Raw genomic sequence first — 258769 nt, forward strand, 5'->3', positions numbered from 1 at the left:
CCTACAGGTGAATGGTTAGGGGTACGATGTACCCCATATCCATTCACTTGGGGTGGGGGGTGGGGGGCCGGTATCTGGGGCCCCCCTTATTAAAGGGGGCTCCCAGATTCCGATAAGCCTCCCGCCCGCATACCCGACAACCAACGGCCAGGGTTGTCGGGAAGGGGCCCTGTCCTCATCAACATGGGGACAGGGTGCTCTGAGGTGGGGGGCCGCAGTGCGCCCCCTGCCCCAGAGCACCCAACCCCCTCATGTTGAGGGCATGCAGCCTGGTACGGCTCAGGAGGGGGGGGCGCTCGCTCGTCCCCACTCCTTTCCTGACCGGCCGGGTAGCGTGCTTTGGATACGGGTCTGGTATGGATTGTAGGGGGACCCCCTATGCCGTTTTTTCGGCGTAGGGGGCTCTCCTTACAACCCATAACAGACCTAAGGGCCCGGTATGCTCCTGAGGGGGGATCCCATGCCAGATTTTTATTTAAAATCCGGCGGGGACTTCCCCCTCAGGATTCATAACAAACGCCGCACACGTGTAGAATTGGCGGGAATCCAAGTCTGATCTCCCGTCGCTTCTATGACGGCTTTGTCTCTATCGCAGCAAGCCAGCTCGGCGCTGGCTCCCGCGATGGGGCTCGTAGGTGCTCAATCTCGCCGAGAAAAGAAGCGAGATTGACACAATATCGCGTGCACCTACTGTATGCTTTTTTTGGTTCAATATACTTCAATGGAGAAGCTGAAGAAAAGCATGTAATGGTGTTTTTGCAGCAATTTGTGTTTTTTTTTAAAAGCAAACTGGATCAATTTACAGACGAGAATATTAATACAAAAAATCTTTGTACACTTGTTGAATGAAAGAATGTTTGAAATTTTCACTTGCTTTTAACATTCTGTTTTAAAATTAATTTCTGAACGAAAACCACATACACCGTCTGAGAATTCCTTTGACCAAGAAGTTTACTATTATTTCTAATAATGATATCTGATAATTACAAGATTTACCCTCTAATAGTATATAAAGTATATCTAATCTGTCTGTTATTCTCAGAGTGTATTGGAGATTTGTCTCCCTAACCATATAGTGGGATATTTATATTTTCCATAGCATAGAAATATTTAAGAATAAAATTGCCTTTTTTTAAACTTTACATATTAACAAAATTATACAGCACACTTTTTTTTAAGGCAATTAACCGATTATTCGAAACAATCGGCCAACTAATCGTTTATGAAAATAATCGTTAGTTGCAGCCCTACTCCCAAACTAAGGCACTTTTCCCCAGACTGCTCAGTTTGGCTGGGCAGCCCACTCTAGGAAGAACCAGGTGGTTCCAAACTTCTTCCATTTACGGATGATGGAGGCCACTGTGCTCATTGGGACCTTCAATGCAGTAGAAATTTTTCTGTACCCTTCCCCAAATCTGTCCCTCAATACAATCCTGTCACAGAGATCTACAGTAAATTCCTGGCACTTCATGGCTTGGTTTGTGCTCCAACTTGCAACCTTAAATAGACAGCTGTGTGCCTTTCCAAATCATGTCCAATCAACTGAATTTACCAGAGGTGGACTCCAATCAAGTAGAAAAATCTAAAAGGATGATCAGTGGAAACAGAATGCACCTGAGCTCAATTTTGAGTGTCATGGCAAAGGCATAAATGTGCAAAGATTTCAAATAAACTTCTTTCACGTTAATAAATTTAATCCGTTTCGGAATAAGGCTGTAACATAACAAAATGTGGAAAAGGTGAACCAATGTAAATATCTGAAAAGTGTGGCATGCATTTGTATTCAGCCCCCAAGTTAATACTTTGTAGAATCACCTTTCGCTGCAATTACAGCTGCAAGTCTTTTTTGGGTATATCGCTACCAGCTTTGCATATTTCGAGAGTTACATTTTTGGCCATTCTTCTTTGCAAAATAGTTCAAGCTCTGTCAGATTGGCAGCAATTTTCAAGTCTTGCCACACATTAATTGGATTTAGATCTGGACCTTGGGCTTTTCTAACACGTGAATATGCTTTGACTTAAACCATTCCATTGTTGCTCTGGCTGTAAGTTTAGGGTCGTTATCCTGCTGGAAGGTGAACCTCCACCCCAGTCTCAAGTCTTTTGCAGACTAACAGGTTTTCTTCTAAGATTGCCCTGTATTTAGCTCCATTCTTCTTCAAATCAACTCTGACCAGCTTGCTTGCTGAAGAACAGCATCCCCACATGATGCTGCCACCACTATGTTTCACAGTTTAGAGGGACAGCCATGTCTTGGTAGGTTTTCAGTTGTACCATACTCTTTCCATTTTCCGATGATGGATTGAACAGTGTTCTATGAGATGTTCAAAGTTTGGGATATTTTTTATAACTTAACCCTGCTTTAAACTTCTCCACAACTTTAACCCTGACCTGTCTGGTGTGTTCTTTGGCCTTTGTGATGCTGTTTGTTCACTACGGTTCTCTGACACACCTCTGAGGGCTTCACCGAACAGCCGTCTTTATACTAAGATTCAATTACACACAGGTGGACTCTATTTACTAATTAGCTGACTACTGAAGGCAATTTGTTCCACTAGATTTTAGTTCGGGGTACCAGAGTAAAGGGGGCTGAATACAAATGAACTCCACACTTTTCAGATATTGTAAAACAAATAGAAAACCATTTATAATTTTCCTTCCACTTCACAATTATGTGCCACTTTGTGTTGGTCTATCACATAAAATCCCCAAAAAATGCATTTGTTGGTTGTAAATGTGGGAAATTTTCAGGGGTATGAATACTTTTTCAAGGCACTTCACATCAGCAGAGTAATAGAAGCCCTTCCCAGGGAGCTTTCCCTGCAGATGTCAAACACGGAATGATTATGTGACCACACAATAGGGCTGCAGCAATAAAGTTCTATTAAAAAAAAGAAATACAGTGGCATGATATATATAATTTATGAGAATAAATGTTGGCAATTAACACTTTTCTGTTTAGGATAACTTCAACCCTCAGGTCAACTATAATGTATGCACCTTCAGAACTCAGATCAGCCCCAATTCATACATTTAGACCTTAGATCAGTCCAAATGCATGCATATTCTGTGCTCAGATCAGCCCAAAACCCTAAAATTATATCAGGTTGCACTTGCGACTGGGCCCTGGTGTTCCGCCATCAGGTTCAGAGGGATGGTTTCTTGCATGGGGCCCTGAAAGTTCTAGTTATGCCACTGGTTTTGGACAAACTTCATGAAGCCCAGTGCTTAGCTATCACTAGAGGCACTGTCTTGCCTCCCGACAGGAGGTAGTGTCCTCATTGCAGGAAGGGTGGCAGCCAATAGCAACCGGCACCACCGAAAAAAGCACTTTGTGCCAGGGGTTGCCCTACCCTGAATTGAAATTAAAATTGTTACTAACGGGTATTACATTTGATGTGTAGCTTTAATAAAAAGACACTAACCAGTTGCCTACTGGGCACTTATTCTCATCTTGCCCAGGCCAATTTTCAGCTTTCAGCGCTGTCACACTTTAAATGACAATTGTGCCGCCATGCTTCACTGTACCCATATGAAATTTTTATAATTTTTTTTTTCACACAAATAAGAGCTTTGTTTTGGTGGTATTTAACCGGTTCCCGACCGTCTCATGTACTTTTAACTGCTGCAGAATGGCTTTCCTGGGCGAAACCCCATACGTGTACGGCTTTGTCCAGGAGAGCCGCCAGAGGTCGCGCACACTCGCTGCACAGAAGGGGACCCGATGCGCGTGGCCGGCAGGCACGAGAGCCAGCACGGGGATTTGTGTGTGTAAGCACAAATCCCTGTGCTGTCAGGGGAGAGGAGACAGATCATGTGTTCCTACCAAGTAGAAACAACAAACTGTCTCCTCCCCTAGTCAGTCCTATCCCCATACAGTTAGAACACGCTGAGGGAACACACTCATTTAACCCCTTGATCACCCCCTAGTGTTAACCCCTTCCCTGCCAGGGACATTTACACAGTAATCAGTGCATTTTTATAGCATTGATCGCTGTATAAATGGCAATGGTCCCAAAAATGGGTCAAAAGTGTCCGATCTGTCCGTCACAATACCGCTAAAAATAGCAGATCACCTCCATTACTAGTAATAAAAAAATTGCCGTAAAAATGGCATAAATCTTTCCCATAGTTTGTAAACGCTATAACTTTTGCTCAAACCAATCAACCGTTTATTGCAATTGTTTTTAACAAAAATATGTCGAATTAGACATATTGGCCTAAATTGATGAAGAAATTTGCTGGGGATATTTATTATAGCAAAAAGTCAAAAATATATTTATTTATTTTTTTAAATTGTTGCTCTTTTTTGTTTATATTTCGTTCGGGTACAACATTGCATGACCGCGAAATTGTCAAAGCGATGCAGTGCCAAATTGTAAAAAGTGCTTTGGTCAGGAAGGAGGTAAAATCTTCTGGGGCTGAAGCGGTTAATCACCACTGGGTTTTTAATTTTTTGCCAAGCAATTGAAAAAAAGACTGAAAACATTTTTTTTAGTGTTATAACATCTTGAAAACAAGTAATTTTTCTCCTTCAGGCTGGGTTTACACCTATGAGAATTGGATGCGGCTTACACCACATCCAATTTGCAGAACATTTAAAAATCTGTTCTTTACAATGTGTCTGGTTCACATATGTGCATTGCACTCCGCATTGCCCAAAAAACGTGTGCGTTTGCGAATTGCAGGCACATTATCTTCTATTGGAACGCATCTGACTCTCAGATGCATTCCATTGTGAACACAAATTCTCTCCCTGATCACTACACCTCCCCCCCCGCTCCCAGGTCAGCTGATCCACAGCTACAAATGAGAGGACCTGCTGAACAGTTGTTTTTTTTCTCCCAGAGAAAACGGAGCTGAAATTCGCACCACATGTGTGAATCCAGCCTCAGTGATGTGCGCTATTGAGGCAGCACTGATAGGCAGCACTAATAGGTGACACTGATTGTCAGTTCAGTCCCAACAGTGCTGCCAATCAGTGCCCTAAATATAGTTGCAATAAAAAGTAGGTGAATACTTTTGGAATGATATGGATTTTTGCACAAATTGGTCATAAAATGTGATCCGATCTTCATCTAAGTCACAACAATAGACAATCACAGTCTGCTTAAACTAACACACAAAGAATTAAATGTTACCATGTTTTTATTGAGCACACCATGTAAACATTTACAGTGCAGGTGTAAAAAGTATGTGAACCCTTGGATTTAATAACTGGTTGAACCTCCTTTGGCAGCAATAACTTCAACCAAACATTTCCCGTAGTTGTAGATCAGACGTGCACAACGGTTAGGAGTAATACTTGACCATTCCTCGTTACAGAACTGTTTCAGTTCAGCAATATTCTTTGGATGTCTGGTGTGAATCGCTTTCTTGAGGTCATGCCACAGCATCTCAATCGGGGTGAGGTCAGGACTCTGACTGGGCCACTTCCAGAAGGCGTATTTTCTTCTGTTTAAAGCCATTCTGTTGTTGATTTACTTCTATGCTTTGGGTCGTTGTCCTGTTGCAACACCCATCTTCTGTTGAGCTTCAGCTGGTGGACAGATGGCCTTAAGTTCTCCTGAAAAATGTCTTGATAAACTTGGGAGTTCATTTTTCCTTCGATCATAGCAATCCGTCCAGGCCCTGACGCAGCAAAGCAGTCCTAAACAATGATGCCCCACCACCATACTTCACAGTTGGAATGAGGTTTTGATGTTGGTGTGCTGTGTCTCTTTTTCTTCCAAACAACTCAACTTTGGTTTCATCTGTCCACAGAATATTTTGCCAGTACTGCTGTGAAACATCCAGGTGCTCTTGTGCAAACTGTAAACGTGCTTTTTTTGGACAGTAGTGGCTTCCTCTGTGGTATCCTCCCATTAAATCCATTCTTGTTTAGTGTTTTACATAGCGTAGATTCGCTAACAGGGATGTTGGCATATGCCAGAGACTTTTGTAAGTCTTTACCTGACACTTTAGGATTCTTCTTCACCTCATTGAGCAGTCTGCGCTGTGCTCTTGCAGTCATCTTTACAGGACGGCCACTCCTAGGGAGAGTAGCAGCAGTGCTGAACTTTCTCCATTTATAGACAATTTGTCTTACTGTAGACTAATGAACAGCAAGGCTTTTGGAGATAATTTTATAACCCTTTCCAGCTTTATGCAAGTCAACAATTCTTAATCGTAGGTCTTCTGAGAGCTCTTTTGTGTGAGGCATCATTCACATCAGGCAATGCTTCTTGTGAAAAGCAAACCCAGAACTGGTGTGTTTTTTATAGGGCAGGGCAGCTGTAACCAACACCTCCAATCTCATCTCATTGATTGGACTCCAGTTGGCTGACACCTCACTCCAATTAGCTCTTGGAGATGTCATTAGTCTAGGGGTTCAACATACTTTTTCCACCTGCACTGTGAATGTTTACATGGTATGTTCAATAAAAAACATGGTAACATTTAATTATTTGTGTGTTATTAGTCTAAGCAGACTGTGATTGTCTATTGTTGTGACTTAGATGAAGATCAGATCACATTTTATGACCAATTTGTGCAGAAATCCATATCATTCCAAAAGGGTTCACATACTTTTTATTGCAACTGTATGAGTGTAGAGGTCTCTTTCACACAAGCCGGTTATCGGCTTTCCGGACAGCACGAGAAAAGGAATGGCAATAACCAGCCGGTGTTTACATTGTGATCAATGTCGCAGTTCCATTCTAGAATACATATTGGGCTAAACCGATGAAGAAATATTTTTTTATTTTAATTTGGGATATTATAGCAAAAAGATAGTGTTTTTTTTTGTTTATAGCGCAAAAAATAAAAAAAACCCAGAGGTGATCAAATACCACCAAAAGAAAGCTCTATTTGTGGGGAAAAAAAGGAAGTAAATTTTGTTTGGGTACAACGTCGCAAGACTGCGCAATTGTCAGTTAAAGCGACGCCATGTTGTATCGCAAAAAATGGCCCGGTCAGGGAGGGTGTAAATTCTTACGAGCCTGGAGTGGTTAATAGGGAATTGTCCTAAGAAATAAAATCTGGCAGCCTTGGACAGCCTATCAAGTGTTCCTCCTTTTCCCATCCGAAGTATTACCTTTGCGCCACACCTTTTTTCCCCCCAATTCCTCATCTGGGCACAGTACAGTGTTTTTTGTAACATGTTTCAATAAAGAAATTCTTGATTGTAAATCCATCATAAACAAATGGAAAGACTATGGCACTACTACAAACCTGACAAGAGGGGGTCACTTACCAAAACTCACAGACTGAACAAAAAGGCCAATATTTAGAGAGGCAACAAAAAACATCAAAAATTTGCTGCAAAGATCCAGTGCAAGGAGAGAGAGCCTGTCCATAGGACCACTTTAGGCAGCTTTAGAGAAGAGTGGTCAGAAAAGTCATTACTTTAGTCATTGGAAATGCCATATGTGGGACAAACCCTACGCTTACCATGACCCTGAGAACACCATCCCCGTAGTGAAGCATGGTGGTTGCAGCATCATGCAGTGGGGGAAGTTTTTCAATGGCAGAGACTGGAAAACTGGTCAAGACTAGGGTAGAGTCACACAGGCGCAATGGGACTGCATTGGGTGGCTATTGCAGTGTAGCCCCACCGCTCGACAAAGCAAACTGCCTTGTCTCTGGTGTGGACAGTTCAGACCACTACATTGTGGTGGTGTGCCTGAAAAAAAAATTGCTGCATGCAGTACTATTTTCTTGTGCAGCTTAGTCACGGACACTGGCCAATAGAACTCTATGAAAGTTTCTTTAAAAAAAAAAAAAGCAAAACAGTGTGATGATCGGCGCATCAGCACTGCTGGCAATGTATAATGGAGGGACATACTCTGACCACGGTGGGCAGCCCTGGTCATTGTAGTCAGTATAGAGAGGGCATACAGGAAGTGGCAGGATCGGGGAGATTTTTTTACAGTATAAAGGGGGGGTGGATTACACAGCACAAGCACTGTGCTGTGTAATCTGCTTTAACCACTTCCCGCCCGGTCAATTGACGTCCGGGAAGTGGTTGTGAAATCCTGACTGGACGTCTATTGACGTCCTGCAGGATTTCATGGGGGCGCGCAGCGCTGCGATGTGTCAGTCTGCATCTCCGAACTCTGTAAAGAGCCTCCGGCGGAGGCTCTTTACCATGTGATCAGCCGTGTCCAATCACAGCTGATCACGATGAATGAATGAAGAACTTATATAGCGCGGCACATGCGAACTAAATCGCCTCTGGGCGCTTGTTGTTCCTGTCTCTTTTGGTATCAGAAGAGATGAGTTTTGATCTTTCTCCTGAATGCCAAGTGGTTTTCCTCCAACCGAATGCTGGTTGGTAAAGCGTTCCATAGTCTGGGACCTTGGACAGCGAATCTTCTTTCTCCTTTGGACTTGTAATTGGCTTTTGGGATTTGGAGCAGGTTTTGGTTGGTGGATCGCAGAACGCGATTGGGATTATGAGCTTTTATTTTTTCGCATAGATATTGCAGGGCCTTCCCATGGATACATCTATGCGTTAGAGTGCTTTAACCACTTAAGCCCCGGACCATATTGCTGCCTAAAGACCCAAGGGGTTTTTACAGTTCGGGACTGCGTCGCTTTAACAGACAACTGCGCGGTCGTGCGACGTGGCTCCCAAACAAAATTGGCGTCCTTTTTTCCCCACAAATAGAGCTTTCTTTTGGTGGTATTTGATCACCTCTGCGGTTTTTATTTTTTGCGCTATAAACAAAAATAGAGCGACAATTTTGAAAAAAATGCAATATTTTTTACTTTTTGCTGTAATAAATATCCCCCAAAAACATATATAAAAAAAAAAATGTTCCTCAGTTTAGGCCGATACGTATTCTTCTACCTATTTTTTGGTAAAAAAAAATCGCAATAAACGTTTATCGGTTGGTTTGCGCAAAATTTATAGCGTTTACAAAATAGGGGATAGTTTTTTTGCATTTTTATTTTTTTTACTACTAATGGCGGCGATCAGCGATTTTTTTCGTGACTGCGACATTATGGCGGACACTTCGGACAATTTTTGGGACAATTGTCATTTTCACAGCAAAAAATGCATTTAAATTGCATTGTTTATTGTGAAAATGACAGTTGCAGTTTGGGAGTTAACCACAGGGGGCGCTGTAGGAGTTAGGGTTTACTTTGTGTGTGTTTACTAGTGTAGGGGGGTGTGGCTGTAGGAATGACGTCATCGATCGTGTCTTCCCTATAAAGGGAATGACGCGATCGATGCGCCGACACAGTGAAGCACGGGGAAGCCGTGTTTACACACGGCTCTCCCCGTTCTTCAGCTCCGGGGAGCGATCGCGACGGAGCGGCTATAAACAAATAGCCGCGCCGTCGTCCCGGATCGCTCCCCGAGCGGACCCGACCTCCGCATGTACCGGGGGGGTCCCGATCGGACCCCCCACCCACGTCTAGCAGAGGACGTACAGGTACGTACATGTGCCTGTCCGTGCCATTCTGCTGACGTATATGTACATGAGGAGGTCGGGAAGTGGTTAAAAGCAATTTTGTCTTTTACTGGCAACCAGTGGAGGGCTCTCAGTGAAGGTGAGATTGATTCCCAGGGTTTTTTCCCAGTCACTAGTCTGGCGGCCGTATTTTGAACGACTTGCAGACGAGCGATTTGGTACTTTGGGAGACCGAGGTAGAGGGCGTTTGCATAATCCAATCTGGAGTTTACAATTGCTCCCACCACGGTCGCTATGTCTTCTTTTGGAATAAAAGGAGTGAGTTTGCGTAGTAGGCGCAGCAGATGGTGAGATCCGCTGACCACTGACCCTATTTGTGCGTCCATGGTCATGTAGGAGTCGAAGATGACCCCAAGACTTTTGACTTTGGCGCTAGGGGTGATGATTTTTCCCAGAATGGGCAGGGGCAACCAAGTTGTTGCAGGTTGATTCATACGCTTGGCGTGAAACAGGAGAAGTTCTGTTTTCGCTCCGTTGAGTTTAAGGCCGGGTACACACGAACAAACATGTACGGTGAAAGCGGTCCGTCGGACCGTTTTCACCGTACATGTCTGCCAGAGGGCTTCTGTACGATGGTTGTACACACCATCGTACAGAAGTCTGCGCGTAAACAATACGCGGGGCGTGTCCGCGTCGTCGCCGCGGCGATGACGCGGAGACGTGGGCGGGCCTGCCATTTAAAGGCTTCCACGCATGCGTCGAAGTCATTCGACGCATGCGAGGGACGGCGGGCGCCTGGACATGTACGGTAAGTCTGTACTGACGACCGTACATGTCCGAGCGGGCAGGATTCCAGCGGACGGTTTTAAAACACGTCCAGGAATATTTGTCTGCTGGGAAAAGGCCCGGCGGGCAAATGTTTGCTGGAATTCGGCCCGCTCGCGCCCACACACGACCGGTCGTGTGTACGGGGCCTTAGATAACTCTTTGTCATCCAGTTCTCTATCAAAGAGAGGCATGCCTCTAGATTGAGATGGTGATCCTTTTTGTTGCAAATGCGGAAATACAGATGCGTTTTTGCCTGCTAATGATTTTAAAAAGAGGACGAAGATAGATGTTAAACAGCACTGGCGATAGAGGCGATCCTTGAGGGACTCCGTGCGATAACGTGCGTTTCTCGGAAGTGAAAGGTCCCAATTTCACTGTTTGTGATCGGTTTTCCAAAAAAGAGGAGAACCAAGATAAATCACCTTCTGCGACTTTGGCTACGTCCGCTAGCCGAGTCAGTAATAGTTTGTGGTCTACGGTGTCAAAGGCAGCGCTTAGGTCCAGCAGAACCAGGAGACCAGATTCTCCTTCGTCTGCGGCCTCTAGAGCGGCGTCCCATATTTTGAGCAATGCTGTTTCTGTACCGTGTCCGGGGCGGAAACCTGATTGAAATGGATCAAGTAGATTATGGGTATCTAGATGCTGTTGCAGCTGTTGTACCACTACTTTCTCCATGACCTTGGAGAGAATGTTTAGGCCTGTTATGGGACGGCGATGAAGTGGGTCCTTGGGGTCTAGGGTCGGTTTCTTCAAGATGGGTTGGACTATGCCCTCTTTCAACTGGGAGGGCACTATGCCTTCCTTGAAAGAGTGGTTTATAAGCTGCGTGATAGGAGGTGCCAGGATGTCGGCGCATTCCTTCAGCAGTTTAGTGGGAATTATATCATTTGGCGCTGTGCTGTTTCGCAGAGTACCGATGATATTTTTTGTGGCCTCGATGGAGATGGGTTCTAGGGTGAACTTTTCAGATTGTGGTGAATTTTGGTGGATGTTGTATGGGTGATTGCAGGGGGGGGGGGTGAGGGGGGTATTGTTCTGCTGAATGCTTTCTCGGATTCCCTCAATTTTATTAATGAAGCAATCCGACAATTCATCGCAAAACTCTTGGGTGTCCGAATTGGGGGCTTCCAGACAGACGGGATTCATGGTCTGAGTGACCATCTTGAAGAGTTCACGGGGGCGATTTAGGGCGCTGTTGATTGCCTTTGAAAAATAGTTTTTCTTGGCTTTGAAAATTTCTTTGTGGTATTTTCTTGTTATGGCCTTGTAGATGATGAGGTTTTCTTCTGAAGAGCTTCTTTTCCAGGCGGCTTCCGCCCTTCTGCGCTCTTGCTTCAATAACGACAGCTGGTTATTAAACCAGCTTGACGTGTTTTTCCGGATGCAGGTTTTCCGTTTTGGCGCTATTAAGTCGGCTGACTGTAATAGGGCTGTGTTAATGGCATCCAGTGTTTCTAAGGCAGTTTGATGAGGTTGAATTGTTTTTACTTTTTCACTTAATGTGGTTTTGAAGAGTTCCGAATGGAGCTTCTTCTGACATCTAGTCCAGTGTGTTGTCACTGGTTTTGATGTTTTTGTTAAGGGGGAAATTTTGGAAATTGTGAATCTAATTGCATGGTGATCTGTCCATGGCAACAGTTCATTTTCCAAAATGTTTATTCTCAGATTTTGTCTGAAAATAAGATCGAGCGTGTGACCTGAAGCATGTGTGGGCCCACATACTAATTGCTGTAGCCCTAATCCTTCCAGGAGGTCAATGCAGGCGTCGGCAATGGGGTCTTGTGAGGAGTTGGCCCAAAGGTTGAAATCCCCGAGCAGCAACAGGTGTTTGCTGTTCAGGGTGTAAGTGGAGATGAACTCCGTCAATGATGGTAAAAACTGCGATTTTGGCCCGGGTGGTCTGTAGCAGAGTAGAATACGGACGGTCTCCTGGGGATTTGTTTACAGTTGCAGAGTAAGGGTTTCCATGAATGGAAGAGGGTTTTGAAGGACTGGTTTAGTGATCGCCAGGTGATTCTTATGGATCACCGCCAGGCCTCCTCCTCTTTGCCCTATTCTGTTTTCGGTTATGATACGATAATTTTCTGGTACCAATTCTCCGAGAATGGTGTTACAGTCGGCTGTGAGCCAGCTTGACCGGCTCTTCCTCACTCGCGTCTGAGAGACGCGAGTAGAGGAGAGCTGATCGGCGGCTCTCCTGACAGGGGGGGTTCGTGCCGATTGTTTATCAGCGCAGCCCCCCCTCGGATCCCCACACTGGACCACCAGGGAGTGCCCCCCAAATAGCAAAAATAGATAAAAAAAACATTTTTTTTAATACAATCGATGCCAATCAGTGCCCACAAATGGGCACGGACTGGCAACATGGGCACTGAGTAATGATGCCCAGCAATGCCATCAGTGCCACTCCTCAGTGTCACCCAGTGTCCATCAGTGCCACCCAGTGTCCATCTATGCCCAGTGCCCACCTATCAGTGCCCATCTGTGCCACACATAAGTGCAGCCTATGAGTGCCCATCAGTGCCGCCTATGAGTGCCCATCAGTGCCCATAATTGAAGAAGAAAAATTACTTATTTACAAAAAAAATTAACAGAAAAAAAATAAAAACATTTTTTTTCAAAAATGTCGGTCTTTGTTTAGTTGTTGCGCAAAAAATAAAAAAAATCGCAGAGGTGATCAAATACCACCAAAAGAAAGCTCTATTTGTGGGAACAAAATGATAAAAATTTCATTTGGGTACAGTGTAGCACGACCGCGCAATTGTCATTCAAATTGCAACAGTGCTGAAAGCTGAAAATTGTCTTGGGCGGGAAGGTGCGTAAGTGCCTGGTATGGAAGTGGTTAAGGGACTGGAATCAGATTTTTTTTTCGGAGGTTAATAAAACACAAACTGCTTCTGTTCCAAAAGACACTGTACATACATGAAGAGCTCAGAAAAATTATTAATCAAAATAATTTTGGTGCTTCAAATAATGGCTATAAAAGTTAATTTTGTGAAATCTTTTGAAACAGATAGATTTGGTGTGTGGGTGTGTCATACTAAAGCCTAAGAGTCGGTTCACACTGGGGCGACACGACTTCCAGCGCGACTTTCAGAGGCGACTCCGACACGACTTGAGCATGAACCACAGGGCGATCTGGGGAGATTTACAACACAACTTGAAGTCGTCTCCAGGACAGGAGACTTTCCAGTGGCCAATCAAACAATCAGCTCTAGGGGAGGGAGGGGTTTGCCTGAGAAATGTATGTTATCTTCCTGGAAAGTCGCTTCAGTTAAGACAGTGATCCGACTTCTGAGGCAACTTCCATTGAAATCAATGGGTACAAATCGCCTACAAGTCGGATTGAAGTAGTACAGGAATAAAGTGGAAGAGTGGAAGTAGTACAGGAATAAAGTGGAAGAGTGGAAGTAGTACAGGAACTTCTTTTGAAGTCGGAGTGACTCAAGTCGTGTGTATTAACACCGCTCCCATTCACTTGCATTGTTTTTCTCGACAGCGCGACTTGGGACGACTTCAAGTCGGATCCCAAGTCGCCCCAGTGTGAACCGGCTCTAAGGGTCCTTTCACACGTGCGGACCGTTTTTTAGATCAGTTTTTTATCATCAGTTGATCCGTTTTTTCATCCGTTGTCATCCGTTTTTTTTTTGTTAGAACTTTATTTTTATTACATATTTTGATGAAAAACGGATGTTAAACAGATCATCCGCTAACATCCGTTTTTCGTCCGTTCTGTTTTTTTGACGGAAGAAAAATAGGGTTTTCTTCCGTTCATCCTCTGCATTGTGTAAAAAGGCTGCTTTATCCTGTATGCACAGATCCTCCCCTTCCTGCGCGGTCTATCTGGGGAAGGCCAGCTAACACAGGCAGAGTAGCTGACCTGCACATGCTCAGTTGTGTCTTATGCTAGAGAGAATATTTACTTGTTGATCAGAGATAGCCAGGTCACATGATATTGACATCACATATGCAGGCGTGTATATAGGCTGTAGTGGAAATCTCCTCCTTCCTGAACTCTCAGCACTGGAGAAACTGTGCAGCTTATGTAACCGTGGTATACAAATCATCCAAAAAGGTATATTGTGGCAGTATTTTAATGTAAAAAGAAGATTTATAAGCTGTGGGCACTGTGGGGGGACGGATGAACTATTTTCATATTACTGGGTTTAGTAACACTGAGTAAACTCAGGCTTTAAGTGATTTTTAACTAATCATTGATTTGTATTGGATGCGTAAGCCTCGTTCACATGTATACTTTGGTCGGTATACAGTAAATGCACTGTTCTTTTCTGTGTCCACGAAAAATAAAAAAAACACACCCAGGTACAACAAGGGGGTGGTAGTGCCCCAATAGTGGAAAGTTGGTGTGTAGTCCTTAAAATGGACGTACAGATTTTTTCAGTCTAGAAAAAAATAAAAAATAAAACAAAGTTCATTATATTAAAAAAAATGGATATAGAAAAAGTAAATATATGTATATATGGTTTACGCAACAGCCATCCCCAGAGTGTGTCCCAAGACTCTAAGAAAAAATGGACAAGGAAAAAGGGGAATGGAGGCGCACCCAAGTATAGTTGTTAAAACGCATAATTGATTGCCCAATCAGAATGACACTCACTAGATGCAAGTAGATACACACAGGTTCTTCCTCTGGGGCTGTCCTATACTCCATCCGGGGTCCAGGTGGCTGTACAGGGAAAATCTGGGAAGCAGGAAGCACCCATGAAGTCCAAGCTGGCTGCTGTGGATCGCACATCATGAAGTGATGTCACCGGATGGTAGAGAGGAAGAAGTCTCTGGCTACGCGCTCTGAGTCAGTAGAAGGAGCTGTATGCTTTGACACGTAGCCAGAGACTGGCTTCTTCCTCGCTACAATAGGGACCCGCCCATCCAGTGACATCACTTCCTGCTGTGCGGTCCACGGCGGCCAGCTTCGACTTCTGGGTGCTTCCTGCATCCCAGTTCTTCCCTGAACAGCCACCTGGACCCCAAATGGAGTATAGGATAGCGGCAGCCCCATAGGATGACTGGACAGTTAAAGAACCTGCGTGTATCTACTTACATCTACTTAAATTGTACCTTTTAATAACGCTTAGGTGCGCCTCCCTTTCTCCTTTTTCATCTTTTCTGTGTCCCTAGACGGCAGGTGCTGCATGGCCCTGAATGCAGCTTGTGTGCGTTCAGGCTGTTCAACAGCATGCCCATCACATCTTCAAACCTCACCTGCTGGCTAGGGACACAGGAAAAAAATGTTCTTCACAGTATACAGGCCCCAATGCCCATGTGACATGGCCTTAATCAAACTGTATGTATGTGGGGCCTGTATCAGGTATCAAGTGATGAGTTGGGGTATAATTCAACTGCTTTTTTGAGTCTAAGGAAACATTTCTCTTATGCATGCATGTCCAAAGTATTTTAGTAATCAATGAACATAGTGATAGGAATATTTAAAAACACACCTTTCAGTAACAACATACTATACTGACTTCAGAAATAAAATGCAGACACCTCTAAAATACTGCAGGCATAAAACAATCTGAAATCTGTAAATCGGGAACAATGTTTCCAGTTATGCAAGTGCATGTTTATTATTTATTTCTCTACAAAAAGGTCCCAACATGAATGGCAGAACAGTATACGTTTAAATCTCATTCAGTTCTCAGGTTAAATACAATACAAAGCTTAGAAACAATCTTTATATAAAAAAATTGGACATGAACACAGTTGTAAGGGTAATGATTGTGACATTTGTAAAAATGTGTAAAACTTATACACTTTAGAAACATACATATGTTGGAACCTGAGAAACAACTAAAAGTTTTTCTTTACAATCAAATTGTAAAAAATACACATTTCACCTAATGTTTTTAGGTACATTTATATAATAATTTCTATGTACAAATAGAAAAGCCAGTAGGAAATCGAATGTTTCCTGTTAACACTGCAGATTCCATATGAGAACTGTCTGTCCCAAGCTGCACTGTGAATTACATTCATTCCTCTATGTAAATGCAGTGTACAATCTTGTCCCTGATGTAGAACTTTTGTTTTGGCAGCAACACCTTAATCCATAGATCAGGAATAGCATCAATGCTCATAAAACGGTGCTAAATGTTTTTTTTATCTACCAGATATTTCCGTTTTGGGTTGAGGTTGGTAGGTTTAGTTACCTTCTGGTTTCTAGGGACTTTGGGGATCCCGCAAATAAGATTTAATTTTGCAGTCCTAACTGCAGCCATATTGAAGGTTGGGCCAGCATTATTGAGCAATGGGGTCACCCTGATGATCATAGTGTTTTCTACATGTATTTTTATTGGTAGTCCGTTGTGGAGGCCACAGCCGAATGTTATGGTGGGAGAGCTCCATTCCAGATTCCCTAAGAATTTAGGCCTGATTCACACCAATGCAGGTTGCAGTTTGCATACTCCAGGTGCAAAATACACGTTTTTGATCCACTGAAGTCTATGGAACCAAAAACAAGTCCCTGGCCCTTTACATAAAATTCACAGACGTGAACTACATCCCTAGGAAACCATGTTAAATGCAAAACAGAAAACACACTGGTGTAAACCAGGCCTTAAAGAAGCTTGCGGGTAACTGATCTGCCCCCGAGACTATTATAATGTATCTGTCTTTGGGCGACGATGTTCTTTATAATAGGTGATGTCGCTTGTCAGGTTACAATTAAATGGCTCTAATATAATGAAAAAATACTCCCATTCTCAGGAACCGAAAATATGACATGTACATTTTATACATTGTATTTAGCTTTGACACTTTACAATATTGCATAGAACAGTGAACTATTGACTAAGCGAAACGGATTTGCACATTGAATGCTTTAGCGGTTCAATATTCACAACTTATCTGAGAAAAACTGGAACTGTACAAGTTATTGCTACCATTTCTTCAATATTAGTTATCCCTAGGTAATTTGGTTATGCTTTTGAAATGTGTTCTTGCCAGCTCCACAGAGTGAGAAAAGAAAAAAGAAAAGAAAAAGGAAATAAAAAAAAAAAAACCTCACTGAACATTAGGCAGCATATCTTGCAAACAATAAAACAGAAATACAGCACACACTTATCAAAGCTTAAAAAAAAACAAAAAAACACTGGTTTATAGACTGTTGTAAACCTGGATTTTGTTATTAAAACCAAAACTAAAAACAAGATAAGAAAATAATTACTTGATCCCCATTCATAAATGGAATGTTTTCTACGGATGAATGTGTTTGCAAGATTCGTACTGGAATACCGTATTTTATTTCTCAAAATAAAATTAATTAATTTAACCCAATTTCTTTAATAATCATCAGCTTTTAGGGTTCCACTTTATAGTAAACATACTTAAAGCAAAACTTCACCCTGAAGGGGTAGGGGTGGGGGAGTGCCTGGTTTGACAGGTACCTGCTCACACATTCGGTTAGATCTTCGTAGCGATTCTTCCAAAAGTCCTCCACCCCCCACGGCTACCAACCTTCTGGGACACATCACAGGTTCATGAAGAATGCGGCTCGCACATGCACAGCCAGCTGTGAAGCTGCAAGGAATCACAGCCAGCTGCCCACATTAAACATGCTGGCGCCAGGGGACACAAAGACTGGCGAATAATTAGTTTGGGTGATGACAGCACTGGATCCCTGGACAGGTAAGTGTCCTTTTATGAAAAGTCAGCAGCTACAGTATTTGTAGCTGCACACTTAATTTCTTTCAAACAGGGTGAAGAATTGCTTTAACCTGTAACTGGTACCACATAGCAAGGACCACCACTCCCTGCACACCAGGTTAGTCTAGTTCAGCACCCTGTTTACTCAGAATCTTGCTATGATATGCAAATATTAACTTGGCTTCCCTTGTCGAGGACATCCCACAACTGCCCCAAGACTCAGTTGGTCAGTGAGGAAGTCCATCACAGGTATGGACCAATAGTAAGGCCTAGGAGGTAGGAGTGGCAAGACTAGGCTTTCGACCTGGGATGCTGGGTCAATAATTGCACAACTGCCCAGAAATTGGGGCAACCAGAGTGGTCAATACAACCAACAAGGACAGGCTCGCTTCAGAATAGTCTCCCGTCCCCCTCTCTATCGCATTAATCTTTTGTAAATTAAACCCCCATACAAATTTCTACTTACTGCCTTCTGACAGGCCCAGCCTCTAAGGCCCCATGCACACGAGACGCTATTACAAACGCCTCTAATCTCAGCTTTTCAAAGGCAAAAACCGGCATTTAAAACGCCCGTTTTTGCCGCGAATTGCACAGCGTTTTACCGCGATTTGCGACTGTCAGCGTTTATCCCCAAAACACTGTAGACCCTCCCCAAGCTCAGAATCAAACTATTTGTGCCGTGTTTTGCCGCGATTTGCGTCTAAAACGCAAAAGCTGAAAGCTTCTGAACCCAAAATTTTGGGTTTGGAAAAACGGCCCTAAACCCAACTGCTTTGAAACGCCAAAAACCGTGATCGTGTGCATGGACACATAGGATAACATTAAATGTGTTCAGGGGCAGTTAAAAAAAATGCCCAAATGCCTCTGAACTCGAGTTTAGCAGCGTCTCGTGTGCATGGGGCCTAAGAGGTTTACAGCCTTGGTGCAGAAATATTGGCCCATGCTGTTGGTGTGCGCACAGTAACTTCCAATAGACTTCAATAGAACCTTATTCCAATAGTAAGGGTACCGTCCATTCAAGTCTATGGGAAGCTACTGTGCAGGCAAGGTTGTGGTGGAGGGGGTTGAGTCTACTAGGGAGGAATGGCCAGTAGGGTGGGAATCAATGCTGGGGAGTTTTTATCACAAAGGAAACCTGTCCTTTAAGTGTATGATTGCTGGATCTATAAAAATATATATATATTTATGTGGACTGACAAATATGGCCATTTTACAAGCACATCAGCATGTCAACCCATTAGGTGTTCTGGGTTTAGTTTGAACATGCAAGGTAAATTTAGGTTCCCTCAGTAAGGAGATTATCTGCAGATTTGCTGGAGCAGGGCATGGTTCAATCACCAGCTAGATGATAAGGTTATCTATGGCAGGCCAGTGAGGATATATCTAGTTATATCTGTTGCAGCCTTTCTAGAGCTCTATTGTCACCTGCACCCTGTTTGATTCTATATTGGTATAAAATAGCACAATTGGCCAATTATACTTTAGGTATTTGACATAAAACTAGTCAAGTCCTATCAGCATGTACTTGATATTCATTTCTTTCTCCCTGCTGCATACAGCTGCATCAGGTTTTTAATGTAAAATAATACAAGTAAGTAGAAGCCATAGACCTGTCAGTCCAATCATTTAGAAACATGGCTTCTGCCATTAGTGATACAGACAGGAATAGATATTGTAAAGTCATACCTATATTCTGAGTGTATTTTCATCACAGGCAGGGATCTAACATAACACTTATATTTTTCAAACACACTAACTAAAATAACATAGTACACTTATAACATACACAGTAAGCAGAGGATCTACCTCTTGAAAACAAACGAATAAATAAAATTAATGTTACATCAGAACTGTAATCCCATATGGTATCCATAACGGGCTTCTAGTATGGTTCTGGACTGTAAGGTCTGTTCTCAGGAATTAATTTAGGTACCCCTCATCACACAATATTAACCTGCAAAGCAAATTATGTTTTGTGAGGCATAAAGTCAAGCGACGCCTTCTGAAACATTGCATCTGTAGTTTTTCTTTTCATTCACCTCCACAATGCATGCTGCTTTGGGATTTAGCAATTTGGTAAAAAAATAAAAAAAAATAACTCAGGAAAAAAAAATCTATCAGCAAATGGTTTGCATCGTTGAGTACTCACAAATTCAGAGAGGTCTCTTCTTGACAATTTACAAGCACCGCAAAATGAATATTGAAGTGTAGAGCAAAAATACTTTAGACACTAAATATCCACAGGAGGTATGTTTAGCATTTGTAAGCTTTGTCCTAGAGATGATAGGTAGAGCAAACTTTGAGGTAAATCCAATGAACAAGTGCTGTTTGTGTGCCGAGTCTGTCATTACTTTCCTTGTTTAAGTTTTTCAATATGATAGCATAGCTTCAAGGCTGGACCAAGTTTCAGACCCATGTACTTCATAATCATATCACTCCGAAGTAAGAGGAATGCAGAGCCATCAATTTCCTGGAGAAAGAACAAAGCCTGTTAAGAAATCCTACTTCAAGAAAGACTACAAAACCAAACAAAGGTGACATACAATTTAGAATATCATCAACTATACTGGGTATTGGACAGGATGCCCCTCTATTTCATGTATGAAAATCTATCTGGGAAATGGTTCATTTATTTTTGGCTGTTAAAATGGAAAGTGACATGTCACACGGCCAAAGAAATGCATTACTGTGTTATAATGCCGACAAGCAGGATCAAACGCCTCTACTGCAAATAGCATTGAGAGGACCAATATTTCCTTAAAAATGGCAGTTCAGATTTTCTGGAAGAGATAACCTTACCCAGTGACATCACACTGATCATTTGTCAGCATTATGCAGTTGCCACGAGAACTGGTCAGGTGGAAACCGCTGTTTGTTTTGCATGTCACTGTCACAAAATGGTCCGACACGTTTTATTTATTTTTTGCCTTGGTAATAAGCCTTCAAGTTGGGCCATGGGAAAGCAAAGACGGCATATTTAGCCCAGCCCTGCTCTGCTCTCAGCTGGAGCCAAAGTCTGCCTATCTGGCATGACCAAAAAAATCTCAACATGAGTTGTGAAAGTGGCAAAATAAGGTGTCAATGTTTTAAAAAAAAAAACGTAAAAACTTTAAAACGTAAGTGCTTCTAAAAATATTTTATTGGCCACAAAAATTTACATACACAAGGATGAATACAAAGTATTCTCTAATTGGCTGAGATAATGAGATATTGTGACATCAAGTGCCTGTCTCCCCACCTTAGCCAACCAGAGGAAGCCTTGTATTCATTCAGAAAATACAAGATTTCCTATGAATGGCTGAGCGGAGCTCAGCCTGACTTGATTTAATTCAGGACGTTGTGCTGCCGGAACACAGCATTAAAAATTGTAGGTGGCCGAGGCTGCATAAAGTTCATACTGTGCAGATAGCTGCTGCATGCCTTAGTGAAGGAAATGGTCAATTTGGACCAGCTTGCTATGGGGGCACACGTGCACTCTCGCTCCTGAGCTGTGTGGGTCTATGGAGCCGCACTCCATAGACCCACAGCGTGTGGCTTTGCCCCCGCTCCTTCTTCACAACATTTGATTGACAGCAGCCATTGGCTACTGCTGCTGCTCATTTCCCTGTGTGAAGCGAGGAGAGAAGAGATCCAGCTGGGCACAGCAATGGATCGATTGAGGACTCGGGTAAGTATTTAGGGAGTAGGAGAAGGACTGCATGCTGTAAAACATTTTTATTAACCCAAAAAAATTATATACAGATACTGGTCCCTTAAAGCAGATTACACAGTACAGCGCTTGTGCTATGTAATCTGCCCCCTCTAAACTAAAAAAAAAAAAAAAAAAACTGCCACTTTCTGTATGCCCCCTCTGCGCTGACCAAGAAAATCAGGGCTGCTCAGCTCAGAGTACATCCCTCCATCATACGTTGCCCTACTCTGCCCTCTCTCTCCCCCCTCATGCCCTTCTTTCTGACTGTCAGCTGTGTCTCTGTCTCTGCCCCACCGCTATTGTTAAAAATAAAACCCTACAATGGTCACAGCCAGCCCCTCTATTAGAGGCGGGCATACCACACTATGAAAATCCTTTTTAAAAACAAGCGTTCTAAATACCTCACTAGAGCTGTCTTTAGGTCGGTCACTTGACTCGCCACAGCTTTACAGCTCTGAGACATTACTTCTGCGGGGGAGACGAGCGACAATGTGATCTCCCAGGCTGACGCCAGCGGGAGAGCGCAGCTCCTCGCGCAGAAGACATCCATCAGAGCTGTAAAGCGGCTGCGAGTCATGTGACTGGCCTGAAGACAGCTCAAATGCAATATTTAGAATGCTTGTTTTTTTTTTGTAATACTTCCATAGTGTACTATGCCAGGCTCGTAGAGGGGCTGGCATAGCCTTATATAAATGGATTAACAAACCCTTTAAAGGTTAAAAAAAAGTTTTGGCTTTAGAACCTTGAAATGCTCAGTGGTGAATTATAGACACTTTTTCCCATCTGGCATGAGCAAAACAGACAGTTACCTTTGATTTTTAAAGATCAGCACCAATACCGGGCACCAAGTCTACTCTTTGATGTGGTGGCTGCATTAGTAGTTTTATTTTCCCTTTATTTTCAGCTAGTGTTCCTGCCAGTAACACACTTCCTGTCCTAGAGTGACAAAACTCACTGTACTTTGTCACCCTATGACAGGAATACCGACCCCTCGCCTCTTCTCCATAACATACAGCAAAGGTGTTCTGTAGTTTACAGAAAAAGCCAGGAAAAATTTTACTGAAGAGAGTACAGCAGATGCAGAGAGCACAATAAGTTATCAGTTCACATGATTTCAGTCAGGATTAAACATGTATTTTTTGCACTTTTCGAACAGATATCACAAAACCATTTTAATGGTGTATTTCACAGACCCAAAAAGGCAAAAAAAAAGATCATTGTTGTGGTTTACATGCACTTTCAATAATTTTTTTTATCTGTAAAGGAAGTAAAGCCATGTAAATATTGTCTGTTTTCAGAAGGCAATACCCAATAAAAAGGGCTTTTTGGAGTCTTTTGCCCCACCTAGGCCTACAACTTTGTGACAAGAAATATGCCTACATGTCTCCGGAAGAGTTCAGCATGAGGAGCCAACGCTTGCGGATCCGCTTCTTTTACATAGCGTATAACATCATCCACAGACCATGTGGATGGATCTTTGCTCTGTGTTCTTGAGGATTCCCTTTCAGAAGAGCAAAGCTCTGGTCCAGTGGTTGAACTTGCAGCTATGGGAGACAAACGAAAATAGATTTTATATAAAATTCACAAATATATGTAAAAAATACTTTTTTTTCCCCAATGATTTTTATTGAAAATACGTTTTGACAGACAAGTTTTAAGTAGCAAAATGATATTAAAGGGCAAGTTCACCTTTACAGAAAAATCTGTAAGGTGAACTTACACTGGAAGGGTCCCATTGACCTTGAGTCTGACGATCACCCGTTCTGAAACATCGGACAGCAGCTTTACTCATCCGGGGATTAGAAATCCCCTCGGCTTAATCTCCCAAACGTACTTTGTAAAGGGTACGTATAGGAGGCATTCAAATTGGTTGTGAAAAGTTGTGTGGACATAACCTTAGGAGTACAATAGAAAGATATGGTACATGGATGGCGCTGACCAATCAGAACTTGTGTAACCAGTCCTGTCAGCACTGGAAAGAGGATAGAAAGTCATAGGGATTTCAAATCCCTGGACCGGTAAAGTGGCTATCCGATGTGTCAGAACGGGTAATCGCGTAAAGGTGAATTACACTTTAAGCATTTTCTATACAAAACACAGAGATGGTATAGAGAACAGAAATTGTCACAGACATTAGGTGAGCAAAGGAATACATAGTCCTTAAGGTGTGGCTTCATCCACCTTGTTATAGAAGTACATAAAGATGTGTGTTCTGGCATTCTGTGACCAAAAGGTAACAGGTCCATTGAGAAAAATCAAACTCTAGAGAAGGATCCAGGGTAACAGAAGAGATAGTATTAACAGGGGAATGGGAAGGATCAGAAGTGGGGTTGGGTAATCACCAAGGAGAAGAACATTTGTATCCATGTCATGGGTTAAGGGGCAATGATGCCATAATTGGTTTCTGAAGCGGTCAGTGCTCATGTAGTAAATCTAAATGCTTTAGGTGGTCTGTAGTCTTCAGCTCACTCAAGCATTGAGTGAGTAAGTGATTGAGAAACTTGTATAGCGCAACACATGCAAACTGAATCGCCTCAGGGCGCTTGGTATCCGTTTCTTACTATATTTTGCCTTTAGAATAGATGGGTTTTGAGTGGTAAAGCATTGGTAAAGCGTTTCACAGTCTAGGTCCTTGGACTCTAAATCTTCGTTCTCCTTTGGACTTGTATCTGGCCTTGGGTATCTGGAGTAGATTTTGGTTGGTCGAACGGAGAACGCGATTGGGGTTGTGACCTTTTAATTTTTCACATAGATATTTGGGCGCACTTCCTTGAACACATTTGTGCGTCAGGCAGAGTGTCTTAAACGTAATTCTGTCTTTTACGGGCAACCAATGAAGGGATCTAAGGTAGGGGGAAATCGATTCCCAGGGTTTTTTTCCCTGTTGCAAGTCGTGCTGCCGTATTCTGGACGACTTGTAGATGAGAGATTTGGTACTTAAGTAGTCCAAGGTAAAGGGCGTTTGCATAGTCGAGTCTGGAGTTGATTATCGTTCCCACCACGACTGCTACGTCTTCTTTTGGGATAAAGGGAAAGAGTCTACATAGCAGGCGCAGCAGATGGTGGGATCCGCTGACTACTGAACTTATTTGTGCATCCATTGTCATGTAGGAGTCAAAAGTGACTCCAAGACTTTTAACTTTGGTGCTAGGGGTGATGGTTTGTCCCAAAATGGGCGGGGTGTCCATGTTGTCATGGCAAGTCTCTTTCGGTTGGCATGAAGCAGAAGTTCTGTTTTTGAGCCATTGAGTTTAAGGTAACTCTCCGTCATCCAATCTTCTATCAAGGTAAGGCATTTCTCTAGTCCGAGATAATGATCCTTTTTATTGCTGAGGCGAAAGTAGAGTTGGGTGTCATCCGCGTAGGAATGGTAGAGTAAATTCTGGTTGCTGATGATTTAGATGAGAGGGCGGAGATAGATATTGAATAGTACGGGCGACAGGGGTGACCCCTGAGGGACTCCGCATGACACGGTACGTTTTTCAGAAGTGAAAGAACCTAGTTTCACTATCTGTGAACGATGTTCCAGAAAGGAGGAGAACCAACGCAGATCGGATTCTGCCACTCTAGTTACTTCAGCTAGGCGAGTCAGCAATAATTTGTGGTCTACTGTATCAAAAGCTGCGCTCAGGTCCAAAAGTACCAGAAGACAAGCATTGCAATCGGGTAAGTTCCATAACCCATTCCTTTAAATAAAGCGGGTTATTAGTTCTCCAGTGACTTGGTATTATGATTCTAGCTGCAATAAGAAGTGAAAGACCATTCTTGGCATTCCATATTGATCCTGGAAGCATAGAAAGAAGGGCGATTTCAGGCGTTTCCCTAATAGAAAGGCTCATCGCCTGTTCACATATCTGACCTGAGTCCAGAAAGACAAGATCAAGGAACAATACCACCAAATGTGCAGCATAGATCCGCTCACTATCAAGCAGCAAAAGCAACAATCCAACAATGAAGGGAATGTTATATGTAAAAGGACATGGCATTTATACCAGCATTGTACCATTTCTTTCTTGAGCTCTAGTTGCAATAACATGTTTATGTGTCAGTATGAACCATTTTTGGTAATTTTTTTTAATGCTGAGATATAGTTGTGGAGGGAGGAATAGTCCCGAGACCGAATAATAGCATTAAGTTGGGAGATAAGGTTAAGGTGGGCAAGGGTTTAAGATTGTAAGCAGAGCGCTTCAAATAGTACAAGGTCTTTATGGGTAACTTCTATTTTGTAGATATGGGAGTTGTAACCCTTCAATTATAGATAATTGAGCCAATGGCCCGAAAGGGAAGGGTGGCCTGCTACTACAGCAGTAAAGAGCTCCAGACAGCCAGCTTGCAAAGCCTTACAGATCCATGAGAAACTCTCCTGGGACCACTTCAAGAATGTGATTACCTCAAGGCCTGGAGAGAATACTGGTTAGAGGGAGGTATTTTCTTGTATGTAATATTAGTGCAATACATTACAGCTAGTCTAGAAAAGCATCCATTTTGTTGTCAACTATTCTATCAAATGCATCTGTAAATATAGTGACAAACTTTTGCCTGCTGAAATGTGATAACTTTAAGGCCTCATGCACACTGGACGTTAAAATAACGTTATAAAAACGCCAGTAGCTTTGCAGTGAATTTTTAAACTTTTTTCAATAGCATTTTTTTGCATTTTTCCGCGTTAGCGTTTTTTGGTTGAAGAATTATATATTTTTTTCCCAATAGATCAAAAAACGTTAGCGTTAGAGCATTTTTACAGCTAAAAAACGTCTCTCAGAACCCACTAGATTTGGGGGTTTTTTACTGCTCAAAAACGCCACTGCCCAAAACTGCTGATAACAGCCTATGTGTGCATGGGCATATAGGATAACATGGAGAGATTATTGACTGTAGAAAAAAACATCTACTGCCAAAAACAACTGCTGTAAAAACGTCCAAAAACGTCCAGTGTGCGTGAGGCCTTAGGCTCATAATACTGTATGTTCAAGAGAACAACTGTTCACCAAGTGATACAAGCAGTTCTAAACACAAACGTTTCAACCATAACAAACAGTAAAAAAAAGTGTTCTCAAAAATCAAAAGAAATATGACGCAAACTATTTTCACTCTAATGCCCCGTACACACGATCGGAAATTCCGACAGAAAAAGTCCGATGTGAGCTTTTGAATAGAAATTCCGACCATGTGTATGCTCCATCGGACTTTTGCGGTCGGACTTTCCGCTAACAAAAGAATGAGAGCTAGTTCATAAATTTTCAAACAGAAAAAAATTCCTACCGTAAAATCCGATCGTTTGTAGCAATTCCGATGCGCAAAATTCCGTCGCATATTCGGAAACAATTCAAAGCATGCTCAGAAGCATTGAACCGGTAAATGAAGTAAAGCGGACATATGCAGATCTTTTATAATTTAAGACTTTGCAACCGTCCACAAGGTACAGAAGTCAGTCCTCAAGTCTGGAGCCACGCACCAGCCCCTGCACATATGTCAATCCAGGAGGTTTCTCTACAACCACTGTGCCTCTGTTCAATAACATAGGCTGACTGCATTAAGCTTCAGACAATTAAACAAACGGCTGTATGGGACACAGCACCTGTGTGAATGAAAGCCTAATGCCCTCTACACATGATCGGATTTTCCGTCGGAAAAACCTTGGATGGTTTTCCCGACGGAATTCCGCTCAAGCTTGGCTTGCATACACACGGTCACACAAAAGTTCTCTGAACTTTCGACCGTCAAGAACGTAGTGACGTACAACACTACAATGAGCCAAGAAGGGGCTGGTGCGTGGCTCCAGACTTGAGGACTGACTTCTGTACCTTGTGGACGGTTGCAAAGTCTTAAATTATAAAAGATCTGCATATGTCCGCTTTACTTCATTTACCGGTTCCTCAAGGGTCTGTTCTCAGTAAATGCTCTATCATCCTCTGTGCATAACAAATAGAGGTTGTGGTTCCTCTCCTAGTACAACTAAACATGTGCAGATTTAAAACAGTGAAAAATTAAAAACAATATAATGTGGTAAATGATGCCTACTGGAAATAAAATTCTGTCAGACTAAGCTAGAATCTTTAAATGACTCAGTAAGGCACATGGGTAACCATGGGTATCTGAGATATTTTAGTGTTACAGACTGTTCCATTGGTGTTTTTATGGTGAGCGTTTACCTTCTATCCTCCTGTGTATCCGGTTCCTGCTAGTATCATAGTAACAGCTGTTTCCTGCCGAGCTAGAAGATGATCTACGTATCAGAGGCGCACTATTTGAGGTAGGAGTCACAGGCTGCAGCGAGGTCCTATAAAATGATGGCGTGTTTCCCCCTGGTCGATACTCTGAGTTTCGAGGGGACGGACTGTGAGGGTTGACTGAGTTGAGAGCAGAATCCATGGACTCCTCTGAGTACCTTGGATCTTTAGGAGTATCATTTTCCTCCAATGGCAACGTTTCAGCTGCAGTAGAAAAAAGTTATTTGAATTTGTATTGCTTTACAGACTCAAAAAAAAAAAAAAAAAAAAAAAAAGTGTTCTGGTTTGCAAATGGGTTAAATATCCTTCAAAGCAACAGAAAACAACTCAGGTCTCACAACACTGACTTTCAGTTTCCAGAGTGTGTAATTAAAAAGGTGGGCACATGCAAAACTTAAAACACTTCAAGCTTGGCTAATGTGACTACCGCTGACTAATAGCCAGAAGTGTTATTTTTGGCAGTGCTCTAGCATAAAGAAATTTAAATGGCTTTCCTCCCAGATTTAGCAAACTGCAGCACATCCACATGTATGCAATGCATAAAAGATGGTTGATATAGGGCACACAAATCCTGCAGCAAAGTGGGAAAACCAGTGCTGCACACAAATACAGGAGGAATAATGCTTACTACATATCTGTTATCACAAACAGCAGTACATTGGGTCCTGTTTATCAAAATTTGTCAGAAAAGAATGGTCATGGAAAATCTATGCTGCCCTTGGGAATCAATTTCATTGTCTATTTTCCCAACTTCCATACGAAAGAATTAAAGAAACAATCTGAATGGCATAAATACAAAACGGGCAGGCAATTTTATCCTATTAGGTTTTCTTTCCTGAATACAGAACCTTTTCAGCTTAGATTTACTATATAGAAATCCCAATATATTCATCTATTTACCAAAAAAGTAAACTACTCATGCATACCAAAAATAAATACAAAATGCTTTCACAAAGGGGCAGACACACAGCTTGTAAAGACACATGGCTATACTTACTGACCTTTCACAACAATATGATCATTTGACAGAACAATTATTTTAACAAAAGAACAGTAGATTTTAGAAATTAGTGCTGAAAAGTTAGTTTGATTATTTTCATCAAATAGAAACACGCAATTGTGACAGAAAATATACATAAACCTGACTCTAAGGCTCTGTTTCCACTAGTCGCGTGATTTACGATGCGACTTTGCAATACACTTTTTGATGCGATGTCATACAACCGGTGAGAACAAGTTGCACTGAAGTCGGAACAAAGTTGTGCAAGAACCATTTTTGAAGTCGCTGCAACTTGAGTCGCACCAATTAAAATGGGGACCCTTGAAATACATGGGTTTTGACTAGGGTTGTCCCGATACCGATACCAGTATCGGTACCGATACCGAGTATTTGCGGGAGTACTTGTACTCGCGCAAATACCCCCCATACCTAAATAGAATACCTTTCTCCCCCCCCCCGCCGCCGACGACCCCGCCGCATCGCGCCGCCGAATCGAAAGCCGCCGCCGCATGGGTTAAACGGCGTGCGGGAACATCACAGCTTTCATTTGAATAGCTGTAGTGTTCCCGCGCGTATAGACACTCCCCCTTGCTCGGGATTGGATGGGTGATCGTGAATTTGGGACAGGACCATGTCTACCACAGTGTAGCACCCCCTCCTTTTTATTTAACAACACTCTGCAAACACCGGGGAACAGAAGACCAGTCACTGGAGTTTTGTTGCATTCTTGCCCGATTCTAACTGCTCAGCAGTCCTGGGTCTTCCTTGTCATATTTCTCATTTCAAGACGCATCAAATATTTCAATTGGTAAAATGTCCGAACTACAGGCAGGCTAGTTAAGCACCCGGACTCCTCTACAACAAAGCCATGCTGTTGTCATAGATGCAGTATGCAGTTTATCATTGCCCTGCTGAAATATGCAAGGCCTTCCCTGAGAAAGACAGATGGGATCATATCAAAAAACCTAGATATATTTTTCCCTTGTCAAAGTATTTTATTGAATGAATATGATAATCCAAGTACAAATCTTGTGTTATACATGTTGTAATAAGTTATCCAACTTACTAGATATATTTTTCAGCATTCATGGTGCCTTTCCAGATGTGCAAGATGCCCCTTTCATATGCACTAATGTACCCACATACCATCAGAGATGCAAGCTTTTGAAATAAGCACTGATCAGCTATTAGGTCCCTTCTCCTCTTTAGTCAAGAGGATGAGGCCCCCATGCTTGCCAAAAAAAAAAAAATTTAAAATTTCAATTTGTCTGACCACATTATAGTTTTCCATTTTAAAATGAGCTTTTGCCCTGAGAAGGCAGCAGCATTTCTGGATCATGTTCAGATATGTCTTCTTTGTTGCATGACCTTTAACTTGCATTCTTGGGTGACATGACAAACTGTGTTCACAGCGATTTTTGGACATATTCCTGAGACCATGCAATGATGGTAATCACAGAATCATGCCCGTTTTTGTTGCAGTGCCGTCTAAACGGCCTGAAGATCACAGGCATCAGATATTGTGTTTCGGCCTTGTCCCTTGGGCACAGAGATTTCTCCAGATTTTCGTAATCTTTTGATATTATGTACTGTAGATGATATATTTAAAGTCTTTGCAATTTTATGTTTAATAATATTTAGATGCAGCTTTTCACAGACTATTGAACATCTGCCCAGCCAAAATATTATTTTTATATGCAATGATGTTACTGACACGTTGCCAATCAACCCGAGCTACAAAATGGTTTTCCAGCCCTTCCCTGTTAGTCTGAACTTTTTGGGGATATGTTTCTGCCATCAACTTTAAATCGTACATTTTCTCAGTTTAAACATTTGATATATTTTCTATTGTGAATAAAATATGGGTTTATGAGATTAGCAGATCATTGCATTCTGTTTTTTTATGTAAATTTTAGTGTGTCCCAACTTTTTTTGTATTGGGGTTGCAATTGCAAAACTATTCAGCTTACAATACAGAGGCACTGCAGGAAAATAATTGCATACTCCAGGTACTCACAGAGGGAGGCTTAAATCCCTGAACTTATTGACTTATAGGCAGAATTCAGAGGGTTGTTTGGAGTTGCTGCCATAATATGAACAGAATTTAATCATACATGACAACCAGTTCTACTTAAAACAGCCAGTCTTGGGTAAAAGCCGAGTCCATCAACTCTCCAACATGTTTACAAGCTCAAAACTGCAAATCATGAGTATGTAGAAAGGGTTTTAAAGCTTGTAAAATGGCCAGATTAGGAATCATTTTCCTCCAGCTGAATTACCATAAAACATTGGTAGCTGAGGCTTCTGGGGAAAAGCTAGGTGAAAAATCTTGTCCGATAGCGAAGGTTTTGCCCCCTTATAGGCTGGAGGTACCTTATGCCTCCCTTCTTAAGCCTGAACATAAATGGTTAAATTATGCAAATGTTTGCGCTTTGGAAAGCCAGACAGCAATCTATAATGCCAACCTCTTTAAAGCTTATAATATCCATTCACATCACAGCATTAGTACTGCGCTGCTGGTGGAAGAGTCTTGGTATAAATTAAGAACCACGACTTTCAACACAAAGTGACCAAATGTTAGTATAAGATTTATATACAGAACAGACTATGATTGGCTACCTTCTGATAGATGAGATGATTCTGTCCTGGGCAGCTTTGGGGAAAGGGGTGCAGAGTATTGAGGGGGGTCTTGCTGAAATCTTTTGTTGCTTCTATCTGCAATCTCTTCTTTAGCTTCAAAAAGAGAAACAGGAACATCAACAGATGTAACGCAAGATATTTTCTAAATGCTTTATTTGGGAATTATGTGCTCACAGTGATCCTATGTTAACTAAGTATTTCATGCACATTTTTTTTCCTTCTTAGTATACTGCTGCTGTATATATTAAAATTTCAACTGTATAATATCCATTACCCTTATGTTGGACGCATATTTATAAAAGTATTTACAGTATATTCGTTTTTCTCTTAACAGAACACATGTATTTAGAAGCAGTGTGCCAAAAGGGGAAGTGTCTCAGTCTCTCCTGCCAACAATATCCAGTTAATGTATTATATTCTCGCAAACAGCCATTATGAATGGAATATGAGAACAAATTTACCCATATTTGCCAATGCTTTTGTAAAACTGAGAGAACACTCCTAAAGAACAATTTAAAATAATGATGAGATGAGAATACTGTGTTATAAATTGTCAGCACATTGAAATAAAATCCCCAAAAGTGTTAAAAGTGAAAAAGTGCTAAAGTGAAAAAAAATATATACCGTATTTATCGGCGTATAATATGCACAGGCGTAGTGCGTATAACACACACCCCAATTTAAGAGGAATGTTTCAGGAAAAATGAAAATGTTAAATAACGGACTTTGAAGCAAAATAAGGGTCAGTGCCCGTTAATACAGCCTGATCAGTGCCCATCTGCAGCCTCACCATTGCCCATTAATAAAACCTGATCAGTGCCCAGTTGCAGCCCGGCCATTGCCCATCATTGTAGTCTGATCAATGCTCATTTGTAGCCTCAACACTGCCCATCTACAGCCTTGCCATTGTCCATTCTAGTCTCATCAGTGCCCATTAGCAGCCTTGCTATTGCCCATCATTGCAGCCTGCTCAGTGCCCATCTCCATCCTCGCCATTGCCTATCATTGCAGCCTCACCAATGCCTGTTAATGTAGCCAGTGCGGATGTAGACAGAGCCACATGTGACATGCTAGGAGCCGCCCAAGAGGTGTCACTGGGCGTGACTGCGAGCGATGAGCCGAGTACACAGGAGATCCCGTCTCTGTCTAATTTGGCGGCGCTCGTCCCCTCCTTCCCCTCTGAGGCAGCACTATGTCGGCGTATAACACGCACCCACGTTTTTTCCCCATATTTTCCAGGGGGAAAATGCGTGTTATACACCGATAAATACGGCATATTTAAAGTGGAGGTTCACCCGGAAATGACAATTTTTAAGATTAGATTCATGCTCATTTTGTCTAGGGGAATCGGGTAGTTTTTTTTAAATCGAAGCCGTACTTACCGTTTTAGAGATACATCTTCTCCGCCGCTTCCGGGTATGGGCTGCGGGACTGGGCGTTCCTTCTTGATTGACAGTCTTCCGAAAGGCTTCCGACGGTCGCATCGTGTCATGTGTAGCTGAAAGTAGCCGAACGTCGGTGCGCAGGCGCCGTATAGAGCCGCACCGACGTTCGGCTTCTTTCGGCTACACATGACACGATGCGACCGTCGGAAGCCTTTCTGAAGACTGTCAATCAAGAAGGAACGCCCAGTCCCGAAGACCATATCCGGAAGCGGCGGAGAAGATCGCTCTCTAAAACGGTAAGTACAGCTTCGTTTTTAAAAAAACTAGCCGATTCCCCTAGACAAAATGAGCATGAATCTAATGTTAAAAAAAAAATTCTGGGTGAACTCCCGCTTTTAAGTCCAATCTTGTGGATGAAAATCAAATGAAAAAACAATGTAGTGAAAACTATATTTTTTTTACTGCATTTTTTTTTATTGTGGATTTCCATTTGGAGACACACACACACACACACACACACACACACACATATAATGGCCCTGATTCACATACATCGGCGCATGTTTCTGCCGGCGTAGCACATCTCATATGCCGGGCGCAACTACGTTTGTGAATCGCCGTATCGCCATATCTCCCTCATTTGCATATTTGCAATGAGGCGGCCAGCGTAAATATGCGCCCAAGATACGCCGGCGTAGGAAAGTTACATCAGTCGGAGGAAGCCTATTTTCAGGCGTATCTAGTTCTATGGGCACGGCGCATAGATACGACGGCGCACATTGACACTTACGTGGCGTATCTCGAGATACGTCGGCGTAAGTGCTACGTGAATCCGGGCATATGTGGTCCGCGTCTGATGTCAGTCTGACGTCATGACGCTGATCGCGGTGATTCCTTCTAGCCGTTCACAGCTGATGGGGGATCACCTGTGTCGGGGGCGGACCTCTTCGGCCCTGTCATAGGCCCTCCGAGTATGTGGCCGGCTAGCGTGACGTTGGTGTGCTCCAATGAGCGGCCAGCACACTGGGATCAGGGGGTATTTATAGGCTGCGTCTATACAGCCTGTCTAAACACCCATGGGATGATGCCATACCACTTATGGACCCTCAGCACCGGGTTATTCCACACCCAGGTAAAACTTTTTTGCTATTTTTGGTTAGTCACCACCGGACTACAGTCTGGATCATGCTGTCTCACCATATGTCTCTATATATATTTATATACAGATCCTTGGCATTCTCCCTTTGCTGACTACATGCTTGGCTCTATACCCCTGCTTGTGGCCACATGTCCACCTGACATTCTCCAGCCCTGCATCCCGGCTGCTCTTTGGCGCAGTCACCCCAGTTTCCGGGACTGACATCCCCTCCGTGGCTACGGCTTAGCACCAGGCTCTCGCCCTCGATCCACACCATCGTCTAGGTATGTAAATCTAGGACCATCAATTATGCTCCTGATTTTATGCTTAAGTCACTGTAGACTAAAATATTATCCAACCCTCCAGATTTGGAAGCATCAGCCCCTGATGAGTGCACTACAGCACGAAACGCGTCGGGCCATTCAAGGATGCCACCCCACTCCATATCTGAGTCAATAGCCACTTGTAGCTACAATTTTTATCTACAATCTCTACCTCAAGTCTTTTAATCGCATTGTGTCACTCAAGGAAACTGGTGTGCTTATCCCCCACTCATGGGAAGCTGTTTGTTGTTTTTCATACTGTATTGTATTAATTTTTGATGGCATTGTATGTCCCTGTGTCCATGGTTCATATGTATACCCATATGTCATGAAGTTCCTGGTTGACATTACCATGTATCTTTATTGTCCTCTACTGCTATGTTTACATGCTCAGCCCCTATGACTCTGTGAGTATATCACACTTTGTTTTGCATGTTAATAAACATGTTTTCCTTTTGCACTCCCACCCTGTCGTGAACTTCATTTAAAGTCCCAACCTCCTTGCTCTATTTTTGTACTAGGGATGGAAGCACAGACATGTGCCTCACTCAAAGTCCCACCTATGCGTATGCATAACCCCCCCCCTTTCCATTGTATCCACTAGGGATGGAGGTTCTCTGACTGAGCTGGCAGTTTTCCCCTGCCAGCTATGTGGGAAGTTCTAGTTCCCCCTTCTGGCCATTGTACCTGATTAGGGGACCTATTTGCACTTCACATCTTCACTTTATTTGAGAGACTTGCCACGATGCGGTTCAACAGGCCGATCGGGTGAGATGCTATGACATTGCCGTCAGCCTCGGTATGCTGTCACATACCCGGAAGCTGCGATGCGCTCTGCAGGTCTCCCTCCTGCCCCCCCTCCCGCCCTCTGGGCGGGGTGGACCTTGGGGCACTGGGCGGCTTCCACAGCGCATCGACGTCACGCTCACGTGGTCCGCGTCTGATGTCAGTCTGACGTCATGACGCCGATCGCGGTGATTCCTTCTAGCCGTTCACAGCTGATGGGGGATCACCTGTGTCGGGGGCGGACCTCTTCGGCCCTGTCATAGGCCCTCCGAGCATGTGGCCGGCTAGCGTGACGTCGGTGTGCTCCAATGAGCGGCCAGCACACTGGGATCAGGGGGTATTTATAGGCTGCGTCTAAACAGCCTGTCTAAACACCCATGGGATGATGCCATACCACTTATGGACCCTCAGCACCGGGTTATTCCACACCCAGGTAAAACTTTTTTGCTATTTTTGGTTAGTCACCACCGGACTACAGTCTGGATCATGCTGTCTCACCATATGTCTCTATATATATTTATATACAGATCCTTGGCATTCTCCCTTTGCTGACTACATGCTTGGCTCTATACCCCTGCTTGTGGCCACATGTCCACCTGACATTCTCCAGCCCTGCATCCCGGCTGCTCTTTGGCGCAGTCACCCCAGTTTCCGGGACTGACATCCCCTCCGTGGCTACGGCTTAGCACCAGGCTCTCGCCCTCGATCCACACCATCGTCTAGGTATGTAAATCTAGGACCATCAATTATGCTCCTGATTTTATGCTTAAGTCACTGTAGACTAAAATATTATCCAACCCTCCAGATTTGGAAGCATCAGCCCCTGATGAGTGCACTACAGCACGAAACGCGTCGGGCCATTCAAGGATGCCACCCCACTCCATATCTGAGTCAATAGCCACTTGTATCTACAATTTTTATCTACAATCTCTACCTCAAGTCTTTTAATCGCATTGTGTCACTCAAGGAAACTGGTGTGCTTATCCCCCACTCATGGGAAGTTGTTTGTTGTTTTTCATACTGTATTGTATTAATTTTTGATGGCATTGTATGTCCCTGTGTCCATGGTTCATATGTATACCCATATGTCATGAAGTTCCTGGTTGACATTACCATGTATCTTTATTGTCCTCTACTGCTATGTTTACATGCTCAGCCCCTATGACTCTGAGTATATCACACTTTGTTTTGCATGTTAATAAACATGTTTTCCTTTTGCACTCCCACCCTGTCGTGAACTTCATTTAAAGTCCCAACCTCCTTGCTCTATTTATATATATATATATATATATATATATATATATATATATATATATATATATATATATATATATATATATATATATTCCACTTTTAACACTTTTTTTGGACTTTATTTCAATGTGCTGTCCATTTAGACCACAGTATTCTCATCTCTTTGCTGTTCATTTACTTTTGGCGCTACACACTTTTTCTTCACCACTTCAATTCCGTGGCACTTTCTCCCCTTTTTGCCCAAGACAATTTTCAGCTTTCTGCGTTGTGCCACTTTGAATGACAATTTCGCGGTCATGCAACACTGTACCCAAAATAAATTTTTATAAATTTCTTGCTACAAATAGAGTTTTTTTTGGTGGTATTTGATGGAGTTTTTATTTTTTGCTAAACAAATTAAAAAAGACCAACATTTTTGGAGAAAAAAATAAAAAAACTGGTGGGCACTAAAAGGTGGCACTGATAGATGGCACTGGATAGGCAGCACTTATGAGGAGCTACTGACAGTCATTACCGAGTGGCATCTGAAGGGAACTGACACGTATTACTGATGGGGCACAGGCTGGCAGCTGATGGGCACATCTGATGAGGGCTGTGCTGATTATCAGAGCAGACCCCTTCCCCAAATCTGACAGGGAGATTTGCCGATAGGTTCTCCCTGTCAGCGCGAACCCAGAAAAGACGTTTACCAGCACTTCCAGGTTCACACGATGACCAGCTGTGATTGGTCACAGCTGATCACGTGGTAAGAAGTCTCCGCCAGAGACTCTATACCACCAACGGAGATGCGGTGTGTCAGACTGACACACAGCACCTCCGATCACCGCGCTGTGCGCCCACACCGGCTTTGTCATTATAATCACATCCTATGATGCCTGGTCAGGATAACAGAACCACTTTGTCAACGTCATTATGCTATATGGCTGCCCGGAAGTGGTTAAAACTATTTATACGTTTGGTATATTACTCATCTAAGTCAGCTGCCGCCCCACCACAGCGCAGAGATACATCTTTTTTATTTCTTCAACGATTTTACCACTTAAGGACCGAGCCTCTGAGATTTGTTGCTTACAAGGTAACAATTTTTTTTTGCTAGAAAATTACTTAGAACCCCCAAACATTATAATTATTTTTTTTCTGACACCCTAGAGAATAAAATGGCGGCCATTGCAATACTTTGTCACACCGTATTTGCGCAGCGGTCTTACAAGCGCACTTTTTTTGGGGAAAAAAAAAAACTTTTTTGAATAATAAGACAACAGTAAAGTAAGCCCAATTTTTTTTTAGATATTGTGAAAGATAATGTTACGCCGAGTTAATCGATACCCAACATGTCACGCTTCAAAATTGTGCCTGCTCGTGGAATGGCGACAAACTTTTACCATCAAAAATCTCCATAGGTGGCGTTTAAAAATATTCTACATTTTGCATGTATCGAGTTAGAGAGGAGGTCTAGGGCCAGAACTATTGCCCTCGATCTACCAAATGCGGCGATACCTCACATGTGTGGTTTGAACACCGTTTTCATATGTGGAATGCGGGCTCGGCAGGACAGGGCGCATTTACATTTTTTATTATTTAATTTAACTTTTATTTTTACACTGTTCTTTAAAAAAAAAAAAAAAAAAAAAGATGGTGTCACTTTTATTCCTATTATAAGGAATGTAAACAGCCTTTGTAATAGAAAAAAGCATGACAGGACCGCTTAAATATGAGATCTGGGGTCAAGAAGACCTCAGATCTCATATTTACACTAAAATGCAAAAAAATAAAAATAGATGGCCTTTTAAAGCGGTTGTAAACCGCATAAACTTTTTTTTTTTTTTCAAACCTGAAAGGCAAAAGGCATAATCAGCTAGTATGCACCGCATACTAGCCGATTATGAAATACTTACCTCGGAACGAGGTGAACACCACTTACCTGGTCCACGCCGAGCAGGATGTCATCTTGCTCCGGCGTGTCTTCCGGGTATCGCCGCTCCAGCGCTGTGATTGGCTGGAGCGGCGATGACGTCGTGTGCGCGCGGGAGATTTAAAATCGGCAGGGTCCGGCGGATGCCAGTCCTTTCGCTGTGGATTCCCCCCTGCGCATGCGCTGCCCACATTGCGAGGGGAATATCTCCTAAACCGTACAGGTTTAGGAGATATTCTTTATACCTACAGGTAAGCCTTGTTATAGGCTTACCTGTAGGTAAAAGTGAAAAAAGTGGGTTTACAACCACTTTAAGAGCTATGGGCGGAAGTGACGTTTTGACGCCGCTTCCGCCCTGCAATGATATGGAGATGGGTGGGGGCCATCTTTCCCTCACTCGTCTCCATACCAAGCAGGAAGAAGGATCCAATTGCCTCCGTCGCTAGCGGCGGAGGGCACCGGAGTGTGGCAGGAGGAGGGGGCCCACTGTGACCACTATTATCAGAAACCGGACCGCTCACTAAAGAGGATACCACGGTTATGGCAGCTAGCTGCTGCTATAACAAAGATATCCCTCTTAAAAGTGCCGATGTATATCGGCGTGAGCCGCTCCAGAAGTGGTTAAAATAGCTGGCCCTATAACCTATGCATCACTAAAATGTAGGGTGCACATGACTATTAGTTGGTGTCCAGTCTTGTGTAAATCTGCACGTTTATGGATGTTACCACCATTAAAAACATGAAAAGTTTCTTAAATTCAATTTATGCAGAAATAAGCTGCACTACTGCTTGTACACAGAAGCCATCTATGGCCACCTAGTAAAACAAAGAGCAAAATTGGGAAATAAGATTGTTTTGGGATTTCCTGTCCCTTTAAAACTGCTTGCAAGGTCTGTAAACAAACATTATATCGCAGCTTACCAATTCTTAGATGTGGTGACTGCATTGGTTTTCTTTTTTTTAGGCTCTTTCCCTATTTTCAACTGGTGATCCTGCCAGTAAGTCTATTTATCAACAGAACAAGCTATCCTGCAAGATGTATCAGTTAAGGGTTGGAGATAAATAATTTAATACTGACAGGGGTGCTTACAATAGTTAGCTTTTATTTATCTACAACCCAAATTCCAAAACACTTGGGACGCTGTGTAAAATCTACATAAACAACGCAATGATTTTTAAATCTCATTAAGCCATATTTTATTCGCAACAGAAAATAGAAAACCTATCAAATGCCTACACTGAGAAAATGTACATTAAGAAAAAAATGAGGTAATTTTGAAATTAATGGCAGCAACACATGTCAAAAAAGTTATGACAGGGCAACAAAAAGCTGGCACAGAAAGCGGTACTTACAAAGAAGGGCTGGAAGAACATTTTGCAATAAATTAGGGTAAGTGGCACAGGTCAGTAACACGATTGGTTATAAAAAAGAGCATCTTGGATAGAGATGCATCTAAAAATTGTTGAACAATTTCAGAATAATGCTCCTCAATGCAAAATTGCAAGACTTTAAATTTATCATCTTTTTCAGTACATATTATCATTAAAAGATTCTGATAAACTGGGGAAATCTATGTGTGGAAGGGACAAGGCCGAAATGGAATACTGGATTCCTGTGATCTTTGGGCCCTCAGACAGCACTACATTAAAAACCAGCATGATTCTGTGAAACATCACTGCATGAGTATTTTGGAATACTTAAAAAAAAAAAAAACAGTCCATCCACAAATGCAAGATAAAGCTCTATCATGTAAAAGAAGAAGCCAATTCTGAACATGATTTACAAATGCCCCAATCTTCTCTTGGCCGAATCTCATTTAAAATGGTCTGTTGCAAAGTGGAAAATTGTTTTGTGGTCAGCAGAATCGTAAATTTTCATTATTTTTCCCATGTTTCTTTCATATTTACACTGCCTTATTTTAGCCTGCCTTTGTAAGCCAACTTTTGTTACAACTTTCAAAGCTAGGGCGGAACTATTGCAGGTTAGCGACTTGCAACAGAAATTTGACATTGTTTTTGGTAAACATGGCAGTGTGTCCCTTCAGAGGGACCTTCCCGTTTATCAGCACTCAGTTCAAAAGCCTGCATCTCTGGGTGGAAAACTATTCTGTAATCAGACAAATCCTCTAGACTAAAGAGGAGAGGGACCTCAGTGCTCAGTTCAAAAGCTTGCATCTCTAATGGTATGGGGGTGTATAAGTGCATATGGAATGGGTAGCTTGCACATCTGGAGAAGGCACCATGAATGCTGAGAGACATATAGCCAGGTTTTAGAGCAGCATGTGATCCCAACCAGATAAATTATTTTTCAGGGAAGGCCTTGCATATTTCAGCAGGGCAATGCTAAACTGCATGCTAAATCTATGACAACAAAATGGCTTCCTAGTAGAAGAGTCCAGGCGCTTAAAGCGGAGGTTCACCCTAAAACAATTATATACCATTACATCCAGCACACTAACGACATGTACAGTATGCTGGTATTTTTTTTTCACTGTACATACCGTTTAATAGTTCTTTTTCTTTTCTCACTCCCGTGGGGAATAGGCGTTCCTATGAAGAGGCGTAGATGATTGACGTGCGGATAAGGCGCATCACGCATTCTGAAAATAGCCGAACTGGGACTCGGCTATATACGGGGCCTGCACAGTCAGCTCTACACGGCTCCTAGTCTGTGCGCAGGGGCCGTATAGAGCAGAGTCCCAGTCCGGCTATTTTCAGAACGCGTGACGCGCCTTATCCGCATGTCAATCATCTACGCCTCTTCATAGGAACTCCTATTCCCCGCGGGAGTGAGAAAAGAAAAAGAACTATAAAAACGGTATGTACAGCAAAAGAACAAAAATACCAGCATACTGTAGCTGTCAGAAGTATGCTGCATGTAATGGTATATAGATGTTTTTTAGGGTGAACCTCTGCTTTAACTGGCGTGCCTGCAGTCCAGACCTTTCACCAACTGAAAATGCTTGGTGCATCTTGAAGCAAAAAATATGACAAAGCAAACCCATGACTGTTAAGCAGTCGGAATCCTATATCAGGCAAGAATAGGACAAAATTCCTCTCCCAAAACTGAAGAAACTGGTTTCCTCAGTTCCCAGATGTTTACAGAGGGCCAGATCCTCAAAAGGGATACGCCGGCGTATCTACTGATACGCCGTCGTATCCCTGTTTCTAACTATGGAACTGATCCACAGAATCAGTTTTCCAAAGATAGGCAGAAGATCCGGCATGTGTAAGGGACTTACACTGCCGGATCTTAGGATGCAGTACCGCATCCGCCGCTGGGGGCATTTCGAGTCGAAATGCCGCTTCGCGTATGCAAATGAGCACTTACGGAGATCCACAAAGCGGTTTAGCTTCGTGAAATCTCCGTAAATACTTACGTTGCAATCGTAAAATTAGGGCTGCTTTTACAAAGTGTAAACTGTTTACACCTTGTAAAAGTAGACCCTTATTTGCAGCGACGCTGATTTTTTATTTTTTTTCCCCCGCCGTATGTTTTTTTTTTCCCGACGCAATTTTTTTTACCCGGCGCGATTCACAAAACACGGCGTAACGTAATTTCGCGCTATGCCCGTCGGGAAAATGACATCACGAGCATGTGCAGTACGTCCGGCGCGGGAGCGCGCCTAATTTAAATGGGACTCGCCCCATTTGAATTGGGAACGCCTTGCGCCGGCCGGATTTAAGTTACACAGCCGAAAATTTCTAGGTACGTGCTTTGTGGATCGGGCACTTAGGTAGAAATTTTGCGGCAGTGTAACTTAAATCAGAATATTTAAGTTACGGCGGCTCTTTGTGGATCTGGCCCAGAGTGTTGTTAAAAGAAGAGGGGATACTACACCATGGTAAACATGATCCTATCTCAACTTTGAGACACATTGCAGCCATCAACTTCCAAATTGCGTTACCTTTTTCTTAAAATGGAAATACTTATTTTTTTTAATGTTCTCAGTTTAAAAATTTGATACTTTTTTTTTTCTGTTGTGAATACAATATGGGTTTATGAGATTTGCAAATCATTGCATTGTTTTTATGTAGATTTTACACAGCGCCCCAACTTTTTTGGAATTGGGGTTGTATAACCCTTTTAAAAAAAAAAAAAAAAATTAAAAACAATTTGATACAACTGCTTAAGGAGTATTAGATGGAGTTTGACTTCAGTATATTTAAATCTGCTAGTACATCAAACATTCCCTTCCCCCAGATTAACAATGCTGCTGTCCAAAGGTGCCAAGAGCCTAAAAAAAAGAAAACAAATGCAGCCAAAGACTTCTAAGTGGTTGTAAAGGATGAAGGTGTTTTACCTTCATGCGTTTTATGCAAAAACTTAAAAAACCTTCAGTGTGCAGCTCCCCTCTCAGCCCCACCTCCTAATAATAACCTAAGCCTGATCTCGCTCCAGCATGAAACCCGAGGCTCTCCTGGGTGTCTCCCTCCTGATTGACTGAGATGCAACAGCATCAGTGGCTCCCGCTGCTGTCGATCACAGCCAGTGAGGCGGGAACGGGGCTAAACTGTGCTCTCTGTCTTATGGACGCAGAGATCGAACATGCACGAGTGTCCCACACCAAGCGACTTGCTATGGGGCGCTCAGCAAGGGGGAGAGGCCCAGAGCGCTGGCAGGGGACCCCAGAAGAGAAGGACTGGGGCTGCTCTGTGCAAAACTACTGCACCTTTTTTACAAACACTTTAAGGTTTGATAAACTACAATATATAACATTTTTGGTTTTGGGTTTGATACCGCTTTAAAGTGGCCAGGCTATGGACATTAAAGTATTTACACATTCTTAAAAAGACAGGATTTCCCAATTCAATCCAAAGCTGAATAATAAAAAATTTGGGCTATGCACGCACACTTTCATAACCAATTAAAAAAAAAATCCTTGCTGACCTCTGTAGCTACAGGCATTGTGGAGTGATTTATCCTCAATAGTTCATAACAGAGGCACTGTAGTAGTATGTAGCAAGCTATAGCTGCAGTTTTTATTATATTGTGTCAGTTGAAATGTTAGCTATTGCACTTCTTGAGACTCAGGGGCCATCCCAGCAGTCTGGTGTCCCCTCTGAGCTCCCTCGAAGGGAGCTGGAGATGACCATTAGAGAGCTTATGGAAGCTCTCTAATGTTGATCTCCAAGATTAGTGCTACCTCCACAAGACTTCCCTTGCTAAGATTTAAATAGAAATGCAGCACTGTAACTGCCTAATAGAGCACCTCTGGATTTGTGGTCGCCAATGACTTATACCACATAGGCGAATGACACTTCTGTTACTTTCATACCTGTTGGGGTGGCACCACTGGGACAGGTAGGCTAAATTTACCCACACACCTATAGTCCTGTGCGCTTCCTCTTGGCCATCACTTCTTCCCCACCACAACACCCAATACTTTCTACCTCCTTCTTTCTACCTCATACCTATAATCCTACTACCTTCCTGCCATCACACTCAAGGTCCTTTTCCCTTTCCCTACTTGTCCATTACTATGGTGCTAGGGTGGCAGCCCCTTCCCATACCCACATATTACACGCTAACCACTGCTGCTGTTTTTTGCCTCATTTATTGTGTATAACACGCCTAAACCCAGGTTAGTGTCTCTGAATACCAAGTCTTAATATTTCTGAAAAACACACCAGTGTATTGAACTGGCACTTTAACTTTGTTGACTTTGGGGCGCAAGTAGCCTTTATACAGGAGTCCCACTTTTAAACCAAAAAAGCCACCCAGGTTTTCTAATTTTTGCTTCCAATTTCTTTACCACAGTATTACTCCACATCCTAAATCAAGGGAGGCAAGCTTCCTGTTGTCCAGAACAATGGGAAGCTGATCAAGCCCTACTTGACTAGCTTTCAGTTCGCATACCACACCTCAAAACTCTGCACAAGAAATCTCTCACAGGAGCCCTATGTGTCTGCACCCTATCGATGCTTAAAAAAAAAAGGAAATTTGATTGGATAGACTGACATCTAAAGGCCACTTTTAGGCATACTGGGATGGGGGAATCACATACACTATGTTGCCAAAAGTATTGTGATGCCTGCCTTTACAAGCACATGAACTTTAATGGCTTCCCAGTGTTAGTAAGGTTCAATATGAGTTGGCCCACCCTTTGCAGCTAGAACAGCAACTCTTCTGTGAAGGCTGTCCACAAGGTTTAGGAGTGTGTCTATGGGAATGTTTGACCATTCTTCCAGAAGTGCATTTGTGAGGTCAGGCAATGATGTTGGACGAGAAGGTCTGGCTCACATTTTCTGCTCCAATTCATCCCAAAGGTGTTCTACGGGTTGAGGTCAAGTTCCCTCATCCCAAACTTTGCCCTGGTCTGGTAGACAGACAACTTCTTTGATATCTCAATAGCAACCCTTTCCGACTTAAAGTGGTTGTTAACCTACTTATATAACTTTATACAAGGCCCTCTGTGTCCGAATAACAAGTACTTCTGTTTTATCAAAAAAAATATTTTACCATATTTCACAGCAGTTCATTGCAATGACGTCCCCAGCTGGCTCTCTCCTCTGTCCGGCCAACAGATGCAGTGAACGGGGCTGATATTCCCCCACTGATGTCAGTCAGGACGCGAGAAGGGGAGAAAGAGCTAGCCAATCATGTGATCGCGGGGAACCGCTGGAAAATACAGTAAAAGGAGGCATTTTTTAATAAAGCACACAGACAGGAGCACTTGTTATTAGACCACAGAGAGGCTTATATAAAGTTTTAACAGTTATGAGAACAGCAGGAGCAGAGGGGGCTGGCACCGACACAGGGGCAGACAGGCAGGGAGGAGGACACAGCAGTACAGAGGACGACAGGATGACGGAAGCACGTAAACTGGCCATGGTGAACCGTGGTCAGTTTACAGAGGGGAGTGTAGAAACTGGCAGGATCAGCCGGGTATTACAAGTGTTACAGGGGGCCAAATGACACAGCACAAGCACTGTGCATTATAAAATGCTTTAAAGGGACAGGATTCCTTTTTGGGGGGGGAGATTAACAAATGCTTTAAATATTACACACATGGCACACAACTCCAAAAACTATTAGTCAATTAATGATAAGGCCCCCAATAGACAATTGGCAGGTCAGCAAATCCTTTATTTTTTCCTCTACTACTCTCAAACATGAAGAGTCTTGCTACAGCAAATGCCACTATTTGAATGATAATTCTTTTATGTCCCCTTTTCTTGCTCAAATGGGAGAAAGACCTAGATGCCTTGTTGTCATCTGAACAAAGACCACATCTCATACTTCTCTCATTACTCTTCCACGGCTAGCAAATGCCAAGATTAAGACTAGAAGATCCTGACCAGACAGTACAAGGTGCCAACATTCCTGCACAAAATCTACCCCTAGATTCCTCGTATGTGCTGGCAGTGTGGACACGCTGAAGCCACACTGCTGCACATCTTTTGGCCATGTAATAAAAATTAGAGTTATGTCTCTGCCCTACCTCCTCCTCCACCCGGATTTGATAACCCATTTTACATACTGTACTTCTGATCTTTCTATACAACATTCCAAATTTCTACTCTATTGCGCAGAACTTTATTTTCATCTACCGCATTCCTATTAACCCGCTGGAAAATTAGAAAAGGAAATGCTGATTCTATTATTCATCTACTGTAGAACCCTTAGCTGGTATACAGTTTATATGTTTAGTTAATACATGAACCTGAGTTGCCATGACTGATGTAATAATGTCTTCTGACATTGTACTGTTCTCCTGACCTATGTAATGCATGCATGCATGTATGTATGTATGTATGTATGTATGTGTGTATGTGACATTTAATGGCATTTTGTGGACACACCTATGTTCTTGGTAAAAAAATAAAAATAAAGAATAAAAAAATACTTACCTCCTGAAAGTGGGTTCTTGCAGGCTTTGTTTCTGTCATAGTCTGCTGGACCATGCAGTGAACCCATGTATGGGCTGAATGGCTGGCTACTGAACAGGTTATCACACTGCAAGCTGTGACATAGTTTTTCCAAAAATCGCAATACAAATGACGCACTGTTGACTGGTGGCAGATGAACAGAGTGTTTCTCTCCATCAAAAGATGCTAAATATAGCATAAAAATAAAAACATATAATTAATAATATAAAACCACAATATAAAGCTGTACAGACGAGAAGTTTAGGAGCACACAAAATGCGGAAATGTTTACTATACAAAAGTAACTTTGGAAAAGCTTCAGTTCTATATTAACAGAGATGTGCAGAAAATGAAAAAACAAAAACATTCATACCCACCTAGATGGTTGCAACATCAATCTGATGCTGTAGCTGTCCCCCGTCGGCTCAACACAGAGAACTTAGTGATCAAAGATAACGGATCGCTCAGTTCTCAGGTGCGCTCTGAGCACAGAGTGGTGACTGTCACTCACCGATCCTTGCTCTGCCCCTCCAGCGCAGGGGCGAGTGACTGGCTCAGGCTCTCAGCAGTGCACCGAGAGGCTGAGCCAGCTGCAGGTCAGGCATCTCTGTGGATCCCGCCATTATTGTTGGGATCCCTGCAGAGCCTGGACCGTCTCTGTGACCTTGGCCAAATCCGAGTTACAGGAGTGCAGAATTAAGTAAACTCCTGTGAACCATAGAAGTATCGACAAGAGACCTTTGGCCATACTTCTCCTTTAAAACTGGTTCCATCAAATCTACGTAGAAAAATGGCAAAAAAAAAGTTCTGGGGGATATAAAAATGCAAGATCACTAATAAAAAATGGAAAAGATTATAACAATCATGTATACAAATATTCAAAGTTATTGATTCTATATTCAAATCTAACTGGCTGAAAACATTATAAATCCATTTGAAATGCACAAACATACCAGTTATAATCTCCCCTCCATGGTGACCAGACTTCAGAAAGCCAAACACTACTTTACAATGGTGTGCACAGTCTACACAGGCTTGCACTGCCTGTTGCAGCACTAGATTCACTGGGCCAGGTCCAAAGTGATCAGGAAGTTGTAAAACTTTCTTCTTATCTAGATGAGGTCCACAATTGCCATGTTTGTTCACATAAACACAAACTGCGGAAAAAAACAAAAACAATAAAGATAAAAGTAAAATCTCAAAAACTTAATGGTGGTGATGAAAACATAATTCCACAGCACAAACATTTCTCCTGACTTGCTTGTTAGTACATAAGCCATGCCAGTGTCAATGGAGTTTTTTATTTTGTCATTTTTTTCAAGATTTTAGTCCCTGACTTAAGTCAAGTCAAAACCACTACATACAATCCAAAACCCTTCCGTCTCCGGCTGCCCTAGGTGGATGCAGCATTGATACGATGCTGCATCTGTCCCCTGCCGCTTCCAAGACTGAGAACAGAGTGATGAAAGGCCACTGAATACTCGGTTCTGTGCCTGCAGTGAACAAAGAGCCGGTGACTGTCAGTCACTGGCTCTCTGCTCTGCCAAGCACTTACTGGAGCACCAGGTTATTGAGGGGGTGGGGGCTGGAGCACTGGCTCAGTCTCCCAGGGGCTTGCCAAGAGGCTGAGCCAGCTGCTGCTCTAGGTAAAGTCTGGATCTATCCAGAGCCTGGTCTGGCTAATTGAAGTCAGCTGACAGCAGGCTTAAGCCCGCTGTTGTCTGAAAACAGGTCACAGCTTTGGCTATACAGTACTTATTTAAATATATTTTTATTTTTAATTTGCCTTTATGCTAGCTTTGTAACATTAACTACACACCAACATTCAGACTAGGAAAGTTCAGGGCAGCACTATAAGCCAATCATGCTTTACTATATTGGACAAAGCTGTGAATCTTACATATGAAGCTTGCCGATTTGAGGACATGGCACAGAGATGACCTTTCATGATCTGCTCCTTCTCTGTTCAGTTTTATCAGTCTTGCCTCAGCTGTACTGCATTGGAGACATTGCATAGTATTGCAAGGTTGTCCATTTAGAGAACTAGCTAAAGCGAATGCACTGTCCATAGGCTTGAAAAGTAACCATAAAGTTAACAGGGAGGAAAGTCACTTTGAATTCCCTTGGGATGTTCTGCAAAGGGGCTTTGGTGCTACTAAAAAAGTGTTTCTATACCTACACTTATATAGGTCACTATTAGATTTCACCCACTGAATCCTGGGAAATAATCACTTTTTCCACTGTCTAAATATTTTAATTATGCTTCGTAATTTTTCCATAATACCCATGAACTATATACCCTTTGGCATTTCAGTCAAAAGTAAATGATTCGATTTTACTGAAGTTCTCAAATGTGGCGGTCTTGCGATTCCTGAAACATATATTTTATAAGTTAGTGAGAAAGAGGCCTGAGGGACAGATACCTGTTGAAATTACGGCTATGGAATTTATAACGTTCACAGCATCTTTAATCATTTGGGATGTACTGATGTCTCCATTAGATTCAGTTGCAGGAAGAATTTGATTCAATGGCAGGCTTTCTTTCTAAAAAAAAAAAAAAAAAAAAAAAAAAAAAGAAGTTAACATCTATAAAATATTAGGCTTCATGTCTTCATACAATAGCTGTGGGTAGACAGTTGCACATTCCATTATATGAGCACACAAACTGCATGGAAGTAATGCTTAATGTCAACATATGATCTGCCTTCTGGCATAGGAAAATTAAAAAGTTCTACAGAAAGTTTTGGTCGAGAAGTTGCAAGGAAATGTTAAAAGGAATGTATAGTATTTTCTTTCATAGCACTAAAAGCTAAATAAAAATAAATAAAAAAAACATTCTAAATACATTAAAAAGACGTTTATAACATTTGTAGTTACCACTTGCAGCCAGTTTAAATGGCCTGCACCCTTTAGTGCTGAGATTGCACACTGGAAAAGCATCAATAGTAAGGGCCCCTTCACACATAAATGGACAGAAGCCACACAGTATACTGCAGCAGTTTATCCTGCAACAGCTGTCTGTTTTGGCTGTAGGGGACACCTTATTCACGTCACTGTACAGCAGCTGGGTGCACTGTTGTATGGTGACATGCGATCCTGTCTAGTGCACTGCAATAAAATGCAGCATGACTGTATGTTATCTCAGATCACTGCAGCGCAGCTCCGGGATGCGCTAAAGTGTGAACTGCGTGTCCTAGCGGTGACTGGCGTTCTTCCAGTGTGGAAAAGCACTGTTACTGCACTAGTGTGAATTGTCCCTAAATCTGTTACATGACTGTTTTGTAATTAACCCATACAAGTACTGTATCCAGTAAACACGTGACATGCATGCTTTCCCAGTACTTAACAAAATGCAGTGTAAGGGCAATACAACATGCAGTATAAAGGTCTCGGACTTTAGTTTTTCCTTCAACTGTTTCTTCCTCATAAGAAATCAGAATATTGAGTTGCACATTGCAAACATATACACTCACTGGTCACTTTATTAGGTACACATGTTCAATTGCTTGGCAACACATTGCTAATTAGCCAATCAAATGGCAGCAACTCAATGCATCTAGACGTGGTGAAGACGACTTGCTGAAGTTTAAACTGAGCACCAGAATGGGGAAGATGGGAGCTTTAAGTGACATTAAACGTGGTGGCATGGTTGTTGGTGCCAGACGGGCTGGTTTGAGTATTTGAAACAATGCTGATCTACTGGGATTATCACGCACAACCATCTCTAGGGTTTACGGAGAATGGTTCGGGAAAGAGAAAATATCTAGTGAGCGGCAGTTGTGTCGACGAAAATGCCTTGTTGATGTCCGAGGAGAATGGGCAGAGATCATAGAAGGGCAACATTAACTCAAATAACCACTCCTTACAACCATCTCTGAATGCACAAGACATTGAACCCTGAAGCAGATGGGCTACAGCAGCAGAAGACCACACCGGATCCCACTCCTGTCAGTTGAGAACAGGAAACTGAGGCTATAATTCGCACAGGCTCAAATATAGACTGTAAAAACTTTGCCTGGTCTGAGGAGTCTCGATTTCAGCTGTGACATTCAGTTGGTAGGGTCAGAATTTGGTGTAAATAACATGAAAGCATGGATCCATCCCGCCTTGTATCAACGGTTCAGGCTGGTGGTGTAATGGTGTGGGGGATATTTTCTTGGCACACTTTGGGTCCTTTTGAGAATCATTAACCACTTGACCACCAGGCACGTAAACCCCCTTAATAACCAGACCAATTTTCAGCTTTCGGTGCTCTCACATTTTGAATGACAATAACTCAGTCATACAACACTGTAACCAAATGAAATTTTTGTCCTTTTTTTCCCACAAATAGAGCTTTCTTTTGGTGGTATTTGATCACCTCTGCGGTTTTTATTTTTTCCGCTATAAATGAAAAAAAAAAAGATCATTTTGTAAAAAAAAATATTTTTCTTCATTTCTATTATAAAATTTTGCAAAAAAGTATTTTTTCTTCATAAATTTGGCCTAAAATGTATACTGCTACATATCTTTGGTAAAAAAAAAAATAATTTGGTTATTTAGTCTGGGTGAAAGTTATAGGGTCTACAAGCTATGGTACCAATTACTGAAAATTGATCAATTTGATCACATCTGATGTACTGACAGCCTCTCTCCTTTCTTGAGACCCTAACATGCCAGAAAAGTACAAATACCCCCCAAATGACCCCTTTTTGGAAAGAAGACATTCCAAGGTATTTAGAAAGAGGCATGGTGAGTTTTTTGAAGTTGTCATTTTTTCCCACAATTCTTAGCAAAATCAAGATTTTTTTTTTTCACAAAATGTTAATATTAGCAGGTTATTTCTCACACACAGCATATGCATACCACAAATTACACCCCAAAACACATTCTGCTATTCCTCCCGAGTATGGCGATACCACATGTGTGAGACTTTTACACAGCGTGGCCACATACAGAGGCCCGACATGCAGGGAGCACCATCAGGCGTTCTGGAGCACCGAGACCAGTTCTGACATTCCTCTCCTACATGTAAAAATCATCATTTATTTGCTAGAAAATTACTTAGAACCCCAAAACATTATATATGCTTTTTTAGCAAAGACCCTAGAGAATACAATGGCGGTCGTTGCAACTTTTTATCGTGCACGGTATTTTCGCAGCACTTTTTCTAACGCTTTTTTTTTTAATATAAAACTGTTTTGTGCTTTAAAAAAAAACATTAAAGTTTGCCCAATGTTTTTGCATAATGTGAAAGATGAAGTTACGCCGAGTCAATAGATACCCAACATGTCACCCTTTAAAATTGCACATGCTCGTGGAATGGCGCCAAACTTCGCTACTTAAAAATCCCCAAAGGTGACGCTTTAAATATTTTTACTGGTTACATCTTTTTAGTTGGAGAAGAGGTCTAGGGCCAAAATTATTGCTCTCGCTCTAACGTTCGCAGCGATACCTCACATGTGTGGTTTGAACACCGTTTTCATATGTGGGCGGGACTTACGAGTGCGGTCGCTTCTGTATACGAGCACACGGGAACAGGGGCGCTTTACATTTTTTTTTTTTTTATTGTTCATTTTACTTTATTTATTTTAGTTTGACACTTTTTTCCCCAAAAATAAATGTTTTGATCAATTTTATTCCTATTACAAGGAATGTAAACATATGGGATATGGGGTCAAAAAGATCCCACGTCTCACCTCTAGGCTGGGAAGCCTGAAAAAAACAACAAAAAAAACGATCCTGGCTTCGATCGTAACGGTGAGTCGGAAGAAGCACCGGAGGGAGAACGTCCCCTTTCGCCTCCCGTAAGAACAATCAAGAGGTGGAACAGCCGCCATGATCGTTCTTACGGTGTAGCGAATCGCCGACTGAAAAAAGAGGATATCTGAATGATTCCTGTAGCTGCAGGCATCATTTAGATATCCCTGCACAAAGTCAAGGACGTCATATGACGGCCGGCGGGCAGGAAGTGGTTAAAACACATTTTTTTCCAGAGTATTTTCCGGGTATTGCAGAGTATTGTGCGGGGGGTATTGCAGAGTATTGTGCGGGGGGGTATTGCAGAGTATTGTGCGGGGGGGTATTGCAGAGTATTGTGCGGGGGGGTATTGCAGAGTATTGTGCGGGGGGGGGGTGTTGCAGAGTATTGGTGCGGGGGTACTGCAGAGTATTGTGCGGGGGTACTGCAGAGTATTGGTGCGGGGGTACTGCAGAGTATTGGTGCGGGGGTACTGCAGAGTATTGGCGCGGGGGTATTGCAGAGTACTGGCGCGGGGGGTATTGCAGAGTATTGTGCGGGGGGGTATTGCAGAGTATTGTGCGGGGGGGGTATTGCAGAGTATTGTGCGGGGGGGGGTATTGCAGAGTATTGGTGCGGGGGTACTGCAGAGTATTGTGCGGGGGTACTGCAGAGTAATGGCGCGGGGGGTATTGCAGAGTATTGTGCGGGGGGGGGGGTATTGCAGAGTATTGGTGCGGGGGTACTGCAGAGTATTGTGCGGGGGTACTGCAGAGTATTGTGCGGGGGTATTGCAGAGTACCGGCGCAGGGGGTATTGCAGAGTACCGGCGCAGGGGGTATTGCAGAGTACCGGCGCAGGGGGTATTGCAGAGTACCGGCGCAGGGGGTATTGCAGAGTGTATTGCAGAGTATTGGGGCGGGGGTTGCAGGGATGGCTAAGCAGGGATGGATGGATCTGTGACTGCAATAGTCACAGATCCAGCCACAGCGATGCTGACACACGCGCTCCCCTTTCTCACACTGTACCGATCGGTACAGAGAGAGGAGGGAGGAACCGGGCGTCATCAAATGACGCCGGTTTTGTTTACATGTGATCGCTCCGTCATTGGACGGAGCGATCACGTGGTAAATGGCCGTTATCAGCGGCAATTTACCGCGATTCGTGATGCGCCAGGTCCCTCGGATCCGACGGTCACGGACACTCCCGTGTGCGCGCCCCAAGGGGTGCGCGGGAGCGCGATTCTGGGAGGACGTCCATGGACGTCCTCCCAGAGTTAAGGAACCGCCTTGTAGCCGTATTTCGGCTATGAGGCGGTGATTAAGTGGTTAAAATGTCACGACCTACCTGAGTATTGTTGCTGACCATGTTAATCTTTTTATGACTACAGTGGACCCATCTTCTGACGGCTACTTCCAGCAGAATAATGCACCATATCACAAAGCTCAAATCATCCCGCCACTGGGTTTCTTGAACATGACAATGAGTTCACTGTAGACTGTTCACTGGTGGAATGGGAAATTTGCATCATGAATGTGCAGCCGACAAATCTGCAGCAACTGCGTGATGCTATAATGTCAATATGGACCAAAATCTGTGAGGAATGTTAAATCTATGCCATGAAGAATTAAGGCAGATCTCTGAAGGCATAAGGTAGTCCAACCAGGTAATAGCAAGGTGTACCTAAAGTGTCCGGTAAGCATATATATAGCAGTGGTCACCAACTACCCTTTCACAGACCACAGGTGCAAGGTCATTTTGTAACACTGCTCACTAACCCTAGAGCAGGCATGTCCAAAGTCCATCCCGGGGGCCAATTGCGGCCCCCGTTCCACTTTAATGTGGCCCCCCTGGTAATTTGGATATATACAGTTTTTTTATTTACATTTTTTTCCCCTGAAACTTCCCTCTTAAAGCGAAGGTGTGTGTTATACGCCAATAAATACGGTATATCCAAATAACACGACCTCGCTCATCTCTTCACCACACACAGCCACAAAGGTGGGAGAATTCTTGTTGGGCAGAGTATTAGTTGCTCAAACGAACACACTTAGACCAAATTTTAATGGTCCAAAGAATGTCAGGCAAAATGGTCGGCCCTCACGCATGTTCACTACATCAAATCTGGCCCTCTTTGAAAAAAGTTTGGACCCCCCTGCCCTAGAGCATTTTTTTCTCCCATTGACCAATTTTCTTTCACTCCCACTGACTACCGAGTCTGGGGCATTAGTTACTCCCACTGACTATGGATATTGGGGCATTACTTCCACTGACTATGGGGTCTGGGGCATTATTTACTCACACTGATCCTTGAGCCTGGGCGTCATTTACTACCGCTGACAATAGAGCCTGGGACATTTACTTTCACTGACCCTGGGGCTATTTCTACTCACACTGGCCACAGTCCAGCCCCTTTAAATTTTGAAAGTCAGTGAACTGCTGATCCTTTGTTTTAAAAATTAGGAAGAGTCCTGATATACAGTATTTTTCCTGCTACACATCCATAAAAATTCTGAACATACAATAAGTGACATTTCTCACATTTAACTAAGCAGTTCATGTGGAAACTATATATGGAACAAATATTCAAGTAGTGTACAATGGAACAATTCACTTTCCCCCTAGGGACACTTCATTTCCAAGCCAGTGAAAAACATTTATAAGTTCTGTATAAAGTCTATTCCATACAATCAATAAAAAAAGACTTGTATTTACCTTTCTTCCTGGTTTTAATCCCCTTTTCCTTTTAAGGTTATCAGTATTTAGCACATTTCTTGCCAATGTGGTGTTTTTTGTACGCTTGCCTTTTCTTGACGGGCTAGGGGCTTCTTCAAGAGGCTTGTCGCGCATAGGCTTCCTTCCTTTCTGGGCCAGCCCAGGCTTCTGAGGGGACTGCATGGACCGTCTGATAGTCTTTACAGGTGATGCTGAGGCACTTGGGTTCTTGGAAAATGAAACTGCAAAAGCAAAAGCAAAAGCATTTCACATTTAAAATAATGTGATTAGTATAAAGTAAAACACGTAACAAATGTATCCGATTTCAAAACAGAACAGCAGCTAAATACACTAGAGGCAGGGGTGTCAAACTCAATTTCATTGTGGGCCGCATCAGCATTATGATTGCCCTCAAAAGGGCCGGTTGTATCTGTAAGATTAGATGTCCAGCGCATGCCCTCCCCTTACATAAGATGTTAAGAGCCACCCCACCATCAGAAGTTGAGTCCCCCACTCTCCCTTACATCACAGTGCACCCCCATTTCCTTATGCTGCTGCTGGGAAGAAGCTGGATGCATTGCTTGAAAGCAGAAAGTAAGGGTCTGGAGTAGGACCAGAGGAGAGCTGCAGGAGAGGTGCGAGGGCCACATGAAATGGCCTGGAGGGCCGGATTCAGCCTGCAGGCCTTGTGTTTGACACCTGTGCACTAGGGGTAAGATGGAAGTGAAAAAAAATATGCATTACATATTTTCATACACACAGTACTCTACAAAATGTATGCACTTGGGAAAAAATATTGTAATTAAAGTGTTACTAAACCCACAACAGTAAAATCAGTGTGTATATGCAGTAAAGCATGCTTTTTATACTCACTGTGGAACCTAAGGGGTTAATCCTATGCACTGTATAAAAAAGGCTGTTCGATCCCGTCTTCTCTGACTATCTCCTTTCACGGTCTCCAAAAAATAACCTGATATTTACAGAGCCAGGCACAGGCTGCACATGCTCAGTTTGGTGTGTATTGCTAGAGGTTTTTTGTTTTTTCTTGGGAGCTTGCATGTGATCAGCACAGGGCCAAATCAGCACTGTCCACAGAGAGGGTCAGGGGTCCTGCATTCTCATAGGACAATCGTGGGAGAATGAAAACTCCTTCTACAAGCTTTAACCAGACAATTATAGAAGTCACAAGACTGCTCTGACTGCTGATTAAAAAAAAAAAAAAAAAAGTTATTTAGCAGTTTATATTTACTAAAATAATTGCATTTCCATGTTCTGTGTACTGTGGGAGACCAGATATAGTGAATGCAGAGTCCTGGGTTTAGTAATACTTTCATTATTTAAAAATATTAATTTGAAAAAATATATAACGTGTTTTAAACCAATAAACCACAAAATTATATAAAAACAGCGCTCAAGTGTGTGTGAATCACACTGCGATAGGTGATAAGTAATAATAATATTCAATATAAATGCAAAAGAACAGCAGCTGTGATTTCTATTATTGTTTTTGTCTTGAGCGCAGAGGTGTGATTCAATAGGGCGCCATTTTTTGATCACACTTTATCTAAAAATATTAATTGCATTAAACTTTCTCAAACAACAAGCTATTTGTAATCCTTATGTTGCCAACTTTAGTAAATAAAAATGAAGGTATATTATATTTTCTTGCTTTAACCTTTTCTTTTCCATTTCTTCAGGTGCTTTTGGGTTTCTGGCCTAGGTCAAAATTAAGGGGGGGGTTCTCCGCTAAGCACACTCTCCTACCTGCATGCCTGGCCTAAGGTCAGATGGATTCCGGGAAGCAAATACATGACTCATCTGCCCTTACTCAAGATGGCCACGGCTAGAAATACTAAGGGAGTTTTACGAAGCGTTTCCTAACAAAATAAAGCCTGGAGACACGACTTTGAATATTCAAAATATATTATGTTTCCAGTTTGTGGTGCTTAGATACAATTTAATTTCGAATTACAATCTATAAAATGCAAAAAAAAAAACACAACACTCTCTGCCTGTTCAAACAGCATCAATGCTCCCAGGTATACGTGCACACAGTGTAATGAACGTACCAAGTAGGTTGTTGCAAACATCTAGGAGAACTAACCACGTTTTTTTAGTGGATTAGGCTGTCTCGTGTGTTTCTGCTTTTCTATGTAATCCTAGACTGACTTAAAAGGTATTGTAAACTTATTTTTTCTTTTTAATATGACAAATATGTCATACTTAACCTGCTCTTTGCAAATGTTTTGCACAGGGCGGTTCTGATCTTCTTTTGAGGTCCCCCACTGTCGGTCCTCTGGACTCCTTTCCCATGCTGAGGGCTCCCATAGCAAGTCACTGGCTATAGGGACACTTGTACAAGCTTAATCTCGAGCGGTGCTCTATATGTCCATTAACACACAAAGAGTAGCTCTACCAGGGCCCCCGCTCTATAGCTGTGATTGACAGCAGATGGAGCCAATGGGTCCCGCTGATGCCTCCGTGTCCATGTTCATTGAGGAAACCAATAAATCCCCATTCCATATTGAGAAATGCAGCCCCAAAACCTGTAAGGAATCTCCACCATGCCTCACTGGTACCTGCCAGACACTCCTAGTACTGCTCTCCAGGCCTTGGACATATTTGGCTGTAACAGAAGCAGTTTGCCAAATTCAAACCCATAAGTCCAGAGCGCTCCTGCTTTTAATTTTCTGCACACCAGTTCTTGCATTTTTGTGCATAGGCAAGTCACTTTTTTTGGTATCAGGAGGTATGGCTTTTTGTATAAAATGCTTTCAAAAATACCAGACTTCCTTGGATTGTAGATGGAAATACCAGTTCCCAGGGTTTTTTATCAAGTCTGAGCTGATGGTACCAGTAGACATACTCCCGATTCCGAAGGGAAGTGAGCTACCGCAATACGTTTCCTTGGCCAACTACTATTTTCATCAATGTTGCCTGTTCCTTTGCGTTTCTGCAGGAGTGTCTGGACACCACACCAGGAAACATCTGTCTTCCTATTATAAGCTGCCTGTGGGAAACCTTGCTAATGCAGTAAGGCCACCGAGTGTCTGTCCTGTTGATGTGCTTAGTCTTTTTTACATTGATCTGTCTTCAGCAGAGTTAACAGTTCTTTTATAAGGTCTCTGCTACTTATCTCAACTCTCACTTCTAAATGCAAGGGTTACTTTTATGACTTAAAAGTTACCTTGACAGTAATGCGTGATCACCCTTCTTGTAACATTTTTTTGGCTAAACCTGGCAAGCGGGCCTCTCACCGACCTTCTTGAGTCAATGAGAGGCTTTTCTTTTCCACCTGGAGATGTTTTGGTCGCATTGGCATAGGTGACACAATCGAGAGTCTCACTGTGTCCCCATCTCCCTACGCACGCCGGTGGATGCTCAGTGCGTGACATCCCGCCATGCCTGGCCAAGCAGCGCACTTTTTTATCCAGAGGACCAGCTTGGAACACACTTGGGTGATTGGCGCAAGACATCGTCCAGCCATCCAGGTGGGGCCGGGTCACGTGCTCCATCATTTAGCGGCATAGCATTAAGTAACTACAGGGCACGTGTGTATGGTACGTCCACTTGTCACATGACGTAACCCCATTGGGTGGCGTTGTCTCAGTCGCGCACCCCACGTCTGGAGGACTGGCTTGGAACGCAAGCTGGCCACTCAGGATATCAGAGACCGATTGGTGCGCCCCCGGTCTTGGGGATATAAAAAGAAGCCGGCTTTGTGGTCACAATTCCTCCACTTTCTTCCAAGACCGGGATAGAGACGCTGTGGGCCTCTCTCAAATCCACTTGCAGCATTCAGATTTTGCGGGTAAGTTCACTCCATTTCTACAGCATTAGTACCTTCTCATTTAGCATGAGTCCTCAAGCCCGGGCATAAGCATTCCTTCTACATACTTGGCCATCTTATATCTTTATATATATTTTTGTTTAGACCCTGGATGCTTGGTTTGACCACCCTGTTCTCCTTTCCCAGTTGATGCCTTCTATGGGGAAACGCGTCGAGTGGAGCCAAAGTCTTTGACGTCATCACGCACCAGCCAGTCTGGATGTCAACCACAACTGTGTCTCTCTTTTTTAATTACTTTGTTTTGCTGGAAGTCAGTATTGTGCTTTTGAATAAAACTTTTTGTACCGATTACTGCACCATGAAGTTCTTTTTCTGTCTTCTCTAATCATTCGCTTTGGGAGTCTACCTTGCCGTACCAACTTACTATTCCATCTAAACATATGAGGAAAACATCACTGCAGAAACACCAGCAGAGTGAGCGGAGAGGTCCCATGATTGGAGGAATCCTTGGATGATTACCTTCGGCCAGCTGAATTCCTTGTGATATGCCCATATGATCTCTATAACTTGAGATCCACCTCATCTGGTAAGCGGCGTTGATCGCCTTGTTTTCTTGATGAACGTTCCAGAACGTATGAATTATCTTCTGACAAGCCGTTTACATCACCGAGCACGAATAATTTGTTTGGACTCTTACAAATATATGTTGCTTTTTATTGGCAATTCTTAATTATTTTCCTGTTTACTGGCAATTGGTTACATTGCACATTTGTTTGTGGGTTGTAATAGTGTTTTTTCACATTTATGCGGTAGCTCAACTTTTCTGTTATACATTCATATGAACTATATATTTCTGTTTTTTAGTTGCAGCACCTTAATTTATTTATATAAGCAATTTATTGCTATATACACTTGCTAGAGGCTTGGCACGGATATTTCACCATGCACTATGGGCATGACCTACTTGTCTTATAATTAAAGTAATTTTGGTGTTTAGTTTCAATTTTAAAGCGGGGGTTCACCCTGTTAAAAAAAAAAAAAAAATTTTTTTTATTAGACCATTAAATTCGGCATCGTAGCGCGAGCTACGGTATGCCGGTCTTACATTTTTTATGCCCGTACTCACTGTGCTATCGATGATTGAAGAATCCGGGGAATGGGCGTTCCTATGGTGAGAGAAGGTGATTGACGGCCGGCCCTGGCACGTCACGCTTCTCCGGAAATAGCCGAAATAGGCTTGGCTATTCACGGCGCCTGCGCATAGCCTGTGCGCAGGCGCCGTGAATAGCCGAGACCTACTCCGGCTGTCTTCGGGGAGCGTGACGTGCCAGAGCCGGCCGTCAATCATCCTCCCTCTCCATAGGCACGCCCATTCCCCGCGGGAGTCGGATTCTTCAATCATCAATAGCACAGTGAGTACGGGGATTAAAAATTTAAGACCGGCATACCGTAGCTCGCGCTACGATGCCGAATGTAATGGTCTAATGATGGAAAGGAGGGTGAACTACCGCTTTAAGTGGTTACGCATGTAGCCAAACATTACACAGTTTCCAGTGTAGCATTTTAGTGTCCGCTATAAAATATGGCAAGTATATAAACATTTTGATAATAGATTGCAGGTTTGGATTGGTGTTGGGCTCTGGAGAGCATACCTATTTCTATGGGGCAATGTGAAAATGCTGCTACTTAGACATTTTAACAGTTGTGCCATGTCCCAATTACTAGCCAAAAAATGGAAATTTGAGACATTTGCTTACCACAAGGTCTTTGCTGACTTTGTGATGTTTGTAGGAATGTGATAAGTACCTTTTATGCTCTGCTCAACTCTGTTTTGTTCTCTGTTCAAGTCAAATTATTTAGAATACTTTAGGTACTTGCTTCAGTTCTACAATTTTCTTTTGATACTGGTGTTTCACAGAGTAAAAAACTAATTAAAGAAGATTGATCTGTCGGTGCTAGGGGAATTCACCCTGTTGTACCATTGGAGATTTAGGAATGTGCATTAGCAGCAGCTGCGATGTCATTACTATGCATTATCTGTATGCCTTAAAGGGAAAGCTTCCAGTGTACTATGACTTATTTTCATTGTGTTTCTGGCCATGTTCTTTGAAATGGTCATTGAACCCGTCACTCTGCTTCGATTCACTTATTTTCCTCTGCTAGGAAGAAACTGCCACATCTGCTACAAGATATTTTGTCAACAACTTGCTCAGAGAGGGTATTCACTTTTTCTTTGTCGAAATATTCAGCATAGTGACAGTTCTTTTAACTCTGACATTCTGAATTCTTTGTAGCTGAAAAAGGAACCAATGAGCCACACTAAGTATAAAAAGGGTAAATAATAAGTTTTGATGAAATTAACACTAATTACCTCTGCCTGGCAGCATGCTTGTGATAAGCGAGAATAATGCAGCAGTTTACTTTTATACATACAGTTGAACATACTGCTTACCGACATGGTTTCTTAAGTCTGTCCCACCAACAAAATAATTAATTAATTGGTGGGCTTAAAGAGGTTGTAAAGGCAATTTTTTTCCCTAAATAGCTTCCTTTACCTTAGTGCAGTCCTCCTTCACTTACCTCATCCTTCGATTTTGCTTTTAAATGTCCTTATTTCTTCTGAGAAATCCTCACTTCCTGTTCTTCTGTCTGTAACTACACACAGTAATGAGAGGCTTTCTTCCTGGTGTGGAGAAAGCCTCTTGAGGGGGGAGGGGGCGAGCAGGAGTGTCAGGATGCCCACTAACACACAGCTCTGTTCTCTATCTGCAAAGTAGAGAGTGTCCTGACTTGCCTGCTCGCCCCCCCCCCCCCCAAGAGGCTTTCTCCACACCAGGGAGAAAGCCTTGCATTACTGTGTGGAGTTACAGACAGAAGAACAGGAAGTGAGGATTTCTCAGAAGAAATAAGGACATTTAAAAGCAAAATCAAAGGATGAGGTAAGTGAAGGAGGACTGTACCAAGGTAAAGGAAGCTATTTAGGGAAAAAAATGTTTTACCTTTACAACCCCTTTAAAGACAATTGTGGTAAACACTGGTCTGAATCATGGTCATTTATTTTCTTCCAAGTAATAAAATAAATAGCAGTACCCTCAGGGAAAACAGCATGTCAAACAATCAAAAAGGCAGTGACTGTGTTGATGGGGGAAATTAAGCAATTTTCTTTCCATGAAAGCTCTCCCACAGTGCCATTATGTTCCGGGAGCGTGTACTTGTTTTTGACAGGTACCCGTTCCCAGTTCCAGGAGACCTCGCCCCGGAATGAGCAGTAGGCATGCCTTTGCATGTACAGTAGGGCACCGGCTGTGAAGCCGCAAGGCTTCACTGCCGGTTTCCCTTACGAGGAATGTCGGTAGCAGCACCCAAGAGCCAACAGAAAAATCGGCTGGGGTGCCGACATTGCGGGATCCCTGGACAGACAAGTGTCCTAATATTAAAAGTCAGCAGCTACAGTATTTGTAGCTGCTGACTTAATTTTTCGGTGGGGAAGCTGTAGCTCCGCTTTAACCTTTTTAAGAAAGATGTATATACTTACCTATTTTAAGGCTGGTCCAGTCCAGTTACGTGATCTGTCTCCAGGGGACATCATCACTCCCACGCACTCCTGCTGTTGTTGAGCACGCTCTCCTCTCGCCTGCAGCTGCCACAGGGAAGATCACCTGACTGAACTGGCCTGAATATAGGCAAGTACATATACAGTATCTCACAAAAGTGAGTACACCCCGTATATTTGAGTAAATATTTTATTACAGGCGGTACCCGGGTTACAAAACATCCTACTTAAAAACGCAGGGAGAAAACAGGAAGTGAGAGGAAATCTACCCCTAGGAAGGGAAATTCACTCCTGTAAGTCCTGTAGTTAAAATGGGAAAAAGATACCGCCACTGAAGCTTTTTCACCAATCCTTGTTTCCACAACAACCCAAGATTTTCAAAACCCAATTGTCATTGGGACAGAAAGTGAGGTGAAATCTTCTGAACGGGGCACAGACAGCAACACAAATGTTACAGGGGTGCTATCCAAAAAACATAAAACCTTTTTTTTTTTGGCTAGAGCTACACTTAAAAAATGTACCTGTTCCGACTTGCATACAAATTCAACTTAACAAACCTACAGACCCCTTGTTTGTAACCCGGGACTGTCTGTATATCTTTTCATGTGACAACACTGAAGAAATGAAACTTTGCTATAATGCTACAAAGTAGTGAATGTACAGCTTCTATAACTGTGTAAATTTGCTGTTCCCTCAAAATAACTCAACACACAGCTATTAATGCCTAAACCCCAGCGCTGGCAACAAAAGTGAGTACACCCCTAAGTGAAAATGTCCAAATTGGGCCCAATTGGCCATTTTCCCTCCCAGTGTCATGTGACTCATTAGTGTTACAAGTTCTCAGGTGTAAAGGGGAAGCAGGTGTATTAAATTTGGGGTTATCGCTCTCACTTTCTCATACTGGTCACTGGAAGTTTGTTTGTTGAGTTATTTTGAGGGGACAGAAAATTTACACCGTTATACATGCTATACACTCACTACTTTACATTGTAGCAAAGTATCATGTCTTCAGTGTTGTCGCATGAAAAGATATAATAAAATATTTACAAAAATGTGAAGGGTGCGAAGGGTGTACTCACTTTTGTGAGATGCTGTATCTTTCTTAAAAAGGTTAGTCAGCACAGGTGTTAGGAAAGGGGAGGAAACATTTTAAAGATTAGTTAGGTATAGCCTGGAATACCACTAAGGTTTACCCAATAAATGCCTCTTAAAACTGAAGTTTACTGGTGTACTTTTTTATTCAGCCCCAAGGACAGTACTTACAAGATGGATGAATAACCCATTTGATGATGCCTGCCTTCCTCGTCAAAATTCTCCATCCCCTCTCCCCAGCAGCTGTGATCTATCAGTGCTGAGGGGGATTGAGTGGCTCCACTTGTCATTACCGCAACCATGTGCTTAAAGCAGTGGAGAACGCAGTTGATGTAAGGCAGGTGTGGCCAACCAGTGGCCCAGGGGCAACATGTGGCCCACGGAGCGCTCTGATGTGGCCCGCGACCTCCTGCTCTGGAATGGCGGATTGGCAAGCAAAGATCGCAGGTTGCCGACCCGCCATACCACAGCATCAGTGTTGTGATAGGAAGCTGGTGGTAGAGGAAGAAAGCAGCTGCGTAGGAGAGCCCCATAAGCCGATGTTTCCTCTGCAGCGCCGGCTATTGCCACAGGCGGAGTCTATGGCAAAGTTCAGCTAACCCACAGGATAGACATAGCTGCACTTATGGGATGGGTAAACCGCAACACATCAGTGTGAACGCAGTCTTAGGCCTTTTTTTCACACGATCAGCCCGACCAAAAGGGTCTGGTGGGGACACCCGATGCAAGGGGGCACTCTGGTGGGGACACCCGATGCAAGGGGGCACTCTGGTTAGGACACCCGATGCAAGGGGGCACTCTGGTTAGGACACCCGATGCAAGGGGGGCAGTCCAATGTTGGCACACAATGTAATGAATTACTCTGGTAGGGCCACCTGATGCAAGGGGAAACACTATTGGGGACATTTAAAGTGTATTATCAGAGTGTGTGGAGGAAACCGTAAGAAAAAGCACCAGAGAATGCAGCTTGTGTCAAAAAAATTAAAGACGACGCGTACAACCTTTTATGGCACAGAATTGTGATTCAGACCTTGGCCGGAATTTTTTTTTTCGTTACCGGACCTCCTTGAATTTTAATGCACTACCCCTGTAATACAGGATCTTTATAAAAAATGACATTGATCCAGTCACAGGAGTTCTTGCCACCAGGAGGCTAGTTGTCCCATCTCTACAAGCATAAAATGGTGGCCAATGTGACTGGGCGTTGAATGACTTGGCAACATTAGGTTCTGGGAGAACTCCAGAGCACCCCATTAAATTGCAGTACAACAAATAAGGCAGTGTTGCAAAAACTGCAAGAAAAGCACTAATCACCAAGCCACCTCGTTTTGCTTAGTCCCGGACAGAGAAGGTCTGTTAGACATAAACAGAGAAAACTGATCTAAGAGAGGGCACCACAAACTGCTCCAGTTAACAGAGATAAATCGCTTACAGAATTTCCTTCCTTATACTTCTTTGTCGATATGATTAACACATAGAGTGCATTAATAATAATACATCATAAATGGTTTTCTAGAAGCATAGGAAACATTTCCTATATTTATACAACAAAAGCACTTTCCTTCACCACTGACATTCTCAACTCACTTTCTTAATTAAGGCTCAACAAAAGAATGTGCTCAGATTTCATGCTGAACATATGTCCATTTGTGCCACTTTTCTTTGAAATGGTTTATCGAATGGGTCTTTCTTAGGCTGCACTAAAAAGTAAACAAAGCCTTGGTATCCACTCAGATATCTGCCATTAGTCAATTAGCGATCTTGATTTCATCAGTGAGGAAGGAGGAAAAAGAATGTTCCGGGAACATCCAATACAGAAAGTAACACACAATATGACAATTCTTACTTAACAAAAACACTTTAATGAACCAATGTCTAAAACAGACAACCAAATTCATTACCTTATGACACACAGTGGGGTTGATTTATTAAAAGTGGGGGAGAGTGCAAAATCTGGTGCAGCTATGCATGGTAGCCAATCAGCTTCTAACTTCAGCTCGTTCAGTTAAGCTTTGACAAAAAAAAAAAACTGGAAGCCGATTGGTTTCTATGCCGAGCTGCACCCTCCATTAATATACACAATTTCATACGTCTGTGTCACGCTACAATGGTACAAGCATCAAAGAGCACATATGAATATTTATATGCATTATGTGCTTTTGTTCACTTGCACGTGTCATTTAATCATGCCCATGACATACTGCAACCTTACATTATATGTCAATCATGTGGAAAAGTAATAAACAAATAAGCACACTCTCAATGGATACTATAAACTATGTGTAACCTATTGATTTTCAAGCTCTTTATTCGTCCATAAGGAACAATTCACCAAAACATTTTATATTTCTTAGAGGCCTACCTTTTTAAACTGCATAGTTGTAAAGCTGTCAGGAGGATAAAGTACAATAAGCTGTCATTTATTCAGAATACAGCTTTGTTATGCCTAATGCATGCATAGTGGCCAATTCACACCAACCCTTTTGTGTGGTATTGTCCAATGCAGTTCCAACGCATAGACAAGGCAATATGCATTAGGTCCCATTGCTTCAGCTGACACCAATGCGCCGATGTTGAATTTTTGCAAAACTGCTTCAATGCATCACAATGCATTGCTGTGCATAGAGTTAAAATAATATAATTACAACTAGAAGAGAAGAATTCCGATTTAGAATTTTGGATGAGAGGGTGAATCTTTTCAGTGGGTATATAGGCATTAATAAAAAACCTGGCAGGTTTTTCATTTACATGCACTGCCTCTGTAAAGCACGTCAGTAAACAGCGGCTTTATCATGCAAATGTAGTGCCAGCTTTTTCATGGAACAACATTCTGTGGCCAAAAATTTCCAGTCTGGTGGACAGATTTCTAACTGGAGTTCATTTGAGGTCAATTCTGTCAAACTCACGAATCTATCGTTATTTAAGGACGCTAGAGTTGTAGAATAGGACAAAAACTCTTACTATGTAGATGACGCCTTAAGACCTTGTTCACTTAACCACCTAAAAGGGCAAGTTAACCTTTACAGAAAAAACAGGTCCCCCTGTTCATAACCCCCCCCCCCCCCCCCGCTGACCTCGAGCGTAGCGATCACCCGCACTGATTCACCGGTCGTGGCTTAGAATGAATGAATGAATGAATGAAAAACTTATAAAGCGCGGCGCATGCGAACTGAATCGCTTCTGGGCGCTAGTTGTTTGTGTCTCATGACATCAAAAGAGCAGAGTTTTGATCTGTCTTCTGAAAGTCAGGTGGTTTTCCTCCAACCGAATGCTGGTTGGTAAAGCGTTCCATAGTCTAGGACCCTGAAAAGCAAACCTTCTTTCTCCATTGGACTTATATTTGGTTTTTGGCACCCTGACCAGATTTTGGTCGGTGGATCGCAGACGCGATTCGAATTGTGAGGTTCTATCTTGTCGCAAAGATATTGCGGAGCCTTCCCATGGATGCACTTATGTGTCAGGCAGAGTGCTTTAAATGCAATTCTGTCCTTTACTGGCAGCCAGTGAAGGGTTCTCAACGAAGGTGAGATCGATTCCCATTTTTTTTTCCCAGTCACCAGTCTGGCGGCGGTATTCTGAACGACTTGCAGACGGGAGATTTGGTACTTTGGGAGTCCGAGGTACAGGGCGTTAGCATAGTCCAGTCTGGAATTCACGATTGTTCCCACCACGACTGCTACGTCTTTGGGGATAAATGGAATAAGTCTGCGTAGTAGGCGCAACAGATGGTGCGCTCCGCTGACTACTGACCCTATTTGTGCGTCCATTGTCATGAAGGTGTCGAAGATGACCCCGAGACTTTTGACTTTGGAGCTAGGGGTGATGATTTGGCCCAGAATGGGCAGGGGTGTCCAGGTTGTTGCCAGTTGACTCTTTCGGCTGGCGTGAAACATAAGGAGTTCTGTTTTTGAACTGTTGAGTTTAAGATAACTCTTTGTCATCCAGTTTTCTATCAAAGAGAGACATTTCTCTAAACTGGGATGATGATCCTTTTTATTGCAGATGCGAAAATACAGTTGCGTATCGTCTGCATAAGAGTGATGGAGTAGTTCTTGGCTACTGATAATATCAAAGAGAGGGCGAAGATAGATGTTGAAAAGCACCGGTGACAGGGGGGATCCTTAGGGGACTCCACATGACACCATGCGCTTTTCCGACGTGAAAGAACCCAATTTAACTGTTTGTGATCGGTTTTCAAGAAAGGAAAAAAACCATGGTAAATCACCTTCTGCGACTTCTGCTACCTTCGCATCAGTAACAGTTTGTGGTCTACCGTGTCAAAGGCTGCGCTTAGGTCCAGCAGAACCAGGAGACAAGATTCTCCTTCGTCTGCGGCCTCGAGGGCATCGTCCCATATTTTGAGTAAGGCCGTTTCTGTCCCGTGTCCGGGACGGAAGCCTGATTGTAATGGATCCAGTAGATTGTGGGTATCTAGATGCTGTTGCAGCTGTTGTACCACTACTTTCTCCATTATCTTGGAGAGAACATTTAGGCCTGTTATGGGACGGCGGTGAGTTGGGTCCTTGGGATCCAGGTTAGGTTTTTTCAAGATGGGCTGGATTGTGCCCTCTTTCAACAGGGATGGCACTGTGCCTTCCTTAAATGACTGGTTTATAAGCTGTGTGATGGGTGGTGCCAGGATGTCGGCACATTCCTTCAGCAGTTTGGTGGGGACGATATCATTGGGCGATGTGCTGTTCCGCAAAGCACCAATGATATTTTTTGTGGTATCGATGGAGATCGGTTCCAGAGTGAACTTTGTCGATTGTAGAGCGTTTCTGTGGGTGTTTTGTGGTTGATTGACGGTGGGGTTGAGGGGGGTATTGTTTTGCAAGATGCTTTCCCGGATTCTTTCAATTTTGTTGATGAAGAAATCCGATAGTTCATTACAGAACTCTTGGGTGTCTGAGTTGGGGACTTCAAGACATCCTTGATTCATGGTCTGGGTGACCATCTTGAAGAGTTCGCGGGGGCGGTTTAGGGCGCTGTTAATCGCCATAGAAAAATGGTTTCTTGGCTTTGAAGATTTCTTTATGATATCGTGTTGTTATTGCCTTGTAGATGATGAGGTTATCCTCTGCAGGGCTTCTTTTCCAGGCGGCTTCCGCCCTTCTGCTTAGAAATTCCCTTGGCTTAATTTCTAAAATGTACCGCGTCAGGAAGTGTGTTTAAGAGCATTTTAACCACTTTCCAACTGGCTAACGCCGATATACGCCAGCAGAATGGCACGGCTGCGTAAAGCAACGTACTTGTACGTTGGTTTTGAATTTGGCACAAGGTCCGTGACCGTAGGCTCTCTGTCCGTCAGGTACCCGCGATTGTGTCAAAGGAGCTGCAGAACGGGGAGATGCCTATGTAAACAAGGCATTTCCCTGTATTGCCTAGTGACAGGACAGTGATCTACTGTCATCGGGAGCAGTGATCACTGTCGTGTCACTTGTAGCCCAGCCCACCCCACAGTTAGTATCCCTCCCTAGGACACACCTAACCTCTGCCAGTGTCATTTACACAGTAATCAGTGCATTTCTATAGCACTGATCGCTTTACAAATGACAATGGTCCCAAAATAGTGTCAAAAGTGTCCGATGTGTCTGCCATAATGTCGCAGTCACAATAAAAAAAAAAATATTAAAAAAAATAATAATAATAATATTTCGCTGATCACCGCCATTACTAAATAAAATAAAAAAAAAATGCAAAAAGACTATCACTTATTTTGTAGACGCTATAACTTTTGCGATTTTTGATGTAGAAGAATACATAATCGGTCTAAATGGAGAAAAAAAAAAAAAAAATTATATATTATATATATATATATATATATATATATATATATATATATATATATATATATATATATATATATATATATATATATATATATATATATATATATATTTATTTATTTGTGGGGGGGGGGCATATTTATTATAGCGAAAAGTAAAAACGTGTTTTTTTTTTCAAAATCGTCGCTTTTTTTTGTTTGTAGCACAAAAAATAAAAACCAAAGAGGTGATCAAAAGTAAGCTCCATTTGTGGGGAAAAAAAGGACGTCAATTTTGTTTGTGTGCAAAGTCACACAACCGCGCAATTGTCAGTAAATTCTTTCGGGGCTGAAGTGGCTAATTGAATAAAATGGAGATCGTTGCAATACTTTGTCATTACAAATGCAATTTTTGGGGGGGGAAAATACACTTTTTTGAATAAAAAAAATAAAATATCTATATTGTGACAGACAAAGTTATGCAGAGTAAATTGATACCCAACATGTCATGCTTCAAAATTGCCCTCTCCTAGAACGGCAACAAACTTTGGCACTTACAAATCTCCATAGGCAGCATTTAAACATTTCTACAGGTTACCAGTTTTGAGTTCAAGCAGAGGTCTTGGGCTAGAATGGAGGGACAGGGCACAAAAAAAGAAAAAAAAAATATTTTACGTTTTTTTTTTTTACACTGTCCCTTTAAAAGAACATTTTTGGATCACTTTTATTTCTATTACAAGGAATGTAAACATCCCTCATAATAGAAATACAAAAGCATGATGGGACCTCTTTAATGTGAGATTTGGGGTCAAAAAGACAGTAGATCTCACATTGACACTTAAAAGCAAAACAAAAAATTTATTTTTCCCCTTTAAAAAATAAATAAAAATTGTCCCTTTAGGGCCTTTTGAAAAATATATTGGTTTGGTGTGTAATTAGATGACATATAGTCATACGTTTTCCCAAAGGTATAAGCAGAGTTTCAGAAATGGAATAAAAAAAAAACGGGCAGGGTATAAAATCAGATCTGCATAGAAATCAGTTCAATAAAATCACTTCAATTACAATAAATTTACATTATGAAATTTCTAAAATAATTTGATTTTCAACTGAAGCAGCCTAAACAACTAAAGCAAAAAAAAGGCCAACACACCAATTAGAAGTTACCAGCTGTTTTCCACATATGGCCAAGATCAGGGGTCGACAAATCCCGGGCGCCAGGTCGCCATGGCGACTAGAAATAGGGTCCTGGCGACTTGGCTTGGAAGGGGGGGGCAAAAAAAAAAAAAATTTTTTTTTTTTTTTTTTTTGTGAGCTGGCACCATCTGGTGGTGAGCCGTTGGTATTACAAGTTATTACCACCAGATGTGTAAGCTGGCGCCATCTGGTGGTGGCCGTCGGTATTACAAGTTAAAGCGGGGGTTCACCCTTAGAGGGCACTTTTCCCCCTTAGATTCCTGCTCGTTATTACTAGGGGAATCGGCTATTTATTTAAAAATAGGTGCAGTACTTACCCGTTTACGAGACGCATCCTCTCCGTCGCTTCCGGGTATGGGCTTCGGGAATGGGCGTTCCTTCTTGATTGACAGGTTTCCGAGAGGCTTCCGACGGTCGCATCCATCGCGTCACGATTTTCCGAAAGAAGCCGAACGTCGGTGCGCAGGCGCAGTATAGAGCCGCACCGACGTTCGGCTTCTTTCGGCTACGAGTGACGCGATGGATGCGACCGTCGGAAGCCTCTCGGAAGACTGTCAATCAAGAAGGAACGCCCGCTCCCGAAGACCATACCCGGAAGCGACGGAAGAAGATGCAGCTCGAAAACGGGTAAGTACTGCACCTATTTTAATACAAATAGCCGATTCCCCTAGACCGAACGAGCAGGAATCTAGGGGAAGAAAAAAAATTTTTTTAGAAATGGGTGAACTCCCGCTTTAAGCATTACAAGTTAAACAGCAATTCTAATGTAATTTTTCACTATTTTCACTGCCATCTTCTTCCCTCTAATTAGAACCCCCAAACATTATATATATTTTTTATCCTAACTAGAGGTCGACCGATATATCGGCCGATATTTGGCGTTTTATAATTAATCGGTGTGCTTTAAAAAAGCCGATTTAAACTTCAGCACCGCGACTTGCAAAAAGCTTCTGTAATAGAAGTCAATGCAAGTTGCCTGAAGCTTCCCATAGAAGACTTCTCTCTCTCTCTCCTGGGCAGCCTGCCAAGTTTTAGAAAAGATATACAATGTTGCTACTTATCAATTAACTGAACTCTGTGTAGGAGAGTTCTCAGTTTAACCATTTAAAGGCTAAATCTTTTTTGACACTTGTTGCATACAAGTAAAAATCCTGTATTTTCTGCTAGAAAATCACTTGGAACCCCCAAACATTATATATTTTTTTTTTTAGCAGAGACCCTAGTAAATTAAATTGGCGATTGCTGCAATATTTAATGTTACACGGTATTTGCGCAGCGGTCTTTCAAACAATTTTTTTTGGGAAAAAATATACTTTAACAAATAAAATAAAAAATAACTAAACAGTAAAGTTAGCCCATATTTTTTTTTTTCGTCCAAAAGTTTTCATTACCTGTTTTTGTGTATTACATTTTTTATTTATATATATATATATATATATATATATATATATATATATATATATATATATATATATATATATATATATATATATATATAAATAAAAAATGTAATACACAAAAACAGGTAATGAAAATTTTTGGACGAAAAACAAAATATGGGCTAACTTTACTGTTTAGCCCAAAAGCGCCTGAAAAATCGGCCTAACATATCGGCATCATAAATCGGCTATCGGCCGCCGCAATTTCTAAATATCGGCATCGGCCAGAGAAAAACCCATATCGGTCGACCTCTAATCCTAACACCCTAGAGAATAAAATGGCGATCGTTGCAATACTTTCTTTCATGCCGTATTTGCGCAGCGGTCTTGCAAGCGCACTTTTTTGGGGAAAAAATTACACTTTTTTAAATTAAAAAATAAGACAACAGTAAAATTATCCCCATTTTTAATAATAATGTTACGCTGAGTAAATTGATACCCAACATGTCACGCTTCAAAATTACGTCCGCTCGTGGAATGGCGTCAAACTTTTACCCTTTAAAATCTCCATAGGCGACGTTTAAAAAACTCTATAGGTTGCATGTTTTGAGTAACAGAGAAGGTCTAGGGCTAGAATTATTGCTCTCGCTCTACCAATCGCGGCGATACTTCACATGTGTGGTTTGAACACCGTTTACATATGCGGTCGCTGCTCACGTATGCGTTTGCTTCTGCGCGCAAGCTCGTCGCGACGGGGCGCGTTTTCTGGCTCCTAACTTTTTTAGCTGGCTCCTAGATTCCAAGCAAATTTGTCAACCCCTGGCCAAGATGATAGCACCTATTCATATTCTTGATGTGAAAAGTGACAGCAGGCCCACAGTAGGTTAACCTTCATGAACTTCTGAGCCCACAAGTATACTGAATTAACTTAAAGTGGACCTTTCACTAAAGTTTACAATGGCATGCACCTTTGCATTAAATGTAAAATCATCTATGCATGACATGTTTCAGTTTTGCGCATTCACAGCATGATAATACTGCAAGCTGAGGTGCAATCAGTGGGCCGACATGGGAAAGAATAAACCGCTAACTGCCAATTACTTTATTTTTGAAAATGGCAGCACACAGGCAGTGTAGAAAAATGCCAACAACGAACAAAAAGGTGCATAGACTTTAAGGCTTCATTCAAACCTATGCAGTTTGCCTTGAAATGTTTCTGCTTTGTTGCTGAGCAGATTAAAAAACGCACACACTTTTCTGCAGCTTCTCCATTTAAGTCTATTGAACCAAAAAAAGCAGTTTTGCATTTAAAAAAAGTTCCTGACGCTTTCCAGAGTCGCAGAGACACAAAAATGTATTGATGTGAACATGTTCCATAAAAAACCCATGTTAAAAATAATGTCCCGCATTCCTGCAAAAAGCAGGAAAAACGCATTGGTGTAAACTAAGCCCAAGTACTTGTTGAACTACCTACCTTTACGCAGTTTGGCCAGTTTTAGCCTTAAAGGGGTTGTAAAGACAAAAATATGTTCCTCTTAAATTAAAGTCTGACAGGAGCTGATAAAGTAAAAAAGTAATGTTTTGAATTATAACTAGTTTGATACCTGTTGAAATCGAGCTGTTTTATTCACCTCCGTCACTCCTGAATCATTATTCTCACTGACTTCCTGGTTTGCGGTGCACATTCATTCTTGCTACATCACGGCCTAATGGGAACTACAGTTCCCATTAGGCTTAGCCTCCATGCCTGTGAGGGATAAGAGAGCATCTTCACGCAGGGCTGTAGTCATAGGGAGGGAGTGAGCACATTCTGCTTTCCACCATGCAAAACGGCTCAGATGCTGGTGGAAAGCAAGAGGAGTGACAGGAAATGGCATTTTCAAACCTGGATTACTGTATTTTGGAGGTCAAAAGGAAAAACGAGGTAAGTGATATTTAAATGCTCTAGCTTACAGCAATCAATTGATCTTTTTAATAAAAAACGAACCTTTAGTGTTCCTTTAAAGCTGAACTCTAAGCAAATGCAAAAAAGACACAAATGAACACAGCTGTACCACTGAATTTAAATATCTTTAAAGCAAGTAATGGAAGTACTTCAATATGATCAATATCAGCTTAGTGCAGGGGTCTCTCAACTTTCCAAGCAAAGGACCAGTTTACTGTCCTTCGTACTTTAAGGGGACCGGACTATGACCAGTGGGAATCAAAAAATGGCCCAGCATCAGTGGGCATAAAGCCCCATCATTGGTTAGAATGGAAGGAATGGTACCCCATTGTTGGTATCAGTGGGAAGAATAGTGCTCAGTCAATGCTGTCAGTTAGTAGAATAGTGCGCCAAGGGCCAGGTAAAAACAAGCCAAGAGCCACAATTTGGAGACCACAGGGCTAGTGCAAGAGAAATAAGCAGTACAGGGAACCCATCTATTAATGAGCTGACAAGAAGAATGCCAAAAGAAGGAAACAGAGGGAAAGAGCGATGAGCTCATCAGTGCATTGCCACCCTTTTACTGTCCAATCACAGCCGGGGCTCAGAGGAAGTGGCTTAATTAAAACATTGTCCATCTGAAGAGGTCATACAGTGGGACAAAATGAAGGCTAACATTGTATCAAGAGCTGCTTTTTTTATGTTATCTTTCATAGGCTATTAACTTTATATTATCATTTTTGTCTGGAGATATGCGCATGCTATATTGTCTACATACAGTCAGGTCCAATAATATTGGGACATCGACACAATTCTAATCTTTTTGGCTCTATACACCACAACAATGGATTTGAAATGAAACAAACAACATGTGCTTTAACCGCAGACTTTCAGCTTTAATTTGAGGGTATTTACATCCAAATCAGGTGAACGGTGTATGAATGCTAACAGTTTGTACATGTGCCTGCTTGTTCTTGGGGTATTTTCCCTTCAGCAAGTGAAATGCATGCTCAAATCGGATTCAGGTCAGGTGATTGACTGGGCCATTGCACAACATTCCACTTCTTTCCCTTAAAAAACGCGTTGGTTGCTTTCGCAGTATGCTTCAGGTCATTGTCCATCTGCACGGTGAAGCGCCGTCCAACGAGTTCTGAAGCATTTGGCTGAATATGAGCCGATAATAATATTGCCCGAAACACTTCAGAATTCATTCTGCTGCTTTTGTCAGCAGTCACATTAATAGATGCAAGAGAACCAGTTCCATTGGCAGCCATACATGCCCACGCCATGACTCTACCACCACCATGTTTCACTGATGAGGTGGTATGCATTGGATCATGAGCAGTTCCTTTCCTTCTCCATACTATTCTCTTCCCATCACTTTGGTACAAGTTGATCTTGGTCTCATCTGTCCATAGGATGTTGTTCCAGAACTGTGAAGGCTTTTTTAGATGTTGTTTGGGAAACTCTAATCTGGCCTTCCTGTTTTTGAGGCTCACCAATGGTTTACATCTTGTGATGAACCCTCTGTATTTACTCTGGTGAAGTCTTCTCTTGATTGTTGACTTTGACACACATACACCTACCTCCTGGAGAGTGTTCTTCATCTGGCCAACTGTTGTGAAGGGTGTTTGTCACCAGGGAAAGAATTCTTCGGTCATCCACCACAGTTGTGTTCCGCGGTCTTCCGGGCCTTTTGGTGTTGCTGAGCTCACCAATGCGTTCTCTCTTTTTAAGGATGTTCCAAGCAGTTGATTTGGCCACACCTAATGTTTTTGCCATCTCTGATGGGTTTTTTTTTTTTCAGCCTAATGATGGCTTGCTTCTTGATGGTGACAGCTCTTTGGATCTCATATTGAGAGTTGACAGCAACAGATTCCAAATGCAAATAGCACACTTGAAATGAACTCTGGACCTTTTATCTGCGCCTTGTAAATGGGATAATGAGGGAACACCACACACCTGGCCATGGAACAGCTGAGCAGCCAATTGTCCCATTACTTTTTGGTCCCTTAAAAAGTGGGAGGCACATATACAAACTAAATACCCTCAAATTAAAGCTGAAAGTCTGCAGTTAAAGCACATATTGTTTGTTTAATTTCAAATCCATTGTTGTGGTGTATAGAGCCAAAAAGATTAGAATTGTGTCGATGTCCCAATATTTATGGACCTGACTGTACACCGCTTTCAAGACCATAGTGTGCATGCCACCCTTAGTGACAAACAAGAATACACACGATGATGTAAATTGTGGATTTAAAGATTTACAAAGGAGTATGAACAATCATATAAACACAGGAGGTGAAGAAACAGATGGTCACATACTGACAGACACACCTGCATGGGAAGGAAATTCAGGTGAATTTTCTTCTGACTGGTTTCTATGAGGTGTCTGAGATGGTAATTCTTTCAGACATCCATACTGGAGGCTAAATGTGTCAGTAAAACTCAAAACTGTCTATAGATTCTGATTGGTGGCTGAAGGGCAATACTGACAAACCAATGTGTAAGCGTGACTATCATATTGCCTTTTGGCTCAGCTTCATCCAGAAAAAGAAAGGGCTTGGGCTGCACGGCTGTTCCTGTTTCAGTTGTGGAAGGAGAAAGGAGGAGATGCTTTAAGCATGCTGCAGAGGCCCAACATAGGTTTATCTCAGAGAAATGGTATGGACCCAATTTTCTAACCTATTGATCATTCCCCCTACCCCCCTTCCCACAATCGATCAACCAGAACTGTTAGCAGCTGCCCACAGACATAAGATTGGGTCTTATTGGAGTTATGATTCACCAAGACACCTCAAGAGACGTAGCAGCAAACAGCTTAAGGGTGGTCCACAATATGTGAATGCTTTCTTAACCTATGGTAACAACAACGTAAGAAAAGAGCACATTCTGCTGTCATCTATTTTTTTTACTTTCACACTGGGGCGTCGCAGGCGTTGGCGGTAAAGCGTCGCCTTTCGAGCCGATAGCGGGGTACTTTTAACCCCTGCTAGAAGGCAAAAACCACTCCTACAGCACCTCAAAGATGCAGCTGCCAGTGCACCTCAGGCTTTTACACATGAGTGAAATAAGCGGCTCTTCCAGGGCGCTTTGCAGGCGCCATTTTTAGCGATATAGCGCCTGCAAAGTTCCCAAGTGTGAAAGCAGCCTTACTATCACTAAGTTTTCTCACAACAAAACAGCAAAGTTAGTGACTTTTATAGAGTGAATGCTTTTAAGCCATTGTGGGTAGGATACTGCATACATCAGTGGTCTCCAAACTGTGGCTCCGGGGCCAGGTGCGGCCATTTTCTAGTCTTTATCCAACCCTCGGGGAACAATTCCTGCCACTGACACCAACGATCTGGCACTATTCCTTCTACTGACACCAATGATCTGGCACTATTCCTTCTACTGACACCAACGATCGGGCGCTATTCCTTCTACCGACACCAACGATCGGGCGCTATTCCTTCTACCGACACCAACGATCGGGCGCTATTCCTTCTACCGACACCAACGATCGGGCGCTATTCCTTCTACCGACACCAACGATCGGGCGCTATTCCTTCTACCGACACCAACGATCGGGCGCTATTCCTTCTACCTATTGCTTCTACCGATAACAATCAGGCGCTATTCCTTCTACTGACACCAATGATCGGGCCCTATTCCGTCTACTGACAAATGATGGGGCACGATTCCTTCTACTGACACCAATGATCGGGCCCTATTCCTTTTTACTGACACCAACGATCGGGCGCTATTCCTTTTTACTGACACCAACGATCAGGCACTATTCTTTCTACTGACACCAATGAAGGGGCGCTATTGATTTTCCTGATATCAACGATCGGGCACTATTCCTTCTACTGACAAAAAGGATGGGGCACTATTCCTTCTACCAACACCAACGATCCGACGCTATTACTTCTACTGACAGCAACACTATTCCTTCTACTGACCCCAACGATCAGGCACTATTCTACCCACTGACACCAATGATGGGGCACTATTCCTTCTACTGACACCAATGATGGGGCATCGTTTTACCAATGCCAGGTCTGTTTTTTTACTCCCACTGGCCACAGTCCGGCCCCTCTAAAGTCTAAATGATAGAAAACTGGCCCTTTGTTTAGAAAGTTTGGAGACCCCTGGCATACATTGTCAGGGCTAGAGAAATGTTGATCAATAGAGCATACAGTACATCTGTTAGGACCAACAGTGGGTAAGACAATATTTTAATCTGTCCATTAGGATTAGATACATTAACTGAACAGCTGAATATCAGCCCATACTCTGCTGCCAGAGAAAATCAAGTGAATAAGGTTTACATATTCCATACATAATAATAATAATAAAAAAAATAAAGAAAGACAGGCCTTAATCTGCGCAGACAAGAAGGCAGAATGAAAGTTGATATGTCATGGATTACAATCCTTAAATTCTAGTAAGAAACATTTTTTTTTCTTTAATTTTGGATTCAAAATTTAAAAATACATTAGCGAAGGTGGAGAAGATAAACAAATAAAATTGATAAGGAAAATTGCAATGATTTAACACACATTACTAAAGGGAGTGTAATGCAATGCATTTTTATAAAGAATATAAAGTGCAATTGGCATTTTGTGTAAAATAAATACACAATTTACTTCGGTGGACATGCATAACGTGACAATGTCAGGATTGTGTGCACAATGTACACAAAAATACACTGCTTTTATTAATGCACAAATCATTCAACTGATCTCCCTTAAAGAATACTAGTTTACAAACACTGGTACATCAAACCAACCCTGAAAGAGAATATATGAAGCGTAAAAAAAGGAATAAAACGAACACACACACACACACACCACACAGACAAATTATACATATGTAAATATACACACCCAGCGTACAACACAGACTACCTGCTTGGTTTAATCTCCCTACCTTTAAATAACGTGCAGTTGTGCCTATTAGGGGGTCCTGAGAGTCAGCACTGCTCAGTTACACTAGGACCAAAACAGACTCTAGAGTAAAACAAAGCCCCCTGCTGCCGGGTACAGCCCTGAAACATCCAGGCGAATAGGCACTGAGAGATTTGCATTTGGTACATGCTGGGAGGGGTGAGAGAGGAGAAAGCCGTAGTGGGGGAGGGATGAAGGAAGAAAGGAGAGTGAATGAAAGAAGAAGAAAAAAAAAAAACAGGAGGAAGGGAAACTGCTAAAGTAATCTTATATTGTCTATCATCTGTATTGACAGTAATCATCTGTCACATGCCCTGGCTGCCTTCACCCTAGCTCTGGGAGGTAGAGCAAGGGTTGTGTTGGGTCAGCGGATCTGGAAAGAGATCAGGACGGGAGGGTGAGGAAGGAGGGGGGAGCATATAACAGCCAACACTAATGTATGGAGAGGAAAAACTGAAAGAAAACTATTTTAAAAAGACTCTATAGAGGACTTGTTACAAAAAAGCAACTCAAGTTAAAAATATAAACTGTTACTTTCTGCTAATCAGCAGACAGTGACATCTGTTTTCGGCACAAAAGCACAGCTAGTGCAAATATGGGAGCAGAATGCTTCAATGCAATACATTTGATAAACAGGATATCAATGACAATTTGTATATTTACAAGCGCAAATGATTTACTATCAGGGTGAGAACTGTTGAGTAATAATATACCACCAAGTAAATGCTAGCAGGGCCCTAATGTGGTACCCCAGAAAGTGGTTTTAATCAACTACATATTTTTAAACTGGTTCACTTGTACAAAAACTTACTGCGATGAGTTTATTCCCCTCACACAAAAGAAAGATTGAGCAAGTTTGCCAAAAGGCAAATTAGAGAAAATAGGAGCACCAATTCAGGTATGAGACAGATTTACAGACAACAGCCTAGTTTACTAACCCCCACCCCCCCCCCCCCCACCGCTTTCAACCTACTGCTTAAAATATGCATCTGACCAATGACTAGGGTGTTCTATCCTAAGCAAAAAAACGTCATAAGAGGTTTATAAACTATCCAGTCAGATGATTAGGAGGTATAAAAAAATGGTACAACCCCTTTACTAAAACTGTCCATAGATGGGTCAAATCTCAGCAGAGACTGGCCAAGATTCAAACCATGTATAGCAGGCTGAACATATCCAAGATGATCAACTAACTTGGGTACTTTTTAGCCTGTCTGATTTTACATGGGATTATTCTAGCCACTAGAAGTAATCACTGTGTTCTCCCGGCGGGGATAGCTCCCTCTGGTGAAACACAATGGCTCAGTGAGAGGAATTCCCCCATTAACGGACAACCTGTGGTTGCAGGAAAGAAAATAGCCCCATTTATGCTTGACTTGGGTTCACTTCACACCAATGCGTATTTTCATGCTTTTTGCAGAAACACAGGACATTTTTAACATGGGTTCCTATAGAACACGTTCACATCAATGCATTTTTGTGCCTCTGCGTTTTTTTAATCTGCCCAACAAAAAAAGAAGGATAAAAACCACAAATCACAGAAAAAAAAAATGCAAAACACTGCAGAAAGCAAACTACATAGGTGTGAATGGAGCCTTAAGGGGCAGCTCAATTAACACAGTCTTTAGACAAGCACCTGATTTTGTTGGTATCTTATTTGATAAATCTTGCCTACCCAACAGGTTTACTTAATCTAAACGGAGTAAAGAAAACCAGCCAAATTTATATACATTATAATTAGTAATATTAATATCTAAAATGTCATCATTTTGTTAAAGCCCCTATGTAGTTCTAGAAAGGCAGAGCTGGCCTTTAGTGAGAGGATTCAGTCTGCGGATCACCCTGGCTTGTCACTACCCAGACTACACTCCTATTGGCTCAGGGGAAGCCTAGTTGTGTAAAGCGTGCCTATGTAGGTGGAAAGTGATGCAGGGTGCCTCACAGGCACCTTCCTCATGGCCTTTAGACTGCACTAGGACAAGCAGTGATACCCTGCTAGAAGGGATAACAGATACATTATTTATAATTAACACAAATAATAAGATCACACAATATTTGGAATATAGAAAATCTGAAGCACACAGAATCTGGAGCAGTTGGGCATAGTAACTAATCAGCTTCTATGATCAGTCTGATCTGAAATTGAAATATAGATGCCATACACAATTGGTCCAGATTCGGTCTACTCCATCTTTGATAAAGTCCCAATGTATTAAAACCGGTCACTGCAAGATGTTGCTTGGCATTTTTTACATAATAAAAAAAGGTACCAGAATATGTACTATACAGTGCCTTGCAAAAGTATTCATCCCCTTGGCATTTTTCGTGCTTTGTTGCCTCACAACCTGGAATTAACATGGATTGTTTGAGGATTTGATTTACAGAACATGCCCACAACTTTGACATTTTTTTTTAATTGTGAATCAAACAACAAGTATGATAAAATTACAGAAAAAGTCAATGTGCATAACTACTTACCCCCCTAAAGTCAATACTTTGTAGAGCCAGCTTTTTCGGCTATCACAGCTCCAAGTCGCATTGGATAAGTCTCTATGAGCTTGCCACATCTTACCACTGGGATTTTTGCCCATTCCTTCTTGCAAAACTGCTCCAGCTCCTTCAAGTTGGATGGTTTTCTCTTGTGAACAGCAATCTTTAAGTCTGACCACAGATTTTCTATTGTATTGAGGTCTTGGCCTTGAATAGGCCATTCCAAAACATTTACATGTTTCCCCTTCAACCACTTAAGTGTTGCTTTAGCAGTGTGTTTGGGGTCATTGTCCTGCTGGAAGGTGAACCTCTGTTCTAGCCTCAAATCACACACAGAGTGGTACAGGTTTTGCTCAAGAATATCCCTGTATTTAGCACCATCCACCGTTACCTCAACTCTGACCAGCTTCCCAGTCCTGACTGTTGAAAAACATCCCCACAGCATGATGCTGCCACCACCATGTTTTACTGTGGGGATGGCGTTCCTTGGGTGATGTGATGTTTTGGGTTTGCGCCAGACATAGCATTTTCTTTGATGGCCAAAAGTCTCATCAGACCAGAGCACCTTCCTCCATACATTTTGGGAGTCTCCCACATGCCTTTCGTAAACTCAAAATGTGCCATTTTGTTTTTTGCTGAAAGTAATGGCTTTCTTCTGGCCACTCTGCCATAAAGCCCAACTCTATATAGCATACGGCTTATTGTCGTCCTATGTACAGATACTCCAGTCTCTGCTGTGGAACTCTGCAGCTCCTCCAGGGTTACCTTAGGTCTCTGTGCTGCCTCTCTGATGAATGCCCTCCTTGCCCAGTCCTTGAGTTTTGGTGTGCGGCCATCTCTTGGCAGGTTTGCTGTTGTGCCATGTTCTTTCCATTTGGTTATGATTTGATGGTGCTCCTAGAGATCAAAGATTTGTATTTTTTATAACCCAACCCTGACTTGTAATACTCAACAACATTGTCCCTTGCTTGTTTGGAGAGTTCCTAGGTCTTACTGGCAGTGTTTGGTTAGTTGCTTAGGTGTTACAGCCTTTGGGGCCTTTCAAAAAGGTGTGTATATGTAATGACAGTTCATGTGACACTTAGATTGCACACATGTGGACATCATTTCACCAATTATGTGACTTTTGAAGGAAATTTGTTTTAGCAGAGCTTTTTATGGGCTTCATAACAAAGGGGGTGAACACATACGCACATGCCAATTATCAGTTTTTTATTTCTGAAAAATAGTTTTATGTATATATTTTTCCAATTTAGACTATTGTGTTCTGATCTATCACATATAACTCAGATAAAAAAAAAAAAAAACATTAAACTAAAGGCTGTAATGTAACAAAATAGGTAAAAAGCCAATGGGGGTGAATACTTTTGCAAGGCACTGTGGGTATTCCAAGAGACAACACATAATTCCATTAAGCGTCTTCTCCTAACTTATGAACATTATAGTATTACTTGTATAGTAAACTGTAATGCCACGTACACACGATTGTTTTTCATTACAAGAAAAATGGCATTTTTTTAATTGGTCGTGAAAAATGGTCGTGTGTAGGCTCCAGAGCATTTTTATCGACACAAAAAATGGGCGTTAAAAATTTAGAACCTGCTCTATTTTTTCCTGTCGTTTTTCACGTTGTGAAAAACGGTCGTGTGTACGCTTTAACGAGGGGGAAAAAACGGGCGTGCTCAGAAGCAAGTTATGAGACTGGGGAAATTAGCATAAGCCACCCAAAGGGTGGCGCCATTCCAATGGAATTTCCCCGTTATAGTGCTGTCGTATGTGTTGTACATCATCGCGCTTTGCTTTTTCACGATCGTGTGTATGCAAGGCAGGCTTTTTTTCAACGACATGAATAACGTTCGTGTGTACGCGGCATAGAGCAGGCCATTAATGATGCAAATTTATTTCCTGCAACCCAAGGAAAAAAAAAAATCACACAATTCCTACTGACAGTGTTGATGGGGAATTCCTCCTGCCCTGACATTGCCTTCACCCAGTGAGGGAGCAGCCGCTTGTGATAATCGCAACCAAATCCAGCAGACTGGTTGTACCCAAGATGCTTGATCGATTAACTTTGTATATTCAGCTTGCTCACTTACGGTTTGAATCACAGCCGGTTCCTGCTGGGCCAGTCGAACCGTGTATGGCCGACTTAAGATCTGATACTTCAAACTTGTAATTATATGAACTAGATTATGAAAACTTGTTAATGCAATTATCGACCAGTCTGGTAATTGATTAAAGGGATTGTAAAGGTTGTTTGTTTTTTGGTAATAAACCGGTTATACTTACAGGAGCAGACTCGACTCTGCTCTTCTGGGATCACCTGCTGGTGGCTCTGGGCTCCTCCTCTTCTCTGTGTTCCATCATAGGAAACTGCTTCCTATGGTAGCACACGTGCAAGCTGTGTCCCTACTGAAACTCGCAGTGCGCCTTAGCCCCTTCCCCACTCCCTCGTCACTGGATTTGATTGACAGCAGCAAGAGCCAATGGCTCCCGCTGCTCTTACTGAGTTCAGTGAAGACAAAAATAGGGAGAGGGAGTAGCGCCACTGCTTTCAGGCACAGCGATGGATTGAGTTTGGGCTCAGGTATGTATTTAGGGGGCTTGGAGGGCAGCTGGTTTGAGCCACGTTTTAACCATATTAGTCAAACTGGAAACCATTTCAAAAGCAACAGTCTCCATGATTAATGCAACATAAACAGTAGGGCTCAGTGGCGGAACTACCGCCATAGCAACCCATGCGGGCGCTATGGGGCCCGCAGCCGAGTGAGGATCAGGGGGGCCCGGTGAAGGGAAGAGAGAGGAGAAGAAGAGGCGAGCTGAGCGCCCCATGGCCACTAGGGGGCCCCATCAGGGTTGCCAGCCTTGGTAAAAGCAGGGACAGTTTGTTGGTATCAGTGTTTTTATGACATCTATCACTGAATTGGCCACTACCGACATCACTTTGATGTACAAATCTCGAGATTGTAGCTGCCCCGCCTCTTCACTGCCTTCTCAGCCAATGGGAGCACGGTGTACACGCCCCCTTCTCCAGCGCGGCTTTTTTTTGACATTCGAGCAGGAGATGCCGACTGCTGGAGAGATGAGAGGGAGGAGGGGACAGCCTGCAGTGTGGGGTGGATTGCTGCCTGAAAAAGGTAAGCTGGCTGAGCTGGAAGAATTGTATTATCAGTGCTGCTTACCTATCCTGGTGAGGAGGGGGAGGGGGGAGACTGTGTAGCAGCAGGGCTCCACTTGCTGTAAGATCGTTTTTCTGTGTGTGAGAAGTGCCATGCTTCTGTGAGAAAAAAAGTGCTGGTGTGTGTATATATCAATAAATATATATCTATATATATATATACACACACCAGCACTTTTTTCCCACAAATCATCCTGATAGAACACACTGCTCCTGCCCCTTCTGCCATGCTGGTACTTGTAGTGCCCCAGCAGCTCACATGTGGTAATACAGGAGAGGAGGCTGTGCCTGTGGTATTGGTGGGCAGGTGATGAGTAGGGAGATGTAGCAGAGATTGGAGAAGTTCAGCACATCCTTCTCCCAGAAGCATGGCACTTCTCACTATATATATATATATATATATATATATATATATATATATATATATATATATATATATATATATATATATATATATATATATATATATGCGGTCCATCCATTAAGGGCACCACCCCCTCTATGTAGAATGTATAGATTCATGCATTGCATGAATCTATCCATGGCCACCCCCAATTCAGGTGTCCATCCCCTTTTAGGACGCTGGGTGCCTAAATTGTGGGGGGGGGGGGGGTTTGAAGCATCTGATTAGAGCCCTAGGCTCTAATAGGCTTCACATTAGGGTGGGCTTGGAGCGCAGAGCACTCAGAGCCCATCCAGGTGGGTTTAGAAAAGCAAATTGATGTTTGCTTTTCTAACCATGAACCGGCTCTCCGCCAATCAGGAAGTGCGGGTCTGATACCCATCATGTGATTGGCTGAAAGGACAGGCGCTCCTATTGGACGCCTAGCAGGAGAAAAGAAGAGGTGCAGGGAGTAAGCAGCTCGCCGCTGCCCGTCCCACATCTCACCGCCGTCACCCACTGCCTGACCTGCCACCAAGATGGGGCAAGTGTTGGTCAGACAACAGGGGTGGGGGGTGCTGAGGGTCACAGTGGCTGCATTTAATGGCACGGTGGCTGCATCTGTGCCCCATCAAATGCAGCCAACTGTGCCCCATGTGGGGGGCTGAGGGTCACAATGGCTGCATTTGATGGGGCACAGTTGGCGGCATTTGATGGGGCACAGTTGGCTGCATTTGATGGGGCACAGTTGGCTGCATTTGATGGGGCACAGTTGGCTGCATTTGATGGGGCACAGTTGGCTGCATTTGATGGGGCACAGTTGGCTGCATTTGATGGGGCACAGTTGGCTGCATTTGATGGGGCACAGTTGGCTGCATTTGATGGAACACAGTTGGCTGCATTTGATGGAACACAGTTGGCTGCATTTGATGGGGCACAGTTGGCTGCATTTGATGGGGCACAGTTGGCTGCATTTGATGGGGCACAGTTGGCTGCATTTAATGGGGCACAGTGAGGCTGCAATTGTTTGCCCATGAGAGGCTTCTGGTGAATTTAGTGGGTCACCAACTCTAAGCCACTCAGCATGTCACGGAGCTTGGTGCCTCTCCGCATGGGTTTGCCCACATTCATGTTGCATAAAAAAAAAAGATGGTGGCCATCTCTAAGCCTGGGGGCCCCATAATCTCCTATTGCCCGGGGGCCCCATGAGTTGTCAGTCCGCCCCTGGCTGTCCGTATCAGCAGAGAGCGGAATTGCCCGCTGTAATAGCTTTCATTAGAACTTCCAGTGTTCCCGGGGCTCATGTCACATAGCTCCACCTCTTGGTCCGGCACCTTTGATCGACAGAACGCCGGTCCAGTGTCGGACATGTGACGTCATCAAAGGCGCTGGGCTAAGAGGTGGGGCTATGCGACGATGAGCCCTGTGAAGTCAGGAAATTCAAATGAAAGCTATTACAGCGGGCAATCCCGCTCTCTACTGATCCGGCCGGCTTGCCTCTTCCTCTGCACAGGTGAGGCTGTATTGGGCACAGGCAATGCTGTATTGGACACAGGTCACGCTATATGGGGCACAGGCAGTTCAGACAAAATTGGGCACAGGCAGGCCAGGCTGTATTGGGCACAGGTCACGCTATATGGGGCACAGGTCACGCTGTATAGGGCACAGGTCACGCTGTATAGGGCACAGGTCACGCTGTATGGGGCACAGGTCACGCTGCATTGACACTAGGGCGGCTCTGGGGGGCCCCATACAACATTTTGCTATGGGGCCCTGTGATTTCTAGTTACGCCCCTGGTAGGGCTGAAACGAACGATTATTTTCATAATTGATTAGTTGGCCGATTATTGTTTCGATTAATGGATTAATCAGATAATAGCCTTAAAAAAAGAAAATTCGCAGTTTTACTTTTTTTGGGCCAATTTGTTGTTGGGCAGATTACAAAACACAAATTGCCACAAAAAAACACATTACATGCTTTTCTGCAGCTTCTCCATTAAAGTATATTGAACCAAAAAAAAATAGCACCGTTTTGTGTTAAAAAGTCCTTGCCCTCTCCAAATACGCAGCAGCTGAAAAAAAATCATGGACGTGTCCCATAGGGATACATGTAAATGAACTGTAGTGTGTTTGTGCAAAAAACAAAGGTGTGACCCCGGCCTGAGATGTTTAGTAACATAAAAAACAAAAATAAGTACAAAGAGCAAATAATTGCTACTGTAAGGGGTTCATTTTTTTTACTGTGAGACAGTGAAAGTAATATTTACAGTAGAGATTTTCTTTTTTGTACTATAAAGGGTTAATTCTAGATTCTTTAACCCCATTATGTTACTGGCCGATTAATCGATTATGAAATTAATCGATTACAATTTTCATAATCAATTAGTTGTCGATTAAACGATTAGACAATCACTAAAGAAGTGTAACGGCAAAAACAATGAATGACAAGGCTATTGCCATTGGACCAACAGACTTGCATGGGTTGCCTTCAGCTAAGGGAAGGTAGCACATGTCAAATACAACAAGTTGTTTAATTTTTGCCCTAGGCCCGAAGCACAGCATCGCAGTCATAGGATGTGTACCGCCCTGAGTGGCTGCATACCCTTGATCCGGTGAGTGATTGCGGAGTTGTAAAAACATGGCTCAAACCACTGCTTTTACCACCCCCTACCCACACATGTCTATTTTTAAGGTGTTTCACGTATGTATACATGTGGCTAGAGTTCGGCCTTAAAGGGGTTGTAAAGGTACAATTTATTTTTCCCCAAATAGCTTCCTTTACCTTAGTGCAGTCCTCCTTCACTTACCTCATCCTTCGATTTTGCTTTTAAATGTCCTTATTTCTTCTGAGAAATCCTCACTTCCTGTTCTTCTGTCTAACTCCACACAGTAATGCAAGGCTTTCTCCCTGGTGTGGAGTGTCGTGCTCGTCCCCTCCCTTGGACTACAGGAGAGTCAGGATGCTCCCTATGTTGCAGATAGAGAAAGGACCTGTGTGTTAGTGGGCGTCCTGACTCTCCTGTAGTCCAAGGGAGGGGGCGAGCACGACAGTCCACACCAGGGAGAAAGCCTTGCATTACTGTGTACAGTTTTATTTTTTAATTCATGAAACTTTTTTTTTTTTTCCTCCAAAAAAACACATTTGAAAAAGTGTTGTACAAATACCGTGTGACATTAATGGGACTTTAGGGGGCGGCAACTCCTCAATGATCAAAGTTTATATCACAATGGATGCATATACAGGTAAAAATGCAAATTTGCACGACATACACACGACCACTGGGCTCTGTCGAGTATTGTGCATGACAGAGGATGTCCAATGCGTTTCAAGTGAAAGTGGTTCTAAACAAAGTGTTTCATGTCTACAATTAAAAAAAGAGCAGAAAATAATGGACATTCATCTTACATGAATTATACAATAGAAAAAATATATTGTACTGCAAATGTACATATACACTAACCAGTGGTTAGTGGTTTTGCGTGAAATGTCGTTAGTACTGCATCCTATTAAAACTTGCTGCCATAAACCATTCAGACGACCACTAGCTGAAGCTGCACGACAGACCCAGCCACAAACACCCACAGAGTGGAAATAACCAGGGTCTCTAAAAGGAAAGAGTGTTACTAATTACTAAAGGCAAGTAGAGTAAAGCATGGATAAATCCACTGGACTAAATGGGAAGTGATCACCACTAGATGAACCTTTTATTGCTGGATGGATTTGCACCAAAGGAGGCACCCTGTGGTGTGGAAAGTACACAGAGCGCAACCAAACTGGGCTGTTAACCTAATGCATGGGAAGAGGAAGAGAGCAACTGCATAAGTGTGGTTTTGGGAAAACAAAAAAGGCATTGTGTCTAGCAAACTGATGACGATCCATAGAGTGTGGATGGCATCTAGTTCAATGAACGTTGCCATACTTTTCCTACTGATCAAGGATTGAGCCTAAGATTTACCTGCGGTGCAGTTAAGGATCTGTTCGGTCTGGGCAATGCTGGTAGCAGTGTGTAGTTGGGCTCAAAAATCTCTGCCCATATATAGGTACATCTGCAATTAGGTGGATTCGATCCGAGTGTGGCATTGGGAGGGGCTCGAGAAGACGTGCCCCCCTGGCGCGCACACCCACTCACGCAAACACTCTGATAGTGCTGCCATCCAGCATTCATGGATGCCACAGGAGTGGCGTCACAATGCCATGCGCCCACTGAACAGAGTGCCCGGAGTGATTTTGCGGTTGATTGGAACCCGCGTCAGCAGCCCGCAGCGCATCTAGGTGCCATGGCAACTGGATGTACACTTGGCCATCAGCGCCCAAATCAGGAAAGCCGACCGCGGCGTGCATGACGGCGGGCAGCCGAGTGGATGACCATGGAGGGACCCACCGCACATCGCCGCAGTGGTCGCCAGAGTCATAGCAGGCAGCAAATGTTTCCTCAGCCTTAAACATATAAAGAAAAACACTGAGTGGACAACAAACAGAAAACAATTATGTATTAAATACATATAGCCATACAGTATCAGTTATAGACAAAGGAGTCATATTAATTACATCACAAGGTTGAAATTGAATGATCTATATAATAGAAAAAATATATGGTAGTGATGGACACTAATTCAAGGGAGATTTTGAGAAGGTGGTAATATTTATAGAGTTGAATTTATGTCATCAGGTTCCCATTCGGGTCCTCCTAATGTGAACCCTTCTAGGAAGGGCCTAAAACATATGGACTCATTGAGCCCAGGAGGTTTAGTCTCATTTAAGCGAAATATCCATCTTTGTTCGTGCTGCAGGAGAATTTTATTCCAATCCCCTCCTCGCATACCAGGATGTATGCGATCCAAGATCAAAAAGCATATTTTCAGAAAAATGCCATCATGAATTGCGGTCACATGTCTTCCTAACAGAAGACCTGGATTGCACGTTTTCATTGAGGCAATGTGGTGATATGCTTGCTGCCACACCAAACGTTCGACAGTTTGTATAGTGTTTGGGTTTATATATTTTCACATTAGGTAGCCTGAAGTTAGTGATGACGTGTTCATAAACCGATAGTCGCCGCACCCCCTGCATCTGAAGGTATCCGGGCGTTTGCAAGGATCCCTTTTCCCCTCTCCCTTAAATTTACTTGTGGCCAATTGCAGGGTCCATTTTTAGGACATGCCAGTATTTCTCCACAAGCGTTTTGATGGATTTTTGTTGATTTGAAAATTTTGTAAAAATGCGGATTGGGTTGGTCTTGTTTTTAGTAGAGGCAGGGTTATATAGAAGATCATGTCTTGTTTTTGTACATGCCCTTCTACAAGTTTTTTTCAGGCAGGTGGCTGAATAGCCACAAGCCAGTAATCTTGCCTTCAGGCTATCTGCCTCCCTCTTAAATACATCATCTGAACAATTCCTTCTGGTCCGCAGATACTGACTGTATGGAATGGAGGAAATTAAGGCTTTGGGGTGAAAACTGCTTGCGTGCAATACTGAATTGACGGCTGTGTGTTTACGGTACAAGCTACTTGTGAGTAGGCCATCTTCACCCCTCTGAATTGTTACATCCAGAAAGGTGATTGACTTGCAATCAGAAGTCACGGTGAACGTTAGGCTGAACACATGGTTATTCAATTTTTGAAGAAAAGATTGGAGTCTCTCTAGATGTCCATCCCACACAAGGAGGATGTCATCAATGTAATTATACCAAACAACCACGCTCTCCATGTAGGGAAGCATGTCTTCTGATTGGGTTAGCATTCATTCCCACTCCCCCAGGTACAGGATGGGGCACAAGAGGTTCCCATTGCTACCCCCTGTACTTGGAGGAAGTGGGAACCATTGAAGGTCAAGTAGTTGTGATGGAGTATAAACTCCAGAGCACCCATCGAAAATGCATTTGTCTTTATTTCAAAATAGCCGTTTTGTGAAATGACATGCTTGATGCACGACAACCCCTTATCGTCTGGCATGGAACTGTAAAGAGCCTCTACATCAATAGCCACAAGAATTGAGGTTGGGGGAATGTATAATCCACCAATGTTCTGTGAGAGGTGCATGGTATCTCTTATATAGCTGACAAAGATTTTCAGTTATCGAGCCATTGCCCGATATGGTGGGTCAACGATGGGCGATGCATACTTTCATGAAGTTTAGGCAAGCAGTAGAAGGTTGGTGTACGTGGTAGTGTAGTCTGCACATAGTCCCATTCTGATTTTGACAGAACGTTAGCAGCGTATGCCTCATCCACTAGATTGAGAAATTACATCAATGTGCAAAAACACATGTTGAACATGCTTTGTTGTGTGTTAATGCATTGCAATGCACTTGCTACTGAATTTTAACATGTATAGATGCTCAATGTGCATCTTAAAGTGATTGTAAAGTTTTTTTATTTTTAAAAAAAAAAGGGGTTTAAACTTACCTGCTCTGTGCAATGGTTTTGCACAGAGCTGCTACTTACCTCCACTTTTGGGGTCTCCCACCAGCGATCTTCGCTTCTTCTCTTCTGTGTCTGCCCACATAGCAAGCTGCTTACTTTGGGAGCAGACATACGTTTATAGACGCACATAGTGGGGCTTGGCCCTGCTCCTCACTCTCACTCGATTTGACCAATAGCAGCACAAGCCTCGTGTTGTGCTTAACAAAGTCTGTGAGAGCAAGAAGAGAGGGAGAGAAGATCTGCAGCTGGGAACAAAGCTGGATTGTTACAGGCGTAAGGTAAGTGTTGGGGTGAATACACAGTAGAAGAACCTTAAAAAGGGGTTGTAAAGGTTCCTGTTTTTTCACCTTAATGCATTCTATGCCCCCGAGCCCCCGTTTACTTACCTGACCCCTCTAAAGTCCCGCGCTGTGAACGCGCTGGCTTCTCGGCTCATTCGTTGGTTGATCGATAGCAGCACAGCCATTGGCTCCCGCTGCTGTCAATGACACGACGCGCCGAGTGATACAGTCAGCGGCTATGGCCACAGGCTGTATCACGGGAGAGCGCCCGCAACAACTCTAACACCCCCCCCCCCGCCCCCATGGGAGAGAGCTCCCATGAAGGGGGTTTGATCTTGTGGGGAGGAGCTGAGACAGCCATCCAGGGACCCCAGAAGACCAGGATCGGGGCCACTCTGTGCAAAATGAGCTGCACAGTGGAGGTAAATATATAAAAAAAAAAAATGTAATTAACAAAGGGAACCTTTAGTATAAAGATACAGAAAGCCTTTCGATTTCAGAACAACCTTAAAAACGCACATGTTGACATCTAATTGAATGTGTTTTCATTGATTTCAATGGAAAAACACAAGAAAAAGGGTGTGAACAGATCCTAAGATGTACAGGAATTATAACATTACTCCAAAGCAAATTTTAATCTCAAACATTTATCAAAGTATGTATTTTACAAATGTGGTTCACTTATTTTTTTTAAACTAGAACTACAGTATATGTAAAATAGTTGCAAAAAAGCAGCATTCAATAAAAATAAAAAAAAGAAAAGGCAGCTGTGAGAAAAGCCTCACATGCATATTGGTTTACATAATAGGTCTCATATGTAAGGCCTACTACAGTTTCAGATTCAATCCATTCAGCAGCCATAGAAAGTTGTACAAATTGATCACAAGTTAAACACAAATTCCAACACAACCTGTCAGGTTGTTACAGCCCCACTGAGAAGTCTCAGTTCATTTTAGCAATGCTGCTTGCTGCAGAGAATTCACAGGATGTCAAATAACAGCCAGCCAACAAACAGCTCTGGGTCACCCAAGCTACATTTTAGAGCATCTGTTTTTTCTCAAATCTTTAACTGAAAAAGTTTTCTTGGAAATACTGCAGCTTAAGCAGAGCCATATACTGCTGCCAGACCAAATTATGTCTTTTTTTTTTTTTGCACAAGTTAAAATGCTCATACAGTATTTGTCTTGAAAATTACATTGAACACAAAAAAATATTGCATATTTCCTGAAAGAGGCACTGTGGAATAGAAAGAGGATATCAGGTACTAATACTGCTCACCAGGACCACCTAAACGTGTGTCCTCATTGGAAGGGTTCCCCTCCATTACAGTTATGGGGACAACCCAAATGTTGTAGTTTTATTTTAAATTTTGGTGAGAATGGTACACACAACGAACATAGAAGGTAAACCTCCCGAGACCCCTATAAGGCTGCTTTCAGACTGATCTACTGCGGTTTCAGCTTATGAGGCTTCTGCTTCATCCGCAGCCACCAGCTTCCTTCGCTAGCGGTGCTGGCTCCATGTGATCTCGATCTGGACTTGCCGATCTGCCATCCCAGAGCATGGGCATGCGATTTCCTGGTATAAGATCACAGGCCACATTAGAGAGCTAAGAGTTCAAATCCAATTTGTGTTGTTATCAAATACCAAACAGGCAAGTATAAAAGGTGAAGAGGCGGAAGGATGTCGTCGCAATCTCCAACTCTGCCAATCAAAGGAAGATTAGTATCCATTTAGAAAATACCAAGCAGACTATGAATGGTGGAGCACTGCTCAGCCTGACTCAATTTTGTGCCTGGTGTGAGACAAGAAGTTGTGAGACAAGAGGCTACACACAGTTTATACAGTGCGCCCAGTGATCACACGTGTTAGTGTAGAAAATATTTTGTTTAGGCCAGCTTGGCTCAAACAAACTAGACACAAAGCCGGAAAATCAGCTTCAAGTGATTTTGATCTTAAAAGTAGAAACATTTTAGCCATCTTACCCCCCCAGTCTAATTCTGAAAAAAAAAATAAGACATTAAAACATGTCATGCTTTAAATTTAGTATGGCCGTGGAATGGCGACAAACTACGATACTTAGAAATCGACATAAGCTTTACAGATTACCAGTTTAGCGTTACGTAGGAGGTCTAGCGCTAGAATTATTGCCCTCGCTCCGAAGTTCACAGGGATACCTTACTTGCGGTACGATCACTGTTTACATATACATGCAGGACTTATGTATGCATTTGCATTGTCAGGTGAGCATGGCGGGTTGGGGGGCTGTTAAGCGCTTTACATTTTTTTCTCAATTTTGTTTAACCACTAGCCGACCAGCGGCCGCTGTTATACGGCGGCAGGTCGGCTCGCGGCTGCGCGAAATCACATAGGTATACGTCATTTCGCATTCCAGCCATTAGGGCCACTATCGCTCGTTACAGAGCAAGAATCGGGAGCTGTGTGTTTTTTTATACATTTTTGGGGATATTTATTACAGCAAAAAGTAAAAAATATTCATGTTTTTCAAAATTGTCGCTCTATTTGGTGGTGATCAAATATCACCAAAAGAAAGCTCTATTTGTGGGAAAAAAAGGACGCCAATTTTGTTTGGGAGACATGTCGCACGACGGCACAATTGTCAGTTAAAGCGACGCAGTGCTGAATCGCAAAAAGTGGCCCGATCATTGACCAGCAAAATGGTCCGGAGGTGAAGTGGTTAATTGAAAACTTTGTTTACACTGTTCCTTAAATTTTTTATTTTTTTAATCAATGAACGACATCCCTTGTGACAGCAAAAAGCAAGACAGCTCCTCTTTAAAGAGAGCTCTGGGGTCTATAAGAACCAAGATCTTTCCTCTGCCCTCAAGAGCATGAGATCGGTTTGATCAGATGCTGTGCGCATTTGGTTTCTTAGATCACATAGGGGAAGATGTATGCCTGAGCACACCAAGCGGCAGCAATCCCGTAAAGGCAGTGGCAGGGGGGGGGGGGGGGCGCGGCCCCTTTCCATGTCCTGTAGAAATGATTGAGTGACTATATAGCCACTCCGATCACTTCTACAAGAAAACCCATCGCTGGCTGAAAATGCAGGCATCATCCCAGTGTAACCACTTCAACTTAATGCCACGTACACACGATCGGTTTGTCTGATGAAAACGGTCTGATGGACCGTTTTCATCAGACTAACCGATCGTGTGTGGGCCCCATCGTTTTTGTATCCATCGGTTAAAAAACTAGGAACTTGTTTTAAAATCATCTGATGGTTAACTAACCGATAGGAAAAAAAAACAATCTGTAGGCACGTCCATCGGTTAAAAATACACGCATGCTCATACTAAATTAGGGGACGGGAGCACTCGTTCTGGTAAAACTAGCGTTCGTTATGGACATAGCACATTCATCACGCTGTAACAGACAGAAAAGCGCGAATCGTCTTTTACCAACACAAAATCAGCCTCAAGGGTGGCTCCATTGGATTTGAACTTCCCCTTTATATTGCCGTCGTACGTGGTTTACGTGACCGCGTTCTGACACGATTGTTTTTTTAACCGATGGTGTGTAGGCACGACTGATCATCAGTCAACTTCATTGGATAACTGATGAAAAAATCCATCAGTCCGTTTTCATCGGATGGACCGATCGTGTGTACAGGGCATAAGTTGCAAGAGTATGTCCTAAGGGGTTGAAGTGGTTAATATATTGCAGCTTACCAATCCTTAAATGGAATGGCTACATTTGTTCTTTTTTTTAGGCTTTTGTATGAGAAATATCAGATACAAAAAGGCTGCTCGTGATAAGAAGCAATAAAAAAAAAAAAAAAAAAGGCTTTGTTGTAGGAGAATTTTCATACATTATTTCTATCTTTGGTTCTGACTTGCTGTGAATCATCGAGTAAAACCAGCCGATCAGTCGCCCGATTTTCTCATAGTGTGTATGGCGCATTAGGGTGCCTCTACTCCACTGGGAGGAGCAATGGAGTAGCATCATTGTCAACCTGCAGATAGGGTAGCATTGGACAGACTAGCAGATTTAGGTGGGCTTGAGTAACAAATTAAAGCTGAACTCCAGCTAACACTTTTTAAGCAGTTACAGCAAACAGTTTTTTCTTCCTTTCACATAAATGAAAAAAAGCAGACCATTGTAAGCACCACTGACAACGTTAAATGGTTTGTCGCATAACCTTCTAACTGCCACTTTTGCTGGACAAGTTGGAAATGAAAAAAATAAGACTTGTTGGATGAATCACCGAGTAAAAACAAAAAGGAAAACAAATGCCTATAAAAAGAAATTAATGAAGCCACTATATCTTACACATTGGTAAGCTGCGTGCATTACGTTTTCATTTTGAATTTAATACCTCCAACTGCATTTATGGCCATTGTTATATGCAGTAATAAAGAACAGCCTTTTCTGAGGTCTGCAAAGATTGACCATCTTATAAAATAAGAAAATATACCTTCCAAAAAGTACAAATCTACATTCTATATAAAAAAATTACTTTTTTCAAACATGAACAGACATTGTAAATTATTTACATCAAACTGATCTCTATAAAACGTTTTTGTAAAGGGCATTGAAAAGACTTAAAGTGGTTGTAAACCTCTGATATGAAATGTTAACAAAGTAAATCTTTCTATACTGTGTACTTGTCTCAATCCAGAGCACTAAATGTTATTGCCCTCTGCTGCTTCCTTCCTCTGCCATCCACATGAGTCACTTCTGACATTATTAAATGCTCAGACAAGTTGTATCAGTTCTGCACTACAAAGAGAAGGCTTCTGATAAATGGGTACAACTTATGTAGGAGGATTTATTTAATCTCTATGTATCACCCAAGGCCAGTCACTTCGCTGTGTATATGGAAGGGTTTACAACCACTTTAACCTTTCTTTTAAAATGTACTTACCATAGTTTCCAGGAGGCTGCAGAGAATCGCCAGTTATACTGCACCATCCAACTGGAAAGATGTCACGGGAGTCATATCTGCACCAGTAATCAAATGCTCCTCTCCATCCATCAAACGTTATAAAGATTTCATCTCCCTTTACTTCACCTACTGTAGCTGGACATATCAAAAAAGGATTTTTCTTGTCCACAGCTTCCAGTTTTAATCCAGGTTTAAAGAAGTTCTGGGATGGCTTTTGTGGCTCCTAACAGATAAATACATTGCCTTAATACATTATATATTTAATAATTTGACCTACTAAACAAAAATAAACCAACACAAACATAATATACACACGTTCTTCTTTCTAGAGTTGGCACATCTAAATCTACCATATATAGCAGTAGGACTTTATTTTTATCTACCATTTTTAATTCTCTTGGCTCTCTGTGTGCTTTTAAAACTTAACCTTCGTCAGAAAATTTGTAGAATCTTGTAACTCAATCTCTACGTCTAAACTGGCTCCATACTTGAATGTAGTTCACGAAAAATAACTTTCTCTTGGATAACAAAAATAGACCCTATTGCTGGACCATTCATTTGAACAACAAAATTTCCATAAGATTTTATGTGCTGTTCAGATTTTCTTAGGCATGGATTTTACCTGTTAAAACACCCCTTGGGTAGACATCCAAAAGCCCCGAGACTGCTGCTGGGTACCACTATCTTGGATAGGATATCAGAAACCCCAGCAGACTCTGAGCTGTCACTCAAGGGACACTCAAAAACTGCCTTTTCCAACAGGGTGCCCAGGCACTCTGGGGTGCCTTGGCAAAATACCTAGAATTTTCCCAAATGGTATAAAAGTCAGTGGGTGGATCAAGCCTTCCCATTAGTTACACAAAGGTTAGGTGTCCTAACAACCAATGATGTCATCAGTTGATAAGGTTGTTGGGCACCTGCATTGCATCCTTGTTTGCCCCACTCCTTCAGCATCAGGGTCACATTAGCCGAGTGAGGGAGGAAACTGAGGTAGAAGAGAAAACATTGAAACACTAGTCAGTACCAGTGTGCAAAGGTGTATTTGCTTTGGAAGAACAAATCACTGCTAATGTTGGGTGTCCGACGCATGTAGATGTTGCTGCATTATGCAAAATTATTAGTTTCGTTTTTTTTAATTTAGAATGGGGGGCCTCAAGATTGTGTGCAATGTTAAAGGGTGCATTGACTGAAAAAAGGTGGAGAAACACTACTTAAAAGTCAAAGTCATTCTTTTCACTCCTCACCCTGGCTGCTACATAAAATCATATGTAGGTAGGTAAGGAGAGGAGAGCTGCAAACACAGACAGTAATTACACACTCTCAAAGGAGGAAGGGACAACAACGTATAAAGAAGGGGGAAGCCATGTTAAGGAACAGACTTTTCTGAAATAGTCAAATCTGCCATCAAGTTCAAAAGCACAGAGAAAGTCAATAAAAAATATTAATCAGGAAAAACACCACAAGCAAGCATTTAAAAAAATTCAGGTGGAAGGCACCTAAAAAAATCTATATTATATAATGAATTATTATACATTTTAAACTGACAGGGTCTCTTTATACCAGGATAATGGTTACAGCCAGCAAAGGGCTTTCACGTAAAAGTAATATGGGCAGCTGTATATAATAGACCCCTGATGTCGCAAATTCTTTGTCTCCTATATGCCTGCTTCACTTCACTGTGTTGTGGAGGTGTGCAGGCAGTGTCACTGCCTCACACGTTGCAGTAGCCAATTGAACTTAAAGAGCTGTCTGTGTGACAATTCATAAAAATAAGAAAAAAAGTGAAAAATGCAATGAGCAGAGATCAGCACATTGGCACTGTAGTCATTCCACCGTTAAATTGCAGCAGGTATAAGTTAGCCCATGGACAATTTTTAGGTACCATTGTTAGTCATCTTTTCACAAGTATGCTCAATTTCATGTGTCGACACGTTTATATATACACACACACACTCGATGCAACATCATAGTTTACATTTTACCAACAAATTGGGTATTATGGCTTGTTTGGGTGCACTAAAACTCATTAAAGTGTATTTTTTTTTACCTGACAATTTGCTTTTGAAAAACAGCTGCGCAAACATTGTGTGACATAAAAAAGTGCTACAGCCACCATTCTATTCTTCCAGGACGCTTTCAGAAAATATATATATATATATATATACAGACTTGCGTACTTCCTGGTAAATGTAAGTAAAGTAGATCAACATTCAAATCAAAAGCAGAATGGGGAGGTCATACAGTCTCCGGGTTCTTACCATCAGCAGTCTATGTAGTAAACAGTGACTGAGACCACAGGCCCCAAACTGACAAACCACTGGCGAGATCCCCCATTAGAGTATATAATTTGGTATTGGGGAAAGGGGTAGTGTTGTGGAAGAGTTCTTTTGGCATAAAAATATGCTTTTAATAGTTTATTATTGTGCAAAGAAAACTGAAGTTCCTCCATCAGCCCTAGAAGACACACCTTGGTGTATCAGAGGTCAGGCAGGCCCAATGCAGTTTCAATAAAGCATCTGACCTGTGCACAAAATGATTGTATATGGGGGTAGAATCATAATGCATAAAAAAACTAAAAAAAAACAACATTTTTTTTCATCACATGCTTAGAAGCAGAGTAGGGAATAGCTCATCTTTAATCTATACGTTTGCAGAGGGGTGTTGACTATTTAATGGTTCAGCCTGAATTGTACCAATTTGTCTTTTGATGATATAACAGAGGACATGAATGTCTCCTCAAAGTCCTCTGCCATCAGCTGTACTGGGTTATGCCACTTGTGTCAAATTGGAGGATTTTGTTCTGTTCTGGTGAAAAGTAATGCTGCATTGTAATGAGAGATTAGTTCGGTGTAAATCAGTTGATAGTAGGAGGAGGTCCTTAACACAAGGGGCTAGATTCAGGTAGGACTTACGACGACGTATCTCGATATGCGCCGCGTAAGTCAAAATCTGCGCCGTCGCAACTATGCGCCGTACCCACAAAAATAGATACGCCTGAAATTAGGCTTCTTCCGACCGACGTAACTTTCCTCCGCCGGCGTAACTTAGGAGCATTTTTACGCTGGGCGCATCTTGCGCTCCCATTGTTTTCTAATGCAAATGTGCAAATGAGGGAGATACGCCAATTCACAAACGTGCGTGCAAGTTGTACGCCCAGCGCAAACTTGCTCCTCATAAAAGCAGGGCAACTTGGCAACAGACGTCCACAGGTCAGCTGGAGAGCAGCTACAGCAGCAGCGTTACGGACGAGCTGAGCAAGCTGACAAACCACACTTGCAGGACAACACATCTGTGTGCCAACATGCCAGGGGCAGCCATGGTCCTAGCAATACTACTGTGTCAACCGACTCGTAGGAGGGCACGGGAGAGGATATACCGCACGCGCATATCTTTGGCAATGGGGAATCGGAGGTGTTTCGCATTTTCAGATTCAGCCCTGATGCCATCCAGGAATTAGCCACAACCCTGCAGGATGACATCACCAGCCAGACACACCGCTCACATGCAGTGCAGCCACTGGTCAAGGTACTGGCAACACTGCATTTCCTGGCCAGTGGCTCCTTCCAGCGTACAAGTGGAATCGTGGCTGGGATGTCACAATCCACCATGAGCAGATATGTGCACCAGGTTGTCCCCGCAATCCTCAGACGCATGTCCCACCACATCATCAAACCCACCCAGGAGCATCTGCGGCAATGGTGGATTTCTATCAAATTGCAGGATTCCCATGCACCGTGGGGGCCATTGATTGCACACATGTGGCACTACGGCCCCCCCGTGCCACAGAGCACATATACCGCAATCGGAAGCACTGGCATTCCATCAATGTACAGGTGATAGCCGATGCCCATTGCCTCATATGGCACGTCCGTGCCAAACACCCAGGGGCCAGCCACGACAGCTACATATACCGTCAAAGCCACATCTCCAGAGAATTCGAACAGAAAGTGTATAGGGACAGCTGGCTGGTTGGTGAGTGACAGCCATGACTGTCCCCTCCCCCCCCCATGATGCAGACATCACGAGGGGCACATGCACGACCAACATCCTCCTGTTTTTTTCCCTTCCAGGTGACGCGGCATATGCACTTGGGCCCCATCTCATGACTCCATTCCGGAATCCCCAAACCACAGGAGAGGAAAACTACAATGCTGCACACACACGTACCCGTGCAGTGGTGGAACGCACCTTTGGCCTCCTGAAGTCCCGTTTCCGATGCCTGGATACGTCTGGGGGGGCTCCCTGTTGTATTCCCCAAACTTCGTGTGCCAGAGCATCGGTGCATGTTGCATTCTACACAACTTTGCCATGAGAAAGGGCCTGGAGATTGACATACATGATGACCTGACCCCCCAACCACACAATCCCCCCCCGAACCGAGGGTAACCCGTCTGCTGAGGGAAGAGCAGTCAGGAGATGCCCAACAGTAGGCATCTTTGCACGTTAAACACACACATTCATCATGGCACAAGGAGAATGCACGCATGCACACCACTGTGGTCCCTAGCACACACACCCCACATCCTCATAACATTGGATTAGCCCAAGTCAGGACTTGGGAGCAGCAATGCCATGCCAAGGCTCTAATTATGTTGCTGTACATTCATACATCATTCACATGGCAGAGGGTGACACCCCTTTGCTGGCAGGAGTGACACCCCCCCCCACATTCACACACCAGTCACACTGTAGTTTACACTTCTCACCGTGTGTAGGAACTACAACTTTAAAAAAAAAGCTCATACTTTGAGCAACATATAAATAATAAAAGAAAAAACAGCAGAATCGCACAACAACAAAAAAAAAAAATCATCTGCTCTGCCATGGGCCAAGGCTGGTGCCACGGCTCCTCAGTTGGCGGGAGGGAGCCTGGGGTAGGGGAGGAGGGGGAGGAGCATCATCCCCTGCTCGGTCACTCCTGGAAGGTGGTGCCTGCCTGCCCTCCATAGCGATGGCAAGGCGGGTGAGCACGGAGTGGGTCTGTGCCAGCATCCTCAGCTGGCGGGTTGTATTATGATGCTGGTGCCGCCGGGTTTGCCTCCCCTCTGCATGCACAGCAGCAGTGTTGGCCTCTACAGCCCCTGCCAACCTGCTCACCTCCGCTGTGAGTACTGCTGTGGCGGCCTGCTGCTCCACCATGCATGTGGCCATCACCACACAGTTGGAGCTCAGATCCTGCAGGCTCTCTGTATTTTTGCTGCCCTGATCAGCCTGCAGGGTGAGGGCCTGCTGTAATGTGGCTGCGCATGCAGCCTGGGACTTGGACGAGGAGGCCAGGCTGTCCGCCACCCGCCGCAGGTCACCCACCATAGCCCCGATATAGCGGGTCTCCAGACCCTGCTCCTTCTGCAGCCCTTCTTGCAGGGCTCCAGGTACACCCCTCGTCTTCCTAAGAGCCTTCCTGGGAGAAGGAGAGGCTTGGTCCCGTCCATACGGGGAAGACCGGGATGGGGTTGCCCTGGATGGGGTTGCCCTGGATGGGGTAGACCTGGATGGGGTAGACCTGATGGTCGGGGAGGTGGTGAAGAGTCCAGGGATACTGGAAACCTCCTCTAGGTAGATGGAGTCCTCCTGGTGGAGGTCAATGGACTCCTCCACAACAACCTCAAGAGATGACCTATGGGCACTCCCCTCCACCAACAAGCCTAGGTTTCCCAGGGGGTCCGGCTGAGCCTCACGATGTTCCGGGAAGGGTGTGGGTCGCACAACAGCCGACGACGGCCCAGCTTCATCCAGCACATCTGTGGATGACACACAAAAAAAAAAAAAAAAAAAAACAACATGTTGGTGGACCCACACACTTGTTACATGTTCCCTTCTACCCCCTCCCATGCTACACACCAAATGGAGGATAAAACACACTTACCTGTCCTCAAGTCCCGATCAGTGGAGTCCCATCCCTGAACGCCCTCCACCTGCTCCTGCGACAGACACCTTGCAATGATCTCCTCGGAAGGTGTTAATCGCAAGGGACAGGCTGGTCCTCCTCCCGTGCCCCTGGCATGCTTTTTAATCAGGGCCAATTTGTCCCGGACCCGACGCCGCATGTCATTCAATTTTTTCTGAATGTCATCAGTAGAGCGTTTTTCATTCACAATGGCAATATCCAGGGCGATCTTGGCCAAAATCTCCCTCCTCTGTGTCTTGGTGGTATCTTTACGTTTGGCACCATGCAGGTTGGCATCGTACTTGGTCAGTGCCGCCAACATAACCTCCATCTCTGCTGGGTTGAAGTTATGCTTCCTCTTTTTGTCCTTGGCCACTTGAGGAGATGCCATCTCACGAGCAGACAAAATTAAATTGCTCAGGGGTTGAAAAAAGCAGGATGTAATTTTGCGCCGCACGGGCGCATGTCTGGGCGCATTTATGCACTCGCCGTAAGCCGGTGGGCCGGCGCATCCCAGGAAGTTGTGCCGGCGTAGTTGTGAGCATGCTCACATGGAAGCTACCAAGAGTCCACGCGACTGCGCATGCTCCGTCTGTGTTACGCCGGGCGCAAGCCACTGCTCCAAGTTCAGCACATCATTTGCATAAGGGCACACCCACTTACACTTGCGACTTCAAATTTACGTTACGCCGGCGCAACGTTACGTGCAAATGCTTTATGAATACATTACTTACCTCTCAAAATTACGTCGGCGTAGCGCAAAAGAGATACGCTACGCCGGAATAAAGATGCGCCAATCTACCTGAATCTAGCCCAAGCATTTGTGTACATGGCATTTGTAGAGACTAGAATATGTCAAGCTCATGTTTCATGTAGGTATGCATGTTACAGAGATTATCAAGGAATATAAACTTTGTTTGTTTATCACTGCAAAGTACTAGGAGGCATTATTCACTTGGTATATTTCTCATTTGAGTTGTATGTGATATCAAAACCACATTCTATAGCCATCAGAAAATATGGTCTATACACATGCAGTCTGGAATACCACGCATACCGCATCTAGTCTAATAGTGTGGACTTTATTCAATAAAAGTCTGAATATCTGATGGCTGTGGTCACCATGTACAACATGGCCGATACATGGTAACCACAGTATAAAGTATAGTGTGCATAACAAATTTCTATGTTTAGATCACTGTGGTTTATCTGAGATATTTGCAATTTTGTTCGGTTTGACAGCACAGTACATGTCTAATAAAAGAGCAAGGAGACACTTTTTAAAAAGTGTAACCAATTTGCCACAAGTATACATTTTGGGAGTTCTGACATCAGTTTGACTTCACTTTCTCCATGTTATTTCTTAGTCTATAGATTGGAGTCTGATGATCAGAATTAAATTGCCAGGCAAGGCAATGGTGGGGGGCAATCCACATTCTCTGCGACAGACACACAGAGCTCAGCTTGGAATCAAATCTGCAAGTGGCTTTGGGGGCTGCTCTGTGCAAAGCAATGCCACAGAGCAGGCAATACGATTGTTATTTTTTTTTTAAAGGTTTACAATCACTTAAATCTGTTGTCCTGTGAACCTGCCACACAAGCTGTTGACTCTCAGAAACTTGTCTTCTAAATCTGTCCTGGCTTTGGGTCTGCCAGACCTCCTCCTGTCAGAGTTTCCTCCAATGTCCAAGTGATACCTTGGCTTTCTTTGCAAATTTCTCTAAAAAGGAAAGACCTACCTACCCTTTTAAGGGTTTTAAACGGTCTGTCTGTTTTCCTTTTGTCAATTGCCTTTTTCTCACCATTTTGAGAGCAATATACTACTTCTGCAGTACAATACTGTCCACATTTTGGTAAAGAGGGTGTAGTAACAGTCTGTTTGAACACTGCTTTTATATAGACATAGAGCTATCATGAATGCCATGGTCAGATTCATCTACCTTACCAACTGCTCAGTGTCTGCCACCCCTCTCTGAAAATTGCCTAGGAAAATTCTCAATACTAACATATAAAAAGGCACTATACAACTATGTCCCGAGCTACATGACTAATCTGGTCTCCAAATATCACCCAAAACGTCCTCTCCAGTCCTCCCAAAAACCTCCTGCTCTCAAGCACTCTTATCTCCTCTTCCCGTGCTAGTCTCCAGAACCTCTCCCTGGGCGATCCCTAAAAAAACTCATCTCTTCAGGGAAGCCTATCCCGCCTCCATTAACAGAACTTTTAAGTCTTCCATCAGCTCATCCCACAGTTATAACCTTTTGTACCACTTTTCCCACCCTATTAGATTGTAAGCTCTTATGAGCAGAGCCCTCTTAAACCTCTTGTATTGAAACTGTGCCGTCTCCTTTTATATTGTAAAGCGCTGTGCAAACTGTTGGTACTATACAAATTCTGAATAAAAATAATTAGGGTTGTCCCGATACCATTTTTTTAGGACCGAGTACAAGTACCGATACTTTTTTTCAAGTACTCGCCGATACCGAATACCGATACTTTTTTTTAAATGTGTCCCCAAATGCAGCCATGTCCCCCACGAATGCAGCCATGTCCCCCCACAGATGCAGCCAGGTCCCCCCATACCTAGATGTCGCCGCCTAGTTAATCAGCGTGCGGGGAACATTACAGCTTTCATTTGAATAGCTGTCTGTTCCCCGCCGCGCTGCGTATAGACACTCCCCCTTGCTCGGGATTGGACGGGTGATCTGCACTCTGATAGACAGATCACCCGTCCAATCCCGTGCAAGGGGGAGTGTCTATACGCGGTGCGGCGGGGAACAGACAGCTATTCAAATGAAAGCTGTAATGTTCCCTGCACGCTGATTAACTAGGCAGCAGCGTTGCGGTATGCGGCGCCGGGGGGGGGGGGGGTAGTAGCGGATCTGGCATCAGGGGCATTTGCGGGAGTACAAGTACTACCGCAAATGCTCAGTATCGGTCCCGATACCGATATCGGTATCGGGACAACCCTAATAATAATAATATCAAACATTGGGACCCCCGTAGGAATTGTTGGCATAAACTTTCAAGGCTTAATTTACTTACATTGCTGAAGAACAACCGAGTTGTTAACCCATTGCTGCTTCCCTGAAAAAGGCCTTTTTGTAGAACTGAATTGTTCATTATTTAAAATTTTTTGTTAACCTAAGCTGCTTTTTTTTTTTTTTTTTTCACCTCTGGCAGTTAACTGCTTACCTTTGTACCATTTACAGCTATTTACTGGGCTTGAACTGTTTACATTTAAATGAAAACTGGAAAAATGCCTTCTAATGCTCTCTATCATAGTGCATCATTTATACCACTGTGTCCTTTTGGATTCTATTTTATATGCAGTTCTATCAAAGTGTCAAACAGGGGGCTTAATTGGCATGTGTTTAACTATTTTGCTCTTACCTTTTTAAAGTAGGATGCTGGTGCCATCTCTGCTCCATTTAGTGTTCTTAAAAGAAACATTGGCCAAGAAGAGGCATTCATCCGGAATCCTGTAAACATTTAGAAATAATATAAATTTTCACAATTACACCAGATCATATACACTGTTACAGCTGTGTTTTTTAAATTGGGTTAGGATATGCATTTAAAGGGATCAGCTTAATGCAAATAAATAAATAAATCTTGTCAAAGTGCACCAGTTTTTTTGAAAAATCTTGTGTGTATTTATAAGTAAACAGGGAAGTCATATTTTGTTATTACATACTTAGACTCTGCTTTCTCTTTTGGCTGCGAGCGCCGATCTGATGCAGATCGGCTGCTAATTTTCCAGCATGCCCATTGTACAGAAGCCAGCTTCTGTGGGGCAGGCTGCTGTACACATTAGCCAAATGCTGGCTGTTTTCTGTTGAACTGGCTGAGCGTACCAGCCTTTAGTCTATGCTTAAAACAGTGCACCCCCCTCTGTAGCTGATATCCTATTTAATAAAGAGAAGGAGAAAACCAGGGCCAGCTCAGTGTAGCTCAGACTGTGGTCCCACAAATCCATAGCGCCAGAAGCTCCCAGGGCTTGCGTACCTGAAAAACACAGAGTCAAACGTATGTGACGTCACAACCAGATGTTTCTTCCTCAGGCCATGGGAGCATCCAGTGCTGCGTATCTGTGAAACCAGTCTTGTGCCATCTGGTGAACCGGGACCAGTACTTGTGAGTGCGCGAGAATACCCCATATTATGCTACATGCTTGAGTCGCATCCACCTTTGTGAGTGTATTACTTTTACCATATTCAAGTTGTTTTTATGCTACACTGAGCTGGCGCTTGTTTCCTCCCTCCCTTTATGCTTTTCCAGAGTTGCTTCTTACTTATGGAAGTGAGCATCTCCCCACATGGACTCTTTTTGATTTTAATGGACTATGTATTCATAAATCTTTTCTTTTCATTGACTACCTACCCCAATAATATTCCTTAGTTGTGCCAATCTTTTCTCTTTTTAGATATCCTATTCAACATCACTTACACAGATCCCCTCCTTGCCCCCCACCCCAGCTGACCTGGACCGCTGCCATCTCCAGGTCCAACCCCCGGTATATCCGCATCAGGAGTTCAGGGTTTAGACATCCCCGTGGCATCCACTCGTCTTCTCCATAGCTGACAGGACAGGCTATGCAGCTGTTGATTGGTCGGCGCCTCCCATGTGACAGTGCTGACCAATTAGAATGCTCCAAAATATCCCTCCTGACGAGGGATGTTTTAAACATTCAGCTCAGGGGATTTTTAAGCCCCGGACGGCTGGCACAGATATACCGAAGCTTAGGAGACTACCGCGGTCCAGGTCAGCGATACCTGGGAGGAAAGGAGGGGGTCCTGTGTATGTTCACCTTACAGATTTTTCTGTAAAGGTGAACTTACCCTTTAAGTCACTTCGAACATGGCATGAATGTTGGTGACAGATGGGCTGGTCTGAATATTCCAAAAACAGCTGATCTACTGGGATTTTCACATACAACCATCTCTAGGGTTTACAGAGAATGGTCCAAAAGAGAGAAAATATCCAGTGAGCATTTTCAGTTGCGTGGACAAAAATGCCTTGTTGATGTCAGGAAAATAGGTAGACTGGTTCGAGACGATAGAAAGGCAGTACAGTAAGGCAACCAAGTTATGCAGAATACCAATCTCTGAACGCACAACACATTGAACCTTGAAGCAGATGGGCTAAAGCAGCAGAAGACCACACCGGGTGCCTCTTCTGTCAGTTAACCGCTTGCCGACCGACCACCGCCGTTTTACGGCGGCAGGTCGGCTCGGCTGCGCAAAATCACGTTATACTACGTGATGTTGCTCTGTGGCCACCCGCGATTGCTCGTCACAGAGCGAGAACCGGGAGCTGTGTGTGTAAACACACAGCTCCCGTTTCTTTCAGGGGGAGAAATTACTGATCGTATGTTCATACAATGTATGAACAGCGATCTGTCATTTTGCGTAGTCAGTCCCACCCCCCCCCCCTTCAGTTAGAACACAATGAGGGAACATAATTAACCCCTTCATCGCTCCCTAGTGTTAACTTCTTCCCTGCCAGTGAAAATTTTACAGTAATCAATGCATTTTTATAGCACTGATCACTATAAAAAAAATGCCAATGGTCCCAAATTTTTTTTAAAAGTGTCTGATGTGTCCGCCATAAGGTCGCATTACCGATATAAATTGCAGATCGCCGCCATTACTAGTAAAAATAAAAATGCCATAAAACTATCCCTTATTTTGTAAACGCTATAACTTTTGCGCAAACCAATCAATAAACGCTTATTGCGATTTTTTTTACCAAAAATATGTAGAATACGTATTGAATTTTTTTCAAAATTGTCGCTCTATTTTTGTTTATAGCGCAAAAAAATAAAACCGCAGAGGTGATCAAATATCACCAAAAGAAAGCTCTATTTGTGGGAAAAAAAGGACGCCAATTTTGTTTGGGAGCCACATCGCACAACCGCGCAATTGTCAGTTAAAGCGACGCAGTGCCGAATCGAAAAAAACTGGCCAGGTACTTTACCTGCATAATGGTCCGGGTCTTAAGTGGTTAAAAATGTACAAACTGCAAAAATTACTAAAACAAAATGTACATATACTCTCATACTGCTATACTTTGCCTCAAAAAAATAAAAAGCAAGCTACAATAGTTTGTAGCAAGTGCACAATTTCTGTAGAGAAATGGTTAATATTTATTGGATTTGATTATTTATCCTTATACTGACAAGTAAAATGCATCACAATCACAGTGCATTTAAATAATTTACCCTCACCCTTACCCAAAGGTGGCTGGAGCATATCTCCCTTCTTCTCACATGTGCCAATTTGCTGGATGTCAGAGGCATCCACCAGCCTCCAGAAGTCATTTTTATCATCACTGCCATCCAGTCGTAAACGTAACCGACCTCCTGAGATTCCAATGACCGTGGCTATACAAACAGAGGTAACATTTCGAGGATCATGAGCTTCCACTTTCATACCAACTTTAAATTCATTGGTGGGTGGAGTCCTAGACTACAAAAAAATAACCCAATATAAAAACATGTTTTCAGCTGTAACACATCATCACATCTTATGAAAGATAGATTTATGGATATGGAAAAACGTAAAAAAAAAAGGCAAAGAACAAACAGTAACAATTTAATATGTAAAGAAAAGAAGAAGTATTGGAAAAATGACATACCAAAACCATTTTATCAAAAAGGGAAATACATTAGCGAATGGCAAAAAGTCAGGCTGCAAAAAAAATTCCTGATTTCACAACTAACAGTCATTCAGGAGAGTAGATGGCCAAGAGCTCCCACAAGTGGTTTATTCTGGTAAGACAAAAACTGGAAAAATTAGGCGGTTTTCACACTGGGGCACACTAAATTTAGCAGCACTTTACCACTGTTATAGTGGCGCTTTTCGCCCACTAGCTAGCGGGGCACTTTTAACCCTTAACTTAACAAGGTAAGGGTTAAGCACTTGAAAAAGGCCTCTGCCGAATCGCTTTGGCAGCGGTGCCCATTGATTTTAATGGCAGGGGTGGTTTTAGGAGCGGTGTATACACCGACCTAAAGATGCTGCTTGCAGACTTTTTTCCCCATCCTGCAAGTGCACTGCTCCAGTGTGAAGGCACTCAGACTTTCACACTGGGGCTGCAGAAGAGGCAGTTTACAGGCGTCATTTTAAGCACAAAAACACCTGGAAAATGCCTCAGTGTGAAAGTAGCCTTACAGTGGTTCTCAACTCCTGTCCTCAGGACCCACAAACAGGCCACGTTTGCAAGATTCACGGTCATAGGCCAATGTAAATGGACAATTATCCGTTTACATCCACCCACCCATAGACATACATTGTGGTTCAGTCTGAATCCGTCAGAAACACTAACAGACAGATCTAGACTGAATGCTCGTGTGAAAGGGGCCAACCACTTAAGCCCCGGACCAATATGCAGCTAAAGGACCAAAGGTGTTTTTACAATTTGGCACTGCGCTGCTTTAACTGGTAATTGCGCGGCCATGCAATGTTGTACCGAAACAAAATTTGTGTCCTTTTCTTCCCACAAATAGAGCTTTCTTTTGATGGTATTTGATTGCCTTTGCGATTTTTATTTTTTGCGATATAAACGGAAAAATACCGAAAATGTTGAAAAAAAAATATGATTTTTATTATAACAAAAAGTAAAAAATATCGAATAAACTAAATTTTAGTCAAACATTTAGGCCAAAATTTATTCAGCCACATGTCTTTAGTAAAAAAAAAAAAAAAAAAAAAAAAAAACGTATATTTATTGGTTTTCGCAAAAATTATAGCGTCTACAAACTAGGGTACATTTTCTGGAATTTACACAGCTTTTATTTTATGACTGCCCATCTAATTTCTTGAGGTGCTAAAATGGCAAGGCAGTACAAACCCCCCCCCAAATGACCCCATTTTGGAAAGTAGACACCCCAAGGAAACTGCTGAGAGGCATGTTGAGTCCATTGAATATTTTTTCTTTTTGTCCCAAGTGATTGAATAATGACAAAAAAAAAATTATTTTTACAAAAAGTTGTCACTAAATGATATATTTCTCACACATGCCATGGTTATATGTGGAATTGCACCCCAAAATACATTCTACTGCTTCTCCTGAGTACGGGGATACCACATGTGTACCACACGTCACCGCGGAGGGAATTCCGCGGGGATTTTGATCTCATGGTTAGTACAACCATGAGATCAAAATCCGCCAGAGGATTTATCCGCGGAAACGGTCCTCTGTCTAGGCAGACACGTACAGGTACGTTGATCTGCCTGTCCGTGCCATTCTGCCGACGTATATGTACATGCGGCGATCGTTAAGTGGTTAAAGTCTTTCTAAACTGGATTGGATGCAATAGAAAAATTCAAGATAAAGATTTCCAAAGCTGTAATTATTTTTTTGCAATAATTTAAAGACCAGCATGCTCACCCTACAGAGTAAATGAAGCATTCATTAAATACTGGTCCAAATTAATGATTTTTTTTCACCAACAGTTGCAGTGGCGGCTGGGAACACTGTACAACCACTTGCCCTATGGAAGATTATTTACTTTGACCAGGCCATTTTTTGCAATACGGCACTGTGTTAATTTAACTGAGAATTACATGGTCGTGTGACGTTGTACCCAGGGCCGGTGCAAGGATTTTTGCCAACTCAGGCGAAGGTGCATTTTGACTAACCCCCCCCCCCCCCCCCAGCACGCACGCACAGCACCGCAAAAACTACTGTAAAGTGCCGCTAAAATAGCGGCGCTTTACTGCCGACGGCGCAACGCCCCAGTGTGCTGCTGCGCTGCCTGGCTTTGGGGTTCCCCCAATTGCAAGTCTCCTCTCTGTCTTGTCCTCCACAGAAACCTCACCTCATTTTACATTACACAGCACCGCACCTCTGGACCCCTTTTGCATTAAACAGCACCCTGCACCTCTGGACCCCTTTACATTACACAGCACCGCACCTCTGGACCCCTTTTACATTGCACCGCACCTCTGGACCCCTTTTACATTACACCGCACCTCTGGACCCCTTTTACATTACACCGCACCTCTGGACCCCTTTTACATTACACAGCACCGCACCTCTGGACCCCTTTTACATTACACAGCACCGCACCTCTGGACCCCTTTTACATTACACAGCACCGCACCTCTGGACCCCTTTTACATTACACAGCACCGCACCTCTGGACCCCTTTTACATTACACAGCACCCTGCACCTCTGGACCCCTTTTTCATTACACAGCACCCTGCACCTCTGGACTCCATTTGCATTACGCAGCACCCTGCACCTCTGGACCCCTTTACATTACACAGCACTGCACCTCTGTACCCCTTTGCATTACACAGCACCCTGCACCTCTGGACCCCTTTTGCATTACACAGCACCCTGCACCTCTGGACCCCTTTTGCATTACACAGCACCCTGCACCTCTGTACCCCTTTGCATTACACAGCACTGCGCCTCTGTACCCCTTTGCATTACACAGCACCCTGCACCTCTGGACCCCTTTTGCATTACACAGCACCCTGCACCTCTGGACCCCTTTTGCATTACACAGCACCCTGCACCTCTGGACCACTTTTGCATTACACAGCACCCTGCACCTCTGGACCCCGAGGAGGGGGGGGGTGACAGAGGAGGGGGGTAAGCTGACACAGAGGAAAGGGGTAAGCTGACACAGAGGGGGGGTGACACAGAGGAGGGGGTTTAAGCTGACACAGGGGAGGGGGTTTAAGCTGACACAGAGGAGGAGGGTGACACAGAGGAGGAGGGGGGGCAAGCTGACACATAGGAGGGGGGGTAAGCTGACAGAGAAGGGGGGGTAACACAGAGGTGGGGGGGTAAGCTGACAGAGGAGAGGGGTGACACAGAAGAGGGGGGTAAGCTGACACAGAGGAGGGGGGTGACACAGAAGAGGGGGGGTAAGCTGACACAGAGGAGGGGGGGGTGACATTATAACATCCTTTTTTTTTTTACTTTTTTTTTATAAATTCAGTGCAAGGCTCACATCTGGTGCCCGCCCTCCTCATTGGAGTACAGGTGAGGGGGGAGGAGGGAATGACACCTGTCAGCCTGCTAGATAAGGGGGAGGGGATGGGCGGCCTTACCGTTACTTTTCTTTAGCGTGTACGGCGGCAGTCTGTCAGTCCCAGCTTCAGTCAGTCAGACTCCTGGCGCCGTTAGAATTTGAAGCTGCATGCACGCTTTATGCAACGGCGCCGCGCTACCCAGGACAATAGCAGGGGAGAGGAGGAGGGAGGAAGGGAGGGCCAAGGGGACCAGTGTGAGTGTGTCTGTGTCAGACACTTCGGGCACGACGGCGCGCCCCCCCCCCCCTCTGCAGTGCCGGGGTGCCGTGAGCAGTGACCCGGGCGGCAGCGGCCCCTGCTGCCATAGGACGGGTTTTAATATTTTCCGAACGGGGAGCTTTTTTTGGCGCGCCCCCCCTCCCAGGACCGGCGCTGGCTGTACCCAAATAAAATTGATGTCCCTTTTTACCCACAAATAGAGCTCTCTTTTGTTGGCACATCACCTCTGCAATTTTTATTTTTCGCTCTATAAAACTAAAAAAAAAAAACTTTGTTATAAAACATAGCCAATAAAAAAAGAAAACGTAAAAATGCTACATATTGTTGGCAAAAAAATCACAATACGCTTATATTGATTGTAGATGCTATAACTTTTGCGCATACCAAACTATGGGATATTTTGATGTACAAGTACTCATGCAAATGCCAAGTATCTGCGCCGATACTGGTATCGGTGCAACGCTACCAAAGAGTCCAACCTAACAGCAGACCTGATAAGATGCCAGATTTACCTTTATAAACCAGAAAACCCTCATCAGTGGAGTTCTGTGATATCGTTTTATGGTATCAAAGCGCCCAAGTTCCCTCACTTCAGGTTAAGTATTACCCAACTACCATCCCTCTGTCAATGAATGCATTTCAGGGGCCATCAAGTGCACCCTTATTGGACAAGGTATGGGCAAGGTGGGCAGAACAGTGAGGCAGATCACATCTCTAGTAACAATAACTGTATAATGATTTATCTGGCTTGCGAGCTGGACTCTTAAATTTAAAGTTCTATGAAGTCGTCAGATAAACCTTCCCTTATAAATGTTTAGTTTTTATATTTTTTCCATTATTTATATCTTTTTATTTTTTGTGTTTGTTCAGTTCTGATTAAAAGCGGAGTTTCATTTTATTTTTTCACTTTGGCCCCAGGCATTGCTTACCACTATGCAGCCAGTGTTTGTAAAAAAAAATCCCCCCCCCCCCCACAAAAACCTTTAGGCTTCCTGAAGCGCTGCAATTCCCCATTACCTCGCCACGGTGAGATACATCATATCCTCCTGCCCGTTGGCTCTGGGATATATGTATTATCAATCCCAGCAGTTCATCCGGCATCCTCCACGCCGCATTGAGTGCGCCTCACTTTCTACACACTGCACAGGTGCGAGATTGGAAGGTGCATGCTGGGTAGCCAGCTGCACTGTATCCCGGAAGAAAGTCCAATCGGGCTTCAGATGCTTACAGAACACAAATGATTGCTTATGCCAATTTGTATGGCATAAGCTGCGACTATGGCGGGGGTTCTTAAAAGGGGTTGTAAAGGATTTTTTTTCCTAAATAGCTTTCTTTACCTTAGTGCAGTCCTCCTTCACTTACCTCATCCTTCAATTTTGCTTTTAAATGTCCTTATTTCTTCTGAGAAATCCTCACTTCCTGTTCTTCTGTCTGTAACTCCACACAGTAATGCAAGGCTTTCTCCCCGGTGTGGAGTGTCGTGCTCGCCCCCTCCCTTGGACTACAGGAGAGTCAGGACGCCCACTAACACACAGCTCCTTTCTCTATCTGCAACGTAAAGAGCTTACCAACTCTCCTGTAGTCCAAGGGAGGGGTGAGCACGACACTCCACACCAGGAAGAAAGCCTACCATTACTGCGTGGAGTTACAGACAGAAGAACAGGAAGTGAGGATTTCTAATGCCGCATACACACAACCGTTTTTCATGACGTGAAAAATGCCATTGTTTTAATTGGTAATTAAAAAAAAAAAAAATTTGGGTTTACATCCACTTTAACTTATAACACTCTGTATGACGTACCTGTCTAAAATAAAGCGCAGGAGCACCAACAGCACCAGTCTCCTTCAAGTATTCATCCCAGTTAAACTGTTCTGAAAAATAACCCAAACAACAACCAAAATAAGAGATGTTAATAACAGCATAATATTAATGGTTAACTGTGTTTTTACTGCCCCTGTAAGCTGCATGGTCTGTCACAACGGTAAACCAAGCCTTCATCTAGGGAGATATAAACACAAAGTAGTGGGCCTTTTTATAAATTACCACTGCTGAGTATCCAGGGCCTGCACTGGCAATTTAGAAAATACCACCTGTATGCTATCCCCTTATCTACCATATTTATCGTGGTATTGCACGCTCCGGCGTATAGCGCGCACCCCTAATGTGGACCCGCAATTCCTGTAAAAAAAACATTTTAGTACTTACAGTTTTGGTGTCTTGCGCGGCGGCCTCATCGGGTCCGGTGTCCGTCTGCAGCTTCGGTGGTGTCCTCCCGGGCTTCTCCCGCGCTGTCTCCCTGTCGAATCGCTGCTTCCCGCGCTCAGTTTGAATGCCTGCGCCGACATATACCGAGTGCAGTACACTCGGCTACATTCGGCCAAGCTCGGCTTCGCTGTTGCTCACGCTCTGCGACGTTTATGCGTGAGCACGAGCGAAGCCGAGCCTGGCCGAATGTACTGCACTCGGTATATGTCGGCGCAGGCATTCAAACTGAGCGCGGGAAGCGGGTATCGGCGTATATCGCGCACCCACGATTTTCCCCTTATTTTAAGGGGAAAAAAGTGCGCGGTATACGCCGATAAATACGGTACACCAAGTAAAGTATGCCAGAACAAGACCCTGCCCTCTTTAAACCTCACTGCATGAAATATGTCCTAAAAATGTTCAAGAGGAAAATCTTTTTGACTGCTGTCTTGTCCCATGCCTCATTTAATATTCTTCATTCCCAAGTCAAGCAGGCAGCCTACTGCATTTTGGGTATGGAAAGCTACAAGCATGTGGAGCCATCCATACTGCATTAAAGAGATGTAGCTAAGCATTCATAAACAAAGTGAACAGCAGCAGCTTCTAAAATATCTATAACTTACTAGAGATAGCATTGCATTATTACACAGTAACAAACAAAAATTCTATACAGTATAGTGGTAGTCACAAACAAAAGGAAACAATTAAAATTATACTGCTGAGTGGCAGTAAATATTCACAACCAATTGCGCAAATAACACCACACTAACCTGCCCCTCAGAAAATAAACCAATATTCTTCAAGCACTGCCCATGCTGGCTAACCACTAGTCACAGTGTGAATATAAATTGTTAGTCAGCATAGTACTAATCAGAGGCGTAACTAGAACATTTAGGGCCCCAGTGCAAGAAGCCAGAAAGTGCCCCCCTGCCTTAGCTCTGGTCCAGGGGCCCTTCCCTCCAAGCCCAGTGCCCTTGACACCCATTACGGGGCTCCTTCACATTATCTCCAGCGTCTTGGTCCCCCCACAGTGGCAGAACACCAGGGCTGGGTTGCAAGTGCGACCCTGGTAATTCTGCCAATGGTATCAGTAGAACTGTGAATAGTATCAGTGTCAGTAAAGCAGTAGCGAGTATATGTAGTTTTTGCTATTTATCATTCCAATTTTTTTTTTTTTTTTTTTTTTTTAACAATCTTTTTTATGAGCCCCGTTGGGGGGGCTTTGGTGAAATAGAGTGTCTAAACAGACCTCTGATGTTTCAGCTTTGAGACAGAGAAAGGAGATGGAAGACAGTCCTTAATCCCCCCCATTGCTGCAGCCTCAACTACACAGAACTAAATGGTCAGGAATAGCTCTTCACATTCACAAACCGAAGCATAGTAATCAGTGTTTACTATGCTTCAGTGCTGAATGGACATGGGTATGATTGGTACCGATAACTCACTGTGTCCAATCTGAAAAGGAAGGGGCCAGTAAATAACATTTACTGTCCCTCTCTATAGCTTAAAAGCATCCCTTGGGGGGAAAGGGGAGGCGGGGCAACAGAGGAGCAGTTCTGGGGCAAGGTCATCCAGTGCCAAGGGAGAAAATAGCAAACTGAACTGAAAACCTGCGCGTCTCCTCTTACATCAGAGTCCCCCTTATATCAGTGCCGCCTTTATAATCAGTGTCCCTCCTTTCAGATTCCCCCCGTTTATCAGTGTTGTTCCTTACATCAATGTGCCCCCCCGCTCCTTAAATTAAGAGTGTCCCCTCTTAAATGCAGAGTGCCCCCTCCTTATATCAGTGTAACCCTACCTTAAGCAGCACAGGAGCTGGGAGGTGGAGCAAGTGTGAATAGGGGAGTGCTGTGCTTTCTGGGAGCTGGGGTAAACAGATTATGTAATTGGTTGTTAGGGCACCGGTTCCTAGCAACCAAGGACTTTGGGTGGGGGAGGTGTTCAGAATTTCAGAGCCCTCTTTCAGATCTTTCAGCTGCATGTCACTGTCGACTACAGCTAAAAGACCTGCTCTGTGTGGATGCTCCTGCACTGCCTAGGAGAGTTAGGTCAGCACAGTAGAACCAAATAGGATAGGGGAGCTGCGCAAGGGAAACCGGCAGTGAAGCCTTACGTCTTCACAGTCGGCTCCTTACTGAACATGCGCTTAGCGCGCTGCACTTTGTGAATAGCCCAGCGGCTAAGGAAGGCTGAACTTCCGAGGGACTTTGTCGTGGCAAAGTCCCCTGGAAGTGGGAGCAGGTACCTGTCAAAAAACAAGTTTAAATTGTCACTTGTTTCCATTTAAACGGATATTAAAAAGGTCCAACTTTTTTGAAATTATAATAAAAAAACATGGCATACTTGCCTACTCTGTGCAAACGTTTTGCACAGAGAAGCCTTAATCCTCCTCTTTTTGGGTCCTCCATCGAGTGCCCCCATAGACAAAACAACCTTTACAGCCACTTTAACTTTATTTCCCTCACAAGGTGGCTAACATGCCCCCTGTGTCATATATTTGGGCAGGTGACAGGTACTCGTTATAGAGACAATAGGGGTCCCACAATGTCTCCCCTGACCTCCGATGCAGCCAATCTAATGACCCTCTCACTTCAATAAAAGTATTTTTTTAAATAGCCAGCAATCACACCAAGCTCAGGGCAATGGCCCTAAGCTTATCATAACAACTTGCTTACAGAAAATTAGTGAGTGGTGAACCCCCCCCCCCCCACAAAAAAAAAACTATTAACAGGAAAAAGTAATTATTCTTCCTAGAACACCAGCGACAAACTGAGGCATGTTGGAAATATGAGGACTTATAGCAGAATTTTCACTTTTTTTTTTTTGTTTGCCCACTCCATATCCACTTGTTGTGGCAATGTAACCCAACTGTCCCAGAATTCTTTGCCCCCTCAATAAACACAAAAGTATTTCGGTTCCTACAGTGTGCAGCAAAAACAAAAGCAAACATTAACTCCTGTAAATCAATGCACGCTAAATGCAACAGGAGTTGTGCGATTCCAAGCTCAAAACACACAAATATTTCACAAACAATTGACAAGCACAAAAAGGTGTTACACAGAGAAAATAACTAGGCAGGAGTATAATAAAATTGTACACATTGCTACCTTTTGTCCTTTTCGCAGTAGTCTTCATAACGGATGACGTAATTTATGCTTTTTGGGATAGTGTTGTTTTGTGACTTGAACTCCTTACACCTATCACAGCTTTCAAGGAAACAAATCATAAATATTACTTAAAAATCAACATCACAACAGTTATAGTAACAACCTAAAAATACCTGAGGCTTAATACACATGAATGCTAAAATTCAATTCACCTTTACCCAGTGCCTTTCTGAAATGCCTGAAGTATCTAGCTAGCTAACAACCAAAAAACTCAGATTACAGAGTAGGAAGCTGTTGTAACAAATTTCAAAACACCCACCAAGGTTAATAGGTTCCCTGTGTACCCAGCTATACTATATATGAGCCACTGCAGTAACACAGCAAAGATATGCGATATCAACATGCAAAGAGTGATTTCAGTTGGAAACCAATTACCAGTATAATATTTACCTCACCTATATGCTGTATCACTGTATTTGCTTTATTTATAAATGAGTGTTAGGGGTCGCTACTGGCAGGGAGGAAGGGGGATCTGTACTGAAGGGCAGGTCTTGTACTAGAGGAGAGGGGATTGGCCAGCATTGGTAAGGCAGGAGATGTCTGTATTGTGGGGGGGAAACTGTGGGAAAAGTAAGACCTCTCTTGCAGTGGGGCTGCAAGAGTCAACTGTTTGTGTAGTCTAGGATACAGCAAAAACACTTACCAGATCCTCTGCTACCCCAGCAACCGGCACTCCCCTTTACTCCAGTAGCAGATGGTCCTTCAGCGTTCTTACATCCAATGCAGGGCTGTGGTCCCTGCACTGTTCTAGATCACATCAGAGCCATATGACCACAAGAGTACAGGAGAGAAGGGGCTGTGTGGCTGATCTAGCAGGGTGAAGGAGCCTGCAGGAATGTAGAATTAGGCAAGTAAAACTGTTTTACCCGTTCCCCCTAGACATAAATGAGGGGGGAGTTCAGTTGAGCTTTAACCCCACTTTTTTTGAGAAAGAAAAACAAACTCCTCTAGGACAAAAAAAAAAAACACACAAACAACTTAGACTTGCCTGCAGAGTCTCACCTGCTGATGTTCCACTTGATACTGTTATTACTAAATCCAGAGTGACACACACACACTATATATATAACACTTTTTTTTTTTTAAGTTTTAGGCAATCATAGTAAGCTGCGGATTCAAATAGAAAAGAAAATTGCCAGGGAATTCGGGCTTACCTATTTTAAACAAGAGTGGAATTGACCTACAAAGGTCTGTATGCCAAAATAGATTACACCAAGAAGTCATTAGAGAGATGGCTATTTGCATATTTAAGCTGCCATAGAAGTAAAACAATGTGCGTGGCTTGTCTCCTTCCTGGCAGAGAGCTGGTTAAAAGACATATGCTAGCAAATGCAAAGAATCACAAACATGTGAGAGCTTTAGCATGAATAACTCAGGAGTTACTTCAAAGGAATGATCAGTTTGATGTGAAACATCAAATATCACATGATTACAAACAGAAACCTCCTGATCCTCATCCAGCTGACATTTAAAAGCAACATCTAAAACTGAGAGTGAGAAATAGGCTTAACCCTAAACCAGAGAACAACTTCAAATATTGAGCCAAGGTACCTTACAAAAAAGAAAAAAAATATTCACAGAAACACTTACACTTTCCTATTTGGTTTGCAAAACCATGTGGTTCAGATGTGATCCACATTTAGTACCTCCAAGTGTTTTCTTCCTACATTTTGTCCTGTACATCCAAGTGTACCTGCAGTGGAATGAAGACTGCAATAAAACTGCAGGCTGAGCTTTATAGTACCGCTATACCGCTGCCCAATCAGTTCTCTCCCACCCTGACACATGGCACAGTTAGTTGGGTGAATTGACTTTTTCTAGTACGGTTAAAATACAATTGTAAATTTCAAAAAATATAAAATCACATAGATAATAAACATCTTCACAATAAGTCCATGTATACAAACCTCTAAAAATAAAGCGAAAAAAAAAAGTGAAAACGAAAGGTGGCGGAAGCCATGTCTACATGTAACAAATAAAAAAAATGCACCAAGTATACCTCAAGTGGAGGGAATGAGGCATATGTTGCTCTACACATATTGCAGTAGTCTGCTGCTTCTTTAGGAGCGCATGAAGGAGCGAGTGTAATTGTGACTACTGCGAGGACAAAAAAAGAATTTTGGAGTGGGATGGAGCTCAATTGCAGAAATAAGCCCAGCAGTTTGGGTGATACATTTACTATGCAGATACAGCTATGAAACTAGGTTTGACCAGTACAGCTTGTTTGCTTTTCCTTACCTCCATTTATCCCAGAGGAGACACTGGAAGCAACCAGAGTCCATGGTATTGGGTTAGACCCAAAAAAAGACCTACAGACACGATTGACTCTGTTTGCTACAAGGCAAAGAGTCGAACTCATCTGGCGAGTCAGAAATTTTACACTACCCCCAAGAGGTGGTTCACTACATCATTGGGACTTGGAGCACTATAGCACTTTTTGACACAAAGAAAAGGACTATTTGCACTAGGCCACTATATGCACTTTAACCACTTAAGACCCGGACCATTATGCAGCTAAAAGGACCTTGCCCCTTTTTGCAATTCAGCACTGCGTCGCTTTAACCGACGATTGCGCGGCCGTGCAACATGGCTCCCAAACAAAATTGGCGTCCTTTTTTTCCCACAAATAGAGCTTTCTTTTGGTGGTATTTGATCACCTCTGCGGTTTTTATGTTTTGCGCTATTAACAAAAATAGAGCGACAATTTTGAAAAAAATGAATATTTTTTACTTTTTGCTATAGTAATTATCCCCCAAAAATATATATAAAAAAAATATTCCTCAGTTTAGGCCGATACGTATTCTTCTACCTATTTTTGGTAAAAAAATAAAATAAAAAAAATAAAAATCGCAATAAGCGTTTATCGGTTGGTTTGCGCAAAATTTACAGCGTTTACAAAATAGGGGATAGTTTTATTGCATTTTTATAAAAAAAATTTTTTACTACTAATGGCGGCGATCAGCGGTTTTTTTTCATGACTGCGACATTATGACGGACACGTCAGACAATTTTGACACATTTTTGGGACCATTGTCATTTTCACAGCAAAAAATGCATTTAAAATGCATTGTTTACTGTGAAAATGACAATTGCCGTTTGGGAGTTAACCACAAGGAGGCACTGATGGGGTTATGTGTGACCTCATGTCTGTTTCTAACTGTAGGGGGGTGTGGCTGTAGATTTGGCGTCATCGATTGCGATTCCCTATACAAGGGAACACACGATCGATCACGGCGCCACAGTGAAGAACGGGGAAGCTGTGTTTAAACACAGCTCTCCCCGTTCTTCAGCCCTGGGGACCGATCGCGGGACTCCAGCGGTGATCGGGCCCGCGAGTCCCGCGGCTGTGGTCACAGAGCTTCGGACCGGGTCGCGTGCATGCGCCGGCGGCGCGCGACCCCACGGCAACGTACATATACGTTGATGTGCCCAGCCGTGCCATTCTGCCGACGCAAATTGGCGTGAAGGGGTCCTTAAGTGGTTAATCATTTTTTATTTTTACTACTAATGGCAGCGATCTTTTTTCGTGACTGTGACATTATGGCGGACACATCGGACAATTTTGATTACTGTAAAAATGACAATTGCAGTTTATGAGTTAACCACTAGGGGGCGCTGTAGGGTTAAGTGAGACCTCATATGTATTTCAACTGTAGGGGGGCGGGGCTAGACTTGTGACATCATTGATCTTTTCCTATATCAGGGAACAGACGATCAGTGACACTGCCACTGTGAAGAACGGGGAAGGTGTGTTTATACACACACACACACACACCTCTCCCCGTTCTTCAGCTCCTGTGACCGATCACGGGACACCGGTGGCGATTGGGTCCGCGGGTCACGGAGCTTCGGACTGGGTCGTGGGCGCGACCCACGACTGAGCACTTAAAGGGGACGTACCCTTATGTGATTGTGCCAAGCCGGGTCAATCCCCTTAGAAGTTCTCTTGGTGGATTTAAAAGGGATTGTACAGGAAAGGACACATGATAGGGCCCAATAACATCAAGACCTTGCCGTACCTGCAGCAAAACGTACAACTGCCAGCCTCAGAGCCAAATTTTACATTTCCTTCAGTCTCTTAAGCGTTTTATAGAGGGCATTTCGAAGAGGACATTTTTTGAAAATCGATGCATGAGCAGACTGGGCACGAAAGTGGCATTTTGAAACTATACTCCTTTTTCGTTATACGTCAGCTGTTTGAAGTTGAATATCTTTATGGCAGCAGCTAGCTGGCATAACCCCAGTATCCACTTCTTCAGCGGGCGGCTTTCCGATAAAAGTGGCCTCAGAGGCGGATTTGCGACGAGATCACTTTTAATCGGTGGCAGGAGAGGGGAGCCCCTCCCACCATGCTCCGGTGCCCTCCGCCAGCGGCTCCGGTAAGCGGCAGAGGGCACCGGAGCATAGTGGGACAAACGTATCCTTCTCCCTGCGTAGTATGGAGCTGAGTGAGGGGAAGATGGCTCCCACCAGGCTCCATACCATTGCAGGGTGGAAGCGACGTCAAAACGTCACTTTCGCCTATAGCTCTCCCTCCGAGCTTGCATGCAGAAGCTAACGCATACGCGAGTAGTGCCCGCATATGTAAACGTGTCGGCCCACTCATAGGGCGACACCACTCTCGGTGTTCAGCTCGACTTCTGGATATTAGTTTGGGTGGAAGTATGTCGCTGTGACGCAATAAAACCTAGATGCGTTTCAGCCAATTATAGGGCTATTATCAGGAACTTGGCTGAAACATGTTACACTTTAAAGCATATAGTAAATATCAGAAAATCTGTCATCCGTCAAAAAAAAAAAAAAAAAAAAAAAAAAAATTAATAAAATCGTTGAGAAAGGTTTTGTCCTTTTTTTTTTTTTTTTTTTACAGCTCAAGGACATGGGCAACATATCTTCATTTACATAGATGGTAGGCCTAGTTCTCGGCTGTATGTTGGCAAAAGAATGACAGACCACATTCCACTCCATGAACACAGAGTCATACACTCATACAGCAAGGGTCAGCATGCTGTGCCAACTTTCACTGCATGCGCCCAACAGCCTGTATTCACAGCACTGAATGGGAACTGTCAGGAAAAAAAACTTGTATCTTAACAGAGAGCACCAAGCACAGCAATACTTCTAATGAGTCCTTCAAGGATGGCTAGCCAATATTACAACAGAATAAGGCCACATTCACACTGTATTCTCTCTGATACAAGAGTTTCACAGTAGAAAAAAAAAATAAGTCTTTAAAAAGCTGTGTTTTGAATGCACGTTCACACGTCTGGCATTAATGCATTCTATTGGCCTTTTGAATATATTAACATGCATAATGTGCCAAGTGTTAACATGCGTTTATGCTCAAAGGCTCCTGTCCTTAACACGACTTTGGTGGGGGTTTTTTGCCTATAAAAAGGTTGTGCCTCTAAACTCCTGTAAAAACCTATGTGTGCATGGACACACAGGTTAACATGGAGGGGCTTTTAGAGGCGGGGGGGGGGGGGGGGTCAAATGCCTGTAAATCAGGCATTTTTGAGCTTGAGTGTGGTGCACAAGCACTGTATGTTCACCACTGAAGAAAAGCAGATGCAAATCTTGTAAGGTATGCTTTTTACCTGGGGCAAAATTAGCATGGTGTCAGCACATTTCACTGCAATTATTTGGTGTTTTATTGAAAGAATGAGATGAAAAGTATTAAAATAAAATACAAAAGGATAAAAAAAAAAAAAAAAATTCTTGCTGTACAAGAAAAATGGAAGCATCCCATTTTGAACCTCAGATCGCCAGACCCAAGTTGGGCAATAGTAGCCATGGCTCTCTTTTGGAACCACAATTACTTTGAAAATAGCTGGCCTGACCTGTTACCTTAAGACAAATAAAAAATAAACTCTACCACTACAGTATCTGCAGTTATAACAATTATTCTCAGCTCTGGCCCTTTGCACTCTACATGCTCTGTGGCACACTATAATGATGGGCCAATTAGAACATATAAAGTGTGTGTGTGTGTGTGTGTGTGTGTGTGTGTGTGTGTGTGTGTGTGTGTGGGGCAGAGTGCCACATTACAAGGACATTATGTGCCATCACCATTTGATCCCCCCAAATACTGTTTTGATATTGACATGTACATCAGATACAGGTTTCATATTGTTTATACTTGCGTATAGTAATTGCGCACAGCAAACCAACTTCACCCCAAACCAGAGCTCCTCAACGGAGGAACTTTAACCTTAAACAGTCACCTGCAAAACCTTGCGGCCGAAGGAGGCATCTGAAGATGCACTCACATCCACCTTGTAAAACTTTAAAAAGGTGTGGACTGACGACCAAGTCGCTGCCTTACACACCTGTAACACAGACGCCTGATGGCGGAAAGCCCAAGAGGCACCAATTGCCCTGGTCGAATGCGCTGTAACTGGGAAGGGGGGCGCCCGCCCATTTAGGGCATAGGCCTGAAGCACGACCTGCCTGATCCAAGAAATGGTGGCCGACGAGATTGCCAGACCCTTCTTAGGACAAGTCACCGATAAGGATGAGCTCTGGCGTGTTCGCATAGAGCACGTGCAGAGCCAGCCAGGAAGTGTGCACGCCGCTGTGCTAATCACAGCCAGGGAGACATTGTCCCGATGCTCGGCTGCGGGGATCGTGAAATGTCTCCCTGGCTGTTATTAGCGCAGTGCCGTGCACACTTCCTGGCGGGCTCTGCACGTGTTCTATGCGAACACGCCAGAGCTCATCCTTAGTCACCGACACGAACAGTGAATCTAACCTCCGAAACTGAGCCGTAGCAGATAGGTACACCCGCAGGGCTCGAACCACATCCAAGGAATGCAACGCAGCCTCTTTTGGGTTTGCTGGCCAAGGACACAAGGATGGGAGAACAATGTCCTCATTAATGTGAAAAGGCTGAAACAACCTTAGGAAGGAACGACGGCTGCGGACGCAGCACCACCTTATCCCTGTGGATGACCAAATAAGAAGCCTTGCAGGACAAGGCCGCCAATTCAGAAACCCGTCTGACCGATGTAATTCCCACCAGAAAAAACATCTTCTGGGAAAGAATCAATAAAGGGATCTCCCTAATGCCCTCAAACGGTTTATGGCCTGCCTTAAAGGGGTGGTTCCCCCTAAAACAAATTTCTAACAATACATTCGTAAGACCCGTTACACTGCGTGTAGGCTGGCTTTTGTTTTGTTTTTTTAGTACATACCGCCGTTTCGTGCCTTGGTGGTGGGCGTTCCTAGTTGATTGACGTTCCTCCGACGGGCACATACGTGACGTCACGACTTTCCGAAAGAAGCCGAACGTCGCTGCGCAGGCGCCGTATAGAGCCGACTCTATACGGCGCCTGCGCAATGACGTTCGGCTTCTGTACAAGACAACCATGCTGGAAAACCAGCAGACAACTGGCTCCTGATCAGCGCGCTCAGCCAATGGCCACTGACCGGAATGTTCTGGTGGGGGCCTGTCCCCCATTTAGGACACAGAAGATCAGCAGGTTAGATCACTGCACTATTGTCGGATCGTTAGTACAGCGGCTCCAAGGGGAGCCGTCAGGTTTTTTTTTTATTCAACTCGCTGGGTAAAAAAAAAAAACCACACACACACACCAAAAACAGTAGTGGTGTGTACCAGGCTTTAGTCAGTGTTTATGGAAAATATATACTACACTACACTACACACTACTATGAGAAGGGAAAAATGGTAGTAGGGTCAAAGATTGCATGATTAATTGAATACTGTATATGGCTTGATGAGTGACACAGTAACTTGAATAGCATCTTGCAGGATTGGATAAAAGAGTTTTTTTTTTTAAAGCAAACAAACCAAATATACTATAAAACAGGGTTCAACAAAATCCGGGCACTCGGATGCATTTGCGACTGGAATTAGCGACCTGGCGCTTTAACCTGCAGAAGGCCACAAAGCCGCGGCCTCAATTAACGGCCGGCGCAATCGCGCGGTGGGGGAGGTGGAGGCGCACGGAGACACAGGATACCTCATCCTGTGTCTCCGTGCGCCCCCATCTCCCCCGCCGCGCGATCGCGCTGGGCCGTGCCGGCCGGTAATTGAGGCCACGGCTTTGCGGCCTTCTGTAGGCCTAAGCTTCCTTCTGTGATCTGGCGCCATCTTGTGGTGGCCCTTGGCATGACAGACAAGTAAACCAGCAATTCTAATGAAGCTTCCCCAGTGTTTTCACTGCCATCTCCTTCCCTCTAATTAGAGCCCCCAAACATTATATATAATTTTATTATAACACCCTAGAGAATAAAATGGTGGCCACTGCAATACTTTGTCACACAGTATTTGCGCAGTGGTCTTACAAGCGCACTTTTTTGGGGAAAAAGACACTTTAAAAAAAAAAAGGGACAACCGTAAAGTTAGCCCAATTTTTTTTTATATTGTTAAAGATAATGTTACGCCGAGTAAATTGATACCCAACATGTCACGCTTCAAAATTGCGTCCGCTCGTGGAATGGCGACAAACTTTTTCCCTTTAAAATCTCCATAGGCGACGTTTAAAAAAAAAAAATCGACAGATTGCATTCTTTGAGTTACAAAGGAGGTCTAGGGATAGAATTATTGCTCTCACTCTACCAATCGCGGCGATACCTGTGTGGTTTGAACACCGTTTACATATGCGAGCACTACTCACGTATGCGTTAGCTTCTGCGGCGAGCTCGGCGGGACGGGGCGCATTTTCTGGCTCCTAGATTCCAAGCAAATTTGTCAAACCCTGCTATAAAATCAGGTTACGGGGAATTGAACTCTGGAATATATGCCGATAAAAAGATGGCCAGAAGTAGCAGTTTAGCCACTAAACATGTTATATGGTCTTTTAAAGTGTCACTAAATGCACAACTTTTATTTTTTTATTTTGGATTAAAAAGGAGGCTTTCAAGTCCTGTCAAGTTTTTTTTTTTGCCATCTGTGTTCCACTGGGGAGATTTCCTTCACGTCCTGTCCCAAAACAGGAAATTTGTGTAAATCCCTCCAAAAAGAGAGGGAATCCTGGTGTGTCACCAAACTAGCATCCCCATTGGAAGATTCCCCTCTGTTATGGTTTTGATGTCAAACCCAAAATTTAGGATTTTCTTTCTTGCGTTCACTTTCGATGATAATGGTAAACAGGACAAATAAAGGGTGACTAAAATCTTCTACATATTAATTATAGGCAACTCTGTAACACAAAGACCACTTGGATTTTTGAGATACAGTACTTCCGACTTTTCTGCATGATGTCTGTGTGGAGGCAGCCATCTAGGTACAGGTAGGGTTTTGCTTCTGTTCAATGTTTCTAGTGAGCAAAATAGCGGTGGCATCACCAAATCTTACTGCAAATTTTCTAAGACTAGCACTTAGGGGAAGCAGTCCCTTCGATCTCACACTGCAGATATACAGCTATCAGGCTGTTAGTACAGAAGTGCCTTTACACCCTCACATACCAGTAAATGCACTACAAAAAAAAATACATTTTTTTCCCTAAACATTGCAAACCTTCCCTTTCTGAATTTAGGTCTACTTCAATGGCAGACTTGAAATTTTCTAGCAGCAATTACTCACTGCTACAAAAATTTTCCATTCTACAGGTTGTTTGTGCTAAATCATTAGGTTGTTTCACAGCGAAAATGCATATAAAAACAATTTTTTTAATTCTCATGCGACAAAGGCTTTTTATTGTTTGATTATGCGCAGCCTTTCTTTTTAGATTTTTCTTGTACGGAAATTGTACACATTAAAAGAAAATCGTTTGTTCTGTTCCCGTACAAGAAATTTTTTGTAGTTTGTCCCTTCGGGAATTTGCATGAAAATTTGGAATTGGCTTTCGAAAGTTGTGTACACACTATATGGAAAAAATTAAAATCAGACGAAAAAGTATTCCCGATGTTCTTGTAGTGTGTATGAGCCTTTAGGCTACGTTCACACTAGTGGAATTTCAGATGTGACTTGAGTTGCACAAAATCAGATAATAGAAATCACACAGTTTTCATATCCATCTGTTCACATCAATGCAACTCATCATGGAGCACTTTGGAAAAGGTTCCTGTACTGCTTTGGTGTAATTCCAGTGTGATTTTGGGCCCATAGAACAAATGTTAGATCCAAGTAGCACTACATAATCGTACTGAAAGTCAGATCAAAATCATATTGCAGCAGTAACCTAGGGTTAGCATTTTGTAGTCAGGGCGGGAATAACAATTGTACAAAGTAACTATGATTACTATGAAAGCGTGACACGTCCCCAAGAGTTATATGTGGCAAACTTTTAGGTGTTTACCCTAATAAAGTACATACTGTATATGCATAGGACTTTCATGAAAAGTACATATAATTAGAGTATTTTACTTCATTACTGGTTCCTGTGTCTCAGATTCAAAAATCCTAAAATAAAAGGCCTCTCTCGTTTTTTGTGCCAGGAAACATGAACTAAACCTAATATTTTTGTTGATGTATCAGTAGCAGTGCATATATACAAACAATCCTACTTATTTTAATTTTAAGTAGCTCGAGTTACAAACCAAAATGTACAAATTGAAAAACATTTCAAATATTTGCTTCACATCAAGTGTGGAAAACTGTAGTTACCCAGTCTGGGTGTAAAAACTTAATGGCATCACTGCTACATACCACTTACCAGGCCAGACAATATATCCTTGTGCCTTGTAGTCGGAAAAGCAGTACCATTTAGGATAGGATCAGTCACTTTGGATCTGTAAAATTACATAGTGATGAACTTCAAGACAGTATCCAGTACAATAAAGAAATCCAGATAAAGCGCACAAGTTTCAAATGCTGTAACAAAATGTAGCCACTTCTTCCTTTCCACAATGCAATAAGGATTATCAGAAAAAAAAAAACTATTCTCTAGGGAACGCTGCTAACTTCCTAAATGCCAGTCCAGGTAAAATGCAAAGAATCCCATCTGCAGATAAAAGACTGTCTGACTTCTCCTCTCCAACCCATCTGGGTTTTACCACTGCTCCTATTGACTGCAGTCTGGGGGATACCATAAACTCTGTTTACATGTCTGAAGGGCAGCTGCAACAATAACAATCTGGCTCACATTCTCCAAAAGACTAGAGATTATATATAAAAAAAAACACACACACACACACACACACACACACAATTAAAATACTGTGCAGTGAAACAAACAATCAGTGAACAATTGTTTAAGTGAAAAAAAATAAAAAAAACTTCCTGTAAAACACACAACACTTGTAAATTATAAAATTAAAAGGAGTTGTAAATGAAAAAAAATGTTTCACCTTAATGCAATCTATGCATTAATGTGAAAAAAACATCTGACTAACATGGACCCGGCCATTAAGGCCCTGCTTCAGGCCTTACCGACAAGAAGTGACATCGAGACCCTGATTCTAAAACTCGAGGAGACCCATAGAAGAGACATCCAGGAGGTGAGAGGGGAGGTCTCCACTCTTACCGACCGGGTGACCTCGGGCGAGGAGTCTGTCTCATCCCTGGCGGAGCGCGTGACATCGCTGGAGCAGTCCCGGGATCAGCACCGGGAGGCGGCCATCACCCTGCAGCTCCACCTGGAAGAGGTGGAGGACAGAAGCCGCCGCAACAATCTGCGGATCCGCGGGCTGCCTGAGCCCGCAGAGGCAGAAGACGTCGGCGCTAAAATATCCGGGATCTTCCGAGACGTCCTAGAAGACCCGGGAGCAGCGATTATCCTGGATAGAGCGCATAGAGCGCTCGGGCCTAGACCGACGGATCAGGACAGACCACGGGACATCGTATGCCGCCTCCACCGCTACAACCAAAAGGAAGACATCCTCCGCAGAGCCTGGGAACTGGGGGATATCGAGGTGGACGGGGCACAGGTCCGTATCCTGCCCGACCTTTCTAGGGGGCGACCCTCCGCCGGAGGGCGCTGCTGCGCCCTCTCTTGGAACTCGCCAAACAGTCGGGACACACGTACCGCTGGGGATATCCACTGACGGTCACCTTCCGGAGGGACGCCGGAGCCTTCACCCTCCGGAGCACAACAGACCTCCCGGACCTCTTTCGCTTCCTGGGATCCGAGCCTATCCAGGTCCCGGACTGGCTCCAATTTTTCCCTCGCCCGACAGGCCGATCGGGCGCACCAGCTTACGGAGGGCCCTGGAATCCACGCCAGCAGAGAGGGAGACGGCGTCGCCGCTCGGCCCGGGAGGGTGCGGTACGTGAGTAGGTCGTAGGCCGCATGTCAGAAACTCCCACCCCTGCCGATTCAGCATCCCGGCTCCGTGACACCCCCCTCGATAATTTTAAATCACCCCTCCTGCTATTGACTCCCTTGCGACGCCCGGAGGCGCCCCCCTCCCCGACTGCCCTGCTCGTAGCCGCCCCGCTGGCGGGTCTTTGCTTTTGTTGGAGTGCCTGGCGTTCCCCCCTTCCCCCTTTTGGATGGACCGGACCCTGGGAGCGCTTGACTGAACGACCCCCCTACTGACAGAGAGTGGACCCCCGCTGAGCGCCATGGCCCCCTCTGTGTGCTGAATGTTTCTCCGGACGATCCGGATCCGGACAGGGTTGAGGCCCGACAGGCGCTGTGCAGGCTGCTAAGGTGGCTCCCCCGCACGGGAAGCCGATCCCAAGTTGTAAATACAGTTACTGAGTACTTCCAGTCAGCCTTGTTTGTCTACCACCAAATGGCGCTTATCAGGGTTAGAGATTATGATTGTACAGGACATCCTTCAATCTTTTCCTGCTACAGAGCTGCTATGTAAAATCATCTTAACCACAGTGCATGTGTTTGTAAGTGTTCTAGGACTTGAGCATCTTTTTTGAAATAAGTTTTTAACATTGAAATTGTTTTGCACAGCAATTTGAATATTCTATGACATTAAGGGAGCCGAGTGGGGAGGAGATGAGAGCCGGGGACCCGGTTCTGGCATTGCCCCTTACGCGGGGATGGACACGGGGCTGGCGGGGGGTGCCGCGGGGCAGGGGGGGGGGGACCGGGAGGGAAATACTGAGGGGACCCCGCAATACACGGAGGGGGCCGCCCCCCCTCTGGGGTACACGACCTGGGATGGTGGTGGTTGCAACCGTTGCCTAGGGGACTGAGTCATGTGGACCGGGGACCCCCGAGGTGCCCGCTACTGTTCGGAGGATGCCTGAGGGGAGATGCTCTGTTAGACAGGGGACGGGAGATGGACTCGGAGGTTAGATGGACCCCCAAAGTGAGATGGACGATATTCATAGTCCAGGGTGGTCTATGACCACGGGTTTCTTGTTTGCACTTTCCGCACTAACCTGCCTTTTCTAGTTAAATGTACTTAACCTGTAATTTTCGCTGCTGGTTCTGTTAGCATTATTGTTTATATTATAGCATGCCGGTTCATTTCTTGTAATCTTATGTTGAACAGGTGTTGGCGCAGACGGGGGGGAGGGTCGGGGGCTCGTTTACTGTCCCTGTTTAGTACATCTCCCCCACCTAGGGCTGCGCTTGTTTCCTGGGGATAACCCAGAGAGCGCTTATAGCCGTATTCGGCTACTTTAGTAAAAGCTCCTTTGAGGCCCCATCTGGGACCTTTCCTTTGAGCTCCTTTTCTTCCACTTTTCTCTACCCTCTCCCTCTTCTCCCTCTACCTTTCTGATCCCTCTTTCCCGCCCTACCCCCCCCCCCTAATCTAGACTACTAGTATATTCCTCCACCAGGGCGCATCCGCCCAGCCCCCCCCCCCCCCCCCCCCCCCATTGCACGAGCATGGACGTACTGAAGGTGACGACGTTTAACGTCAAGGGTCTTAACACCCCAGAAAAAAGACGCATGATGCTGCAGGACATGCGGCGCATGGGAACAGATGTGGTACTCCTCCAGGAGACGCATTTTAAGAAATCTAACCTACCGCTCTTGAAAAACAGGTTCTTCCCCACGGCGCACCATTCTCAATATACGGAGGCTAAGAGTAGAGGAATCTCTATACTTATTTCCGCGCGGGTGCCTTGGACACACCTGGATACTCTGTCAGACGGAGAGGGACGGTTCCTCTTCCTGAAGGGCAAGATAGGAGACAGATTGGTCACGTTTGCTAACCTTTATGCTCCTAACGCTCAGCAGGATGTTTTTCTGAGAAAATCCTTGATACAACTCAGGCGTTTTGCGGAGGGCCATTTGTTGCTGGGGGGAGACCTGAACGTATCCCTGATCCCGACCGAAGACACGTCTACTGGAAGGTCATCCTCGACCCGAGATATGCGGAGGCGTATTGACGCTACCCTACACTCGATGCAACTGATAGACGCCTGGCGTCTTATGCATCCTGGGGAGAGGGATTATACCCTTTTCTCCAGGACACATCAAACGTACTCGAGGATTGACTACTTTCTCTTACCACACGGGCGTCTAGACGCGGTCCGGGACGTTAAAATTGGCTCGATCACGTGGTCAGACCACGCCCCAGTAACCCTGAGATATTCTTTCTCTGAGTCCATGGGGGGTCAGAGGCCACAGTGGAGACTCAACGAGGGGCTTCTACAAAACACTGAGGTTATGACAGACGTCGTCACAGAACTGGGGCACTATTTTGCCACTAATAATACCCCCGACAGTGACGTGGGTGTAGTGTGGGAGGCACACAAGGCGGTGATCCGGGGGGTACTCATCAAGCACGGCGCGCGATTGAAGAAAGAACGTTCGGCACAATTAGACTTGCTCCTCGCTAAGTTACGGACGTTAGAAACCACACATAAACTAACCCCGAGTAGACAAGTCGGCGCGGAACTGGATGTGATCCGCTCACAGATCACGGATCTTCTGCACTTTAAGGCCAAAGCGGCTCTGCAGATATGTCGACGCTATACCTATGAGTCGGGTAACAAATGCGGCAGGTTGCTAGCTAACACACTGCGCTCACGTCGACTGGCCTACTATATTCCACATGTGCTATCCCCCACGGGGCAGAAGCAGTCCACTCCACAGCAGATATCTCGGGAATTTAGGCAGTTCTATAGCTCTCTTTACAACCTGACTAAACCCCCCACTCCGGCGGACTCAATACGAGACTATATCACCAAGTCCAGAATGCCCTCTCTACCCACTGAGGCTAGAGACAGCTTAGAAGACCCGATTACACTACCAGAGATTCAATTGGCACTGAAAAACACCAAACAGGGTAGGGCCCCTGGTCCGGACGGCCTCACCATTGCGTACTACAAAACTCTGCTCCCAACAGTGGGGCAACATATGGTGAGGCTGTTCAATGAGTTAGGCGCCGGGAAATTGTTCCACACCACTACACTGCAGGCCCAAATATCCGTGATTTTAAAAGAAGGTAAAGACCCTGCTTGCTGCGGTAGCTACCGCCCCATATCCCTCCTTAATACAGACCTTAAATTATTCACCAAAATCCTGGCATCTAGACTCCAGGGACACCTCCCGCGTCTCATACATCTGGACCAGGTGGGCTTTGTGCCCACGAGGGAGGCCCGGGACAATACGATCAAGGTGCTCAACCTTCTGCACATGGTGTCCTCCAGTAAAACACCTAGCCTGTTTGTCGGTACGGACGCCGAAAAGGCGTTTGACCGAGTGGACTGGCAGTTCATGATGTCCACCTTGGAGCACATAGGACTGGGAGATAAAATGAGGAGTTGGGTAGCGGCGGTCTACAGTGGACCGACAGCACGGGTGAGGACTAACGGGACGCTATCGGACTCCTTCCCAATAGCTAATGGGACGAGACAGGGGTGCCCCCTGTCACCCCTTCTATTTGCACTATCGTTGGAGCCCTTCCTGTGCCACTTCCGGCTGAACTCTGACATTAAAGGCGTAATTACCACGAAAGCACATTATAAAGTTTCCGCATATGCGGATGATCTGCTGTTCACCCTCACGGACCCCGATAACTCACTCCCGGCCCTTTTCCGGGAATTTGATACTTACGGCGAGCTCTCCAACTTAAAAATTAATCGGACGAAGTCAGAGGCCATGGGTATAGGGATCCCACAACAACAGCTAGCCCGACTTAAAACTGGGTTTAACCTGCAGTGGACGGAAGTGGCGCTAAAGTACTTAGGGACGCACATCCCCCCTTCCCTTACGCATCTATACCGACTGAACTTCCCCCCCCTCCTGACGGAGGTCCGGAAACTATTGACTCAGTGGACCGGGGGACTTCACTCCTGGGTGGGTAGATGTAACATCTTAAAAATGACAATCTTACCCAAATTTTTATACCTCCTACAGGCCCTCCCGATCCACATCCCAGGGGACTATTTTAAACAGGTCCACTCCACGTTTATTCAATTCCTCTGGGCGGGGAAAAGATCACGAATACAGAGAGCAATCCTCTCCCTCCCTAAGCTACACGGAGGCCTAGCCTTACCGGACATCCGGACCTATTACCACTCAACACACTTAGTAAGGTTAATTGACTGGTGCCGCCACGGACAAAACAAGCTGTGGACACAGGTCGAGCAAAGTCAGGTCAGAACTCCTTTAAACCGTGCCCCGTGGTGCTCAGCTTCACTTCCCTCAACGGTGATGAGACACCCGTTAGTGGGGAACACGATCAAGGTCTGCGCGAATCTTTTCGCTCGGCTCTCTCTGACTTCCAGGAACTCTCCTCTCAGACCTATCATTGGACACCCGCTCTTTGAACCGGGCTTACAAGACAAGAGATTCCTGGACCTCGGTAGAGCCGGCCTCCTGCAGGCGTCCCACTTCAGCTTGGGAGGGAGGTGGAGATCGGCAGTAGAACTGACAGACCCAGACGGAGCATACCGTCTTGACTCTTTCAGAGCGAACCAGCTGACCCACTTCTTGAACAGCATACCAGCCCCACCAGCAGGACAGACACCACTGACAGAATTGGAGGTGATGTGTGAGGAGACTGGAGTGCTCCCACACGCTCTCTCCGTGCTATATGCCATGTTGATCACCCCCTCCGGAGACTACCAGATACCGGCCCTGGCAAAATGGGAAAATGATCTGAACACGCGATTCCAGCCCACCACGAAACAGACCATAATCCGCTTCGCGCACAAATCATCCTTGTGCGCGAAAACCCAAGAGACGAATTACAAGGTTCTTACCCGTTGGTACAGGACCCCGGACCTCCTAAAGAGACTGTTTCCCGACACTTCCGACGCCTGCTGGAGATGCCAGCGGGACAGGGGCACTTTGCTCCACGTCTTCTGGGCTTGTCCACGGATCAGGGACTTCTGGGGAGAGGTACGTCGGATCACACAAAAATTCACAGGGTACGTGGTCCCGGATGATCCGGCCTACTTCCTCTTGCACGCAACCAATATACCACCGGGAGTCTATAAGACATCAGTGGTGCGCCACCTTTTGGACGCAGCCAGGGCCTGTGTGCCTCTCCGCTGGAAGTCCCCTCACCCACCGACTATTGCTCTCTGGCTGAATAAAGTGGACGAGATCAGCCGAATGGAGGACCTGGTCCTCTCCAGCCAACAGCGCCAGGAAACATACTCTGAGACGTGGCAGCTGTACAACATTTTTAAATACTCGGACGAAGGTCAGAGCCTACGAGAGGTCGACTGCCCGACCTCGACTCAGCCGCAGGTATAGTGCCTGTTAGCCTATTCTAGACACGCAGAATATCCGGAAACGGATTAGATACACCTTACGCCCTTCGGGGTGCTTTACACCGACCCTGCTCGTGCAACCCTCCCCCCCTCCCCTCCTTTGTACTATACCCTTTTCTACACCTCTCTACTTTACTTTCTAACCTTTAACTCTCCTTCTTTACTGAAAATGGAAAATGGTCCTGGAGGCCAGTCCGACCGGAACGCCCTATCAAGGCAGGTAGAGACAGCTTTGAACGCTGGGGGACACATCCCCTCTGGGGCCTAAGTTATACTTTGACGCCCCACTGAAATAATGTTTATTTGTTTATGGACTTATGTACGGAGTTGTATATGTATACATGCTATTTTATCCCTGCTGTTATTATTGTATACTGATGGTCCGTGTGGACTGGTTTCTTTGCAGATAAATAAAAAAAAAAAAAAAAATCATAATTTGTATTCCTTCATAGGCGTGTGTGCATGTATAAAATAAAATATAAAATTTGTGATATGGTAGATGCTCTTTTTGTGCAGTGAGGCCACGTCACACAGGTGTTATCGTTCAGGACCTGGTAGCCCACGTTTATTAAACAGAAAAAAAAATTCCAGGAATCCCACGCAGGGGTTTAAACTTTATTCAGACATGAAGAAAGACACCTTCCTGAGCCACCTGGCTCTCTTGTCGGCAGTACCTCTGCTTGCTCCCAACTGACTTCTTGATTCCTTCGACCCCATACACACTATTAGATTTTCTGCAGATTTGAGGTCAAACCATAAGAGTTTCAATTTGTATGCAAATCAGACATGCCCTTGGACTACATGGTTTTGGTAAATCCGAAGACAAAAATCGCCTAAGGAAGCCAGTGAGCTGGAAGGAATCAAGAAGTCGATTGGGAGCAAGCAGAGATTCTGCCGACGAGAGAGCCAGGTGGCTCGGTATGCTTTCATTCATGTCTGAATAAAGTTTAAACCCCTGCGTGGGATTCCTGTATGGACTTTTGTTTCTTTCTGTTTAATAAACGTGGGCTACCAGGTTCTGAACGATAACACCTGTGTGACGTGGACTCACTGCACAAAAAGAGCATCTACCATTTCACAAATTTTATACATGCACACACGCCTATGAAGGAATAGAAATGATGATTTTAAGCAATATTATATGTATTTAGCTAATAAGGAGCCAATTTCTTTCCTGCAACCCCAGGTCTTCAATTCTACCAGAGTATGTAAACTTAGGAGCACAACTGATTATGTGTGTGTGTGTGTGTGTGTCACACACACACAGTGTTGACAGGGGAATCCCTCCTGCCGAGCCATTGTTTTCTCCCAGCCATAGTTTGAATCCTGGCCGTTTCCTGCTAAACTGGTCGAGATTCGAGACGTCTATGGCTAGCTGGAGTGTTGTCAGCCTTGCCTAGTATCCTTAGCGAGAATACTTAACAATCCCCTCTCTCAGGTCTTTACAACATGCAAAATATTTTGTTGTTCCAGAACACCCTCATATAAAAAAAGAGTAACAGGAAACCTACATCAACTATGCATCACATTCCGGTATGCGTTTCTGCAATATTGACTGTTTTAGATGCTAATGTTGGAGCTTTGTTTTCTCTTTTGAAAAAAAAAAAAGAAAGAAAGAAAATTGTGAAAAAAACCTACATCAAATAGATTAGTTGGTGTGGAGGAGTGCCCAGTATGCTAAAGAAGATTTTTATTTATTTATTTTTAAAAAAGGGGGAGGACAACCTGATTAGGACTCAACTCGCACTCTTATTCAAACTGCATATAAATCAATTAAACATGCCAATGCCTACAATGTTAATCCAAAATGTTTATAGAACAGCATTTGAATTTAAATTGATAAGAGAACTTGGCCAAATAAGCCAATTATTCTGTTGTCCAAGATAAAAACTGGGAGTGCTGGTTATACTCGTTACGAAAACACAAGACCAATAAGTGTTTTCTCAGCCCTTATTAAAGCAGGTGCTTTCAATGATATATTAAAACAACTTTAATATAGTTATCTATATGTATAGATTTATTTATTTTTTATTTTATTTATTCAGTAAGTGTTCAAAAACGATGTAGGTTTACAAGCAATTTGAAGAGCAAGTACTGAAAACAGGTCAATTAATTCATGTATTACAAAGAACTGTCAAAAAGGCTCATTTTAACATATCTCCTTATGCAGACACCCTCAGGTAATTCTTCAGCAAGGAAACAATCATCTAGTAGCCAGGCATCGCCGTCACAAAATGTCTTGCTCCTGGTCGCTTGTCACCAAAAAGTAATAGTGACACATTGAGGTCAGACTTGTGTCTTCTATTAACTTTTTAAAACACTTTACAATGCCTCGAACTATCCTAGATAAAAATGTATAGCACCACCCAAGAAGAGTTCACATAAAGGGGTTGTAAAGGTAAAAATAATTCCCTAAACAGCTTCCTTTACCTTAGTGCAGTCCTCCTTCACTTACCTCATCCTTCTATTTTGCTTTTAAATGTCCTTATTTCTTCTGAGAAATCCTCACTTCCTGTTCTTCACACAGTAATGTGAGGCTTTCTCCCTGGTGTGGAGAAAGCCTCTTGAGGGGGAGAGCAGGCAAGTCAGGACACTCTCTACTTTGTAGATAGAGAAAGGAGCTGTGTGTTAGTGGGCATCCTGACACTCCTGCTTGCCCCCTCAAGAGGCTTTCTCCACACCAGGGAGAAAGCCTCTCATTACTGTGTGTAGTTACAGACAGAAGAACAGGAAGTGAGGATTTCTCAGAAGAAATAAGGATATTTAAAAGCAAAATTGAAGGATGAGGTAAGTGAAGGAGGACTGCACTAAGGTAAAGGAAACTATTTAGGGAAAAAAAATGACCTTTACAACCCCTTTAAGGGATAAGTTCACCTTTGTGAAGAAATAATAAATGCATATGCCACAGTGGCTGATAGGACTTGTAGTTTCCTCCTTCAACTACAAAGGTGCCTTTTTTATTTATTTTTTTGCCCATGTGCAAGAGGCCTCTTTGGACGCATCAGTGCCTTCCTTCACTATAGAGCAGGGGTGTCAAACTCAATATCATCATGGGCCACATCAGCATTATGTTTGCCCTCAAAAGGGCCGGTTGTATCTGTAAGATTAGATGTCCAGCACATCCCCCTCCCCTTTACATTAGATGTCAAGAGCCACCCCACCTTCAAAAGTTGAGTCCCCCACTCTCCCTTACATCACAGTGCACCCCCTTTCCTTATGCTGCTGCTCGGAAAAAGCTGGATGCATTGCTTGAAAACAAAAAGTAAGGGTCTGGGGGAGGACTGGAGTTCTCCTGCAGCTGCAGGAGAGGTGCGAGGGCCACATTAAATGGCCTGGAGGGTCGAATTCGGCCCGCGGGCCTTGTGTTTGACACCTATGCTAGAGGGTCGTTTTTTTTTTTTTTTAAACTGCACTTATAGTATTCTTGACAACAAAATTCAAATGATAATTTAGTAATAGCTATAATAAAAAACATAGTTATGATAAACGGTAGATATGGGAAAAAAGTCGTAGACTGCTTCTACCATCATGGATTTATTTATTTAAAAAAAAAAAAGTGTATCAAGCACTCAAGAAATAGGACACAGGCTGGCACTTAAATAAACAAAGATGAAATTATAGGAAAGCTCTTCAAATGTACTGATGCATCTTTTAGGTGCATCTAAACCAGTGGTCAACTTTCTTGATATAAGGGGCCTCGAGTGCAGCCTGAAATCAAACACAACATTTAGTGACAGTAATGCTACAGAAAGTTGTCAGACTACGGGCATGCTACAAGGGATGGTCAGAGACTACGGGCATGGAGACTGATATAGAAAGGACAAATATTACACGAGGCAACTGGAGATCACCAATTTCATTTCTCTCAGTAATGCCCGGTACACACGATCCGATTATCGGATGAATGATCGTCCATTTTTTTTTGCATGCTAATCTCACGTCGAATCTGATGAGTTTACTAAACGAAAATTCTTGTACGACAGAATAAAAATTGAGAAGTGATGTCATGTGTTGTAATGCATTTGTATTGCATTTTCGAACGACAGCTGTACTGATTAAACGAATAGAATAATATTGGATGAACTGTCCTGATCGGCTCTCGAAAGTTCTTTACTAATAATTTGATTATCATACGAACGATTCAAAAGCAGCATTTTTGGTACGATTTTCGGATCGTGTGTACTGGGCTTAAAGTATAGAAAGAGAATATTTTTTTTTTATCCCTGGCACAGAGTATGCACCAAGGTAAGAAAAACCGAGACTACTGTCTGTAGGTGCCCCAAGGGCTGCAGAATATATGCCAAAGGGCTGGATGCAGGCCCCAGGTTGGGTATCGGTGATCTAAACCCAAGAACAAACATGATATATATTGAAGTTTAACAGTCCCCTTAAGATAGTGTGACAACATTTATTTTCATTTTTGCAAGCCTTTTCTGTTTTATCATTACATGCTGATCTTGCCTGCAACTTCCTGCCCTGGGTGACACTCGCTACAACTGTAATGGAGGAGCAGGGTTGTTACTCTATGACAGGAGGTGTGTTATCCAGACTTTTGCAGGATTCACTGGTATTTTTTTACACTTATCAAACCAACATTACAAAACAATTTTGATGGCATATTTACCAGACTAAATAGAAGCAAATAAAATAAGTTAATTATTATAGTTGACATACAAACAGAATTGTCCAGGCTATGGTATTTTCTATCATTCTCCTGGCTGCACATCTGAACAATTTAAAGCACTTTTCTAGAAGTGCTTTAAAGCCTAGTACACATTCGTTTTTCTTTGTTTATTTTTTCAACCCAGCAGGGCTGAACGAAAAAAAAAAAATGGAAGAGCCGCTATACTAACGTCAGATTGTTAGTACAGCGGCTCCTCCTGAGCTGTCAGGTTTTTTTCGTTCAGCCCTGCTGGGTTGAAAAAATAAACCAAAAAAAAAAAAAAATGCTCTCCACCGCTGTTCTATTGTGTTCTGACAAGGGGAGGGACGCCAGCTATTGGCTGGGAGCAGATTGGCAGACCTTTTTCAGTCATGCACCTTGCTTGCACAGAACTGTCAGACCGGCTGCCGTACACACAAGCCGAATGTCAGATGGTTTCTACTTTACTGGCTGATGCCGTCCGACATTTAGCCCCCTGTGTACTAGGCATAACATGCAATAAGAGGACTCCTATTGTATCCTATACAGTATTTTTTTTTTTTCCAATTAGTTTTTATTGAGATAAAAAAAGTGTTTTCCAAACAAGAAATAGTACAAAAAGAAAGACATAGTAGGCAAGCTGTACAGCAATCTCCCAAACAGGATCAACAACAATGCAGTAACAGTATGCAGTATTTCTCATTCACTCTTGAATGTCATTTTGCTTAAAGTTGAAAAAGTGTATGCACTTCATTGGGGCAGAGTCATGTGTTCTCGCTCCCTATAGACATCAATGGGAATACCTGAACAGGTGGCAAATGCTTTGTTTTCCTTCACAAGCGACCCTTACACCGGTACCCCTTTGTACCAGTGACCCCTTACAACTGAAGCCTAACCTTTCACTAGAAGCCCAAAGATTGGTCTGATGTTGATCCATTTTAGAACCATCTCACTGGAAAACACAATTATGATTGCAAACGATGAGGGAAAAGAAAAGCATGACCAGCAATAAGAAAGCTGGATACAGTCATAAAAATAAATAACACCGCAAACCACTCCCCCCCCACCCTCACAAAAAAGTGTGGTCATTACGGAGAAATACCATCCATGTGATCTACATCAACTTGGCAGCTAAATGATCTTAGCAATAAAATAAAGTAATCTTTAAAAGTAAATAGTAGTTTGTGGCCATCTATCTTGGGTGGTCCAATTTGACCAACTTAAACTTCTATCACCATATTCAGACAATGGGTGGGCTCCTCAAGCTTCAAGATACCCCAGTCACTTTATTGGGCTTCAGTGTGAACTTTTTACTGGAATTCATAAAAGGTATTGTAGACACTCTAGAATTGTCTAGTCTCCCCATGTGAAAATCTTTGGGCAACTTATGCTATTGTTATCTGATCTTTAGCATTGGTTCTGAGAATGCGTGTTTGTACTTTGGACTTTAGTCCAATGGACTTGTGTATACAAGATCGGATTAGCCGACGTAAGACATTTGTTGCCGGAAAGTTTATCTGTTCACACAGCAAACATTGGTCCAATGAGAAAGCGAAGTTTGTCCGATGGAGCATACACACGGTCAAATTGTCTGTACGGGCCTTAAAGTATACTATACAGCGATTGTATGGTAAAAATGGAAGATGTATGCCAACCCCTTAAAAGTGACCTTCGCCCCAATCTATGACTCTGTATGATTCGACTCCTTCCCCCACCTTTTACACAGTTGGATCTTATTTTATTTTTGAAGTTGGTACGTTCTCAGTGGGTTTGGCCTCTGCCCCCACAAAGTTTCCTGGGATTTTGATGTCAAGCATCGCAGGATGCTTCAGGTCAAACTCCACTACACTGCCATCTCTGCAGCGCTAGCCATGTACCACCATGCACGATCAGGGGGGTGGCTCAATAAAACCAGAAATGGCAGCTGGCCACCTGATGTCAGAAGAGAAGATAGTGACACCAGACCTGGTGTGCTGAGATGGAGCAATGGCTGACACGCTGACTTCGCTGAGTACGTTATTTAAAGTGATTGTAAAGGATGAAGGTTTTTTTTTGTGTGCTGCACAGCTACATGTCTGAATGGACACAGGGAACTGCAGCTCAGCTTAGGTGCCCCAATAACAATCTGCTTGCTGTGGGGGCACTCGGCAGGAGGGAGGGACCAGGGGCAGTGAAGAGGGACCAGGAAGAAGAGGATCTGGGCTGCGCTGTGCAAATCCACTGCAACAGAGCAGGCAAGTATACATTTTTTTTTTGGGGGGGGGGGGGGGCAAGACTTAACAATCATTTTAAAAATAAGAAAAAAATAAAAAATAAAGTTAAAAACGGAGGAGTGAAGTACTGCTAGTTTTCTTATCTGTGAAGTGGGCAGTATTTCTTCTTGAATTTGTCACAGCAATACATTCCTAAAGCCTGGTACACACGATAAGAATATCAGACGAACTATCTTTTTTTGCATGTTAGTCTCATATCCAAAATGAAGAGGTTACTAAAGTTGCGAAAAACCTTGTACAACAGAAAACAACTTCCGAATTAATGTAATGTATTATTTAGTTTCCGTGCATGCATGGCCTTGCTCTTCTGATGTGTTTTGGACAAATACTGTACTGATTAAATGAAAATCGTTCACTCTGGTATTGTATTTGAAAAAAAGAATGTTGCGTTTGTCCCTTTTGGATAATCTGTCATGATCGGCTCTCGAAATCTGTATACCAACGATCAGATTATCGACCGGTCCCTCCAAAAGCAATATTTTTGTCCAGATTTCTCATTGTGTGTACTAGGCTTTACTATGTTCACACTTGTGTAGCCAACCCATTCATTTAAATGAAAAAAAAAAGGTCCCTGACCCCCCCCACCCCTTACTCTATGTTGACACTTGTGTAACCTGTGTTCTGCATGTAGGCAGCCCATTCATTTAAATGAATAAAAAGGTCCCTGACCCCCCCCCCCCCTTACTCTATGTTGACACTTGTGTAACCTGTGTTCTGCATGTAGGCAGCCCATTCATTTGAATGGGTTGCCTGATCCACAGTGAATAAAAAGGTCCCCCGACTCCCCCACACTCAAAGTCCCACAGCACCATGCAATATGGCATGCACAAAAATCTGAATCATTTGCCAATGCACAGGGGTGCCATTAGGAATGAATGGCATCCCCACACGCCTGCTAAAAGGCAGCCCAAGGGTTGGGAAAACATGTAATTTTGCAAGTGTCCCTGACCTGGACAGGTGGAAACCTAGCCTTGGGGCCAGTTGACACCTGAACCGCACAGGAATGCGGGTTTCCCTCACTGCGTTCCTTGGGTAAACGAGCCCTTAGCCCTGGTTCACATTGATGCTACTTTGAAATGGCGCTACTTCACTTGAAGCAGTGCAATTTCAAAGCAGCAAGGTAAGCGCAATTGAAGGTGCTACTTGATAGACTTCTGTGTGGCTTCATTGAAGTCACACCTAAAATCAGCAAGAGTAGTGCAGGAACTACTTTTGCAAAATTGGTGCGGCGCCGCAAAATCGTTGTTGCACTGACTGGAATAGAGCCATAGCCTCCAATAGTCTGCGATTTGCTCTTCCCCAAATGATTCAGTGTGAACCTAGGCTTAAAGTGGCGCCAATAAGAAGTACCTAAACATGTCAGGTTTGGGAACTCCTGAGGAAAGTGTGGTAGGCTCTAATGAAGTAGGCACAGGAAACTTTAAAGGAAACCTTCAATAGTGCTTTATTGAATGCCCTCCCCAGGTCCCTAGTAGAAAGTTGGAGAAGCAGTGACCCCTGCAAGTGTCAGTACACATTCCCCATTGATTGCCATACCAGGGGCACTTTGTACCACCAATGACACACTGCCCCCTATTGGCCTGCACGAGGGGGGCCCTTGGCTAGTGTTTCCTGGAGGCCGCCAGGAAGTGGAGGGGATGCGGCAGGCTATGAAGAGTAAGGGCTCACCTAGGTAGCCACGCTTGCTCCGGCCACTGGTAGGAAGGTCCTGGAAGGGCCTCCTGGGTCATAGAGAAGCCTCTCAGCTGCAGCCTTCTTGTCTACTCATGCCGAGCCGCTCTTCATTCATCAGATATCACGTCGCCGCTCCGCTCTGTTCAAATAGCCAAATGACTCCCCGAGAAACAACCTCACGGCGTCGCCATGTTGACACGGAGCGCGCACCCGCCTGTGGTCTCCCGCTCCTGCGCGCTCCCGAGAAGGGAGGTGGGGGCGTCCGGGGGTCTCAGGCACATCCACACGCGGCTATGAATGGAGGCATTGAGCGAGCGCCCTCCACCTCAGACTGTTCACCGTGTGACGTCATCCTGTTTGTTGCTCAGCAAACCTGTCACACCAGGAAAATGAGGTCACCATGGAAGTGTCCCATGTCATTAACCACAGCGTCTGAACTCTGATTAAAGTCATTTTCATTGTTCTAATCTAAAGATTTTAATTCAAAATAAAAATGAAGGTCTTAGCTCAGGTTCTTCTTGTCACCTTCTCCTTCTGTCCCTGTCTCCCAAATGTGCTCCTACCTTGTCACCTTACCACACAGTAGGGTTGCCACCTTTTCTTCAAGCCAAACCCAAACCCTTTACCGGCACACGTCATTTTTTTTTTTATAGATCAGCAGTCAGAACCCCCCATTAGAGACCCCCATTAGCTCAGAGTCCCCTTATATCAGTGCCCCCTCCCCCCATTGATACCTCTATTAGAAAGAGACCCCCCCCCCCCTTATAGCATCCCATTCTGTTGTATTGTCTATGCCTTACCGGCAGCAAGGACAGTCACTAAAGCTGCTGTGTGAGTGGTAACCGACCAGAGTTTGGGAGGGAACTGGCTAAGTGTGTCTGAACCGTCCGGAGTTAGGGGATGGAGCTGAATGGGAGGTGGAGCGTCTCTAAGAAAATCCTGGGGGGGCTCTCTGGGGACCCTGGTGTAAGGGGGGCTCTCTGGGGACCCTGGTGTAAGGGGGGGCTCTCTGGGGACCCTGGTGTAAGTAGGGAGGCTCTCTGGGGACCCTGGTGTAAGTAGGGAGGCTCTCTGGGGAACCTGGTGTAAGTAGGGAGGCTCTCTGGGGACCCCGGTGTAAGTGGAGGCTCTCTGGGGATCCTGATGTAATGGTGGCTCTCTGGGGATCCTGATGTAAGGAGGGACTCTCTGGGGACCCTGGTGTAAGTGGAGACACTCTGGGAACCCTAATCTAGGGGGAGACTCTCTGGGGACCCTGATGTAAGGAGGGAGGCTCTCTGGGGACCCTGATGTAAGGAGGCTCTCTGGGGACCCTGATGTAAGGAGGGAGGCTCTCTGGGGACACTAATGTAAGAGGGGAGGCTCTCTGGGGAGGGACCCTGATGTAAGGGGAGGCTCTCTGGGGACCCTGATGTTAGGGGAGGCTCTCTAGGGGCCCTGATGTAAGTAGGGAAGCTCTCTAGGGATCCTGATGTAAGGGGGGCTCTCTGGGGACCCTAATGTAAGGAGGGGATCTCTGGGGACCCTGATGTAAGGGGGGCTCTCTGGGGATTCCCCCATGTGATGTGTGTGTGGCGGGGGGCAGCATTGAAGGACCCAGCCTTGGGGCGGCAAAGGGAGTAAATCCGGGCCTGTCTGGAGGAGCTGCTGGTGTGTTTTGGGTGGCACATTTACCTCGTGGCTCTTCTGAATCCCTAGGGGTGAATGGTGCGTATAGCAGTAGTAAAGGAATGTCCACAACAAGTGTCTTTTCTGTGCTCTTTATTACCCAGCCGGGTAAAAACAATGAACTGGTGATGAAAGGGATAGAGTTGAAGGAAGAAGAACATCAGATTCAGGTGTAGTATTTGGAACAGTCCTGCTCCCATATGTAACACTTTCTGCACCACTTCTGCCTGAGTGGGTTTAGTGTACCCGGACAGGCCTCTCTCACTGACCTGGCAGCCGGAGTATCACTCGGACATTTGTAGGATAAAGTCTCTGCCACAGACCCTCCTTGGTGAACTTGAACTTGAGGAAAAGTCTCTGCCACAGACTCTCCTTGGTGAACGTCAGGGAGAACCTCTGCCACAGGCCCTCTCTGATTATAGTTACGGAGGCAATTCTCCTTATGTGAATTACGCCTGGATCTCCTTCTTTATGTCGCCCAGGTACTGACTGACAGGTGATCAATCCTTCAGTGTCTGGCTACCTTGATCCCCGGTGGTTTGTCGAAATCCTATTGGACTGCCAGCCTCTCAATGGCGCTCCTCAGACAAACTCCCCACCGAAGAGCACTACCGCTTGGGATCCTCAAAGGTGGGAACCCAGTCGCTCACTGGGTCCCCGTTGCTGCTGAAATGTTCCAGGCCAACATGGCCCCGGAACCAGGAACACTGCGTGGCACGCACGCCCTGGCCAGGTAGGCCATAACGCGATGTGGCCACCCTTAAGGTGGGTGCCACACTGGACGAAGAAGACAGATCCAGAACCAATGGCGTCTGCCCCATAAATACCCTCCCCCAGCATGCAAAGCGAGGCTAAACCCTCCTGATTGGCTGTTGGGGAAGAGCACCCAAACCTTGACTCCACTGCTGCCACCTACTGCACTGGGGTGGGAAGAACACCCCAGCACAACAGAATGAGCCCACAGCACAGCCAAGCTGAGACAGAGACCCGGTTTTGAACATAACAATTTGGATCAGAGTTTAACTACACTCTGATTTCCCTCTAAACTAAAATGGCACCGGTACTCAAAAGTAACCAGACGCTACACTGACATAATAGTTAGCTGATAGGAAATACACACAGTCATAGCACAGTGGCTCCAAACATCATTTACCTAATAGCACAAAGTCACTTTACAAATATTTTCACTGAATACTCTCCTATTTAGCAAACTTATCCACAGTGCCCAGCTGAAAAGAGCAGAACATAGTTGCCTTGTACCTGTAGTTCTTCTGCGTTCTTGGATTTTGTCCCTGCATCTTCAGTCTGCTTCTGTCCAAGTCTGTCAGCCTGCCCACCACATGCATTTCTTTAGTATTCTTAGCTCTGTCAGGGATGCAGTCCCGACATTTTTTGCATCTTTTGGCGGCTTCTATCCCCGCCCACCACCTGTAACACTTCCCTAGACTATATTCTACAGGTCTGATAGAAGGTAGGCCGGCCAGTGGGCGGGGACAGAAGATGCCGAAAATGCAGAGACTCAAACTAGACAGAGCTAAGAATTCTATAACAATGCAAATGGTGGGCGTTCTGACAGGCGGGGAGGAAAGCAGACAGAAGATGCAGGACTCAAGCAGATGTAAGCCTTGCTGGTGGTGGGCGGAGAAAGCAGCCGACAGTTTCGATCACGTCCCTAAGAAGCAGGAGGAACTGAAGCCGCTGCCCATCCCTGAGCCGCAACATGGCGGCTGGAGCGCAGCGAGTGACACCGTCCATAGGATGGAGTGACACTGGCATTGGATGCTGTGTGTGCCCCCCCAAATTTTGCGCACGGTGCCACGGCCCCCCCCCTGCAACCCCCACGCTACGCCAGTGGTTGTTTTTTTTACTTTTATTCCTACAGCACTACTGAAAATAGAAAAAAATATTTCTGTCTGTAATGCTGGACTCCTCTCTGGTAAAAGTTGACTGAGGACATACTGTACGTACAGAATAGAGACAAAGGTAGATAACCTGAGTTGTTACCCTGAGAAGCAAAATGTTATTGGTTACCATTGTACTATTGGAGTTTTTTTTAAATGAAAGTGCATTTAGGTAAAAACCTTTTAATAGTGCCCCCCCTTAATACTCAACCTAGACCAATTTCAATCCACTATGCACGTCTGCAGCAGCTCTTCTCCCCTCTCCCCGCTCTCACAGGCTTGGCTTAGAGCATTGGGAGCCATTGGCTCCAGCTACTGCCAGTCAAAAGCTGTGCGCACAGCCCGGGGTCAGGGCCTAGTCCCATTGTCATTGTGTCATTTTCAATCAAGATTTTCATATCAATGTAACAATTTAAAAGAAACAGCGCAACAAACCAGCTAAAGTGACATTTCTTTGGGTGTTGATATATTTAAACACATTTTAGAGTGTTGCTTTCTTTGAGCGTCACAATTCTTTTCATTGTGTCATTTAATTGTCACCAAGTGCAGAAGTTTTTTACACAATCGACAAAGACAGCGATGCTTCGGATCGAGCACGCACAAGTAACCCAAAGCAGGCAAGGGGGGGAGCCAGGAGCGCCGATGAGGGACCTGGGAAGAGGAGGATCAGGGCTGCTCTGTGCAAAACCATTACGCAGAGCAGATAAGTATAACATGTTTATTATTTTAATGAAAAAAATTTAAACCTTTAGACCCCTTTCACACTGAGGCGCTATAATGCAAAAAATATTGACCCGGATTCACAGAGAGCGGGCGCACATTACGCCGCCGTAGTGCAAATAATATACGCTACGCTGACGCAGCGCAGAGAGGCAAGCACAGAATTCACAAAGCCAGTGCTCCCAAAACTGCGCTGGGTTTCCAAGGCGTAAGCCGGCATAGGTGGAAGTGGGCGTGAGCCATGCAAATGGGGCGTGAGCCATGCAAATGAGGCGTGACCCCATGCAAATGATGGGCCGAGCGCCAGACAGATACGTATAACGAACTGCGCATTCGCCAGGACGTGGACGCATCCCCGTGCGCATGCTCACAACCACATCGTAACAACTGCCTAAGATACGCCGGATCACTGCATACGCCCTGAACGTAATCTACGCCCAGTCACACACGACCAACGTAAATTACGCCGGCTTGGGTTCCCTGGTGCAGCCCTTGGTATGGCTGCTGCTGAGGTACAACTCCTTTATGGGGCATAACTTTACGCCGGACGTGTAACTTACGTGCACTGCGTCGGGCGCACGTACGTTCGTGAATCGACGTATTTTCCTCATTTGCATATTTGAATGGCTAATCAATGTGAGCGCCACCATGCATCCAGCGTAAATGTGCGCCCACCCTACACCGGCGTAGGCAAGTTACGTCGGCGGGATGAAGCCTGTTTTTAGGCGCATCTTAGTTTGTGGGTCCGGCGCACAGATACGCCGGCGCATAATTGCACTTACGCGGTGTATCTTGAGATACGTCGACGCAAGTGCTTTGTGAATCCGGGCCGTAGCCTGCAAAGCACCCTCAAAGAGCGGCTCCATTCACTCCAGTGTGAAAGCCCGGGGCTTTCACACTGGAGCGGTGTACTGGCAGGACATTAAAAAATTGTCCTGCAAGCAGCATCTTTGGAGGGTTGAAGGAGCGTTGTGTACACCGCTTCTCCACCGCTCTTGTCCATGGGCTGCAGCGCCGCTTTGTGGGTGGTTTTAACCCCTTTTCGGCCGCTAGTTGGGGTTAAAAGCGTCTCCGCAGAAATGACAAAGCGCCGCTTTACCGCCAACACCGCCCGCGCCCCAGTGTGAAAGCGATTTTAAAATTAAGAATTTTACAATTCTATTGGAGACTAGAAAAGGGCTTAAAAATAAATTATATAAAATTCCCTGAGAACTTGATATCTTTTCCTAGTTAAGGGGAATGTTCATTACAGGATTTAATCGTATCTCCTGTTCTTTGGAGCAGTGGCGTAACTAGAGACTTCAGGGCCCCGGTGCAAGAAATCATGAAGGCGCCAACCCCCCCCCCCCCCCCCCCCCCCGAAAAGACTGATTTTGATACTTAATTTTTTACACTATACAACAAAGTAAAACAATTCTGTTTCTGATTTCACTTGAGGGGGGGTGGCTGCAGTGGCAGTGCCATCCTATCCCACCACCACCTGTGCCTCTTACTTACCTCATCCCCCCAACCACCGATCTCATCACTATCCCCCCAACACCTCTGTTGTAGAAGTAATAGGGGGATACGGATGAGATCAGTAGTGCGGCTGTAGGGGGATGGGATCAGTAAGAGGCAAGGGTAGTGGCAGGAGAGGATGGCACCACCACTGCCACCCCCCTCAAGTACCACCGGCACCACCCCCCTCATGTATCACCACTACCACTCCGCTCTAGTATCACCGCTACCACCCCCCCTCAAGTACCAATGCTGGTACTTGAGGGGGGTGGCTGCAGTGACAGTGGTGGTGCCATCCTTTCCCACCACCACCTGTGCCTCTTACTGATCCCATCCCCCCCCCCACCACTGATCTCATCCCTATCGCCCCCATCACCTCTGTTGTAGAAGTAATAGGGGGATAGGGATGAGATCAGTGGTGGAGGGATGTGATCAGTAAGAGGCACAGGTGGTGGTGGGAGAGGATGGCACCACCACTGCCACCTCCCACAAGTACCACCGCTGGTACTTGATGGGGGTTGAAGCGGTGGTACTTGAGGGGGGGTGGCCGTGCTGGTACTTAAGGCTGGTGGCGCCATCCTCTCCCAACACCACCTGTGCCTCCTTACTGATCCCATCCCCCCCACCACTGATCTCATCCCTATCCCCCTCATTCCTTCTACAACAGAGGTGATAGGGGGACAGGGATGAGATCAGTGGTGGGGGGATGGGATCAGAAAGGAGGCACAGGTGGGAGAGGATGGCACCACCACTGCCACAAGTACCACCGCTGGTGCTTGATGGGGGTAGTAGCGGTAATACTTGAGGGGGGGTGGCAGCAGTGGTACTTAAAGAGGGGTGGTAGCGGTGGTACTTGAAGGGGGGTGGCCGTGCTGGTACTTGAGGCTGGTGGCAGTGGTGGTGCCATCCTCTCCCACCACCTGTGCCTCTTACTGATCCCATCCCCTCACCACTGATCTCATCCCTATCGCCCCCATCACCTCTGTTGTAGAAGGAATGGGGGGGATAGGGATGAGATCAGTGGTGGGATCAGTAAGGGGCACAGGTGGTGGAGGATGGTATCAATTGCTGAGCTCTGTCACTCTTGATTGACTTACTGTCAGTCAATCGACGATTCGATATCCTTTGTGTTCTGTGGCCTGGGTTTGACTCTGACTGAGTCACCGTGTGCCTTCTCCCGCCAGGAGCCTTGCCTCAGGGTAGACACCGGGTACGTTCTCCGCGCACGCACGCTGCCGCAGAAGGGAAAACTTTTCCTCGTCTTCTCTCATTTGCTGCAGAGTCCGCCCCGCCTCCCTACATCTGTGTCTCTGGATAGGCGGAGGCAGAGGCGGAGGCGGGGGCGGGCCACAATCACAGTCAGTGAGAGCTGCCTCAAGATTGTTGTTTCTCTCTGAACGAACAGAGCGCGCCGCACCGCATCGTCATCCCCTGGCTGGCAGGCAACATAACACACTAGTCTGTGACAGTCAGGGGCCCCCCCGGACTTAGGGCCCAGTCGCAATCGCGACTGTTGCGACTATGAAAATTCCGCCACTGCTTTGGAGTGAAGCTAGAAGACCCCTGATGTCTCCATTGAGAGGACCTTGTCACTACTGTCACATAAGGGGCTTGTCAGTACATACATATATACATGGTTAGGACACATGTTAATACATAAACACCTATTACACATCCCTACACCAGAAGTGGAAGAAGTAGCCATAGAGCCCCTTCCAGCCTTGCAAATGTGTATATATATATATATATATATATATATATATATATATATATATATATATATATATATATATAAGCCGGGCCGGGCATCCAAGTGGTAATGACCCCCCGTCATGAAAGGATTAAATAAAAGAGGAAGCAACAATTTTTCCTTTTCCAACTATATATATATATATATATATATATAGTCTGATTAAACCAAGAGTCCTTTGGTAAAATCAATTGGCCAGAAGATCCTCTCACCCATTCGCTGACACACTTTTGACCAAGAGATTCCAAGCCTGCCCACCACGGCAAGGTAGACTCTTCTAGGGCAGGACCTACACAAACTACACTAAGCTACCCTACTGGATGCTAGTCATCCTTTTTCTAATGTTGGATGTATGTTTGTAGTACGGCCTCATCCTATAATCTGTGTGTGATCTACACTCTCCTAATTTGGTTGTCGGTCTGTGTGCATCTCTCTAAAGCATGGAGCGGTCAGTTTATGTACATCTGGATGTCCTCTGTTAATGTCGGTCAGTGCATGCCAGTCATTGTATGTTGACTAGTGTGTGTCAGTAAATAAATGTTAGTCCTGTTTTTATCTGGGCAAATCGCCCCTCCAACCCTGCCCCCATGCGACATATATGCTCTTTTTTTCAACTGTGGTGGTGAAATCACCTCCTACAGCGCCGGAGTCGCTAATTTTCGTATCGTGAGAGCAAATGCTGTTGCTGTCAAGATAAATAAATCAGTGCTGCAGCTGAATGGCGTACCTACAAAGAAAATAATAACAATTTAACAATAAAACACTGTAAACAGTAAAGTATAAAAAAAAACCTACAAAGTAAACATGATAAAACATAGTAACATTTAATGTATAATAATAAAAGTGTGTGACTGTCCCCTCACAGTCACACACTATTATTATTACATATACCACAGTGCTGTACAGAGAACACTGAGCGAGTCACATCAGTCTCTCCACCAGAGGAGCTTACATTCTGTACTGTGCCCTCCTAACCCCCTTACTGTGCCCTCCTTAACCCCCTTACTGTGCTCTCCTAACCTCCCTATAAATATGATGATGATGATGATAATAGTGTGTGACTGTGGGGGGCCATTAGCGTGTAAGCCCCTCTGGTACAGAGACTGATGTGTCTGGCTTGGTGATCTTTGTACAGCACTGCGGTATATGTCAGAGCCTTATAATTGTTACACTCTGTACTGTGCCCTAACCCCCTTACTGTGCCCTCCTAACCTCAATTACTGTGCCCTCCTAACCTCCATTACTGTGCCCTCCTAACCTCCATTACTGTGCCCTCCTAACTCCCTCCTAAATCCCTGCACTGTGCCTTCCTAACCCCCTATACTGTGCCCTTCTAACTCCCCTTACTGTGCTCTCCTAACCCATAAAACTGTGCCCTCCTAACCCATAAAACTGTGCCCTCCTAACCCATAAAACTGTGCCCTCCAGCCTACTATCTAGCACAAGCCGGCCAAAAATTGCTGCATCTTGTAAAACATAGTAACATTTAATGTATAATAATAAAAGTGTGTGACTGTCCCCTCACAGTCACACACTATTATTATTATACAATTATAAGGCTCTGACATATACCGCAGTGCTGTATAAAGATCACCAAGCCAGACACATCAGTCTCTGTACCAGAGGGGCTTACACGCTAATGCCCCCCCACAGTCACACACTATTATCATCATCATCATCATATTTATAGGGAGGTTAGGAGAGCACAGTAAGGGGGTTAAGGAGGGCACAGTAAGGGGGTTAGGAGGGCACAATACAGAATGTAAGCTCCTCTGGTGGAGAGACTGATGTGACCGGCTCAATGATCTTTGTACAGCACTGCGGTATATGTCAGAGCTTTAAAAAAATATAATAATAATAAAAGTGTGTGACTGTCCCCCCACAGTCACACACCATTATACATTTATATAGCTCTGACATATACCACAGTGCTGTACAGAGAACACTGAGCGAGTCACATCAGTCTCTCCACCAGAGGAGCTTAAATTCTGTACTGTGCCCTCCTAACCCCCTTACTGTGCCTTCCTCAACCCCCTTACTGTGCTCTCCTAACCTCCCTATAAATATGATGATGATGATAATAGTGTGTGACTGTGGGGGGCCATTAGCGTGTAAGCCCCTCTGGTACAGAGACTGATGTGTCTGGCTTGGTGATCTTTGTACAGCACTGCGGTATATGTCAGAGCCTTATAATTGTTACACTCTGTACTGTGCCCTAACCCCCTTACTGTGCCCTCCTAACCTCCATTACTGTGCCCTCCTAACCTCCATTACTGTGCCCTCCTAAATCCCTGCACTTTGCCTTCCTAACCCCCTATACTGTGCCCTTCTAACTCCCCTTACTGTGCTCTCCTAACCCATAAAACTGTGCCCTCCTAACCAGTGGTGTATTTAGGTTTTGTGCTGCCCTAGGCCTGACTAAACTCATGCAGCCCCTAATTTAAATCTGACCCACCCCTTCCTGTCAAGGCCACACCCCTTGCTGTTTAAGACCCGCCCTTCCCTAAAAAAAAGGTGTTGCCTATAGTTCTACTTTAGGCACAAAATTCTGCAAATTTTATTGAGAGGACTAAGAAGATATAACCATGCCAATGGTGCAGCAGAAAATACATAGCACAGTGAGGAAGGTTTGTGGTTCAGGATCAGGGCTCGAGTCCTGCGGGAACGCGTGGGAACGGCGTCCCTGCACTTTTTTTGCAGCCGTGAGGTTTTGCGGTATGCAGTATGCGGCACGCAGGACCCGGCATCCGGCACCCTCCTCCTTCTCCTCTCTCAGCGCCCAGTCCACCTACATGTAGCTCCGCGCTACTTCCGGGTCCTTCCGGTGGTCGGCTCTAGGTATGGTGGACTGGTGGAGCAGGAGGCGGCAGGGAGGATTCTGCTGGTGGTGGTGCTGCGGGACCTGGCTGGGACACCGACGATGACAGAACAGGAGGCTGAGCCGTGAAGAGATGGAGGGAGACGTGTGCGAGGCAGTGCTGCAGCTGCTGGGGGGAAGGTAAGGCTGGTGCACATAGAGCTGTGTGTGTGATGTGGGGTGAGCTGTATTATATGTCACACTGCTCCCCCGTCACACTACTCCCCCACCTGACACACTGACCCCCCCAAAAACTGCTCCCCCACCTGACACACTGCCCCCCCCCAGAAACTGCTCCCCCACCTGACACACTGCCCCCCCCAGAAACTGCTCCCCCACCTGACACACTGCCCCCCCAAAAACTGCTCCCCCACCTGACACACTGACCCCCCCAGAAACTGCTCCCCCACCTGACACACTGCCCCCCTTCACCTGACACACTGCTCCCCCACCTGACACACTGCTCCCCCACCTGACACACTGCCCCCCCAAGAAACTGCTCCCCCACCTGACACACTGCTCCCCTGGCTGTGTCTAACACCCCTACCGCCCCTGGCTGTGTCTAACCCCCCTACCGCCCCTGACTGTGTCTAAACCCCCTCCCTACCACCCCTGGCTGTGTCTAACCCCCCTACCGCCCCTGGCTGTGTCTAACCCCCCTACCGCCCCTGGCTGTGTCTACACCCCCTCCCTACCACCCCTGCCTGTGTCTACACCCCCTCCCTACCACCCCTGGCTGTGTCTAACCCCTCTCCCTACCACCCCTGGCTGTGTCTAACCCCTCTCCCTACCACCCCTGGCTGTGTCTAACCCCTCTCCCTACCACCCCTGGCTGTGTCTAACCCCCTTCCCTACCACCCCTGGCTGTGTCTAACCCCTCTCCCAACCACCCCTGCCTGTGTCTAACTCCCACACCACCCCTGCCTGTGTCTAACCCCCCACCACCTCTGCCTGTGTCTACACCCCCTTTCTACCACCTCTGCCTATGTCTACACCCCCTCCCTACCGCCCCTGCCTATGTCTACACCCCCTCCCTACCGCCCCTGCCTGTGTCTACACCCCCTCCCTACCACCCCTGGCTGTGTCTAACCCCTCTTCCTACCACCCTTGGCTGTGTCTAACCCCTCTCCATACCACCCCTGGCTGTGTCTAACCCCTCTCCCTACCACCCCTGGCTGTGTCTAACCCCTCTCCCTACCACCCCTGGCTGTGTATAACCCCTCTCCCTACCACCCCTGGCTGTGTCTAACCCCTCTCCCTACCACCCCTGGCTGTGTCTAACCCCCCTCCCTACCACCCCTGGCTGTGTCTAACCCCCTTCCCTACCACCCCTGGCTGTGTCTAACCCCCTTCCCTACCACCCCTGGCTGTGTCTAACCCCTCTCCCAACCACCCCTGGCTGTGTCTAACCCCCCACCACCCCTGCCTGTGTCTAACTTCCCCACCACCCCTGCCTGTGTCTAACCCCCCACCACCTCTGCCTGTGTCTACACCCCCTTTCTACCACCTCTGCCTGTGTCTACACCCCCTTTCTACCACCCCTGGCTGTGTCTAACCCCTCTCCCTACCACCCCTGGCTGTGTCTAACCCCTCTCCCTACCACCCCTGGCTGTGTCTAATGCCTCTCCCTACCACCCTTGGCTGTGTTTAACCCCCCTCCCTGTGTCTAACCCCCCACCACCCCTGCCTGTGTCTAACCACCCCTGCTTGTGTCTAACCCCCTCCCTACCACCCCTGCCTGTGTCTAACATGCCTACCACCCCTGCCTCCTGTCTAACACCCCTACAAACCCTGTGTCTTACCCCCTCCCTGACACCCCTGCCTGTGTCTTACCTACCCCCATGCCACCCCTGCCTGAGTCTAAACCCCCATGCCACCCCTGCCTGAGTCTAAACCCCCCCACCACCCCTGCCTGTGTCTGAACCCCACCATCACTGTTGCATGTAAATCTGACTTACTGGTACATTTAATTTGGGTTTTAATTGTAATGATATGAAATAATTAATTTGGGGGCCTTTTGGTGGGCAAGATTTTTTTTGGGGGGGGGGGGGGCAGTACTTAATTCCTGGGCCCAGGCAGTACAATGTCTTGGGCCGGCACCGATATATAGACACACACCCACTTTTTTTGTATTTTTGAGGTGGGGAATCTTGGGTGAGTTCCCACACTTTTTTTTCCCAGGGCTTGACCCCCTGTTCAGGATAATAGGACAGTCAAAATTAGATGAAACAACAGTCTAGCGCAGGGCGGCGGGGACTCTTTCCATGCTGCCCCCCTGCAACGTGCTGCTCCCCTGCAACGTGCTGGCCTGGGCCTTGTTGGCCTAGGCCAGGATACAGGCCTGCTCCTAACCCATAAAACTGTTCCCTCCTAACCCATAAAACTTTGCTCACCAGCTCCCTATCTAGCACAAGCCGGCCAAAAATTGTCGCATCTTGTAAAACCCCATCCACCCCATCCACCCCCTCTATATTCCATACACCATAATAATTCCACCTACATTTCTCTTTCTGGTCTAATATATATTGTGCTCTATCCCACTTTGCATTGTTCCTGTCTTCTCTGACCTTTTCCTCTTTTCTTCCCCTTTTTTCTCTCTCCCTCTCCTGTCTTTCCCGCTCTCTTACCCGCTTATCACTCTCCCTCCCCTGTCTTTCCCGCTCTCTCATCTGCTCCCTCTGTTGTCTTATCCTCTGTGCTCTGACCCTCTCTTCCCTGACCTTTTCCTCTTCTCTTCCTCTTTTTTCTCTCTCCCTCTCCTGTCTTTCCCGCTCTCTCACCCGCTCCTCTTTCTCCCTCTCTTCTCTCACCCTCTTTGCTCTCTCCGCCTCTTCCCTGGCTCTCTTTTCTCTCTCCCTCTCCTGTCTTCCCTGCTCTTCTTTTTCCCTCTCTTCTCTCTCCCTCTCCTGTCTTTCCTGCTCTCTCACCCGCTCCTCTCTCTCCCTTTTCTCTCCCTCTCTTCTGTCTCCTTCTCTACTGTCTCCTTCTCTACTGTCTTCTTCTCTACTGTCTGCGTCTCTGTCTCCTTCTCTACTGTCTCCTTCTCTACTGTCTCCTTCTCCGCTCTCTCCTTCTCTGCTCTCTCCTTCTCTGCTCTCTCCTTCTCTGCTCTCTCCTTCTCTGCTCTCTCCTTCTCTACTGTCTCCTTCTCTACTGTCTCCTTCTCTACTGTCTCATTCTCTGCTCTCTCCTTCTCCGCTCTCTCCTTCTCCGCTCTCTCCTTCTCCGCTCTCTCCTTCTCTGCTCTCTCCTTCTCTACTGTCTCCTTCTCTGCTCTCTCCTTCTCTGCTCTCTCCTTCTCTGCTCTCTCCTTCTCTGCTCTCTCCTTCTCTGCTCTCTCCTTCTCTGCCCTCTCCTTCTCTGCCCTCTCCTTCTCTGCCCTCTCCTTCTCCGCCCTCTCCTTCTCCGCTCTCTCCTTCTCCGCTCTCTCCTTCTCCGCTCTCTCCTTCTCCGCTCTCTCCTTCTCCGCTCTCTCCTTCTCTGCTCTCTCCTTCTCTACTGTCTCCTCTCTCTCTTTGCTCTCTTTTTTCTTCCTCACCACCTGCTTCCATTTCATCATTGCTCCAGCCTCTCTCTCTCTCTTAATGCTTTTGCGTCATTCTCAATTTCTGTAAGTGAGGCGTTAGACTGTCGTCGCTTTTCACCACCTATCTTTCTAAACGCTTTCCAATATGGTTTCTCTTCCATTTGTCTTTTCTTTCTCTATGGCCTCTACAATTAGCCTTTCTACTTTCATTCTGTTAGTCTCTGCCTCTTTCCGCTCTCTCTCCTCTACTGCAATTATATTGGTCCCCCGTTTCTTTTCTATCTCCTCCCTTTTTCTAAGTTCTGCAAATCTCCTCTCATTTTCCTCTTTCTCCTTCTGTTCTTTCTCTTTCATTCTATTCATCTTCTCCATTTTTCTCTCCTCTCGTATTTTCTGTTGTTTTTCCTCCTCCTCCTTCGCATTCCTTCTCTTCTCCTCTTGCTTTTTGGCTCGTGCTAAAGCCGCCGCATTTTTCTTTTCTTTTAAAGCTTTGTCCTGCTCAGCTTTTAAATTCTTCAAGTCGCCTTTTAGCGGCCTCCTTTTGGTTCATCACTGTTTTGTCCACTGCTCTCTTCATTTTCACCTATAAAGAAAAACAAAGATTGTAAATTTAGGTAACATTTTAAAAAATATATATATATTTTTTTTAGATTTGGATGGAGTAGGGAGAGGATTTAAATGTTTCATTGTGTTTTTTTTTATGTCCTGACTGAGAAATGTTCTCCTCACTTCCTGTTATCTCAGCAGGAGAGGAAGTGAGCAGAATCCTCCCAGTGGGGTCGCAAACAGCAATAACGCAACTGAGGTGCTAACCCTTCTCCTTTCCATTTTAAACCTGTCTTGGTCGGCGCTTTGCTTTAATATTATATTAAACTTATTTAAGATGAGTGAGGAGAAGGCCTACTCTGCAGCTGCATGAGGGCCCCTAGGATTTAGGACCCTTGTGTACTATTTATGCATATTAACTACTTGTTAAGGCCCAAGCCTATTTCTGATATTTGTTGCTTACAAGTTAAAATCATTTTTTTTCCTAGAATATTACGTAGAACCCCCAAACATTATATAAATATATTTTTTTTTTAGCAAAGACGCTGAGAATAAAATGGCGGCCGTTGCAAACATTTGGGCAGCAGTCTTTTAAATGTAATTTCTTGGGAAAAAATACACTTCAGTAATATAAAAAAAAAATGAAACAGTAAAAGTTAGCCAAATTTTTTTGTATAATGTGAAAGTCGATGTTACTCCGAGTAAATAGATACGTCACATGTCACGGCTTAAAATTGCGCACACTCGTGGAATGGCGACAAACTATGGTACTTAACTCCTTCCCGCCGAGCGTACGCACATATGCGGCCTCGGCTTTCAGGGGTTATACCGCGGTGATATGCAGCTGCAGACATCATCCTGGTACCGTTTTTTAGAGCGGGCGGTCAGCTCTTCAAGGATAACAACCGATGCGGCTAAAAGCCGCTCTGCTGTTATACCGGAGGAGCGAGAGGGGACATCCCCCCTCCCCCCGCCTTCTGCCACTCTTGCCGGGCCTCCTGTCCCACCGGGAGATCCGATTCAACGGTCCGGCACTCCCGCCGGCTAGAGAGACTGGCACAAAGCCACACGGAAGCGACGTCACGACGCTGCCAATGGCACCGTTTTAAAAAAAAGTGACAGTGTTCAGAAACGCTGTGTTTGGCGATCTGAATACTTTGAAGTGCAAAGGAGGGATTTGGGGTTTTTAGACCCCCGATTTCTCCATAAAGAGTACCTGTCACCACCTATGACTGTTACAAGGGATCTCGCGCAGAAAAGAAAACGCACACGTAAGTCGCGCCTGCATATTTAAATGGTGTTCAAATCACACACAGAGCGAGAGCAATAATTCTAGCACTAGACCTCCTCTGTAACTCTAACCTGGTAACCATCTTTTTTTTTTAAAGCGTCGCCTATGGAGATTCCGTAGTTTGTCACCATTCCACGAGTCTGCGCAATTTCAAAGCGTGGCATGTTGGGTATTTACGTGGCGTAACATCTTTCACATCATACAAAAAAATTGGGCTAACTTAACATTTTTTTTTTTTAATTCACAAAAGTGTATTTTTTTTACAAAAAAATAGCATTTGAAAGACCGCTGCGCAAATGCAGTGTGACATAAAATATTGTAACGATCGCCATTTTATTCTCTAGATTCTCTGCTAATATATATAATGTTTCAGGGTTCTAAGTAATTTTCTAGCATAAAATACAGATTTTAACTTGCAAGCAACAAATGTCAGAAATAGGCTTGGTCATGAAAGGGTTAAACATCTCCATAGATGACACTTTAACATTTTTTTTAACGGTAACCAGTTTAGAGTTACAGAAGAGGTCTAGTCAGGGCCGTCTTTAACCACTTCCAGACCTTAGGTGTTTTTTCAGATTCGGTGTTTGCAAGACTAAAACAGTTTTTTCTGCTAGAAAATTACTTAAAACCCCCAAACATTATATATATTTTTTTTTCTAACACCCTAGAGAATAAAATAGTGGTCATTCCAATACTTTTTGTCACACCGTATTTGCGCAGCGGTTTTACAAGCGCACTTTTTTTGGAAAAAATTCACTTTTTTGAATTTAAAAATAAGACAACAATAAATTTGGCCCAATTTTTTTATATATTTTGAAAGATAATGTTACGCCAAGTAAAATGATGCCCAACATGTCACGCTTAAAAATTGCGCCCGATCGTGGCATGGCGTCAAACTTTTACCCTTAAAAATCTCGATAGGCGATGTTTAAAAAATTCTAGAGATTGCATTTTTTGAGCTACAGAGTAGCTCTAGGGCTATAATTATTGCTCTCGCTCTAACCATCGCGGCGATACCTCACTTGTGTGATTTGAACACCGTTTTCATATGCGGGCGCTACTCGCGTATGCGTTTGCTTCTGCGCGCGAGCTCGTCGGGACGGGGCGCTTTAAAAAAATTTTTTTTTTGTTTTCTTATTTATTTTTATTTATTTTATTATTTTTTACACTGAAAAAAAAAAAAATATAATAATTTGATCACTTTTATTCCTATTACAAGGAATGTAAACATCCCTTGTAATAGAAAAAAGCATGACAGGTCCTCTTAAATATGAGATCTGGGGTCAAAAAGACCTCAGATCTCATATTTGGGCTTAAATGCAAAAAATAAAAAATAAATAAAAAATGTCATTTTTTCAAATGACCAAAAAAAAAATTTGTCTCTTTAAGAGGCTGGGCGGGACTGACGTTTTGACGTCACTTCCGCCCAGCCGAGCTATGGGGACGGGCGAAGGAGATTTTCCCTTCAGTCTCGTCCCCGCTCACCAGCCGACAGCATCCGATTGCCTCCGCGGCTACCGACGGCTCCGGTAAGCGGCGATCTCGCGGTGAATCCGCTGCGGAGACCGCCATTATCGGATTCCAGACCGCGCACACTAAAAATGGATACCTCGGTTGTGACAGCAGCTGCTGCCGTTACCGAGATATCCATCTTTAAAAATAGGACGTACATCGTCGTGCGCAGGTCTGGAAGTGGTTAAGGCAGGGCAAAAGGGACAGCTGCCCTGGGCCCTGTCATTGTTGTGGGGCCCAAAGCAGCTGCCTCATACTTGCCAACTATTCTAGTTTAACCACTTAAGCCCCGGACCAAAATGCAGCAAAAGGACCCGGCCAGGTTATGCGATTCGGCACTGCGTCGCTTTAACAGACTATTGTGCGGTCGTGCGAGGTGGCTCCCAAACAAAATTGGCAACCTTTTTTCCCCACAAATAGAGCTTTATTTTGGTGGTATTTGATCACCTCTGCGGTTTTTATTTTTTGCGCTATGAACAAAAATAGAGCGACAATTTTGAAAAAAAAACAATATTTTTTACTTTTTGCTATAATAAATATCCCTCAAAAATATATATAAAAAAAATGTTTTCCTCAGTTTAGGCCGATACGTATTCTTCTACCTAATTTTTTTTTTTTTTTTTTACCAAAATCGCATTGCATTGTTATTATTATATGGCGGCGATCAGTAATTTTTTTCGTGACTGCGACATTATGGCGGACACTTCGGACAATTTTGACACATTTTTGGGACCATTGTCATTTTCACAGCAAAAAAAGCATTAAAAATGCATTGTTTACTGTGAAAATGACAATTGCAGTTTGGGAGTTAACCACTAGGGGGCGCTGAAGGGGTTACGTGTGACCTCATGTGTGTTTACAACTGTAGGGGGGTGTGGCTGTAGGTGTGACGTCATCGATTGTGTCCCCCTAAAAAAGGGATCACACGATCGATGCCGCCGCTACAGTGAAGAACGGGGAAGCTGTGTTTACACACAGCTGTCCCCGTTCTTCAGCTCCGGGGACCGATCGCGGGACTCCAGCGGCGATCGGGTCCGTGGGTCCCACGGTCCCGGAGCTTCGGACTGGGTCACGGGAGCGCGCCCGCGACCCTGCGAATATCGTCGTGCAGCGGTCCTTAAGTGGTTAAATTCCCTTGTCCCTTGAAGTTTTAGCCCTGTGCTGTGTCCTGATATCTCAGTGTGAAGTGCTGCTACTAATGCTGTCCAGCTCTGCCCTATTGTGTACGGGACTCACCTGCAGACCCTGTGCTTACATGTAAAAAACGGGAGCATTCATATGTAAATAGCTGAGGTATCAGCATTCATATGTAAATACAGGCGGCATTCATATGTATATTATGCCCATCTGCAGTGAAGAGATGATGTGCTGTAACCTCTAGCAACCAACCATTGAGCAGTATTACTGTACAGTAATCTCTAGCAACCAAGAACCTAGGAACCAGAAGAAATCATGTGCTGTAACCTCTAGCAACCAACCATTGAGCAGTATTACTGTACAGTAATCTCTAGCAACCAATGAACAAGAAGAAATCATGTGCTGTAACCTCTAGCAACTAATCAGTGAGCCATGATGTGTGGTGTAACCTCTAGCAACCAGTCAGTAAGTGGTAATGATATGCTGTAACCTCTGGCAACCAATCACAATCACTGCCTGCTCTGATACAGTAAACAGATTTTAAGTCTAGCTGATCTTTATTGTATGTCTCAGAGAGCAGGTGGAGCGCAAAATTGCATGGGGGGGGGGGGCGCCCCAAGAATTTTTTTTCCCAGGGTCCAATCAACATTAAAAACAGCCCTGGGTCTAGTGCTAGAATTACCGCTCTCGCTCGCTGCTTGTTTCCCCACTTCAGGTACATGGATTTGGGGGAAGTGGTGAAACGAACGAATTCCGAAAACGGTCGAAATATTTCCGAATTCGATCGGATTTTTCGAAATTCGGTCGAAAACGAACGAATTTCGAAAACGAATTTAACACATGTAACGAATCTAACTTAACGAAATTAATTAAATAACGAATTGAAACGAAACGAAACAAAACAAATTTTTCCCTTTTGCACATGCCTAGACCACCAATGTAATGGGGGGGGGGGGGTATTCTTCCCATTGACCACCAATGTAATGGGGAGGGGGGCATTCTTCCCATTGACCACCAATGTAATGGGGAGGGGGGCATTCTTCCCGTTGACCACCAATGTAAAGGGGGGCCTTCTTCCTTTTTTTTTTTTTGAAAAGCCTGTGGCGTGCAAAACACAGCCCAAAAACTCCACCCGGTGCAGGAAAAATGTGCACACACATAAAGAGGTGCAACAAAAAACTGTGACGGGTGCATCGTCAAGTGGTCCTCTAAAAGAGGACCCAGCTCTGATCCCCCGGGGCGTTAGGCTCCTGGCAGGGAAAAGAGTAAACTGTGGTCCATACAGCCGAAGCCATATGGACCCATCTTGATCCAAGCAGCCGAAGCCACAAGGACCCAACATCCTCAGAGGGACTGCTGAAACAGAACCCTCCTCGGTGAGGCTCCCCCGAAGGGAGACCCCATGAGAGCCGGCGAACTTAGCCAGAAGGCCGGGTCCACCAACTCCCAAGACTTTCAGAGCAGGTCCGAGGACCAGCACCCTACTCATCACACATAAAGTGCAGTGCACCAAACAAAAAAATGACAAAACAGACAAACACAGGGAAAAATAAAAAATGAAAGTGGGGAGAAGGAAGATGGGAAAGTGAGGTAAAGTGACCAATGTGCTATACATTGGCCGGCCCTCCGGCCAGGAATCAAAAATTCCTCTGGTCCTAGCCAAAAGGCCCGGCCCTAGAGGCAGGTGTGAAAAGTGTGTTGTGGAGATCAGTGACCTGAAGGTGCCACACGATGAGTGCCCCTCAAACACTCGTGCAATGTATGGCACCCCTGGACTGCCACTCCAGGGGCACAATCTCCACGGGCTTTTCAAAGGTCCCTAGCCCCCGGTCCGGACCGGCAGCACCCTTCCCAGCCAGGAAGGTGGGAGAAGAGGTCGGGGAGAACCCACCTAAGCAGGCTCTACCCACAACCCCTATCTCTCCCACATTCTGGAAGTACTACCCGCTCCTTCCCGGTTAAAGGAGAAGCAAGGGTTCCCTCCAGAACAACTGACTGGGGCAGATACCACCAAATCCAGGCCAACGGCCAGGGACCCGGCCTCTTGGCTTCGACCTCATGCCTCTCTGTCCCGATCAGAAGGCTTCCACCTCTACGCCAACAGGCTTAGCGTCCGCCGACCACCAATGTAAGGGACATTTTCCCACTGACGGATTAGTTTTAGCAGAAGCTCCCTGAGACTTGGTTGTCCTTCTGGGGAAAAAGGTGGAGAAGGACAGACCTACCTAGTAAGAGTCACCAACTTGAAACAAGTAAGCAGAAAGGAAATTTGTATATTTTTCGGACTTTGCTGACCACATGCCTGTTCCTGGTCAGTGCCTTACTAGGTAGAGAATTCAGGATGAAGGGTCTGCGCCTTTAGAAGCAAGTCAGCATTTATTAGGAGTCATTCAGTCCTCACAGGTCACTTTATTTCCTCTCGGATGTTCCAGTAAGCGAGATCTGAGAATTCTGTATATACGAGGAAGAAGTGAATAAATAAGCGGCTGTGATGCAGAAAGCCGCCCGGACTTCAGACTGGAAAGACAAGTCTGTCCATCGCTTGGCTCTTCCACCAGACTTCTCCATGAATGTGTCCTTTGGTTGTGTCCTATCAGGAGTCAGATATGGCCGGTCCCGTCGATTGTTCCTACAGAGGGTGTCGATCACAAGTCTGTCAGCTGGTATTTGCGGACAATTCCGTCTCTGCAGCACGTGTAAACCAACTTCTCCGAGACCGCCACCTGGGAGGGAAGATGGGGACATTTATCAACGGTGTCACAGAACAAGACAATGCTGAATGGAAGAAGGGAGATTATAGGACAGATTAATTATCAGTATTGTAAAAAAGTCAATTTCTACCTTTAACAGATAATATTATTTCCTTTGCAGGGAAAGGATCAGATGGTGCTCAGTCTTTGGAGAAACCCAATATTTCCAGCGCTCAGTGTAATCAACATCATGTATGTAAGACTAAGACTGAGCACCATCTGATCCTTTCCCTGCAAAGGAAATAATATTGTCTTCGTGCGCCCCCACCTCCCCCGCCCCGTGATCGTGGCGGGGCTGCGCCCGCCGGTAATTGAGGCCGCGGCTTTGAGGCCTTCTGCAGGCCTAAGCTTCCTTCTGTGATCTGCCGCTGTACCCAATCCAGCCTCTCAAACTTCCCCAATGTAGTTGGAGGAGCGGTGAATCTCAGACTGTCAATCGGTGTCACCTATTCCCCCCACCCAACTAGACCGACAGGCCAGGGCCCTCCAGGTTTGTCCCACCCACCATTACATCATAGCCTGACCGACAGGCCAGGACCCTCCAGGTTTGTCCCACCCACCATTACATCATAGCCTGACCGACAGGCCAGGGCCCTCCAGGTTTGTCCCACCCACTATTACATCATAGCCTGACTGACAGGCCAGGAGACTCCTGATGTCCCCGCCTGTAACAGAACGTCCCACACTCCGATTGAGTGCTTCCGTCATATACCGCTTCCTATCAGTCTGGATATAACCTATTATTACATCATAGCCTAACAGGTCAGGAGACTCACGGTCTATCCCACCCACCATTAAATCAAAGCTCAACTGAAATGCTTAAAACGGCCCTCATCTACAGACCGAAGTTCATCCCTTCGATCTCTAAAAGATCTAAGATACATTGCATCTATTCTTTTCTCTAAAGGCCCCTTTCACACTGGGGCAGTGGGGGCATCGGCGGTAAAACGCCGCTATTCGGCTATTAGCAGGGTGCTTTTAACCCCCACTATCGGGCGAAAAAGGGTTAAAACCGATTTGCCGGCGGTTTGACAGGCTCTGCCCATTGATTTCAATGGGCAGGGGCGCTTTAAGAGCGGTGTATTCACTTCTCCTACAGTGCCTTAACCACTTTAGCCCCGGGCCTGTTTTTCAGAGTCGGTGTTTACGAGACAAAACCATTTTTTTTTGCTAGAAAATTACTTAAAACCCCCAAACATTATATATTTTTTTTTTCTAACACCCTAGAGAATAAAATGGAAGTCATTGCAATACTTTTTGTCACACCGTATTTGCGCAGCGGTCTTACAAGCGCACTTTTTTTGGAAAAAATTCACTTTTTTAAATGAAAAAATAAGACAACAATAAATTTGGCCCAATTTTTTTATATATTGTGAAAGATAATGTTACGCCGAGTAAAATGATACCCAACATGTCACGCTTAAAAATTGCGCCCGCTCGTGGCATGGCGTCAAACTTTTACCCTTAAAAATCTTGATAGGCGACGTTTAAAAAATTCTACAAGTTGCATTTTTTGAGTTACAGAGTAGGCCTAAGGCTAAAATTAATGCTCTCGCTCTAACGATCGCGGCGATACCTCACTTGTGTGGTTTGAATACCGTTTTCATATGTCGGCGCTACTCGCGTATACGTTCGCTTCTACGTGCGAGCTCGTCGGGACGGGGCGCTTTAAAAAAATTTTTTTTTGCTTTTCGCATTTATTTTTTTTTATTTTAGAATTTTTAACACTGAAAAAAAAAAAAAAAAATATCACTTTTATTCCTATTACAAGGAATGTAAACATCCCTTGTAATAGAAAAAAGCATGACAGGTCCTCTTAAATATGAGATCTGGGGTCAAAAAGACCTCAGATCTCATATTTGGGCTTAAATGCAAAAAAAAAAAAAAAAATTTGGAAATGTCATTTTTTCAAATGACAAAAAAAAAAAAATGTTTCTTTAAGACGCTGGGCGGGACTGACGTTTTGACGTCACTTCCGCCCAGCGGAGCTATGGGGACGGGCGAAGGAGATTTTTCCTTCAGTCTCGTCCCCGCTCACCAGCCGGATGGTCGCGATCTCCTCCGCCGCTACCGACGGCTACGGTAAGCGGCGGAGGGCGCGGGAGAGCGGCGGGAGGGGCCCCTCTCCCGCCACCGATAACGGCGATCTCGCAGTGAATCCGCCGTGGAGACCGCCATTATCGTTAACACGGCCGCCCACAGAAGAGATGAATATCTCGATTGTGGCAGCAGCTGCTGCCGTTACCGAGATATTCATCTCTAAAGTGAGGACGTATAACGACGGTGGGCGGTCGGCAAGTAGTTAAAGAAGCGGCTAGCAGGACTTTTTTTTACCGTCCTGCCAGCGCACCGCTCCAGTATGAAAGCCCTTGGGGCTTTCACACTGGAGTGAACGGAGCCGCTTTTTCAGGGCGATTTGCAGGCGGTATTTTTAGCGTTATAGCTCCTGAAAAGTGCCTCTGTGTGAAAGGGGTCCATCTCCCATGCTGAGGAATGTTGCTAAACATAGGTCTGTTTTTTGTTTTTTTTGATAGCTCGGCTTTGCACTGCTTACATAGAATCAAGGAAATGGCTGATTAGGATCGTGAGGGGATTGAATCCAGATCACAATTTCTTAATCTCTATTACTTACCCTTAGTCACATGTATCTGAACATAGTGGGGCAGATTCATGTAGCACTTTTTTGGGAGATGCGCGGCGTAAGTGCAGATTTGCGCCGGCGGATCGCTGCGCCGTACCCAGAGACCCAGATTACGCCTCCAAATAGACTTCATCGCCTCGGTGTAACATTTCCACGCCGGCGCGGCGTTGGCGCAGATTTACGCTGGTCCGATCTGGCGCGGCAATGGTTTTTGTGTTTTAAATATGCAAATGAGGTTTTTGGGCCGATTCATCAACCTAAGCTTGACCGGCACAGGCTACTCCCGGTGCGCGGAACTGAAATTTCCGGCGCCAAGTTACCCCTCATAAAAGCAGGGGTAACTTTGCACCAGACTTGCACAGGTCAGCTGGAGAGCAGCTAAAGCAGCAGCGTTACAGACGAGCTGAGCAACAACACTTGCTGGACAACACATCAAGTGACCTAGCTTGGAAAAAAAAAAGCTTCAGTACATTTGCACCTGCAGGGCGGAAGTCTGGGCTGATTTATGGACTGGGCGTTGGTAGTGGGCCGGCGTAGCTCAGGGGTCTCGCCAGGGCGCAGTTCTGAGCATGTGCAGATCCGCCCGCTGGGGCATCGTGAATTATTATCAATAAAATATATTTTTATTATTTCAACTCTCGTTTAAAGTCCGACCTTGGGGCAGTTTTCTGCCCTTTTCAACTTCCTATCAATGTTTAAAAATCCGATTGCCTCTCGGGGGATTAGGAAGGAATTTGGAAACTGGATCATGGCTCTGCTGTTTTTTTTTTTGCCTTCCTCTGGATCAACTGTGGGTATGGTGTTGGGTGTATGGGATTGTACAATTTTTGAACTAGATGGACTTGTGTCTTTTTTCAACCTGACTATGTAACTATGTAAGAGGGGTTGGCAGCCTCAGAATCTGAGCACCATTGCTTTCCATAGGCGTGTGCCAGGTGTGCCTGGGCACACCCTAATCAATCCAAGTGTATAAGCATAATCACTGTGTGCCAGCAGGGAGATAAGAAATATCACTCTCTGACAAGTTCTGCCATTAATAAAGTGCTACCATACCTCTTTCACTGCATTGGCTCTGTCAAAAGAATGTATGCGTGTGTGTGTAATATACATTAATACATGCGCATGTGTGTTTGAGCTTTGGTGTGCACCCACTGGCGTAGCAATGGGGGAGCGGGCCGCACCCGGGTGACACCCGCCAGAGGGGTGACACCCGGCACAGCACTGGACTGAGAGGCGCTGCGGCTCTCTCCTCTTCCTCCTTGCCCAGCACACTCCGGTATCTCTGCGTGAGGGAGGAGAAAGAACGGTGAGGCTGGCAGAGGCAGACAGGCAGCTCCGGAGTGCCATAGTCCAGTGCCCGGCGCCCCGCATGTCCTCCGGGAAATGGCACTGCGATTGGCAACGGCAATTGTAACAGGCAGGCGGGGAGAGGTGCTAGTGTCCTATCACAATTACACTCCTCAGACCGACGATGCCTAAGCTCCTCCTCCACACTGACAGTATATCCACAACAGGAGGAGGAGCCTAGGAAGAGGGACATTTGTGTGTACAGAGCCGCGCTGATCTGAGGTCTGTAAATGTAGGGACGGGAGGTATACATTAGGGGGGGATTACACAGGGGGGGGTAACATTAGGGGGATTACACAGGGGGGGTAACATTAGGGGGATTACACAGGGGGGGGGGTAACATTAGGGGTAGGGTGACCACATGTCCCGGATTGCCCGCCATTTTGCAGGTCTGTCCCGGGCACACTTATTCCAGGACAATACAGTGTCCCGGAATGAAACTGACACAGCCACCCCCGGCCCAATCTGATGCCCCCAAAAAAGGCTGCCACATCACCGCTTTACTCACTGATAGTACTTGCCCTGGCCGGGAATGCCTGGAGGAGCACAATCCCCACCCCCTGCTTGTGATTGGAGAAATCATAAATCCCGCCTCTTGTGTCCAATCACTGTGCTTTGATTCATTACAGCACAAGCTGATTTTTGGGAAGGGGGGGTGTCCCTGAATGGTAGTTTGGAAATGTGGTCACCCTAAGTAGGGTTGGGGGGGGTTACATTAAGGGATTACACAGGGGGGGGTTACATTAGGGGGATTACACGGGGGGGGGGGGTAATGTTAGGGGGATTACACAGGGAGGGGTTACATTAGGAGAATTACACGGGGGGGTTACATTACGGAGATTACACGGGGGGGGGGGGGGTACATTAAGGAGATTACACAGGGGGGTTACATTAAGGAGATTACACAGGGGGGTTACATTAAGGAGATTACCCGGGGGGGAGGGTTACATTAAGGAGATTACACAGGGGGGCTTACATTAAGGAGATCACACAGGGGGGGGGGGTTGCATTAAGGAGATTACACAGGGGGGGGGGGTTACATTAAGGAGATTACACAGGGGCGTTACATTAAGGGGATTACACAGGGGGTTACAGAGGGAATGCACGGGGGGGGGGGGGTTGTACACTAGGGGGATTGCGAGGGGGCGGTACATTGGGGGGATGGTACATTAGGGGGACTACGGGAGGGAAGGTACATTAGGGGGATTGCGGGGGGGTTACATTAGGTAGATTGCACAGGGCGGCAACATTAGGGGGATTACATGGGGGGCAGAGCTGTGCTGATGCGCCAGCCTGCTCAGTGCCCCCGATTGCTCATGCTCAGTGACACCAACCCTAGTGATGCAACTGTGTGCACCCCCTAATGCCATATGAATAGGCAGTTGTATGCAACAACTGTGGCTCCTGGGCAAATTTGACATCATATGGCCCAAGGCTCTCATGTGCATGAGGTCCAATATATATCAGCAGTATAAATCCTGTATAGTAATAGAAATAATAATAATCATCAGTATAAATGTGTTGGATAAAGGGCCCACCTTGTACACGGGGTCACAGTCGGGTTCTGTGAGCTCTAGAAGACGGTCACAATCCTGCTGGAGGATGAAGCAGGTCCCATCACCTGCCCATAAGACAAGGAGTAAAGTCCGTCATTCAGCTGATAATATTCTACCCGGCAACACTGGAAGTTATCGAAAATAAAAAAAAGTCTATGAAGTGCATAGAAATCAGATTTGTAAACCATTGCTGGTATCAGTGTGAATTTTGGCAGCGAATTTTGATTTAGTTTTAGTCTTAGGAATAACATGGCATTTTAGTTTTACTCCCATCTTCTGCAATTGTTTTTGTTTTAGTCGTATTTTAGATTTGGTGGCTGCATTCGTTTTCTTTTTTTTAGGCTTTTATGTCCTGTATTATCATCTGGTAATCCTGCCTGTCCTATGGTGACAACGTTCACTTACTGCACATTATCAAAAAGCAGCGTGGTCACTCAAGGCTCATCTGATTTAGGCCCCTTTCACACGGGGAGGATTCGTTTTGACTGACTTCCCTTTGGGGGGGGGGGGTGTCGCTCTGTTGATCCATTGCTGTGCAGAAATGGGCCTGTCAGAGCCCTGCTGCTCTCCTCTATGGGGAGATCGGATGACAAACGAGCCGCCTGTTTGTTTTCACCCGATCCTACAGACCAGGGGTCTTCAAACTACGGCCCTCCAGTTGTTCAGGAACTACAATTCCCATCATGCCTCGTCATGTCTGTGAATGTCAGTGCATTACAAGGCCTCATGGGATGTGTAGTTCCGCAACAGCTGGAGGGCCGTAGTTTGAGGATCCCTGCTCCAGACGGATGGTAAATAGGACCAGCATCCGTCTGGAATTGACGGATCGGATAGCGGCGAATGTCAGCGGGCCTGTCACCGCTAACATCCGCCGCTGCATAGAGGTGATTGGACGGTCTGATCAGGTCCGGCTGAAAAAACGGACAGGTGGAACTTGTCAGACAGCCTGTGTGAAAGGGGCTATTAGACTACAAACACCTTCCTCCTCTCCTCACCTCTATCACATGGGGAGGTGAGGCAAGTTATAGTTTACAGAAGATTGCTTGTGCTTTCTGTTCAGCTCACAAGAAGTCGGATTTCTGGAGCTATCAATGCTATATTCTGTACTTGCTGAAAATGTTCCTCGCTGGAAAATGAATGCAGCCACCACATCATAGGGATGGTTACATTCTCTCCCTCCCCCTTTTTTTCTTTTAAGGATTGGTAAGCCGAATACGTATTACATTTTTGTTCTTCAGTTTAGTGAATAGGAATTCTAGGAACACCCAAGTCAATCATTTTCAGACAGCTCTGCAATGATCGTGACAACAAGCAGATTATGTAGAGATGAAGAGATGCTCCGGATTGTGGACTTTATCAAATTCAGCTATAAAAAAAGAAATATATATATTTGACGCGTTTCATGCTATACCAGCGCTTAAAGCAGATTGTAAAGGATCGTTTAACCCCTTCAATACCGGGGGGCACCAACACCCCCTCCTGCCCAGGCCAATTTTCAGAGCGGTCGCTGTTTAACTGCTTGCCGACCAGCCGCCGCAGTTTTACGGCTCTGCTGCGCAAAATAATGTGATTTCGCATTTCAGCCACTAGTGGCGCACGCGCCCCTGGTGCCGCACACATGCCCGGCGGGCGCGATCACCGCCGGGCACCCGCGATCGCTCGTTACAGAGCGAGAACCGGGAGCTGTGTGTGTAAACACACAGCTCCCGGTCCTGTCATGGGGAGAAATGACTGATCGTCTGTTCATACAATGTATGAACAGCGATCTGTCACTTCCCCTAGTCAGTCCCACCCCCCTTCAGTTAGAACACACCCAGGGAACATAATTAACCCCTTCCTCGCCCCCTAGTGTTAACCCCTTCCCTGCCAGTGACATTTTTATAGCACTTTTCGCTGTGAAAATGACAATGGTCCCAAAAATGTGTCAAAATTGTCCGAAGTGTCCGCCATAAGGTGGCAGTACCGATAAAAAAAAAAAAAAAAAACGCTGATCGCCGCCATTACTAGTAAAAAAAAAAAAATATTAATAAAAATGCCATAAAACTATCTCCTATTTTGTAGACGCTATAACTTTTGCGCAATCCAATCAATAAACGCTTATTGCGATTTTTTAATGAAAAATATGTAGAAGAATACCTATCGGCTTAAACTAAAATAGTTTTTTTATATATTTTTGGGGGATATTTATTATAGCAAAAATTAAAAAATATTTTTTTTTTCAAAATTGTCGCTCTATTTTTGTTTATAGCGCAAAAAATAAAAACCGCAGAGGTGATCAAATACCACCAAAAGAAAGCTCTATTTGTGGGGAAAAAAGGACGCCAATTTTGATTGGGAGCTACGTCGCACGTCCGCGCAATTTTCAGTTAAAACGACGCAGTGCCGAATCGCACAAAGTGGCCCGGTCATTGACCAGCAAAATGGTCAGGGGCTGAAGTGGTTAAATGACAATTGCGCGGTCGTGCTACACTTTACCCAAACAGAATTTTGATCATTTTGTTCCCACAAATAGAGGTTTCTTTTGGTGGTATTTGATCACCTCTGGAGATTTTTATTTTTTGCTAACCAAATAAAAAAAGACCAAAAAAAAAAAGTTTTTCTTTTGTTTCTGTTATCATTTTTTTTAAATAAGGAAGTTTTCTCCTTCACTGATGGGCACTAATAAAATTGCACTGATGAGGTGGCACTGACGATGGGCACTGACAGGCAGCACTGATGAGTACTTATGGGTGGCACTGATATGCAGCACTGATGGGCATCACTGGCAGGCATTGTGGATGGGCACCGATTGGCAGCTGCCTGGGCATTGATTGGCAGCCAGTAGGCTCTGAGGAAGAAGGTAACCCTTCGAAACACGTCAGCCAGCAGTGGTTCGCACGTCCTCTCTCTAGGATCTGGAGACTGCCACCAGATATTATCCACTCTTTATAACCTAACCCTGCGTTTAACTTCTCCACAACTTTATCCCTGACCTGTCTGGTGTGTTCCTTGGCCTTCATGATGCAGTTTGTTCATTGAGGTCCTCTAACAAACCTCTGAAGGCTTCACAGAACAGCTGTATTTATACTGAGATAAAATTACACACAGGTGGGCTCTATTTACTAATTGGGTGACTTCTGAAGGCAATTGGTTCCACTAGATTTTAGTTGGGGGCATCAGAGTAAAGGGGGCTGAATACAAATGTACGCCACACTTTTCACATACCGTATTTATCAGCGTATAACACAAACCTTTTTTTACCCTGAAAATAGAGGGTAAACCATGCCTGCGTGTTATACATCGATATCTGATTTTTTTCTCAATGGGGGGCGGGGATCGGGCGGGCCGCCCGGGTGCTACCCACTGGGAGGGTGTCAGGCCGGCCGCCTCTCCCCTCTCCTGGCCGTGGGACAGCGCTGTAGAAAATGTTACTGCCAGCCCTTTCTCCTAAAACGCTCCTCCTGTGTCACTCTGTCTCAAATTATTCAAAGCCTCTCTAATACCCGAGATAAGGAGGCTCGTTCTCCTCCTCCCGATCCTCCTCCTTTTCGAGTGTAGCTTGTGATTGGAGGAGGAGAGCGGTCATGTGACCATCTATGAAACGGCAGAGGAGCGTCACATGACCAGGTCTACGAGAGAACGGCATTAATTGAGGTATGCAGAAGCTTTGATTTGCAGTAAGAGTGACACAGGGGCGGTGTAGAAGGGGCCGACAGTGAGGTTTTCTTTACTTTACAGTATGCTGGCAATGCTGTCCCAGGGGACTGGGGGTCTCCTGGGAGTGCAGAGGAGGAGGGGGGACTTTATAATGAAAGGGGGCTGTGTGCTGTGCAGGGGGGGGGGGGGTAGCCTGTTTGCTGGGGGGGGGGGTCCGTGTGCTGTGCAGGGGGGGAGTCCGTGTGCTGTGCAGGGGGGGAGTCCGTGTGCTGTGCAGGGGGGGAGTCCGTGTGCTGTGCAGGGGGAGTCCGTGTGCTGTGCAGGGGGGGTCCGTGTGCTGTGCAGGGGGGGGGGGGTCCGTGTGCTGTGCAGGGGGGGGGGGGGTCCGTGTGCTGTGCAGGGGGGGGGGTCCGTGTGCTGTGCAGGGGGGGGGGGGTCCGTGTGCTGTGCAGGGGGGGGGGTCGTGTGCTGTGCAGGGGTCTGGAAAGTGTTTTTTCCTGAAACTTCCTTCTTAAAATAAAGGGTGCGTGTTATACACCTGTGCGTGTTATACGCCGATAAATACGGTATTTATGTGTAAAGAATTTGGAAAACCATTTATAATTTTCCTTCCACTTCACAATTATGTGCCACTTTGTGTTGGTCTATCACATAAAATCCCAATAAAAAACATTTACATTTTTGGTTAAAATGTGGCAAATTTCAAGGGGTATGAATACTTTTTCAAGGCACTGTATGATGAGATAAGACAATGAATTGCACCCATACCTTGGCTGGCAATGAAGCCCTCTCTGAATGGCACAAGGCATAATACTGGGGCTCCTGACTTGCAGATGGTCTGTACAGGAACTCTGAAATAAGAAATGTTATAGACGGGTAAAAAGCTGCAACGGGCAAAGTTAACAAAGATCACTGCCGCCTGCCTCAGGACTCCTCTCACTAGACCTCAGTCCTGAGGCAACTAGTGGGCCGACTCATGAGAGGAGGTATACAAATATCAAAATGGTATATACTGTAGATTTATAGATATAGATGGATAGAGAATCGGGTGTTCCTATGCAGACTGTATTTTCATAACATATTCGCCAGCACCCCGTGGATCGTCCAATTACAACCAAACATTTTATTACACAATAGTGCAACGTTTCGAGGTCACGCAGGACCCCTTCGTCAGGCGAGTGATAAAGTACATTTTCATGTAGGTCGCCCTAGGTAACGCCCCCACACAATTCTGAGCCCCAGTGATCCAGTGGAGGTGCTGTGCTGCTATCCTGACCTAAGTTGGGGTGGTGGCCATGCAAATCCGCTGGAGTGACGGGTACCTGGAAGGCTGGTACCAACAGGAACTCAAACCGGAGCACCTCAACGTAATTGGGGGCCGGGAGTAAGTTCTCCCCAAGAAAGCAGAAAGGGTCCATTACTTCCTGGATTGGGTGGTCTACCTTTTCTGGCCACAGGCTGGGAAGGCAGAGGATCCATGGTGTCTGTGCCCCCTGGGAGTGGTCGCCCTAGGGGTTCTCCGAGTAACACTTGGGTGTGGGACCCCACTTGTGAAAAGGCACATGGTCTCAGTCACCAAAGTTTTTCTCTTTCTGCACTGCGCCTTTTAGGGCCTGGACTTTTGGCTAAGGCCCCTTTCACACATGCAGACCGTTCACATCCACCTGTCAGTTTTTTCCGGCGGACCTCCCCAAAAAATATCTAAAAAAAACATTTTTCCTCAGTTTAGGCCGATACGTATTCTTCTACATATTTTTGGTAAAAACATTATGGCAGGCACATCGGACACTTTTGACACATTTTTGGGACCATTGTCATTTTCACCGCGAAAAGTGCTATAAAAATGCGCTGATTACTGTGAAAATTACAATGGCAGTGAAGGAGTTAACCACTAGGGGGCGCTAAGGTGTTAAGTGTGCCCTAAGGGAGCGATTCTTACTGTAGGGGGGCGTGGCTGTAGGTGTGACATCACTAATCGTCGTTCCCTATAACAGGGAACAGACGATCAGTGTCACTGCCACACAGAAGAACGGGGAAGGTTTGTTTACACTCACCTCTCCCTGTTCTTCAGCTCCTATGAATGATCGCGGGACACCGTCGGCGATTGGGTCCCGCGGGCGCAGTCACAGAGCTTTGGACCGGGTCACGCGCGGGCTCTTAAAGGCAACAAATCATGTCCAATCAACTGAATTTACCACAAGCGAACTTCAATCAAGTTATACAAACATCTCAAGGATGATCAGTGGAAATAGGATGCATTGGAGCTCAATTTTGAGTGTCATGGCAAAGACTGATAGGTAGATTCACGTAGGGGCACCTAAAATTAAGGTCGGCGTAGCCTAGCGTGTTTACACTACGCCGCCTTAAGTAAGAGATTCATGATTCAGAAAGCACTTACCTCCTTACTTAGGGCAGCGTAGTGTAAACACAGCGGGCGTAAGGGCGCCTAATTCAAATGGGTTGGGGGGGGGGGCGTGTTTAATGCTAATGAGGCTTGACCTCACTTTTTTTAAGTTTTTTCTAACTGCGCATGCGCCGGGCGCCTACATTTCCCAGGACGCATTGCGGCTAGGTACGCCGTACGGGCCTATTGATTTTGACGTGGACATAAACAACGTAAATCCCGATTCGCGGACGACTTACGCAAACGACGTAAAAAATTCGAACCTCGCGGCGGGAACGGCGGCCATACTTTAACATTGTTATTCCACCTCATAGGTGGAATAACTTTAGGCCGCCTAAGGCCTTAAACAAACGACGTAATTCGACTACGGCGGCCTGGCGTACGTTCGGGAATCTGCGTAAAAGCTCATTTAGATAATCTACGCCGGCCGCAATAGAAGCGCCATCTATCGGCCAGCGGAAAAATTGCAAGCCAAGATAAAACAGCTTACGCATACGCTTAAACAAACGCCGGCGTAGATTCTGAGTTAGGTCGACTTATCTACTGATAAGTCGGCCTAACTACCTGAATCTACCTATGAGTACTTATGTAGATTTATTTTTGTAATAAATTTGCAAAGATTTCAAACAAACTTCTTTCACATTGTCAATATGGGGTATTGTTTGTAGAATTCTGAGGAAAACAAAGAATTTAATACATTCTGAATTAAGACTAACATAACAAAATGTGGAAAAAGTGAAGCACTGTGAATACTTTCCAGATGCACTAAATGTCCATTTGAACATGTCTTTAAAAGAACGCCCAGTTGGACTCTTCCAGGATTATCAACCATCCAAAAATGTATACTTCTCTGAGCGGCCGTCTTTTTATGGCCTCCGCTCCTCCTGGCCACTGGGGGGCCGCATCACTGAGATGCCGATGCGCGTGCCTGGCGGCCGCAATGTCCGCTTGACACCCGCGATCGGCGGTTACAGAGAGAAGGACATGGATCTGTGTGTGTAAACACACAGATCCATGTCCTGTCAGGGAGAGAGGAGACAGATCTGTGTCTCTTGTACATAGGGACACAGATCGGTCACCTCCCCCAGTCAGTCCCCTCCACACACAGTTAGAACAGTATGCAGGGTACACATTTAACCCCTCCCTCAACCCCTAGTGTTAACCCCTTCAATGCCAGTCACATTTATACAGTATTTAGTGCATATTTATAGCACTGATCGCAGTATATATGTGAATGGTGCCAAAAATGTGTCAAAAGTGCCCGATGTGTCCGCCATAATGTCGCAGTCCCAATAAAAATCGCAGATCACCGCCATTACTAGTAAAAAAAAAAAAATAATAAAAAATAATAATTCTGTCCCCTATTTTGTAGGTGCTATAACATTTCGCAAACCAGTCGCTTATTGCGATTTTTTTTTTTTACCAAACATATGTAGAATACATATCGGCCAAAATTAAAAAAAATATATATATATATATATATATATATAAAAAAAAAAATTGGGATATTTATTATAGCAACAAGTAAACAATATATATTTTTTTTCAAAATTGTCGCTCTTTTTTTGTTTTTAGCGCAAAAAATTAAAACCGCAGAGGTGATCAAATACCACCAAAAGAAAGCTCTATTTGTGGGAAAAAAAGGACGTCAATTTTGTTTTGGAGCCACGTCGCACGACCGCGCAATTGTCAGTTAAAGCGACGCAGTGCCGGAAGCTGAAATTTCACCTGGGCAGGAAGGGGGTATATGTGCCCAGTAAGCAAGTGGTTAAGATTGTTAATAAAGAAAATAAAGTGCAATGTACCGTCTTTAAAATTTTCGAAATACAGTAATACCTTGGTTTACGAGTAACGTGGTATACAAGTGTTTTGAAAGACGAGCAACATTTTGTCTTGATATACGAGCAGAAGTTTTACTGTAAAAACAAAAGCATTACACTCCCAATGTTAGGTGTTCATCCATGTAAAGCCGCTGTGTATCTTGTACAGTAAAGCTGTCACAGACACCCAGAGATACTCCAAGCTGGGTGGGCGGGCATAACGTGCATTCGGAGCACCTGGAAGTGATGCCAACAGTTCAAGTGTCTCCGAGTTCTCCAGGAAGTGCTGGGAGCCACCATTGCCCCCCGAACCTCTGGCCACATATAGTGCTGTATACTGTACACCAGCGGCTTTACTGTAATATACGCAGCAGTTTTACATTGTGAGTGGAATTCTTTTTTTTTTTACATTAAAACTGTGATTCTTCTTTTCCAACAGAGAGGTACAGTACAGTATTCCTACTATAGTATTGTACAGTATTAATATGAGCTTTTGCTCCTATTTCTATATGAATAAATGGTTGTGGAATGTATTATCTAAGTTTCTATTATTTCTTATGGGGAAATTTGCTTTGATACAAGAATGCTTTGAATTACAAACATGCTTCTAGAACGAATTATGCTTGCAAACCAAGGTTTCACTGTACAGGTATTAAAAAAAAAAAAAAAAAAATAACTTAAAGGGGTTGTAAAGGTAAAACATTTTTTTCCTAAATAGCTTCCTTTACCTTAGTGCAGTCCTCCTTCACTTACCTCATCCTTCCATTTTGCTTTTAAATGTCCTTATTTCTTCTGAGAAATCCTCGCTTCCTGTTCTTCTGTCTGTAACTCCACACAGTAATGTGAGGCTTTCTCCCTGGTGTGGAGTGTTGTGCTCGCCCCCTCCCTTGGACTACAGGAGAGTCAGGACGCTCTCTACGTTGCAGATAGAGAAAGGAGCTGTGTGTTAGTGGGCGCCCTGACTCTCCTGTAGTCCAAGGGAGGGGGCGAGCACGACACTCCACACCAGGGAGAAAGCCTCACATTACTGTGTGTAGTTACAGACAGAAGAACAGGAAGTGAGGATTTCTCAGAAGAAATAAGGACATTTAAAAGCAAAATGGAAGGATGAGGTAAGTGAAGGAGGACTGCACTAAGGTAAAGGAAGCTATTTAGGGAGAGGGAAAAAAAATACCTTTACAACCCCTTTAATGTAAATATTATGAATGTGTGCTTTTGTGTTTTTTCTTAGTTTGTGTACCAATTGTAAATATATACTGTATGTACATGGGGGCAGCCATATTTGCCAATTACAAAACATAAGGCAAGAAGAGGCGGTACATATTTTTTGCAAATGCATACTGTTGTTGCATATTCAAATGCAAATTGGGCCTATATGTATACACACATATATATGTGTGTGTATGACTGTGTCCCAAGCGTGTCGAGATCCTACAGGATAAATGACTGCACCAGCCAGGAAGACACTGGCTGCAAAAAAAAGTGCCTAGAGGTGATTCAGTTCGCATGTGTAGCGCTATACAAGTCACTCATTCATTCAACCACTTAAAGCGGGAGTTCACCCGAAAAACATTTTTTAACATTAGATTGAGGCTCATTTTGGTAAGCAGAATCGGGTGTTTTTTTTTTTTTAAATCGAAGCAGTACTTACCGTTTTAGAGATAGATCTTCTCCGCCTCTTCCGGGTATGGTCTTCGGGACTGGGCGTTCCTATTTGATTGACAGCCTTCCAAAAGGCTTCCGACGGTCGCATACATCGCGTCACGAGTAGCCGAACGTCGGTGTGGCTCTATACGGCGCCAGCGCACCGACGTTCGGCTACTTTCGGAAAATCGTGACGCGCTGTATACGGCCGTCGGAAGCCTGTCAATCAAATAGGAACGCCCAGTCCTGCAGACCATACCCAGAAGCGGCGGAGAACATCGCTCTCAAAAACGGTAAGTACTGCTTCGATTTAAAAAAAAAAAAAACACCCGATTCTGCTTCCCAAAATGAGCCTAAATCTAATGTTAAAAATTGAGTTTTTGGGTGAACCTCCACTTTAAGACCCGGACCACTATGCAGGTAAAGGACCTGGCCAGTTTTTGCGATTCGGCACTGCGTCGCTTTAACTGACAATTGTGCGGTCGTGCGACGTGGCTTCCAAACAAGATTGGCGTCCTTTTTTCCCCCCAAATAGAGCTTTATTTTGGTGGTATTTGCACCTCTGCGGTTTTTATTTTTTTCGCTAAACAAAAACAGAGCAACAATTTTGAAAAAAAAATGCAATATTTTTAACTTTTTGCTATAATAAATATCACCAAAAAGATATGAAAAAACTTTTTTTTCCCCCTCAGTTTAGGCCGATACGTATTTGACCTAATTTTGGTAAAAAAATCGCAATAAGAGTTTATCGATTTGTTTGCGCAAAATTTATAGCGTTTACAAAATAGAAGATAGTTTTATGGCATTTTTATTAATAATTTTTTACTACTAATGGCGGTGATCGGCTTTTTTTTTTTTTTTTACTGCGACATTATGCGCCCCCTAGTGGTTATGTGTGACCTCGTGTGTTTCTAACTGTAGGGGGGCTGGACGTGTGATGTCACTGATAGTCGTCTGTTCCCTGATATAGGGAACAGACGATCAGTGACATTGCCACTTTGAAGAACGGGGAAGATCTGTTTACACTCGCCTCTCCCCGTTCTTCAGCTCCTGTGACCGATCGCGGTACACCGGCGGTGATTGGGTCCGCGGTCACAGAGCTTCAGACCGGGGCGCGCGCCTGCGACCCACAGCTGGACACTTAAAGAGGACGTACAGGTACGTGTCTGTGTCCAGCCGTGCCATTCTGCCGACGTAAATGTGCAGGAGGCGGTCCTTAAGTGGTTAAGCTGTATTTTGCTTGATGACTTACAAAAAACACTCTCCCTCATTATCCACTGCTTATGTCTTTTATTTTTAAGTACTACATTTAGTCCTTTTCTTCAGTGCTGCTCAGTCCAATTAATCACATGCAAGTCCTTATATTTCTAAAAGTTATACTGTCCTCTACAATGGTGACCATTCCCAAAATTCACATACAAGTCCTTCTGGAGTAAGCACCATGCAGTCTTTAATCCACCTCCTCAAAGGTAGGTCCGGGGTTGCAGCCCTGTCTGGCCTGAGTACTGCAGCTGGCTCCTGGCATCCCACCACCTGCTGCCACTTGGTACAATCTGGAGATCATAGGGTTACATGCCCTCTCCAGCTCCTTCTGCTGGTGGATGTACTCCTCTTTCTCAGCCAGCTGGTTCTTGTCCAGCCATGACAGGACCTCATTACACTTATCCACAATGGCCTTCTTATCTGATGCACTCATTTTGTCCTTGATATTCCATTGTCCCCAGGCAGCGGAGTCCCTCCTTAAATCTATTGTCCCCAGGCAGCGGAGTCCCTCCTTAAATCTATTGTCCCCAGGCAGATGAGTCCTTCCTTACACCTAGTGCCCCAGCAGATTCCTTCTTTACATCTAGTGTCCCCAGGCAGTGAAGTCCCTCCTTACATTAAGGTGACCAGATTTTTAAAATGAAATCCGGGGACATATTTTTTCTTTACTAGTAATGGCAACAATCAGCGACTCTCTGCCCGTCACTGCCCGCCTCACAGCCTCTCAAGTTATACTCCTCGGGCCCCAGCTACTACTGGGTGGGAAGTGGAGGAAGATCACTCCGCCAGGGAAGGCAAGGAGATAGGCAGGTGGCTGGCCAGGAAGGCAGAAGAACATGCGAGTGAAGCTGAATGGGCATGTGCCCGAAACTGAAGAAATATTCCCTCCACTCCGACCAGCACATGATCATCAGAAAGGGGCACAGATAATGGGAAAAATACAACCCCCCTATGCTAGTAGGCTCGGTGGAGCGGGGGGGTGTAATTCAATTTTTTTTAATTCTGCACTGATTGTCTTTGAAATTGCCCCTGCCCCCTATTAAATCCAATCTGGGGACAAAACCAGGGACAGACTTGGTCCGGGGACAGTGTCCTCAATCAGGGGACTGTCCCCTAAAACTGGGGATGTCTGGTCACCCTACCTTACATCTAGCGATCTCTCGTCACCCCCCTCTTTTCCTGCGGCCTGCCAGGTTAACGTGCTCAGATAAGGGGTCTGGTGTGTTTTTTTTAAATTTGGGGTGTAGTTCCCCTTAAAATCCACACCAAACCTGAAGACTCTGGAATGGATATTTGGGGGGGGGGGGAACCCCCACGTCATTTTTTTTTTAAGTTTGATGCAGGGTTCCCCTTTTATATACATACCAGACCCGAAGGGCCTGGTAATTGAATTTGGGGGGGACCCCTCACGCATTTTTTTTATATTTTATGAATGACTTTTCTCTGTATTGCTGGGAGCCAACAATTCATTATAGCCGCGAGTGATTTTAAATGACTTTTTTTCCTTCAGAAATTACACTTTGTGCAGGGACAGTTCTAGGCATGGGAAACATGCGCTGTTTCACAGGCATACTATACACCCCCCCCCCCCCGGTACGAAATTTAAAGGAATATTTCACTTTTATGGTTTCATTGTAAGCATTATTAAATTCACTGCTCCCGAAAAAATGTCAGTTTTTAAAACTTTTTTTTGCATTGATACATTTCCCCTGGGGCAGGACCCGGGTCCCCAAACACTTTTTAGGACAATAACTCGCATATTAGCCTTTAAAATTAGCACTTTACATTTCTCCCATAGACTTTTACAGGGTGTTCCGCGACTTTTCAAATTTGCCGTGAACACCCCAAATTGTTTGCCGAACATTAGTTCGACTCGAACCTCATCCCTACTCTCCACTCACCAGAGAGTCGTCCAGGTGAGTCCAGACATTTTTTCACTTTTGTTGCACAATACTTGACTTTGAAGCCGCTTACACACCATCAGCTTTCTCGTCGGGAAAACGGTCATGTTTTCTCTTGGATGAGAAAACTGTGTGTGTAGGCTCTCTAGCAGTTTTCCAGAAGAGAAAACCGCAGAGAATCGCGACGAGAAAATTTAGAACATGTTCTAAATTCTCTCGTCGCGAATTGCAGTGTTTTTTTTACCCCCTCGGCAGGTTTCCCCATAGGGAGCCTACACACAGCCGGTTTTCTTGACCAAGAGAAAACCTGTCAGGAAAACCGGGCGTGTGTACACAAGGAAAAGGGACCAGGCCAATCCTCGGTTTTCCCGTCGGGTTTCTCGGCGGTGTTTTCACCGCCAAGAAACTCGATCGTGTGTACGCGGCATAAAGCTCAGGCCAGCAAGGAAGCTTGTTTATCCAACTCCCGCCATAGTATAGTAAAATGACAGCGGGAGCCCCTCTCGCTCCGGAGCAACATTTTTATCACTGACCACTGTATTGGTGTCACTCTACGCCGGCGTATGAAAGTTACGTCGGTGGGATGAAGGCTATTTTCAGGCGTATCTTGGTTTCAGAGTCCGGCGCATAGATACGACGGCGCATATTTGCACTTACGCGGCGTATATCGAGATACGTCGGCGTAAGTGCTTTGTGAATCCGGGCCATAGTGGCCTAAACTGATGAAGACATTTTTTTTGTGGAAAGGTTTTATAGCCCTTTATCACCCTTACAGAGACAGTGTAGACAATGGGTTCTATATACTTGCAAGTGATGAAGATAAAACAATGCCATTTTTACAATTATTCGATTTTTATTTGTTCTTGGAGTAGAACATCTCGCCCATCAGTATTGGAAGCAGAAAAACAATTTTATAAGGAGTTAAAAAAAATGCAGACAAAAATTATGAAATATAGGTAACAAAGACAGCAGAGAGTGGTGAAGGGTCTAAAACCGTTTTACTGCTCTATGGTCCATTAGGGAGATTTCCACTCACTTCCTCTTCTAGGGACAACACCGTCACCAAGCCAGGAAGGGAAATGTAGGAGACTTTCAGAAGCGGACGGCTGGGGAACTCCCTACGAAGCCTCTGGAACGTGATTTGACTCTACCTTGTGTGTGACGTCTGTGTGTTCCCGAGGCTTCGTAGGGAGTTCCCCAGCCGTCCAGTTCTGAAAGTTCACAAAATGTCACCTGAATAGGAAGTAAAAAAGGTATAATAATTCAGAAAGGGAGAAAAAATAAATACACGAAAGAGGATGCGACTCCTTTACATGTTATCCAAAACTAAGGAAACAAAAGTCATACTTTAAACCTCGACTCCCCTTTAACCACTTCCCAACGGCCGTACGACTTTATACGGCCGCAGGGTGGTTCTAATTCTCTGAGCCGCCGTGTTTTTACGGCCTCCGCTCCTCCTGGCCACTGGAGGGCGAGCGCGCCGGTGGTGCCCGCCGCATCACTGGGATGCCGATGCGCGTGCCTGGCGGCCGTGATGTCCGCCGGGCTCCCGCGATCGGCGGTTACAGAGACAAGGACGTGGATCTGTGTGTGTAAACACACAGATCCACATCCTGTCAGGGAGAGGAGACCGATCTGTGTCTCTTGTACATAGGGACACAGATCGGTCACCCCCCTTCCCCCACAGTTAGTAACACTCACTAAAGGTACACATTTAACCCCTTCCTCACCCCCTAGTGTTAACCCCTTCAATGCCAGTCACATTTATACAGTAATTAGTGCCTATTTATAGCATGTGAATGGTGCCAAAAGTGTCCGCCATAATGTCGCAATACCGATAAAAAAAAAAAAAAAAAAAAAAAAAAAAAAAAAAAAAAATCGCAGATCGCCGCCATTACTAGTAAAAAAAAAAAAAAAAAAAAAAACGGTCCCTCTATTTTGTAGGCGCTAAAACTTTTGCACAAACCAGTCGCTTATTGCAAATTTTTTTTTACCAAAAATATGTAGAATACGTATCGGCCTAGACTGAGAAAAAAAAAAAAAAAAATGTAGCTATTTATTATAGCAACAAGTACAAAATATTATTTATTTTTTTCAAAATTGTCGCTATATTTTTGTTTATAGCGCAAAAAATAAAAACAGCAGAGGTGATCAAATACCACCAAAAGAAAGCTCTATTTGAGGGGGAAAAAGGACGTCATTTTTGTTTGGGAGCCACGTCGCACGACTGCGCAATTGTCAGTTAAAGCGACGCAGTGCCGAATCGCAAAAAGTCCTCTGGTCAGGAAGGGGGTATATGTGCCCAGTAAGCAAGTGGTTAAACATTGCTCTTCCCCCTTCTGTTGGTGATCACAGATATGAATGACATCTCCCTTCTGCTGCTGGGATACTCACATCATACATCCCATGAGACTTCAGGCTAATGTACAGCACTCTGCGCATGCCTCACTGTGCCCATGCCTCACTGTGCCCATGACTAGACTTCTGTTTAACATGGGAGTATATAGTACCGGCCGGTACCAGGTCCCCAAATTTACCAGAGAAATTGCCATTTAACATGGGAGTCTATAGAGGGGGTGCCTGACTTTGAAAAATCGGTGCTCCCCGGCCGTAGGTCCCCCTACAGCAAACTTTGCACACTTGTAGAGGAAGAGTGGGGCTACATGTGTGACATGTTTGGGGTCCAGGGGACCTACGGCTGGCCGGTACTCGGTCCCCAAATCCGGGAGATTAGGCGCAAAAAGGTGACTCGAGTATAAGCCATAGGGGGCATTTTCAGCACAAAAAAAATTTGCTGAAAAACTCGGCTTATACTCGAGTATATACGGTAACAGCCAACAACTATTAAATTATAGGTATTGGCATTTCCTTTCAAATTTGGCTGTTAGTGAACGTAACGAATACAAAATTCATCCGAATTATCCAAAATAACGAATGTCGCATCTAAACAAATGGAACGGAATTAATTAATAATAAACAATAATAATAATAAAAAGTTTTTATTATTGTTTTTTATTCCTTTCCATTTGTTTAGATGCGACAATTCGTTATTTTGGATAATTCGTAACTTCGTTACGTTCACTAACAGCCAAATTTGGAAGGCAATTCCAATACCTAGATTTTAATAGTTGGTAATAGCTGTAAGTTATTATTTCAGATTTTTAAATTCACGGGTTTTCAAAATTTACGAATTTTCCAATATTCGGATTTATAAATACAGTAAAACCTTGGTTTGAGAGTAACTTGGTTTGAGAGCGTTTTGCAAGACAATCAAAATGTTTTAATACATTTTGCCTTGATATAAGAGTAGCGTCACGTCACAACGGAGTATAAAAAAAAGAAGAGAGGAGTCTAAGTGTAACAATTTGGTTACATTTAATGAAGGTACAACATTTAGCAACGTATTGCTACACTTAGAGGTGCCTCTCTTCTCTTTTATTCCCTGTAAAAAATGCTTTGATATACAAGTGCTTTGGATTACAAGCATGTTTCTGGAACAAATTATGCTTGCAAACCAAGGTTTTACTGTATTTGCAAAAATTCATTAGACGGGTTTATGAATGAACATTCAGATATTTCCGAATTAGTCCAAATTAGTTAGAAAACGAATTCGGAACGAAACGAATTGCACATGTCTAGTGAGGGTCAGTATCAGTGGATGTGGGAAGAAGACGAATAGGTAGGTGGCCTATCAAGGGAACCCATCACTTTGCCTTGAATGAACAAAAAGACAGGTTCTCTTTAAAGAGACCCTGTCACCAGTTGAAATAAATTGCAGGTAAAACCACAGACAAATCAATTACTTTAACTTTTGTCTTGCAGATAAATGATTGCTTTTTGACTTGTGATGTGCCTTTGAACTTGCTAGCAAAATGAACTGCTTCAGAAGAGTCAATTCCCTAGCACTGCCCCCTTCTTCCTTGCATGTCATAGTCCTCTTTGATTCTGGGAGTGTCTAATTACTGTCTGTGCTGGCCCAGCTCCTCAACCCTTCCCCTCACCTTCCTATAACCCTTCATGTAGCAGCTAGGGAAAGAGTAAAAGGGATTACTATAGAGCAGGTGGTCTCCAAACTTTCTAAACAAAAAGCCAGTTTACTGTCCTTCAGACTTTAAGAGGGCCGGACTATGGCCATTGAGAGTAGAAAAGGTCTTGATGCCAGTGGGAAAAAGCCTCATCGTTGGTATCACTGGGAGGAATTTTGCCCCAATATTGGTGTAATTCGGAGGATTCGTGCCCTATCGTTGGCATCACTGGAAGGAATTTTTCCCCATCTTTGGCGTCATTGGGAGGACTTGTGCCCTATCGTTGGGATCACTGGGAGGAATTTTGCCCCAATATTGGTGTCATTGGGAGGACTTGTGCCCTATCGTTGGTATCACTGGGGGGAATTTTGCCCCAATATCAGTGTCATTGGGAGGACTTGTGCCCTATCGTTGGTATGACTGGGAGGAATTTTTCCCCAATATTGGTGTCATTGGGAGGGCTTGTGCCCTATCGTTGGTATCACTGGGAGGAATTTTGCTCCAATATTAGTGTCATTGGGAGGACTTGTGCCCTATCGGTATCACTGGGAGGAATTTTGCCCCAATATTGGTGTCATTGGGAGGACTTGTGCCCTATCATTGGCATCACTGGGAGGAATTTTTCCACCATCGTTGGTATCACTGGGAGGAATTTTTCCCCTATATTGGTGTCATTGGGAGGACTTGTGCCCCATCGTTGGTATCACTGGGAGGAATTTTGCCCCAATATTGGTGTTATTGGGAGGACTTGCGCCCCTTCATTGGTAGGGAATTATTTGCCATTGTTGGCATCAGTAGATAAAAAATAGTGTCCCAAGGGCCAGATAAAAGCAAGAAAAGGTTTGCTGGGCCATAGTTTGGAGACCACTGCTATATAGCAAGGATCTTCAAACTATGGCCCTCCAGCTGTTGCGGAGCTACACATCCCATGAGGCATTGTAAAACTCTTGACATTCACAGGCATGATGGGAATTGTAGTTCCTGAACAACTGGATGGCCATAGTTTGAAGACTCTCGCTATAGAGGGTCACTTGAGTGGCTGCTCTAAGTCTGTTTGGGTTGCTGAAATCACATCCAGGTTGGAGGTGCCCAGCAGCAGTCTCAGGGCTTTTGGATGTCCATACAAGAGAGGCTTCTACAGGTACAGAACATGAATACATTAAATGCACATATCATCTGAAATAAATGGTCTGGTGACAGGGTCTCTTTAGCTTGCCTCCACAGTTTGGTGTATTGCACTGTTTGGCTGGCGTTGCTCAATAATCTGGTGTCAGAGTGTCTCGGGTTGGTCCTTCTTTGGTAGGATTGTCCCAGGTTAGGATGCCTGTCCTTGTAGCTGACCCCTTTTCTTCATCAGCTCCTCAGCCCTCTTCCTCTGATAGTCCTGCATGCAATCTTTAAAGTTCTGCACCTGCGCCTGACACTTCCTCCAGTCCTGGTGCTCCGCCATGCACTCCTGTACGGCGTAATGAAAGGCCGTGCAGCCGGTGCGAGCGATCATCTGATCCACCGGGTCATCCTCGTCCTCCGCTGTCCGACTGCGGTCGTGAGCCTGTGGTGTTGGAGCGGACATCCTGTATGGGGAGAGATGATTGGGAGAAGAATGAGGAAGACCTACCAGGTAAAAGGATTAACATAATCTCGTTACAAAGGTATCTGAAAGTGGGTGGGATATAGAAGGCAGCCAGTGAACAGGTTGTCCCTGAAGTTGATTTGTTAAAAAATGGCCAAGTGTGAGGATTTGCGGGACAAGGGCCAAATTTGAATGTCTAGACAACTGGATCAGAGCAGCTCTTATGGGATGTTCCCTGTCTGCAGTGGTCAGGACCAACCAAAAGTGGTCCATGGAAGGAAAACTGGCGATGGGTCATGGAAGGCCAAGGCTCATGGATGGAGGCGGGAATCAGGGCTGGTGCAAGGATTTTTGACACCCTAGGCGAAACCTCATTTTGTTGCCCCCCCCCCCCCCCCATGGGCTCCGCCCCTCACTGAGATTTTTGCGGTGCCTCTTCACCTATTTCTTCAGCCGTGGTCCTCTGCACCTCCCCTCCGCACCTCTGTTCCCCTCTGCACCCTCCCCTCCGCACCTTTGTTTCCCTCTGCACCCCCCCCCTCCACACCTTTGTTTCCCTCTGCACCCCCCCTCCGCACCCCCTTCCACACCTCTGTTCCCCTCCGCACCTCTGTTCCTCTCTGCACCCCCCCTCCGCACCCCCCCTCCGCACCCCCCTCCACCCCTCTGCAGCCCCCCTCCGCACCTCTGTTCCCCTCTGCAGCCCCCCTCCGCACCCCCCTCTGCACCTCTGCACCCCTTTCACACCTCTGTTCCCCTCTGCACCCCTTTCACACCTCTGTTCCCCTCTGCACCCCTTTCACACCTCTGTTCCCCTCCGCAACTCTGTTCCCCTCTGCACCCCCTCCGCAACTCTGCACCCCCTTCCACACCTCTGTTCCCCTCCGCACCTCCCCCCCTCTGCAACTCTGTTCCCCTCTGCACCCCCTCCGCAACTCTGCACCCCCTTCCACACCTCTGTTCCCCTCCGCACCTCCCCCCCTCTGCAACTCTGTTCCCCTCTGCACCCCCCTCTGCAACTCTGCACCCCCCTTCCGTACCTCTGTTCCCCTCTGAATGCCCCCCCACACACACACATATCATTTCCTCTCTGTACCCCCCTGCACATCTGTCCCCCCTCCCCACCTGTTCCCCCTCTGTACCCCCCCTGCATGTCTGTTCACCCCCCCACACACATATATCTGTACCCCCTGTGCACCTCTGTTCCCCTCTGCACCTCTACATGCCCCACACACCTATCATTTCCTCTCTGTACCCCCTGCAAGTCTGCCCCCCCCCACCGCACAAATATCTGATCCCCCTCTGTAACCCCTCCCACACACATCTGTCCCCCCCCCTGCACGTCTGCCCCCCCCCGCCCCACACACACACATCTGTCCCTCATCTGTATACAGTGCAACGCACTACAAACTTCACAAGCAGAGTACATTTTTTATTTGTGACCGCAGGCTGCAGCATGTATGACCGTGCTGCCTATGCTTCCACTATACCTGTCAGCGGCGGGTGATGGCTTTACTATGAGAGCGGCGCTGCTGCTGCCTGCCTGTCCTCTCACAACAGATCCCCGAGCGACCAGGAGGAGGGGGAGCGAATATCGCGGCAAGCCCGTATGCAGGGCTTCCATCTCATCCGCCCCAGCCAGTTCCATCGAGCACTCCTTGGCTGCTCCTTGTCTTGGCTCCTCTTCCCTCATCTTCTCATTGCTAGGGCGGCACTGCAGAGTGGTCCGGGATGTCTTCGCAGGCGCCCCCTAGCCTGGCGGCTGGCGCCATAAGGCAGTATGTTACGTATTTTAAAAAAAGTCAGTCCTTGATGTTCTTTAATAACCTGAATCCCCAGCAAGTGGCTGGGGATCCGGATTTTGCCGCTCCCCTTACCCTGGCGCTCTAGGCAGCCGCCTGATCGGCCTATTGCTAGCGCCGGCCCTGGCGGGAATGGCCAAGGCTCATGGATGGAGGAGGGAATGGCCAAGGCTCATGGATGGAGGCGGGAAAGGCCAAGGCTCATGGATGGAGGCGGGAAAGGCCAAGGCTCATGGATGGAGGCGGGAAAGGCCAAGGCTCATGGATGGAGGCGGGAAAGGCCAAGGCTCATGGATGGAGGCGGGAAAGGCCAAGGCTCATGGATGGAGGCGGGAAAGGCCAAGGCTCATGGATGGAGGCGGGAAAGGCCAAGGCTCATGGATGGAGGCGGGAAAGGCCACAGGTATTTGCACCCACTTCCGGCCACAGAGCTTCGGGTTTTCTCCGGGCATGACGTCACCTCCCGTTGTGCTCTGGGAACACTCGGCTCCCAGAGCACAGCGGGAGTCAATGAGCGGCGCATGCGCCGTAGGGAACCGGGTAGTGAAGCCGGAGCTCTTCACTTCCTGGTTCCCTCACTGAGGATGGCGGGGGGAGCAGCAGAGAGACGAGCGATCGCTCGTCCTCTGCTGCGGACGGCACTGGACTGCAGGACAGGTAAGTGTCCTAATATTAAAAGTCAGCAGCTGCAGTATTTGTAGCTGCTGGCTTTTAATATTTTTTTTTAGTGACACATTCGCTTTAAGGATTTAGAGAAGATCTGTAAAGAAGAGACCAAAATCCCTCCTGAGATGTGTGGAGACCTGATCACCAACTACAACAAACGTCTGACCTCTGTGCTTCCCAACAAGGGTTTCTCCACCAAGTCAGGGTTTGACAAATTTGCTTGGAATCTAGGTGCCAGCTAAAAAAGTTAGGAGCCAGAAAACGTACCCCGTCCCGCCGAGCTCGCACGCAGAAGCGAACGCATACATAGTAGCGCCCACATATGTAAATGGTATTCAAACCACACATGTGAGGTATCACCGCGATCGTTAGAGCGAGAGCAAAAATTCTAGCCCTAGACCTCCTCTGTAGCTCAAAACATGCAACCTGTAGGAATTTTTTAAACGTTGCCTATGGAGATTTTAAAGCGTAAGCGTTTGTCGCCATTCCACGAGCGGACACAATTTTGAAGCGTGACATTATCTTTCACAATATAAAAAAAATTGTGCCAACTTTACTGTGGTCTTATTTTTTTAATTACATTTTTTAAATTAAAAAAAGTGTATTTTTCCCCCCAAAAAGTGCACTTGTTAAGGCCGCTGCGCAAATAAGGTGTGACAGAAAGTATTGCAATAACCGCCATTTTATTCTCTAGGGTGTTAGAATAAAAAATATATATAATTAGAGGTCGACCGATATTTGGTGTTTTCAGCCGATTTTGCTGGGAAAGAAGCTTCTGTAATAGAAGTCAATGCAAGTTGCCTGAGAAGTTCGTGACCTGAAGGCGCAGCAGCACTGGGCGGGGCGAGGAGAGGCCGGGTTGACTTTTTGGCGAACTGGTGATTGGCTGCTAGGACCACCTCCTAGCAGCCAATCACCTGCCATCTAACCTGACAGGCTGCTACCTCTCTCTCGTCCCACCCCCAGTGCAGAAATGTCCCGCCTCCCGCCGTCCGCTCCTCTACTCTGCTAATAGCGGAGGAGGCTGGGGACAGAAGCGGCGACTAAATGGCGCGATCGCCACGGTCCGGGAAGAGCGGCAGCTCGGGCCGGACGCGGGCCGCCATTTAGTGATGCCAGATCTAAATTATACATACAAGTGCACTGATTGGAGGCTTGTTGTGTTAAAAATAAATGTTTAAATGCAAGAAATTTTCTGAATGACTTATTACTTAGCGGAGTAATAATGGAACTTCCATCCAGGTATTTGCTCCTCTTACGGGCATAGATCACCGTAGTGACCCACACCACATCTGGAGCATACTCCGCCCCCCGCTGTCTTCTGGCAGATGCACAGGTCCCAGAAGACAGCAGGGACCAGTGGAATTGCGCAGCGTGACTCGCACATGCACAGTAGGGAACCAGGAAGTGAACCAGGAAGTGAAGCTGCACGGCTTCACTTTCTGATTCCCTTACCGACGATGGTGGCAGCAGCACCCGAGGGAGAGATCGGCTTTGGGTGCCGACATCACGTGCGCCCAGGACAGGCAAGTGTCCATATATTAAAAGTCAACAGCTGCAGTATTTGTAGCTGCTGACTTCATTTTTTTTCTGCTTTCACACTGGACTGTCATTCTAGTGGCGCCATTTGGCTGGTAGCGGGGCGCTTAGATCCCAGCTAGCGGCTGATGAAGGGGTTAAATGCTCTCGTGTAGCGCCACTGCAGAAGCGATTTGCAGGCTCTTCGGCAGCGGTGCCATTCATTTCGATGGGCAGGAGCAGTATACACCACTCCAAAGATGCTGCTTGCAGGACTTTTTTTTTTTTTTAACATCCTGCCAGCGCACCGCCTCAGTGTGAAAGCACTCGGTCTTTCACACTGAGACTGCAGGAGAGCCGTTTTTGCAGGCACTTTATAGGCGCTATTTTTAGCCCAAAAACTTCTGAAAAATGCCCCAGTGTGAAAGGGGTCTAACTGTTAGATTTTATGAGATGAGATGAAGGGGGAATTTTTTTTATTTAAATCGGCCCAAAAAAAAAAAAAAAAAAAAAAAAAAAGAAATCAGCATCATATATTGGCCATCGGCCGCCGCGATTTCTAAATATCGGCATTGGCCAGACAAAAACCCATATCGGTCGACATTATATATATATATATATATATATATATATATATATATATATATATATATATATATATATATAATGTTTGGGGGCTCTAATTAGAGGGAAGGAGATGGCAGTGAAAACACTGGGGAAGCTCCATTAGAATTGCTGGTTTACTTGTCTGTCATGCCTACGGCCATCACAAGATGGTGCCAGATCACAGAAGGAAGCTTAGGCCTGCAGAAGGCCGCAAAGCCGCGGCCCCAATTACCAGCGGGGGCGCACGGAGACACAGGATCCTGTGTCTCTGTGCTCCCCCACCGGCCGGTAATTGAGCCCGCAAAGCTGGCCTAAGCTTCCTTCTGTGAAGGCCGCAAAGCTGCGGCCTCAATTACCGGCGGGCGCAGGCCCACCACGATCGCGAGGTGGGGGCGCACGGAGACAGACACACAGGATCCTGTGTCTCCGTGCGCCCCCACCTCCCATGCCGCGCGCCGGCCGGTAATTGAGGCCGAGGCTTTGCGGCCTTCTGCAGGCCTAAGCTTCCCCAGGCGCCAGGTCACAATTTATTGTCGCAATTGCGACCGGATTTTGTCGAGCCCTGGACTAAGTCATATTTTGCTTGGGGATCAAATACTTATTTTACTCACTGAACTGCAACTCCATTTATATCATGTGTGATTTTTCTGGGATTTTGGTTGATATTCTGTCTCTATCATAAAATACACCTATGATAAAAAATTTTAGACCCTTCATTTCCTTGTAAAATGGGCAAAATTCACAAAATCTGCAGGGGATCAAATAATTATTTTCCCCACTACAGAGCTTCCGTGATTGACAGAACCGAAATCCTCTAAATGAAAGGGGCGGGCCAGGGATGGCCAGGCCGGGGAGGAAAGGGCTAGATCATAAATTATTTGTGGGACAAAATTATCCATTATTATGGCTTTGGAGATAAAAATCTATGTTTTTTTTACATCTGTCCCTGATATGTCCAAAACCGACATGCTTTTGATGTGAAAATCCTGAGATTTTAGCTGCCCCGCCTCTGTACTGCCTCCTGGCTTGGTGGCCATCTGTAAGCCCGGGGGCCCCATAATCTTCTATTGCCTGGGGGCCCCATGAGTTGTCAATCCGCCCCTGGTAAACACACAGCTCCGGGTCATGTCAAGGGGACAAATGCCTGACCGTCTGTTCATACAATGTATGAACAGCAATCTGTCATTTCCCCTAGTCAGTCCCACCCCCCCCCCCTTCAGTTAGAACACACCCAGGGAACATAATTAACCCCTTCCTTGCCCCCTAGTGTTAACCCCTTCCCTGCCAGAGGCATTTTTATAGCACTGATCGCTATAAAAATGCCAATGGTCCCAAAAATGTGTCAGAAGTGTCCGCCATAAGGTCACAGTACCGAAAAAAAAAAAAAAAAAAAAAAAAAAATCGCTGATCGCCGCCATTACTAGTAAAAAAAAAAAACAAAAAAAAATATATATATATATAAAAAAATAGGTAGAAGAAGAATACGTATCGGCCTAAACTGAGGGAAAACGTTTTTATATATATATATTTTTTTTTTTTGGGGGGATATTTATTATAGCAAAAAGTAAAAAAATATTCATTTTTTTTAAAAATTGTCGCTCTATTTTTGTTTATAGCGCAAAAAAAAAAATTCAGGAGGTAATCAAATACCACCAAAAGAAAGCTCTATTTGTGGGGAAATAAAAGGACGCCAATTTTGTTTGGGAGCCACGTCGCACGAGTGCGCAATTGTCAGTTAAAGCGACGCAGTGACGAATCGCAAAAAGTGGCCCGGTCATTGACCAGCAATATGGTCCGGGGCTGAAGTGGTTAAACCAACTAACTTGCTGTTCCGTCCGCTGTATGTTTCTTTGTGACTTTCAGCATAACCTGCAGCAATATTGAAAGCTCCTGAAGAAGCTCATTTGAGCGACTATTGCAGTTCTTCTATGCATATGGCAAAGCGTCATGTATTAATCATGGATGTTTTTTTTATTTATGCTTGGTTTTTCTATTTTTATAATAAAAGTAATTCTTTCAATATTGTTATAGTATTCCTATTTATCTACTAGACACCATATAAAGTCCCAGGGGTTGTTACCCTTTGTTGTCCCTCCTTACCTTGAAAGGGCTAGATGAGTGAAAGTGAACCTCGGCACCCCAGAAGTTTTGGAACTACATTTCCCATGATGCTCAACTACGCTGCACAGTGCATGAGAATCATGGGAAATGTAGTTCCAAAACATCTGGTGTGTCAAGGAATCGCCATCACTGGGCTAGATGATGCTGGATATCCCACAGCCAGGAATTGAGGAGGGCTCTATCCGACTTGCTGCAGCTTCTAATGAACAATGTAAGAAGCTCACAGTGTGCAGTGAAATCAGAGTAATCAGCCTGGAAAGAGGAGCCGGTACCACCGACTAAGGCTGGGGGGGCCAGTAAAAACCAACACCTAAAGGAAAAGCCAAACGCCACCAAAGTCAGGAAATGCTGCGGCATGTACTGTATGTCCCCAAGATCCTTTCCTCCTATGCCGGATTTCCTAGCATCATCAAACACGTGTCTGCCCCAAAAGGAGTACAGGGGACCTGCTTCCCACTTACTATGACTGCAACTCTGAACAGCAGAGGTTTTTTGTTTATAGTGCAAAAAATAAAAACCACAGAGGTGATCAAATACCACCAAAAGAAAGCTCTATTTGTGGGGAATAAAATTTTGTTTAGGAGCCGCGTCACACGACCGCGCAATTGTCAGTTAAAGGGACACAGTACCGAATTGCAAAAAGTGCCCCGGTCTTTGGCCAACCAAATGGTCCGGGGCTTAACCACTTAAGACCCGGATCAATATGCAGGTTAAGGACCTGGCCCCTTTTTGCGATTCGGCACTGCATCGCTTTAACTGACAATTGCGCGGTCGTGCGACGTGGCTCCCAAACAAAATTGGCGTACTTTTTTTTCCCCACAAATAGAGCTTTCTTTTGGTGGTATTTGATCACCTCTGCGGTGATATTTTTAATATCTCCCCCTTGCTCGGGTGATCTGTCCAATCCCGAGCAAGGGGGAGTGTCTATACGTGGCGCGGCGGGAAACACTACAGCTATTCAAATGAAAGCTGTAATGTTCCCCGCCCGTATTAACTAAGCGGTGGCGGCAGCATCAATGTATGGGGGACATGGCTGCATATGGGGGGACGTGGCTGCATATGGGGGACGACGACGTGGCTGCATATGGGGGGGGACGGGGGACGTGGCTGCATATGGGGGGGGACGGGGGACGTGGCTGCATATGGGGGGGGACGGGGGACGTGGCTGCATATGGGGGGGGACGTGGCTGCATTTGTGGGGGGACACATTTAAAAAAAAGTATCGGTATTCGGTATCGGCGAGTACTTGAAAAAAAGTATCGGTACTTGTACTCAGTCCTAAAAAAGTGGTATCGGGACAACCCTAGCTGTCACAGTGGTCACATGATCAAGATTTGGTCACCCATGGACGCATTTGTTCAGCCTGTGGGTGTTAAAGCGGAAAATAAAGATTCTATTGGAATCTTATATCTGTTCAAAAAGGGCAAAGAAAAATACCTGTTGGTCCTGCCAGAAATACGATGTGGCCCTTAAGTCAGGAAATCCGATGCGGCCCTGAAATTAGGAAATGCAATGCAGTTCAGAAATCCAATGAGGTCTGTTAAATAAACAATTGAAATGTTTTTATTATATCCGTTCAAAAAATAAATATATAGAAATGCATTAACATGGGACTGGAAGTGAACTCTCTAGGAGGAGAACCTCTGGGGGAGTCCAGGGTGGATGGAGATCTGGGGGTCCTAGTAGATCACAGACTGAGCAATAGCATGCAATGCCAAGCTGCAGCATGCTTTACAAAGAGGATTTATTTACCAGGACGTGTGGCCACTCCATGAAGTTGGAGAAATGGTTTCATCCCAACCTCCTCCCCACCATAATGTATAGCGGATACCAGGCTACCGTGCGGCTCTCCCGTTCTGGGAGGGAGAACGAGTTTCCTGCGTGCCTACTGGGGTGCGCATAGGCAAATGTCTGATCGCTGTGTGTCTTGGACACAGATCGGGGCCGAGGGCCCTTTACCATGTGATCAGCGGTGTCCAATCACAGCTGGCCATGTGTAAACAGCCCTGCCAGTTATCAGCTCTACTTTCCTCACACAGAGACAGCGTGTGAGAAAAGGAGAGACAATCTGACCAGGGCACAGTGAGTACTGCGGAAAAATGGATATTACCGCGCTTATCAAAGGAGGGGAAACAGAGAGGGGAAGAAAGGGGGAGGGGAAATGAAAGTGATGAGAAGTGGAGGTACAGCTGCGGCACTGGAAGGTGTATCAAACCATAAGCAATTGAAAATGGAGAGGGTAGTGCTGCGCTAATCAGTGGTGAATGGATAAGTGAATAAACAGGTGGGGGAGGGGAATGAAAGTAGGTGTAATTGAAATGAGGAGCAATATAGCCCAAATGGCATCAGCATAAAAATAAATATAAATGATCAGTGAACAATAACAGTAATGGTGCAAATCATATAACTACACAGGTTCCTCTTAATGTGATGAAATACACTATAAGTAATGGTGCAAAAATTTTTTTCAGATAACTGTGCTAAGTGACACTCCTATATTGGTGATAAACAGTCCATCAACAGAGTTTGAAAAATATTAGCAAAAAATATAAGTAAAATTTCAAAAGTCCAAGAAAGCAAAAGTGCAAGTGTAGGTCCGCAATATGGAGTGAGAGGAAAATGGGTATCCAGTGATCCTTTTAGGGTAAGTAAGGATGTCCCCTTACCTTACTGCTGTAAGGTAACAGCATATAGATCCAACCACATTAGATGGTTCACTCGATGGGCTCTGATCCAACAACGGCAGGTCCTCCTTGGAGTTCTCGTCCCAGATTGGTCAGTTTCTCGCCCCAAAGAAATAAAGCATCGATGGTGTGATACCGTTTTAAAAATTTTAATTCTCAAAGAAAATAGACAGGGGTACTCACATAATCCAAAATACAATTGAGCATGTAAAAAAGAGGGGCAATCTGTCGCCAACGTCACCTCCGATACCTCTCAGTGGACTCATGCGCATTCGTCACTATCATGTGACTTCCTCAGGAGTAGTGAGAGGCATAAATGGGATCCTTTTTATAAGGTGACTTGTTTAGTAGGCTGTAAGTAAACTCAGCTGTTTGCCATGTAAATAATGCAGCTGCAGCCATTTTCCCGTAGTCTGCTAGGCATTTAATAGTAAAATCAAAAAATCAAAAAATTTCGCCCAGCATATAAAATATTTAAATTAGTAGCATTCAGATGGTGGGTGACAGATATGACATCTCATTTATATGGTTAACAATGAAAAAAATTGAAAAAACTTAAAAGCTTCAGCCAGGGGACGGAGACCATGGGGGGGGGCAAACACAGAAGTCCCATTGTACCATCATAACATTCTGTGTTGACAGTACACAGCATTCTACAGGAAGTCTGGCAGCCGCCATTTTGTTGTAGCTCAAAAGTACCATCATAACATTCTGTGCTGACAGTACACAGCGTTCTACAGGAAGTCTGGCAGCCGCCATTTTGTTGTAGCATGGAACAAATGCTAGGAGATACCAACACCTACAACCGCCTTCTGAGTAATCCCATGTTTAAATGCAGAAAAGCCTTGGAACAGATTGTACATTTAGGACTAAAAAGAGGAATCCTGGATAAGAAAGAAGCACAATATCTGATCCCTACATCATGTCGCACACCTATTGTATACTCACTCCCCAAAATACATAAGAACAGCACGAATCCACCGCCCAGACCTATAGTAAATGGAATTGATTCCTTAACTGCAAGAATGGGGCAATACATTGACTTCTATTTACAGCCAGTAGTTCAGAGTACAAGAGCGTATCTTAGAGACACAAAACAGATGTTACAATGCCTGGATGATATACCAAGAGATGATGGACCCTTTTGGCTAGCAACAGCAGACGTATCGTCGTTATACACGATCATACTACATCATCAAGCATGCGAAGCAGTCAAATGGGGCCTCAGGAAATATTCCCAGTTGCCCTGCATCCAACGAAAATATCTGGTAAAAAGTTTGGACTTTTGTCTTAAAAATAGCTACTTCTGGTATGGCGGCAATTACTTTTTCCAGAAAACCGGCGTAGCCATGGGGGCAAAATTTGCCCCTAGTGTAGCTGGGCTTTTTATGGCCCAATGGGAAGAAGGGAAAATCTTCTCTGAACCTCCTGATGATCTGTACATATATAAAAGATATATTGATGATATCTTCATACTGTGGAGGGGCGAGAAAGAAACGCTAGCAGATTTTCTACAAGATTTAAATACCAATGACAGAAACATTGAACTTTCTTGGGAAATCAGCAACAAAAAGATCACATTCCTAGACCTAGAGGTGGAACAAGAAAATAATGAACTCCGGTCTAAAACTCATTTTAAAAATGTGGATCGTAATAGCTACTTGCCGCTTGAAAGTTGTCATCACAGAAACTGGCTTTTTAACATTCCAAAAGGGCAATTAATGCGCCTAAGACGAAATTGTACAGACAAAGATACTTTTCTCACCCAAGCAAAAGACATGGGAGAAAGGTTTAAACAAAAAGGATACGACAATTCCTTTATTAACCAGAAGATTGCAGAAGTGGCAACAATGGATAGACAGACTCTTATGAGTGATAAGCCTAAACAAAAAATGCATAAAGACTTGATGCCTATCATCTTCGATTACAGTATACAACATAAATGCATTGAAAAAGTCATTAGACGCCATTGGAATATACTACTGGCTGACAAAGAACTGGGGGGTGTCCTTCCACCGATTCCAAAGTTCGTATATAAAAGGGCACCTACTATTAGGGACAAAATTGTTAAAAATGTGCCTGATCCGCCTAAAAATAAAAACAACTTCCTCTCTTTTTTCACTGGTAAAGGTTTTTTTCCATGCAAAAGATGCTACGCATGTTTGAGAACTCACAAACCAAACCAGAAGAGGAAAGATTTTACTGCAACTAGTACAGGAGATGTATACGAAATAAAAGAATTTATCTGCTGTAACACAGAGGGAGTTGTATACGCACTCGAATGCAGTTGCGGTCTACAATACATAGGCCGGACAAAAACCTACGTTAGATCTACCGGTAACGGTATTTCTACGAGCCTTCCAGGACGGCACACCAGAGAGAGGTAAGGGCTCCTCCCACCGGAAACACAATCAATTGACAAGTTTGTTATAAGTTCCCACCCCTCCCCTTGCTCCTCAGTATTTAAAAAAGTAATCTTGAACTGGTTCACAAGGGGCACCCCATCGGTACTTACCCTTTAGCGTATAGCTTACCTTTCTTCACATAGGGTGGGTAGTAGGCCTGCCGTCCTGGAAGGCTCGTAGAAATACCGTTACCGGTAGATCTAACGTAGGTTTTCTCCTACGCCTTCCAGGACGGCACACCAGAGAGGATATAAAAGGACCTCAGGCCTACCTCAGGGTGGGACCACAGCTTGGAGGACCTTCCGACCGAAAGCCAGGTCTTGCTGTGACAACAATTCTACACGGTAGTGTTTCAGGAAGGTGTGATGACTTGACCAGGTAGCCGCAGTACGGATCTGGTCCCAGGAGGCACCTGCTCTCTCCGCCCAAGATGTCGCCAGAGATCTGGTTGAATGAGCTTTGATATTAAGTGGAGCTGGTTCTCCTGCACACTGATAAGCCTCTGTAATAGCTTCTCTAATCCATTTGGAGACTGACGGCCTTGAGGCCTGTAATCCCTTCCTGACCCCACCATAGAGGATTAGGAGATGGTTAGATTTCCTGAAACTTTTGGTTCTATCTAAATATATAAGAAGACATCTTCTTACGTCCAAACAGTGGAACTTAAACTCCTTCTCGTTCTTTGGTTCTGAACAAAAGGACGGCAATATCATTTCTTGCGTCCTGTTGAGTAAGGATGCTACTTTAGGTAGGTATAAGGGATCTGCCCTAAGAGTGACCCTGTCTGGTTGCACCCTAAGAAAAGGCTCTTTCATAGACAGAGCTTGCAGATCTCCTACCCTCCTGGCTGTAGTAATAGCCAACAAAAAAGTTAATTTTAACGTAAGGAACCTAAGGGAAACTTTCTCTAAAGGTTCAAAAGGGGGCATAGATAATGACTCTAAAACCCTAGTAAGGTCCCATGGTGGACAGAAGCTTTTAAGGACGGGGGACATTCTTTCCCTAGCTAGTAAGAACCTCTTAACTAGGTCGTCCTTCGCTAATCTTTTATCCAGGTACACCGAGAGGGCCGCTACCTGTACTCGCAGGGTGCTAACCTTAAGCCCGGCGTCTGCTCCATCCTGGAGAAAATCCAGGATAACCGGAACCGACTGGGAAGACTTTTGTCTTTTTCTACTCCAGGTCTGGAAAGTTCTCCATATCTTTGAGTAGATCTGTCTGGTGACCGGTTTTCTACTTGTAAGGAGAGTATCAATCACCCTTTCTGAACAACCTTTTTGTTTCAGAATCTGGCGCTCACTAACCAGGCTGTTAGCTGAAAGAACTCTGGTCTCGAGTGAAACACTGGACCTTGTCTGAGAAGATCTGTCCTGGCTGGGAGTCTCAGAGGCTCTGCTACTGACATGAACCTCAGGTTCGCAAACCATGTCCTCCTTGGCCACCATGGGGCAATAAGGAGGACCTGACCTGGGGACTTGCTGACTTTCTGAAGTACCCGCGGAATTAGCGCCAGGGGTGGGAAAGCGTAGGCCATTCTGAAGTGCCAGTTCTGGGACAGCGCATCCAGGCCCTCGGAATCCCGTTCTACCGAGGCTGAGAAGTACCTGTTCACTTTCCTGTTCTTCCGGTTCGCGAACAGATCTATGTCTGGTTCGCCAAACTGAAGAACTAAGGCCTGAAAGACCTCGGGACTCAATTCCCATTCCCCCTGTCTTAATTGTTGGCGACTGAGGAAGTCCGCTTCTATGTTGTCTGTCCCCTTTATATGTATGGCTGAGATGGAGGTGACATTCTTCTCTGCCCAACCCAGGATTTTCATGGTTAGTTCCAATAGGGGACCGGATCTGGTACCGCCTTGGTGATTCAGGTAGGCTACTACTGTAGCGTTGTCTGAGCTCACCTGGACCTCCCTGTCTGTGACATCTTGCTGGAAGGCCTTCAGAGCTTCTCCCACTGCTCTGAGCTCCCTGGTATTGGAAGATTGATGAGCCAGGAGGTGGCACCATCTTCCTTGGGCCTTTTTCTTTCCCAAGTGGGCACCCCACCCCCATGTGCTGGCATCCGTAGTCAATTTTACCGGATCCCATTGTGCCCAAGGTCGACCTTCCCTTAGGTTTTGGTGACTGGTCCACCACTCTAGGGATGACAGGACCTGAGGGGTGAGTACAATCTCCTGATCCAGGGATTCCTTCTTCTTGTCCCAAGAAGACAGAAAGAAAAAATGGAGCATCCTTGCATGTAATTGGGACCAGACTACTGCTGGTATGGATGCCGACATTAAGCCTAGCACTCTCATAACTGACCTCCTGGGAAGTCTGGGGAATCTCACCAGATTCTCTGCTCCTGACACTAATTTTCTTATTTTTTCCTCTGGCAGGAAGAGCGTCTGAAGCCTGGAGTCTATAGTGTAGCCCAGGAAATTTTTTACCTGTTCTGGTATGAGGGAGGATTTCTCTAAATTGATAATCCAGCCTAGGCTTTCTAAAAACTCCATCACCCTGTTGGTATCCCTCTGAACCTGTGACTCTGTCTGACCGGAGATCAGTAGATCGTCCAGGTATGGTATAAGGCATATTCCTTGAAGATGTAGGAATGCTACTGCCTCTGCCAGTATCTTTGTAAAGATTCTGGGGCTGGAGGTTAGGCCGAAGGGTAGTGCCCTGAACTGCCAATGAAAGATTTCCTCCCCTACCACCACCGCAAACCTCAAAAAGGCCTGATGGTCCACGTGAATTGGCACGTGCAAATAGGCGTCCTTCAGGTCTATGGTCGTCATGTAGGTTTCCTTCATGAGGTTCTTTCTTACTGAGTAAATACTCTCCATGGAGAATTTCTTTTGTTCTAAAAATCCGTTTAGTTTTTTTAGGTTTACTATCAGGCGGAATTTTCCTGATGGTTTCTGAACCAAAAACACGTGGGAATAGAACCCCCGGTATTGCTGTTCTACTGGCACTGGTGTTATTACTAGTTGCTCTGCCAATTCCTGAACCCCCTCCAAGAGGGCCCTTCTTTTTAGGATATCCTTGGGGAGCTGCGTGAGGGTGATCATAGGGGGGGGAAAGGTGACAAATTCCAGGCGGAACCCATCCCTTATAAGCTCGTGTATGTAGGGACTGTCTGAAATATTTTCCCACTGTTGTATAAACTGGGACAGCCTCCCCCCTACCTTGACCTTGGCGTCACTTGGCCTGTTTAGTCTCAGCCTTGGCGGAGGGAAAGAGTAAGTTATTCTTTTTGTTCCCTTTGCCATAAAACCAGCGCCTATTGGGTTCTCTTTTATATTTCTGCTTGTTCTGCCCCTGGGGGCCTCGAAAAGTCTTCTTAAACCCATCTTTCTTAGGTTTCACAGGGAATTTCTTTCCCTTTTCTGAAGACCTAGCTAGGACATCATCCAATCCTTGGCCAAACAGAAGTGAACCCTGGAAAGGGAGTCCACATAGTTTTCCCTTTGATGTGACATCCCCATCCCAGGCTTTAACCCAGATAGCTCGCCTGGACGAGTTAATCAAGGCCGCTGTTTTGGCTGAAGCTTTGGTAGTTTCCAAAGCGGCATCTGCCAAGTATGCGACAGCTTTTCCTATCAAAGATAGAGACCCCAAGATTTCCTCTGACTCTGTAAACTGGCCGAGGTGTTCTGCCAGTTTCTCTACCCATAGGTCTGCATTCCTGGCTACACAGGTCGCAGCTAATGCTGGGGCCATAGAAGCTGTGTTAGCCTCCCATGCTTTTCTTAGGAGTGATTCGGTCCTACGATCCATTAGATCTTTAATACTGCCAGCATCTTCAAATGAGAGGTCTGACTGTTTAGTGACCTGAGACAGGGCCGCATCCAGTTTCGGAAGTTTAAAGAAAGCTTCCCCAACTGATTGGGTGAACGGGTACTTCCGTTTCCAGGTTTTCTGAGTGGTTAGTCTCCTTTCTGGATATTTCCATTCTTGTAGGATTATTTCTTTTAGAGATTGGTGGAGAGGGAAGACTCTATCCTGTGTTTCACTGAGTCCCCTATACACCTTATCCTGTGCAGAGGTCGTTTTAGGAACCTCTGGAATTTCTTCAGTGGCATAGATTGCCTGAAGGAGACTGTCCACGTCCTCTGCTGAGAAGAGGAATCTTTTCAATTTTCCTTCTTCCTGAGACATGACTGAGTCTCTATCCTCCTCACCCTCTGAGCTATGTCTAGTGACCTGGCTCATGACCTCACTTTCCTCTTCCTCCAGATCATGAGAAAAGACCTGGGAGGATAAGAAAGGGGTACTGGGTCCTGCAACTAGCCTTCCCTGAGAACTTGAAGTCTCTCTAGGGGCCGGTTCCTCTGTACTAGGGCCTGTGGCTGCTTGTGTGGCTGTCTCCCTGAGAGCTCTAACCGTGGCCAACATTTCAGACTGCATTGACAAGAGAAAATCTTTCATCATGGCAGCTGCTTCCTTCCCAGCCAACTGGTTAATACATTTGTGGCAGAAGGGTTTGGTATAGGATTTTGGGAGTTTATCTTTACAGTTTCCACATTTTTTAGAGGAACTACCACTAGCAGATGCTGAGGATTGAGCAGAGGCCCCCTGGGTTTCACCGGGAGATTCTGTTAGAGAGGGGACATAATAAAAACAAACATGTTATTTTTTCCCACTTCAGAGCTGCAGGCTGTACTAGGGAGAAAAGAGAGAGAGAACGAGGAAGGCAGCCGTTACCAGCTGCATCCTGCGACTCAGGAACTCTCACTCTCCCCTTTTCTCCCTTTCCAGGAGGGACAGTACTCACCGACCCCCGATCTGGATTTGGTAGCCGCAGCGCTAGTCTTCCCTTCCTCTTCCATCATGAGGAGGTTGACTGGGTCCTTGGCTTGCCGGTACCTGTTCGCAGGGTTTATCCGCCGCCGACCCCACCGCTCCACGCTGCTCTCCACGCCGAGGCGTCACTTCCGGGTTGCCGTGTAGGGAACGCCCACTCTCCGGTGACGCGCTTCCTGTACCTCCGAACGAGGTCTGGAGCGCAATGCTCCTCTGCAAACCCCCCCAGGAAGAAGAGTTAGCAGCGTGGCGGATTTTTGTGCAGAGGGACGATGGCTTTTTCACCACAGCTCAGAGCGTCCATGCCTGTCTTTGTGGCGACCTGTGAGCGACCGAAGCCAACAGGTCAGTTCAGCTCTCCCCGGCCTCCCTGAACCTGCCTCAACAGGGGTACCCTTCGACTTCACCGTCTCCAGGTAATATAAAACAACAAACGTGCCGCTGTGTTCGGGAGAAACACAATCAAAATACTGAGGAGCAAGGGGAGGGGTGGGAACTTATAACAAACTTGTCAATTGATTGTGTTTCCGGTGGGAGGAGCCCTTATCTCTCTCTGGTGTGCCGTCCTGGAAGGCGTAGGAGAAAAGAGCATTACGAGTGCGTATAAAAGAACATGTCCAAAACATCCTTAAAGGTTTCGATAAACATAGTGTATCAAGACACTTCCTTACCCACCACAATAAAGATCCGACACATCTTAAATTTTGGGGCATAGAGCCCTATGTGAGACACTGGCGAGGCGGGCATAAAGTTAGAACATTGAGCCAGTTAGAATCTCGCTGGATATTTACTCTGGATACTTTTGCTCCCCGAGGTCTTAACATAGATTTTGATCTTAATTGTTTTTTAAGTGACCGATAAGACTTTATTTTTTGATTTATTTCTTGCTTCACTTACCCTCTCTGTTCTCTCCTTTTCGCTATCTAATATTGATGACGTAGATTGTTTTTAATCTGTATATGTGGATCTGTTCGCACACGTCATCTACGTCTTTTAACCTTATGTGGCATATCCATTCAATGAAATTAAATATGTCGACATACATTCATTTAAATTTTTTATACTTTTTAACATATATATATTTTTTTTAACAAATTATTCTGGCTCTCAATATTTTTTAATATACCAATTGAGCCTCAATCTTCTCGGTGCATTATGAGTGTGTATATACACATAAATTCCTGCTCCCCTGTGTTTTTAATTGTTTCCCTCGAGTGCTCCCTTGTGAGGATGCCGTGTGTCACCATTTAACAAGCATTGGCTTCAAAAAAATGGCCGCGGCTCCACTTCCGGTGGCTGCAAGGTGGCTGCAGCTCCACTTCCGGCGGCGCTCGTTTTGATAGACGCCGCCGATACGTGATGGAAGCCTATTTGTGATGCTGGCCGAGGTCGGGGGGCCCCATGCAGGCCCCCGACCAGACATCAGACAGAATGGCTCACTTTTGTAAGACGTATCCCCAGCGCTCTGTGAGATGCTGGGGACGTCTTTTGAGCTACAACAAAATGGCGGCTGCCAGACTTCCTGTAGAACGCTGTGTACTGTCAGCACAGAATGTTATGATGGTACTTTTGAGCTACAACAAAATGGCGGCTGCCAGACTTCCTGTAGAATGCTGTGTACTGTCAACACAGAATGTTATGATGGTACAATGGGACTTCTGTGTTTGCCCCCCCCCATGGTCTCCGTCCCCTGGCTGAAGCTTTTAAGTTTTTTCAATTTTTTTCATTGTTAACCATATAAATGAGATGTCATATCTGTCACCCACCATCTGAATGCTACTAATTTAAATATTTTATATGCTGGGCGAAATTTTTTGATTTTTTGATTTTACTATTAAATGCCTAGCAGACTACGGGAAAATGGCTGCAGCTGCATTATTTACATGGCAAACAGCTGAGTTTACTTACAGCCTACTAAACAAGTCACCTTATAAAAAGGATCCCATTTATGCCTCTCACTACTCCTGAGGAAGTCACATGATAGTGACGAATGCGCATGAGTCCACTGAGAGGTATCGGAGGTGACGTTGGCGACAGATTGCCCCTCTTTTTTACATGCTCAATTGTATTTTGGATTATGTGAGTACCCCTGTCTATTTTCTTTGAGAATTAAAATTTTTAAAACGGTATCACACCATCGATGCTTTATTTCTTTGTGGCGAGAAACTGACCAATCTGGGACGAGAACCCCAAGGAGGACCTGCCGTTGTTGGATCAGAGCCCATCGAGTGAACCATCTAATGTGGTTGGATCTATATGCTGTTACCTTACAGCAGTAAGGTAAGGGGACATCCTTACTTACCCTAAAAGGATCACTGGATACCCATTTTCCTCTCACTCCATATTGCGGACCTACACTTGCACTTTTGCTTTCTTGGACTTTTGAAATTTTACTTATATTTTTTGCTAATATTTTTCAAACTCTGATGGACTGTTTATCACCAATATAGGAGTGTCACTTAGCACAGTTATCTGAAAAAAATTTTTGCACCATTACTTATAGTGTATTTCATCACATTAAGAGGAACCTGTGTAGTTATATGATTTGCACCATTACTGTTATTGTTCACTGATCATTTATATTTATTTTTATGCTGATGCCATTTGGGCTATATTGCTCCTCATTTCAATTACACCTACTTTCATTCCCCTCCCCCACCTGTTTATTCACTTATCCATTCACCACTGATTAGCGCAGCACTACCCTCCCCATTTTCACAGTGAGTACTGCATTTACACTGATCATCAGTGACCATCAGTGCAGACTCAGTTACCATAAACACAGCCTCATCAGTACCCGTCAGTGCAGCATATCAGTGCCCGTCAGCGCAGCCTCGTCAGTGGCGCATATCAGCGCAGCCTCGTCAGTGGCGCATATCAGCGCAGCCTCGTCAGTGGCGCATATCAGCGCAGCCTCGTCAGTGGCGCATACCAGCAGCGAACATCTTGTTACACCCATCCCATATAGTGCGGGCTGGGTGTAACAAGATGTCCGCTGCTGCTTTTATGTGGCCAAGTCCAGGGTGTAGCAAGATGGGCAGCATAGAAAAAAAAGTTTAAGTTCCTTTCATGTAATTTAGTTCAGTGCCTGCCCATAAGTGCCAGCCATCTGTCAGTGCCCATCCATCAGAACCAGCTATGCGTCAGTGCCCATCAGTGCCAGTGCGTGCTATCTATCAGTGCCACCTATCAGTGCATGCCACCTCTCAGTGCCATCTTTCAGTGCGTGATACCTATCAGTGCCATCTTTCAGTGCAAGCCATCAGTGCATGCCACCTATCATTGCATACCACCTATCAGTGCCATCTTTCAGTGCGTGATACCTATCAGTGCCACCTTTCAGTGCGTGATACCTATCAGTGCCACCTTTCAGTGCAAGCCATCAGTGCATGCCACCTATCATTGCATACCACCTATCAGTGCGTCACATGACATTAAAAAAAAGTATCGGTAATCGGTATCGGCGAGTACTTGAAAAAGTTTCGGTACTTGTACTCGGTCTTAAAAAAGTGGTATTGAGACAACCCTACTATAAACACACACACCCACACGAGTTGGACTGGGGTCTTTAATCAACCTCACCAACGATATGACTATGAATGGCGTCACACTGCCACAGGACAAAGCACGCAGCCACTCTCCTGAAGTTGCTAGCTGCCTGGCTGCTTCTCTGCAGTCCCTGGCCTGGAGCAAGCCAGGACTTCTGACTTTCCTGTTCTGGAAGCAGAGGATTACCATGACAACCAGTGTTTTCTTGCAATGGCAAAACCCTCTCCTTCCTCTGGCAGATTTCTATAGAAATCCTTAAATAAATTCCTTAATACAGAACATCTCAGGAGCTAAGAAGAAATCTTCCCTGGTAATCAGGGGCAGCACATGTCATATAATACAGATCATGTCTCACCTGGACAGGCTCTCTTGTTTCCTCTCCTACCTTTACTTCTCTCTTTACAACACTTTCCAATGTCACCAAACTCCTTTCCTTGCAATGCTTTCACCTTTTTTTTTTTTTAAATGTCCTCAATTTATAGGCAAAAATTTAACAGTGTCGGACATTTTTCTGAAGCCTTCGCCATTCAAACAGATACAGACGATCCTACAAAAAATGGCAGCGAAACGGAGACAAAGATTACAGGCGGTGTTTTCAACAGATTCGGTGATGTGAAATTTCACCCAATGCACCCACCTGCGTTCCAAATACCGGATATACGTCTCAATAGTGCGTTCCAAGTGCCTCGCCACCATTGGGCGGGGTTTGTGCGTTTCAATGGCCGGAAGTTCTGTTGTGTTATTTGTCGATATGCGTTCCAAGCAGCGGAAGCTCGAAGAGGAGAGCTTGTAACTGAGCCGAGAGGGCGCAGATTGTTTTGGTTGTTGTATTTGGAGAGCAGAGGCACAAGCAACACCCAGAGATTACCGTACTGAGTCGCTTAACACACAGTGATTAGCTGTAGATGTGGTGGTGGCTATAGCTGGGATGAATGTAAATATGCAGCAGCTGTTGTGAAGCTGTCAGATTGGTGTATGAGCACACACACGTGTGTGAACCTGACCTTTCATCTTTCCTCATGCAGCATGCCCTCTGGCTTACTAGTCCTGTGTTACTTCTACTTTCCCCAGGGAGTGATGTGTGGCTGCAGGGAGCAGCTGACATGAAGATGGAAAGGCACAGAGCCGACCTACTTATGACTAGTAAGTAAGAGCGATCACATTTCGTCTGTCTATGGAGTTTAAACAGAAAGAAACCGATGGCTGTGCTGTTGCCTGCTTTAGAACTGTTATCATTTTATATTTACAGGGATCTTTGGTTAGACGGAATACTTTGTAGCTGTGTACTTTCAAGACGAACATCTGAAATTTGAAGATGGCTGAACACGGCGCCCACATCACAACCTCGGCAACCGAAGACAGGCCTACTATTTTTGAAGTGGTGGCTCAAGAGAGTTTGATGACAGCGGTGAGACCTGCTTTACATCATGTTGTCAAGGTAAGTGCCTTGGTTGCAAAAGTGGCAAGCTAAAAACTTAAAGGATAAGTTCACTTTTTAGAAAATAAATGCACATTTTTTTGCAGGTAAAAAAATGTGCATTTTTATTTATTTATGAGCATGTAAAGCATTGCACCAGCAATTAGCAGATTGCTGGTGCCATGCAGATCTCTCAATGTATCTGTGTGCCCGTACATCCCGTATGAGCAAATCGATACAATCTGACAGGAAGGATCAATGAAGTACCACAGCACAGTGGTAGTTCACTGAGAACTACAAGCCGACAACCACAAAGGAGTAGTTCATTCACATACAGAGCTGTGTGAATGAATGAATAAGGCGGTTGTGTGGGGGGAGCCGCACTGATTTTAAAAAGTTTCTGCTAGTATGGGGAACTGCCCCCTGTGCCAATGTCACAGGGAGGGGGATCGGGCAGTGGGGACATGTTGCATGTCCCACCCTAAAAACGAATAGAACATGCTTCCAAAGGTGAACTTATCCTTTTAATTGCTTTATATCCTATCAGGTAAAGCTTTGCTTTGAACTAGTGGTCTCCAGACTGAAGTCTGTGGGCCAGATGCAGCCCTTGGGGGTACTATTCCTCCCACAAACGCCAAATGTGAGGCACCATTGCTCCCCCTGACACCAACAGTAGGGCATAACCCCCTCCCCCTGACACCAACAGTAGGGCATAACCCCTCCCACTGACACCAATGACCGGGCACACTTCTTCCCTCGCGCCACAGCAGCTAGGCAATTTAAATTATTTTTTTTACTCCCGCTGACCACCAAAGCCAAAGGATGCTGGGCATTTTCTACTCCCACTGACCACAGTCCAGCCCCCCTAAAGTCTGAAGAACAGTGGTCTTAAAAAGGGGTACATCCCCCCCAAAACATTTCTGCTTGCCAATACTGTAGCATGCTAGTCAGATCACTCAATGCGACACTGTATCATAATAGAAGAGAGGAGCGGGCCTCGTGCGAATGTGCAGTAGGGTTCCCGGCGTGAAGCCGAAAAGCTACACTGCCGGGTTCCCTTACCCACAATGGCGGCGGCAGTGTAGCATTTTGGCTTCACGCCGGGAACCTTACTGCCGACATCGCTGGACTCCAGGACAGGTTAGTGTCCATTTATTAAAAGCCAGCAGCTGCAGTTTGTGTAGCTGCTGGCTTTTAATATTATTTTTTTTTTTTTTTACCGGACCTCTTCTTTAAGTGTTTGTTATTGCAGAAAAGACATGTCTCTTTTGCAATAAAAAGCTGCTTTCTCAAAGTTTTCTTAGTTGCATTTAGTTCCACTTCAAGTTTATTTAAAAATCATCTGTACCTTCGATATATTATATTTATATTTTCATTCCTTATTACAATCTGAGTAAGAGCCTAATGTCAACATGTGACCCAAAAAGACAAAATTTAGGCGCTGCTCAGGTAGAGAGGTGAAGTCCAACTAGACCACTGTGAGTGCAGGCAGGGACAGGGAGCTTGTCCTAGCTGAAAGCTGTAGCAATATCAAAGGAAAAGATCATGAAGCACATGGGTTTGCTTCATAATGTGTGGCTTATGGACCTTTTGCTAATGTCAATATACCAGGCATAAAGGGATGTTAACTGGTATGAATGCGTGCCATCTGCCAGTAGACTTGCACACCCAACGTTTCATATTTGGCTGGTAATGACATATAAACCATAAATAGGTGTTAGAACATTTGTATTTGGGCAGTTTCTGATGTATTTAGCTTGGTATCCTAGCCTGCAGTGCTCATTCAGTTATTAATAAAGCTGTTTGAACAGGCAAGCAAGATTAGTGGCACAAATAGAAATTGATGAAAACAGAAACTAAAGCTTTGTCTTGTCAAACTTTACAGGTTCTTGCTGAATCAAATCCAGCACGTTATGGCCCCCTTTGGAGGTGGTTTGATGAACTTTACACCCTGCTGGATCTGCTGCTGCAACAGCACTACTTGTCTTGGGCAGGCGCTTCTTTCTCTGAGAATTTCTATGGCCTGAAGCGCGTGGCCATGTTGGGCAACAACGGAAAGCGTAACTTGCCACGGAGAGAGTACTGGAAGTCCCTGCTGCTGCTTGTGCTGGTACCTTATCTACGAGTGAAGCTAGAGAAACTAATGAACAGACTGCGAGAAGAGGAAGATTATTCTATACAAAACTCGACATCATTCCACAAAAGATGCTATAAAGCAATCCTGGCATCCTACCCTTATATAAAACTGTCATGGGAAGGTTGGTTTTTGTTTTATCAACTCCGATACATTCTGTGGAATACAAGGCATCACTCTCCTCTGCTCAGTGTGGCTGGAGTGCAGCTGGCTAGACTGACCACAGAAGACCTCCAAGCTATGGATAGTCAAGCAGCGACAACTCCAACAAGGTCTGTACTGAGGTGAGTTGTGGCTGATCTGATTTTTAGTTTTATTTAAAGTAACCTTTTGTCCTCTGATAACATTAGTGGTATTGTTGCAGTATAGCAGGGGTGCCCAACCTTTTGAAGAGCAATGGCCACAATTAACGGAGCGGGTGAATGGCAGCTCACTCGGCTTTATAGAACCCACTCTACTCTCTCTCTCCTTCTTCTTTTTTTTTTTTTTTTTTTTTGCGGATCGGATTGGATACGCAAAAAAAAGTCCATTTACATCTTGGAGGTTCCGATTTGGTCGGACAGACTGTGTGAAAGGGGCCTAAAGCTGCTTTCACACTGATGCACTGTTTACCCACACCGTGGGTGCAGCACAGTTCGCCTGTGGCTTTCCTGCAAGTTAGCTGCACTTTGGCATAGGCTTCTAATTATATCCTGTAGGTGTGGTGCACTTTCAGAAAGTACACCAAACTTGCAGGTAATAGAAGTCTGTGGCTTAGTGCAGGTAACCCAGTCAGCAACTAATTACAAATAATGTAGCTGCTGACTTTTAATGGCACTTGCCTGTCCAGTGACCCCGTGATGTCTTCACCTGAACCAATTCATCACTCCACTTCGGGTGCAGGTGCCAGCATCTCTAGTAAGGGAAACGGGAAGTGAAGCCCCAGCTATCTTTGAACATTTCATAACCCCCATCCCCCAAATTATGGAGAAGGGAAGACGGTAGTGTAGACCTGTTCTAGGTTAACAATGTTGCTTTTCTGTATGATACATGATTGTGCTGCACAATAGCAGAGGGAGCCAGCAGGCACACCCACTACAGAATGCCTGCAAAAATTACAAAAGGGGGCGAGTACAAGACCAGTCATTCTGCGCAAGGCAAGAGAACAGCAGTGATTGGCCTTTATTACAGGAATTCCTGCACAAAGCAAAGTTTACTCTTGATTACTGCACAGGCCTGAAATACACAAAACACACCAAGATTCAAGTTTGAATACACATGACTCTGGTATTTAGACAATTTTTACTTGTCATGGAGTTTAAATTTAACCACTTAAAGACTGCCCACCGCATATATAATGCGGCAGGGCGGCCCTATTGCGTGAAAGACATACCTGTACATAGTGGTGTATTTAGGTTTGGTGCTGCCCTAGGCTTGACTAAACTCGTGCACCCCCTAATTTAAATATGCCCCACTCCCAAGGCCACACCCCTTTCTGTTCAAGACCCGCCCTGAAATTTTCAAGTGGGGACATTAGTTCTTAGGGCCTGGTGCGGGGGCATTGGATTCCCTTAACTTGCCTATATTTCCTCTCGCTTGCTGTGGCTATGGAGCAGGAAGTGAAGGAAAATCTCTGCAATGGGACAGGGATGGTAAAAAAATTAATGGACAGGGGCTATAACCCTCCCTTACTCTCACCAAAATACTTTAAGCACAAAGTTCTGATAGTTTTATGAAGAGGACTAAGAAGATTTAACCATGCCAATGGTGCAGCAGGAAATATAGCACAGTGAGGAAGGTTTTTGGTCCAGGATGATAGAACAGTCAACATTAGAAGCAGCTTGCGTTACACTAACAGTGCTGCAAAGTGCTGCCCTGGGGCTTGTTGGCCTAGGCCAGGATATAGCGTTGCCTGTACATAGTTTCGTGCACGAGACACGGCAGGCAAGGGCATGGTGGAGGAGCCGATGGCCACCCACGGTCGCTCCACAGAGGCAGAATGGGTATATACTGTACCTTTGTAAACAAAGCAGATTCCTGCTCTGCCAGGGGAGTACAGAGAGATCGTCTGGTCCTAGTGATCAGGAACCGCAATCTCTCTGTACTCCAAGTCAGTTAACTCTAAAAACTATTTTTTAACATTAGAGCCAGCATACCAAGGACATTTACTTTCGGCAGGTGTTTTTTTTTTTTTTTTTTTCTCCGTACATACCTTTTATATTCTGATTTGGTCCAGGGCTTCCACGTTCTGATGACTCCGGGACTGGGCGTTCCTATCCCAGCCTCAGGGTTCCGATGACTGCGGGACTGGGTGTTCCTATCCCTGTCTCAGGGTTCCGATGACTGCGGGACTGGGTGTTCCTATCCTTCGGTTCGATGTTTTACGGCTTTTGAAACGGGTCCCCTTTCGCACAACGCGCGTCACCAGATTTCCGGAAATAGCCGAGCTGTGAGTCGGCACTATACGGCGCCTGCGCAGTCAGCTCTACACGGCGGGCGCAGGCACCGTATAGTGCCGACTCACAGCTCGGCTATTTCCGGAAATCTGTTGATGCGCGTTGTGCGAAAGGGGACCTGTTTCACAAGCCGTCAATCATCGAACCGAAGGATAGGAACGCCCAGTCCCGCAGTCATCGGAACCCGGAAGCCCTGGACAAAATCAGAATATAAAGGTATGTACGGAGAGAAAAAAAAAAACCTGCCGAAAGTAAATTCCCTTACTATGCTTAGTATGGTAAATGTAATGTTAACATTTTTTTTTTTTTTTTTGGGTGAACCCCCGCTTTAACCTTTTGATCGCCGCCTAGTGTTAACCCCTTCCCTGCCAGTGTCATTTATACAGTGATCGGGGGATATTTTTAGCTCTGATCACCGTAATAATGTCACTAGTCCCAAAAAAAGTGTCAAGTGTCCGATCTGTCCACCGCAATGTCACAGTCCCGCTAGAAATCACTGATCACCGCCATTACTAGTAAAAAAAATGCCACAAATCTATCCCCTATTTTGTATATATAACTTTTGAGTAAACCAATCAATATATTTCATATTGAGTTTTTTTTTTATAGAAATAATATATAGAATAATGCATATAGGTCTAAACTGATGAATACATGTGTTTTTTTTTTTGTTTTTTTTTTTATTGTTGGATATGTATTCTAGCAAAAAGTTTACATTTTTTTTGTTTATAGCGCAAAGAGGTCACCAAATACCACCAAAGGAAAACTGTTTGTGGGGGGGGATAAATAAATACATTTTATTTGGGTACAGTGTCCCACGACCGCACAATTGTCAGTTAATGTCGTATCGCAAAAAAATGGCCTGGTCATTAAGGTGGTAAATCCTTCCGGGTCTGAAGTGATTAAACGCCAACTCAGGCTAAAAGTTTTTTTTTTTTTTTTGCTCTTTGGAAAAAAAGGGGTAAGCGTTTTTTTGGTCACCTTTTTTTTAACTCTGGCTGTGTGACAACAGGACACATAATAAGATGGTATTGGTCACCCCCAAAGAGAAAGATCTAAAAGAGCATTTAGGGCGGGTTCATAACAGAGCTTCTTTTGGAGTTACAAGCTTCAAGTGTGTTTTGGCACCTATAGCTTTTAATGGGAGTAGCTGAAAAATGCGAAACTCGCACCATATCGCACTCTTTATTCCCTAGTAACTGGCTTTCCATTGGCTGAAATTTTCAAAATTGCTCAAGCTTCAGATGGCCACAGAAATCCTTTACAAACCTAAAAAAAAAACTTGCAGAATGACCAAGGACCAGGGACAATCGGCTAAAGTGTGAATACAGCCTCATGCACTGCCTTGAGTGTTTACATTTTTAATCTTAAAGTGAATGTAAACCCACTCTCATCCTTTTCTAAACTACTGCCATAGTGCTGATCTATAGGGATATACATACCTCCTTCATGTATCCTTGCCTGTCAAATGTCTCCCCTCTGTCTGTTATGAGAACTGAAAAACTGCAGATTCTGTGGGTGTGTCTGGATCTCGGTGGGTGGAGTCGTGATGTCAGTAGACTCCCTGCCCACCTCTACACTCCCCTTACACTAAATTCTGCTATGATCCCTAACATCCAGTCAAAATCCAGAAAAGTAACCACATAACTTCAGAAAAGGAGTGGGGGTGGGAATTAAAAAAATAATACCTGTCTCCAGGCTAGTGCATGAGATATGTAAATAACCTGTCACTCACAGCAAGGCGGAACTAAGGTTTTTCTCTGTAAGTCCATTTTAATTCACTGAATAATAAGAGGATTGCTCAGAGCTGTATTAACTCTGTGTGGCAAGACTGGGCACAGATGATAGGAAATCTTATACTCTACATTGTGACATCAAAAAAAGAAATAAAAAAATGTGGGTTTACATCCACTTCAATAAACGGCGATTACTACGAATGATAACATTCTAGTGTGGTGCTGTGGTCCAGATCCAGCATACCAAAAGTAACTGAGGCTTACTGTAGTAAGTATAACAAACCGTGCCCTTCTTGGGTGTAAATAAGGAATAATGTAACTTTTTTTTTAATCATTTAACCCTGCATCATAAATTCCAGACTACTACCTGATGGTGAACAGTACCGTTGGTGATACTACCCTTGCATTCATTATATCTGGTCTCCCACAGTACACAGAACATGGAAGTGTAATCATTTTAGTAAATATAAACGTCTAAATACCTTTTCTCACTGGTTAAAGCTTGTCGGAGGAGTTTTCATTCTTCTGAAGTTAGAAGCTTTTTTTTTTTTTTTTTTTTTTTTTTTTTTTTTTTTTTACAGCTGCGCCATATTTTGTACTCTCCAGTTTTAGAAAAAAAACTCCATTGTGACTTCTAACTGACTGATTCCTCCATTGAAGAACAAATCCCCAAAAATGTGTTTGGTTTTTAATCGCCTGCACTGACTAGTTTGCATATTTTACCAGCTGTCTTTTTACACTTTTAAAATGACTGGTATAAAATGTTAATTTGTCCTGTACGCTATTTGCTTCCAGACAATAAGGCTGGATTCACATCTATGCATTTTTTTTTTTTTTTTTTTTTGCAGATTTGCTCTACAGATTGTGTTCCATAGGAAACCATGTTAAATGGACTGTAGAGCAAATCTACAAAGTGCAAAAAGCACTAAAACGGCATAGGTGTGAATCCAGCCTAAAACCCCTGTATGTAGTAAAAAGCATGACGCTCTGATTTCCACTAGCTAACAAATTACCTTCAGTTATGTTTGTCATAGTTCACCCACTTTACTTTTTCATTCATGTAGGCTGCTTGCTCAGTGACCTGCTGCAAAAAACAGGGCAGAAACGCATTTGTGTTTTTTTTTTTTTTTTCTCATTGCTTTCAATAATAGGAAGGTGTGTTGTGTTTTTTTTTTTTTTTGTTTTTTTTTGCAATTTTTAACTTTACAAGCAGGATTTTTTTCACCACAACAGAAGTGCACCACCCCAGTGTGAACATTGTTATTGATTTTAAAGGGAAGCATTTTTCTTAAGGTTTTCAGGTGCTTCTTTTTACAAAAAAAAATCCTCAGTTTGAAAGCCGCTGTATAGCTGTAGCAGCCAAGTCCAACCTATTACCTTGTGTAGGTGCTCTAGTAAGTCCTTTAATTCAGCTATGTAGAAGAGCTTCTACACATTTATCCACTGAAGAAAATAATTTGTGTACTTTAACCACTTCCGAACTGCCCTCCACACCACCTCTCCTGTCAATGATCGGCGGCGGGTCCAGGCGAACATCGCGTCCGCAGTGGGAGCAGGTTGCCAGCGGCGTGCGCACGCCTCAGACCCAGGAAGAGAACATCGGACAGGCACGTTGCTCCATGCAGCCGGGCCATCCCCTGCCGCAGTAAAAGTGTAGAAGCTCTTCTACTTAGCTGAGCTAAAGGACTTCCTAGAGCACCTACACAGAGAGGAAGATGGAGATCTTGTGTTTCTGCTAAGCAGAATTAATTATTTCCTTCCCTTTTTATCGCCACTGATGTTAACACCTCCCCTGCCAGTGTCAGTACAATATTATTTTTATTTATTTTTTTAAAACACTGATCACTGTATTGGTGCCACTGGTCCCCAAAAAGTGTCACTTAGTGTCAGATTTGTTTGCTGCAATGTCGCAGTTCAGCTAAAAATCGCTGTTTTATGGCAGATAGGGGTGCAACGGATTGTGCCCGATCCGCGATCCGAACGGGTCGACCTGTTTCGGATCGTGGAACAGTATGCGATCTAGCTCCCCCACACTAGTAAAACAGTAACACTGTAATTGCCATTTTTGCCACTGTAATAATAGTCATAGCCAACATTGCCCCCACCATAGTAAACAGTAACACTGTGTGTATAGCCATTTTTCCCACTGTAATCAGTGGGAAAAATGGCTATACACACAGTGTTACTGTTTACTAGTGTGGGGGCAATGTTGGCTATGACTATTATTACAGTGGCAAAACTGGCAATTACAGTGTTACTGTTTTACTAGTGTGGGGGCAATGTTGGCTATGGCTATTAATAATAGCCATAGCCAACATTGCCCCCACACTAGTAAAACAGTAACACTGTAATTGCCATTTTTCCCACTGTAATGGTCCCAAAATTGTCCGATGTGTCCGGCATAATGTCGCGGTCACGAAAAAAATCGCTGATCGCCACCATTAGTAGTAAAAAAAATATTAATAAAAATGTAAAAAGACAAAACTGTTTGTCTTGTGTTTTTTTTTACTGATCCGAAAATGATCCGATCCGTGACTCCTGATCCGAGGATCGATCAGATCCGTGAGTTTTTTGATCTGTTGCACCCCTAATGGCAGAGGGTAAAACCTTTTTTTTTTTTTTTCGGCTTCACGGCACTCACTGCACATGCGCGAGCGGCGCTGCGCTACCTGATTGGACAAGCGATCACCTGGGACCTGTCACAGGGAGGGGCTGCCGTAGGCGATATGACGTATCGCCTAAGTCAGGGGTCGACAATATCCGGGCTCCAGGTCGCAATTGCGACAAGAAATTGTGACCTGGCGCCCGCCGGTAATTGAGGGCGCGGCTTTGTGGCCTATAAGGCCGCGCCCTCAATTACCGGCCGCCGCTGGCCTGCCGTTATCGTGAGGTGGGGGGCGCACGGAGAAACAGGATCCTGTGTCTCCGTGCGCCCCCACCCCCCCCCGCCGCGTGATCGCGACGGCCGGTAATTGAGGCCGCGGCCTTGTGAAGTCCCAAGCTCTTCCTTCTGTGAGCTGGCGCCATCTGGTGGTGGCCATTGGCATTACAAGTTAAACAGCAATTCTAATGTGTGTCATTTTTCACTATTTTCATCTCCTTCCCTCTAATTCAGTGTTTCTCAATTCCAGTCCTCGGGCCCCCCCAACAGGTCAGGTTTTCAGGATTTCCATTATTTTGCACAGGTGATTTGATCAGTTTCACTGCCTTAGTAATCACCACAGCCTTTTCATCTGAGGGAAATCCTGAAAACCTGACCTGTTGGGGGGGCCTGAGGACTGGAATTGAGAAACACTGCTCTAATTAGAACCCCCAAACATTATATATATTTCTTTATCGTACATCACGGGACACAGAGCGGCATTCATTACTATATGGGTTATATGGAGTACCTTCAGGTGTAGACACTGGCAATCTCAAACAGGAAATGCCCCTCCCTATATAACCCCCTCCCATAGGAGGAGTACCTCAGTTTTTACGCCAGTGTCTTAGGTAAAGATGGTAAATGTCCCGACGAGTGGGTACGGTCTTCCGTGGCCACAGGCTACAAATTAGATTTCCTAAGGTTTCCTCCTCCTCATTTCCAGAAGTCGAGGATTCCAAACGATCCGGAAAAGGGAGCCGCATTAAGATCGGCATTAGATCATCTACTTTCCCAGGAAGTAATAGTAGAGGTACCAGTCCTGGAACAGGGGCTGGGTTTCTACTCCAACCTATTCATCATCCCAAAATCCAATGGAGATGTCAGGCCAATTTTGGACCTAAAGATGGTAAATGCATATCTAAAGATCCGCTCATTTCGGATGGAATCCGTGCGGTCAGCAGCTGCCACACTCCAGAAGGACGACTTCATGGCGTCCATAGACATAAAGGATGCCTACCTTCATGTTCCAATTTATCAGCCACATCAAAGATATCTACGCTTCATGGTGGCTTCGCGTCACTTCCAATTCGTGGCGCTTCCCTTCGGGTTGGCTACGGCCCCCCGGGTGTTCACGAAGGTCCTAGCTCCAATCCTAGCCAAACTAAGGATCCAAGGGGTCACGATCCTAGCATACCTGGACGACCTCCTAGTCATAGATCACTCGTCTCCCGGCTTGGAGCGAGCAGTGGCCCTCACGGTCCAATACCTCGAGAGGTTCGGCTGGGTCCTAAATCGAGAAAAGTCAGCTTTCCAGCCCACAAAGCAGTTGGAATATCTCGGCATGAGATTAGACACAGAACAACAAGGAGTGTTCCTACCTCTGAGGAAGGTAAAAGCCATCAAGGAATTAATCCTACTGGTTCTAAGCAAGAAAGAACCGACTATTCGCCTATGTATGAGGTTACTAGGCAAGATGGTGGCCACATTCGAGGCGGTACCATACGCCCAGAGCCACACTCGCATCCTACAGGCAGCCATCCTGTCAGCATGGAGCAGAAGGCCACAGGCCTTGGATATCCCGTTGCCGCTCTCATCAAGAGTCCGACAAAGTCTGTGTTGGTGGTTAGACCCTCAGAATCTACTGAAGGGGAGGTCTTTCAGCCCAGTGGCTTGGAAGATAGTGACCACAGACGCCAGCCTGACGGGCTGGGGAGCAATTTTGGATGGTTGCACTCGCCAAGGTACTTGGGCAAAGCCAGAGAAGCAGTTGCCCATCAACATCTTGGAGCTCAGAGCTGCTCGACTAGCCCTCAGGGCTTGGACGTCAAAATTGCAGGGGTTCCCGGTGAGAATTCAATCAGACAATGCCACGGCCGTGGCACACATAAATCACCAAGGGGGAACCAGGAGTCAAGCCGCTCAGAGAGAGGTGAGCTTGATTCTTCTATGGGCAGAGGCTCATGTGCCCTGCATATCGGCAATATTCATTCCAGGAGTGGACAACTTTCAGGCGGACTTCTTAAGCCGCCAGACTCTATGGCCGGGGGAATGGTCTCTGCATCCACTAGTCTTTCAAGCACTCTGCCAAAGATGGGGAGTGCCGGACGTGGATATCATGGCATCGAGACTCAACAAGAAACTAGACAGGTTCATGTCCCGCTCAAGGGATCCGATGGCCTGCGGAACCGATGCGTTGGTTTGCCCTTGGCATCAGTTCAAACTTCTTTATGCGTTTCCCCCGCTCCAGTTACTACCCCGCCTGCTGCGCAGGATCCGGGTGGAGCACATACCAGTCATCCTGGTAGCTCCAGCATGGCCCAGAAGGGCATGGTACTCACTAATCTTAAGGATGGTAGTGGGAGACCCTTGGACTCTTCCTCTACGGCCAGACCTGCTATCGCAAGGTCCGATCCTCCACCCTGCCTTACGGCATCTAAATTTGACGGCCTGGAAGCTGAATCCCTGATTCTCAGGGGTAGAGGTCTGTCTCAGAAAGTAATCTCTACCCTAATCAGAGCCAGGAAACCGGTCTCTAGGGTGATTTATTACAGGGTCTGGAAGGCCAAGCGATGGCTTTCTCGCAAATTTACCATCGATAGAGTATTAAGTTTTCTCCAGCTAGGAGTGGATAAAGGATTGGCATTAAGCACAATCAAAGGACAGATTTCTGCTCTGTCAGTGTGGTTTCAGCGGCCGCTGGCCACCCACTCGCTGGTTAAGACCTTCCTTCAAGGGGTCTTACGTATTAGACCTCCAGTTAAATCCCCGCTTTGTCCGTGGGATTTAAATCTTGTTCTGTCAAGTTTACAGAAACAACCGTTTGAGCCGTTGGCTGATATTCCTTTGGTTCTACTGACAAGGAAGTTAGTATTTTTGGTTGCCATAGTTTCCGCAAGAAGAGTTTCGGAGCTGGCAGCCTTATCCTGTAAGGAACCATATCTTGTTTTTCATAAGGACAGGGTCGTTCTCCGCCCTCATCCTTCCTTCCTTCCGAAGGTCATATCCAGTTTTCATTTGAACCAGGATTTGGTATTACCATCCTTCTTCCCTAAACCTACTTCCAGAAAGGAAGGGTTGCTGCATACCTTGGATATTGTCAGGGCCATGAAGGCCTATCTTAAAGCTACAAAGAAGATCCGGAAGACAGATGTGCTGTTCATTCTACCGGATGGGCCCAAGAAGGGGCAGGCAGCTGCAAAGTCCACCATTTCTAGGTGGATTAAGCAATTAATCACTCAGGCCTACGGCTTGAAAGGGTTGCCTCCTCCAGTATCATTAAAGGCTCATTCTACTAGAGCCATGGGCGCCTCCTGGGCAGCACACCACCAGATCTCTATGGCTCAAGTTTGCAAGGCGGCAACCTGGTCTTCTGTCCACACGTTTACAAAATTCTACAAGTTGGACGTAAGAAGGAATACTGATACTGCCTTCGGGCAGGCAGTGCTGCAGGCTGCAGTTTGAGACCCTCGGATTCCGGGGGCTCCTCTTGTTCGAGTTAAATTTAAAAATTTTATTTTTCTCAACTAAGTTGGATTTATTATGATTTGAGTATATCTCTAAATTAAATCCTTTTGTCTTGGAGATGTTCTCCCTCCCCTCATTGTAAGCATTGCTTTGGGACATCCCATATAGTAATGAATGCCGCTCTGTGTCCCGTGATGTACGATAAAGAAAAAGAGATTTTTAATACAGCTTACCTGTAAAATCTTTTTCTTGGAGTACATCACGGGACACAGAGCTCCCACCCCTCTTTTTTGAGGACCATTTTGGGAGGCATACTGCTTGCTACAAAACTGAGGTACTCCTCCTATGGGAGGGGGTTATATAGGGAGGGGCATTTCCTGTTTGAGATTGCCAGTGTCTACACCTGAAGGTACTCCATATAACCCATATAGTAATGAATGCCGCTCTGTGTCCCGTGATGTACTCCAAGAAAAAGATTTTACAGGTAAGCTGTATTAAAAATCTCTTTTTTTTTATTCTAACACCCTAGAGAATAAAATGGCGATCGTTGCAATACTTTCTGTCACGCCGTATTTGCGCAGCGGTCTTACAAGCGCACTTTTTTGGGGAAAAAAATTACACTTTTTTAAATTAAAAAATAAGACAACAGTAAAGTTATCCCAATTTTTTTTAACTACTTGCCGACCGCCCACCGCCGTTATACGTCATCACTTTAGAGATGAATATCTCGGTAACGGTAGCAGCTGCTGCCACAATCGAGATATTCATCTCTTCTGTGGGCGGCCGTGTTAACGATAATGGCGGTCTCCGCGGCGAATCCGCCGCGAGATCGCCGTTATCGGTGGCGGGAGAGGGGCCCCCCCCTCCCGCCGCTGTTCCGCGCCCTCCGCCGCTTACCGGAGCCGTCGGTAGCGGCGGAGGAGATCGCGACCATCCGGCAGCTGAGCGGGGACGAGACTGAAGGAAAAATCTCCTTCGCCCGTCCCCATAGCTCCGCTGGGCGGAAGTGACGTCAAAACGTCAGTCCCGCCCAGCGTCTTAAAGAAACATTTTTTTTTTTGTCATTTGAAAAAATGACATTTCCAAATTTTTTTTTTTTTTTTTGCATTTAAGCCTAAATATGAGATCTGAGGTCTTTTTGACCCCAGATCCCATATTTAAGAGGACCTGTCATGCTTTTTTCTATTACAAGGGATGTTTACATTCCTTGTAATAGGAATAAAAGTGATAATTTTTTTTTTTTTTTTTTTCAGTGTTAAAAATTGTAAAATAAATAAAAATAAATGCGAAAAGCAAAAAAAATTTTTTTTAAAGCGCCCCGTCGAGCTCGCGCGTAGAAGCGAACGTATACGCGAGTAGCGCCGACATATGAAAACGGTATTCAAACCACACAAGTGAGGTATCGCCGCGATCGTGAGAGCCCTAGGCCTACTCTGTAACTCAAAAAATGCAACCTGTAGAATTTTTTAAACGTCGCCTATCAAGATTTTTAAGGGTAAAAGTTTGACGCCATGCCACGAGCGGGCGAAATTTTTAAGCGTGACATGTTGGGTATCATTTTACTCGGCGTAATATTATCTTTCACAATATATAAAAAAATTGGGCCAAATTTATTGTTGTCTTATTTTTTCATTTAAAAAAGTGAGTTTTTTCCAAAAAAAGTGCGCTTGTAAGACCGCTGCGCAAATACGGTGTGACAAAAAGTATTGCAATGACTTCCATTTTATTCTCTAGGGTGTTGGAAAAAAAAATATATCATGTTTGGGGGTTTTAAGTAATTTTCTAGCAAAAAAAAATGGTTTTGTCTCGTAAACACCGACTCTGAAAAACAGGCCCGGGGCTAAAGTGGTTAATATTGTGAAAGATAATGTTAAGCCAAGTAAATTGATACCCAACATGTCACGCTTCAAAATTGCGTCCGCTCGTGGAATGCCGACAAACTTTTACCCATTAAAATCTCCATAGGCGACGTTTAAAAAAAAATCTACAGGTTGCATGTTTTGAGTTAGAGGAGGTCTAGAGCTAGAATTATTGCTCTCGCTCTAACGAATGTGGCGATACCTCACGTGTGGTTTGAATACCGTTTACATATGCGGGCGCTGCTCACGTATGTGTTCGCTTCTGCACGCGAGCTTGGCTGGATAAGGTGCATTTTCTGGCTCCTAACTTCTTTAGCTGGCTCCTAGATTCCAAGCAAATTTGTCAAACCCTGGCCTAAGTGGTCCCTGGGCGGAAGGAGGAAGTGGCACAGGAAGTCCCACTCCTCCTGAAGCCCCCACCCCCCAAAAAAAAATGACATGCCAAATTTGGCATGTAAGGGGGCAAGGAGTGGATTAAGTGGAAGTTAAGTGGGCAAGGCATGGATTCTGTTTGGGTACAGCATTGCATGCCTGCGCAATTGTCAGTTAAAATAACACAGTGCTGTATTGCAAAAAATGGCCTGGTCAGGAAGTGGGTAAATCCTTTTCAGGGCTGAAGTGGTTAAAGCCCAGCTGAGTCACCAGTAAACATGCAGTCAGAAAAACATTGTAGTAATGACCTCCATTTTCATGTGCAGTGCCATTGATACCACAGGGTTAGACCCAGTGCACTCAGTAACAAAGCTGGTGTGACACACCCCCTCTCTTCTTCCTCTGCAATTCTCCACACAAAGAACCATTGTGCTGAGGGCAGTATCTCAGCTCTGTCCACACTGGAGTGTGAGGGGAAGAATCAGCATTTCCTCTACAGAACACGGTATTTTATAAGGCATTACAATCAAAGTCACAACAACTATGTGAGGTTACAGGACTATATAGAAATCAAAAGGTGTGAGATTTCCGTCCAAGCTTTAAAAGTGTACCTAAACCCAAAAGCAAGAATTGGACGTATAGCAGCTTTTGTTTATTTTTTTTAGCTGGTGTTTTTGCCAATGACACACTTCCTGGTCCACTGGTGGCTATGCCATTGTTACACAGGCTGCTCTCTGAACCACATACACTCTCCCCCCCCCCCCCCCGTGCACCACATTTATATGTAAAAGATAGGAGGGTTTAGTTCTGCTTTAAGTCACTTGCCACCTGCCAATCAAGATGGCCAAAAAGGAGATGCCAGTGAGTGGTGGGATTTGTGGTTTACAGTTCTGCTAAAAAAAGTAGCTCTAAACCCCCTCTCCTTTACAGCCAATAAAGCTCCCATCTTAGCCTCAGTTTTATCTGCAGTTGCCACTTGATGGTTTCGTTGAGAGCACAAGTAACTGTCACCGTGCCTTGAAAAAGTATTCATACCCCTTGAAATTTTCTACATTTTGTCATGTTACACCCAAAAACGTAAATATATTTTATTGGGATTTTATGTCAGACCAACACAAAGTGAAAGGGAAATTATTTTAATTTTTATTTTATTTTTTACAAATAAAGTGTGGCATGCATTTGTATTCAGCCCCCTTTTACTCTGATACCCCTAACTATAATCTAGTGGAACCAATTTCCTTTAGAAGTCACCTAATTAGTAAATTAGAGCCATGAAGGCCAATGAACACACCAGACAGACAGGGATAAAGTTGTGGAGAAGTTTAAAAGCGAAGGTTATCCCAAGCTTTGGACATCTCACGAAGCACTGTTCAATCCATCATCCCGAAAATAGAAAGGTGTTTGGTACAACTGCAAACCTACCAAGACATGGCTGTTCACCTAAACTGACAGGAAATGCAAGGAGAGCATTAATCGGAGAAGCAGCCAAGAGGCCCATGGTAACTCTGGAGGAGCTGCAGAGATCCACAGATCAGGTGGGAGAATCTGTCCACATGACAACTATTAGTCGTGCACTCCACATATTTGGCCTTTATGGAAGAGTGGCAAGAAGAAAGACATTGTTGAAAGAAAGCCAGAAGAAGTCCCGTTTGTAGTGTGGCAGAATACATGTGGGGGACACAGCAAACATGTAGAAGAAGGTCCTCTGGTCAAAATGTATCTTTTTGACCAAAAAGCAAAACGCTATGTGTGGCAGAAAACTAACACTGCACATCACCCTGAACACACGATCTCCACCATAAAACAGGGTGGTGGCAGCATTAAGTTGTGGGAATGCTTTTCCTCAGCAGGGACAGAGAAGCTGGTCAGAGTTGATGGATGGAGACAAATACAGGGCAATCTTAGAAGAAAACCTGTTATGCCTTGTACACACGACCGGTTTTCCCGTCAGGAAAACTGCCGTGAGAGCTTTTGGCCGGGAATCCCGGCCATGTCTATGCTCTATCGCAGTTTTCCCGACAGGAAAACTGCGAGGGGGGGGAAAAAAAATAGAACGTGTTTTCTTTTTTCCCGCCGGACTTTTTCCTGTCAGAAAAGACAGTCGTGTATGCTTTCCCGAGGGGGAAAGAAACGCGCATGCTCAGAATCAAGTATGAGACAGGAGCGCTCGTTTTGGTAAAACTAGCGTTCAGAATGGAGATGGCACATTTGTCACGCTGTAACGGACTGAAAAGCGTGAATCGTCTCTCACCAAACTTTTACTAACATGAGGATCAACAAAAGCAGTCCAAAGGGTGGCGCCGTTTGAATGGAACTTCCCCTTTTATAGTATATGTGGTGTACGTCACCACGCTTTGGACGGGCGGTTTTTGGCCTGAACGTGTGCAGGCTTGAGAGGAATCCAAATGAATACAAATGCACGTCACACTTTTCACATATTTATTTGTAAAAAAAAAAAAGTAAAAAACATTTTATCTTTTACTGTCAAAAAAAAAAAAACATTTATAATTTTCCTTCCACTTCACAATTATGTGCCACTTTGTGTTGGTCTACCACATAAAATGCATTTATGTTTTTGGTTGTAACATGACAAAATGTGGAACATTTCAAGATGTATGAATACATTTTTTAGGCACTGTAACTGTTTTGGGCAACCGTTAAATCGATTAGTTTAGTTCTGCTTTAGGTGTCATTACTAACAAGTTCCATCACCAACCTTTAGGAGCTGCATGGAAAGTGTGAAAATGATTGGTTAAAGAGGAGGTCCAGGAAAAAATTTTTTTAAAAGCCAACAGCTACACATACTACAGCTGCTGGCTTTTAATAAATGGACACTTACCTGTCCTGCAGTCCTTCGATGTCGGCACTGCAGTTGATGTTTCCATCAGCTGTCGAGTGCTGCCGCCACCATTGCGGGTAAGGGAACCCGGCAGTGTAGCCTTTTGGCTTCACGCCAGGAACCCTACTGTGCATGCGCGAGGCCACGTGCCTCTCTCCTATTAGCCCAGTGGCCAGAGGAGGGAGCCCCGTCGTGACCAGACTCCCGGAGGTGGGAAAGGATACCCGTCAGACAGGTATCCTGTCCCCCCCCTCCCCCTGTAAGGTGCCAATGGTGGCACCGGAGGGGAAGGAATCCGATGAGCAGAAGTTCCACTTTAGGGTCTGTATCCGGTTTAAATATCAGACCATGATATTAGAAGTTGCACAATTGGAAGAAAGTACTGAGCTGTTTGTCTCAGGTTACACTATTGGACCTGGTGGTTTGTGAGCATTTGAGTTAAAAGTACCTTCTTTGGAATCTCCTGTGACCTGGCCTAAAGCAGAGAAAATTGTTAATCCTACAATAGCTGGTATCTTAATCCAGTATAGGATTTAAAAAAAAAACAAAAAAAAACAGAAGAGCAGGCAGCTCATAGAATGTTGGCGGCAGTTCCACTGCCATCACCTTGTTTTCATCATGTTTGTTCTAACTTTTGACTTTTTTTTTTTTTTTTTTCCAGTGTGGGCAGCATTCTGAAGAAAGTCCTTGGTGGTGTGTCTGTGACCCTCTCTTCCAGCCTGTCATTGGGTGTCTTCTTCCTGCAGTTCCTTGAGTGGTGGTACTCGGCAGAAAACCAAGATACGCTTAAATCTCTTAGCTCCCTGCCTGCCCCTTCTCCACCTATCCACTTCGACCTGGAAACCTACTCCCCTCTTCTGCCCAAACTAAAGACAGTGTGCCCACTCTGTCGTAAAGTGCGAGTTAATGACACTGCTCTTGGCACCTCAGGCTATGTCTTTTGCTACAGGTGTGCTTATTACTATGTAAAAAATCACCAGCGCTGTCCAGTTAGCGGCTATCCGACAGAGCTGCAGCATCTAATTAGACTCTATACTCCCGATGGTTAAGTATTGATGGACTGCAGATTTTTGCATGTGGTCAAAAAGATTTGGGAGATGATAAAATGTAGAGACTACTGTTTTAAAAATTTAATTCGGAAAGTTAAAGTAGAAGTCTGGTCTAAACCTACTCCCACCCCCATTCTAAGTCCTATACTAACTAGCCTGTAGAGGAAAGATGTTTATACTTATTTCCTGGGTGCGCCGGTCTAGTTACAAGAGTGCAAACTTTAGGAGAGCTTGCCAACAATGGCTACAATGCATAGGCTTACTATGGAGCTGTCCCTCCTTCTACCCTTAACCCAGAGCTGGGAGCCAGCCATTTGCCTAGACTGGGATGACAACTTTTGATCCAGGGGGCAAGTACAACACAGAGGGCCATGGTGTGGCACCTTGGCTGCGCTCCCCTCTTCCCTGCTTTCTACTGACCCCCATCCAAGGCTGAAGCTTTGCTCCAGGTAGTCTCTTCTCACCAGGCTGGACAGTGCCTGTTGCACCAACTCTGGTTCCCGGCCTGGCTGGCAGGGGGGAGCCAGGCCAGCTTGGTTGGGGGAGGAGAGCTTCTGGTGGTGGCAGTAAGCTGGCCTCTGCTCAGGCATGGTGTATACTATGCATGCCGGAGAGCCTGGGATGGCCTGCGCTCTGTCCTCCTCGATCAAAGTGAAGAAGTATCACACCAAGCATTCCTCGAAAAACTCCAAAGCTTTATTTTCATGGTGACATGGTAGACATAAGGCAATGTTTAGGAGCCATGCAAGGAGCCTTGTGTGACTCCAAAATGTTGCCTTATGTTTACCATGTAATCACAAAAATAAAGCTTTGTATCCTTGGTGTGCTGATGACACTTCTTCACTTTGATCGTCCATGGTTGCCAGCCCATGGTTGCATTACTGCACAGCCATTTTCACAGCAGCACCACAGCACCTAGCATTACTGCACAGCCATTTTCACAGCAGCACCACAGCACCTAGCATTACTGCACAGCCATTTTCACAGCAGCACCACAGCACCTAGCATTACTGCACAGCCATTTTCTCAAACATGTGCGTGGAGAATATTGCATCTGTCCTCGTCCTCACCCCGTAGGACACTGGCAGGGACTTTTTACTCCTCTTCACCAGGAAGCCTTTAGGCATGTCTGCGGTGGAAGTGGGTGCAGCCCTTTTATGGGGCATCTGCCCCCTGCTTCCAGGGAATAGGTAAGCATTCACATCTTTACACTACAATGTAGGAAGTATAGAACTTGGAATGGGGGTGGGACCGGACTTACACTTTAAAATTGGTTGATCTGTCAAAAAATGATTAATGACATTAGGAAGTAGTTTTGTTTTAAATTTGCTTAAGGAAAAACTTGTATTGTTTTTGAGATACATCTGTAACAAAAATCCAATCTACAAATCATATTTAATTAGTTTTTTTTACATATGTTCACATAGAAATTAGATTGTGAACATTATCAGTACAATTGAGTTACAAATAGTGTGGGTACAAAGGATCTTAAATGGCCTGCTTCACGTGTGGGCTGAAACAATTTTTAATTTTTTTGATGGTGTAGAGACAAGTCAGAGTCTGAAATTACTGCAAATGGGAAGATGACCTAACATGAAAAGAACTGCAGACATGGATCTAAAAAGGTCCAGTATGTATGGCCAGCTTTAGGTCACCTAATATAACAGCTAAAATAAGTACAGTGTTTGTTTTTAAATTTTGTTGTCTTGTAAGTATGTCCTTGTTAAATGTGCCGGTGCCGAAAAAAGTGATCATCTCACACATCGTTTGTATAAAAGTAGAAGGAAGAAGGCCTATGCAGAGGCATCGTAGAGGTACTGATTTAATATGTATAAACTAACAGACTTCATTGAGAATCTTCTCAGCAAATTCTAACTATTCATTTCAGTTATTCAATCGCTCAAAAAAATGATTCCTGTTAACTTTGAATACCTAATGTGTAGATGCTTTTTACATGATTGGATATCTTAAAGGGGAGTTCCACCCACAATTTCACTTTTTACATATAAATACCCCTGTAATACACAAGCTTAATGTATTCTAGTAAAGTTAGTCTGTAAACTAAGGTCCGTTTTGTTAGGTTGTTACAGCATATAGATAGTTTATAATCTAGAAATAGACTGTGGCCATCTTAAGTGTGGGCATTATGAAGCCAGACTGTATGACTTCCTGGATTTCAGCTTTGCATATCTCGCACATGCTCAGTGCAGCACAAGCAATGTAATAGGTTTCAGTCAGGTTTGCAAGGACTACTGGGAAACATGATGCCTATCCCAGAAACCCTTGCGAATAGCCATGTGACTTAATAGCCTAGGCTAATAAGGAGGAGGAAGTAATGAAGGAGTACAAAATAAAGGTATTTACAAGCAACAAAATAAATAAAAATTGTCCATTCTGAACACTATGAGATTAGGGCATGCAGCACAGACAAACATAAAAAAATGGGTGGAACTCCACTTTAAGTGAATTTTCACACAATTTTTGGGTAAAGATCATCAACTCATTTAGTAATATGTCGGTAATGTGATATTATAGTGTGCTGGTCCTCCTAAAGTATTGGCTGGCCTGTGTGTCACTTACTTATTGAAATTGCCCTTTAATACTAGTTCTAACGTCACCCCTCTTCCACTAGATTTTAAGTCATGTCTGTCATGTTTTTATTACTCTATTTTCCTGTTCCAGCAACATGAAGTGAGGTGAAATCTTCCACTAGGGACACATCAATGATGCCCTTTATCAGTTTACTAAACATTTTTGCTTTGCTGTCAGAATCCCATTGGACATAGTAATAGTAAAAGGCACTACGGGTTTGATTTTCTAAAACTGGAGAATGCAAACTCTGGTGCAGCTCTGCATAGAAATCAATCTGCCTCCAGGTTTTTTTTCACTGTTGCATGGAAATGTCCTGGATATTTAAAGTTAAGCCTCGGGCCGCTGAAAAAGCTAACACTGCGGTTGTTTACCAGCAGCCCTGCATTGTTTGTGACAATGGCAAAGGTTCTCCCACATCCCAAAAATGTCAGCGCGTAAAGAAGAATGCCGGTTGCCAGGAGGAATAAGTAAACATGACTGCTTACTCCAAACATGCATTTGAACAATAAAGTAATCTATTGTGCAGTCCTTAGATGTGTTGGCTGCATTAGTTTACCCTTTTCAGGCTCACAACATTTTCTTTAAAGCAGTGTTCCACTGGGAAAACATTTTTTTCTTTAAGTCGGCAGCTACAAACACTGTAGCTGCTGCCTTTTAATAAGGACACTTACCTGTCCAGGGAACCTGTGATGCCCCCCTTCCTGAATGGCCCTGTCATCTTCTGGGACACACACAGGTCCCAGAAGGCAGCGAGCAGTAGGAAATTACACCCTGGGCCGCAGTGATGCTTGGGCAGAAGTACACAAGCTACTTCAATAAAGGTAGGAAGGAGCAATTAAAAAAAACAATAGCCAAAAACTAGTGATGGAGGGGAAGGCTTTCCTTTAGGATCTAGTTTAGTTTAAAAAGTGGGTGGAACTCCAGTACAAAAAATACCTGTTGATCTTGCCAACTAGTGTCCTTGTCACTTTCTGTGTGTTGAACTGAAAGTACAATTTTGTCTAAACTACTTATCCCGTCACCCCCTGTGTAATGGAGATGAACAAAGGCAGACATGTTTTAAGTCCAGCAGGGATGGCAAGCCTGGCTCCCTTGTAGATACAGTGGTGGAGTGAGTGTAGTCACCCAGGAAGAGGAAGTGTTGTTTATCATCTAAGAACTAGTAAGCAACGTATTAAATTTTTAGGGAGTTTAGAGCTGATCACCAGCTTTTAACCACTTAAGACCCGGACCAATATGCAGGTTAAAGCGGTGGTTCACCCTCCTTAACATCATTATACCATTACATTCGGCATCGTAGCGTGAGCTACGGTATGCCGGTCTTAAATTTTTAATCCCCGTACTCACAGTGCTATCGATCATTGAAGAATCCGACTCCCGCGGGGAATGGACGTGCCTATGGAGAGGGAGGATGATTGACGGCCGGCTCTGGCACGTCACACTCCCCGAAGACAGCCGGAGTAGGTCTCGGCTCTTCACGGCGCCTGCGCACAGGCTATGCGCAGGCGCCGTGAAGAGCCAAGCCTATTTCGGCTATTTCCGGAGAAGCGTGACGTGCCAGGGCGGGCCGGCCGTCAATCACCTTCTCTCACCATAGGAACGCCCATTCCCCGGAATCTTCAATGATCCATAGCACAGTGAGTACGGGGATAAAAAATGTAAGACCGGCATACTGTAGCTCGCGTTACGATGCCGAATGTAATGGTATAATAAAAATATATTTTTTTTTTTTTAATAGGGTGAACCCCCGCTTTAAGGACCTTGCCCCTTTTTGCGATTCGGCACTACGTCGCTTTAACTGACAATTGCGCAGTCGTGCAACGTGGCTCCCAAACAAAATTGGCGTCCTTTTTTTCCCCACAAATAGAGCTTTCTTTTGGTGGTATTTGATCACCTCTGCGGTTTTTATTTTTTGCGCTATTAAACAAAAATAGAGCGAAAATTTAGAAAAAAAAAACCAATATTTTTTACTTTTTGCTATAATAAATATCCCCCAAAAAGATATAAAAAAATGTTTTTTTTCCTCAGTTTAGGCCGATACGTATTTTTCTACTTATTTTTGGTAAAAAAAAAAAATCACAATAAGCGTTTAACGATTGGTTTGCGCAAAATTTATAGCGTTTACAAAATAGGGGATAGTTTTATTAATAATTTTTTTTTTTTTTTATTACCAATGGCGGCGATCAGCAATTTTTTTTCCCCCCCTCTCTCTCTCGTGACTGCGACATTATGGCGGACACATCGGACAATTTTGATACATCTTTGGGACCATTGTCATTTTCACAGCAAAAAAATGCTATAAAAATGCATTGATTACTGTGAAAATTACAATTGCAGTTTGTGGAGTTAACCCCTACAGCGCCCCCTAGTGGTTAAGTGTAACCTCATGTGTTTCTAACTGTAGGGGCGGGGCTGGATGTGTGACGTCATTGATCGTCTTTTCCTATATCAGGGAACAGACGATCAATGATACTGCCACTGTAAACGGGGAAGGTGTGTTTACACACACATCTCCCTGTTCTTCAGCTCCTGTGACCGATCGCGGGACAGCGGCGACGATCGGGTCCAGTGCGTGACCTACGGCTGGGCTCTAAAGGCGACGTACCTGTATGTGCCTGTGCCATTCTGCTGACTTATATGTGCAGGAGGCGGTGGTTAATGATATTCACATAGCTTGTTTGGACTGAGCTGGTCCAAATGCATGCACTATTTACTTCACTTAGAGATACAGCACTAAGTTCCGGCAGCAGAATGGGAACTTCCTATCCCACACCTGGCACAAAAATGAGTCAGGCTGAATGCTGCTTTTGTATTTTTTATGCATACAAAGCTACCTCTGATTGGCTGAGGCAGAGGGAGAAGTGGATGACAATACCATTCCTAGAAACTTTGTATTCATTAAAAAAATACAAAGCTCCCTGTGAATGGCTAAGCAGCGCTCAACCCAACTCGAGTTAGTTTCAGGTGTGTGACGGGAAGTTCCCATCCCACTGCCGGTGTCTTGTCGAGCTAGTTCTCCTATCAATATGGTTCCCTGCTTGATGGCGCAAACAAAGCCCACGGAAATCTCTGAACCTGAACAGCTGCATGGCTCGGGGGACATCCAGGCTCATTCCTTACCAACCCAAGTAGATTAGAGGATGTTAAAAAAAAAAAAGGCAGGAGGCCAAGCGAGCGCACCGAGGACGTGAGGCCAACTGGCCACTTACAGCAAATTCCACATCGCCTGGACCTGTTGCTACAGCTGATCAAGTTCGGTGATTTCCGTCGCCTTTGTCTGCGCAGTCAAGCAGGGAACCATATCGATGGGAGGAACCATATTGGCAGATCACCGGAACACAGTGCTGTACAGTACACTGTATGTAGCTGGGACTATAGTAAAAGTTTCTTTGGCTCAGCTTTGTCCAAACTATTTAAACATCATTAAGAGCTGGAGTGAGGTAGGGGCTAACGCACCTTCAAATTTGTTCTTATGAATGATGATGTTCTATACTATATGTTGTCCATAGGAACCAATTGTTTCTTCCTGACTGTACACTGCTCAGTATGATCACGAAATTCAGCATGTCTACATGAACAATGCCTGCTAATGACCACTAACTGCTGGGATACATATGAAGGATGTATGATTATCATCAATATTTGTGTGCAGAGGAATAGGCAGAAGTTGGTACTGATATGACAATTTAGATTTCCACCACAGAATCCTAATCTTAAAGCCCTTGTTTATTGAATCCGAAACATAAATGCCACCCATCGCATATAATGTGAATGATTGAAGGGGGGGAAAAAAAAATGCAAGTTGGTCAAAGGTTTGTTCTCATCTGTATAGAATGACCACTGGAATTTGGTTGCTTTTCAGTATTCATGCAACTATAACTGCTTATGTCTTCTAATATGGGGAAGTAGACCTCACACTGACTTCTGTGCAATGCTTCTCAGTATTCTTTGTTTTAATTGACACTTCCCAACTCCCACCCCCCAATACTTCTGCAATTGATTCTGGGTTAGAATAGATTTACAAATTATTTGCACTAATAAAGTTTTATTATTTGTAAAACAATGCCACATTTGCATTCTTCTCTATACAATTGCACAATTTAAAGGCGAAGGATGGCCATACATTATAGAACTTTATTGTCCAATTTTCCTTTAGATTTACCAAGACTATAAAATAAACAAGGTCAAACCTAAACTCTTTCAATTTGTATAAAATCAGGCAGGACCTTGCACTACATAGTTGAAGGTAAATCTAAAGGGAAATTATTAAGTTAAATGTTATAATGTATGGCCAGCTTTAGGCTGCCAGAGCTGATCGAAAAAGAGTGAACGGATTCCCCGGTCCATACAAGCGAGGTGCATGGAGGAATCCTCCCTGCTGTGCTTTGTATTCTGACAGCAGGCTCCCCTCCACTGCCAGAATACACTGATCATTGCTTTTTCAATAAAGTTTTCCAATACTCCCATTGGAGATCAACTTCTGTCATGCTGGAACAGCCATAGATGAGACTAGAATTTGGCCTGTCCCTGTTCAACAGGCCAAATTTTGATTCATCTATGGCTAGCTTGCTGATTTTAAAAGCGGTTGATGGGATGTTAGACAGTGGGACAGCCTACTGTGGAATCGTTTCCTTCTCTCTTGCTTTAGTGCCCATTTACATCAGAAACCATATTCTATGCATATTTCCCATACCACATTCCATAGCTTCTACGGTTACCATTAGATTCCTAAAGAACCCCCAAACACAGATTGCAAATGCAGTAGATTTGTCTACAGCCAGATTAGATGGCACTTCAGTACTACGTGATCTGATTGCAGTAGGTTTTTACACCACTTAAGGGCCAACTCTATTTTTATTTATTTTTTTACACTTGGGGTTTAAAAAAGTTTTTATTTTTGCTAGAAAATTTCTTAGAATCCACAAACATTTTATATATAATATAAAAAAAAACACCCTAGAGAATAAAATGGGTCGCTGCAATACTTTGTCACACCGTATTTGCGCAGCGGTCTTACAAATGCAATTTCTTAGGGAAAAAATATTTTAATAAAAAAAAAAAAGTAAGAAAACCGTAAAGTTAGCCCATTTTTTTTAATATATATATATATATATATATATATTGTGAAAGATAATGTTACGTGAGTAAATTGATACCCAACATGCCATAGGCGACTTTTTAAAAATGTCTACAGGTAACCAGTCTTGTGTTACAGGAGGAGGTCTTGTGTGGTTTGAACAGTTTACATATGTGGGCGCAACTTGCATATGTGTTCGATTCTGCGTGCAAGCACAGAGGGACCGTTTACTTTCAATATTTATTTTCCCCATTTTACACGGTTTCATTAAAAAAAAAAAAAAAAAAAAAAATTATATATATATATATATATATATATATATATATAGTTCACTTTTATTCCTATTACAAGGAATGTAAACATCCCTTGCAATACTGAAAAAAAAAAACAGCATGACAGGACCTCTTTATGTGAGATCTGGTGTCAAAACGATCTCACACTGGGTACGATTTGAGATGCGATTTGACATGTCAAATCACATCTCAATTCGGCGGCAATGGCACTGTCCTAATCAGTGCGACGCCGCCTCTTCGATTTCAAAAATTAGTTCCTGTACTACTTTTTGCGAAATCGCGGCAAAATCGCGCATTTTAAGGCGATTTTGAATTCGCAGCAGTGTGAACCTAGGCTAACACTTAAGCAGAAAAAAAAACAAAAAAAAACACCCGTGCATTGGGCCAAAGTGAAGTTTGACGTTGTGCCCATCGTCCAATAGTAAAGTGGGGGGGCCATAATTCCCATACTCGACTTCCTGCCTAACAGTGCAAAGGATCAGATCGTCCCCGCTGCTACCAACTGATCCGGGATGTGGCGGGAGACCACCCATAAAAGTGATCTTGTGGTGAATCTGCCACAGAGACCACTTTTACCATAAAGCGGACTGTCCGCCCTTGAAGAAAATACTGGGGGTTATGGCAGCTATCTGCTGCCATAACAACGGTATTTAACGTTAAAGTAGCAACGTAAATACACAGTGGGTGGTTTGGAAGTGGTTAAAAGTAGTGGATAAAGGTTTATATAAGGTATGCATATTATGTTCTTTTACATCAGATGTATAGTAGATGAGCAACCTCTCCAGCAGGAATATGGAAACTTAAGAATAGGCCATAATTATGGTTAATGGACATAGGTTATGTCACACAATTGTTTCTATTCAGTGTATGGTCAAATGGTGACTTCTGTAGGTAATGGTATCACTCACACTTCAACTGTCTGGTGTAATAATTGCATGCACAAGCCTTTACTGAAAATGTCTAAGACAATTACCTTTGTCTCTTACATATCATGTAAAAATGTTCAAGAATGACTGGTATATGGAAAATGTAAACAATAACATATGGGGGGGGGGGGGGGGGGGGGAGCACATCTGACCCTCCCTACTAACATGCTGCAGCACATATAAGTTGTGCAACATTGAGTGGCAGGTGCATTGTTTACTGCATTGATGAATGTTTGCAAACCATTAGCACTGCTCCAAAAAAAACACATACCAGTATAAATATATCAATCATTAATATTTACCATGAGACACTGATGTTTGCCAGGCAATGAACTCTTAAATATATTGAACATTGGCAAAGTGCAAATACAATCTGTCTGCCACTCAGAACCACCCTGTAAATATTAGCAGTACCCTTACATGACTGAAGCCTTCAGGACCAATGTGTGTATCAGTAGCATATGCACAGGATAATGTCAGCCAACCATTCATGAGCTCATTCTGTGAAAATGCTACATGACTGGCTAATTCCTGACAGACATGTAATCAGTAGTGTGTAATCTGCAGCACAAGCACTGCTGATTGTTAATGTTTTCATGTAGGCTAGAAAGCAGCAATTAAAGTGAAGTTGATCCCGTGCCAAAATAATTTAAAACGTGTATATATATATTATACAATGTGTATATATATATATATATATATATATATATATATATATATATATATATTGAGCTGCTCCTCGAGGTACAGGGGTGAACTGTAAGTGGAAGGTGCTATTGAGGGCGCTAAAATTTATAATAGGATACCTGCCTGAATAGGGACAGCAGGTAATACTAGTGAATCTATTACAAAAACAATAGTGAACAGTCTCGCATTCAAACAATGTTACATACATGTAGTATGAGATAAATAAAGATAATCAAATATACAAAACAACCAAATTCTTTGCCGCTAGGCTGATGAAAACCACTATACAAAAGTGAAAAAGTTCATAGTAGGAAATGATCATAAAGGAGAAAATTCTTCTATGGGTGATCATGCAATCAGATTTCCAGGAGGTAGAAAAACAGCCTTCACCAGCTAATTGACTTCACCCGAAGTGCTCTGAATATTCAAATGCGCTTACCACAATGACTGGACCACTTAATGAAAAGTAGTGGTCATACGCTGAGCAGGTATAAGTGCCTGCACACTATAAGACAGTATCTGGAACGTTGGTTTCAGTAGTAATGCCGATGATTGGAACCACAATAAAAAACAAAAAGGAGGGAATCTCATAGTGCATTACCTTTTATTTAAAAAACATTTTAAAAAAGCCGATTGGCCGCTTACTTGAAAACGTGCCTGCCTGGCACTAGGACTGCTGGCGTGATTGTCTCATATTTAGAAAATGTCAATCAGATCCTTCAGAAAAGACCTGGAAGGTCTTGGGCTAGGCAGCAGTAGCCAGTGCCAAGATCAGCTGTGTGCAGGGTGACCAGAAGGAAGCCGCCGACAATTGTTTCGTGCTGTGCACGTCATCAGGGGGGCCCACTGATGACGTGCACAGTAAGAAACGTAATAAGCATGAGCTTTGACCCAACACATTTCATCCAAGACATCATCCGGGGTCTGCACCCTAAATGTCCAAGAAAAAAAAAAAAAAAAACACACCAAATGGAAATTGCCGACAAAAAAATAATAATTTGAATATAAAAGGGTTACCAAGACCACAACTGTAAAAATCAGTCTGTACATGCAGCACAGCATGCTTGTTATACTGAGGAACTTAAGGGGTTAATCCTCTGCATTGTATCAGGACCGATGCTGAGCATTTGCACGAGTACTTGCGCAAATGCTCCCAATGCTTCATTCAATACTTTTTTGGGGGAGAGGGTGGGAGGAGTCAGTGGCGGGCGAAGTCTGGCTGGAGAGGGTAGGCACAGTCGCTGGACGGACAGCGAGTCCTCATCTGCAGTGGAACTTGGTAAGCTGGCAGGGGTGTAGGGCGCAGCAACATCAGGATTGGTGGTGTCACATTCGGTCGCTGTCAGCGGCTGAACATCCTTACGCCCATCTTGGCACACCCGGCTGCAGCCAGCAGCGGACATCTTGTTACACCCAGCCCATATCGCTAGGGCTGGGTGTAACAAGATGTCTGCTGCTGCTTGCTTGTACCAAGATCGGCGTTGCAGCATAGTTTTTCTTTCATAAATCCTTTCCTTGTGTCATTTATTGCAGCATTTTAGTGCCTGCCACCCATCAAACATTTGGGGGGGAATCAGCGAGTACCTGGAAAAAAAAAGTATCGTACTTGTATCCTGTTATACAAGTGGCATCAGGACAACCATAATACAGACTATTAAAAATGGTATATAGCGGCAGTATTTTAATGTAAAAAGAGCATTTAAAACCATGGGCACTGTGGGGTGGCAGATGAACCATTTGCATATTACTAGGTTTAGTAACACTTTAAATCAATATGAATGTCAGCCTTTTTTGGCACCTTTAGCACAAGAAAAGCGCATCCCTTTAAATTCTTAACATGTCTTCATACTGTGATCCCTTGTGGTGTTTAACCACTTCCCTACCGAGTCATAGTAAAATGTCGGCAGGGACCTTTAGACTGGACGTCATATGACGTCCTTGCATTCCCGGCCACTAGGGGGCACGCACCCGCCGCATTGCTCGGACCCGGTGCGCGTGCCCGCAATCACGGCAGGACCATGGATGTGTGTAAACATAGATCATGTCCTGTCAGTGGTGAGGAGACAGATGTGTGTTCTCAGTACAGAGGAGCACACATCGATCTCCTCCCCCTTGTGAGTCCCCCTCCAGTTAGAACCCCTTTAGCGCCCCCTAGTGTTAACCCCTTCCCTGCCAGTGACATTTACACAATAATCAGTGTATTTTTATAGCACTAATCGGTGTAAATGGTCCCAAAAATGTGTCAAAAGACGGCGCAATTGTCAAAGTGTGACAGCGCTGAACTAAAAATTGGTCGGGGCAGGAGGGGGGGTGAAAATGCCCTGTATTGAAGTGGTTAAAAAAAAAAAATCCAAGCAAGATTTAACCAAAAAACACACAACCCTCCCTGTTGAAATGCACTCAAAACGCAGCAAGAAAGCATCACCACACCAGTGTTAAATTTTTTGCAAAGAAGTAGACCAATAGGTTTCAGCCACAAAAATTTTGGTGCATCTCTAGTCATGACCTTTGGTTTTCATTGGTAGTGGAGAACCCAAGAATCACCACTCCAAAGACTGCTTAGCCTGTATAACTATGCACCAGTGACAAGGCATTCCAAAAAAAAAATAAAAAAAAATGGTAAGATTGCACAAAATGACGCATAAAGCGATTTGGGGAGGGGTCCACTCAATTTTTATTTTCCATAAGCATTGAAACATTTCAAACACCCACTTGACCAACAGCTACTGCATACCCAAATGCTTGTAAATTAGAAACCAAACACATCTCCAGGAAAAACAAAGTAATCACTTTGCACACACTTTAGATATTTTGAGTTTTCCAGTATCTTCTGTATGGCATTAGGACCAGTCCAGTTATGCAGCAAGCTCAATAACCGATTCATGTCAGTGGTTGCAGTTGGTTTCCCACTGCATGGATTATCCTCTGCGCTGGTTTACCCAGCTTTAAACTTTTTCATCCACCTGTGCACATTGCTCTCATCAATATTGGCATCTCTGTAAACATGCTGAAAACTTCTGTGGATGTCAGACAGATTGTACCCACCATCAAGAACTCAATGATGGCTGGTTGCTTATGCTCTGAATCCATTTACCTGCAATGAAAAAAAAAAAAATATATAAAATGTGCGACTATAAAAGAATTATATATTTTTTAGCAGAGACCATAGAGAATAAATTGACAATTGTTGCAAATTCTTTGTGGTATATTGCACAGCAGTTTTTTGCAAACACTTTTGGGGGGGACCACCACTTTTTTTTTTTTTTTTATAAAAAATTAAAAGATATATCTATCGTTATGCTGAAATTGGATACCCAACATATCGCACTTTAAAAATTGCACACGCTTGCAGTATGGCGTCAAGCTACGCTTCCAAGGTGACGCTTTAAGTTTTTTTTACAAGATGTCTAGTGCTAGACTTCTTGCTCTAACATTTGCAGCAATACCTCACAGGTGGTGCAAACACGTATACGACTTGCCTATGCATTCACATGTGTTGCAGTTTGCAAGTGGTTTACCAGGGTTATAGCTGAAGCTGTTGGCAATAACGTCTATATTTTTTGTTTTTTAACTAGAGTTTGGCTTTTCATTCGCTGATGAGAATGCAACACACACGTAGTCTCATTGGCAAATTGATACAAAAGCCCAACTCCAGTAAAAATATACAGTGCATATTTAATTTTTATTTATATTACAGAGATTATAAATCATCCAAGATAAGGGATGAGATCATTAAAAAAAAAAAAAAAAAAAAAAAGTGGTATCGGGACAACCCTAGCCAACATGTCACATATGGTTTCTGTAACTGGACTTCATTTCGACCATCCATTAATAGCACTCTGTGTCAAATCAAGACCGGGAACACAATCCTTTCTAAACAGATGCTTTCATTATAACCCATTGAGGCAATGCGTTAGGGTACCTTGTCAGCTCAGAGAGAAGATTACGTTATCATTTCGTGGTCAATGTGGACTTGCATCCAGCAATACCAAGTCAGAATACATCTTACTCATCACTGCTGAGACATTTTACCCCTTTAAGACACTGACAAAATGCATAAATGAGAGGTGCTTCACCTGCCAAAGGATTTGTATTTCTCTCAATGCAGTCCTGAGATGTACACAGCCATGCCACACAATACAGTGCTGCCTGGCAAGGAAGGGGACCTGTTCATTCCTTGCTGCACATTCACCATCACATACAGGTATGCTCCCCACCCTATGAGTGGATAGTGAGTAAACAAGACATACAAGCGCATGTCACCATCTCCCCCCATCAGTAGTATGCTTGCACTGGAGGACAATTGATTGGCTCCTTGTGCTGCTTCTTCCTCCTGACTTTTGCTGTACAGTAGACTACAAGATGCCAAGAATAAAATAAATTGTTTGCAGATTAACAGTTCTTATACATGGTGGGTGCATTAACTTTAAAATGGTTCTATTTTTTTTTTTTTTTTTTTTTTTTTTATAAAAACAAAGCATGCAGAGCATTGCACCTGTGATCAGCAGATCTAGTGTCAGGTTCCTGCAGAAACTCTGTATAGCTGTCTGTCCATACCAATGGGCAAACAGTTACTAGAGAGCAGGAAGAAGATCAATGAACTACGAGTGCTCACCAGTGAGCTTGCAGTTAATTGAGAACTACAAGCTGTCGGCCATAGTAATAGTGATCTGTGAATGAGCAATTACCATCTATGAATGACACTGCCAGGTGGGTGGATCCCCATTCAGATGCACTTTTTAACCACTTCAATACCAGGCACTTTCAACCCCTTCCTGCCCAGGCCAGTTTTCAGCGCTGTAACACTTTGAACAATTGTGCAATCATGCAGAACTGTCCCCATATTAAATTGTTATCATTTGAGACAGATGGAGCTTTCTTTTGGTGGTATTTAATCACAAATGGGGTTTTTATTTAGGCCAAAAACAAGAATATGAAAAACCCAGTTAAAAGAACAAAAAATAGTTACCGAACATGGTGCTGAACTGCCTGTGACATCAAAGATGGCCTGAATTCTCCTGGAAATCATCAAATACAAGTCTTGGATGGTGGCCAATGTAATCGGATACCACTCTTCATGCAAAAAATTGTTCCAATTCTCACAGATGCTAGGTGGTGAAAAACAAGCCCAAACCTTGTTCTCCAAAATTGACCATAGTGGTTCTATGTTGAGGTCTGGCAACTGCAGCACCCAGGCAAGGTGCAAGGCTGTCTGCATGCTCAAAGCACAATTTGACAACCCCAGCATTCTCATCTTGGTAAATGGTGTCGTCTTTGGGAAACAATGTCGGCATCAAGGGGAGCACATGGTCAGCCAGAATTTGAACATAGTCGCTGGCAGAGACTCTACCTTTCAGGGTGATGGGGCCTGCAAGATACGGCTGCCCAAACCACAAGACAGTCATGGTCCCAAGCTTGAGACAATGTAGGCCACAAATTAACACATCCGGTGGTTGGGAACGCTTAATTCAGAAGACCATTTTACAGTCCATTGATAGTCCACGATTTATAGGTACTACACCACTCTTCTGAGCATTAGGATCAGTCACTAGTGGTTTGGCAATTGCAGCTCACCCGAGAATGTTTTGCCTTTGAAGCTCCCTCCGCACAGTTTGTGGGCACAGCTTTGGAAGACAGATTGAGCTCTGCAGTTACTTTTACAGCAGTTTTCTTATTCTGGGTCACAATCCAGTGCAATGTCTATTTGTCCCTTTCAGTCAGTTGTCCATGTCGAATGGGCTCTTGCTTATCAGACAAGGTTTTCCTGGAACCTGTATATTCCATCATAACCTTTGATATTGTACCTGGCGACACCACATATAAAGCGGAAACTTCAGAGACAGAGGCACCAGCTAAGCAAGCACCAATAATTTGCCCTCTTTGAAACTCAGTAAGCTTTGACATGACTCCGTATTGCTAGTAGTACACGCAGTTAATGATGAAAGAGGCTTCCCACCTGTTAGCTAGGCGCCTTCATCACACAATGGTATGAGAGAAAGAATGTTATATCCAACCCCTGTAAATGAAAAAAATATATATATTATGACTTTATATAGAACTATACATTTATGCAAATAAATAATTTTTCTTTACTAATGTGAGCTGATGAGGCTGCATTGATCAATGTAAATATTGTACTCGATGTGCCAACAAATTGGCTCTCCTTTCCTCACATGCTGCGTGTGAGGAAAGGAGAGCCGATAACAAGAAAGTCTGTTTACATCTGTATGAGCCATGTTTGGACTCTGATCAAATAGTAAAAGTGCTGCCGTGATTGGCCCTTTATCCCAATCAGTGATCTGCTGAGTTTAAAGCACACAAAGGTCACAGACACCAGATGCATTCGGGAAGCATGTTGTCGCAAGGATGTCCAGGGACACCCTGCTATAACTGGAGAGCCATGCTGTAGTTATATATTGGCTATAGTGCGGTGGGGAAGTGGTTAAATTGTGACCATGGTGGATCAGAGGGAGGTGCTCTTTGGTAACAGGTTACACTCCAAATATGGGTGCAACATGTAATGAAAAGGTGAATTTAAAGAATAACTAAAATGGAATTCACCCCCCCCCCCCCCCCCCCCCAATAGAGTGGCAAGCCACTGTTGGTTTTCATTACTGTCTGTGCTCCAGTTGAGATTCACCATCATTAAAAAGCAAATGCAAAATTTAAGCCCCCCCCAAGAAAAGTAAGAGGGGAACTATTCCAAAGGGGACACTAGTCCAGGTGAACTGGGGTCCCCAAGGAACTGAAGCAGTAGTAAAAAAAAAAAAACCTGCAAGGCAATGTCACAATGTGCTAGTAGTATCACATACTAGCACATTATGAGACTTGCCTCAAAACGAAGCCCTCCAGCATTGCAACCCCTGAGAGGACTTCCAACTTCCTCTGGCTACATGAGTGGCCAGGGACACGATGAAGTCACTCCCGTGCATGTAGGCTGGGTGGCAAAGACAACTAACAGACACAGGAGCTGGCAGGTTAGTGAGGAGAGAAAGCAGAGCTGTGGATAACAGAGGCATGTAAACTGACCATGGTATCAGGGCTCAGCAGCCATGATAAACTGTAGTCAGGTTACAGGGGGGAGGGCAGAACCAGTCAGGTATTTTAGGTTACACAAAAAGGGCCAAAATTACACAGCACAAGCATTGTGCTTTATAACATGCTTTTTTTTAGGGTTACAAACACCAACGTTAATTGGCAGGGATTTCCTGTTTGGTTATAGGACAGGAAGTGAAGGGAAATTTCCACCATGGGACACATGGCGCAAAAAAACACCACTGCTTTATGTGTAGGACAATGACAAACAATTCTGCAAACAACTGCAGAAAGCATACTACATGACTGACTGTTGGGAAATGTACAAATAACGGCGGGGATCCGAAGAATTTGCACGAGTATCAGTACTCGCCCAAATGCTACCCATATTCAAAAACGATACTTTGCGGTGCGATTCATGTCAATATATAATGAATGGGTGCAAATTGCTCCGCAAAGAATAAAATGCGATTTGAATAGGAGTGTGGTGCAATTTCCCCCACACAGCTCATGTGAGTAAAAAAAAGGGAAAGCACCATCTAGTGGGCAGTATGAAAAAAAAAAAAAAACACACACAGTACATATCTGGCCACATGCAAAATAATCTACCTAGGTGTCCCAGTCCGCAGATGGTAGCAAATCACAGGTGCTGCAGGCGCTCACATGGCTGGAGAAACTGTAGAGGCGGCCTGCCCCCAAGCTGAGACCACTTCTGCCCCCTATACCCACAGGCCCTGGAAGTTCTCCAGCCCTGTGAGCACCTCGGCAGACCAGGACATCTGTAAATTATTTTGCATGTGGCCAAATACGTACTGAGAGTTCTAACATTTTTGAAATCGCCCACTAGATGGCACTTTTCCTTCTCTATACACGCACCACATTCCTGTTCAAATCACATGCGATACTTTGCAGTGAGATTTGCGCCAATTTTCTTTATTGATGCAAATCAAATCGCAAAGTATCGGTACCAGCAAGTACTTGACTAAAAGTATTGACACTCTTTAGATCAGCAAGTAGAAGTGCCTTCACTACCCCCCCCCCCCCCCATGCAGAGCGGTTTGAGTTATACAAAATGTTGGGCTCAGATCGCACAGGAATGCAGTGTGAATCGCATGCAATGGGACAGTGTGAATCCCAAGCTTAGACTCAAATCATACCTTGTTGGAGCTTAAAGCTCCAAAATACTCATCGTCCAAAAATTGCAATGGCAGCCATACACATAGGTGTCTGTACTAGTTCAAGTCCGACACTGCAACATTTAGGTGGAGCTAGAGTTGGGCATGCCTATGGGAACACACAAACTGAGCAATCGTCGTCCCCATTCATTGTTTAGATCTGCTCGCTCTCCTACCGGTAGTACTTTCTACTAATACGATCACAGCAGAAGCTTGACTACACACCCCTCATATACACATGGAACGACACTCCAACAAAGCCACATCCAAGCACAGAGACATGACTAGGATTAACAATGTGATAAATAAACCCGATATAGCGCCATCCAGCGTACTGGGATAAAGGAAACACAGACTGCGGAGACCAGCAGTGTTAACAATACAGCGCGTGAGAGGAACTGGTAGGAAATACACAAACATGTTACCTGGGAGCCAGTAGCAGAAGAATCACCAAGAGCCGACAACCACGAGGTGATTAGGGAGCAGATTATATAGAGAGTAAGCGACCACGAGTTCCCATTTACAACATGACTCGGAAGTGATGTCGCCGAAAAAAACAGGAAGTTGTGATGTTTTAAACAGGAAGCAGTGATGACGGTGAAGAAACAGGAAGTAGCGTGCAGAGTAAACACGAAATCAACAGAAAACAGATTCTAATGTCACCGTTTTCACATGGAGGAGTCTTGTGTGTTGGTGAATGTGGGGGTGCACTGGGCACATTATAGGGTGACACGGGGTTCAGTGGCAGCATGTGCAGGCAACAAAATGGCACACCAAAATGCAGGACCAGTTGTATGGGGAAAGGGGGAGCTGAGCGAGTGGGGGGTGCAGATTGACAAAGTGCTATCAGTAAGGAGGGGGGGGGGCAGCATTACAGGGTGACATGAAGGTGCTGCATTGAGGAAAGTGGAAAATCAGCACTGGACCCATAGGGGTTATTTTACTGGCATTGCTATCTGAAGGTGATTGTAGATTGTAAGCCCTTGCTTCGTTACCAGGGCCGCCATCAGGGGGGTACGGGCAGTACACCTGTAAGGGGTCCGGAGGCCCACAGGGCCCCAGATGGCAACCCCACTTATAAAAAAAAAAAAAATAATAATATATTTTTATTAAAGGGCCAATTTTTTTTTAAATTTTTTTTGGAGGTCCCCAGGGCCCCGGATGGCAACCCACCCCCCTTTTTTTTTATAAAAAAATATATATTTTTTTAATATATTTTTCTTTTTCATTAAAGGGTCAATTTATATCTTTTTTTTAGGGGGTTCCGGAGGTCCCCTTTTATTTATTTATATATATATATATATATATATATATATATAAAATTAGAGGCCCCCAGGGCCCCGGATGGAAACTCCCCTTTTTTATATATATATTTGTTTTTATTTATTTTTTATTAAAGGGCCCAGAGGTTTCTTTTTTTTTATTATTATCATTAAAGGGCCCAGAGGTTCCGGATGGCAACCCCCCTTTTTTTGTAATTTCTTTTTATAAAAAATAATAATTTGTATATATATATATATATATATATATATATATAGGGCCCAGAGGTCCCCAGGGCACAGATGGCAACCCCCCTTTTTTAAAAAAAAAATATATATTTTATATATATATATATATTTTTTTCTTTTTATTAAAGGGCCCAGAGGTCCCCAAGGCCCCGGATGGCTACCCCGCTTTTTTTTTATATATATTTATATTTTTCTTTATTTCTTCTTTTTTTTGTAAAGGCCCCCCCTGCTTCTCAATTCATGGCACCCCCCCTTCTCAATTTCAGGCGGCAGCACCCCCCCTCCCAGTCTCTTCTCCAGGGGGCCCATGCCTGAAGCTGTGCAAGGGGCCCCATAATTCCTGATGGCGGCCCTGTTCGTTACATATGGCTTCCCATTATGTTTGGCTACCCGCTGGAGTGAGCATGCGCGACGCCGCCATATGCGTTCCAACACTTTTACAAATGTGATGGGTAGCCGAATGTGACAAAGAATGAAGCTACAGAATTTAGCTGAAAGGAATTTGTGAACGTTTTAATAATTGCTTTTCAATGAGAATTTAGCAATTGTAAAAGTGCTAAGCTAACTGCTAGCGCTATATAAATCCTGTATAATTTGTACCCCCCCCCCCCCCCCCCCCCCTCCTCCTCTCAGGTCCCTGCCAGTGCTCCAGGCTCAGGTAAGTATTGGGGGAACCACACACATTTCTTTTTACCTTAATACAGAAAATGCATTGCGGTAAGAAACCTGCCTTTAGAACCACTTTAAAATGTTGATGTAAATGATCTGGTTCCCCCACAGACGGCTTCCACACCCCAGAGGATCTCCAAGGTCTCCTTGGCTTGTAGAATAATGTAACAAAAATTGACAGCTCAGCCCCCTTTTCACAGATTTTTGACTGACAATAGCAGGAGGATAGCCTATAAGAACTGGGTGAGCCACTAGGTTGCTGGGTGGGGCTGCAAGGTAAGGTGAGTTGGGAAAAGTAACAAGGGGGATTTGGAGATAGACATGGGTGACGAGGGGTGGTGCAATATCCATGTTGTAGGGTCACATGGGGTTACTGGTTTAGGTTAGTTGGATGATAGGGGTGCAGAGTCAGTTATACAGAATAAGATGGAGATGCTAACTGGGGGAGCTGGAAGACAGGATGTGCAGTGTTTTCAGGATGGTGGGACCTGGCTGACAGGGTGTGAAGTGCCAGCAGTGATGTTGGGGGGGGGGCGTGTCAGTTCTACTGGGTGGCATGAGGTTGCTTGATAACAGGGGCATCGGTTACTGCATGGTGACATGACTTTGCTTGATTAGGTTGGGGGGAAAATGGGTCTCATGTGGTGCAGAAACAATATTACATGGAGACATGGTGGTGTTGGACAAGCAGAGTCAGACGCAAACGCGGCATGTAAACGTGTCTAAACTGACGTTTTTAGACACCCGTTTCTAGCTGTCAAGTTAAATCGTTCAGGAGAGATTAAACAATGTCCCGTGGGTATCGGTGATAGTGGTGAGTGTCCACATATAGAGTTGTTGGGTGATGAGGGCACAGTGTCTATGCTACAGGATTACAAGTGTCCAGGGTGCAGTAGGGTGCATTGTTAGGCCTTGTTCACACAGGCAGCCAGAAGGGTGGTAAGTTTGCTCTCACCATACAGTTCATCCAGGCGAGACTGACATGGGGCTGTGCTGGAATTTGTGAGGATGGGACTTGGAGGCCACACAGGAACGGGGTGCATGTGTTCTGATTTAAGCAGCTTATGGGGCCCCCACAGTTCTGCTCTTCTATATTGTGTAGGGGGTTGCACATTTTGTGGCCTCCTTTTGATAGTATGCTGGGGCCACAGGGACCACACCGCTGCACTTAAATTCTGTGTTTTGGGGCCACACTCTGCTGCTTTCCTACATTGTATCCAGGGGCCACATTCTGCTGCTCTACTGTATTGTGTTTTGGGGCCCAACACTGTGCTGCTTCTCTCTGCATTGTCTGGGGTCTACACTGGCTGCTATCAATATATGGGGTGACACTAGCGTTGCAATCTGTCCAGGATTCACCCAGACAGTCTGGGTTTTGAATCGTGTCCGGGTTTCAGTCCGCCTGGAACCTGGACACATTATTCAAACCAGACTGTGGGCGTAGCTTCAGGAAGCCCTCTGTCACACCTGGACAGGAGGGGTGGCATTTACTAGAACCAATCACCTGTATTTTCCTGGGATGGAGGAAATGGGTCTGGAAGCGGACATGGGGCTGGAGGAGGAGGATTTGGGATAGAGGAGGACATGGGGCTGGAGGAGGAGGAGGACGATGACATAGTGGGATGGACAGTGGATGGATTTAGTGGGTTGGCCAGTGGGCGGCCCTGGGGAATGTTGGTGGTCATGACCAGGGGGCCCAGGCCTAAAACTGTGTAAGGGGCCTCAAAATTTCTGATGGCTTCCCTGACGTTACGCGGCTCTGGTCAGTCACACAGACATTTGGTGTTTACAAGTTAAAATCCGTATTTTTTGCTATAAAATTGATTAGAACCCCCAAAAATGTTATATATATATATATATATATATATTTTTTAGCAGAGAATCTAGAGACTTAAAATTGCAATTGTTGCAATATTTTATGTCACACGGTATTTGTGCAGCAGTGTTTTAAACGCAACTTTTCGGGAAAAATAAATTTTCATGAATTAAAAAAAAAATGAAAAAGTAAAGTTAGCCCAATTTTTTTGAATAATGTGAAAGATGATGTTACGCTGAGTAAACAGATACCAAACATGTCACACTTTATAATTGCACACACTCGTGGAATGGCAACAAACTATGGTACCTAAAAATCCCCATAGGCGGCGCTTAAATTTTTTTCTTTTTACGGTTACCAGGTTAGAGTTACAGAGGAGATCTACGGCTAGAATTATTGCTCTCGCTCTGACGATTGTGGCGATACCTTGCATGTGTGATTTGAACACCGTTTACATATGCAGGCTCAACTTCCTGTGCGTTTTCTTTGCCGCGCGAGCTCGCGGGGACAGGGGCGCTTTACATTTTTTTTTTCCCTTATTTATTTTATTTATTTTTATAATATAAAATTGGGTTTTAAAAAAATAAATAAAAAATTGATCACTTTTATTGCTGTCACAAGGAATGTAAACATCCCTTGTGACAGTAATAGGTGGAGACAGGTACTCTTTATGGAGAGATCGGGGGTCTAAAAGACCCCCAATCCCTTCTTTGCACAGCGATTCTGAATTCTGTGTATTTTTTAAAAACCGGCACCATTGGCAACCGGGTAACCCGGAAGTGACATCATGGCGTCGCTTCCATGTTTACACTGAAGAGACTGGATCATTTCAGTCTCTCGCTAGGCACAGGGGGCAGCGGATCACGGATCGGGTTTCCCGTGGGACGGGAGGCCCAGTAAGAGTGGCGGAGGGGGTGGATGTCCTCTCTCGCTCCTCTAGGATAACAACCGAGTGGCTTTTAGCTGCATCAGTTGTTATCTCTGGAAAGCCAATCGCCGGCTCTAAAAAATTATACCGGGATAATGCCTGCAGCTGCGGGCATCATACTAGTATAACCCCTTAAAGCAGAGGCCGCATTTGTGTGTATGCTTGGCAGCAAAGGGTTATGATAAAAAAAACTTCTGCCTTTACAACCACAGTGGTTGTAAACCCACATAGGAAAAAAAAAAGACCTGCAAGACAAAGGTAGGTCTCAGATCTCACCTGGGATCGAAGCCCTCGCTGTAGTGCCCGTACACAGCACCGGCCGCCGACATGGAGTTACTTCAGGGTATTGCGGCTCCGGCGCTATGATTGGCCAGGGCCGCGATTATGTCACTCCCGAGCATGCGCGTCGGAAAAGAGTGCAAGTGTGGGGAAGGCATTTGCATATATACAGTATTGTTGCGCTGTGATGTACTGAGGGTTTCATTTGCTCACAGCAAATGGTGTGCAGAAGCTTATTAGGTATGACTGGGGGGTCAAATGGCTGGGGATGAGCAGTAATCGGGGGGTGGTTGTGGAGAGATGTGAGAATGCAGTTGAAAGGATTGTTGGAAAAGAATGCACTATGAGCAGAGTGAGATGTGCATTGTCTGTAGGGTAATGTGTAGTTCTTGCCGCTGACCAGAGGGAACTCCTTGGGATACTGAAAGCTCCCTGCCACCACCTGCAGTTTATGAATGGACTATAAAATGCAGGCAGTGCTTTAAGTGGATAGTGGGTATCCCCTCGCTGCTATAAATGCCCAACTGCCCCCCTAGTTATAGTTGCATAGTTCATCATTGGGTGGGAAAACACATGCATATGAAGTTCAACCACATACAAAACAAAGATCAACAGGACCAATTATGTATCACTAGGGGGAAAAACCCCAGAGGCTCACGTTAACCAAAGTTAATTTTATGACACGTATTACAACTCCAAAAAAGGGATGGTCAACTGCGATGATGGATATCGTTCGAACTAAGGCTGCCAAGCCTTTGTATACATTCAGCTTTGTTGACCCTCTGGGCGTAGGCTCATTAGGGTTCAATATATTTGGTAAGCCTCTGCTTTATTGGTGGCGGGTACATCACTAGTGTGCAATGTGTGCATCACGTTCAAGAGTGAATCACCGTTGATCTGGGAGTATTTTCCCAGTCTTTTACATCAATCAAGTTTTCTCACCATCTAAATACTTGGACTTTTTCAATTATATCTGTCCTCTTTTCTTCCGTTCACACATCAGTCACTTGATTTTTTTATATAGTTAATCAATATCACCATTTAGCGCTACTATTTGTATGTTTTGTCTGTTATTTTTCATTGTTCACTGGTTTTTGTAGCTGCTAGGGTAGGGAAACTGCTAGAATTAGATATGCACAATTTGTTTAGTTAGGAATCAAAATTTGGATGGAATTTGTGCTATTTGTAGATTCGGATGTATCCAAATCTCAATAGTAATGGATTTCAAATAATCAGAAATAAATGATAACGAAAGCAACAACTTCTTTTGTATTCATTCATTTCATTCAGATAGTGTGTTGATTAGTCGATAGTTTTTTTTTTTTTTGTTATGGCTTGAAGCATTCAAAATAATGTAATAATTGATTCAGATCCGTTTGTTTTTATTCTAGTGTACATAGCATTGGGGTTTTAACTTAAAGCCGATCTCCCATGCAATTACGTTTTTTTTGTCTAGTTACATAGCTAATTGCAGGGCTTAAATAAACGTACTTCTCTCCGCTCTAACGTCCGCTCCGCTCTCTTTGTGTGCTGAAGAAAAACTTATATTCCTTCCGTTGCCATTTGTAGTGTGGGCATTACATACGGGCAGGGACTTTCTGGTTGCGGTGATGCTGTGTTCCCAGCATCCACCGCTCGATCTTGCGCATGCGCACACGCAGCACGGACCATGGGCGTCAGCGTCTGTGTTGCCATAGCAATGGCAGGCGTGGTTCGTCCTGGTCCCCGAAATCACGCGATGTTTCGTCTAGGCCAGAATAGGACAACAAGGGAGCTATGAAACAAGCTCCCAGAAGACACAGCGTGGGACAGAAAATAAGAATAACCCGAGGAAAACCCGAAGGCTCCAGACCGGAAGGCAAACGAAGAACTCAGGTAATGTACATATTTATTAAACTTAAAGCGGGAGTTCACCCATTTATTTATTGTTTGATCTTTTCCCCTTAGATTCCTGCTCGTTTTGTCTAGGGGAATCGGCTAATTGTTTTAAAATATGAGCAGTACTTACCATTTTCGAGATGCATCTTCTCCGCCGCTTCCGGTTATGGGTCTTCGGGAGCGGGCGTTCCTTCTTGATTGACAGTCTTCCGAGAGGCTTCCGACGGTCGCATCCATCGCGTCACTATTAGCCGAAAGAAGCCGAATGTCGGTGCGGCTCTATACTGCGCCTGCGCACCGACGTTCGGCTTCTTTCGGAAAATCGTGACGCGATGGATGCGACCGTCGGAAGCCTCTCGGAAGACTGTCAATCAACATAGGAACGCCCAGTCCCGCAGCCCATACCCGGAAGCGACGGAGAAGATGCATCTCGTAAACGGTAAGTACGGCTCATATTTTAAAACATCTAGCCGATTCCCCTAGACAAAACGAGCATCCATCTAAGGGGAAAAAGTAATATATACGGATGAACATCCGCTTTAAATATCCATTTCGGTATTGTTTTTTAGCATTAGAAATATTACAAATGACTTTGGGTGGAGCTCCTCTTTAAGAGACCATACATTTATTTTTGCGCAGCCCAACAAAGTCAGTTGGGAATGGGGAAATGAATTCAACATAATGAATGAATACGTATTATTTGGATTCAATTGTTTTATTCAGATGAGGGCGGTAGTCTTTGACTCTTGGATAATCAGCCAATTATTTTTGCATTAACATTTTTCATTATTATAAAAAATAAGCACTTCATATTAAATGAAAATATATTGCAATAATTCAGTAAGGTATAACAGTGAAATAAGATAATTCCTACTTATTTTGTTTGGGTTGGATGGAGATAGATCTATCAGAATCTCCGAAACATAACATAACGAGTGACCTTGAAGTGAATTTTGTTTTCGTTTTGTACTTTGAGATGCACACATCCAGCCCATTGCATTTACAGTAAAACCTTGGTTTGAGAGTAACTTGGTTTGAGAGCGTTTTGCAAGACAAGCAAAATGTTTTAATAAATTTTGCCTTGATATACAAGCGATGTCTTGATAAAAGAGTAGCCTCATGTCACAGCTGAGTATAAAAAAGAAAAGAGGAGTCTCTAAGGCCCCGTACACACGAGAGGATCCATCCGCTGGAATTGATCCGCGGACCGGCTCCAGCGGATAGATCCCCTGGTGTGTACAATCCAGCGGATCTGTTTCCGCGGATTTTTATCCCCTGGGATGGATTTCAAGCGGATAAAAATTTGAAGACATGCTTTAAAATCTATCCGCTTGAATCCATCCCAACGGATTGATCCGCTGGTCTGTACAGACTCACCGGATCAATCCGTCCGAATGGATCCCCCGCATGCATCGTAATGATTCGACGCATGCGTGGAATTCCTTATATGACAGCGTCGCCGCGTCATCATCGCGGCGACGGCGCGACACGTCATCGCGATGGGATTTCGGCGCGGATTTCGATCCGATGGTGAGTACACTCCATCGGATCCAAATCCGCGGAAATCCTCGAGAGGATTTATCCGCGGAAACGGTCCGGTGGACCGTATCCGCGGATAAATCCTCTCGTGTGTACTAGGCCTAAGTGTAGCAATTTGGTTAGATTTAATGAAGGTACAACATTTAGCAACTTATTGCTACACTTAGAGGTACCTCTCTTCTTTTATACCTTGTAAGAAAAATGCTTTGATATACAAGTGCTTTGGATTACAAGCATGTTTCTGGAACAAATTATGCTCACAATCCAAGGTTTTACTGTATCTTTGTGGGTTGGACTAGCAGGGATGACACGGAGTGCATAATTAATCTCCCAAAATAAATTAACGTGTTAAAACTAATATAGACAATATTCCAATTACAGAACTTCCAAAAATACGAATCAATTTCGAACAATGAATATATACTTTCCGGAAATAACAAAAACGTTTCAAATATGAATCATTCCAACCATTATGACTAAACTAAATTAACAAAACAATTTTTTCCATCATGCACATCTTTAGCTAGAACATCTGTCTGCTTTTTGTTTTCTCTCTTTGTCCCCGATGGAGACTTTTCCTCACTTCACTTTAATGCCGCGTACACACCATCACTTTATGTGATGAAAAAAAACGACACTTTCTGTGAAGTAAAAAATGACGTTTTTGAAACTTCAATTTTCAAAGACGAAGTTGCCTACACACCATCGTTTTTCTCACAATGTTCTTGCAAAGTGAGGTTACGTTCCACCACGTTTTTCCATTGAAGTAGCTTCTGGGCATGCGTGGATGAAAAAACGTCTTAGAAAACGACGTTTTTTGCTACACACGGTCAATTTCTGTGAAGTAAAAAGTGCACTTTTGAAAAACGACACATAAAATTGAAGCATGCTTGAATTTTTTTTGGTCGTTTTTTACAAGACATAAAACGACGTTTTCCCCCCACACACGGTCAATTAAAGTGACGTTTTTAAAAACGTCATTTTTTTTCATCACATAAACTGATGGTGTGTACGCGGCATTAGTAAAACCATTGTAATCAGAGCAAAAAGTGATGGAAAATCTTTCTAATTTCTCATGGAATGTTCCATCTGCATGTGTGGTGATCATGTGGGCTATGCCCCCAAAAAAATGTAATCATTTCTTTATCCATCCCAATTTCACTAGCTGGTTTGAACTGAAGCAATTCATGGATAATAGTGAATGTTTCTTATTAAACAATGGAAAACACAATAGATACTAATTCAGTTTTATTACACATCAATTATAGAAATTATAAGAATGCTGCCATATTTTAAAATGGGGGAAAAAAACTCACTCAACCTCATGTCAGTCTTCATGATACAAAACATTGAATACATGTTATAACATTTATGCAAACATAATTTTTTAACAAATGTTTAAAACAATATGAAAAATGGCAGTTCCTTTTCATACAGCACACAAGCTAAAAACATGTGTACATTTGGATAAAAAAACTCTGTATGCGCCCCCACCCCTCTTTGACACAATACCAAAAATCGAATGCATTAAAGGGGTTGTAAAGGTAAAACATTTTTTTCCTAAATCGCTTCCTTTACCTTAGTGCAGTCCTCCTTCACTTACCTCATCCTTCCATTTTGCTTTTAAATGTCCTTATTTCTTCTGAGAAATCCTCACTTCCTGTTCTTCTGTCTGTAACTACACACCGTAATATAAGGCTTTCTCCCTGGTGTGGAGAAAGCCTTTTGAGGGGGGGGGGAGGGGGCGAGCAGGAGGGTCAGGACGCTTTCTACTTTGCAAATAGAGAAAGGAGCTGTGTGTTAGTGTAGAAATATTTGCCAGCACACCATGGAACAAAGTAAATAGCATCCAAACGGATGGTTTATTGCATGATCACAACACAAAGAGAGTGCAACGTTTCAGAGCTACACAGGGCCCCTTCGTCAGGCATGTGATGTGGGCGTCCTGACACTCCTGCTCTCCCCCTCCCCCCTCAAGATGCTTTCTCCACACCAGGGAGAAAGCCTTGCATTACTGTGTGTAGTTACAGAAGAACAGGAAGTGAGGATTTCTCAGAAGAAATAAGGATATTTAAAAGCAAAATGGAAGGATGAGGTAAGTGAAGGAGTACTGCACTAAGGTAAAGGAAGCTATTAAGGGAAAACATTTTTTACATTTACAACCCCTTTAAGAATTGTTTACTTTCATTTCTTCTGGCCAAGCTCAGCTCTCCCATTCATCCCTATCAAGGCTGTGGCTGTGCTTGTGCACTGGAGGACATAAGCTAGAAAATAAACACTGCCTGGAACAGTTGTAAGTTGAGCAGTCTTGGCACTGTGCTACATTTCAGGTTAAATATTTTAGAATGGGGAAGCACATACCCAGTTTTGCTATCCAAATGTAGAGCTGTCACTTTTAGTAAACGTCCACGCTCACTAGCCCTCAAACTGAATCTAACCTGAAAACCATATAGTCAGCTGCTTCCCCCTACTTACCACAGCCCCCACTGATCTTTACTTTTTTGGGCCAAAATCTTCTTTAGTGCGGGCCAAGCCTGTGCAGTGAGACCCTGTAGACTGGAATATGGGTCAAATTTTGTGCGTCTCAAGACTAGTTTTATAGTCAGGGTGGACTTGCATTTTTTTATTTTAAACATGAACTTGTCTTTTAACCACAACTAAACAGTCTAATCACAAGTGTATTACAGATGAGACATGATACAGATATAACCACAAAGCTATACTTAAAGTCTATCTAGGGTCAAAATATAACATCATATTTCCACATTTATTTTTAAATTATTTCCAGCCTACTCCTATTTATCTAAACAATCTTGAAGTCTGTAAACTAAGGTTGACCGTACATTATACAATTTTCTTGTAGAATTTTTCTTCAGATTTCTTTAGATTTACCAAAACCATACAATTTGAGGTCAAACCTAAACACTTTCAAATTGTATGCAACTAGGCAGGCCCTTGCACTACATAGTTGAAGGTAAATCTATGTTGACTAAGAAAGTTGTATAATGTATGGCCAGACTTACTTTGTAAGCAGGGGCATACCTAAAGCATTTGGCACCTGGGCAGATCCTATATCTAGTACCCCCCCATCTGGCCCACCAACTACTGCCCCGTCCCCACACTACTGCCCCGTCACTCTCCACTGACACACCCCCACCCGACCAACTAACGCCTCCAAACTACTTCTCCCCCACTTCTCGCTGACAGACCCCCACCCCACCAACTACTGTCCCGCCCCCACTACCAGACACCCACACCCCACCAACTACTGCCCCCCACTCCCCACTGACAGACCCCACACCAACTAATGCCCCCTCACTCCCCACCAACAGAACCCCAATACCTGTGAATTCCCCAGGGATAAGCACTCAACTTTCAGCATTCAAGTGGTTAATGCAGCCTGTATGTCCTCCGTTATCTGTGACATGAATGTACTATGCCTTGTGTGTAGCCACTGCTGTGACACAGAATTCACAGAGCCTGCCTTCTGACTACAGAAGCAAGGAATTTTAGGAGGTTGAGTCAATACAGGAATC

General features: G+C 44.4%; 3 protein-coding genes, 2 long non-coding RNA genes and 1 other non-coding gene across 14 annotated transcripts; 1 reads left to right on the forward strand and 5 right to left on the reverse strand.

Moving 5' to 3' along the window:
* Nucleotides 1–18802: 18802 nt before the first annotated feature.
* SCML2 (Scm polycomb group protein like 2) lies at nt 18803–143900 on the reverse strand. Of its 6 annotated transcripts, XM_040336885.1 has the most exons (15): nt 143557–143898; nt 128045–128120; nt 117366–117464; nt 113815–113885; nt 107977–108211; nt 105135–105223; nt 95834–96077; nt 54560–54801; nt 48549–48669; nt 47079–47282; nt 46108–46311; nt 31435–31548; nt 27738–28019; nt 22966–23129; nt 18803–20364 (listed from the first exon to the last, which is right to left on the reverse strand). In XM_040336885.1, the coding sequence occupies exons 3-15, from the start codon at nt 117391–117393 to the stop codon at nt 20242–20244; spliced, it is 2121 nt and encodes a 706-aa protein (XP_040192819.1). In that variant the 5' UTR covers nt 117394–117464; nt 128045–128120; nt 143557–143898; the 3' UTR covers nt 18803–20241. The 6 variants fall into 6 exon arrangements, with proteins under 6 accessions (XP_040192819.1, XP_040192825.1, XP_040192823.1 ...); XM_040336891.1 differs by lacking the exon at nt 27738–28019 and having other exon boundaries at nt 143557–143900; XM_040336889.1 differs by lacking the exon at nt 31435–31548 and having other exon boundaries at nt 143557–143899.
* A 20424-nt stretch (nt 143901–164324) lies between these two features.
* LOC120926729 (cytochrome c oxidase assembly factor 4 homolog, mitochondrial) lies at nt 164325–209238 on the reverse strand. 2 transcript variants are annotated; one of them, XR_005746984.1, is made up of 5 exons: nt 209018–209215; nt 196678–196734; nt 174666–174748; nt 170244–170326; nt 164325–164690 (listed from the first exon to the last, which is right to left on the reverse strand). XR_005746984.1 is itself a non-coding variant. In XM_040336893.1 (3 exons), exon 3 carries the CDS (start codon nt 188525–188527, stop codon nt 188270–188272), a length of 258 nt encoding a protein of 85 aa, XP_040192827.1. In that variant the 5' UTR covers nt 188528; nt 196678–196734; nt 209018–209238; the 3' UTR covers nt 187892–188269. The 2 variants fall into 2 exon arrangements, 1 of the variants encoding a protein (XP_040192827.1); XM_040336893.1 differs by lacking the exons at nt 164325–164690; nt 170244–170326; nt 174666–174748 and adding an exon at nt 187892–188528 and having other exon boundaries at nt 209018–209238.
* Nucleotides 183761–196058, reverse strand: LOC120926730. Its single transcript, XR_005746985.1, has 3 exons — nt 196047–196058; nt 195698–195700; nt 183761–184293 (listed from the first exon to the last, which is right to left on the reverse strand). It is a non-coding gene; the product is annotated as an uncharacterized LOC120926730 (long non-coding RNA).
* A 158-nt stretch (nt 209239–209396) lies between the features above and the next one.
* PEX12 (peroxisomal biogenesis factor 12) lies at nt 209397–230775 on the forward strand. 3 transcript variants are annotated; one of them, XM_040336895.1, is made up of 5 exons: nt 209397–209596; nt 209734–209805; nt 209912–210100; nt 211965–212497; nt 228444–230775. In XM_040336895.1, exons 3-5 carry the CDS (start codon nt 209978–209980, stop codon nt 228829–228831), a joined length of 1044 nt encoding a protein of 347 aa, XP_040192829.1. In that variant the 5' UTR covers nt 209397–209596; nt 209734–209805; nt 209912–209977; the 3' UTR covers nt 228832–230775. The 3 variants fall into 3 exon arrangements, with proteins under 3 accessions (XP_040192829.1, XP_040192828.1, XP_040192830.1); XM_040336894.1 differs by having other exon boundaries at nt 209397–209805; XM_040336896.1 differs by having other exon boundaries at nt 209397–209805; nt 211965–212485.
* A 10281-nt stretch (nt 230776–241056) lies between these two features.
* On the reverse strand, nt 241057–247146 carry LOC120926733. Its single transcript, XR_005746986.1, has 3 exons — nt 247042–247146; nt 243376–244422; nt 241057–241500 (listed from the first exon to the last, which is right to left on the reverse strand). It is a non-coding gene; the product is annotated as an uncharacterized LOC120926733 (long non-coding RNA).
* LOC120929776 lies at nt 242334–242426 on the reverse strand. Its single transcript, XR_005747476.1, has one exon. It is a non-coding gene; the product is annotated as a Z30 small nucleolar RNA (small nucleolar RNA).
* Nucleotides 247147–258769: the final 11623 nt, after the last annotated feature.

Source organism: Rana temporaria, chromosome 2 (assembly GCF_905171775.1).
Source record: "Rana temporaria chromosome 2, aRanTem1.1, whole genome shotgun sequence".
Lineage (NCBI taxonomy): Eukaryota > Metazoa > Chordata > Amphibia > Anura > Ranidae > Rana > Rana temporaria.

Coding starts and splice junctions, on each gene's coding strand:
- SCML2 (XM_040336886.1), bottom strand. CDS start 117,393: ATGAAGACTACTGCGAAAAGGACAAAAG. Junction 48,670..54,559: donor GATTAAAACCAGGAAGAAAG/GTAAATACAAGT, acceptor TTTTTTTTTTAG/AAAGAAAGCCTGCCATTGAA. Junction 23,130..27,737: donor GATACACAGGAGGATAGAAG/GTAAACGCTCAC, acceptor TGTCTCCCATAG/CTGCAAGTTCAACCACTGGA.
- LOC120926729 (XM_040336893.1), bottom strand. CDS start 188,527: ATGTCCGCTCCAACACCACAGGCTCACGACCGCAGTCGGACAGCGGAG.
- PEX12 (XM_040336894.1), top strand. CDS start 209,978: ATGGCTGAACACGGCGCCCACATCACAACCTCGGCAACCGAAGACAGG. Junction 210,101..211,964: donor CTTTACATCATGTTGTCAAG/GTAAGTGCCTTG, acceptor CAAACTTTACAG/GTTCTTGCTGAATCAAATCC. Junction 212,498..228,443: donor CCAACAAGGTCTGTACTGAG/GTGAGTTGTGGC, acceptor TTTTTTTTCCAG/TGTGGGCAGCATTCTGAAGA.